General features: G+C 40.4%; 20 protein-coding genes and 1 long non-coding RNA gene across 43 annotated transcripts in view; 8 read left to right on the top strand and 13 right to left on the bottom strand.

Moving 5' to 3' along the window:
* Positions 1–3,878: 3,878 nt before the first annotated feature.
* hoxb8b (homeobox B8b) lies at positions 3,879–6,021 on the bottom strand. Its single transcript, XM_072667943.1, has 2 exons — positions 5,604–6,021; positions 3,879–4,207 (listed from the first exon to the last, which is right to left on the bottom strand). Exons 1-2 carry the CDS (start codon positions 6,019–6,021, stop codon positions 3,879–3,881), a joined length of 747 nt encoding a protein of 248 aa, XP_072524044.1.
* Positions 6,022–11,953: 5,932 nt separating this feature from the next.
* Positions 11,954–24,225, bottom strand: ttll6 (tubulin tyrosine ligase-like family, member 6). 4 transcript variants are annotated; one of them, XM_072668151.1, is made up of 16 exons: positions 24,135–24,225; positions 23,228–23,395; positions 20,816–20,978; positions 20,559–20,596; positions 20,040–20,158; positions 19,831–19,961; positions 19,528–19,684; positions 19,240–19,383; positions 18,979–19,064; positions 17,342–17,567; positions 16,988–17,166; positions 15,945–16,133; positions 15,658–15,805; positions 13,846–14,091; positions 13,289–13,574; positions 11,954–12,503 (listed from the first exon to the last, which is right to left on the bottom strand). In XM_072668151.1, the coding sequence occupies exons 3-16, from the start codon at positions 20,974–20,976 to the stop codon at positions 12,259–12,261; spliced, it is 2,355 nt and encodes a 784-aa protein (XP_072524252.1). In that variant the 5' UTR covers positions 20,977–20,978; positions 23,228–23,395; positions 24,135–24,225; the 3' UTR covers positions 11,954–12,258. The 4 variants fall into 4 exon arrangements, with proteins under 4 accessions (XP_072524252.1, XP_072524251.1, XP_072524250.1 ...); XM_072668150.1 differs by having other exon boundaries at positions 13,289–13,577; XM_072668149.1 differs by having other exon boundaries at positions 15,643–15,805.
* Positions 24,226–24,534: 309 nt separating this feature from the next.
* srcap (Snf2-related CREBBP activator protein) lies at positions 24,535–47,754 on the bottom strand. Of its 2 annotated transcripts, XM_072668129.1 has the most exons (34): positions 47,548–47,754; positions 45,658–45,731; positions 42,184–45,203; positions 41,253–41,504; positions 40,346–40,531; positions 40,102–40,242; positions 39,674–39,863; positions 39,316–39,485; positions 39,118–39,202; positions 38,893–38,982; positions 38,614–38,784; positions 38,191–38,417; positions 37,870–38,047; positions 37,634–37,770; positions 37,349–37,518; positions 36,987–37,179; positions 36,736–36,872; positions 36,441–36,627; positions 36,114–36,283; positions 35,828–35,985; positions 35,490–35,708; positions 34,868–35,032; positions 34,538–34,711; positions 33,587–33,898; positions 33,248–33,411; positions 32,785–33,095; positions 32,476–32,678; positions 32,110–32,279; positions 31,816–32,012; positions 31,526–31,640; positions 30,830–30,949; positions 30,529–30,708; positions 30,356–30,439; positions 24,535–30,228 (listed from the first exon to the last, which is right to left on the bottom strand). In XM_072668129.1, exons 3-34 carry the CDS (start codon positions 44,728–44,730, stop codon positions 26,086–26,088), a joined length of 11,946 nt encoding a protein of 3,981 aa, XP_072524230.1. In that variant the 5' UTR covers positions 44,731–45,203; positions 45,658–45,731; positions 47,548–47,754; the 3' UTR covers positions 24,535–26,085. The 2 variants fall into 2 exon arrangements, with proteins under 2 accessions (XP_072524230.1, XP_072524231.1); XM_072668130.1 differs by lacking the exon at positions 34,538–34,711.
* A 1,946-nt stretch (positions 47,755–49,700) lies between these two features.
* fbrs (fibrosin) lies at positions 49,701–62,670 on the bottom strand. Of its 4 annotated transcripts, none has more exons than XM_072668139.1 (19): positions 62,233–62,670; positions 60,254–60,844; positions 59,834–59,998; positions 59,572–59,604; positions 59,374–59,403; positions 59,231–59,279; positions 56,639–56,972; positions 56,273–56,487; positions 55,424–55,698; positions 55,283–55,327; positions 55,028–55,132; positions 54,491–54,559; positions 54,329–54,367; positions 54,166–54,237; positions 53,820–53,982; positions 53,400–53,480; positions 53,056–53,139; positions 52,740–52,953; positions 49,701–52,636 (listed from the first exon to the last, which is right to left on the bottom strand). In XM_072668139.1, exons 2-19 carry the CDS (start codon positions 60,551–60,553, stop codon positions 51,055–51,057), a joined length of 3,855 nt encoding a protein of 1,284 aa, XP_072524240.1. In that variant the 5' UTR covers positions 60,554–60,844; positions 62,233–62,670; the 3' UTR covers positions 49,701–51,054. The 4 variants fall into 4 exon arrangements, with proteins under 4 accessions (XP_072524240.1, XP_072524238.1, XP_072524239.1 ...); XM_072668137.1 differs by having other exon boundaries at positions 55,037–55,132; positions 59,834–60,016; XM_072668138.1 differs by having other exon boundaries at positions 54,338–54,367; positions 59,834–60,016.
* A 1,257-nt stretch (positions 62,671–63,927) lies between these two features.
* chmp2a (charged multivesicular body protein 2A) lies at positions 63,928–66,942 on the top strand. Its single transcript, XM_072668180.1, has 6 exons — positions 63,928–64,098; positions 64,863–65,030; positions 65,123–65,302; positions 65,533–65,663; positions 65,749–65,810; positions 65,956–66,942. The coding sequence occupies exons 2-6, from the start codon at positions 64,863–64,865 to the stop codon at positions 66,075–66,077; spliced, it is 663 nt and encodes a 220-aa protein (XP_072524281.1). The 5' UTR covers positions 63,928–64,098; the 3' UTR covers positions 66,078–66,942.
* A 561-nt stretch (positions 66,943–67,503) lies between these two features.
* On the bottom strand, positions 67,504–71,929 carry msl1b (MSL complex subunit 1b). The gene is made up of 9 exons (XM_072668155.1): positions 71,375–71,929; positions 70,506–71,271; positions 70,182–70,378; positions 69,781–70,088; positions 69,634–69,698; positions 69,462–69,529; positions 69,246–69,373; positions 69,036–69,108; positions 67,504–68,935 (listed from the first exon to the last, which is right to left on the bottom strand). Exons 2-9 carry the CDS (start codon positions 71,154–71,156, stop codon positions 68,845–68,847), a joined length of 1,581 nt encoding a protein of 526 aa, XP_072524256.1. The 5' UTR covers positions 71,157–71,271; positions 71,375–71,929; the 3' UTR covers positions 67,504–68,844.
* A 5,803-nt stretch (positions 71,930–77,732) lies between these two features.
* Positions 77,733–82,021, top strand: snf8 (SNF8 subunit of ESCRT-II). Its single transcript, XM_072668176.1, has 8 exons — positions 77,733–78,163; positions 80,085–80,135; positions 80,274–80,412; positions 80,626–80,730; positions 81,106–81,178; positions 81,298–81,439; positions 81,529–81,603; positions 81,695–82,021. The coding sequence occupies exons 1-8, from the start codon at positions 78,110–78,112 to the stop codon at positions 81,830–81,832; spliced, it is 777 nt and encodes a 258-aa protein (XP_072524277.1). The 5' UTR covers positions 77,733–78,109; the 3' UTR covers positions 81,833–82,021.
* Positions 82,022–83,194: 1,173 nt separating this feature from the next.
* Positions 83,195–89,532, bottom strand: calcoco2 (calcium binding and coiled-coil domain 2). The gene is made up of 14 exons (XM_072668154.1): positions 89,474–89,532; positions 88,805–88,988; positions 88,050–88,152; positions 87,497–87,657; positions 86,910–87,035; positions 86,674–86,820; positions 86,451–86,566; positions 85,341–85,410; positions 85,100–85,252; positions 84,768–84,947; positions 84,521–84,616; positions 84,069–84,231; positions 83,937–83,962; positions 83,195–83,619 (listed from the first exon to the last, which is right to left on the bottom strand). The coding sequence occupies exons 2-14, from the start codon at positions 88,979–88,981 to the stop codon at positions 83,464–83,466; spliced, it is 1,674 nt and encodes a 557-aa protein (XP_072524255.1). The 5' UTR covers positions 88,982–88,988; positions 89,474–89,532; the 3' UTR covers positions 83,195–83,463.
* Positions 89,533–91,826: 2,294 nt separating this feature from the next.
* stx4 (syntaxin 4) lies at positions 91,827–99,772 on the bottom strand. Its single transcript, XM_072668175.1, has 11 exons — positions 99,609–99,772; positions 96,579–96,686; positions 96,190–96,289; positions 95,965–96,039; positions 95,801–95,871; positions 95,510–95,618; positions 95,095–95,168; positions 94,197–94,334; positions 93,532–93,642; positions 93,327–93,405; positions 91,827–92,885 (listed from the first exon to the last, which is right to left on the bottom strand). Exons 1-10 carry the CDS (start codon positions 99,636–99,638, stop codon positions 93,328–93,330), a joined length of 894 nt encoding a protein of 297 aa, XP_072524276.1. The 5' UTR covers positions 99,639–99,772; the 3' UTR covers positions 91,827–92,885; position 93,327.
* A 984-nt stretch (positions 99,773–100,756) lies between these two features.
* Positions 100,757–107,275, bottom strand: LOC140544538 (uncharacterized). Its single transcript, XM_072668163.1, has 12 exons — positions 107,234–107,275; positions 106,654–106,810; positions 105,297–105,530; positions 104,874–104,990; positions 104,537–104,677; positions 103,566–103,732; positions 103,023–103,181; positions 102,782–102,894; positions 102,579–102,693; positions 102,359–102,457; positions 101,913–102,084; positions 100,757–100,890 (listed from the first exon to the last, which is right to left on the bottom strand). Exons 1-12 carry the CDS (start codon positions 107,273–107,275, stop codon positions 100,757–100,759), a joined length of 1,650 nt encoding a protein of 549 aa, XP_072524264.1.
* Positions 107,276–108,592: 1,317 nt separating this feature from the next.
* On the top strand, positions 108,593–116,434 carry snx11 (sorting nexin 11). Of its 6 annotated transcripts, none has more exons than XM_072668168.1 (8): positions 108,593–108,831; positions 109,818–109,869; positions 110,476–110,565; positions 110,713–110,813; positions 111,011–111,106; positions 111,517–111,741; positions 112,562–112,889; positions 115,670–116,434. In XM_072668168.1, the coding sequence occupies exons 2-8, from the start codon at positions 109,849–109,851 to the stop codon at positions 115,817–115,819; spliced, it is 1,011 nt and encodes a 336-aa protein (XP_072524269.1). In that variant the 5' UTR covers positions 108,593–108,831; positions 109,818–109,848; the 3' UTR covers positions 115,820–116,434. The 6 variants fall into 6 exon arrangements, with proteins under 6 accessions (XP_072524269.1, XP_072524271.1, XP_072524272.1 ...); XM_072668170.1 differs by having other exon boundaries at positions 110,479–110,565; XM_072668171.1 differs by having other exon boundaries at positions 112,565–112,889; positions 115,670–116,433.
* A 243-nt stretch (positions 116,435–116,677) lies between these two features.
* Positions 116,678–127,165, bottom strand: arsg (arylsulfatase G). Of its 4 annotated transcripts, none has more exons than XM_072668157.1 (12): positions 127,088–127,165; positions 124,688–124,926; positions 124,127–124,314; positions 123,776–123,823; positions 122,951–123,059; positions 122,692–122,826; positions 121,603–121,796; positions 121,337–121,417; positions 118,966–119,074; positions 118,766–118,886; positions 118,271–118,361; positions 116,678–117,713 (listed from the first exon to the last, which is right to left on the bottom strand). In XM_072668157.1, the coding sequence occupies exons 2-12, from the start codon at positions 124,909–124,911 to the stop codon at positions 117,436–117,438; spliced, it is 1,578 nt and encodes a 525-aa protein (XP_072524258.1). In that variant the 5' UTR covers positions 124,912–124,926; positions 127,088–127,165; the 3' UTR covers positions 116,678–117,435. The 4 variants fall into 4 exon arrangements, with proteins under 4 accessions (XP_072524258.1, XP_072524260.1, XP_072524259.1 ...); XM_072668159.1 differs by having other exon boundaries at positions 124,688–124,865; positions 127,088–127,153; XM_072668158.1 differs by having other exon boundaries at positions 127,072–127,147.
* LOC140544537 (monocarboxylate transporter 7) lies at positions 125,816–135,778 on the top strand. Of its 2 annotated transcripts, XM_072668161.1 has the most exons (6): positions 125,816–125,885; positions 128,798–129,052; positions 129,169–129,312; positions 130,436–130,564; positions 130,853–131,668; positions 132,701–135,778. In XM_072668161.1, exons 2-6 carry the CDS (start codon positions 128,815–128,817, stop codon positions 132,940–132,942), a joined length of 1,569 nt encoding a protein of 522 aa, XP_072524262.1. In that variant the 5' UTR covers positions 125,816–125,885; positions 128,798–128,814; the 3' UTR covers positions 132,943–135,778. The 2 variants fall into 2 exon arrangements, with proteins under 2 accessions (XP_072524262.1, XP_072524263.1); XM_072668162.1 differs by lacking the exon at positions 125,816–125,885 and having other exon boundaries at positions 128,738–129,052.
* LOC140544541 (archaemetzincin-2) lies at positions 135,620–139,160 on the bottom strand. The gene is made up of 7 exons (XM_072668167.1): positions 138,806–139,160; positions 138,345–138,627; positions 138,041–138,214; positions 137,654–137,782; positions 137,190–137,353; positions 136,770–136,946; positions 135,620–135,974 (listed from the first exon to the last, which is right to left on the bottom strand). The coding sequence occupies exons 2-7, from the start codon at positions 138,625–138,627 to the stop codon at positions 135,843–135,845; spliced, it is 1,059 nt and encodes a 352-aa protein (XP_072524268.1). The 5' UTR covers positions 138,806–139,160; the 3' UTR covers positions 135,620–135,842.
* A 652-nt stretch (positions 139,161–139,812) lies between these two features.
* On the bottom strand, positions 139,813–145,887 carry gna13a (guanine nucleotide binding protein (G protein), alpha 13a). The gene is made up of 4 exons (XM_072668166.1): positions 145,587–145,887; positions 144,665–144,891; positions 142,607–142,657; positions 139,813–142,466 (listed from the first exon to the last, which is right to left on the bottom strand). Exons 1-4 carry the CDS (start codon positions 145,864–145,866, stop codon positions 141,897–141,899), a joined length of 1,128 nt encoding a protein of 375 aa, XP_072524267.1. The 5' UTR covers positions 145,867–145,887; the 3' UTR covers positions 139,813–141,896.
* Positions 145,888–146,683: 796 nt separating this feature from the next.
* rgs9b (regulator of G protein signaling 9b) lies at positions 146,684–167,675 on the top strand. Its single transcript, XM_072668152.1, has 19 exons — positions 146,684–146,877; positions 149,936–150,032; positions 153,086–153,136; positions 153,588–153,694; positions 154,370–154,421; positions 154,610–154,668; positions 154,816–154,892; positions 155,344–155,425; positions 156,023–156,085; positions 157,984–158,013; positions 158,136–158,197; positions 160,034–160,147; positions 160,276–160,391; positions 160,490–160,577; positions 161,598–161,736; positions 161,837–161,919; positions 162,070–162,193; positions 164,850–165,268; positions 166,922–167,675. The coding sequence occupies exons 1-19, from the start codon at positions 146,812–146,814 to the stop codon at positions 167,076–167,078; spliced, it is 1,986 nt and encodes a 661-aa protein (XP_072524253.1). The 5' UTR covers positions 146,684–146,811; the 3' UTR covers positions 167,079–167,675.
* A 5,470-nt stretch (positions 167,676–173,145) lies between these two features.
* On the top strand, positions 173,146–203,904 carry mrtfab (myocardin related transcription factor Ab). Of its 6 annotated transcripts, none has more exons than XM_072668140.1 (19): positions 173,146–173,272; positions 174,135–174,207; positions 178,451–178,650; positions 192,754–192,819; positions 195,569–195,624; positions 195,771–195,846; positions 196,661–196,807; positions 196,986–197,146; positions 197,517–197,630; positions 197,731–197,984; positions 198,186–198,363; positions 198,467–198,856; positions 199,366–200,091; positions 200,202–200,405; positions 200,687–200,803; positions 200,990–201,136; positions 201,306–201,392; positions 201,525–201,585; positions 202,341–203,904. In XM_072668140.1, exons 3-19 carry the CDS (start codon positions 178,527–178,529, stop codon positions 202,868–202,870), a joined length of 3,438 nt encoding a protein of 1,145 aa, XP_072524241.1. In that variant the 5' UTR covers positions 173,146–173,272; positions 174,135–174,207; positions 178,451–178,526; the 3' UTR covers positions 202,871–203,904. The 6 variants fall into 6 exon arrangements, with proteins under 6 accessions (XP_072524241.1, XP_072524243.1, XP_072524246.1 ...); XM_072668142.1 differs by having other exon boundaries at positions 200,993–201,136; XM_072668145.1 differs by lacking the exon at positions 201,306–201,392.
* Positions 203,905–210,274: 6,370 nt separating this feature from the next.
* On the bottom strand, positions 210,275–242,712 carry shisa8b (shisa family member 8b). Its single transcript, XM_072668164.1, has 4 exons — positions 242,156–242,712; positions 228,512–228,633; positions 214,904–215,029; positions 210,275–210,756 (listed from the first exon to the last, which is right to left on the bottom strand). Exons 1-4 carry the CDS (start codon positions 242,710–242,712, stop codon positions 210,275–210,277), a joined length of 1,287 nt encoding a protein of 428 aa, XP_072524265.1.
* Positions 242,713–261,621: 18,909 nt separating this feature from the next.
* desi1b (desumoylating isopeptidase 1b) lies at positions 261,622–266,742 on the bottom strand. Its single transcript, XM_072668181.1, has 6 exons — positions 266,329–266,742; positions 266,085–266,106; positions 265,884–265,953; positions 265,588–265,697; positions 264,616–264,738; positions 261,622–264,080 (listed from the first exon to the last, which is right to left on the bottom strand). Exons 1-6 carry the CDS (start codon positions 266,417–266,419, stop codon positions 263,987–263,989), a joined length of 510 nt encoding a protein of 169 aa, XP_072524282.1. The 5' UTR covers positions 266,420–266,742; the 3' UTR covers positions 261,622–263,986.
* Positions 266,743–267,126: 384 nt separating this feature from the next.
* On the top strand, positions 267,127–274,178 carry xrcc6 (X-ray repair complementing defective repair in Chinese hamster cells 6). Its single transcript, XM_072668153.1, has 12 exons — positions 267,127–267,381; positions 267,520–267,632; positions 268,014–268,155; positions 268,235–268,486; positions 268,570–268,756; positions 270,767–270,953; positions 271,057–271,225; positions 271,343–271,504; positions 271,885–272,014; positions 272,819–272,919; positions 273,026–273,142; positions 273,256–274,178. The coding sequence occupies exons 1-12, from the start codon at positions 267,309–267,311 to the stop codon at positions 273,453–273,455; spliced, it is 1,833 nt and encodes a 610-aa protein (XP_072524254.1). The 5' UTR covers positions 267,127–267,308; the 3' UTR covers positions 273,456–274,178.
* A 1,190-nt stretch (positions 274,179–275,368) lies between these two features.
* Positions 275,369–277,204, top strand: part of LOC140544549 (uncharacterized) — a 3,937-nt gene continuing 2,101 nt past the window's right edge. For both annotated transcript variants that reach the window (XR_011978255.1, XR_011978256.1), the window contains exons 1-2: positions 275,369–275,433; positions 275,891–275,932. This is a non-coding gene — a long non-coding RNA (uncharacterized lncRNA). The remainder of the gene's footprint in view (positions 275,434–275,890; positions 275,933–277,204) is intronic.

Below are 277,204 nucleotides of genomic sequence, written 5' to 3' on the forward strand. Positions count from 1 at the left end.
CTTCACACATTCTAAAGCGTGTTATGCATGTGTACATTGGCCTTAATTGCAGAATGAAGAAATTGTCAAATGGAAAACTGTGAGAAATTGGTGGGAAATGAAATATATACATTTTAGTATATTTAAATCTGTAAAAAAAAAAATCCTTTCCATAGCTTTATTTCAATTATACAGTATTCGATCACCAAACGAAGCAAAGAGACCCAGGCACATTAGGTTGAAACTGGATTATTCTTTTTGTTTGCCGGCAAATATTAATCTGAACCTTTGACTTTGTTCCTTTTCTTATATACAAATGTAACCTTGCTACAGCAGATATATAGATAAAAAATGTTACATGTACAAGACTTTTCAATATAAGTGCCTGTTCATGCCTTTTCAGATTTATGGTAATCACCTTAATGTACCTTAATTGTTTGCATTTGTTTTAGCATATATGTCACAGAAACATGGAATAAAGCTCTTTCAGTCTAATATTTACACATACATTTTTAAATGCTGTATCTTCACGTTGGCACTAAGTTCGTCAAAATAAGTATTTGATTAGTATTTGTATTTAACTATTTTTGTATTGGTAGAGTTCGACAGTTTGGACTTATATTTATCGGTACTCTTACCATTATATTATATAATGCTCATGTTAACTTAACATTATATAATTATAAGGTTAACGAAATGCTGCTTATACTTCAATGAAGATCGTACAGCAGTAGGTTTCGATTTTACGTATTCACGTAAATAATCAGTATCGATATTATTTGTTTTCGTTTTAGTTTTAGACTTCTATAAACATTATTACTGATAGAAAAATCCAAAGCCACTTAAAAATACAAACAAATAAAACAAAATCTCGGTCTTGGTAGTGTCATCGTACCGGCTGCGTTTTTAAATCGTAGCTGCTTTACGTCTGTGTGAAATATATCTGTTCAAATGAGTTTAAAGTCATGTACAGTTTTGACTAGTGTTTAGACACACCACCTACACAGACATTGTAAAGGACTGAAGAACATGTGTAATTTAGTTGTAATTGGCAAAATGGCAGCGCAGCTATACTTTGTAACTTCCATCATGATTGATGGAATTATTTTCTGATTTTAACAAATATATAGCGAGAGAATGTATCATATACAAAGGTTGCATGTTATATTAATAGATTTTGTTATGATATTTTATAATATGTGAAATTTAGCAATAGATACTGCTCTCTAAAATGTACATAAGATTTTGTTCACACACTTTTGCATGGATATATATATATATATATATATATATAGAGAGAGAGAGAGAGAGAGAGAGAGAGAGAGAGAGAGAGAGAGAGATAGATAGATAGATATGCCTTTTGCTGATATTATCTTGCTTATGATATTATCTACTAATAACCAATTATTACAATTATTTTTTCGCAAAAACCTTGTCCAACCTTGTCCAAATCTCCAACCTAACAGGAAACTTCTATTAGAAAGTCGATGTAAAAGATTTCATTCAAAGACGTCATTTTGAAGTATTTTTATTTGACAAATATAGTTTTAGTATTTGTTATTTAGTATTGTACACACACCTTGCGTTAGTTGCTTATGTAAGACATTTTAACGTTACTAAAACGTATGGAAGTTTTATCTTAAGTTTTTTGTAACAGTTTAATAATAACGAGTCGTTTTGTACTCTTACATTTAATTTGCATTCATGATATCGCATAACATTCATATAAATTAGATAAATTAAAGTAAATTAGTTTTTTTTTCTTTGAGTTGTATTTTACGCGTGTAAGCAAAAATTGCTCTTTTTCTGTTTTGAATAAAGACCCAAGTGGTGTTCCAGCACTTCACACTCAACCTGCAGTGTTAAAATTTGATCATCTCCATGTTCATTTTTCGTATCTGGAGATAAAACGCTGTTATTCGCTTGTTTAAAAGACATATTACTTTACTGCTACTATACTACTATTATAAATATTTAAATAAACAGCATTTGGGGCTTGGCCTTTCTCTTAAAGCGATTGACATCTTAACTGTATTTGTAATACAGCACAAGCTTATTACAATTTTAATTACAATCTCATTAAAATCAAACAAGGATTTTGATTAGGAAGACTCCACAATACAAGCAAGTTCATGAAAATAAAAAAAATGTAAACTCTTCCAACATGCAACACAGGCAACCAGACGTCAGACCACACGTTTGCGCTGTCATTAGTGTCGAGATCACCAAAACTCACCGTGCTTCTCTCAGAGGCAGCAAATGCGTTTAAATCCCCAATGATTTCTAAAGGGTAGACCGCGACATATTTACTGGAAGCGTGATCCATTGACGATCATCGAAACTAAATAAGACTGTAAGTGAATGAGACTAACTGCTAACTCAACGAGACTGTAGTGGTAAAGTGTGATTCACCAACCGGTGTTTACGGATTGTGCCCTTTCCTCTGAGGACAAACCCCCTCATTACAACCGGAAAAGGAGCTGACAGTTGGAAGGAAGAGAGAAAACAAAACAGTCCACACAAAAGGGATTTTTATTGTACCCTTTTACGTACACCTCTGACTGCAGACAATAAAATGATAATTAAACAACAATCAAGTGCTCCCATATACATCCAGCAGGGTGTGGACTATTTACAGCAGGGCACACATGGAGTGGAGTTACACATGTGGTAAGTCTGATTAATCATTACTCTCTGAAATTAAGGAATTTGATAGCAGTCCACTACCATCCGCCCTGCTTATCTCCGTATTTCCATATGCATAAAAAAATAAACACTTATTTCCACAAATCATAACAACACCTTTTGCACCACACGTCAAAAATATATTCATTAAAGACAGAAGTTTTGATTTTGCTGCAGTTTTTCGAAGTGTATAATACTGTACAGTGAAGAACATGTGTAATTACAGTTTCTCCCATGTTCTCCCAGATACTGTTCTTATTCTATCTCCTTCTCTTTCTCCCTCTCAGACGCACATACACACAAACCTATTACACACCATGTATTACATGGCATTCCAACCCTTCAAAATTAGTCTACCTAGCATATATTTAGTTAATATTAATACATACTATTAACCACAAAAATAGTAGTAATAATAATAATAATAAGAAGAAGAAGAAGAAGAAGAAGAAATCTTAGTAAAAGGAGGATTAATTATGCTGTATGAGGTGGCACGAATAGAATAGAAGAATAGAAGAATAGAAGATCCCTCGTTATGTGTGATATATAAACCATGCTGATATCTTTTAAGTTTGCGACAAAGTAAACAGCAGGTCAGAAGAGACGATGTGTTGTGTAATATGCATATATGTAAACATACAGTATACAGGTCCTGAATTATCACCCTTGAATCCGTTCTTTCATCAAAATGTACTTTTAGAAATTAAAGAAGTCTCCTTACTGCAAAAGTAATGCATTGCATCTACGGTATGACTTAAACTTAGTCACACGTAAATAAATGTAAATACTGTGTTTTAAGAACTGCGTCGGTGTAAACAAAATATGGGTCATGTAAACATCATGTTTACATTTGATTAGATTAAATTCGATATATCATTTTCTTCAGTAAAATCAACACATAGTCTGTAAGCCCTGAAGGTACCTTGCACAAATGTAGTGCATAAACTGTACTGTTGTTTCTTTTCAGCGGGTCAGAAGGTAGGCAACAGGAGAGGCAGTGTGTTTTAACTGTCCACTGGTACCTAATGAGTAAAGAGACACAGATCCACATTTTTAATATCTAATGATTAACCACGTTCCTTTTTAGACAGGGAAACGCGGGAAAATAAATAAATAAATAAAAACTGTGACATTAAAACAACTGCTACTTTTTTATTTTAGAAAAAAAGGTATGCTATTTATGGCACATATTTAAACCAAGTCACTTCGATGCACTATTTCTTTACAGTGTCATTTTTCTGAAAGTGGCATTCCCTCTGGCCAGTTGTGCTTGCTCCTGTGTCCTCGGCGCGCTCGTGCCGCTGTCTCTCGATTTCCTCCTGCTCTTCTCTGCAGCTGGGGAACTTGTCTCTGTTGTTTTCCTTCTTCCACTTCATCCTCCTGTTCTGAAACCAGATTTTCACCTGCCTCTCTGTCAGCGAAAGCCCGCGCGCCACCTCTGCGCGTCTTCTGCGGCTCAGGTACGGCCTGTACAGAAACTCCTTCTCCAGCTCCAGCGTCTGGAAGCGGCTGTACGTCTGTCTGCCCCGCCTCCTCCCCCCACCTGAGGACAGAGACAAGGAATCATGGGTAACTGAATATCAGAGCGTAAGTTTGGTTTGGTGGGAATATCAGAAGTCATGTGACATTGTGGTTGGGTCTTCAAGCCCCCACCCGGTCATAATAGCTTTAAGTGCAAGTATTAAAATTAAGGCTTTGTATTTGAAAAGGGCTTAATGCATTCTGGGGTAAACAGACTGGATTAACTTTAGCCTATTTTTTCAAACGTTACATTTTTCAAATTACAGACTTATTTCACTCTAAGGCTTATCAATCATTTATTAACTCTATGAGAAACTGTTCAAACTAACTGGAAATAGGTACAGCCCACCGTGATAATGTAGCCTATATTAGCTGACTTATCAATCAGACCATTTTATTATTCTGCTTCTATCATCCAGAGTATAACATCTAGGAGTATATATCTACTTTATTTAACACCCGCTTCAAACTCTATCCAAAAAGCACGTGTGTGTGTCTGTGTGATGCGTTTAGTATGGGCCAAAACTGTCATTATAAAATTTGGACGGACCTGCCCCCTCTGCTCCTCGTGAGAACACGGCCTGTAGTGAACTCCTCTGATCAGCACTTGAATAAAAACAGTTTTCTTTTATTTCAGTTGCTAATTTCTCCTGGTGTCGCCTTTCTGTCTCCACTATAAACCTACTGTTAGACTCCGAGTACATCAGTTTTCTCTTATTTAGGGAACCTCTTATAAATAGTTTTGTAAATAGTTTCATAACTTTTAACCGTTCTCAGGGCTATTTGGACCTCTGTTGCATTAGACGGTTTAAAATAACATGAAGGTAGGAGTAACAGAAAGTGTTGTATCTGAGAACACAGTCTAAAAATAGATGCAACAAAAGGGTATTTGAACGATGGCACAGAAAAAAATACTTTTGGCTCCACAAAGAACCATTGTGGAGATGTGTGAGTACATAGAAATTTTAACTGGAAATGTACATTAAGTGAAGGCGATTAAATATTCAAAATGTTCTACACACTCACACATCTCCTTCACAAACATCTTCTATGGCATTGTTATAGCACATTTATTTTTAAGAGTGTGGAGTAAAGGAGTGAATACAAGTACGTTATATATCCTTCCGGCGTGTCATAAAATGTAATTAGGGTAATTAGGAAGGCGACAGACAAACCCACAGTCTGCTAAGGTTCTCCAGATTTTACTGTTGGGGTTTATCCCGTGTGCAGCTGAGATGAAACCTCCAGAAGCACAAACTAAAATAAAATGTGCTTCAGAAGCTGACCGGAACTGAACAAATGGAATTGCTACCAATCTCTGGCCATAACACCCAATTCACATGTGTCATAAAAGGTAATTGGGGGTAATAAGCGACTATACAGTTTGTCTTGGGTGTCTTTAAAAGAACGGATCTCACCTTGGGGTCTCATCCAGGGGTATAGCTGGGCTGCACACGCGGCTGCGCTCTCCAGGCCATTGCTTATGCAGCTCTCCTTTGAACCGCAGTCCCCGAACTGTTGGCTTAAACCCGCGTCCGAAAGGGGGTAAATGTTCTGCGCATGAGATCCGTCCTGCTCCAGTAGGTCTCCGGTGTGCTCTGCGTACGGTCCTGTGCTCTGGGGGTAAGAGGCATGAGAGTAAGGCGATGCACCGTGGGAGTAAAAGTCCTGAAGCTGCGCTGCGTGATGAGCAGCAGATCCTGCGCTGTGTCCATACAGTACAGCCGGCCTGCCCCCCACATCCCCCGCGTAGCCGGACACCTCGTAGAAGCTGGGGCAGAGAGAGTCACTTACGTTTAGTTTGCTAAAGATAGAATTGACGAAATAGGAGCTCATGCTTTTAGTTGGTTTGTTTTATTTGACTTTTTCAGAGCTGGCTAAGATTTATAGTAGCCACCTCCACACCCACTCCTTCAGTGCGCTGTCAGTCATGCGCTCCACACTAGAGTCCACTTTTACCAATTGAATGAGTTCGCCTGTAGTTCGCAACGACGTCCAAAATGTCGTAAATATCCATGTCAGCTCGCTTCTGAACAGCAGATTCATGGGTTTAGTGAGCGGTGCTCATGAACTGCCCCTCAGCCACCCCCACCCTTTGTCGTATTGCTTCCTCGGTGCGTGAAGATGCGCTGCTGCTGCTGCATGATCACTGTGTGAACATACACAGAGAGAGGGGGGGTAAAGAGAGATAAAAAGAGAGAAGGAGAGATAACGAGGGGAGAGGGAGAGACAGAGAGGGAGGTGGGGAGAAAGAGCGAGAGACGAGAGAGGCAGAATGAGAGATAGAGAGGTCGAGAGACAGAGAGAAAAAGAGGGGATACGGGGGGAGAGAGAGAGAGTCAGGGAGCTCTCTGACACCTACATTACATGGACAAACGTATTTGGACACTCGCTCATTCATTGCTTCTTCCGAAATTAAGAGTAAATAAGCTTTTCTATAATTACCACCCACCTCATCCCCAACCCCCGCAAACATGCGGACAAATAGTGTGTCACAGCTCTACTGGTGGAAATAATCAGTCTACACTTCTGATTTACAAACCTAATGCTGGTTTGAAGCCTAAACCTGCACATGTTTACAAGTCAGAAAACTGGTTCATAAAGGCATTTTAAAAATAACGTAAGCCCCAATTCGTCTCAACATGCTTTAATAATTTTAAGTGATGAAATATATATAGATATTGCTCTAATATGAATTTTCAATACGAACAAATCAATTATGTACTTAATAAACGCGCTTGACTTAATTTCATAATGAACGCTTTTGTCTTTTTTATTTGTCTGATATTTTGTATTTGTTTACTTGTAAGTTATTAATTATTTAGCTATGATTTTAATTACAACATAACTAAAGTAACACGGTAACTACAAGACTACAGGCTGCAGACTGAATAAGTTGTGGCCCATTGTAGAGCAGCACTGCCGCCGTGCGGTAAAAATCTGAATCGCATTCACTGTGACTTTGTGATGATGCTTTCCTGTCAATTGTGCACTAACAAAAATGAAAAAGGCTGCTTTGTCAGAGAAACAAAAAACAAATATACAAGGCTTCTCAAATCCCCATATAGTAACGCGATAAAGCAACCAGTAGACCAGGACAGGGTTTCCTAAAAGGGTCCGAACTCAAAGACAAAGTGGTTTGAGGTCGAGCGAGATTCACACTGAGCTCTTCCTCTCTGCCGGTTAAGACTGTCTTAACATTAAGATGCTTTTGAAAAAACAGACAAGGAAATAAAATGAAACATCGCCGAGGTCTAATGACAACCTCAAACACTTAATTCTATGATGTCGACCCCCGGTGTCCTTCACTCCAGTGTTTCAGATCAGCGGTGATTACCAATTGGTTAAACAAATATAAATAAAGCATTTTCAGTGTTACACATTTATTTAATACTGACACTCGAATGGTTTAAAAATTTCACTTGGAATTACAGTATACTATTATAATAATTAATAATTTCACAAACAATCTAAAACAGCAGCTTAACCGAAGAGGGAAAACATTTCAGTAGAAGTAAATGTGAAATATCGTTTTGGGGCACTCATTTTTTCTATTGATTTAATTTTGTGCTGTATCGATATATTTGTTATTCAAACCTTTATTGATAAACATTATACTTTCATTCTTTATAAGTTCATTACATGTTCACTTTTTTTGATGCATGTTCTTCATATAGGTGCACAGTTATGAAACTTTTCAATAAAACGATTCTGGGAACATTGATGCTTCGTACTTTCTTCTTTTCATTAATGTAAAACATACAATATGATACTGTGTCACGTTTATATTTGTTATAAGGCTATCATCACGAGCAATACCACATCTGAAATCTGTACATATTTTAAAGCTAGTTTATCTTTAGTTTAAGTACAAAATTATGATTAGCAAGCACTGTCTTGCACAATTTGTGTTTTTATCACGTTCGCTGCGCGCGCGTGTGTGTGTGTGTGTGTGTGTGTGTGTGTGTGCATGTAAAAGAGAGAGAGAGAATCTTCGCTCCATCTTCGGCCGTAGACTAACAGTTAAGCAGCCCTCAGTGCGCGGGTCTGTGTGTGTGTCCACGCTTGCCAGTGTTCAAATTGCACTTACAGCAGTGGTACCTTTTTAACTCTTAAGAAAACGGAACCTTATATGTTAATTAAGATCAACACTACTTCACACTGACTTATGCTGAATTTACTCCACATTGGTATTGTAAAAGTTTCTTCTTTTTAAAAGTAAATCTAAAAAGTACACTGAAGTACAACTAAGCACAGTTCAGACTGGGTAGAAAAGAATTAAAACGTAAATAAATTGGTACAACACAAATCTTTCTGTCCTTTACCTGTTCCGTCATCAGAGACATCGTATCTTTGCATTCATCACCAGAGAACTGCTCCTTATAACCAGATAACTTACGGCAGGTCTTTCAGCCATCTAGATAACTGGATGTACCCGTGTTCTCTATCTTACGTTCTACGTTTCCAGTGCTTAGGTCTTTAAGTCTTACTTCACCCTTACCCACTCCAAAAATCGTTATAATGCTCCGGTCAAGAAAGTTAGTTATTTCACTCTAGGATGTATCCCTATTTAAAAACATTAGGTCTATATATGTATATTTATTAACACACATACACCCATTCTTTGAATCGGAATTCTTAAAGTACAGGAAAAGTGTTGCTTTTCCAAGGGCATTTAAAAGTGAGATTACTCTTTTAATCAAATCATTTAAATCAAAATTTCAACAAGTAATTTCAACAAACTTTGCCAAAATAAGACAAACAAATAAAAATATTATAGCGGAATTCTTCACTGATTCTTCTCTTCCACTTGCACTCACTTTCAAGATGCCGAGTAGCTCGCTGTCTTCAAACGCCGACCTAAGACCCTTGGTGCGAAGTGTAGTACAGAGTATTGTGGTCTCCTTACTGACTTTTGTATTAAGTAGCGTCTAAGTTTAGAGGTATCTTTTGGATCTTATCCAATACAAACTAAGCATATCTTCTGAGTAAACAGTGAAGCATTTTTATTTGGATTTTAGGCAGTCTTATTTGGAACACACAACCATAGTTGTATTAACTTGAACTGGATCTAGTGTTACTCGTCAATCAGAGCAACTTCCATGATCCCACGGCAGGATTTTAATACAAATTTCAAATAGGTTACCTTCAACGAAACTTTATCATTAAACTAATACAAGGTACAGCCCATCAAGGCTCTGTTAAATCTCTGGGACAGTAATACGTACAAATCGTGGTACAATGTGCATAGACAAAAAGTACAAAAGACAATAAATGCAACACAACAAATACATAAACAATGTGTGCATGAAAGTAGCATAACTTTCAACGTGAAAAATCATAACGTCTCGCCAGATTTGAAACCGAACTGAATTTTATGTGGAAACAATTATTTAATACAGAGCTGAAATTAAACAGATCTTCAAAGCTATTTCCATTATACTTAACATGTACGTTTTTGAGCAGAGTTTGCTTTTGAAAATATCAGAATCAATTATAAAAAGATGCAAATTCACTTTTGAAAAGTTTCGAATCGTTCAGCTTCAGATTTAATTTGAAAATATTCAAATGCCTTTTGGGAAAAATAGGATTAGCATTACTATTTGTCTCATCCCTCTCATTTGTCTTTAGAAAAGATTACACTAAATATTAGAATACTTTGTCTCATCTACAAGTAATGTTCTCACGCAAAACACATAATTCTCACAAGATTACAAATAGTTTTTAATGGGGATGAATAGTTAGCTCTACACTCTAAACAGGGGTTCGTTTAGGGTTCTTTAGTAAAAATAATGATTCTATTTAGAATAGGACAACTCAAAGAGCAAGTTGAATGTATGATTATTCATATCAAAAGCAAATCTCTTGTAGATAATGCTTAATAATCTTTTCAGAAATTGTTCAAAATTTCACAAAAAGGATTTCACTACTGTTAGCCAAAGAATAAAGCTTAGAATATATATATCAGCAACAATTATAGAAGGGTGGTGCTCACAGCAATAACGAAAGAACCCATAATTGTAGTCCCTCAGTGCAGAGAAATGTAGAAGGTTCTTCATATTGTAGCATGAGGGACTTTGCTTCTTCCATAATTAAAAAAAGGGCACGACCAATCGCTGTGTGGTTACATAAATTAGAAGGAACACTTTCAAAGTTAGGTCAGTTACATCAGTAACTCAGTTTTGCCCTTTGCAGTAAATCAATTCAAAATACAGGTTCTGTCACACTTACATGGATTACAGTGTGGTTCTAAATAACTACATTCACTTGAAAATGTGACTTGATACCATGACATTTCAGTGTACTGGTATGTGTATGGTCTGTAGTTTTGACTTTTAGATAATTATGTCACAAAGCTTACCTTTGTTAGATTACTGCAAAAAGAATGACAATTTCAGAATATCTGATTACTGTAAAATCACAGTGAAGCATTCTTATGGATGTGTTAAGGTCACATTAGGTCAACATGAGCATAAGAATTACATTTTCCCATAGACTTGAAAATTCACAGCAGATGCCATAACTGTCTTGGAGCTTTTAATTAAGTAAATTATAATTCACACAGCTGTTAATATTTTATTGCTTGTTGACACTTAAGCTTGAAGACTTTGGAATCATTCCACACCTACTGGCCTAGGATCTGTATGGTCACATCATAGATTCAAACTTCAAGCAAAAACTCCATTATTCATGAAATCACAAACATTTTAGCACTGTTACACTTTCTTAGTGATATCAACACTCTGTTTAGTGATACTTTTTAAGTGACAGTTTAATTATTAACTAATACACTGAGATTAAATATTAATTTTAAATAAGTAAAAGTACAGCACCAAGAACATAATTCCTTAGTAAAAATATTCATATTAATGCATTGATGCACCACATGATTCATTTATTAGAGATATGCAATGACTCTTCATAAAGGATATGTTTGTTTGTGGATAGACAACAACAAATAAAGACTAGATTACCACTTAACAGTTTACAGACTTTCTGGAGCATCACAAAATTCCACATTTTGGAAATCCAGTGTTTTTCTGTAAAAATATTAAACCTTTGTCTTGCTTTCTTACTTTTCTTCCACCTAGTTTACTCATTTAAGACTATAATTTATCTTGCATTGCAAGCAAAGTACGTACATGTGTATTGTTACATGTAGGGCAAAAATTGTCCATTTTTTTCTACCTTTTTGGATGAAATGTCTTCAATTTGCATGAAATCAGAATCAGAATGATTCCTGATATTTCACACGTGTAATGGTCTTACTCACAGTCCTTGACGGCCTCAGACATTACCTGGATTGATTCTTCTGTGATTATCTCTATGAGGACGCCTGTTCCAAATGGAGAGTTGAAGCAGTCTTCAGATCATTTGTTAAAATAAAATAAATAAATAATTTTTGAAAAGAAAAATTGTAAAATGTCAAAATATCTGAATCACTCTTAAAGATTGGAATCGCTTTTGAAAAGATAAAAAAAAAAAAAAAGAAAAGAGCTAAATCCCCTTTGAGAAAATGTATGTCACTTAAGAAAAGATAATTGCTTTTAAAAACATTAGACTTGCCTTGGAAAAGTTCTGGCAAACACATTAATCAATACCAAAAAAATGTATTGGAATTAATTGTAACTATATCTATTGTAGCAATATAATGATCAGATATACTGAATAAAAAATATATACCATGTCAAAATGAAAAAAAATGTCTTAAACAGAACATTAGATGTTTGAGTTGCTCCACCAATGAGTAATCTTTTTACTCAGATAATACTGTAAACAACATGGGTTGTTATTTATTTAAATATTTTCCCCCATTGGCTCAGTTATACAAACAAAAAAGAAATAAGTCACTTGCATCAGGCACCAGCCTCTTTTATTCTAACACCCAGTATATGATACTTACTTATTACACCACTATTTAAAAGAAGTCCTTCAGTATAAAAAAAAGACATTTGGTTTCATGTGAGTAATCAACGCAGAAAAAAAAGATTGGAAATGAGGTCTGGCATGAAACTGTTCTTGATGACTCCTCTGCTTGGCTGTTGAGAACTGTTATTCTAAGCAGTGATGCCTTCAATGGCCCAGCTGGGATTCTTTACGGGGAGCTTTGCGGAGGGTGTAAGAAAGATCTGGCCGTTGGACCAGAGGGGCTGGGGTGGAAATGACGAACAGACTCTGTATGGCTTTAGGGTCAGAAGACACTGGAGCACAGTGGAGTCGTCTGGGAACCAGTTGTGGCACAGCCGTCATGGCAGCCCGTGTTCTCGATTCCGCAAAAGAGGAGCTTATACTGCCCTGTTTCGTCAACAGGCTAGCAACTGAAGAAGAGAGGGTGAGTATTACTCTAGGAGAAACTTACCAAACATTGAGAACTGTTCAACATAAATGTCTTTAGCCTTAGATCTTAGAGTTAACCGAGTAATACCGCTTTTGAAACAACACCATCGCCATTTACAAAAACAGAGGTCATTTTTATTTTGCACAAGTAATCATATTATTAAAAACATTTCTTTTTTATTTAAACACTATATGCTCAGTGCTTTAACAGCTAGCCAAATGATAAAGCATATTTGGCTGATAGCCCCTCTCTAAAAGGTGTTCAATAACTAGTGACGAAGTAAACAAAGTAGTTCAACCTTCTCCACCTTCAGCAGAGTGCTAATAAATCATCCACTTTGCCAAAACCATTTTGATCTGATTAACTATGTTTGGTAGGTCTATTGTTCTGGTCTGACCATGACTCCCATCATTTTACTTAAGCAACCAACTAACTAACTTCCTGTTCACCTGTCTAACCTTAAGCATGTCAAATTAAAATATAAATATAATTCTAGAAAATCTACAAGCAATTGGTCCTTAAACACAACTCGTAACACTCCTACCAAGTCATGAGGGATTTTTTAAAAAAAATGTGAGGACATAGAAAATTACATTCTCAATCTTAACTCTCCAACTCTTCCCAACCTCCATCTATTCACTGACATTTTGTCTCCTCTAAGAATTACTATATAATCTATTTGCAAATTTTTTTTTGGAGCATGCCAGCACTGTCTGATTGCAAAGGAGCAAAACAGCAGTCATGCATATGGTTAGACTTGCTTACTTGTGCACTGCACACGATGAGAACTACTGGCCCTCCTGTGATCCGACTGGGCTCGCTTCTCAGCTTCTTTTGACGCTGTTGTCATTTCCACTACATAACGCTGCAAACTGGCCGGCTCAGTCAGCGCTGGCTGAGTAGGTCCAGACTCATGCATGAGCCAGTGTGTGCCCTGCTGCAGGAGACCAGTATGAACATACTGCAGACAGGGCTTAGCTCCAGGAGGAACCTGCCGCTGAATCACCGCACAGGGGTGCTTCTGCCTCCAGAACTCTGCCAGAGAATCCATCTGCTTAAATACATGAGAGCACAAGAGGTTAACTGGGCATTATTGTGATGTAATTTGTGAGGGATCTGCTTGGCTGATTCATACAGAATAAAGTATCTGTGTATTTTCCCAGGCAGCCTGGATTGAAACCTGACAGCAGGTTTGATTATTTCGCTACTAGGAGGTCTATCCAAACAGGACCATTAGTGAAAGCGTTTCTTAACTGTACCTTGTCAACCTGTCCAAGACTAAGTATTACAGGTTTGTGTTGCTTTTCATTATGGTCTCTTACCTTGCTGATTTTGTCATGTCTATTGCGTGAATGAAAACTGGCTTTTTCTTGTGGGTGCTTGGCAGGGTCAAACTGACGCTGGGTGTCATGTAGTAGCCTGTACACCTGATCAACCACACCCAAGTCCCGCAGCAAGTTCTCCCTTTGGAGGAGTCCATTCACTCGCTCTACCTCTTCCTCTTCGGACACATCCAGAACCAGAGAGGTTTCTCCTCCTGAAGAAGGTATTGAGGGCATGGAGAGCAACTAAAAAGGGCCATTAGAGAAATGCACAGGTTATACATTAATATTTCAAGACATAGAGCTGTCTGTATTTAAAGATAGCTAGATAGATCGATTGATAGATAAGATAGATTTTTAGTATGGTTTATAGCTCATGAAAACCAGAAATCCAGATTATTATTAAATTAGAAAATATTATTTGGAATTAGAATATTCCCAGGTTATTAGAATGTTTAATTTACAGGTTGAGTAAATTACTGTTCAAACTGTATAAATAAAACTACATAAATTAGGAAAACTGCTGACTTAACAGTTCTCCAGAAGACGACTGCCAACATTAAGGAGGGTAAGTCACAAAAGGTCATTGCTGAAAAGGCTGGTTGTTTGCAGTGTGCTGAATCAAAGCATATTAATGCAATGCTGTTTTGAAGGGGAAAACGTGGTAGAAAAGGTGCACAAGCAACAGGGATGGCCGCAGCCTTGTGAGGACTGTCGCTTCAAAACCTTGGACTGAAGCTGGGGTCAGTGCATCAAGAACGCGGCTACAGTAAAATCATTACACTAAAATCAGGGCACTCCTGAACCAAAGACAACGTCAGAAATGTCTTACCTGGACTAAGGTACTCAGTGGTCCAAAGTCCTCTTTTCAGATAAAAGTTAAATTTAGAGTTTGGATGAAGAGTGGAGAAGCACAGAATCCAAGTCTAGTGTGTACTTTCCAATCTGTGATGGTTTGGGTGCCATGTTATCTGGTGTTGGTCCACTGTGTTTTGTCAGGAAAGTCAACTGTGACTGTGAAAGTCAACGCAGCCGTCTACCCAGAGACTTTAGAGCACTTCATGCTTTCATCTGCTGACAAGCTTTCCAGCAGGACTAAGGTCTACAGTGCAAAAACTACTACCAAATGTTTTGCTGACCATGATATTACTGTGCTTGACTGGCCGGCCAACTCTCTGTACCTGAATCCAGTAGACAATCTATGGAATACTGTAAAGAGGAAGATGAGAAACACCCAACCCAACAACACAGACAAGCTTAAAGCCACTATCAATAACAGCTCAGCAGTGTCACAAGTTGATCCTCCATGCCACGCTGCATTGATGTAATTTGTGGTAAAGCTGCCCCAAACAAGTATTGAGTGTATAAATTAACATACTTGCCTATATTCTGTATTTAACATCCTTTTGATTTATTCTAATAATTTGAGATATTGCATTTCTCATTCGCATTATCATGATCTATAAGCCATACTGATCAAAAGTAAAACAGTAAAAGTAAAAGTGATTCAAATGTCACATTACATGTAATGATTTTTTTTTTTGAGATGCACTTGAAGATAGAAGTCATTTTACTAGAGATTCATTTGCACCAAGACAAACACAAACAATATTTTAGCTCCCTCTAGTGGCTGAGTAAAATAACACCATCACATCTAAACCAATGAAACTCAATAGGTCTTGAATTGCCCAGCTGCAATATGGAACCATCAAAGTCTGCAATCTCTGAGACTACACACTGACTTTACACACATAGTTCAAGATTTACAGACCTATTAAAGAACACAAAAATACATACTGGTAAAGGACTCACGTCTTCTTGTTCAGACTTTGTGCTGGAGTGTGTGGAGTAAGTTTGCAACTTTCGTGGTTTGGCTTTCTCTCCTGCAGATTCCCCTTGCAGGTCCCGTCTGTGATTTCCCTTCTGCTCTTCTTTCAGACGCAGCTCCTGCAGCTGCTGCCTAGATGCATGTGCACACAAAAACCTGAAAACTGATGTTCCAGCATCTTACTCTAGAATCTTAATCAACTTATTTTGGTTATATGGTGTCCTTGATGCTCTTGTGAGGAGATGGAGATGCATGTACATGGGGCACACACCTAGCACACTCCTCCCTTGCTTTGGAGGCTGCAGTCTCCTGGAAGAGTGAACTACTGTGTTTGAAGTACTTCTCATATTTCTCCCCTCCCTCTCTGGGGTAGATACGCCGGAATCCTCCCAAGTGTTTGCTTTCATATCTCTGCATTTGCTCCATGCTGGCTGCCTGGGACTGCCGAAGTTCTTCACTCCTATTTACAGAATTGATTAGTAGAGAGTGACTTTGTAAAGATATTGATAATTATCCAACATGCCTGGGTGTGGTTGAGTAGTTTTATATGCAAAATATAAGTATCAAGAAAGTATGAGTAATCTGAACCAGGAATTTCTGTGTGTGTATGTATGTATGTGTGTGGGGTTTGACTTCTCAGAGGTTACATAAAGCAGAATGATGTTGACCTATATCAATAGGTCAATATCCTCAATATGTTTAGAAAAGCATATTGTGTATCACAGCAACAACATTTATAATGATACAATAAAATATTAGCATATTGTCCAACCCTTGTAGAGCTATAAAGTAAATAAAAATTCTAATAAGAGCTGGGTATCAGAGAAATATCTTAGTTACAAATACTTTCAATTACAAACCTTTTCTATACGTGTATTTATATTGCAAACCAAATGCAAGTGTAGCTTTAGCTAGAAAGGACTACACGGTAATGAATAAGTGCTTAAATAACATACATATGGAATATACTTTACACAGCCAATCAGCCATCTAGATTTAAAAAAAAGAATTATTATAGGTAATTAGGTATAGGTAATGAATACTTACAGGTAATTACATGTAGTGTAGAATGACATGGATATTTTTATTCAATATTTTATTACTGTAATTATTATTATTATTATTTTGTTGGCACCATAAAACAGAATTTCAAAACCTGGCTTTCCAAATATTTTTGGTATTTTAAACTATACTGAAGTATTTGGAATGTTGTATAAAAGTATTATTGGCAGGATGTGTGTTAAAGCGGCAGTGTAAATATTTTGATGTGTGTAAAAGTATTATCGGCTGTGTGTTAAAGCGGCAGTGTAAAACCTGGCCTCTCTGGAGCGATTCTGCTGCAGTCTTTCTTTCACCCTGCGCTTCTCCTCTTCCATAATCTTCCTGCGGTCACAAGCCCCCAAGTTAATCAGCACCAGAGTGTCATACAACAAGCCATCCTTCACCTCACGGTCTAAACGAGAATCTGTAGTGAAGCTTGGAGAATGGTTGACCTATACATAAACACAGAAAGGGTCAAAACATGATTGCAAATGCACATACAAAAACAAAACTCACCTACATATACAGCAACAGAGAGCAATAAGAACAGATGGAAATTATAAAAGGCAATCCAGTATTTAGCCATAAGATTACATAACATAGACCACAAACTCAAAAATACCCCACCTCCAGCAGCCAGGGCTTGAGTCGGTGGTCCAGCAGCACATCAAAGCCCAGAATCTCAAAACAGGCACTGCCTGATGCGTGGTTGGGGAAGCAGGTGTGGTAATTGTGCTTGAGAATGGGGTGAGCCGAGATGAGAGTCTTTATGATCACATCCTCAATGTCCATCCAAACCTTTTCTGTGTCATAACACATGGCCTCCAGATGCTTGTTGAGAGTTGAAAGCTTTCTGTGAAAACATTTAAAACATTACATTTCCCTGTGAAATGTTCCAATTTCTAAGACTAAGCAGTTCCTTAGTTTAAAAGCTAGGATCAGCTAAGGCCTATTCCAATAATAGTACAGATGGAAATCTGTGTATTCACTGTTCAGGTACTGTACGTGTCCAAATAAAGACAAACAAAACATAAGCATAACAATTAGGACAGCATTACAGGGGTTTACCTGTAAAGCTTTGATGGACAGGGAAACTAAGAAATTGTTGTGGGGTTCCAAAGCTGAAACTGTGAAGGACATGCGTGGGGTCTGAAACAATTTTTGGACCTGTCTAATGATTGTTTCATAAAAGTGTGAGGTGCTGCCTGAAATTTTCATGGCTCTCTGTGTTAGCTGGGTAATCTAGGCTCTTAGCCCAAACTGCAGGATGCTCTCAATTACAGAATGAGATAAGAGAAGTAACACTTTCTGCCTGACATAGAAGCCTACATAGAAGGTATAGTCGCTGTTACACTTTCTACCTGAACACACATCAGTTTATTGTCAACATGCATGCCCAGGTATTTATAAAAGTTAACCTGGGCTATGCTCTGATCATGTACATCCACTGGTGAGTGGTCTCCAAATGATTTGGGTCAAACACAATCTCCTCTGTTTTCTCAGTATTAAGGGTTGAAAAGAGTTTGTCACTGCACAGGACAAATTTCTGCATCTCCTGTTTACATCTAGCTATATCTGATGTAACATAAATAAGGCCCAGAATCACTGTCTCATTATAAAACTAAAAAATGTAATTGGCTGTAATTGGGCTGAATGTACATTCATTGGTGTACAGGGAAAGCAGGACTGGAGAGCAAATGCACAGCTGGGGGGGGGCACTGGGGGGCTAATTTTATTTTAATGTTTTTACCAATTTTCTCTACAATTTGAATCGGCAGTTACCCAATCCATACTTATTCCCTTCATCACATGCAATGCTCCCAACACTTGGAAAGGTAAAGAGCATCACACACCTGCCAGCCAGAACATCTTTTTCTGAACTGCCACAGATGCAGCGTCACCTGACAACCAACGTGCTCGACGGACAGTGTTGTGAATCTAGGTCTAATGCATTGGCCAGCAGATGCCAGTGTTGCCAAGTGTTGTCAGTGTTGTATGGACAAAGTTACCTACCCTGGAGAGACCAATTGTGCTCCTCAGGGCCCTGGCTGCCAATTGCTAGCAGCATGACTGGGATTCAAAGTAGCAATCCCAAAGCACATGCCATCATTCATCGTTGATACTACATAGGGCATACTAATCGTTGACAAAAAAAGTCAAGACAACGGGACAGCACAGCGCCAAACTGTCTGATTCGCCAAAAGTCGAAAATCTTTCCTAAAAATACTTTCTTTTTTTTTTTTTTTTTAAAGAAAAAATACTACCGTTTGCTGCCTGTGTCATCATCCCGGATAAAATTCTCACTGTGCTTGTTGATGGCATAGTTGGTCAAATGCATGCAAACATTGTCCTTCAAGGAAAAGAGTGCAGTGAAAAAGAGAGAAAAACATCATAAACAATGCAAATGTCTTCATCTGATTGTTATTTTAAATACTATCATATTTCAAATTAAATGATGGATTATTACAAAGCAACACATATTCTATTGCATTTTGTACATCATTGAGTTGACTGCTGCCTCTTACCATGTTGTTGCTGGTAGGCTCATTGTACAGACTGGTGCAAAAACGGGCCAGACCCTCATTATACACGAAGATTCGAAAGGGGTCACAGCTAGTCACCAACACATAAACACGCAAGTCAAACTTGAATCCGTCAATTATGAATGGCTAGGGAAAGAAAAGTAATGCAATTCATCATTAGAGAATGCCTGTGTGAGACTAAGTGTGTATTTGTAACGTGAAAAGAACATCACACAAGAAGAGAGTTTTGGTTACTGTAACAGCAGTGTGGGTTCATGAATAGTGTCTTACCCTGGATATATACACCTGGCAGATCATGTGTTCCCCTGGCCGAATGTCCTTGTTGGACTTTGTGAGAAAGATACCACGACCTTGGCAACCTGAGTCTGGCTTGCAAATGTACATCTTATGCTTTTTGGCTCTTGTGTAAGCTTGAAAATCACTGTAACTGAAGCATGAACATGAACATTGAACATGTACTTAATATGTACATTATATTATAAGTGGAACATATTTTATTTGTAACTATAACATTTTAATGGTTAACAATAAATTACAAATAATTACAATAAATTAAACAAAAACAAAACTCACTCTGCGGGGAGGCACCATGTTCGGGGAAAGATGTTGTAGTCTTTGGGAAAGAGTTTCAACATACGGTTCATGTTCCTGGCAAGAAGGTCTTTCCTGCAGATCTCGCTCATTCCTGGAAAGTGGTTGATTTTCTGTGTGGCAGAAAACACAGGAAACATCAGCATCTGAAAACTGGCTAAGCTTATGAAAGGAGTACATAGTATAAATACCTGGTATCGCTTCATATCCATAACTCTGTCCAAAGAGACAGAACAATCTGTCCAATATAAGGTCCATTCCTCTACTTCTCCAGCCTCTCTCAGGCCATATTTGCGAGCAGCACGGCGCACTTACAGAAATGACAAAAAGTTCAGAGAACAGCAAAACGCTAAAGAACAGTACAGGTCAATTTGCAGACCAGGACTGTTAAAAACAAAAATCACCTTAATTTTCTTCAAGGAATACTCCAGAATTTTCAACCTAATCTTCATGTGCTGCATGACATATATATTATATTATAATATAGGATTATATGAACATGTACTGGTAAAATTTAGCACGTGCCGGTTGGCCTCTATTAAAAGTATATTTTGAATCAGTACAGTGACGCTTTGAAACGTTGAAATTACTGGCCGCAGGTTAACAGTAGAGCACACAGAGATTATGCTAAAAAGTGTGAAGTATACCTTTAAATCCATCTGTTACTTCAAACTGAATTTGAGCCTGCATATAAAGAAACAGAAACTCACCACTTTCATATTTACAGTTTGTGAGATTGATCCACAATCATCTGGAAGAGAAGAGGCAGACAAAGGGACAGACCTGTGCACTCTTCAGAGCTTCTAAAGCACTCTGCTCACCCCTGACAGTTTGAGTTACTGACCATGGTTAAGACATACAATAGGTGTATGTCATCCCTTGTATTATGTGTACTGATTAAGGCTGTGACAGTAATCATGTAACATGGTTACTTAAACAATAGCCTACAATGATGTAAACAGCTTACCTCTTCTTTTTTTTCTTTTTCTTCTTGTTCCCTGCAGATAAAGGAGTTAGGGTGCCAGCTTCAGCTTGGCCGTCACTGCCCCAGCCCTCTCCCTCTTCCCCTGCTTTGGGCTCACACTGAAAGGAGTCCTGGTGCTCGGAACTCTCTGCAGGAAGCCCCATGTCTAATTGCCAGAGGATACACAGGGGTTAATCTATGTAAAAACAGCAAGGCATCTGGACTGTCTCTTTCATATTTATACTTGAATACAGGGATGGGCGATATGGTAAAATTACTAGATCACGATATTTAAAGACTTTTTAGCTTTACACATTTATCACAATACATGTAAATCACAGACTAAAAAACATCAATGGCGACAGATTCTTTATAAATAAAGAATATAAATATCGTCACATTGTCCAGCTCTACTTGCATAATATTTTCAGAAAATAATGTCATTAAAACTAGCTGATGTTGTTATGTCCAGGCTTGTGTCTGTAATATTTTTCTGAGATTTTGCATGATATTACTTTTAAATCCTGATACTGAATGAATTAATGTTTCAGGTTAGAGGAGATGTAAATGTACATTGTGTAGTGAGAACAAAACAATAATACCTATATCTAAAGCAAAGACAAAAAGCAAAAAACAAAACAGCTGCAATAGACACACAGTATTATAATATATATCTAACATGCAAAGCTATAAAAGGTATTAGATATGGGTGACCTCTGTATATATATATATGGATATGGGACTGACTCAACACAGACACGTTACTAAAAGCTTCCTCTACTCACACAGACTGTGGTGTTACAGTGACTTTATACCATTTATTAGTAATTTATAAGTGGTTTTGACCAGAGGACAATGAGTCCCCTTTGTAAGTCTTGGTTCCTCCCAATGTTTTTTCTACTAGTGTCACATTTGTCTTTACATGTTCTATGTTTTGTTTCTTCTTTGTCTCACTTCCAGATTTCTGTAAAGCTGCTTTTTGACATCAGGTTGTAAAAAGCGCTACACAAATACATTTGACTTGACCAATTGTATTGTACATCTCGGACACAAATGAAGCCAGGGGTATTACTAAAACTAGAAAATCTGATCAATATCAGCCCAGTTCTATTAATACTTAAAACTGCACTGGTTTTAAGTTAAATTCTGTATTGACTATTAAAGTCTACTTTTGACATATAAAGCCCTACGCAGGCTTGTTCCTGAGGGCCTGTGAGATCCCATTTGATAATGACTGCACACTTGTCTGGCTTAACACTGATGGAAGACCATGACCAGCTGCCCATCCACCAGACTGACCGCTGGGCTCTCCGGCTACCTACATCAGACCAGTTGTCCACCCTCCTGCAACTGCTATTTGCCTAACAACTATATTACATGGAACTAACTATTTGCTGCTACCATTTCCACCATTAACTATATTACAATTATATCAGCACAACTGAGCAGAACAGCAGTCTTATGTGGTGGTACGGTGACTTATTAATCATTTATTATTTATGTAGTTTTAACCAGAGGAGGATGGGTGCCTCCTAGTGAGTCTTGTTTCCTCCCAAGATTTCTCCCTCAAGTTCTGAGGGAGTTTTTCCTTGCCACTGTTGCCTTTGGCTTTCTTACCAGGATTTTTAAAAATGCACCTCACTGATCTCCTGTCCTATTACTGGATTACTGTAAAGCTGTGCAGACACATCAGTTGTAAAAAGCATTATACAAATAAACCTCTTAATTTGATAAGGAAAAAAAAGTAATTGATTAAAAAAAAGAACACATTAATTGATGGTGATTTTCACACAGAAAAGCTGATTTATAAAATGTGGCTGTAGAGTGTTTTACTGCTTAGCATAATGGCTGGGAATGTGCAAAGCTACGTGATGTCAGATCCCCACACTGAAACCCAATCAACCATGTTGCTAAAATTGCTTGTAGCTCGCAAAGAGGGAATTAGCATCACATTTCTGTTTCCATTTCACTCCGCAGCATGACTAGGCAATCTGTCAACAACAGCACTACCCATACGGTCATACAAGAGTAATCATGAACAGTGGGCCATAACTATGGGGCACATCGCTTTCTATCTTATCACTGATGGTGGGTGTGCTGGGACATCCCATCAAGCTGTGGGAGGCCTGGGTGCTGGGTAACTGTATTCTGATCCAGTGATCTGGATAATCCTCACCATGAACTCTTGGCTTAGCTGAAACAGCCTAACAGAGAGGTAATGTTACCAGTGACGACTCTGGTTTGTTTTCGATACCGGTATAGCCGGTTTGTACGTAGCTGTCTAATATTTTACCAAAAAAGACCTCCCTACGGTAACAGCAAGGGCATAAAAAGTGAATAATAGCATATATATATATATATATATAGTTTGACCAGCATTCAGTACAATTACATTTTTCAACAAAATTCACCAACCTGTGAACTTGTGGGTAATTGTGCTGGTAATGTGGACCGGGGCTTCAGCTTCAGGTGGAGCAGCTCTGTCTGCACTCAGTTCTGGTTGTCTACGAGTGAGCTGTCAGTCTCCCTGCTGGGGTGACACAAACTGGGCCACATGTCTGTCTCAGAGCTGGCACGTAATCCCTGACAAAAAGGAACAAATTCATCTCCTCTGTGCAGGAACGGCCCAACTCGGATACATTTACATACCCACACACACCAAATCCTCGAGATCGAGTGACCAATTAGAAACACACGAGACAAACACCCGATATGTGCCAACCGCAAGATAAAATAAGGGTCAGGAGGCGAGCAAGAATGACAGGAGAGATAGCTAGCTATAATCCCTCATACTTCTCCAATGTAGATTAGAGAAGAGTTTGGGTATTTCTGAACCATCCAAATTTGTGCTGGAACAAACGCAACACCTGTAGGATGCATTAGGATATTAGAAACAGACAAGTTGGTTTTTTTTAAACTTAGCTAAATGAATAACTGACTAAATACACAGCAAATACAATTGTCCACTGTTCTTGATATGCAGGCCGACCTTTTAATGGAGCCAGGAAACAGACAGTCCACCGACCTCGCTTGAGTTTTCACTTAATACCAGAAAAAAAGAACCGCAAAAGTATAAAAACACGGGTTATAGGTAATAGATCACGGCATAACTAACTTTATGAATCAGATATGTCTAATAAACCGGACCGCTTCAAAACATAACGCGATGCCCGCGCGTGACCGCGTATTTGCAATTTCCATGGTAACACAACGCAATATTATACACAGATTAGCCGCTAGTGTTGCTAACCCGCGGAACAGACTCTCTAATAAACCAAGCGATTATCAGACACCGTAAAGATGACCGTTCACAAACACTCACCTATTTCCTTCAGAGACGAGCTAAGCGACTGAAGTCCGCAAGATCGAGAGTGTGAGACCCTGGTATAACTCGGGGAGATCGCGCGCTCATGTGGCTCAGAGCGTGGGTAGCAGATCTGTGCACTAGGTCAGACGCACGCAAAGCCGTCCAATCACCGTCCCGCTCGCATAACCGTAGCCTTCCGATTGGTTATTGACCGTATCAACCCAATAAAGTTCTCCTAGTCCTCTTCAGCATGACTGCGACTGGTTTAACTGGGGGTCTGAGCAGACAGGGGCATTTTGTGTGATGTACAGACACCTGAAGCACTACTCTCTGCCTTTCAGTACAACAGTCTTCACACTTCGGTGTCCACCACAACGTCCTTCTCCAGCAGATGCATCAAGAAATGACAACTTGATATTTTTGGTCTTTTTATTCAACTGACTTCTGTCATTCCAATTTTTCAAGTAAAACAATGTGGAATTACAAGGGAACATAAGGAATGTAACAAATTAGAAGAGACAAAGAAAATAAAAACAAGACCATCACCACATTCTACCCCCCAAAACAAGTCTCTACCCCCCAAAATGGGACAAAGACAGCATCTTACTGCCAAGGTTCAGCTGGACAAAAAAACAAAAAAGAAACCTGAAAATAATCTCAGATGGTTGTTGCAGGATTTCCATTTAGTCTTGCCATAAAAAGGACCAATTTTAAGAAAACAGATGATGACAATTTACACTTGAGGTGTTTTCAATTTGGTTGCACTTCAACAAAAGATACACCTCATGTTGTTTAGGATGGAAATGTCTTTATTACACTTTCAACACTAAAAATGTTTGAAGTCCCAACTTCTTTTCTTAACAAGGCATACAGGGATCCCCTCCCATGTGGATCAACAGGCACTCTCACTTTGTCACACTGATTTGAGACTGTCTGACAAAATTTTATGAGAAGTATACCATATTGACTAATACTTTGGAAAAGGTGAAAAAAAGAGGTTGCCTCATATCTGTATTGCCAGAAAGCAAATGACAAGCAGACTTCAAGATTCATTACAAGCTCAAGAGCTATACATACACATTGTGAGGTACCAGTGGAGAAGTAATTTGATTGAAAGGGATTAAAAAACTAATCACAATGCACTCAAATGCCAGGGACATTATGTGAGATGTGCAAATGGAAAAAAAAAAAAATGCAGGCTGGACTTAAAAGTAATGGACAGGGGGAAAAAAATTACAAGACAAGGAGGTCTGAGCAACAACTAACTCCAGCATAGTGCATCAAAATCACATTTACAGACCTGCTTTCTTCTTCATACCCTGGAAGAAACCACAGAATATTCTTAATTTATCAACAGACTCGAAACAAACAATAGTCAACAGCTGGCAAACATTGTGTCACAACCCAACTGTTTAAAAACGTTATAACAATTGTACAATCCCACTCAATCTTTTGAATGTAGCATAAATGACTTTTGCGCAATCCCCTCTGTAGCACAAGTAAACTCTGTATAAAGGGTGCAACCTAAGTGACCCATCTTAACACATATTTCTTTTAGTATTCCAGTCTTTAAATGATTACAGTACATAGTGTGAACTAATAACTCTTGCCCCTTGCCCAGCTTTCCAAAGTCCTTGTAGTATGGGGAGGTACTGTCCCCAAGATCTCATCACCAGGACTGCAATGCCACATTTTCACAGGTACCCTTTTTGTCCCATTTCTGTCCTGCATTTATGCTCCCTCTCCACACTGAAGATGGCTTAACTTGACATAGTTGAGAATGCACCAGAAGCGAGTTCAGCTCGTCACAAAGTGCAACACACTCAGTTTGATCTCTCCTCACAGACAGCGTTAAAGAATGGCAAGTTATACGATTGATCCCAGTTTGCCGAAACCCGTAAAAAACCTTTCCTCATCACTGCAGTTGATTATTTCGACCAGCTTTCAGTTCCAATTCCTGTTCTGATCAAGTCTTGGTGTTCCGTTGTTGGGTGGCGGAGGAGCGGGTGTTGCTAGCTGGAGTACGGGCCTGGGCTGCTGCGAGTGCAGCTACACTGCGAAGCACTCGGTCAGGGGTTCCCTCACTAGATCCAGCACTCAGCTCTGGCCTCTCGTGCTTCTGTGAGCGCCTTTCTCTCCTACTTTCACGTCCTCTGCTTTCTCCTGGCTTCTTTTGCCTGCTTTTACCTCTCTCAGTGTCACTGCCAGAAGAAGGAGCTCTTGAGCGCGAGCGTGGTGGCCCAGTGCTCCTTGAGCTCAGGCTGCGGGTGCACTGGCTACTGTTGCTGCTGCTCCGGCTCCTGCTGCTGCGTGCACCTCTTTCGCTGCTTACGCTACTGCAGGCACTGTGGCCTCTCGAAGACCTAGTCTCTCTGTTCTCATCCTCCACTTCCTCCTTGTTGTCAGTTTTTTTCTTTTCCTCTCTTTTGGGCCTTTTAATTTCTGTTTCCAAAGGAGGCACAAGGTTGCCAGGACGCTGTCGTGTAGAGCGTGCAGAAGAGGGAGTTTTTTTCGTAGTGGACTGTGAAGAATCTGATGAACGAATAGGGGTTTGTTGACCACTAGATGTTTTATTAACTGAATTAGTCTTTGGGGAGTCTTGTCCTGAGTTGCTCTTGGACTTGCTGCCTTTTTCATTAGCTGGTTGCTGCCCACTGGCCTTACCCTTGGAGTTAGGACTTGGAGTATCTGGTCCCCTTCCCCTCATAGCCAAGAGCTTAGCAGCAGCATTGAGAGCTGAGCAACGTTTGCCTAGTACCTCAGGCTCAGGTGTGGTTATAGTACTCTGTGAAGCAGGCTGGAGACCTGTGGATTTACGAGTTACCCTAACAGGAGTTGTTGCTCTAGACTCCCCTTCTGTGGCCTTATCCGAACGCCTCTTTCTTCTCTTGTCACCTTTGTCATTCCTGACTTCTGCCTCCAAACCTTTTTGTGAGCGAGTAAACCGTCTCTTTGGGCTGGATGAGTCTTCAGAATCTGAGGAAGAGGAGGAGGACGAGTTGGAAGACTGTCCCCTGGCAGGTGTCACTGGTTCTTTATTAATCCCTCTGTCTGTACAGTCTTTCTCAGAGTCAGTCTCCACTCGTTTTCTTTTTACAGGCATCTTACTCTCTCCAGCTTTTTTTGACCGAGATGAGCGAGTCCCACAGGAAGAAATGGAGGACGGAGAAGATGACCGGAGAGATTCTTGACTGCTTTGTCTGCTAATGCTTCTTTTCTTGGCAGGGGTTTGGTTTTCTTGATCTTCTGCCAGGCTCTCCTCTTCTACAGTTTTATCAGCTCCATCTATCTCAGAGACCGTATTCATTATCGTTTCTGGGACTGACGGTTCTGGTAATTTTCCATCAGACATTTGACCCTCTGCCATATTCTCCACTTTTCTCCTTTTGGCAAGAAACTGAGCATCATCTCGGTCTACTTGCTCTGAATTTTCAGAGGGTTCCCCCTCTATATCCCCTGTACTTTCCATCCCTCCATCCTCCTTTGATGCATTTGAGCCTTGCTGATTTTCCGTTGCACACTGCTCTGCATTGGGGCAAGCCTTGTGTGTGGTGTTCTGGGTGGAATCCAATACAGGTTCAGTTGTCATTTGGTTGGGTAATGCTGGGAAAGGTATAGAGACTGGAGTTGGGCTGGAGCCAGAAAGTGTCGGAGTGTGTTCGGATTTCTCAAGATCATGCAGAGTTTGAGACGGAGCATTAAGATTCGGTGTGAACTGCTGTGAGGCCTCTAGTACATCAGGTACAGGAACAGAAGGATCAGTCAAGCCAGATGCTGGTAATGGTGAAGAGGTGCTGCTCACAATGGGTTCAGATAAGAGCTCATGTGATGGCTGTGGAGACATAGGTGAGGACTGTGGATTTTTAATGGGGCTAGGACAAATTTCATCTGGGCATGTGACTGACCCCTTGCCTTCAAGAGAAGGCTGGGTCTCTAATTCAGTAGATGTAGCTGGAACAGATTCCAGCAACAGTTGTGAAGTAGAAGCATTGCATGTTACAGCTGACTGTTGTGAAGGTGAAATGTTTAACAGGCTGCTTTGAGAAACCAAGCATGTAGACTCCGGTGAAGGTTGCTGGGAGGAGCTAGAAGGCTCACTTGGTGTAGCAACAGGCTGTGGTGAAGGTAAAGGTTTTATATTGGTCTGACTAACATTTGCAGTAGAAATGGCTTCTGGTTGGCTTAGAGAGTTTACAGAGTCAGAGTGTGGAACTGTGGTTTTCAGGGTGATGCGTTCATTACCAGATGACACTTCTGAAGTGGATGTTTGCTTTATCAGAGATTCATTAAGTGCTGGAGATGGAGGAATGGGTATAGTGGACTGAGTGGTTTGAGAGTCTGTTTTTGGTGGTGGGGTAGAATCAGATGAGGCAGAATGGCCATCAGCTGACGCGCCAACTCCTGCACACTCAGTAACAGGGTGCAAAATTAAAGGTTCAACACTGGACATAGGAGAGTTAAGGTTTAAAGAGGAAAGGCTTTCCTGTGAAAGGTTTTCATGTAATTTTGTAGGACACCGTTCAGCATGTCCAGATTTACCAGTGTGCGCAATATTCACATAGGAATCCTTGCGAGGGCGACCCCTCTTTCTTTTTGGAGAGTGTGGTGGACTTTGTTCTTCACTCCTTGATACCTGTGCCACTGGTTTCTCTTGTTCTGTGGTTTCTTGTGGCTTAGGTGCCGTCTTGGGAGGTCGACCCCTTTTGCGCTTCCCAGAAGTGGGATTGGTTGCATTGGGATCAGAAGCAACAGTAGGACTCGTAGTGCTTTCCTTAGACAAATTAGGTTCCTGTTTCTTTGGTGACAGGGGGGTGCGTCGGTCTAGCCCTCTGCCTCTACCCGGATACTGCTCTCCTAACTGAGCAGCCATTCGAGACTCTGTCTCCAGGCGCCGGCGCACTGGTAAGTTGCGAAGGACAGGCATGTCTGGTGAATGCGTGGGGGAGTAAGGCTGGTACCCTCTCCCTGGACTTGAGAGTGACGATGATGATGGGGAGACCTGCTCTTGCCCTGGAGGCATCTGGGGAGGAGATGTGGAAGGTGATTTAGGAAGAGTCTTATCTTTGAAAAGTTGACTTGCTCGATCAGGAGAGTGGGAAGCTGCATCTTGTGCAGACTCTGTCTGATCTACCTCTTCTGATGAACCTTCAGTATGCACTCCTCCACTTCCACTTGCCCCTCTCCTCCTCCGTCTTGGTTCTTTTTCTTCAACCACAGTGACGAGACGTCCAGGAAGCTTCCTAAGGACTTTAGCAGATGGGGAATCCTCTGGAAGGCCCTTAAGGACCTCTCCATCAGCAGTTTGACGTTTGCGTGGAGATCGAGGGTTCGGAGAAGCCAGTGCATGTTGTCCATCCAGCTCCAGGTGATGTTCTGGAGAGCAGATTGAGTCTGAAGATATAGATGTCCCCCTCTCTCTCTCGGTTATGTCCTGTTGAACAGTATCAGACTGTGCCTCTGCTCCAGGCTCTTCATCTGCTTCTTTGTCCGTTGGCAGTATAGAAGCTTGTCCAGTGAAGCTTCTGTCCATTGATGGAGAGGCTGCTTCTGAAGGCACTGAATCTGATGGAGAGAGGGGCTGGCGAAGTGGGGAAGGGGAGAGTTTGGATTTGGACAGTAAATCTTGAGTTGAAAGAGACTGTGTTTCTGAATCAGAGGGATGCTGATCAGTTTGGGGCTTCACAAGCTCTGCCTGCGTTGGTGTTGGAGAGGCTACATGTTCTTTGGTTGCACCTCTCCCACGTAGACCACTGCGAAATCTTTCAGGCACTTCTCTGGACTGGGGGGACTTGAGAATGGAGCTGGACCCAGAAGAACGGCTTCCACTAGGCTCAGAAATCAGCGCCTCCCCTCTCTTTCCTCTCTCCCTGTCTGGTGATGGATGCGATATAGTTACGTCATCTGTGTTAGCAGGTGTTCCTCTAAGCCTTCCACTGACACGCGTTGAGGGGGCACCTTTTTCTTTGTGTTTGCGTGTGCGGCGGGTTGGAGGGTGCTCTTCAGGAGTGGGAGGCATGGAGTCCTCTTCATCATTATCAGATGACTGATGCAGTTTTAGACCCTCTTCCTTCGCCTGATCTAGTCCTTTCCTTGCAGCTTCGACTTGCTCCTATTGCAACAATCAAACAAAATAATTCTAGTATGCATCTAAAGAGGCACATTAACACCAATCATCAGCACCTTTAATTTGAGATCAATACAGTTTGCACCATTTCTGTTTCCAATTAACAGTTTACCTCTGCCTGTTTCAGTTCCTCTTTGCAAATATCTTCAAGAGATGCCTCCAGGAAATTCATAGCATATCGCTCTATAGGAGTGAGCTGTTGAGAGGAAGGACAACATGAATAATAACATGAATAGCATATTACAAGATAAAATGGTCAATCCTTTCATAAAGAGAAAATATTACCTGTTCAACTAGGGCTGCAATTTCCTGTTCAGCTTTGGAAAGTTCCTCCTCTTCCTGGTCCCTGCTCTCACCATCATCCAGAGGAATATTTTCATTAAATTCTGCTAGTTCAGCTACCTGTTCTGCTTTGGCTTGGGAAGCTGCTACTATGTCCTCCTCATCCTCAGCACGACACAAAGCCTAAAAAGAAAAGTAAATATGGAAGGTTTTTCAAAAACACATGCGGTTTTATAAATAAAGCCATCTTAGGCCTGACAAAGCATAAAACTGTTCTAAGGAAAACTTTTTTTTTTTTTTTTACCTGCTCTAAAATGTTGGTTTGCTGCTTATTGATGGACTCCTCATCTTCTAAGGGAGAAACACTTGATTCTGCCTCCTTCTTCTCCCCTTCAGACACATCAAACAACTCTCTGATAGTTTGCTGTAAAAGACAGAAATGATATGGTATGTTAACTATGGTCTCAGTTTCAGGGGCAACAACTAATCAACACAATCAATAACAACAACAAAAAAGTGTTACCAGAAAAATTCTATTTACGATTCTTTAGCTCTGTGTTTACACATACAGTTTACAAAAAATGACCAAAGAAGTAAAACAGAGATAGTGTGGGTCAATAAGATGAGACTTGAGTTTACAACATTACAAAAAATTCAATCATTTATCTTTATTTTACCAATACAGGAGAAATAATGTGATAATGTCAATTAAATATCAATATCCTGTAGAACCACACTAACCCTGTAACATTGTTTCTAACAGTTTATCAGCTTTGTTGCATAGTTCCTTTTTTCTGCACCATTTACACAGAGCAAAAACGTTTGGTGGCTTGTAGCTATGATCTTAATGAAAGTCATTTATGTTCATTTGCAAAACTGTTATAACCAAGTATGTCAATTACTTCACATGAATAATTAAATATCTCAATATTCCTTTTGCAGCCCCAGTCCCAGATAATGGAACTTCTGTACAAAACTACAACAACAAAGAGAACCATACCTGTTTAAAAAAGGCTGTGGTGAAGTTCCCCCCTTCAATTGCCATATCTCCCAACATCCTCTTCTGGTTAGCTTTTTTCAGAATATTTTCCTCCACAGTCCGTTCACTTATCAGCCTAGACAAAAAAGTAAGTTGAAATGATATGCTATGGTGTAATCCAAAGATCCACAAATGCATCTTATTTGCCTTGCGAATTTAACTTTTCTTTTTATTGGCATTTTAAGGAGTGGGTAATCTGTTTATTATTACTAAGAGAAATTAAACAAACTATTTAGAATTAAAGCAAGCACCTGTAGATGTGAACATCTCTAGTTTGTCCAATACGGTGGCAACGGTCTTGAGCTTGGGCATCCATAGTGGGGTTCCAGTCACTATCATAGAATACCACTGTGTCAGCCCCAGTAAGGTTCACCCCCACACCACCACTACGGGTGGATAAGATGAAACAGAAGATGCGGCGGTCTGCATTAAAGCGTTCCATCAGGGCCTTAGGAGGTAAAGACACCAAAATATTTATATATATTATTTACAAATAATCCTTTAATGAACATTTCATATGCAGTGCTCCAGATAACCTTACTCACCTGTCTTTGTTCCACACGTGTGCTGCCATCGAGCCTCAAGTAAATGTGCCCATGATAGTTGAGGAATTGTTCTAGCACATCCAGCATGCGGGTCATCTGAGTAAATATGAGCACTCTATGACCTCCTGCCTTTAGTTTCCGCAGCAGGAGGTGGAGAGTCTGCAATTTACCTACACATACAAGAAGTTAGCATTAGAGCATTGCAGACCTTACACATTCAAAAATAGCATACAAGTTACAATAAATGAACAAACACACATGCCTGTACATATTTTCCTTAGTATTGTAGATGTACAGACATTTTTACTATATGGAAAACTAGAAAATGCAATCAATAAATAAAACCAAGTGAAACTGGGCACTTACCACAGTCGTACTGGATAAGTCTCAGGTCAGGAAAGTGGGTCCGCATACAGCACTGGATACGGTGCAGCACATGCATTAGAGGAGAAAAATGGGCAGACAGCATAGAGGAGAAAAGAGCCTGCTGGTGGCTGTGGGAGGGAGGAGGATGGCAGCAGTGCATGGTGATGGGCTTTGCCTCCACTGGAGGAATGGCAAATGTGAACCTGTGAGAAAGGGCATCAGTTATACAATAACATACAAAACCTGTTTACCAGATGCAGCAGAATCATGTGGGTATGGCAGGATTTGAGAGTGAAACAGCAGGCATACCTCTCTATGACTTCAGAAAGCAACTGAAGCCTCTCTTCAGAGTTATGAATGGATTCCTTCAGAGTTTTGCTCTTGTCCATGTAGTCACTAACACTTTGTGACTGAGCCGTAAGACAAGCGCTGTACCCAGAGTAATTCCAACTGTTGGCTACAGAGCAGGCTGGAGTGGGTCTAGGGCCTGGGAGGAAGGTGAGAAAGTCCAAAACCTCTCGCCCATACACCGGCTTGGCATTGCAGTGCAGTTCGTTGACTCGAATAATTTGAGAGATTCGGGCATCTCTCTGGGCCTTACGACGATCTGCAAGCCATGACTGTCAAAACAAAAGCACAAGCCACAATTAAATCAGCATGAGCAAGCAAGACAGAAAGAAATCAAATCTACTCTATACTAGCAAGCTAGAAGCTGGAAGAACATGTATTCATTCAAGTCCCACCAAAGTTTTCTACTATTTTAAACTCCTACCATGTAGAAGGGGGACCGTGGTGGAGGTGGAGGCTGGACTCTGGGACGCTGAAATGCAAACGTATTACTCTGAGCCGTCTGGGATGCAGGTTTAGGACTGCCCATTCGCAGGGTGACAACGTCACTACTGCTCTCTTCCCGCCCTAATGAAGCGTTTACCTTAGCTACAGGAAAAGGAATGATACATATCATGTAGGTGTTTAGATTAAGTACAGCAAGCTTACTTAAAACATAATATGAATTATAGGCAGTATTATTGCACTTGAATATTTATCGATGCCAAAATATAGTAAAAAAAAAAAAAAAAGAAAAAAGAAAGGGGTATTTGTTTCTGCTCACCTAGCCCTGCACTTGGTAATGATCCCTGTACCACCTTGAGCACAGGGCAGGTGGGCGGAGGTTGGCTAGGGCCAGAGGTAGGAGCACGAGGTGGAGCAGCATAAACAGGAGGCCGGTGGGGAGGTTGCTGAGGAGTAGGTGGTCTGAGAACAGGGCTTGGGGTACCATGAGGGTGCAGCAAGACAGACTGAGGGGGGGCAACACGAGGGGAGGGGGGCACGGCCAGCGTGGGAACCTGCCCACTGTCTTTGCCTGCTGCCTGCCGTACAACAATCTTAACGATTCCTGGTCCGCTTACCATGGTTGATGGTACTGCACAAGAGAATGACATATGCCACAGGTTAACAGTAATATTATTGTTAATTGTTAACACTAATGTTAAAAAATGTTAATAACCGAAGTTGACATACAGAAAAGCGCCAATTTTTCTGACATTTTCTAAAAATGTATGTTTAACATAACATAAATGTCTTGTATCTACTGTCTGAAACCCCCACTCAACAAGGCTGGTCAAAACACACATCTGAAATCCACCACATCATTTAGTACACCCTACATATACTAAACATAAAGCAAACAGCCTACAGACTCAATTGCTCTACTGACTCTAAGCACACAAGACACTTGTTTCTGAAAAGGAAAACAAAAAACAAGCCTTCTTCCACCATATAGTAAAACAAAAGAAAACTGCAAGAGGATATTGTAACGCATTACTCCAGTATTACTCCTGTGTGTCCTTTTCTTAGCAACTCTATTTTTAAGTCAGTCGATATTTATTAATAATACCAACCATCCAAATGTAATTTAACACTAAAAACCAAATGACCCATACCAGACTACCCTAGTCTCGCTCTGCTACTGAGTAACAGGTAGTGTGGTACTCAGGCTACAGTAAGGTAGCCATCATAATGAAAACGACTGTGAGGATAAACTCAAGGACAGCACCAGTACCTTGAGCAGCAGTGAGGGGAACTGCTAGTCCAGAGCAGGTTGGGGTTGTGCTGCCTGGGCTGGGATTTGCTGAGCTGCTACCTGTCTGACTAACTGTATGGAGGACCGCCACCTGAGCTGGCTGACTAATAAGGTGGTGCTGCCCACCGCTGGATATCAGATGCATTACATTTCCTAAAGGACACACAACCACAGGAGAAAGTGTTAGGCCATAGACTACACCAACACAAGACAGACTACAGGCGTGCAGGGACATTCACCTACCCATGGCTGTTCATGCAGGAAATGGACGAAAGGGCATTTTGTGTGTATGAAAAAAAAGTTATTCACCTTGAATGGGGCGAGGCTGAGGAACAGGCACTTGGTGTAGCGGGGCACCAGAGAGAGTGAGTTTGTTGCCCTGCAGCTGGAACGTGACCGGTTTACTGCCCTGACTGGATGACACTGGACGACCAGCCAGAGAGGCCAGCTGAGCAATGCTGACCACCTCTCCAGCTATGTGAAAAACAGAAAAAAAATATATAAATTGACCAAGCAAGTACTTCATGCATTCTGAATGCATCTCCGCAATTGTACAGTGCCAGTACTATGCTACACTTAAATCGGTATGGCTATTCTCCACTGAACTCTCAACAAGCCATTTTGTGTCTGCAGAACTGCCTGGATAGTCAATGGATGTTTTATCTTTACTGCAACATTTGTCATAAACTCTAGGAGACTGTTATGCTAAAACAGTCAGGCTATCAGGAGTTCTAGAAATACTCAAACCAGCCCATCTGGCACCAACAATCATACCACACTCAAAATCAGCTGTGAAGCTGCATGGTTTCATGTATTGCACTGCTACAATACAACTGGCTGATTAGACAATTGCAGGAATGAGTAGATGAACAAGTCCTTATAATAAAATGCATCAAAACAAGACTCCTAGATGACAGTGAGGTGAACTTACATGGTAATCTAGCCTGCATATCAGGGCTTAGAAGGACCCTCTGTGTCATAACGTTGCTAGAGGACTGCAGGGCAGCTGGTACAGTTTGGGTGCTGGGAGGTGCTGGGGGCCGAACAGCCAGGACTGGGTGCGAAACATTGGGCCTGACTGCAGCTCCAGTGGAAGAAGTGCTTGGACTCACAGGAGCTCGAGGAGCAGCAACAGGAGTGACTGGACATACTGAAACACACAGTTAGCAGTGAAAAAATTAAGTAAAAACATAAAAATCTGCTACATGCTTCTTGATTTTTAGATTTCCTCATGTACAATGAATGAACTACTGTGTGCACCAGGCTCACCTTGTGGTGCTGGCTGTACAGGAGCCTGAGTAGGGGTAACTTCTGTTATTAGAGGGGCTCGTGGTGGCTGAACAGCAGGAGATACAGGACATGTGGGCCTTGGGCTGTTCATGGTCGTTGATGAACGCCCTTCAGACTTAGGAAGTGGCTGGAACATTCTTTACACAAAACACATTCAAATATAATGTTAACAAACAACTTGACCACAGGGTGATTATATGAATTATATGATTATATGAACCCAAGGAAATAGGGTTTAATCAATAGTCAACTTTGAATGGTTTACCTGTTCACCTTCATGCGAACAGGTTTGGGTCGAGGTGGAGGCTCAGGTGACTCCATAATCTCCTGAATTAGCTGGTGAGTCACTTTCCTGCGAGGAAGGTAAATGTCTGCTTGGTATCGTGACACATGCCCCTCCAGACCAACCAGGTCAAACACTGAGAGATCACAACGCTGTGAGAGAGATGTAAAGAATTTACAGAAGTACAGCTACATTAACACACAAAAAATACTTGCACAATGTACTGTTTTTAGGTGTGCATTGTCCACATATTTAACACATGTATGTATTGCACAAAGCTTGATTTAGTAAACTCTTTGAAATGCTCACCTGGAAAGGGCAGGTCTCTAAGGCGTGTGTGACAAGGGAGGCAGTGGAGTAGACAATTGGCTCAATGATGAAGGGAGAATGGATGGGTCGAGGGTCAAACAGGTTGGGGTGGTTGCACACTTTACGCAGCTGCATCAAGATGTTGATCACAGACATAAAGTGACCACTGGCCAAAGTCTCCCTCGTACTAGTAAATAGAAAATAAATCAAAATTGAGAGAAGAAAAATAATAACACCTCTAACTCTCTAAGGTGTTTCCACCACCAATACGATATTTTAGTCAACGAACACTCACGAGGCCTGTGCCATGAAGTCGTCATAGAGGAAGCGTTGTCTCTTGGAGAGGCGACAACGCACAACATGCTCATATTTCTTGGGCATTTGTTTCTCTACATCCACTTTGATTCGCCGCAGCAGGAATGGCCTCAATACCTAAAACAAGGAACACATTGAGCAGAAATTATTAAGCGAGGTCTGTGTGTAATATAATCAGTTTAGTTACAAGTATGTTTACAAAAACACTTCTGCTGCCATGAAAGTACCCACCTTGTGCAGTCTTTTAACAAGACCCTCGTTATACTCCTGACTACCTTCAATCATTCCAGTCAGTGGGTTAGAGAACCACTCTTTAAACTCACGGTGGGACTGGAAGACATGTGGCATGAGGAAGTGCATGAGTGACCACAACTCCATCAGACTGTTCTGCAGGGGAGTACCAGTGAGCAGCAGACGCCGGTGACTGTGCAGGAGAACAGTAAAAATAACAGCAGAAGGCTTTATTAATATACCCGCAAAACAACAAAATTGTTTTATATAGACAATTTAAACAAAGGAGAGAAAAAAAAAAAAAAAAAAAAAAAAAAAAAAAAAAACAAGGAATAATCTTTCACTCAAAGTTCCTGTAGCACCTGTTGAAGTTTAGGAGACTCTGCCAGCGCTGGGACTTGAAGTTTTTGATGTTCTGAGCTTCATCCAGAATCAAGTACCTCCAAGATTTGCGTCTGAATGCCTGATGATCCTGCAAAACCAGCTTATATGAAGTGATGCACACATGGAAAGCATTGGGTTTGGTCCAGCCCTAACAAAACAAAAAAAAAAAGAAAACAGAAAATTAATTAATGCAAGCAACACAAAGACTCATTTAGCACATGACATTGTGACAGTAATTCAGGTGATTCAAAGTTTAGGTCTACCTGTCTCTTCAGTTTACGCTCTTTCTGGCTGCCATAGTAAGTGAGGATTTTGAAACCAGGACACCAGCGCTTCAGCTCCATCTCCCAGTTCAGCATTACACTGGTGGGCACTATGATCAGGTGAGGACCCCAGTTACCTGATAGAAATGTACAATATTGTGTAAAAGGTCACCACTCTACATATGTCAGGCATCATCCTAAAGGTTTGTTGTAACAGTTGTATTTAAATTCCTTACCCTTTTCACATGCCAGATGTGCCAACAAAGCAATAGTCTGAATAGTTTTACCAAGTCCCATTTCATCCGCAAGAATACCATTGAGCTTCTTTTCATACATGGTGACCAACCAATCCAGCCCAATGTGCTGGTACTCACGCAGGTTGCCATGAAGTAAGAACGGAATGGGTGTTTTCACCTTGTATGAAGTAAAATAAAGATTTTTTATTTTACAGCTTAATAAATACTTTTTTACAAGTGGGAAGTAAATATAACAGATTAAACACCCCACACCCATAAATAACTTTTGTACCATTCTGAAAGTATATCAGCAGCCCTTACCTTTGTTGTGGCCAAGGTGTACCCTTTAGGCTGAAGGCTCTCAGCAGTAGCAGCTATATGACTGATCTCCTTTTTAGGACGTGGAGATGTTGAAATGGAGGGGCTATGATCTCCTTCCCTCAGTAAAATCTCCATTCCCTCTCCTCCATCATCCTCTTCTTCATCTTCATCACTTTCCTGTGCATTAGCATCCGCCTCTTCGTCACTATCTTCAGCTGCAGCTGAATCTAAAAGTTAATAAAGAAAGGATTAAACAAAAAAAAAAATCATTTGATAGATGGCTTAAATACAATTCAGAGAACCATTGCTTGAGTTTAAATATGGCTAAGAACACAACTGAAAGCTTATCTGCATAATAATGAGATTTTAAAAAATCTTATTTAGAAATGGATAGATCTTGGTGCACCACAATCATACACCAACCTGAGGAGGTACCACTATCATCACCACTGTCATCCCCTTCAGTTTCTTCCTCTTCCTCCTCTTCAGTGCCCTCAGACTCGTCTGAAGACTCCGGTGATGCTGAGGGCTCCTCAAAGTCAGAGGTATATGCCCCTCTGTACTTCTCCAGCAGCTCCTCCATACTCATCTCGCCTGACAGACAAAGATACAACAAACAAAAGAGTAAGAAGTAGACAGGTAAAAAAAATAAATAAATAAATAAATTATATATATTATATATATATAAGCAACACCAGTTACCCTCTTTGGCAAGATCATCAAGTTCCTCTGCATGATCTCCATCTCCTTCAACTATCTCCTGGGCTTCAATGGTGTCCTCCACATCTTCCGCTTTGGGAGTGGAGAGAACAATTAATCCAAATGTACAACAATCCCTTTCTTTAAAAAGTTATTTTTTAAGCCTGTCACACATCTCTGGATGATTATTTCAACATTAAAGCTATGTGATACCGGCCAATTACTTACCATCTTCCTCATTAGCTGAGAACTCTTTGTCCTCCTCCTCAACTGCAGAGGAAGAATGGTCAGAAGCTTCCTCTGACGCAGATTCCTGTGAGACAAACATGCATTTCACTTTGTGTACATCCCTAGCACAGACACACCACAGAAGCTAAAATGTAGAGAATAAAGAGTGATGACTGGTGTAAACAGTCCTCATGGTACCTGCGGGAGTGTGAGAGTACTGAGCAGCTGATCCAGGGGAAGTGTACCCTCCTGCCTCAGTAACTCAATCTCTCTTCTTTGAGTCTCTGCATCATTTCCTTCTTGTTGTTCCTCCACCTCAATTGTCTCTTCATCATCCTCCTCTTCACATGGAGGCTCAAAGTCTCTATCTGCAAACGAATAATGGAGAAGACATAGGACCTTGATCACAGAACAACTATATTGTGTGCCAACTGTAATGTACTGATTTCCTATGTACACTTTAACATGGAATCAAGCATCAGCTCAAAATGGCAGAGAATGTGTCAAACATTTATAATGCTTATAAATTCACTACAACCAATATCCTTTGTCTCACCATCCTCATCAGTAGCATTCATTTGCGAGTTACGGAGAGGAATACTGGTGCTGACTGTAGGAGTGGCTTGCAGAGACTGACTGAGCAGGTCTGAGTAGCGTTCTGTCTGGCCAACAATGAAGTCCAACTGGAGATCAAGGGCCTTCTTGCGCTTTTCCTCCAAGCGAGACTGCTGTTTATACTGCACTACCTGTGTGAAAGAAACAAATATCTCTAAACCCATGACCAAACACAGGGTGGTGAGACATTTTATTATAACTTATATATAACTATATATATTATAACCATCAATAGAGCTTGGATTTCTAGATCTGTGGCAAAAGTAAAGCAAACATTTCTGCCACTGTAAAGTGCAAATAATGGTTTCAATCATTTGTTAACAGTGAAAACTGAATATATTATAACAGCACAGTAAACCAATGCATCACCTTCTCAACACTGCTCCAGAAAGTGCGGACCTCCTTAGCAATGGATGCAGCAACTCTCCTCAATTTGGCCTGCTCTTCACGCTTCGCTCTCTCCTCTTTCTGTCTTAGCTCCTCATGGTGTCGCATCACCATTCGCACCACCTGCAACCGCAATCCAATTTATTCAGAGCAAAACCTCCTAATTGTGCAGTACATATCAACTTATCTTGTAAAAAGACTCAAGAACATAAAAATCAAAACATACTTTTCTAGCCACGCCTCTCTTCCACCGCCTCTCCTGCGCAAAGTCAGCAGAAAGCCACTGCATCTCCTCACAGAGGTAGTCCCAGTGCACTTTGGGTCGGACAGGCTCTGTCACACGAGACAACCGTTTTAGGGACCAGAATCCTTCCCGTTTCAGGGCAAGTGCCCGATGTTCAATCTCTGCTTCCTGTTAGAAACACAGGATACAGGAATAAACTCACTGTGGTTTATAAAAAAATATTTTTGGTCATAAGCAATCTGCTAATGCCAGGTTCACACTACATGACTGCAGCCCTGATTTTCACAAGCACCCAGAAAATACCTAGCAGGTTTAATTTCTGGACCAGTCAGCGACTCCAGTAGTGTGAAGTGTTGTGACTGAAAGTTAGTGCAGCAACTAGTTACAGCCAATGAGAGAGCAAGACATAGAGGAAAGAAAGCCAAGGGTGGAAGACAAGTGAAAGGACAAAGGTCTGCAAAGTCGTATAGTGCGTACATGGCTGCTGCATACTGCATGGTACGATTTCAGGTCACTAACCTCATGTAGTGACTAGAAACAAACACGCACTATTTAACAGAACGTAACAGCATAGTGGATTTATGTGAAACCAGATATGTTTTGTGTCAATGACTTAAATGCAGCTGCGCTTTAACAAAGGATCCACGTCATTGTGAGTTTAGAACATTGCAGTACATCTCATTATTAAAAACAGCACATCCAATATTGTGACAACATTTAAGATTAAAGTGTTGTGTTTACATCACCTTATGCCTTTCATTATAATGCTTTATTATAAGTGATCTGTATTCTATTTTGCAGCCTTCAGTAATATCAGTAAAATGAAGGCTACTCGCACAATAAAAACTTCATCCATACTACAAGGTAACCAATAAAATAAAACACTCACATGCTTTGCCAGCTCTGCCATGTCAGCGTGCTTGTCTGAGCGAGGTCTCTGGGTGTGCATTTGATCTGACTGTGAAGCTCCACCAGAGCCATGGGATGAAGATGTTTGTTTGCCATTAGGTCCACACAGAGGTGCAGCTCTGTCTGTGTTAAGTTGGGTCCAGTCACCTGACGAGGCCGGAGTTGGTGATGGTGTACGAGAGGTGCAAGGAGTAGAACCTGCTGTAGCTCTGCCTGCTATCCACTGACGAACCTGGAAGAAGAGCAGGAACATACATAAATTGAGTGAAAATTGTAACATTTGTAAACTTGAAGTAAGAGATTAAGTATAATGCAACAAGAGCAAAAGATGTGCATATAGACAGCAAGAGTGGGACAAACATCCAAAAAAAAAAAAAAAAAAAGTCCTGTAATGTAAACCAAACATGCAAGTGAGTGGAACTACACTTCTGCGCATTTTACACCAGGATTCCAGTCAGGTTAGAATTAGGAGAAAGTGTCAGCTTGCAAGTTCAAACTAACAGTCTCAGAACAAGAGATGCCGGGAGAAGATTCGGACACCTCTTACCTTCAATAAAAAGGTCTGTCTGTCTGTCCTGCTCTGTCCACACTGCAAAACACACATGGCTCAGCATGCAGCCAACTAGTGCACCAGAATCGGATGAAGGCATTCACACAGCTATGAATAGTGCACACGAGCGTGAATAGGCCTTTTAAATCATGGCTGATAGCATCTGTAAGTTCCCAGAAAAGTTAATCTGATTCCAATGGGTTTTCAGCCTGTCACTGATGCACTAACTACCTTACCTAGTACTCTAAAACAAACAGACAAAGCAAAGCAATTCAGCAAGGGGCTAAATTTTAATTAATAAAGCATGAACGCAAAACCTAAAGGTGTTCAAAAACAAACCCATCGATAATGCTGCCCTTACCTTGTTCTGCGCTGAACCGGACACAAGGATGCTGTCATCTGTCTGAGCTTCCATAGAACTGTCTGCCTCTCCATCACTGCTCTCCCCTACAGAGGCATCAAGTTGGCCCTGTGTGTTGTGCTCAGCATCTTTTGTTTCTGCCAAGTGTTGAACTGGTGAGTGCTGCTCCTCCACCTCCAACTCACCACCCAGTGACATGGAATCTTGGCATGGTTGGTTGGCAGGAGATTGTTTAGACTGGTCCCGCTCAGCGATGGCACTGCACACACTGCTCCACGCACTGCCTGAAGTCGGAGGCAGGACGAGAGACTTATGAGTCTGCGCTGGGGCAGATGAAGCAGCCTTTGAGAGAGGCTCATGTCGGGGAGTCTGGTTTTCAAGCCCTGGGGAGTGCTGCGAGTCAGTAAAAGCCTTCTTTTCAGGGTCATCCTTTGCAGATAAACAACTAATATTATGGGGGGCATTTGGGGAAGAAGAGCTGGGAGAAGCCAGGGCCTCCTTTTCAGATGGACCAGCCGAGTCCACAGCCGAGTCATTTTCAAAAAGGCACTCTACTGAGACTGTGTCTGAGCCATCACTGAGGGTGCTAGACTGGACAGGTGGGTCCTGGTTCCTGGAAATCTTAGCTAACATAGAAGGAGGGTGTTTGAGCAGAGGAGTCTCACTTCTCTTTAAAATGAGCAGCTTTGGATCAATAACACCAGATGAAAGAGAAATATGAGACAAGTCTGGTTTGTTCTCTGTCAATTTGACTTTTTCCTCTTGCACAGAGGAAGTTGTGTTGATTAGGCTAGGGTCCGACACAGCTAAGGTGCTCTCAACACTGGAGCAGAGAGTGGGCTCTGGAAACATATTCTGCATGCAGCTTTGAGTGGAGGACAGACCACTTAATGTTTCTGTAGGATTTACAGTTGTTGAACAAGACAAAACATTTTGCGAGGCAAAAACACTTTCAGGATGAGAGGACAGAGTGCCCAGCTCCCCTGACAATGTTTCTGTTAAAGGTTCAAAAGAATGTTTATCTGCAGGGTCTCCGTCTCCTTTGTCTGGTAACAGCAGCTTAACATCTTCATGAATAGAATCTGAGGGAAAACACGGCACCGTGCACTCATAGACAGTAACAGACGACTGAGGTTCAGGACAATGCACTATGGCCTCTGTGCTAACGTCCATCATCTCAGCATCCTCAGTGCTTTCACACTGTCCATCTAACAGAGGCGAAGACTCACTTACCACTAACCATGTGTCCTCCATACCTGGCTGCATTAGGATACCTACATCAATGAAATTTTTCACCTCAACAGTGCTTAGTCCAGAGAGAGCCTCTGAACCCTCTGTCTGCTTGTCATCCACATTCAGATCACCTGGCATTGTGAAGCCATCATTAACACATATTATCTGTGAGAGCTTATGATCTGTTGGAATGGATTCTTGCGTTTGTTGGATCAAACAGTCATTGCTGGGTTGAGAGAGACATGGCTGATCCAAGTCTAGCTCCTCTGAAGTTGCACACTTGTGTGAGAGACTACTTCCGTCAGGTTGGCGATCTGGGTACAGAGTCACTTGTATGCTGTTGGCACAGTCGTTCTGTTTAACAATCACATCTGCAGGGCCACAAAGCACTGCATGTGACCCTTCAGTCACATTGGGGGTCTGTACGTTGTGAGTGCACATCCCATCCCCCGGCACCTTTGGTTCTTCAACAGAAATGTCATAAAGTACGTCCGTAACAGCCACGCTGCCAAAAAGGTCTCCATCTAAAGACCCTTGAATCTTAGTCCCCTGCTCCCCTCCTGCACTGGTCGTGTTCTCCACTAAAACAGGTTTAGGGGTTCCACTGCAATTCACATAGTCCTGGCTCAGCTGGGTCTCTTTTGTAGCCTGTGCATTCCCAGGCTGCTTAACGGGAACAGGTGTATTGTGAGAAAAGGTAACATTAGGGACAGTTGTTCTTTGTGCAACAGAGGCCAAGTCAGCCTCCACTGCAGCAGGGGGAGATGGTTGGACGCATTTAGGGAGGTATCCGTCACCCTCATCAGTGTCATTTGGAGTGCTGTTTCCATTGTCTGTGGGAACAGGCAGCATAGACAGAGGCTCGTCTTGCACTGCAGATGAACCTCCTGAGTTTGAGTGACACTCACTGTATGCTGGTCCCTCTTTCTCACCTGGTTTTGTACCTGAACCAATGGCAAGCATGGTATCCTGGGTGTTATTAGGGTCACTGGATTTCTCTCTGTTGGCCGTGATTGTTGCTGTAAGAGATGTATTTTGAGACTCCTCCATGTATTCAGGCTGCCTCTGGTCTCTGTCTGTTGCTTGAGAGGAAACTGCAGAGTCTGACTGAGATGGGGAGAGTCGAGTGTCCTCTCCAGCTGTGTGCTGTTCTTCAGAAAGCTCCTCCGGATCAGTCTTTGACTTGAATTCCAGACATGCTTTCTCTGAAACCAGGGGTCCCTTTTCCACCTCGACAGGGATTGGGACATCTCCAGTAACTCCTGTGTTAGGAGTCCAGTCCTGGCACTGGCCCACGCCAGCGCTCTCTGCCATGTCTCTCTCCCTGTGTGCAAGGTTGGTTTTCTCAGTGTTACACCCGTAATGTAAATCCTGCTCTTGACTAATCTGGTCTGTCTCACAATCTGAAAGTCTGTGTGAGAGATTTTGAGAGTCTCCAGTAGCAGCTGACCCCAGTTCTCTTTGGATAGTCCCAGTATTGAAATCCGGGGCTGGTTTCTCCTCAGGCTCCTCTGTGTTACAGCTTTTCCAAACCACTGCGTTGCTCTGCTCTTTACTTGCGGCCTTTGTGTCTCCTTGCTGCTGCTCCAGCTCAGTGGCAGGGCCGACCAGTGGTGGTGGTAGAGGGGCAGCTGCGACCGGCTGCAGGGCATGCTGGGGTGGCCCGGCCACATTCTGCGTAGCCGCAGGGATGCCACCCAGCACAGCCACAGCCGGAGGGGTGCGCTGCTGCACCACCTCCTCCCCTAATCGTCCTTCTTTTGGACTGCCTCTGCTACACACTGCACCTGAAAAAACAGGCAGGAAACAGTGATAAAGCATTCGTATAGCATGTGAATATGTTGATACAAGAAATGAACAGCATAGAGGGAGTCCTGACTTAAGACATAAAAGACTTAATATAGAGTACATATCCAATACTATTAAAATATGTTAAACAATTAAACAATGTCCCGCTAGAGTGCATCATCAAAGTGAAAGCCTTTATTAATTTAACTTCTCTTCTCCTCTGTAAGACTGAGCTCACTGCAAACATGTATCACAGCATGGCTATGGCAGCCTACTCGTACAAAATTTTCATTATCATATTATTATAGTATTTGACGTGTCTTAAGAGTCAGCGTTCCCATTAATAAATTCTCACCAAATAACAATAACAGAAGCAGCAGCTGTACTGCACACAACCGCACAAAACAGTCGACCCTAACAATCAGTGCAATGGCTTAGATAACAACTGATTACCTGTATGTGGTGTAGGACCAGTCTCTTCCGTACTTTCCACTTCCAGGATGCTGAGATTAAGGATACCGCTGCATCTAAGAAATAATAAACAAAAAATTTAACACAGAGATCTTCAAGGGGCATAGCGCACAATGTTAAAATCATAACCTGACTAAGACGGCAAACAAATAATAAATGCACAAAAAGAAAAATAAACAAAACAACAAACACAGGTCAGCTTTGCAGAACTTCCCAACTTTCTAAAAACTTTACTACATGCGTTTTCGATGGTGATGATGGGTTACAGGCTCGACATGGTACAGATGGATCATTTATGAGGACCTGCTGTATTAATTATTAGTGATAATATAGCGGATACATTCACATTAACCATCCCACGAGGTTGGTAATGCAGGTAATGAAGTATTACCATAAACATCCCATACAAACCTGGCTTGTTCGGGGGTCTTAAAAGACTCGCAGCACCTCGTTTTAAGATTGTCTCATTATGTAGCCAGCAGGCTAAGTCCCGGGCTCACCTTAGCGCTCACTGTAGACAGATCGCCTAATTGTTTGGCCCAATTACCCACCTAATTAGCTAGCAGTGTGGCTAATGGAGAAGGGTTAGTTTGCCTCCGAGATATATTTCGGCTCGTTCTCTGGTTTAAACAAACCCAGCACCATCGTGTGTGGGATTCAGCCGCTCTGATTCCCTCCACCGCTGACGGTCGACAGCACGCTAGCTAACTTCCCTGAGCGGCGGCAGGCTGTACTGCGCCGTGGCGGCTGCTGAGGCGGGCTACAGCACACACGGGCCTTCACACACTCGTTTAGCGAGCGCGCCAGAGACGCCGGGGTCGCCTGCTTTGTTCGGTAGGAGACCAACTGTCTGCGTTCAGTCCTGAGAAAGTACAGGCTGTGGTGTTTGAGCGCTCGGTGCTTCGTGAGGCATTACAGTAAAAACTTGGAGCTGGTTAGCTATAGCTAGCGAGGTGGCTGGCTGGCTGGCTGGCTGGCTGGCTAATGCGCTGGCTAGGTTAACGTTAGCGCGCTCGCTCTCACTGTTACGAGCTTATAAGTTATGTAAGATAACTGTCCAGCCGGGCCCGTGTTTTACACTGTTCCGGTCGTTTTAGCGCATAAAGTGACCAAAACGTAGCCAATACCCCCTATTTTCTCACACACCGCTAGCTAGCTAATGTTAGCGAGTGGGGGGGACCGAGTGACGTCACGACGCGAGGTCATATGTGTATGAGCAAAATATAACAGCAAATCCTGCTGTTTTAGACACACTTTCTGGAGTTAACGCAAGACGGGCCATGAAATGGTCATCTAAACATCCTTACTTTTTTCATTAATAATAGTTATCAGACGAGTATTTGTTTTAGCATGGTTAATAATGTCTCTGTGCCACAAGTATGAACTTAAATAAATCCTCCAGCTCCTCAATAAACTGTCTGACTGAGGACACGCTAGCTTCACACACGACCCCTCGCTCCTATTTCACAACGCAGAAAACCGGCTGCTGGTTAACATTAACCAACTGCCTGCGCAGTGGTTCAAGTTTTAAACCGAATTAAACTGCAGCTTAACCCAACAACCTGGCTGAGGTGACTGGGACGTTTTTGGTAAAGTGAGAGAGAGAGAGAGAGAGAGAGAGAGAGAGAGAGAGAGAGAGACACTCAGCTGATGAGTGTGTCTCTAGCTATCTGTTGGAGTCAACCTTGTGATAAGACTCTCCAAATTAGTTTGGTTTCTCTGCAAGGCTGTGTTTATCTACTGAACACCTAAGAGAGTCAACTTATCCCGCCATGTCAAAGTTCCCCCACTGCCTCTAAATACCCCCCTCCCCTTACACTTCCCCCGTCTCCCCCCCTCCTCTTACCGCCGCCATCTTAAGTTCCCACCTACCTGAAATTTCCGAGCACTTTTCTTTTACTAAATTCTCGTTGAAGGAGTCGCCATCCGCGTCAAATCGCACTCAATCCGTGACGGGGCTGATCCAAACTATCTCTCGGTACCCAACGAGGTACTGGCAGGTTCGTGAGATCAAGTTAAAGAGCGGTCCAAGAGAGACTGGGTTCGGATCGCTGAATGTAGCGGTTGCGGGGAGGAGACTTTCGACGCAGCGAAATGGAGGAACGAGCGACTGCTGAGCGAGAGCCGAGCGCCGCGGACATCTCGCGAGACTTGAGTCGACGCCGCGCTGTAGTGCCGCATGAGAGAGCCGTTCCTGCCGTTTGGAGGAGTTGGGCTCCATTACTGTGTAGTTTCGATATTTAAGGTTTTAATAGTGGCGCTGCAGTACTTCCAGTGGCACTTTTTACATTTAACGGCTTTGGTTTATTACAGTGGCCTGAAGGCGAGGTAAAACTGCGAGAGCTGCCCGAATAACGCCCCCACGTCTTGTAGGGAAACAGGAATGGCCGGGCGCACAATCCCTAAAATAGATATGAGGATATTAGAATATCTTTACTCGATCTTTGTGCATTATCTGCTCAATTTGCGGTCAATGTTTGTGTTATTTCAGATGCCACTAGCCGCTATAAGAAAACTCACCTGGCATGGCTAATTCACATTAATATAAATGACCAGAAAATGTTAGTTGTATTTCAGATGCAGCACCGTTGGCCATTTTCAGGTCTCCAGGCTCATCAACTGTTTGTGAGGGGGCTTGACTGTCCTGTGGGTAAAGACTTCCTGAGAACCTGCCTGACAGTGGGGCCCCAGGCCAGGAGCCGGACACCACTGCTGTGGGCTACAGCAGATTAACAGTGGCCTGGTTTTATTATTAAAATAATGCTGGGAACCTAGATCCTGTCATTCTTAAGCAGAGACAAATTTTGGACTGGATTTATGAGACAAAAGGAATCACACGAGAAGATTTAGCTTCACATTAGAGCAGGGGTGAGGGACTGAGGGCCCAGAGAGTCCAGCAGTCTGTTGATTTCCCTGCTCTAAACACACATACTAAAGCTGGCAATTAACGGGAGTTTAATCAGCGTGCAAGAATCCAGCCCTCCAGGAACAGAGTTTCCCCAGCCCTGCTTTAGAGCTAAATTTATCTCGCAGAACCCAAGAAGCAACATTTGGACACCAAACATATCTTGGGCCAGTCAGCAAGGTTTTGAGTACAGTGGAAATCAGGACATTTTGTTTGATGTACCATTACTTTCACAAGAGAACACCTGACCTGTCGACACTACCCCAAGGTCCCACCAGTGGTGTTATTCAGAAGGCACTCTTCCGTGCAGGAGTGTCCAGTCCTGCTGCTGGCAATCTGCCGCGTTGGCGAGCTCATATCCAAAGCACTTGACTAATATTTAGATGACCCTGATGACCCCTATTTAGACCAGGTTAGGACTAGGGCTAAATTCTGTACAGTGGTAGATCCCCATAACCAGCACTGAGGCAAGTTGACTTGGAACTGGAATCTGCAGTTACAGGCCACCAGAAACACAGTCTCTGGCACCCCGGTTCAACCCATACTTGCTCTGTATTTAAATCAGATGTCGTGGAGGGTTTTAAAGCAGTGGTTGTCAAATCCTGCTTTTGGAGTACCATGGACCTGTGCATTTTTGAGTCTCCCCTGCTCCCAATACACCTGATGCAAGTAATAAACTGGGATTGTAAAAACAGAGAACACACAACACCATGAGCTCCAAAATTGAGAAACACTACTGGAATAAAATAAAGGTTTACCTTCTAAACAAGCTCCATAAACCTAAAGCACAGGTACTTTACTGCAGCGTTTTTTGAGCTTGGTCTTAAAATTCCACTGACCTACATAGTTTAGCGCTTCCCCTGCACCAAACATACCTGATGCAGCTAATGAACTCTAGAACGACCCCTGCAGAGGGGAACCGGGTGTGTAAGAGTAGGGAAAACATTGCAACATGCATGGCAGTAGTACTCAAGGATCAGAAATATGAGAATAACTGACATAATAATAATAATAATAATAATACTAGTAATCCCTGAACTCTGCGTACCAACCTATAGAAATCACTTATTTTAAGCAGGCTGAGTTCTGTGTACAATGAAGCAATAAAGCAACACACATATAAATAACCAACAATTTGTTTAATAATTAATCTTTGTTGCTTTCTTTTCAAGGGGAACATATTTAAAAGGTATAAAATTGTTTTTGCTCAAATAATTAACCCAGAATGTCCTGTACTCAGGTTAAGAGTCCCTTCAATCCTGCTGTTTGTTTTCCAGTACAAAGCATTCCATTTGTCCAGTGGATGCTCCATACCTGTCTGAGGTGTGTCGTTTGTGGAAGATGTTGTCCACGTGGGGACTTTTGAAAGTTCACCTCACTCTCTCAATGTATAAATATATTCAGCAACCAACAACAGGCGTTGTGATGTTTACAGGGGGACAGGCTTTGTGATACTTAGAAACCCAGTTCAATGGCATTTGTTTGAACCCCTACTTTCTTATAGCAGTTGTACTCTCGTGCCATTTCCTGGATCAAATAAGTTGTTCTAACAAGGGAGTGCAACTGGTGAGACCTGAAACAATGACATTATGACAAACAGTGAATATGTTTATTATATAAGGTAATTAATGTTAACAATAATAATTACAAAAGCAATATCACTATTCTACTGTATTCTGTCCCAGCTCATGTATTGAGTCAGAGTGTAGGAGAATGAGTTTTTTTCCTTTTAAATTTTAAAATATTATCAAACAAGATGTACAGTTAATAATAGTTTTTAAAGATTAAAATAAAATAAATCTGCAGACATCCATTGTAACGTTGAAGGAAGTTGTGCCTCTGATTGCTGTAGACTGAATAAGAACAGGAAGCTGAAGATGTGTTTCTTAAAATTCATTTTACAACAGTGCTTTTTCTTCTCTCTAGTTACAGACAGAGCACACACTAGACAATCGGAGAAGCACTACTTCAGCCACTGTTTATCTCCTTTTTTCACTTCTTCATACGCAGATCTGCATCTCTACAGGTGGCCATTTTGACAGCCATGAGTTCATCGAGGGAAATAGATATGTCAACCAATGTGTTAAAATGCAAACGTTATCTCTGAATACACTTCTGGATCCATCAGCCTTGAGACAGGCCTGCAGGGCGTGTATGTATATCTCTTCATACAAAAGGACATTGCCTTTAGTCTTTGAACATCCACAGGCCTCTTTGAAACAAAATTGTAAATATAAATCAAAAGCACAGGAAGGGAGGGGGAAAGAGTACCTTAAATTGCACCAATAGAACCACAGTGGATAAATATACGGAGCAGCCCTGCAAAGTCTCTCTGCCCTCCACTCAGGTCTTCTCAATACTCAATGTACGATCATTTTTAGCTTTAGCAGGTTAGGTTCCTGCGTATCCTTCCGTTAGCAGGAAAAGCAGTTCGAGTGCAGTAAATTCCTTCACTGCTTTAGTCTCACCTAGTACTATCTGGACTCGCCGTCCTTGTGTGTATTGAACAGGGCCAAATCTCCAGGTCCACCAAGCCTGGAACTGCGAGGCGGTGTGGAGGACCTAGTCGCAGATGGAATGAGCGGAGGAGGTGCACCCACTGACAAGGGCATTAGACCAGGCGCCTTGGCGATGATTCCATTTGGGATGTGATGCGGATGCATAAAGCGAGAATATATGCTTGGTTGATGTGCTGAAGGTGCAGAAGCTCCAGCAGGATGGAGCTGCGAGTGAGACAGTAAGCCTGCATGCAGCTGCTCTAGATGGGCTGCAGATGGGCTAGGCAAGTGAGGCGCAGAGAGGTGTGGATGCATTCCAAAGTACCGCACCCTCTCAAAGTCCTCTCGCAGTATCTGGGCACGCTGTTCCTCATCCAGCAACCCACCGCCAGGACCAACCTGAGGAGGGCGATCAAAGTGATGAGACATCAATCCAAACTCTGGTCGGCCCGCTGAGGATGAAGCAGAAGAACTGGACGTAGGAACAGGTGGGTGATGTGGACCAGCGGCCATTGATGCAGCTACTGCTGCTGCTCGCTCTGCCTCTAGATATCGTGCATGCTGATGCTGAAGTAAACGGGACAAGTGCGGGTCAGAGCGCAGTGCTAGGTGGGGATCCGGCCGCAAAGCTAATACGCTTTCTCTACGCTGATGCTGTTGGGCAGCAAGATCCCTCCAGGGATCCCAGGGGAAGCTGTGAGGAGCCTGGGTGTGGGAGTGACCTTGGGGTGGTGTATGCGGATGGACCCCAAAACGATCCCCGGGGGCCCCCACAACAAGTCCAGGCGGACCACCAGCTCCACCGAGATAAGCCTCTAAAGCACGCTGGCGATCCAAGAGAGAGATATGGTGATGGGTAGGATGGGGGGTAGGAGGAGGAAGAGGCACTCCAGGTGTCGGAGTCAATGAGTGTGTCGAAGAAGGAGAAGGATGGTGAGTGTGGCGACTGTTGGGCCGCTCAAAGCTATGAGGAGGTACAACTGGGTGTTGTAGGGAGATTGGCACTGGTTCAGTTTCTTCTTTTCTCTCCTCCTTAATTTTCACTGGGGGATGAGGCAGACCAGAGAGACCAGGGGGAGGTTTAGAAACTGGAGTTGTGGTTCGATCAGGCTTCTTGACTGGAAGTGAACTGACAGAGGAGGAGGAGGAGGCTGGACCGCTGCTCTCTCTTTGGGATGGATGGGTGGGGTCTGAACTGAGCACATGTGGTTGCCTGGGGTATAGATCCAGAGGAGAGGGTGCTGAGGGGGCACTTGGAGGAGGGGTTGCAAGAACAGATGACGTGGAAGAACGAGGTCTGTCTGGTGCCGAGGAAGCTGATGCTGGTGCCCTGGAGGCTGAAATCGAATGCTGCCTCTTGTCTGGTTCCCGATCTCGTTCTCTCTCCCTTTCACGATCCCGTTCTCGGTCTCGTTCCCTGTTTTGTCCATCAGACTGTCCAGCACCTACACTCAGGAGGCCCAGGCCATTCATGTGGGAACTGGGGGTGCTGCTGCGGTGCTTAAGGGATGGGGCACTGGGAGACATTCGCACAGGTGGACGACCATACAGATTCTCTCTGTAAGAGAGAGAAACAGTAAGCAGGGAAGCATATTTGATTTATATTAGAATATTAAATCATTACAATATGAGACAAAGGGCTGTTTAGAGTTGTGGCATACCTGTCCTTTTCATCTTTAATGTGAAGTTCTCTTCTCTCAAGGTCTTTGCCTCTATCTCGCTCATCCCTTTTCTCTAGTCCTTTGGCCCAAGAGGGCCCGGAGGGGAAAGAGGGAGGGGCAACATGCAGACGATTCCATGGATCATGCGGGTTACTCAAACCTCCTACTGCACTTGAAGAGGATTCTGCCTTATGGCCAAAAACAGAACTAGCAGCTAAGACAGACAGAACAGATGTAATGGGTCAATACAAGCCATAAACCTTGACTGAAAAACTAAAATTTCTGTTTCCATTGTTAAGTTCACATTTTGACTCACTTAATGAGGGGCTACCAAGTCCTCCAAAGGCACCAGAGCCCAGGGCTCCCAGGGGTGGGAAGGGGGGTGAGCGGCCATATGGATCTGTAACACACAACACAATCAGCATTAATGACGCGTCTCATAGATCCAGTGCCCAATTTTGACGTAATAAAAAAAAAAATAATATTAATGGACTACGGGACTCATTTAGGCTGCTTGCTTTAATGTCTGTTTTATCATCCAGTGTTATATTTGATGCCACTTATCAACATCAGGAACTTGGCCACTCTTCCTGTATAATTACATATTGAATACTAGGCTACAGTTAGTCTCATGTTGAGCTCTGTGGTCCAATTTCTTACCCAGATGTGTTGCTGGGGTGAGGAAAGAAGAGTGGGGCGTTGATGGAGAGATGAATGGAGTGGAGGACGGATTGACTCCACCTGAGAAGACACAGTGGTCAACTCAAATACTCAACAGCCTTTAATGGAATACCATAGTGTGTTCCACTTTAGTACTTATATGTTATGTCCTCTCCCAGCCTTTTAAAGATCACATCTTAACTCATCTACTACAGTGTCTAAACATCACAGAATAGTGTAGACAATACAGTGTTTGTTTGTTAGATTTCAGTCAGTAAATTAAATGCTTTTTCTTTTTAATGTAAGGGCTAATACATAGTATAAACGGCTCTTCATGACGACCAGCATCAATGAGATAAATGTCCTTATGTGAGTCAACAGGTTTTGCAGAGTACAGATGTACAAGAGAAAGGCATGTACCAGCAGCTGCGAAGAGACTGCCTGGTCTGGTTAGTTCATGGGTTGGAGGTAGGGGACCGCCAAGTGGTCCTAGACCCCCTATTCCTCCAATGCCGCCAGGTCCAGGGAGACGTGGCATCAAGTCATTACGGAAGTCCAACTTTTGAGGATCAGCCTGCATCAGCTATAAGAGATCAGAAAAAGGGAATCAACTGGAAATCAAACTGACCTTTTTAACTTCTAAACCATGGTGTAATGTTTCACTTCTTCAGTGTGAAGATACAGAATATTTGAAACCAAAATGTGATGTTCCGGCAAGAAACGAATCCACAAATAGCTTTTAGAAAAGGAAAGTAAATGAGCAGACCTTAACTTTCTCCTGATGCCTCAGAATCATCCAGGCTACACGCACATGCATAGCACACCACTTTCCAGGCTTCTGCAGAGTGGAAAAAGAAAATCAGAGTGAACACTAACTATCAGAAAGAAAGCTGACAAAGAAAAATAAAGGGCAGAGAAGTAATGCTTACATTACTGACTTTCAATGATGGAGCAAATGGGTCTGTAATCTGTGGACACAGAAAAGGGGAAAAACAGAATGATCCACTGTTTAGTGCTCCTTAATCCACTACTACAAATAAGATCTCCAGGACCAAAGTAGGAGGAATAAACATTTCGCAGAGATATCCTACCCTGGGGTCTTTAGGCTGCAGGTGGGGAGGTACCACTCCAAGACGAGCGGTCATCTCTGGGGCAGGTCCCTGGAGGGCAACAAGCTGTCAATCACAGCACACTATTTTAACCCATTACAGGTACCAATGGGTCTAACAGCATGCATTAGCTTGTATACTGAAGAAACTAAGACATTGCGGGGAATTGTGTATGTCTGAAACATTAAGCTGCATAGATTACTATATGGAATTCGTATCCGTGCTACTATTATGTAGAAAAAGAATCGCTGCATATGAAATAAAATAAGTAGAGCAGTGTTTCTCACTGCTGGTCCTGGGACACCCCGTCATGCTTGTTGTAGCAATTTCTATACAAGAAAGGAAAAGCCTGTCAACAAGTTCATTCATTGCATCAAAAATTTTAAACGTGTAGAGGAGTGGCACTCCAGGACCAGGACTGAGAACAAATTCGACCTGGAGGTAAGGAATACACTGTTGTGAAGTTAATGACTTATTTATAATATATAAATATATATAAAAATCAAAAAAGACACTGACATTTCTCACCTTGGGCTGAAAGGCCCCTTGTAGGGAACTAAGTGGTCCAGTGGGGGGAAGTACAGGCTGAATTCCAGGCACAGGTGGTGGGTACTGAGGGAAAAACTTTTAAGCAAAACAAAATAGCCACTTTAGTAGCATATCCATATTGTCACATGTTTAGTCGCTGTATGATGTAGCTTTCGGCTTTTGTCGACTGACCATGGTTTTGTGCCTAGCCATTTCAGACATCAGCCTCTAAAGCATAAAACTTACTGGGTGCCGAAAAAGACCCTCTATCTTGCCTGGATATTTCTCAAACTAAAATAGAAATAGACATCAAATGACATTAATATCAACATGCTTGAGAAAAAAAGGCAAAACTTTCAAATTAAATAATATTTGTAGCCTTCTTACCATAGGAGGTGCTGCAGCAGGTGGATGCAGAAAGTGTTGGTGGGTATGAGTGTGTTGGTGCTGATGGTTGTGTTGATGGAACTGGTACATTGGAGGAATGGAGGCCTGGGCTTGTGAAGCCCTGCTGGATGTGCCAGAGCTGGAGGTGGAGGCAGAAGGTCCTCCTGATGCGGAGCTCACGCTGACACCAGCACTGCTCCCTGAAGCTCTACCCTCTGCACTCTGGGAGGTCAGGAAGTGCGAGTTCAGGTCCTGCCGGTAAGGGGGCTCTTGATCTATATGAAGCAGAAAAAACACAGCACTGAGTTCATTCTGCAATCCGTCAGAACAAACCTTGGAGGAACATCAGCAGTTTACATGAGCAACACTATGAATAGGTTTTGGGTTTAATTATAATGGGCAAGAACAAATTAGAGAAACTACCATGATATTGGGTAGGCAATTTCAAAACCAAAAGTTTGGCTGCGTCTAAATAGCTGGAGAAACTTTGACTGACTTTGTCTGACCAAGTAACAATGTGGCATCACATGCTAGTCAGTTCTGCCATGAGCTAAAGATCAGGTAAAACCAAGGAAAGCACACAGGAAAGAATGTTGGATGTTAGCTCTCCAGGGTGGTAGATCTCCAAGACCAGGATTGAGCACCCCTGATTTACATAATTGAGTATGTGCCTTAATATAACTGTGCATTGCATTTAGCTTTTTTCCTGAAAATTAAATGTGAAAGTGCCACATCTAAGCAGGGTCACTGTGCTGTCCCACCTTATTTTAATATTTAAGTACAAAAATGCTTAAAATGCTTGTCCCCAAGTCACAAACTAACTTGTCAAGATTGCATTGTTAAATGTACCTGTCGCAGAGCGAGGGGACACCTGCAGGAGAGGAGGTGGTGGAGGAAGGCCAGGAGAAGGGGTGAAGAGAGCGCTAGGACTGGGCCGAGAAGAGGGACGGAGCACTCCTGTCCCAGATGGGCCCCGGCCAGCAGACACACTAGTAGAGGGTGTGGGCGGCCGGATTAATGACGAAGAGGCAGATGAAGATGGAGGTTTAGTTGAGGTACTGCTCCTGTTAAATCAAGCAACACATCAAATTTAGATATTAGGGTTCTATCCACTCTTGTAAAAACCATTTAACCAGTTACTTTCCGAATTCTGTACTTTTATTTGAAAGAAAACATTACTACCAATTTTTTTTATTACTCTACTGATCTACTGACCTATTGGTCCCTAAACCATAGGCAGGTTGTGACCGGCCAGGGAAGGGGAGAAACGGCTTAGGCTTGTGCCGTGGAGGGCTGATATCATGGCGGTGGTGTGGTCCAGCATTTCCATTCTGTTGCGGGGCGGCATCAGGGGAGCGGGGCAAAAGGGAGGGGAGAGAAGACGAGGTAGAGGTGGCTTCAGGATAAGGCAGCTCCAGACTCCTCTCCTGACTCCGCTCCAAGCCAGACACTCGGGGCGTCACAGACAGGCGGGGCGGCCCACTGTTCGAAGGCAACAGGGTGCAGCCGTTGCTCACAGTAGAGGCCATGCTCACTGGGTTGGGTGCCACTGATGGAAAGATGGGAAAATGATTAAGTAAACCTACGCTACAAGCAGTCCTTGTTTTAATACAATCAAGCTGCATGGATAGATAAGAAAACACTGGAAGTCCTAAAAAATTCAGTCAGAGCTTAGTTAGAGCCCAATTCCACCTGCTAGGTAGGTTTCCCCAGGATCACACACACACACACAACACAACCAAGCGGTTACCAAGCTAGCACGTATTAGCCCCAAGTCACACTAAACGCCACCACATCATTTAAAACTGCTGGTAACACAAGGTCATTGGACAGCTCTTGTGGGGTGAGCGATGTCTACCCTACCTAGAAAGAACAAACCCAATTATGCTGGACTACAGATGTCTGTGCCATCACCAGGATAACTGTTTTTTCTCATTTCTCAAGCCAAAATAAGACCCTTTATGTTGTATACATATTAACTTACAACACAAATACTTCATCCGTGACTTCATCCATAATTAGCATTATAGAACAATATTAAATGAGACACTCGTTTCTGTAAGACTATAAATGGTGAAATAAATTAAATGCCAACGTTTTAGCACAATAACCCCATTTCACAAACATTCTGCTTTACACCATAATATCTGTCCAATACTAATCATTAATTAAGCAAACAACTGCCAGTGCTGATCTCTCTATGCACCCCTATATATCTGCAGTCCAAAATTGCAAACACAAACCCAGCAACGTTGTTATTAAATACAAACTTTATACACTTACAGCCACCAGTTTCATTTTACCAGAAATCATGACTAATGCCTCAAATCATAATTCTAAATACATAAAGAAAGAATATCATCAGTGTGGCCCACAATAAATGTTTGTGCAACTGTTTGAGAGTCAGGACTGGCAGAAATCACAGCCTACAGACACTTTTTTTGCAGCTAAACATCTTTCAGTTCTCGTAAAGACTGAAAATTACCCCACTCTTTTTGCAGAAGGCCTCTAGTTCTGCAAAGCTTGTGTACAGTCTGTTTGCAATTTTTTTTATGATGTTTAGGTCAGGACGCTGCAAGGGCCATTCCTAAAGCTTCAGTTTGTGTGTCTTCAGAGTGTCCATGGTGGATACTGAGGTAGGGTTTAGACCATTATCCTGTCCCATTTACAGCTTCAGCCTTTCAAACAGATTCTTTGACATTAGAGTCCAGGATTTGCAGTTTTGCACTTTTGTCGAATCAATTTTTCCTTCCACCAAAGCAATATTGTCAATATTGGTGGGTTTTTTTTTTGTTTTTGTTTTTTTCATGAAGTGCATTTTCTTTCTCTCCAAACACATCTTTCCCAAATTTGTCAGTCCATGTCACTTGTTTCAAAACTTATCTGGCTCGTCTAGATGTTCTGCAGCTTACCTTAAACGAAGAGTTTTGTGATGGGGTCACAGTTCACGTTTCTTTCTTATGACTCTTCAATTAAGCAATAATGCACAAGGGGGAGGGAGAGCTATAACTGTGATATCATTGCAAATGTACCACAGTTTGTCATTCTTTTACTTGTATAATTATAACGTTACTGCTCTGCTATGGCTAGTGTTTTTGTATTGTAAGTGCCAGCATCGTTGCTAGGTTACTTGTGTACATATCAGAGTAATACTTGAAGAGCTTTGAACGTCTCTCACCCAATTACACTGTGCGATTGGATTGAACTGTGGTACAAACAAGGACCATGTTAGTGCTACTAACCCTCTTTACACAGCTTCATTTTCATGTAGGGTCAAAAGGGGGTTTGTTTTTACCCACCTTAACAGCATACAAGTCGTTCTCTCCAAGAGCTTTCTTGGCATCTTTCAGATCGCACCTTGACCATCCCCTGAGCTGACATTTGTAAATAGCATTCCCCACTGTAAAAACCACAAGCTTGAAACACTTGGCTATGTTCTTATAGCTTTCCTCCGCATTCCGAGCACTGACTACTTTCGTTTTCAGATTTTCAGACAGCTGTTTAGAGCAGCCCATGTTTAAAAAGTGTTAGTAGGTCTGGAGAGTCTGATAATTTACAAAGCTTAAAATGTTTATTGGCTTGATTTGCAAATTGTTGCACAGACCACACTGATGATTTAGATTTTTTTTTTTATGTAATCGAAATTTGAAAAAGAGAAAAAAAAGAAAAAAAAAAAGGTTTGTTTGATTACCTACAGCGGCTGTCAATACTTCAATTCAAAAAAAGAAACAAATAAAACAAAACACTGTGCCAAGCCTGTCCAACTTTTGCATTCATTTGGTGAAAACAATTATTAGTGATATTTACCTTCTCTAGTGCTTACGATGAATGTAGGCTCCATATCGTTGTCAGATGCCTAATTTTTAAGTAAGAAAACATAAACATTACTGACATTCCTTAAAAAAAAACATTTAACACAATCAAAGTGTCAATACCAAAAGAGAACCCACCTTATCTCCTGACTCGCTCTCCGTGTCACACTGACACAAAAACAAAGGAATATCAATGCCAATATGCACTGGTTAACACTAAAACACTCAAGTACAAGTGCATTTAAAAAATAAACAACTCACTCATGCTGCACATTTTCTAAAATACACCAATAAAACATACAGAAAGAGGCACTTCAAGACAACAAATACACTTACAATGTATCCAGTCTCCATGAGATTTCCAGAGACCTAAAAACACAAATCACAGGAATGAGCCTTTCCATAATATACATTTTTAGTAGCATATAAAATTCATTCTTCATTTTTCTTTATTCACTCTTCTACTTGTCAAATAAGTAAAGCATTTCAAAACGAATAGCACTTCAGGATCAAAAAATCATTACAGTTACTGTTAAAACTGAAGTGAAACTGAAACGCTGAGAATAAAATATCACTATGCCTTTTGTCTGTCCCTCACCTTGGCCTCTCTCTTCCTTTTCTCATTCCTGCGCTTCTCCCAGCTGCTGTTGGTGTATGTAGCTGGAGCTCCTTCCTCAGGCTCTGTGAGAGGCCCTCCGTTCTCATCCATGCCTCTCTTCCTTTTGCTCCCCCTCACCATCAGCATACCGGCTCGCTCTGGCGGCTTCAGAGAACAGTCCATCTATTAAGACACACGTACAGTGATACTAGGGAGAACTACTGTAAATGGCCTAATGGTCTAAGAACTCTAGGCTCAACTGTTTACTTGACACCTGGCTGTTAATTGCCAGTTAATAAAGCAATGCAAAAAAACAACCATATAATCTAATAGAGACCAATGCAGCCTCAATATTATAAAAGGGGTGTAATAACATTACTAATAAATATTACGTGCATTAATGATGTGTTTAAAAAATACCTCCAGGGCCTCCAAAGTTATGAAGCTGGCTATAGCGAACCCATCGATAATGTCTTCCTCGCAGGACACGGACTCTCGCTTCCTCCGGCGTGGAGGCCGGTGTCGGACACCAGGAAAGACGGGCCGACATTCTCCGCCACCAGCACCAAGGAGGGAGTCTCCTCTACAAATCTCCTGGTCCGAGGCTGATGAAGGTGACGAGGGCCCGAGATCTGCTCTCCTCCTCCGTCGCTCTCTGTCGCGCTGAGAACGGGAGCGACGGCTCTGTCTTAACCCGCCGCTTCGACTCGGACCGTCCATGTCAAAAATTTACTGCAAGTCCACGCAAAAGGCACGAACACCTCGACCCGTGGAGGGACCTAACTCTTACCGAGGACACCCGAAATCTCCTTGACCGATGTAGGTATCCCAGTTTACAGCAGAGTTAATATTCCTGCCTAGAGCTTTGTACCAGTTGGAGACTGCATGGTGTCAGCACACTGCTGTCTTATCGGAGTCATGTCTGTCCATCTGTGGGCCTATTTACTTTATATATTTCAGGATATTTCCCTCGGTGTTACTGCCTTTGTATCAAGACATTGTCAGTTTCATCTGGAAAAAAAAAATAGAAAAAAGGGGGCGTTAGCGTTAAACAACCCACATCTGCACCATAAATACAATGCCGTCCATCAAGAATAATAATTTAAAAAAATGTCCCATGCTTGTAATGCAACATCTGGAGCCCCTGACGTATCAAGACAGAAGAAATAATATATGGAGACTTAAAACTTTCCCCTGATTTAATAAACATTTCCCTCAATTTTACTAAAATGACTAAAAAGACAACTAAGGGAATCATTTATTAAATGGAGGGGACGGTTCCCGTTGTTGTCCTGCCCTGCTACTTTAGGAGCTCTGCGGGAGCATTGTCCAGCTGTTTTGGGGAAACTTGTAGTGCTAGCAAGGGGAAACCACTAACAGAACGAAACTGAGGGGGTCAACAAAAACACAATACGTGACCATCCACAGCAAGCCACACAATATCACTAAATATTTACTGTTTGCAGTAAATATCGGTGTCTATGACACGTTTTGTCCGACGACATTTTTTCCAAGTAGCAAAAAAACAGCAAGTGAGATGATGGTCGGATAGCTAACGGGTTAGCTAGCTTATATCTGACAGGTTCATCAGCACTAGCCGCACATCACATTTCATCCTACATGTGAAAACAATTACCTTATGTGGTCTTTCATAGCGAGACACATTCACTCATGTGTGGTAGTGCGGGTTAACACGCCTAAGGAACAAGATAGCTGCATCTGTCTGAACCGTCTGGCTGGTTTTTCGGCCGGTGACGACAGGCTGGCTAGTTAGCTCGCTAGGTGAACTGGCCTAGCGGGTTAGCTAGTAGCTAGCATCCTCCATAAATGACGGTAAGGTAATTACCATATCGCTAGCCTGCTACCTGACGCTATTGATAATATCCAGTGTAAACACTGCTGTTCCGAAACTATCGCACATTTTCTAGGTAGAGTATCTATCTACCGACCTTCACATTACAGAGGTGGAAATGCGAAAAGATCGCCTCTCGGCTCGGTGTCTCTCCCGCACGTCCATTAAAACAGCTGGATCTCCAGACAGGGTTACGTTTATAGCCATTAGCTCACTGCGCTAGGTTAAGTTGTTTGCTAATCAGCTAAAAAAAAAAAACACTTCACACACTCGGCTGTGCCTCGATGACACACCGCGGCGACTCTTACACACCTAATAAGAGTAAATCAGACAAATCATTTAAAATCCGACAAGTAGCTCCAACCTGTTTGACCCGTTTGAAGAAAAACACAAAACGCGACTGAAAACTGCCCAGTTAGCGAAGAGGGAGCCCTCCTTTGACGAAAGAAAGGTGAATTCATCCGATCTCTCTCCCACACTAAAACCACCCTCCTTCATTTGTGCTACATAAGCGCTCACAGAACAGCGCGGTTCCGGTCGTACCCACCGCTCCAAAGAGGCCGATGCGTCTGATCGCTGTCTTCTGGCTGCTGCCCGTTTCGTTTCTCCATTAGACCATCAAGACCCACAGCAGGCCCCGAGGCCTCGAGCTCGAGTTTCAGCCGCAGGAGCGCAGTCCGAGCCCTGTAGAGTAGGCCGGGGAAGGGCACCTCCTTCCGCCCGCGGCCCTCTGTCTAATCCACTCAGTCGTGTAAAGCTGAATTATCCCCTCTCTCGCCGCAGTGTAGATCAACGACCCCCGCGAAGACGCTCTCCGGAGGGATCTCTAACACGACAGAATAAAGTCCGATCGTCAAAATCAGATGAACACACGGCTCGCTTTAATTCGGAAAGCTGGCAGTCGGAGAGTGCTGGGTGGATAAACCCCACAGTGAAACTGCATTGTGTGCTTCAGTCGATTTTTTTCTTTCCTCTGTGATTCACGGACAGCTGTGTGTACCTCCAGATCAGGCAGCACTGCCGCCTGTAGGCTCAGCTCATGAAGCACAGCGCTCTCGGTGCTGCTTCTCCGGGGTTTCACGGGTCCAGAGGCAAAATATCCGTTTAAGAGAGCCCCTAAAGCATACATGCAGAAGATCAATATTTAGGGACCAAATACTTGACTAAAGCACCTCTCTAAAAGCAGTGGAGATAACTCGAGATAATGGTGTATTAATAAACTGAGGGAGTGATTTATTAAGGTCTGTACGTGGATTTTTATACCCCTTTCTACTTCTGAGGCTCCATGTCATGCTGATACACGGCTGATTAATCTGTACAGTAATTATTTTGTTGTTTTTAATGCTTTGCAACTTGGTGTCAACCCTATACACAACAGTCTATAGTACCAGAGTGAGCTGCCATTACAGGAACATTTTTTTTTTTTTTTTACTGTAAATTAATCTGTAAATGGTTTTATCCAAACAACGCATTTCCCTTGTAAACAAATATCTATAGTTAAGCTACAGGATGTTATATTCTAGAAAACGCTGTATTTGGTAAAGGGCACTATACTGTTACTATTCCTAAACAATTTTAGCTTTAATTTTAATTTTTCACTTCTGTATTATATTATTTTTACAGGAAAATATTGTCACCTCAATGCATACAAACGTTCTTAATGTTTAATAAGAGTGTATGTACAATTATTTTAATATATTTTCTTCTATTCTATTCTATTTTACTGTATTCTTAGTGATTCATTCATCATAAACAAAACATTTGACACAATACAAAGAACATCTGCCAGATTCACGTTACGTAACAAATGTAAATATATCTTACAAATGTACATATATGTTTTTGCCTGACAGTGAAAGCTAAGGATTTTACTGTAACGTTGCCTGTTTGGAGTTTTTTGCATGACAGTGATATATAATACAGTTTTTCGTTTTTACAAATAGAGTAGATCCCCTGATTTCACTGAATCAGGAACTGGTCAACTTTTTATTAGGTACTAGTTATTGGTTTGGCACTGGGCTTTAATTAAACTGGTCTAATCAAAGATTTACATAAATGATGTAAAATGGCTTTACTTCACACTTCATATGAACAGCTGTATATGATTTCAGCTGGTGTGGCTCAGGGTTCATCTGTAAGGTCTGTACAGTGAAGCTCCTGTGAGTCAAAGAGCTCAGAAAGTTAAAAAATGACGTCACCGGCTCGCCTCAGTCCCTGGACGTTTAAATGCTCTGACGTAAGAGCGTTCCATAGGAAGTGTGGAGATGCGGAAGAGGGAGCACCAGACCAGTAACCAGTAGACCAACCAGCGCTCCCAGTGAGCCAGAGACCGAGAAAACACTCACAGACCCGCCGCGACCCGAGACAGTTCACACTTATCTGGGGGATTTCACCAGCGAAGAGGAGAATTAAGGCGAGTGTTACATGAACGTGCCTCTGCTCGGGCTGAGGTGGTGTTAGCAGCTAGCTGGGGTTAGCTAGCTAGCCTGTTAGCAGCCTGTGTTGTTATCTTAGCCGCTAACCTGAGTTGAGGAAAGTGAAAGCCTATTTTAGTGCTCACAACATGTCAGATCAGTGCTTCACTCCCGCAGAAAGTTTTGTTTGTATTGGTAAAGTAGTTTTTATGCCACTGTCAGGTCAGAGTATCTTATTACCAGGGCTAAGCTGATCGCTTATTAGCAGTTGTTTTGGATGTTTTGGCAGCTAGTCTCGTGTAGCTGAGGCTTGATCATCATTTTGTAGTTTAGCTCGTTTAGATGGTCACTACAACTAACAACTTACAACTTTTATATTTGATGTATTTAATTTATATCATTTAATTTATTTAAAATGTGTAATCCATTAATTCGTGAATTAAAAACTCATGAAACAAATTAAAAACTTAGGTAGTTTTGTATTTAAAGGCTACTATTTAATAATATACTATTATGAAACTACACAGTCTACACAAACGATACAGTTGAGACAGTTCTCAAGTGTATTAAGGTGCGTTTCTGCCAAAGATGATGTCAACAGCACACCGTCATCTGACTCATTCTTTAACCTTGGTTATCATGTGACTACCCCAGAGTATTTTAGGCATGTTGTTCCCAATATGGATGTTATGTTATGTAATGTTGTGTACTCTGTTGTCAGAATTGAATAGCAACTCTCTCTTCTTTTTTGGCTCATCATTAGATGGAGTTCTTATTCGGGCGGAGAAAAACTCCAGAGGAGATGCTGAGACAGAACCAGAGAGCACTGAACAGAGCCATGAGAGATCTAGACAGAGAACGTCAGAGGCTGGAACAACAGGAAAAGAAAATCATAGCTGACATTAAGAAAATGGCCAAGCAAGGACAGATGGTAAGGAGGCCTTCACATTGTTATGATTCTAAACCATCAGCTCTCATGTCACTATGCATTAATGAGTAAATGTGATGTTTTCATTATTCCAGGACGCTGTTAAGATCATGGCAAAGGACTTGGTTCGCACTAGGCGATATGTTAAAAAGTTCATCATGATGAGAGCCAATATCCAAGCAGTTAGCCTCAAAATCCAGACCCTCAAGTCCAACAACAGCATGGCACAGGCAATGAAAGGAGTCACCAAAGCCATGGCTACAATGAACAGACAGGTCAGTCTGCATTTGCTTGTAAAGGGTGTAAACAGTTTAGATTTTCATGCCTGCTCAGTTCAGACAGTGATGCATACACAACGCCATTCTTGACCCTGGGCCTGGGACCAAAATATGGTGTGACAGAGAGATATGTGGTGTGATCATCAAGGACTAACTCAACAATCACAAATATACAAGGTTACAATTTTGATTCCAAGTATTCACTGAAAGCTGTTCCCTTCACACAGCTGAAGTTGCCACAAATTCAGAAGATCATGATGGAGTTTGAGCGCCAAAGTGAAATTATGGACATGAAGGAGGAGATGATGAATGATGCAATTGATGATGCAATGGGAGATGAGGATGATGAAGAAGAAAGGTGGGACTGTACAGAATTCTTTGGGCTTAAATGTGAATTTGCTTATCTGTTCCTGTCTTAACCTGTCTTTTGTTCTCTTTGATAGTGATGCTGTGGTCTCACAGGTGCTGGATGAGCTGGGTCTAAATCTTTCAGATGAACTCTCAAGTATGGCATCTACAAAAAAACTACACATCTTATAGCAGATAATTCTATCATCATTATTATTATTGTGTTTTTTGCTGCCTATGTTTTTTTTAATAAGTGATTTTAATGTGTGATGTGATGTGTGTGTCTGTGTGCTTTTAAACAGACCTGCCTTCTACCGGGGGGAGTCTTGCAGTCGCAACTGGGAAGAAAGCGGAGCCACAGCCGAGTCTGGCAGATGCAGACGCTGACCTGGAGGAAAGACTGAACAATCTCAGAAGAGACTGAGGGACAGGACTTTTGGTGAAGACATCAGAGCAGGAAGAAATGTACAAAGCTTTCTAACACCTTAATGAAAAGTTGAGTGATTAAAGCAGGGGATGGAGAAACACTGCAGAAATGGAATGCAGTGACATTTTGTGGCACAAGGCTTACTTGTGTGAAGGTTTTTTTTTCTGTTTCTCTTCCTTTTTTCTTTTTTTTTCTACTTTATATGTGCCGGTTGATGTTATTCTACCAAACAAATGCTCCAATCAAAGATGTGGTCTCTTGCATGTTTTCCAGGTCATTCATGCCATGCAGACCATACTTAAATAAAGAAAGCTTTTACTGGGAGGGGAAAAACCAGCAGTACCACAGGATCCTTGCTGGATGTTGCTGAGAGTAAAAACACTAAATAGTTTAATTATAAAAAAGGCCTACTGTCTGTAATCTATTTAGTCCAATAAATGTTCAATCTTTTATACAAATAGTGCACAATGGCGTTACTACAACTTTACATGTCTCATTTGTATAGTTGTGGTTTTATTTTAGAACAGTAAATCTTTCAAGCACTGTAGTTTATGTTTATCAGAAAGCTTAAACCTTTTCCTGGTACCAGGTTTACCAGGAAACACGTTTCCTACACTTCACATAAACTGTGTGTAATGGGCCGTCGGGTTTTACATGCCTAGAAGCAAAAGTTCTCTACTAGTTTCACTAGTTTTCCGTCAAAAGAAGAAATTTTATTGATGATGAAAGGGTTCAAACAATCTGATTTACAATTACGTGTGTATTATAGTATAGTATTTATCTAAAAGTAAATGAAACTGGTATGTTGTATTTTTCCCTTGGGGTTTTTTCTTCAATAAACATTTTTCACATTTAGCTGAGACTGATAAACTCCGATTAGTCATTTCTAGTGGAACAGTACAACCATGAATCATAATCCATGATCAGAACTGTGTTTAATCCAGTATTTGTGGTGTTAGTTCAGGATTAATGAGGCCTGTAGCATCCCAACACAAAGCTACATTATCTTGGATTAATCATAGGGTATATTTAGGGTAAGTGGGAAAGCCACATTCTTTAACTTTTACACACTTCCATACCTGAGGAATACGTCCACTCACTTGCATGGTCACCGTAGAAAGGGAGTAATATGCCTTAGGCTGTACTATTTCTTAGATTTTAAACATGCTTATAAAACCAGGGTTTAGTGTAGCTAAAGCATTACAGTGATGTGCCGGTTTTACAGATAGGGATTAGGCTTAGTCTTGGACTACATAAAATTCTGAATGGAGATTCTCTATTGGAAAGAAAAAGTCTATCACTAGACTTCATGGTCATGGACTAAGCCAGGCCCCTATGCTTTGACTAGTCTTGTCAGTCACAAACTCTACGAATCTCCTTCAATGTTATATTGAGTGAACAGATCACTGCACAAACCATGCAGTGGTTGTTCCAACTTTAACAGGCAAACAAGACAATCACCAATACCGTTTCATGAGGTTTTCATGAAAGCAAGACTTCACATAAATCAATGTTCACAATGTCCAAGAGTAAAAAAAACAAAACAAAAAAAGACAAATGCAGAAATAATAAGATTTGTATTTTTTGCAAAACAAATTTCTTCAGTTACTCTTTTCAACATTCTATCAATATATCATCTATACTGAACATACAACACAAACATAAATAATAAAAAAATAACATTTTCCCTTATATACATCCTACACGTATGAAGAAGCTAGACACAAAAATCTCAAATGTTTAAAAAGAAAAAAGAAAAGAAATTATGCGTGTGGTGAAAAATAAAAATCAAGTTACTATAGACTAAGCTGAGGCATGGCTTTGGATTTTCTACTGAAGTTTTGTTGTACGAGGCACAAAGTTTATCATGACCAAACGCTGACATGATGCTTGAAGATGTTCTTTTGGATGTGGACAAGATTTGGAGACAAAGGTAAAGTGGCAAAAGTTCCCAATTACAAGATCAGATAGGCATAAACAAGAATAGTGACTGACCACTTGCTTAACATTGAAAGATTACTGGATGTCCTCTCAGTCCACTTGCATAAACAGCTTTACAGATGTGCGGACCTCCAGTTGAAGCGTACAAAGAAGAACTACTGGATCTAAAACAAATCACACATTGCTTATGCAACTCTGAACTTGTGAAGTTAACAGTTTGTTGTTATTTTTTTTATGGAACTTCTACTGCACTTACAAAAATGGAAACTTCTCACCATATGATGCTTTGACTTAAGACAACCATGCATTCTAAAGTTAAGAGAAATTAAGGATTTAAGTCTTAAGCCTTTGAATCATCACTTGAGATTTCCGATTCACACGTTTCACTAAACCTTTCAGCACAGCCTGATATTCAAAAATCCACTGAGGCATTACATGCAAAATATGCATCAGATGTCCACAAGGTAATGCACATGAAACTTGCTTAAAGCAGTGCCTGCATACCATCATTAATGTAAAAATAGACAGAGCAGGACCAGAACTATTTTATACGGCAATCAATCAAGGCTGAACACTAGACATATTTTTTAAAGAAAATTACAGGGCATTCAGCGGATAGGTTTATCCTAATGATTAACAATATAAATAAATCTTGCTCCACTGTCATCCTCTCTTATTGTCACATGGTTCTCTTATTGCCATTTAATTATGAATCCACACAAACCCATGGAACTCATCAAGTATTCTGTAGCCTTAAAAAGGGCCACCTCTTTCTCTCTGCAGCATTCAACTTGGATATGTACGCAATCTCAAGGAGACTGGCTTATTTCCGGCAGGTCCTGTGAGGAGTCTGTTTTTTCTGATTCTCTATACGGCAACGACTTCTTTCATCAAGCCATGGCAACTCAAAGTTCCTGTGTGGTTGTGCAAGAGAGAGAGAAAAATCATACACCCACCAAACTCCAAAACAAGCAGATCTTAAAGATTTAAACCATCTAAACACAAGGTACTTACTGTGGAGTGATTTTGGGCAAAGGCCGACCAAAGGCCACAACAGGGAGAAAGGGGGTGATGATAATCGACTCCACTGTGGACAAAAATAACCATTAAAACACACATAATAAAAAAGGAAGTCTAGTTTTTTGTATTCAGAATGCAATGTAAGACGATGCAATTTACTGCCAGAACTATTCCAAAAGATTCCAAATAAAGTACAGAACATACCATCATCAATTTCAGGATAAAACGACGACAGCTCTGGCTCACTCTCCTGAACATTTATCTTTCTCTTCTCCATGCGCTGTTGCAGCCTCTGTAGCATACGCTGCTCCCGTATCCTCTGAATGTCCCATCTACAGTGAGAAAAAAGGCCAGTCAGCAGGAAAAAGAAGGATTATCTGGAAAGTAAGACTTTCAGACACCCGTTACACATACACCTACCTTTTCCTTCTCTTCTCATCTAGCTCTAGCTTTGCATGGCGTTTCAGGAAGACCCCGTCCTCAAGACTCTGCAGGTAGCAGAAAACAGTTATATATGTTTGGGAATTTGGTTCTTGCATGTGTGGAACAGCAACAAAGTAAAGAAAATGCACAAATTAAGACATTTCCTCACCTCAGGGACATCCAAAGCATCTTCGTCCATCAAAGGCTCCATGCTGTTTTCCCTCCATGATGGGACTGCGTTTACAAGACAGAAGACATTTCATGACATATGAACATGCCTGTAATTAAAGCTAATGTCTGTATTCAAAGCACTTACTGGCAACATCCTCCTCTTTCTTGGGCGACGATTCACGCAAAGGTGAGACAGGAGGTTGGTGCCAACAGCACAAGTACATTTCTGTCGTTGTCATGTACGGCAAGTCTTCATGTTCACAGTTATCTTCTCCTTCGGAGAGGGCCTCCGTCTGTCCTGACGACTTCCCCAGTCCCGCTTTCTCTGGGGTCTCCTTGTTTCGCAGGTCCCTGTGACATGGTGAAGCTCCTCCAGGGTCTGATTTCTGGGGCGTTAATCTGGAAGCCTTTCCCTGTGACCTCTGTATCTTGGAATCTATGAAACCAAATTTCCTAAAGAACAAAATGAAAATATGCACCTTCAATACTACTGAAGTAAACACGAGTGGATACGACATACACAGGGTAAACATCTAAATGTGTTACCTCTTTTGCACCTTGCTGCCTCGACTAAAAGAAGAGCCCTTAGCGCTGGGGGTCTGAGGACTGTCCCCCACATCAGAATCCCAGAAGTCATCTGTGTCTGGGACCCATCGCTCCAGTGGCTGGAACAGGCGCTTATCACGTGGTTCCTTGCTCATCAGCTGTAGGCGCCGCTCCATTCGCTCAATGCGAGCCAGCAGCTGTAGGAAGACAAGCCACTTTTAAGACAAGGTCATTTCATAAGCTTGAAAAGTCCTGAACTTCACAGGCAAGGGTATCGTCAAGAAAAGACTAGTTCCAGCTCATCTTACAACCCCCTTTGCATACCGTGTCTCTGTCTGCTTTAAGTTCATCTATTTCCTTGTCCTTGGACTGAAGCTGTTGCTGCTGCTGCTCGATCAGGTCCAGCTGAAGCAGAAGGAGCTGCCGGAGACAACTGGCCTGTGCACTGGGGTGGCCAGGGGTCTTCTTTATGTTCTTTCGTTTACCCTCCGTGTGTTCATGAGACGCCCCCATACTGTCCAACCCCTTTGCACTGTCCTCCCCACCAGAATCCCTGGAATTGTGAGAATTCATTGAAACAAATTCTGCTTTGTTGTCCATAGCGTTGGTCTGTCCGAGTGGAGTTTTACTTTTAACAGGGGTCCCTTCGCCCCCCATTTGTTTGGCTTGAGATGCAAGGGTCTCTGCGCTCTCAGAGCTGGCTCCAGGAGGAACAGCTACCGCTTTGTTCTGCCCTATCGGCAGGAACGGCCGAGTCTCCTTCCCAACGAGGTTCTTGTCCAGGTTTCTGGAAGTAATGAAGTGCTGTCCGGCGCTGCTGAGGGCAGCGCCAAGCGGATCATGTGTTTCAGTCACGAAAGTGTACGAATTTCTCGGGACACCGACAGTGTGCCCCGAGGCTCCTCTCGACAGATAGAAATTGTTGGATTCTGAGCGCAGTCCCACGTTAGATATGGACTCCGAGCGCATATTCATGGCGAGAACAACAAGCTACAGAATGAACCATAGCTCCAATGGCGGTGATAGCATGGCAGCCTGCGACGTCGAACCAGCGAAGACCACGCAAGTCAACGGCGCCGGTGTTTCTAACCTGCAGTTGAAATAAACAGCGTTTAGTTAGTTTTCCACACGAGCCAGCAATGTAGGTACCAAGTGTAAAAATACAATCTACAAGCCACGGCGTCCAATCTCACCTGGACCAGCCTGGGAACAAAGTTGGAAATCCTTCATGATGCTGCTGAACACCGCCTTCGCAGGCTAGCTAGCCAGCTAGCTAATTAGCTAGCCTGCTAACTCAGTTAGCGAGCTAGCTATTTAACACCGTCTACAAGACAAGCCTTCGCAGACCAACCAGGTTTCCGAAGAATAAAGCCAAACACGCAAATCAGTGTTATTCTCTGGTTCAGCAGCAATTCTGCACTTCGCTAAGTGCCCGGTGTAGCTACTCAGCACTCGCCTCCATTTTGATCCGCAGTGCTGGACCTGCTGGCGGCTTCAGCCCGAGGAGAGGGAAAACAACAACAGTCTCTTTCTCCTCCGCTGCCCTCAAACCCGCTCAGTTACGAGAGTCTGTGTAACGCCGGCGTGGAAACGTCCCCGTTTACTCCAAACGTCTTCCCTTCACAGGAGCCAAGTCCCATCGAAAGTGCTCCTATACTCCACTTTTATTAGTGTCCCCCATTTTCTAGCGTGATCTTCAGCACCATGTTGAGCGCACAGTCGGTTTAAACGCCGCACACTGCGCATGCGCCACCGAAGGACGTGTTTACAAAACGTCGTAGGTGGAGTTTCAGTAAAGGCGCCATTGAAGGACAGAAGAAAGGCCCAAATCCAGCGTTTAATGAAGTTTAATGTGCTCCTAATGACTAAAAACACAAGTCGTAAACACGGGTTTTAATAACCACGTTATCTGCACGTTAAAGCACTAAACAGTTGATATTGAAAACGTTACAACAGTACAAAAACAAACCAATTTATTCGTAATGTTTAGATATTCTTTATATTTAAGGTGTAAACAAAGTAATTCTGTGAAGTGATTTACTGTGAAATGGTTTATTGTGTAGAAAAGTGTTGGCTTGCTTTGCAGTGGTGGTGATCGGGACCAGGGGACACAGTGTCTACAACACTTAGCTGCAGCCATAGCCATTTATTTACTTTCCAAAATCACCAGTGAAATACTATAAAATATATTTACATTTCTTCATTCAAAACTGTCATAAAAGGGCACGTATTTCATTTAGCCTTCATTTAACTGTGATCTAGCTTTTAGAGGCATTGAATGGTTCAGATGTCTGGCTCTAATCACCACCACAGTAAATCTCTCTGATTCCTCATGTTTCTGCATGACAGTGTTTCACATCTTGACCATTAGGAAGGGCAGGTTATGCAAACTGCAAAGCTTCATAAATAGTCTGGCTCCTCAAATATTGCCCAGCAATCAGCAGCCACAGACTCCTCTAATCAGCTGTGTAGCACTTTTAAAAACAAGAAGAATTGATGGAAGGAGAACGCTGTTACGAGATAGCACAGGTAGCTGTTTCCTCAGCTTCTGATGTAATTAAGACGTGCCAGTTAACAGGAGTAGAGGGGGTCAAGATGAGGTCTGAAAGTAAAAAAAAAAATTACAGAGAGAATGTTTATGGGATTGCTAAAAGAAAAGGCACTATTTGACTGCAAAAGACCTTCAGACAGACGATGCAGACTCTGGAGTGGAGGTGCACTGGTTTACTGTGCAGTGACACCTGCACAGATATGACCTTCATGAAGGAAGCCTTTCAGCAGGAAACCTTTCCTGCATCCTCACCACAAGATTCAGCATCTGAACCATTGAAACAAGTGTGATGTGTTTTGGAAACAATTCCGGTGGACTGATAAAGTTAAAGTTACAAAATATTTTGGGCAGGGGTGCCCAAATATTTTGGATGTATTAGCAGCAATGTTGTGCCTTTAGTTGGGATATGTTGCCTTTTTCTAATATTAACAGAAACCCTAAGAACAGGTCTTTACTATGTGCGACAACACATGTGCAATTAAGAGTCATTTGCAATAACCTGTAAATAGTATTGTTATTGCTTTTTTAATTCTTATTTATATCGTGTATATAGTGTAAATTATTTATCTTTAGAAAAGAAAACTCATATCCAAGGCCTCAGAGCCAGAACACAGTCAGAAAGTATATCAACATAATAATATTCATTTTCACAATCATTCTGCATCTTATGTTGGCAGACATTAAGCAGATAAGCTCTATTACCTGGTCAAAGCTGTGCAGGCTTTCCATCCCATTCACAGCTTAATGACCATTTCAGCTCAGAAATCTCAGATTAAAATGACCAATTTTTCCAAAGCAAACTAAACAGACGTCCTTTAGCGGTTCAACTTTCTAAGAACAGAAGCTGCAAATGGAGGAAAGACTTGTGAGAACATAATCTTATCAGTATTTACACCTGCATAATCACTAAAGTAATTGCTTTAATGATGCGGCAATAAGTAATTTTTCCAGAGGTCATTCAGTTTTAACGTATAAAAGGCGACTTCAGTTCAGTGTAAGGCATTCAACCATTTTCCAAGTCATCGTTGCTACAGAACCAGAACCGGGTAAGCTCATTTTATTGCATGCTAAAATGATTGTACTATAGCGTGTATATGTGTGTAAATGCCTTATTTTAATCTGAATTACAGGTTGTGAAAATTGTGAAGATGAAGGTCGAGATGATTGCGCTGATTTTCCTTTGCTTGGGTGGTGTGCTGGTAGTCTCTGCAAGAGCTGTCGACAACAGGCAAGACAACCATGTGTACTTATTTATTTATGTACACTTAAAAAGGGGGGCTTATTCAAGGGTTCTTTAGTAAAAGGAGCGATTCTGTATATAACCATAAAACATAATTTAGATGGTTCTTTACAGAATTCTTAAATACCAAACAGGTTTGGTATTTAAAAGAGCCCCATTTCTTTAAAACAGACTTTTTTCATGCTAAAGTGTGAGAATCTGTACATACCCACAAAATTGTATTATCACAACACTTCAGTTTCTACAGCAATTTCTTTCCATTAAAATACTTAACAAATGCTTTTATTTGGTAAGCAGACAAACAGTGAAAACATTTGCATTCTTAATGGTGATTTGTTAATTTTTTTATATAAGGAAAGCCTCTTCTAGACGCTTCTTTATGGTATAAAACTAATATTAAGTGTCAAACAAGCCTTTTTCAGTACTTTAATACCATTAGCTAAGTTTCACCTAATTACTTAAGTAACCTAATTAACTTAATTAATTAAGTTACCTAATTTGTTTTCATATAATAAAATTATAATTCGTTATATTACCATTTCTGATTCCTGCTAATGAGGGGACCAATCCCCATTCTCCAGTATGCAGGCCAAATGTGTAATCCACTATGCTATCTAACTTTAAGAGAAGTAGCTGGTTTTCTGAGGAATAAATAAACACTTTTGTAAGGTTTATGTGCCACTAACAGCCCAGCAGATGATGGCCAACACGTAAGCCGCCGCTACGCCGAATCCACTATCGCCAGTGATATCAGTAAAATAATGGACTCCATGGTACAGAAGAACTTTGTGAACTTTCTGTTAAACCAGAGAGAGAAGAAGAGCATGTAAGTGTGAAGACATGATCATAGTTAGAGCATTGTTCCTTGTAATATTAAAAAAGAATTAACTATCATAATTTACTGTATTTTGCGGAAGGCCTACCACTATGCCCGAAGATCCAGAAATTCACATTTTCAATGATCTTCTGAAGAAGGATTTCACTATGTGGGTCCATAGCAAAGGAGACAGATCTAAGTAAGTGTAGCTGATCATGATCATACTGGAGAAGAAGTAAATGTTTTAAAACTCTGCTATAATCCCCTGTTCTGTCCCACAGGAGCCATTAAGAGTTCAGTAAGACATGGCGAGCAGTGACTCCGCTTCAAGTTTATGTTCTTGAAAAATATGACTCTCAGAATTTCAATAAAAGCATATTTTAAAATCACACCTCTGTGTATGGATGTTGCTTTTCGGTGAAGCAATAATCAGCTTGATTTATAATCCATATATCATTTAAAAGGATCAAATAAATTTCAGCTGTTTCATATGCAAGTTATTTTTTATGTTTTATATACATAAAGGCACCAAAAACATTTCTTTGCAATGTTGTTAAAGAAGAACCACGTTTCAATGCAACTTAAGCCTACATCCAAGCCAAGAACCCCTCAGGAACCTTTATTAGAATTAATTGATTCATAAGGGTGGATTCTTTCTTCTCATAGGCAAAAAGCACTCAAACTGTATTACTCCATACTCTCAGAAAAGGTGCTTCTTCTAGCTTGATCAGACTGGGTCATAAGAAAACTAGAAAAGCTCCCACCAACACAGCGGATACTTGGATGAAGGATTTACAGAGAAAAAGACTGCAGATATTCTGCTCTGACAGCTCTTTCCACTAAAGTCTCCATGTGAAGTTGGAGGAATCACTTATAATTCCAAAAACCCTAATAAACACCTCTGTCTCCAAAAGAGTATCGCTTTAAATATGGTAAGATGAAAAAAAAACATGTCTATGTCCACATGTCTATGGTTCTCATTTATGTTTATATCTGTCACACTGTACTGGAATATTTTTAAAACTGCACTTCATAATGTTTGGGGCACTTTTTTTTGCTTCTGTATTGCAATCTCAGATGTGTACACCATCCACAATTCATTCAAATTTAAACAAAGAGTATTTTATACATGTAGTTTTGCTGCATATAAATGACAGCATTAGATATATATAAACATTTTATTTAGACATCACCAGGTGTTTTAGGATGTGCCAGTTAGTGTGCTGACTGGTTTAGGATGTGTCAGTTAGTGTGCCGACTGGTTTAGGATGTGTCAGTTAGTGTGCTGGCTGTTTTAGGATGTGTCAGTTAGTGTGCTGACTGGTTTAGGATGTGTCAGTTAGTGTGCTGACTGGTTTAGGATGTGTCAGTTAGTGTGCTGGCTGGTTTAGGATGTGTCAGTTAGTGTGCTGACTGGTTTAGGATGTGTCAGTTAGTGTGCTGGCTGGTTTAGGATGTGTCAGTTAGTGTGCTGGCTGTTTTAGGATGTGTCAGTTAGTGTGCTGACTGGTTTAGGATTTGTCAGTTAGTGTGCTGACTGGTTTAGGATGTGTCAGTTAGTGTGCTGACTGGTTTAGGATGTGTCAGTTAGTGTGCCGGCTGTTTTAGGGTGTGCCAGTTAGTGTGCTGACTGGTTTAGGATGTGTCAGTTAGTGTGCTGAGCGGTTTAGGATGTGCCAGTTAGTGTGCTGGCCGTTTTAGGATTTGTCAGTTAGTGTGCCGGCTGTTTTAGGGTGTGCCAGTTAGTGTGCTGACTGGTTTAGGATGTGCCAGTTATTGTGCCGACTGGTTTAGGATGTGTCAGTTAGTGTGCCGGCTGTTTTAGGGTGTGTCAGTTAGTGTGCCGGCTGGTTTAGGGTGTGTCAGTTAGTGTGCTGACTGGTTTAGGGTGTGTCAGTTAGTGTGCTGGCTGTTTTAAGGTGTGTCAGTTAGTGTGAAGAGACAAAAAAGTGCTATAGCTGCTGGTTTCATAGTTTTAATAGTTTTTAAACTTTTTTTTGGAATAAAATCTTTTATTACTGACTATGAGTCGGTGGTGATTCAATCCACACTTTCACCAACATGTTTCAGAGAGGAAAGAGGCAGTTATCGTTCAGTGAACTTAAAAACGCACCGTGCACAGACCGCACCAGAGGTGTGAAAACACAAGATGCGTAAAACCCCCCCAGAGAGAGCCTGGACTAAATACAGCCAAGATCCGCAGAGCCGGAAACACAAACACGTGACTATTCTTCACTCTCAGGTGTAGATGAGTTACATCAGATCGTATTAATCTGATTACTGGATCTGGACCCTGTCACCCTGGACAATTCAGCACGTGGGACCTTTTTTTTTGTTTTTTTTTGGGGGGGGGGGTTTGTCCGCTAACACCGCTGTTAGTTTTATGTGAACAGATTTTATTCGACATTTAAAAGTGCACTTTTATAACGTCGCAGTGTGCTAAATCTGGAAAGCACACTCCTGCACATCACTAAAGGTCCCCTGACTTCTGGACACACGCGCGCTTCACTGTTTATACATGACGTCATCAGCGCACATTTGACGCGGTAACTTTAAGACCAAAAAAAGTGCGGAAATGTTTGATAAGACACTTTTTGCAGGGAGGGAGTTTTGTTTTAGCGGCTTCTTTGACTTTTTTACAATCTTGTTTCACGCATATTCCAGCTCCGGACCTACAATCCTTACATCCAAACCTTGTATCTCAATTTTTTTTTATTTTATTTTTGTTTATTTTTCGTTTTTCACTTCTCTGACATCATTTGAATCTAGAAGTTGTTCTTTGCACTGTATCATTTTTTAGTTTCAGCTACGATGTGTAAATTGGGGCAATAAGCAGTTCTCTGTGTTGTCTCTGGTTTGGACTCTCGCGCTCTGCCTGTAGAGCTCCAGCGTGTGTATTTCCGGTAGGTGGCGGTAGCAGCAGTCGTGCAGCGTTCACTCCTCCCTAAAGTCCGCAAAGAAGAGCCGTTTACTTTTCATGACTGCGGAAAAACATTAGAGCCGAAAGATAAACAGATACCACAACACGACCGAAAACAGAGAGGACAGAGCTCTCAGTCTCTTTCATCCGCATCGTTCGTTTAGACGTTGCCTCCGTGCTGCTGACACTGCAGGCTGACAGTGTGTGTGTCGTGTGGGGTGAGGGGCTTAGCTGCCTGGCTAGCTGAGCTCCGTCTGTTTTCCTCTGAAAGCTCCTGGACTAAAGTCATTAGATGTTAACCTGAGTGACTCGGGACACACCGGCAGCCTCTCTACTGACCTGTGAAACAGCCGCAGGTGGATTCGGTCAGGTATCTGGACAGGCGGCTCTGCGGGGCAGCATGCACAGAAGAGGAGTCGGGGCGGGGGCGATCGCCAAGAAGAAACTCGCCGAGGTATTTACCTCAGATTGCAGGAGGTTTATTGACCTGTCAGAAAGACTGTCTGTTTAGCCTGGGTTTCATATCAGGACTTAATGGAGCTCCTGAAGTATAAGAGTAAGAAAATGTATTTAGAGACAGAATTCCCTTGGTTTAATACATCGTTTCCTCCATTTAGCTAATCGTTCCCTTATAGTAATAAATCGTTCCCTTAGTTTAATTAATCGTTCCCTTGGTTTAATATATTATTTCTATGATTTAATAAATCGTTCCCTTGATTTAATATTTTATTTCTATGATTTAATTAATCGTTCCCTTGATTTAATATATTATTTCTATGATTTAATAAATCGTTCCCTTGATTTAATATTTTATTTCTATGATTTAATAAATCGTTCCCTTGATTTAATATTTTATTTCTATGATTTAATAAATCGTTCCCTTGATTTAATATTTTATTTCTATGATTTAATAAATTGTTCCCTTGATTTAATATATTATTTCTGTGATTTAATAAATCGTTCCCTTGATTTAATATATTATTTCTGATTTAATAAATCGTTCCCTTGATTTAATATTTTATTTCTATGATTTAATTAATCGTTCCCTTGATTTAATATATTATTTCTGATTTAATAAATCGTTCCCTTGATTTAATATTTTATTTCTATGATTTAATAAATCGTTCCCTTGATTTAATATTTTATTTCTATGATTTAATTAATCGTTCCCTTGATTTAATATTTTATTTCTATGATTTAATAAATCGTTCCCTTGATTTAATATATTATTTCTGATTTAATAAATCGTTCCCTTGATTTAATATTTTATTTCTATGATTTAATAAATCGTTCCCTTGATTTAATATTTTATTTCTATGATTTAATAAATTGTTCCCTTGATTTAATATATTATTTCTGTGATTTAATAAATCGTTCCCTTGATTTAATATATTATTTCTATGATTTAATTAATCGTTCCCTTGATTTAATATATTATTTCTGATTTAATTAATCGTTCCCTTGATTTAATATATTATTTCTATGATTTAATAAACTGTTCCCTTGATTTAATATATTATTTCTGTGATTTAATAAATCCTTCCCTTGATTTAATATATTATTTCTATGATTTAATAAACTGTTCCCTTGATTTAATATATTATTTCTGTGTTTTAATAAATCGTTCCCTGCGTTTATAAATAGTTATCTCAGTTTAATAAGTCGTTACCTCATTTTTTTCAGTTTACAGGGATGGTGTAGTTAAACTGGGGGAACTGAATCTCCTAATGCTGCATTGTGTCCTATCTTGATACTTTCGGGGCTCTATTGGGAATTTAAGCCAACAAAAACATAGTGGTACTAAAGTACCAAAATTTGTCAAAAATATTAATTTTAAGTTTTTCCTGTAAGGAAATGTTTCAGCATTGCAGAATTGAGTTTTCGTAGCTTTTCACCACTTTTTCACCACTACTATGAATAAAACTGCCAAATGTTGTAGCTAGGCTAATTCAGTTTTCCTATCATTCAACCTGATATCCACAAACTGTGAGCTAAATATAGGAATGGACAAAGATCTTGAAGTCATGTAGACATCAGACAGATGTTTAAAGATTTGGCCTTTATTTCAAACCAGTTAGAAAACCCAGTGTTATCCTGAAGAAGGAGTCTTTGGGTGAGGCTGGGGTACTGTGCTTAAAAGCTGCACTGAAGCGCTTTGTCTTCATTTTACTGAAATTGTAAACCTACAGAAATAAACAGTCCAACTGTAATTCAGGTAGATTAGCGTCAGCAGATATGTGCATGAAAAATGTCAGCATTGGCCCACAATTCCCATATCTGTTCATTTCTACTGCCAAGCTAAAACATCTTGCTGCATTCACATGGTATTCATAAAGGTCAAATCGATTCACACATTATTATTTTTATTATTTTAGGCCAAGTACAAAGAAAGAGGTACAGTCCTGGCTGAAGATCAGATTGTACAGGTAAATATTAAGTGTGTTCTGCTCCATAATCTCCATAAGAAACGGTAACACACCAGTTAATGAACTGAGATTGTACATTGGTACCCTGTATAGGATTGCAGTAATGCTAAATTAGGATGGGATCCTTTTTCTTTGTAGATGTCTAAACAGTTAGAAACGTTCAAAACCCATCTGGAAGAATTTGCCAGCAAACACAAGCAAGAGATTCGAAAGAGCTCACAGTTCAGAGTCCAGTTCCAAGAAATGTGTGCTACAATAGGAGTCGACCCTCTGGCATGTAAGTACTCCTGTTAGAATCACATCTTTTGGTTTAATGCAGGATTAAATTACACTAATAGAAAATATTCATTTTGAAATTTAAATTGTTTATAACACATTGTAAATCATAAGTCACTCTGGTCTAAGCCTTTTTAAGTGAACTTACTTGTACACTTTCTTGTATCATACAATACTTACTGAGTTTTTCTGGCCTTATTTGTGGCACAAACAGCTGGTAAAGGATTTTGGTCTGAGATGCTTGGAGTTGGAGATTTCTATTATGAGCTTGGTGTGCAAATCATTGAAGTCTGTCTTGCTCTAAAACACAGAAATGGCGGTGAGTGATGTTTTATCGTATCGTGATACATTTTGTTATTGTGATTCACAAGATGCTTTTGTAAGTGATGATATTGTCACAGCTTAAAGAACACTGATTAACTGCACATTTTATTGTAAACACTGTAATTAAGCTGCTTTAATAGGATGAGTTGCAGCAGATGTGAAATATAAATCCCTGTACTCAGTCTGGAAGAGTGTCTGAATAGAAAGAAAAATGAGTCTGACCCTACTGATGTATTTAGTCTGTGGTTACATGCATTGTGAAAAATATTGTGTATTGTGAAAATGTCTTTAAATATTGTGATATAATATTTAATTATATGTCTCAGCCCTATGTACAAGTTTTTTTTCTTTTCATTTTTCCTTCCAATAGGTCTCATAACACTCGACGAACTTCACCAGCGTGTGTTGAAGGGAAGAGGGAAGTTTGCTCAGGATGTGAGCCAGTGAGTGTTTTTGCTCAGTTTTTACCTCAGAGTTTTACCTCATTGCAAGAAGAATTTAAGGGGAAAAAACATTTTAGAAGTTCTGCTGTACAAATCTTGATGTTCTTTAAACTCACCAGAGATGATTTGGTACGGGCCATCAAAAAGCTCAAGGCGATGGGGAATGGCTTTGGAATGATCCCTGTTGGAGGCTCCTATTTAGTCCAGTCAGTCCCCGCTGAGCTCAATATGGACCACACTGTCGTTCTTCAGCTGGCTGAGGTAATCCATGTTTAAAAACGAAAAGTGGCACTGAACTGTTATACCTAGTTCTTTTAGGTTTTGTGCAAAATCCTGTATTTTCCTTACAGAAAAAGGGCTACGTAACAGTGAGTGAGATCAGAGACAGCCTGAAGTGGGAGAAAGAACGGGCGTGTCATGTACTTGTGAGTGTTGACAAAAAGCAGCACAAATTGTGTGGATGTTTGGTAAGACACATCGGGAACACTTTAAAACTGTGACTTTTCCTTTGTTCAGGACCACCTGCTGAAAGAGGGTCTGGCATGGTTGGATTCCCAAGCTGCAGGGGAGCCACAATACTGGCTGCCCGCCCTGTTCTCTGAACTTTCCTCTCGCGACGTCACACCTGAGGAGGCTAACCAAATGACACCGTGACGAGAAGTAATGATTTTGTAAAACCTGAGCAATCAGTGACAGTAACGTTTTCAACTAGGTTGAAAACTACCCATAAAAGTGCTGAAATCACAAAGTTGTGAGGGCTTCCTTAATGTGTGATGCAGAAAAAGAGCTGGGAGATTGACTGTTGACTTGAAATGCATAATAAAAGCATTTATTTTCTCTAAATGTGCATGTTTCTCAACATGTGTGTTTTTTTAAGTAATTCCTAATTTATAAATGTTGCCTTGGTTCAATAAAATACTCATGTTCCACAGATTGTTTTAAACTGTGTAATAAAAACCTGTTTTTATTTATTTCATTTATTTTATTTTAATTTTGTTTGGCTACCTGTTTTTATATTTATGTTGATTCGGTCATACAGTTCTTTTCTAATTTAAACTACTTGTATGTCTTTGGGCCCTATTTTAGGGATCTTTAGGTGAGCTGTCAACAGCTCAATTTAGGGAGTGTGAGTGTGTCTTTGCAATCATAACAATGGAAAAGTATGTCTTGCATGGCTTGAAACACACAAAAGGCATGTGATAAGTCTCCTCATTAATCATGGGTGTGTTTTGGGCCTCATGTACAATAAACCAATCGGCGTGTCACTTGCCATTTTCTTTAAGAGCCAGGTGCACTCTGACTTTGAGGGATTGTGTTGTAGGCGTGAATATAGACTGTTGGCGGGGTGTAAGACAGCAATGTGACGCATCAAGACACGCCCTGCTCAGGGTGTAAGATAGGGCTCTTTGTTGTATAGGAGACTGTGGTGGTTGGATGGCCTAAAATGTAACATTTAAATGAAAATTAATCAAGGAAGTTGTACTCCAGACCTGGATGAAATATATATTGTGCCGCTTAGCTAAATAATGATGACTACATTTGTTTTAAAGAGGAGAATTTCATTTACAGGATTTTTTAACACTGTAAGCCTAAATGTTATTAATGTACAACCTTCCTCTAGAACTCTAGAGCCCTAATCTTTTTTTAAGTTTCAAAATCAGATTTTTACAGCTATTTAAAAAGCTTTTAATGCAAGGCTTTTTTGGAAAGTAGGAGGGGGAAATGCCTGGTATTTTTTTGGTTTGTTTAATGAATTTGAAGTGTGAAGTGTTAGTATGTTAAAAAATGTCTTATTATTTTATATTTTCTTATTAATTTTTCATTTACTTTAATATTTAAAGTCATTATATTCACATAAAACAGGGTAAATAACCTTTGACACACTAATCCACATATCTAACTTATTTACCTACTGGTCTGTTTCATGTTATTTCTTCCAAATTCATATATGGTTTATTACGAAAATCCATTTTGTTCACATGGAACAGTTTTTTACATCTGATGTTTAGTAAAGACTTTATAAATGATAAAGTTGTTTATTATTGCTCGTATTATTACAGCAACCTGAAAACCATCACAGCTGAAAACATTTTTTCCCGTAGCTGCGTTCTACACTGTGCAGTATTGCATGGCAAGGAAAGAAAGAAATAAATTAGGCAACATTCAAGTAGGAAGAAATATCTAGAAATATGCAATTATTCATAGTTAGTCACTGTAACATTTTTTTAAATAACAATGGCTTATTTGTCAAAGACGGGCCTGGAAGCCCATTGGCGGTGGGGCGGTCACTCGTGGGCATACACATGGTCTTCAAACTCTTGCTGCTCCAAATCATCGCAGATCAGGGTACAGAAGGGACACACCTTGTGAGATTGCTCATGCATTGCCAGTTCATCTTCACTGATATCAGGGAAGCTTTCTTGGCAATGGCGGCACACCTTCTGTTTATAAAAAAGATACAAAAATGAATTGTGATTTAGGACAAACCTACAAACAAACATATTGCTGCTGTCAGAAAAAACCTTTTCCAGTTTTTCACTTTTTGACATACTGTGAATCTGGATCTCGCAGTTGTTCTTTACATTGTGTCAACATGTTGTGATGAAGGGACTGACAGAAAAGTGACTTAAAATAGAATAAAAATGTTTTACATTGACTTCCATTTAAAGCTAGGTTTCATCCTTCTCCTGTAAAGTAAAATTAGCTTTTTTTGTGTGTGTGTGACAACAACAACACATACACAAGCAAGACATATTACCTTGTTTTCAGTTTCAGCGGCATTCCCTAGGGAACAGGGAAAATAGGACATTAGGACAAAAACAATCCAATAATTGTCTGTGTCTGTTCTAATCTAAAGGACAGATTATGGTTTACTACTGGTTTTACATACCAGAGAGAGAGTACTGGGAGGCTGACTGTTGTTCCTGTTGTGAGTTGAATGGATCAGTAGATGATGGACTGAGGGGGCTGGACTGCTGAGCAACAGCAGCTACTGAAGCCACCTCAAGGTCATACACTTGCTTTTGTAACGTCCTTACATATTCTTTGAGTTCCTAATAAAAAAGAGACCAAGAGACACGTCAAACTATAAATACTCTTATAAAAAAAGGTTCTTCAGTAAAGGCAACAACTCCATACAGCACACTGCCAACTCATAGAACCACTTGAATGCTTAAATGGTTCTCTGTTCTACTATAACCCTTCAAGGGCTCTGCATATCACCAAAAAGGGTGCAACTATCTTTAAGAATAAAAAATAAATTAGCAGTGTTACAGCAGTGTAACCAAAGCAGCAAAACCATGGGATCCTGTCATTCCGAGGAACAACCCAACAGGAAGTCACCTCATTCTCTGCAGAAAGTCTTTCCTTTTCTAATATAGCCTCTGTCGCCACATGTTTCTGTTCATCAACTCTTCTCAGTGCTTCCTTGAGCTGTGTCTGAAATGGCAGTACATGATGCAGGACTTTAGGAACGCATTCAGCCCAAAGTGAACTGAGATTTAGCTTGCTTATACGTCACCAGTTAGCATTGTTCTAACTGGACTAAAGGTAAACAAGAGGTTTTGACAATAAAACACAAAACAGGCACCTCAACCTGGCTTCTGTTCTGCTGTCTCTCTTCAGCCACTGTCCTTTGCTCAAGCTGCTTCTTCAGTTCTCGCAGCTCCAGCTCAGCTTTATCTGCCCGTGTGTTTGCCTCATTGCTGTTTGCAATTTCCTTGCGCAGCGTTCCTCTGGCTTCCGTCAGCTGTGTCAGGAGGGTCTGGATCTGCACATATGACAAAGTGACATTTCACAGCTCACCAGCATGTTAAAATGCTTCATTTCATTGCAAATCCCAGTGACAGATCAATGGAAAGCTTTACATGAGCTGCTCAGATGTGCACATTTTTACACACAATCTATTCTGAAATCTCACACCTTTGTATTATTTTCCCTATCAGAAGGTCCTTGTTCTGATAAGGGTCCACGTAAGGCCTTATTTTCTATCCGCAGACCCTCCACCTCCCGTATAATCTCCTGTATTTCAGAATGCAATTTTTCGTTCTCTTTCCGGCCACTTTGTACATCAACCTGAAACACAATAATAGTACTCATGCAGGGAGCATTGCCATTATATATAAAAAAAAAACTCTCAGAAAGCACTGTAGTCATTTCAAACCTGCAGCAGCTGGACATGATCCTCCAGTCTGTTAAAATTCTGCTCAGCTTCTTTCATCTTGGGGACCAGCCTACAATGACATAGCAGAGAAAACATCCTATTAAAGGTCTTAAAAACAATGGGGCAATAATTTAGAAATTTTGTTTCGCAGCATTAATCTCTGAAGGTTGGGTCTAGGCTCACTGAGTAATTCATAGTGGTTGCTGGATAGTTAGCTCAGATTTCTACAAATTAACCTATTAATCAGGTTTAAAATGTTAAAAAGGTTTAATGCTACACTTAACTCTATCAAACCCAACATGCTGCCACTGATATATGAAAAATCTTTGCCATTGTCTCAATCAAATCATATGTAAAACTGCAGACAGCACGATTACATAACATGCATTTCCATGAGTACCGGCTTGTGGAATTGGAGCCTTCTGCACATACTGGGCTTTCTATCATTATACTTAAAAAGCACAATGCTGTCTTTATTGTTGTATGCACTGTGATAGACTGAATAAATGTACTCTCATTCAGAACTGAAGTCAGATCACTAGCGGCTTCTTAATTCTAGCAATTCAATTCAAAATGATTTGAATTGCATGATAGAAAGTAAGAGGAAGAATACTTAAGAGGAACCAGGACGTAAAAGGGTTCCTCTAGTTGGTACCAGGTTTACAACCCAATAGCACAAGGCCAATAAGAGTAAAGATGATGGTAGTAATGGATGTATAAAAGTGAATATTGAAGAATAAGTCATTACACGGAAGTTTTTAGATGAATAAATGAAAACAAATAATTATAGTTAGAAGGCTATCAGAGTGAGAATGAGTATTACTGCCATGCTTGGCCTGAGGATATGTTAATAGGAAATATATATAGAGTCATTGTAGGGTTTGGGGGGTTTACAGTGCCTGGTTTTGAACAGTTTTGAATAGTCAGAATCCATGAAGGAATCGCTCATTAGGAGTATTAGGAGTAGAGCATGCATTAATAATTAACAGGGCTAGACGGCCGCAGTCTGAAGTATGTTTCTAGTCATCTGTTTCCAATTTCTTCCATATTAAAGCAAATGAGACATCACAGTATTGATTTTTTCGGTGCCATTCAATGGTTAAAGCTCACTGTGAATTCTCAGCCTGCAGGGCTTCGAGCTGTTGCTCCAGCTGAATAATCTCCTGCTTCAGCATGTTGATCTTCTGCACGGCTTTATCATACTTGTCTTGGAGAAAAATCAGTGACTGCAGAGCACAACCAGAACCAGAGGAAAGACGTTATCACTTATGCACAAATTTACAATGACTCAATAATACAGTAAACATGGCTTCACAGGCAGTAATTTTGGCACCTCCTGTTCCTGTTTGGTTTCGTCTTCTACCGCAGCGTGGGAGAAAAGCTGCTGCTCTTGGGTAACCTGTTCAACAATCTCAGGCTGCTGCTCTTTTGGTGGTTGTGTCTCAGCCCCACCATCTGCCTTCAGTTTATCAATGTGCATCTGCAGAAAATGAAACCGCAAGTACCTTAGTGACAGTGTTAGGCTGAGTTAGACAACTCAGTAAAAACAGAGATGGTGAAAAAACCAACCCTGAGACGGTGGATCTCACGCAATCTTTCATCCAGCTCGTTTTTAAAAAGCATGTTTTTTTCTTTGAGGCTTTCCATCTCGGCCAGTAAGCCCTTCTTCTCCTTCTCCATCTGCTCTGCTTGTTCCTGTAGCCACAATCACACATTATTCTTACAACAATACCAAATGTACTCATTAAAAAAAGTAAAGGGTCCTGTATGGTTCTAGGTGTGGAAATGTGGTTCTGGAAAAAAAAATATGTAAATGAAATAGTTCCTAAAGATGAAATGGAGGTTCTTCATGGAAATTGTAAACCCTCTGGAGGTCTTTAAGGACTGCTTTAGGGAACCCAAAATGGTTCTACTATGCCATTGCTCAGAACAACCTTTTTGGCACATTTAGAGTTAAGAGTGCAGAGAAAGAAAGGAAATTCCAAGTGGACAAGTACAGCCATTGTTTTGAAAGTATGCTGCAAGGCTACTTCATCCACAGCAGCTGAGTGCGTTAAATATGAAATGCTGTAGCTATGAAAACTGCTCATTTAAAAATACAGTTCACAAAGCAAGGTGGCGTCAGATGACCTTATGTCTTGCTAGGGCAAGGGTACCTGTGTCGTGATCACTAAAAGGTCTTTCTCCAGGCTGCAGTCTAGGCTTGATTCTGCTGGGTTTTGGAAGCAGAATGGTGTGCTGGCTCCTCTGACCTGGCCACTGTTGTCCACATAGCAGAACTGGTAGAACTCCCCATCGTCCTTAGGAAGGTAGTACTCTATAGAGTAAACAAACCAATGAGCCCTCAAACCATGGCGTATCTCTGGTGACTGTGAACTGCTCTGCAGATGACTCAGCATCACCGTAAAAAAATAATTAAATGCTTATGTAACTTCACAACTATGTTATGCCCCACCCAACCAGTGCCTATCCACTGGCTCCAAACACATCATCAAGTGCCAAGAAGATGGCAGGTGGTGGGAGACCAGATTCTTGTTGAGGTACAAATTACATCACAAGACCTAGTTTAAGATCTCGGGATATGTGACATATGACTTGCAAAAACAGACTGGCTCTGGCTTGGCAGAACGGAAACGCAACAGTTACTGCCGACCCTTCATTAACACTAAGGTCTAATATGTAATATTTAAGCGTAATCAGCTCTCTTACCATTAAAGACAGCTTGTAATTTAAGGGGCTCAGGTCCATCGTTGTCCACAGGAGGCTCCACCCACACATAGTTGTGGTACTTCTGTGTTGAATTCCAGCCAACCTAGACATGTAACATATAGGCCACACTTTAGTACAGGTATAGGGAATGTGGGTGACCAATATTGTAGTAAATGATATAACAGGCCTGTTATATAATTGTTATACTGTTGTCTTATTTAATTTATTTGAATTTAATGCATTTATTAGGACAATGCATTAGAAGGGGTCCTATAACCACCAATACTAAAATATAGAACATATACAGACAAGATATATTATATATTTGTATATATAAATATATGTATATGTATATATGAATATAGGCTTCTATGTTATTATATAAATGACAAATCACATCAGCATAGTGGTTTTACAAATGATTTGGGTGATTTCTTTTTTCCGTTTAGCCAGCAATCTTAAAAACACTCAGAGACTACATGACATTCTTACTGGGCCTGTGTTATCTGGTTATCTGAGGAATCCTGCTATGTGGAAAACCTCATAGAGTTGACAATAATGTCATGCAGGTTCATGGTGTCTGTACCAACTTGTTGAATAAACTTAATACCATATATAATATTCTTGATCATGGCCATCACTTAAATGTCCTTATGTTATATGTGTGCCTCATCACCCTCCCTCTATATGCTACAAAGACACAGGGAAATTATTTGGCTTATAAATCTCAGCATAAAATCACATCACAAGTGCACCTTAAATACACCGATCCAGTCTCTAGAGGTGGGCTTCAGTCCGGCAGTCACAGTGAAAGTGCACTTCACACATGTGTTGGGTGTGTACGAGCGCGGCACATCCATAAACACAACCTGAGAAAAGGAGGAGGACTCCATTTCCAAAGCAGCCTGGTCTTCTTTCGTGCTGTCGTTCATTTTCAGCCTAGAAATACCACAAACACCACAGGACAGTTGAGTAGTTCACATGAAAACGACTGATCAGCTTAGCCTAATGTTCAGACGATGACACAGAAACTCCACAAGACCAACGAGCTTCACTGTAAGACGACAAAGAAACGAAAGATGCAAAACAACGAAAACAAGCAAAACAACTTTCACTTTCACTTGCATTTCACTGGTTTACTTTACCGTGGAGCGGAAAGAGCAAATAAAGCCAATCTGAGCTGGAGAATAATGTGGATTACAGCTCTATCTCTCTCTCTCTGGTCAGAGTTATTATCCCAAATTAGGCAGCAGGTCGACTTTGTAGGACAGACTCTGATAAACTCAGCTAGCTTTAAACAACGAGGTCGCTTCAAAACATCGACATGACGCTACAAATAGAAATAAACAAAACAGGTTTCAATAATTAGGACCACTGCTCCGATATTAGAGCGATAAACTCAACTTCCATAAATAAACAGTTACCTGAACCGCTCAGCGTCGCAGCCCTGAGCTCCGCGCGGCTGGAGTGTCCGGCTGCCTGTTGCGTTGGAGTGGCGGAGAAGTCGCCGGGCATGCTGGGAAATGTAGTCCTGCCCACGGACGCAGTTCTCTACAATGTCTGTTTACAAAATTATTTGATCTTTTAATCGACAGGTCTGTGATATTAGTCATTCAATTCGAACAAGTAGAAAGTTAAAATTGATTAAAAAAACACCAATATTAATTTGTTCAATATTAAATTGGACACGTTGACTCGCAGGGGTGATGTTTGATTATGTAATATTAGTTAACCTGCTTATTAGTTAACCTCTATTAGGTTTATTAAAATGGGGGGGGGGGGGGGGCGTGATTTTGTTAGCATTGCTAAATGCCTTAAACGTAAATCGCTGGTGTCCAATGAAAAAAACAACGTATCTCCATTTTTGTCTGTTTTTTTTTTTTTTTGTTATCTCCATCATTTGACCAATAGAAATGCTCCAAATTGACTTGAAATATTTTGGAGGTTTAGTTACATGTTTTTTGTTGGACAGCGAAATGTAAATGTATTGCTGGCTGGGTGCTTGCCGGTGTGCCAAAGAGTCCTGCGTGCTGAAATGTTGAAAGTGTCCAGATCCATTGATTAGATTAATATACTGTAATAAATCCACACCTGAGATAGAATCACGTGTTTGGTGTTCTCTACATCATCCACATGTTGTGATTTTAGTGTGAGCGCGCACCCCTGGCTTTTACGCACGGCACGCGTTTTTACGCGGTTTGGAAAAACCTATGTTCAAAAGTAGGCTCAAAGATAAATGCTCTTTCTGTATCCTTGAGCTAATATGGAGAGTACTGCGTTACCCAAGCTCTTCTAACACATATATGCGTCTTTTTGTAACATTATAATCGATAATACGAACATTATAGTTCGACTGTGCACTTCTTTAATGTACTGTATTTTTTCAGTGTTTATTTCTACAAAACAAAAAAAGCCATTCCCAAAATGTGCTGTAAATCCAGTCCAGATATCTCACTCTCTAAAGACTTAAGTTATAACTGATTAATCTTACTTACTTATTGTGACTTTCATCTTTAAAATATTTTTAAAATAATGCAACTTTACAGAAGAACAAAAACCCTCATCTCTGCTAACAGGATAGAAAAAAGCATGGACCGCCATAGCTGATCATTAATACAAACATCATGTTTTCAACAGTGGTGTGCTGTAAAATGATGCTGTATGATTAAATCTGACTTTAACTATTTCAACTATTTAGACATTTAAACTATAAAAGACTAAACATTCTAATAGTAAATCAATCAAATGTATGTATACAGCACATTTCACAGACCCAGGCCACAAAGTGCTTTGCAAAACGTTATTCAAAATTCTATTATATACATAATTATGTAAAGCAGCTCACATCACTAACAAATATTTACTTTTCTCCAGCCTCTTTCTGATGCAGTGTAATGCAGTTTTCCAGGTTCGCTGGTCAGGGTTGGCCAACTGTTGTATCACAAGCTCCACAAGAATTTTAAGAAATGTAATGCTCATCAAACTATTTCACATTTATTACAATAACCCTTTTGGCTTGTGATGCTGCACCTCATAAAAAGTGCTTTAAAATGTGCCGGTTGGTGGGCCGGCTGCTTCAAGATGTGCCGGCTACTTTAGGATGTTCCGGCTGCTTTAAGATGTGCTAGACGCTGTGCCAGATGCTCTAATATGTGCCGACTACGTTAGGATGTTCCGGCCACTCTAAGATGTGCCAATTGGTATGGCGGCTCCTTTAAGATGAGCCTGTAAGTGTGCCAGCTACTTTTAGGTGTACCATTTGTGTGCCAGCTGGTGTGCCGGCTCCTTTAGGATGTGCTGGTTGGTATGGCAGCTATTTTAAGATGTGCTGGCTTCTTTAGAATGTGTCAATTGCTTTATCAGGTCCTGGTTGGTCTGTTGGCTGCTGTAAGAAGTGCCAATTGGTGTGCCGGCTGCTTTAAGATGTGCTGGCTTCTTTAGGATGTGCCGGTTGCTTTATGATGTGCCGGCTGGTGAGCCAGCTGCTTTAAGACATGCTGGTTGGAATGATGGCTGCTGTTCTTTTGTAAATTTAGGCAAAAAATACATTTTTAAATGGAACTATTAACTCGTTAATTCATAGTAGCAAAACTGCCACTTCCATTAAAGTAAATTGTGAAATTCCCACTACAAAGAACCCCTACTAGTAAATGCTGTATTTGTAACCTTCAACTACCAGAACAGATTTTTACTTGTTCAAACTGAATTTCCCATATCACAAAGTTTCTATTACCACATGGCATGACTGACACACACCAAAAGAATGAACTACAAAAGTTTAGTATAAGATATATTTTATTTAAAAACAATAGTTCTACATTAAAATAACTGGGATCAGACAGTTCAGTACAAAATGACACCAAATCATGCCCCACAAATACTGCACGCTCTCCGAGACTTTACTCTCCACTGAACATACTTAGAAAGCAAAACCTTAAATTCCTGGGATCAAGCACTGAGGCAGAGGCACTTCAAAGTAAGTAACTGTACATAATGAAAAACTGATGAAGCCCAAACAAAGCACTTATTGTACAGCACCTTTCTCGGCATATGCTTCTTGCAATTATGTCATTAACCATTGTAACTTCCTACATGCAATTCTAGGTAGTGGCTCACAACTCAAGAACTACATGTTGGCTTACTTAAGGGCCATACTTTTTGGAAAAACAGCCCTTATTCATGTTATTCATTTAATGATGTGAGCAATATACAGGAGCAGATACTGCAATGTAAAAGCAATAAAAAATATTAGTGTGTAAATATGTACAGAGGTGTGATGGATGCTCATCTTGAGAAATTTCAAGTCTTCTGAATGAATCCTCTTCAACAGTTCACAAAACGATACAGGTTAACACCATGAAACATTAAACACAGAAAGATCCAAGCTAAATTGCTTATATCTCAAACAGTGGGCTTCTCTGGTGGAATAACTTTTATATATTAAGAATTTGCTTTTTCATTTGGGGTTTCCTGAGAACTCTGTAGTTTTCCTTCTCTAGAGTCAACGTTATTTGATAAGTACTGCTTTCAAAAAGAAGACCATCCTAGATAATCCAAACCCATAATAGTGCAGCACAGCTTTTAAACTTAAAAAAAAAAAGAAGTAAAAATAAAAACATTTGCAATTCAATACACAGAAAGACCACTGTACTAGATTCATAACACTTACAAGAGTTCTAATAACTTTTTCAGTTCCATCAGAACGAGTGGATGACCTGAAAGAGCTAAACAGACTACAGGCACATGATGAAGTTAGTGTAAAATTGGTTTGTGAATTCAATAATTGTAAGAATGTCTTGTAAATGCAAGGCAGGAGAGACCAGCAGCAAGGAAACACTGAAAAGTAGAGAAGAACTAGATTAAAACAACAACAACAACAACAACAGACTGTAGAATGAAGTAGAGCTGCACAACTCCTCCGACAAATGACTGCGGTTCTCAGACTAGTTCGCTTATTATCTCATTCAGAATGGTCCACACTACAACATGCCTGACACACTTTACAGAGCAGTATTTCTGTAAATCAGAGTGATATCGAAAGCAGCAGAAGCAACAATCGCTTTAAGCAACACTGCATTTCTGTACATGATCACTCAAAATCTGTTAGTGTTGCTGAATGAATAGGCATCAGCAGTCCCATCAGGTTATATTGGATAGAAAATGAACAGGGGCATGCACAGGTATGTGCAACATTGTGAAAGGTTCAACGGCAGGCAGAAAAGAAATAGATATCATTTAAAATAACACTCTGATCCGCTTTAAAAGTATTGAACTCACCTCAGCTTAAAGTAGTAGCCAGGGCGATGATAAGTATCAAAAGTAAAATTGCGCAGCATATCGCAATCCACATCTTCTTCTGTAGAACAAACAAACAAAAACAAAACAAAACAAATGAGTGATGTGAAGAGGTCACGACTTAGGAGGCAGATGCTTATTCTTTGTATGTACTCAGACATCATCGACACTGCTTGTAATAACTCACCTTACGGGCCTTGTTCTGAGAGGTAACAGCTTCTGCAGTTTCGGCAACAGCCTTCTCCACATAGTTAGAAGAGTTAATTATGTTGTTCTCAATTCGATTAACCATTTCGCCCTGCAAGAAAATGCCCGAATTAGGAATCACAATGTTTTATATTTTAGGAGTAAATCTAACAATTCAGAATATTCACTACATCACTCATCTGAATACTGCGTTCTGGTGTTTCAGACACACCCATTGCCAACAGGTGTATAAAATGGAGCATCAAAGACCAAAGTAACATTAAACATGAAACTGTCACAACCTTTTCCCTGCTAGAGCTGCCCCAGTCAACAGTAGGTGCCATTATTGTGAAATATAAGCTTACAATACTAACAATACCTCATTCACAAAGTTTTAGATGTGGGTTGCCGAGTGCTAAAGTGTGCAGTGGCTTAAAAAAACAAAAACAAAACAACACATCCCCCCCCCCCCCCCCCTTTGGAAAAGAGGAAAGTCTGGGGTGACAAATCACACTTCACGGTATGCTTGATATTGGTATATCTGATGGACGAATCCAATACTTAAAATAGAAGGTCCAACAAGCTCATACAAGAGTCATGGTGAGGCGTCCACATACTTTTGGATATATAGTGTGTAACTGTTTTGGCCCTCTTTACACAACTCACTTGTGCCTCCACCTCCATGGCGAGATACTGGAACATGTCATGAAGGTCTCTGATGCTTCTTTCTAGTTTGAGAATCTCATCATGTCGTGTCTCAATCTCATTCAGTGCCTGCTTAGTAGCTTTAACATCTGTTAAGATCTGCAGACAAATAAAAAAATTAACCATGTTAGCAGCATGATATTTACCCACTTGTCGTGACCACAAAAGATATAAGTGTAGTACATCAGGTCTTTTTCTTTCTGCATTTTACATTTATGAGCACTTTTTGGCCGAGGGGTGCAGGTGGTTGTTACGGGTCATGCTTTCTGACATACAAATGTCACAACACAGGATACATGACGAAAGACTAGAATGAAAGGGAACAATGCAGCAATGAGACTCTGATTAAACTGTGATTTCTATTTTGACAGCATCATAGCAGGCACAACTACTATCACTACTGTTTGAACTTTCTAAAGAGAAAAGACCTTTTACATTACATAAATAATCTTACCAAACAACTCTCACTCCACAGACAGCAGGGAAAAACACATGAGATTAATTAAGTGATATAGCCCTAACCAAGATGGCCTTTAGAGAAAGTGCAATGCAGGAGGGTTTTTCACTGCAGTGTTCGTTAACTTCAATGTGGCTCCACACTAGAAGAAGTGAGGTGCGTTCCTACTGGATAACACTCATTTTAGGATAAATTATTGATATTTACTGAAAAGTCCTGCTTTACCAATTACCCCAACGTTTACCCACCAACATAATCTATGCATATGAGAAATCCTGCTCTAATGTGAAAAGATTAGAGAGACAAATCTGAAATTCTGAAATATATGTAAACCTGAGCAATTAACAGTGTTTAGAACGTGATCTTCACTTAAATGAGAAATACTAATACAACTGAACTCACATTTTGTGTGAACACATCGGTCTGTCCACTCTCCAGCATTGACTCTAGCTGCTCATCTGACACTTCACTGCCAGCTGTAATGTAAAATAAAGATAATGAAAAAACTGTGTACATTTTCATTTACACACATTCTGCATGGCTTCCATGCAATAGATTCAAACATACAAATGAGCATTATCGAGCTATAAGATAAAGATTCATCGTTTAATCAAATTAACCACATTTTAGAGAGGTACAATAACAATCATATTTCTCAGCACAAGGCTATCACGAAAGCAAGACTTTTTGGGCCAAAAGTACTGGTTTAAAAACAAACAATAACCTTCTTTCTGCTATGTGACCGTTATATGCAAGTACAAGCAACTGAATGCAGTGAATCAACTGAACAAAGCAATTGTGAGACAAAAATACTGACTGATTTTGAGTTGCCTCTGTATCCTCTCCACATTTCTGTCTCTGTATTGGGCCTGAACAGTGTTACAATTGGCCATCACCTCCACAAAGTCACGAGACAAGACAGCATGCTTGGGGGAGAACAGAGAGAAAATCAACTGAGATCTGAAGAAAACAGCTTTCAAAAGAGAACCGAACAAACACTTATGTTTGTAGAATGTCAAAATGTTGTTGGGGAAATTTTTTTTTTTTTAATTATATATATATATATATATATATATATATCTCAACAGTTACTCAGAATGTAACCAACCTGCGTTCTTTGCATTCTTAAGTTTATAGGAACATATTTCCCATCGTCATCAGTTTTCTTGGGTTCCAGATCTGTAATGTGGGCAGGTCATTCTTTAAAACTGCCAGCTGGAGTTTATTCAAGCAGAGCATGTTCAATTGTGATAGTTGAAATATTTGTCTTACTCTTCAGTTTCCTGTGGATCTGGCTGGCTAGTACTTTAATTTCATCCCTTAGTTCTTGAAGTTCCTTTTTCATACCTGAAAATAATATAATAATAAAACAATGTAAATGATTATTATTACACTAATTGATGTCCTGGTCACATTATTAGATATTCTGCTCTCATATGAGCATTATTTATTAGTATTACGGACTGAAAAGGACTGAAAAATGATAGAGATATTAACTGTCATCTGGGAGAGCCACCCCTAAAACAGTTTTCTGCTTGTTCTCCAGTTCCCTCACTTTCTTCTTAAGAGTTTCAAGGCCTTCTCGAATCTCTTGGACCTGAAGGGCAAGATCAACAATATTTACAATACAAAAAAAATGGATATCACCTCAAAGAACTGAGAACTAGAGAATAACTGGGAATAGTTATTTCTTCTGCACCTGTAGCTGAACTGAAACCTCTGTGTTTATTAGTGTCTGGATTATAATAAATTGTGAAATTACCTAAATCTGTAACTTTCAGTATATTTAAAGAGTTAGTAAACTACTTTCTTAAAAGATCCTCTTAACTGGAAGAGGTTGTGTTCAGCATGCTGCTTGCTTGACCATTTCTCATCTTTCTTCTTACCTTTCGGAAGAAAGCTTCATTTTCTTTATCCTCCTTCCCTGAGGTCCCAGTGCCCGGTTTTATCATGAGTGCTGTGCCTTCCTCATCTTCATCTGAACCCTCTGCAGGCTGTGCGGACAGGTGAAAGCATATGAGGCAAATTATAATTTCACAGAATCGGGCTTTGTTGGCAGAGTATGTTTAGTCTGAAAAGGAATTAGTCTTCAACAATAAATGTGCCACACTTAACACGGGCATTCAAACTTGAATTGAAACACACATTTGTAAGCATCCCTCCCACTGTACATTCGCTCATACACACTGCGTTTCTGAAACTGTATGAGGTGAAACCAGTTGCTGTTCAACACCAAGGTTTCAACATTAGGGTTATTTTAAAGGGTTTTAAATGTTTAAAGGGGGTAGATCAGTTCATTATCAAGTGACAATGCTAATGGAGATATTGTTTTGTCAGACCTAAAGATCATCAGAATTAAGGAGACCCTTCAGTAGTGATGAGCACAACATTACTTATAACATCTGTTTGCGCTGACCACTGCAGCAATAAAGTGAAAAAACATCAGAAGAACTGATCTATCTGGTTTAAAGCCTCCAAAACACTAAGAAGGACTACCGTCCAAAATGTCCTGTTCTCATGGGAGGTTTGTGTCCTACACATTATGGTATGAAACCCAGCTTCCACAGCTTTTCAAATATAAAGTACATACAATATTTTATATTCCACTCCTAATGCATAGTTGCCAAAATGAAAAATTACAATTATAGGTGTGGCAAACATTTGAACACTAAGTGGTGCACAGGCTCAGATGGTTACTGACATGGCCTTAGACATTCATTAGCAAATCAAGGTTTCACACTAACACTTAACAAACACAGGATCCTCTAAGCAACTTTCTAAAGACCTAAAAATGAAAGTATCAAATGTCCACAAGGCAGGAAAGGGATGTATAAAGATAGCCAAGCATTGTCAGCTTGTGGTTTTTGCAGCGGCTGCTCAGATGAAATATGGAGGGCAAAATAAGAACTGGAAGAGCAATAGAAATCATGGAGAGAAATGCACATATATTGACAAGACAGGCAAATCAAAACCCCAATATGACCTATATAAACATGCTGGAAGGTTTCGCGGATGATGAAACCAAGCATTTATGACTGCTGTTTAAGTCAAAATAGACATCTTTGGCCACAAACAGCAACATCAGCAACAGCAACAGCAAATGTGTGAACTGTGAAGCTTGGAGTTGGATGCTTTGGCGATGTGTTGCCACCAGTGGCATGGGTAATACTGCCACGATGGAAGGAAGAATGAATTCACCAAAATAGCAGGACATTCTGGATGCAAATTTCAAACTAACTGTTGAAGGGATGAAGGTCAAAATAGACAGGATAATGATGCAAAACATCTCAAATCCACCAAGCATGCTTGAAAAGGCAAGCTTTTCTGTCCCCTGAAATGTTTGGACAGACCTTAAACAAGCTACACAGAGAGACAATCCAAGAATCTCTCAGAGCTACAGACTTTCTGCAAAAAACACTTAACCTACAAGACCTGAAATGCGTTTGCAAGCGGTTTCTATTTCTGCCAAAAGGGCGTTACCAAGTCCTCATTCAGTAAAATGTGCAAACTGTAGAACAGGCCACACTGAGGATTTTCACAGAGAAAGACAAAGAAACTGTACAATAAGATTAATAATAAACTGTGCTTTGGGATCATACTAAATACTAAAGTATTTTTCCATGAGCTACAAAGGCTGTTCGCGCCACATTTAAATGAATAAAAATGACAAAATGGGCAATAATAGGGCCCAATAGCATCAATGCCAATACCCCAGGTTTACTTTAATTTTTTTACTTCAACTTATATTATTATACTTTATTTACTTTGTATATACATATTTTTTATTATTATTTGTTAATTTCTTTTTTGTTATCTTTATCTATTGGTGAATGGAGGGACAGCAAAGTAAGAATTTCATTGTACAGCGTAACTGTCTGTTTCTGCTGTGCATATGACAATAAAACTCTTGAATCTTGAATATCTTTAAATGCAGAATTAGGGCTAAATCGTCCTGATTTGCGACACAGGTTCGTTGCAATTCAACTGTAATGTTAAATGTAGCATATATTTATATTTATATATATATGCAGATTCATCACAATCACTAAAGCTAAAAACATTCAACATTCAAACTTTCACAGTTCATTAAAAACATACTCAAATCAGACACCTGCTGATACTGATCCCAGTCACTGTTTTTCTGCTCATTACTGTTTATTTACTCTAACAGACTGAAATACACACCATAAATGTGGCAAATTGACAAAGACTGACACGGTTTACAAGACAGATTATTTTACACTGTGTTTAAGTCACACAGGTGTGTTTCCTGTAAAACATGTGTTCACTCATTTTCTCTTAGAAAATCAACTGAAGCTGATCTGAGCAGCAGCAGCAGTGTTTACACACGGCTCTACACACACTGTAGGAGCTCTCCCTGATCAGCAGACTAAACCCTTGGTCAAAAACACTCAAATCTGGAGCACTTTGTTTGCAAAGTTGGGAACGGATGTGAAATCTCTGTGGCAGGTAAGTAACACAACCGCATATGTGTGTATATGTGTGTGTGTGTGTGTAAGATCTGAACAAACTAGCTGAACCCGAAAGCAGACTGGTGATTTTCCGAGAGCCCTAAAACACTGTTCACCCACAGATTAGCCTGCGGGGCTAACGAGCTAGCTAGCTGCTAGTTAGTTTGCTAACCTACCTTCAAATAAATATCCACACAGCTAAATATCTGCCCACGGCTGTTTTAACTAGTATTATCATTAAGATAATTACGAGAGCACCAACATAGATAACTATGCAGCAATGTCACATTAGCTATTATGTCCCATTAGCACTGTTAGCTAGCTAGCACTCTCAGCTAACCTGCTAAGTCCACCAAGTTTAGCCCTCTCGCTAACGGACTTCAGTGGACTTCGGGAGCGGCAGAGCAGCGAAAAGGTCAACGTTATTAGTTTAGTCTAACTTACATTTCCCAGTTCTTTGGTTCGGTCTCGCATTCTTGCTCCGTCTCTAAACGCTTTTCAGAGGCTCGGTTGCTTCATCTAACGCCTAAACCTTGTTGACATCAACAACAGAAGAAGGGAGTTTCCATTCAAAGTCGGTCAGCGGAGCTGCTCTTCCTCAGGGTGCGCTGCAGCCACCATCACAGGCACACCATCTCCACCTACTGAGCCCTTCGATCACGGCCGAGACTTTCACGAATGGGTTTAAAAATATGGATAAACCAAGGTTACGTAGTTATTGAAATGACAGACATAATACCTGAGCATTAAATAAATCATTTAATAACATTATAATAGATTTTTAATACAGTTCACCAGCCACTATAGGAATCTGTTGACTTCCACAAGCAGCTCACCTTATTTACTTTAATGAATGGGTGAATAGGTAAACCTGCCAGCTAATATCTATCTATCTATCTATCTATCTATCTATCTATATATATATATATATAAAATCATATCTGCAGTGTCAGAGCAAATGTTATATTCAGTAAGTTCACAGAAGATGGTAAACACTTATTTCTATCATATAATGGACATTTCAAGTTAATGTAAACATGTAAAAATATTGAATATTGTATTGGAAGTACTTAATTCATTCATTCGTCATATAATGTGAACATAACGTTAATGACACATTCACATTGACATAAAAACAAGAAAAATACAGCTACAAGATCGTGATCCGGAAAGCGAAGGTTTTAACATGGGTATGCTGATCCACCAGAATGATTTTAATGGACTCATTTATTGCATTTCAGTTTCATTATAAATGAATAAATACATTTAAAAAAAAGACACACACTCGTTACCTGATGTTTATTTCAAATTTTAAAGACGGTGAAAGTGGTGGTTTTTAGGAAATGATATGACAAATGAAAAGAAACAGTATCATAAGAAAAGCAAATGAACATATAAGCGTGACTGTAGCTCATAGTAATTGTAGCGTATACTTATTGCACTCTGTTATTACTCACTGACTTCATCATTTGCAGACAATAAACACATTTTATTGCAGAGAGACCTGAAAACGTCTGCTATTGAAGTTCTGCAAAGGCCATAAGTCACCTGAAGCGGTGCCTACTAGTAGTTTAAATGGTTAACCTGTGAGTTCATTCACAAGCCAGTTTCCCGTCAAAGGAGGACAGAGTGATGGCAAATGCTTGCAGAGCACACATGGGGAAGCTGAAGTCCATGGAGAACACATCCTCCGCCACCCTCCCAAACTGCATTACTATGTAGTCCTCTGGAGAGAGAAGCAAAAAGTACTGCACTGTTTTGCACAGAGTGAACAAAGACACACACACACGCACACACTCATATAATAAAAATCATGATGGCCAAGTTTCAATATGTTTTAACGTGCCCACGCCAACTTTGACATGCCACTCGGAAGAACGTCACACCAGTAATGTCCAGTCAGAGTTTGAGCGGATGAGGAGACTAACTGTGCCCAATTCACTCTCTATTCAATCTCAATGTGCGAAAAGTTCAGCAAGTTCAGCAAGGTAGTGAACCACTGTGGGATTGTTACAGCGCACCCAAAATTCAGCTCTATGTCTCCAGACACCACCACAAAACGGCAGAACCCCAAAATAGTGAAATATATAGTGAATAGAGCACAGTTTCAGACACAGCTAGAAGGTTTCACTGAAGACACACTCGCCCTTGGCTAATTAGCCATGAGGATGTGCACCGCTGATGTTAATCTTTGACAGGCCTTGGACATGTATTGTGTAAAGCAAAGTCATCTTCTTATCCTCTCTCTTCTGTCTTCAGAAACAGATGTGTACAATTGCACACTCAAAGAGGCAAAGAAGAAACGTCATCCATTGCAGCTAGCAAATTAGCTAATCCTGCAAACTTTTGAACCACAGCTGAGCATAATGCAGCTGCTGATATTGTGAGAATAATTGCTTTGTCAGCTGTGTTGCGAGCTAGCGGAGTAATGGAGTTATCCCAGCAGTGGTGTATACAAGATAAAAGCTCAGTCTAAACATGCAAAATATAAATGATCAAATTTGCAGTTTTCTGAGTTTGAAAACAAAATTCAACAAGTTACAGTGATTTCTGGGCAAGTTCTGCTGCCAAAGCCGACATGCTCGATCCCGCATCTCTGAGGGCTCATGTCAAACTTCACTTCAGCCACTAAAATAGTAATGGAACGGCCCTTAAAATGGTATCAGGGAACTCCCCCAGCGGTGAATGGTGAGGCAGGATCTATGAGGGCTTGTTAAAAACATGTGTGTGTGTGTTAATTCTACTCACCGTTATCAGGATGAACAATCTGGAAGTTCTTCACAGATGCCTGTGTCACTCGGCCGTGGAAGTTGAGCACGTATGACTGAGTCTGCTCGTTCCAGCTGGGCGATTTATTAACAAGACACACCAGATTCTCCTTATTTCCATTTTCATAACGAGTGAGGAGAGATTCAATATCCTGAGAGGAAGGATCAGAAGAGCGAGTGGATGAAAGATTATGAAGGAGAGAGAAATCGAAGGACTGATAGCAAAGGGATGGTTAGTAAAGGAGAGTGAAGGTGGAGAGAGTTAAGGAGTGGGAAAGGGAGAGAGTGAAGTAAACATAGGGGAGAAGATAGAGAGCTGTAATGAGTGAGAGAGAGAGAGTGAAGAAGAGAGAGTATAGGAGAGGGTGAAGTAGAGAGAAGGACAGAAACAGAATAATCTAGGGGAGATTTGCACAAAAAACTCACGCTTTTTGGGCGAATACTGACTCTTTCGTCATTCTCATGCATGCCAGGAATGATCACTGTCATTTTTCTGGGGCCTTTAAAGCCCAGTATGTTTTTCTCCTGTGTGAAGGTGAATAATAACAATGAGAAGTAGAAGTAGCGAGTTTACTGCAACGTGTAATTTAGGATTAATTGTTATAAAAAAAAAAGATCTAGAGGATCCAAGACATGGTTAACTTACATAACATATTGCTGCTAGCTCTTGCCGAAGTGATTCACTTTCCTTAATGAACGGCTTCCTTTCTGGGTTTTCTCCGTTGTCATATACAGTGAATTTAGTCCCTAAAACATTTGACCTGAAATGAGAGAAAATTGGCTCATTACCAAACATGTTCAGTTATTTTTGGCTCAGGGTTAGAAAAGCAGATGGATGAGCATAATGACCTTAGTTTGCCTATATAGCTGCTTGTGTCTCTGGATAAATCAGTAGGATCAATCGAGATCAGATAATTGGACGTTGTGCTTTTCTTCCTCTTTCGTCCAGCCATAAGAAACACCTGAGAATTAAGGAATGAAGAAATAACAATGTCATTAGATGTATGTATGTATACAGGCCCAACGCTTATGAGTAATCTCAGTCAATCTCTGTATATTTTTTGTGGGCTGACACATGTTTTTCTCTCACCCGCTTCCCATCCTCCTTCTCCATGTGGAGGTAATACGTGGGATAAATTCCTTTCTCCATTCCTCTCCTGTCTCGGGTGATCCGGCACTGGATAGTTGTGTCCCTCGGAGCAGGCCGAAGAGCAAACTGTTCCAGATCCTCCAGAGAGATTGGAGAAGACTGGACAAAGACGAAGAAACACAGAAAAAAAGATCTTATCATAGAATTGAATAGACATCATACGAAGCAATAAAGCAGGCGCACTACGCGATATGATGAAATATACAAATGTAATTTATCATTAGTAATTATTTCAGATTATTTGCCAGTGGAGGTTAGTGGCTGACAGTAGGCTATGGCTGCCAGGCAGCATAAGATTATTCAATGTAAGGTTTAAAGTCCCAGAAAAGTGTACATGCATCCAAGGAATGCTAATGCATGACGACTGGTTGGACGGATGGGTGGACAGACGAGCAGACAGAGAGAGGAAGATTAACCAGGGTTGCAACAGTTCTGTAATACAAAACACTCTACTGTTTATTACAGTTTAAAAAAAAGTCTTACCTTTCCCATGTCTGAAGAGTCGCTGTCTGATGAGGACTGCCTGTAGTTCGAGTTTAGTGAAGCGAGATTGTAGTTGTTCTTCGTGCTTTTTGGAGGCTTCTTCTGTGTTCTTATAATTTCCTCCTCATCCTCGTTGTCATCTGCACTGTCACTCAGATGGCACCTCGCTGTAGCAGCGACAGTAGCAGTACATAGTCCACATTTTACACAAGACTAAAGGAACACAGCTTTTTTTGTTAGATTACAGTTTGGAAATGTGAAAATGTGCTGTACAACCTATAACCAGCTGTACACTGAAACATGGATGACGATAGACGACGGGCTGATGCACTGCAGTAAGTATCTTCTAATAAGTATCCTCTTAAATGGAGTCTAAATATCAATTTTTTATATATATTAGATTATATTTATAGGATATATTAACTAATTTCGACCTTATTTTGCTTGTTTTAAGTAATTGTATTCACTAAATGCATGCCATTCCTTTGGCAGATAGTTTTGTTAATTAAATTGGTCTAATATACACTAGAAGGGCAAAAGTATCGGGACACCTGCTCATTCGTTGTTTCAGAATCCTGCTTTTGTTGGAATAACTGTCCCTGCTGTCCAGGGAAGTCTTTTTACTAGATTTTGGAGCACAGCTGTGAGGATATGATCACATTTAGCAACAAGAGGTCAGGGTGAGGTCAGGGTGAGGTCATGCTCAACTCATCCCAAAAGTATTGGATGGAGCAGAGTTTTAGCCTACCCCTGGCATTAGGCATGGTGCCAAAGGGTTCATGTTTATCTGCTCCAGAGAGTTATTCTATTCTATTGACAGTTGAAGTAGAAGTTGAGGTCCATGGCAATTTACCGTGTGCTAGCAAGCAATGCAACAGCTAGAGATTAGGTTAGAAACAGTAGAGTATTCCTTTAAGCCTGCTGGGATTAGAAGAAGAATTGAAAATGAAACACTGGAGCGTTTAACTCACAGGCGTTGAAATGCTTCTTCTTCTTTGGAGTTGGAGGAACCGGTTTCTTTGACCAGTCTTTTCTGTCATCATCATCACTGTCTATGTTAGCTTGTTTATCTTCCGTAATATTGAACTCTACCACTGATTCAATCTGGATTGCTAGAAAAGGAGGACAAAGGCAATTTTAAGGACATTTCAAATCATACAAATGACATAAGGTATAATACTCTTTAAAAAAGGTCCTTCAAGCACTCTATAGTAAAGCCTAGAATCATGACAAGCCAAAGCCAAACCATATGGATGCCTGGTTAAAGGATTCTTTACATTGGTGGCAAACATTTTGTAGAAAACCTACTCTTCTCTTCCTCTGATTTCTTCACTTTCTCTTTGGAGTCGTTTTTCTTTTCCTTTTTCTTCACTGTTTTCTTCTCTTTCTTTTCCTCTCCGTCTCCAACAGCATCGAGTTCAAGCACTTAAAAATAACAGAAATAACAGAAAAACAGGCTACTGCTCGCCACACTGTTGATGTATGTAGTGTAGACACTATGTAGTCTTGCTGTTGAGTATTGTGTATATCTTTTGCATTTGTCAGTATCTCAACTTCAGGTATCTTTAAAGGTATCTCTTAAAAGGTATCTTTTTTTCAGCCTATTCACACATATATTCACTGGATATTTTCTGAGTGAACAGCAAAGCCATTCTGTAAGTGAGCCTGGATAAGAGCATCTGCTAAATGGCATAAGTGTGAATGTTTACATGTAAAAAAAAAGGGGCTTACATTTCGCTTGAGGCTTTTTCACTCCTTTTTTCTTGGTTTTCTTCCCCTCAGCCTGGCTGTGTGTGTCCGCTGTGTGTCTAGGGCTGGTCTGATTGTCCAAATCTAGGTCTATTGTCTTAATGATGGGTGGAACAGGTGTTTCATCTGCTGTCTCTGCAGTCTGAGATGAGATGTTCATTTCACCCAGATTAATCTCCTCCAGCACGTTATCATGGACCTGCTCCAACAGCGGATCTGGCCAGAGAGAGACAGCATCTCATTTACCAACTGTTCTCAGAAAGGAATTGCTTCCTAAAACCCACTTTGGCAGTTTTCTGACATTCACCAGTGTTTTCTTATATGGGATTTGTTTCATGTATGAGAACAATGAGATCCGTCTTCATCGGAACATAGCTGTGAACAATTCAGTGGTCAAAATGATGACTCTGATGTATTTTATTATCTTATCTTCGGACTTGGGATGATATTGGTCCCAGAGGCCCAGTTTTCCTTAATGGTTCTTGGCTTCTGTGTGCAGTTCCAGGTGACACCTTTAATTAGTGTCGAGGTAGGGCATCAAACATTTTTGCGCTCATAATTCTCATTAACAGAAAATGATTCTTTGAAAACACATTCATTGAAAGGTTATTTAGGGAATCACAAGATTCCCAACCTGCATCTACATCAACCATTGGTCAAACTGCTTAATTCCTGCTTTCCTACTGCTGCTATTGGTCAACATGTACCTGCATCTACATCAACCATCGGTCAAACTGCTTAAATCCCGCCTTCTCACCACCGCTGTTGGTCTACATGTACCTGCATCTACATCAACCACGGCCTTAGATATCCAGACGCAAATGTAAATAATTTATGTAAACATTTTAGTTTTTGCCATATTTACTTATGCATTTGGTAATATTTTTTTTTACATTGGCATGAAAATTAAAACATAGGTTTTAAAGGTGATAAGCATTGCATTTTATTTTATTTTACTCATTGATTTAGCCATATAGGCTATAATGGCTATTTATTTATTGGTAGTTAAGTAAATGTGTATGTATTCATGTTCATTAACATAGTTGTTTCCTTTAAAGATATAAGTTTCTCCTACCTTTGTACACAATGCCATGGTCCTACAACTTAGGCCTACTTATGGCAAGCCCCCCAGCAACAACAACCTAACCACAATGAATGCCGTGTCCTCTTTTTTGAAACCCAAAATATGGTCACCTTAGTATATTGAAGCCGAGAACAACTACGGAACAGGTATTATTAGGAGTGTGAACAAATTCAGCACTGCTTTCTGCTTTCAGTGACTGAATGTGTGTGTGAGGTAGTGTGTGTGTCTGTGTGTGTGCGTGTGTAGTCACTTTACCATTTAGTGAATTGCTGCTTTGAGACTGGCTGATTAACAACGCTGTGTCTTCAGCCCCCGCTTTCTGTTTGCGGCTCTTTGGTCGAGCCTCATTATTGGCCGTCATCATCTGAGCATTGGCTCGTCTTTTCTGCTGCTTCTTGATCAGAAGTGTTCGCTGTTCATGCAAGCAGAATGTTACACCTCCATTTGTAACTCCCTCAACTGTGAGACCATGACGTCAACACATCTGATGTACATTACCAGTTTGTAGAATGGTCTGCATGATGCATCATATAATTTTCAGTAATTATTGTGTAATCAGTATTTGGACATCCTGAGGATAATTACTATTAATCTCTACAGATTTGTTTGATGTAAATACAATAACATGATGAGGGACCAAATGCTGCGTGGCCTTCAAATATATACTCTAACCATTACAACAGAAAGACTTCTGCACTACTGAATCACAATTCTGAATTCTGAATGATGAATTATGAAATCTACAGAATTTTAACACCTGAGTGTAGATTGTTTACCATTTAATTTGGATACACTACATAAACAAACTCTAGACAAGGGAACAGTCTCTACTCACCTGATTGTCAAGCTTCTGCTGGCGGATTTCTGGGTCCTCCATTTCTGTTGCTGAAAAGGTGGAGTGTCCTTACTGAAATTACACAATCAGGAACGTCACTTCCAACAGCAATGGCACACAACAGTCATGCAAGCTCTTGAGGCATGATGAGTCTCTCAGCAACTGAAATAAAACGTATGTTTCATTCTCTCTCCTCCAGCTCCGTCTGACTTCTCCACCTGTGTATAACAGAAGGGAAAGAAGATTAGAGGAGATAATGTTCTTACACTCCGCGCAGCCCTGAGACGCCATGCAGAGACTTACAGTCATCACTGACATCAGAGGCCATTCTGTTACTCTGCACTAACACAGTACTTACCCCAGGCCCATCCTTTATAAATGACCACACATCATTTAGTGTGTATATTACACAATACACTCACATAGGCTGTGCATTTCTATTCACATTTCACCTTTTGAAGGCCCAAGGTCCATGTATAGATCCAGGTTTACATTTCTCACAATTTTACCTGAAATCAGGCCGTTTGTTTTCTTCTTCATTATTGTCAATGTAAGCAATAATTACATACACTGTTACATAATAAATGTTAGCAACTATCAGCCGAATCAAAATGCCAAGCTTTATATACTCGCCTCTTCAACCCTTGTGCTAACATTCATCAAAACAACTGTCTAAAGAGCTTAATATGACAGTAAAAAATGCACACAAGGCAGGGGGAGGTTATAAGAAGACAGTGAAGGTTATAAGAACACAAGAGTGTTATTAATACATGGCAGTTCAGAGGAAATGTGGAGGTCATAATGAGATCTGGACGACCAAGAGAACTCTTGGAGATTGCTGCTGGTATGCTGGTAAGAAAGGCAAATCCAAACCCCAATATGACCCTCAGGAACCTGCATGAAAGCTTAGCTGGGTTAGGAGGTGGTGCACCGTTCCACTGTGCAGCGTTGCTCACACAAACATCAAGGAAAGCTGATAGTGGTAGAAGATGAAATGATAGTAGAAGTGCTTTATGGTGATGTTTTAGAATGGTATGTTTGGAGAAAAATAACCTGTTTCATGAAATGAACACCTTGCCAACAGTGAAACAGCGGGTTTGGGTCTGGCATGCGTTGGGGTTGTATTTCTACCAATGGCAACATTGCATGGGTAACGGGTAAACGGATAATATACTGTTTTAGGCTTATTCAGCATGTTTGCTACTTGTACATTTTTAAAAACGACAACCTGTGTGATTTGGTGAAGTGTGTGACAGCCTACCACAACGCGTGTGACGTTAAAGCGCAGGTAATGCCTCCTCACACACCTCCGCTCCGGTAGGTGGCGGAGCAGCCAGCGCCACTCGGGCTGAGGGTGATTGTTGTTGACGGCAGGAGGAGGAGGAGGATTGACGATGATGATGATAATAATGAGGAGGATTACGTTACGAAGCTCAATTCGGGGATGATAGTCGATTTTTATCTGTGGATGATTTATAGCTTATCTGGTCTCTCTCTAGAGCTGCTGTACAGTGCTGTGCTGTCTAGACTGCGAGCGCTTTCCTCGAGGGAGCCGCGATGCTGTAGAAATGTCGATGTCTGCTGGTGTGTTGATGAAGGTAACGTTGGCTTTCGCTACCCAGCGCTGTTTTCCTGTTCACTAACAGCTACTGTCTGGTGTTTCTCCAGCTCCAACATCTCTAACAGCCTGCTGGAGTAGCTAAAAACTGAGGGTTTGGTAAAGCTGACAGGTCAATCAATAGTTTGTCTGGAGTGCGGTGTGTATTATTACAGGGGAGATAGCTAAATGTAGGAAGTCAATATTTGTCCTATAGTTCATTCATCAGGTGAAGCAAAGGAGGTAAATAAGCATTCTTCATTTTCAGACGCTATGCTGTAGCTTGAATGGTGTGTTTCCCTAAGCAGGTCACTTGGGCTACTCTCTCTATGACCTGGGACATTGTTCAATCCCTTTGGTAAACAACACTGACATGGTGGAGCACTAGCCAAGTAATGGCTGCGTCACCCATTAGTGTTCATATCTAACGTTGGGCTCATGTGTTCTCTGAACATGTGAAAGTATCAAAACAGTGAGTATGATCATCTTAATTCATCATATCTAATGTAATCTAACTCATCAGTCATCATTTGGTGCCTGTAATGTGTTCATCCAAGGTGTAGCTGTTCAATCAAACCAAGTCCTGCTGGGCTTTTCCTTCTGATACTGAATGTAGGTGTTGGGTTAATGAATGGGGAGGGGAGGGGAGGGGAGGGGGGAGGGGAGGGGGGATCTGGGGGCTTGAGGCAAAGGTTAAAAGCAGCAGTTTGTTTAAGCTGTTCATTTCTTCTCTGAACTGAGCGCTGAGCGATCAGCACGCTGTAGAGATGCTTCCTTGTGTGGATCTAGAGAGGGATTTCCCCCTTAATATATTTATCAGGGGATTCCTTGGGCTTCTCCAATTCAGGCAGAATCAAAAGGCAAAAGAGAAATGCCTGTGAGTAAAGGAACCTACATGGTGCTGCCAAAAGAGGACAACCCCACTGCACTGGAAGACTGTTAATCCAACAATTAATCCCTGCTCTTCTTCTCTTCTTCGTTCCACAGATGTCCTATATGCTGGTTCAGCTTCAGTAGGATGATCAAAAGTCAAGAAGCTGTAAGACTCCTCTTTTTTGCCCTCTGTTTTTTCATATAATTGCTGCTCTTTGTACTGTGTGAGAGAATGGACCAGTGGACATTTTGAAAAAATTAACCTTTCAAGCCTTTTAAAATATTACAGATTGTTTTGGATATATACTGTCAGTATTTGATTGATAAGGGCTTAGACAGTTCACATTAAACAATATCTCAAAAAGCACTATTATTGAATGTTCGACAGTTTTTAATTTTCTTATATTTCAGTGAGTAGAATTTCCCTGCTAGAATCTTGATCGAGCCACATGATTTACATTTTTAAACAGGCATCTAGTCTGGGGTGCCTCATAGATTAGATACAGTGCTGAAATGGTCCATCACAAAACATCATTAAAGATCTTGGGTATTATAAGCTGAGTGTGAACCAGCTTCCACACACATGTATTACTACTGCTCAGCAAAAAAAAGGAGGAATGCACTGATATGAGAATTGTGGGGCTGATGCTCATATCCAATATGTTTCACATACACAGACGCTTATGCCGATGTTGATATTTACACATCTATATAAATGTAGAACTTGGGCGTGGATACGCAGGGTTTAACATACGTTTTTTTTGGTTGTTAGCAGGAATTCATTGCTGTGAGGGTTCAGGATCCTCGGGTAATGAATGAAGGATCATGGAACTCGTATGTGGACTTCAAGATTTTTCTTCATGTAAGTCGTTCTGGCAAAAGGTTTATTAAAATGGTTAGCTTTTAACTATTTGCAGTGTAATGTGAAAGTTATACTTGAACAGTTTATTTTTCTTATTTATTTATTTAAAAAACATGTTGGTGATGTTCTCTGCCTCTCTGTCCCAAGACTAACAGCAAGGCATTCACTGCTAAAACCTCCTGTGTGCGCCGCCGATACAGTGAGTTTGTGTGGCTGAGGAGGAAACTGCAGAAGAATGCTGGCCTTGTGTAAGTGATGCTGTATCTGAAACTGAAATTAGTGGTGGTGTTTAATATTTAAAAAGGTATTAATTATGGATCCACAGAAAAGAAAATATGCTTTATAGTCTGTTATATCTCACAGAAGAAAGTTCAGCAGATTATTGAACAGATCCAAACAGAAGGATCTGCATATTTGTATTAAAATGGCTTTCTTTGTCACACAGACCTGTTCCTGACCTCCCTGGGAAATCAATGTTTTCTTTTAACAACACAGAATTCATTGAAAAAAGGAGAAAGGGTCTACAGAGGTTCCTCGACAAGTCAGTAGCATTATCTTAATCTAATCTTCATATGGTAGATTTAAAGCTATGAAACCGTGCAGTGTGATTCTAATCATATTTTATGGAAGTTACAAAAAGAAAAGAAGTGAGCAGTGTTGAAGAAAGTTAAATTGCACTTCTGTGGTTTGTTGCTTTTTCCTTATCACAAGTGACAAGTAAGCTCTGATGAGTGATTTCCTTTAAGCCTTTGAGAAGTCCATGCTGTATCAGAACAAATATTGAAAAGAAGGTTGCGATGGAAAAAAGGTTGTTTAGAATTGCTCATGTTTGCAAAATACTTATTTCACTAACGTCAGCCTTGTTCCTTATTCTGAAGTTGTGCAAAGTCACTTCTTGTGGTCACTGTGGGGCACGCCATCATTTAATCTGACGTCGTCTTTGCACAACAGGGTGGTGCACATGACCGTGTGTCTGTCAGACAGCCAGCTTCATCTGTTCCTGCAGACTCAGCTTCCTGTAGGCCACATTGAGGATTGTGTGCAGGGACACACTCCATACAGTGTGACTGATGCCATTCTGACCTACGCCTCCTCCAACCGTGGCTGGGCTCAAGAGGAAGAGGACGTGTCATCGCAGCCATGCCCAACTCCAGTTTCGTATGAATCAATGGAGAGGTGGGGATGGGAATTAAGTGTAATATTAGGAGAGCACAGTATATTGGTGACTTATGTATTATTTACTAAACAGGAAAATGCCATTATAATCAGTCTGAGACTGGAATCACAGCAGTTTATTACAAATGACTTGTACTCATTGATGTATTTATAGTCTCTGAGTATGGGCGTTTCTGCTCGCTGAAAAACACCACCACCACCACCACCCCACACACAAAGACTGTTATGTGTGTTTTTAAGTGTAACACACACAGTGGGTAAAAGAAGTATTAAACACGTCACCAATTTTCTAAGTAAATATATTTCTAAAGGTAGGTAAGGACCCATCCAATCCACACCATATGTAACCATAACCATAGATGTCCATAAATGATTTCTTGTATGGCACCTTTGTATTCTTTTTATAGGCCATCAGAAGGGTGCCTTATTATGGCCATCCCCTCCCTTGTGGGTATAGATTAGTTTCAGTGTCAGATCTTTAGACAGTGTCTAAAGTAGCCCATGTTTGAAAAATACAAGCATTGAAAAGTAAGCTCAGTTGGTGCAGTTGGTGACCTGCCTCAGGCATGATTTGCTTATCATGCTCATTTGCTAATGATCTGATACCTTGTAAAACAGACCACAGAGAGATTAATGGAGTGCCCAAATAGGGTGCCTTTTCTCTGGAAAACTATTTTCCATAGTTTATGTACATTTGCAAAATTCCAAAAACCCAAAATTCCAATTCCATAAATTCTGCATTGGTGTATCCAAAACAACAATACAGCAAATATTGAAAGTAATCTTTCATTTAAGCCATCTTATGTTCTTTTTTTTCCAGCAGCCCTTCTCCCCACATTCCCACTTCACAATGTGAAGGAGCTGCCAGTGCACCGAAGGTGGACACCACTGACCTCCACTCTGTAGAGCTAAGAGTATGTGAAGCAGACGCCGCTGAAGATAATGCAGCTCATAGAGACGGGCGGGAGCAAAGAATAAAGGAAGAGGAGAGCTGTGGCAACCTGGTGGTGGAGGTCCACCACCATCCTAGTTTTTATTTGGAAGAGGAAGAGGAAGACACTAATGAAGAGGTTGATCTTGGCGTGCCAGAGATGGCAACACAAACACAAGACAACACAGAAGAACTGAGTGCAGATACAACCTCACAGGTACACAGTGCAGCAGACAGGTCTCAGCCAAAACATGTAGTTAGTAATGACACGTGGGTCAGCTTTTTTTTTAACCACACCCAGCCACAGTTCTGAGGAGCAGACATGCTCGGGACAAACATTCAGATGCTTCTTAAAGGTGACAACACAAATATTTGATGGTTTCACTTTGGCCATTTATTAACCTGCAGTTCCTTCAACTAGGCGCTCGTAAGCCTCAGCTCTTCAGTTTCCAAGTCATCCTATCAGTGCCTATCACTAGGAGCTACAAGGAGGACCAAAATAAAAGCATGTCATAGAAATGACTTGGTGTATTCTGTGGGAGTGAGTGAGACAGACCAGTCCATTGTAAGCTATACTTGTCATCAAGGATGACTGTGTTTTGCTGAAGTGCTGAGTCGCTCCCAGAAGAAAGTGCTCTGGCCAGAATAGAAATGAATTCCAGAAAGTCCCTGATGAAGAGTAGAGCAATCTTAAAAATAGGTGGCACTAAAGGATATAAAGCTGGACAACACTGTCAGTTTAAATATGATCATGCGATGGACAGTTATATTACACTATATTACATGTTGCAGTTGCTATATTCGTACTCTGTGTTCTTCTGTAGTAACTGTTGCCAGGTTGGACAAGTGCTAATACAAAAAAATCTAATTTGATCAAATAAAGAATAGTATATGCCTCAATTTTGAGAGGGTTGGCACTTTCAGCTGATCTTGTGTATGAGTGTAAAAGGTGACAGTGCTAGGGTAGACTCAAGATAATAAAAAGCAGGTTTTTAAGCTGTAGCAGTGAGCGGTATAAATATATATATATATATATATATATATATATATATATATATATATATATATATATATATATATATATATATATATATATATATATATATCTGTATAAACAGCCTACAAAATAAAGATCATTTTAATTATCTAAAAAAAATCTAATATACATTTATAAAACACTACATTTATATATGTTCAGTTATTTTTGCTTTAGGTTTTAATTAGAATTTTTTTTTTGTGCTGATGTTCTGCTTGGTCTGCCTGCTTGTCCTTCGTAAATGTTCCTGCAGAAGAACGTAGTAGTACGCAGATAGTTCACTTGCAATACTGGTCATAGTGTCTTAGAAACTCATCAGTAATGTGTCAATAATGGACCAAAGAACGACCACATCGATTTGCACCATCTTGGCAAATTATTTCCTTCTCCTGCATTACATGAACACACTGACTCTTCAAAACACACACAGATACATTCCTCAGAAATGAGGGGAAAAAAAAAAAAAGACTGCTGTGAGTGGCTGGGGGGCTTGTTTACGTATAGAAGCCATCATTACTGCAACAGCTAATACTGCAGTCGTGCTTAGTGAATGCCATATTGTACATCTACTCATTCATGCAGTTATCTAATCAGCCAATCATGTGGCAGCTCTGCAGTGTATACAGTCACACAGATATGGGTCAGTGGCGTCAGATAATGGTCACATCAGAATGGGGAAATCATGTGATTTCAGTGATTTGGAATGAAATAGGAACAATGGGGAAAGGTGCGCCGTTACTCAAGATGGGGCGCTAGTCTGATTGTGGTCGGTCTGTAAATCCTGCAGGACCTTAAAGAGAAGGGGGTTGAGATAAATTTGAACAGTATTCAGATATGCTAACTTACGCAAGTACTACTGACATAGATGCACCTGCCTTTCACTCCGATTAACAAGCGTGAGGAGAAAGAGGTATAGTTACACTGGAAATGTGCCAGCTTACAGTTGATCTCCAGGCTTTCAAATAGCGCACACCATGTCACAGACAGAGAGTCCTACTGTACTGTGGTGCTTTTCTTCTATTTGTGAGTTGTTTTACTGCGTTGGCTACTGATTTTTCACTGCACTGAAAATTTGCTACTGGAAGAGATGTCCGACAACCGCTGAGTGTACAAAACAATATGGATGGCTGAGTTAGCAGATGAATCCAGGGCTGATGAATCCTGGTTTCATTTGCCTTTGGTTAGAGTCTCTTTGTTCCAGGGACGTTATGTCAACAACTGCAATGCGTCACTTCTGCATCTGGAATGGTCGTCCACCAATAAGCAAACATTCAGCCAGGGGCTGGTCAGCATTGTATATAATGGTTTATTGATGGAAAAGTGAACGTGTGCAGAGAGAAAGCTTGCCTTTCAACTATTGAAAAGTAGAGCATTTCTGGAAGATGTTGTTCTGCAAAACCCAAAAACATGATCTGCAGAATGCTTAGGTGACGCTGACCTACTGCACTAAGATCTGCATGTCAAAATATCCAAGATCAGCCCTGCTCTTTTTCCATGTAAACTGAGGTTCTTCTGGGGTTGCAGTGGTGGTAATGAAGTGCTAAGAAAGCATCCGTCATGTTTTTACACTCAGCTTGTTTTTGTATTTAAGCTTGTATTCTACTACTGCAAGACTGCCCGTTTACAGGAGCTGTGTTACTCTGGCCTATTTGAAACCGATGAGGGTTTCATTGTGCACGGAGTGAAAACGTCTACAGCTCAAAATAAACACAAAAAAATGACAACCTTGATAAAACGATTGGTTGAGCATTGCAGATGTGAGCTGCTGAGGTGGGCCGCGTCTTCTCTGTTACACAAGGAGGTCCAATTGAACATCTGTATGATGAACACCCAAGCATGTCGAGATGCTGCCCAGTGCCATGACAGTGCTTTGGGTGTTTTTTTTTTTTTTTTAAAAACTCTTCCCACCTCCAAATTTGTTAAAACAAGACAAAAATGCATGTGTGTTTCTACTGTTGCAGGATTTCTTCATCAGCTTTAGTCACATGAGCAGAGCCACGTCACTCTGTGAAGGAAAGTGCATGAGTGCAGTTCTCACTGATAAAGGCTGTAGGATCACTTCTACCAAGCAAACAGAGAGAAGTATCCAGCACACAGGGTTCATGGTGTAAATAGGGATGCAGTTCTAATCTGTTCTAAAGTTGCACTAAAGTTCTGGGAATTATTTTATTTTATTTATTTATTTTTTCTCTAACGATTGACCATCAGTCTGTCTCACAAACGCTGCTTATAATTGTGATCATGGGACCTGGGAAACACTGACAGAACACTCAACTCCTCAAAGGGAACTGATATTTTTCTTCTTTTCTCCACGTTAAAACAGGGCTAGAACTTTATATGATTTTTAGTAGCTAGTTTGCGACATGCCTTCTCCTTTAAATGGTATGCTGTGTTTGCCAGAAATGGTGTTTCTATGGTTTACAGAGATTTTCAGGAAGAGCTTTCAAGCAGGGATGGTTTAGGTGAGGATGCAAAATAGCTCCTATTTAGTTTTATGTGCAGCTGTATATTTTTTGTTCTGAACCGATGTTGCGGTTTTTACTTTTAGTTGAACTGTGGTTTAAATACATGAAAGTACTTAATTTTATTTTAATATATTAAACAAGGATGTGAAAGGGCCGAACATATGCACTGACCCTCAAAGCTGTACATGTAATTATTAATGTTCTTACTAATGACAAATAAAACATAAGAAGAAAGAAAAATAACCTGCTTGAATACTGTTTGTGTGTGTTTAACCCTCAGGATTGGGTGTACGTCCCCATGGTTGGGGGTCCCTCGGCTTTAAGGCCATATATGTAAAAATAATTTCAGTTGACAATGAAAACCTAAAATCATTTTTAACAAAAAAGGTGTATACATTTGAAAAGATGAGCTGTAAAGACCATAAAATATGACATGTTACAGTCTTGTCCCTTGGCAAAGGACAGATTTTGTTGATTTTCTTGGTAAAAAAAAAAGGTGAATAAATCAAAAGCTAACATTTGTAAATGTAAAATGTGAACATGAGCTGCACGTTTTAACACAACGCTCTTATTTCTGCACATTGGGGACCACTGCGCTACTAGTGGCCTACGAAGCTTTTAGGGAACATGCTCAGTTCACTATGCATGTAGCAGCTGTACTCCAGAGCAAACGCATTCCAAATCGGTGGTCACCAACCCTCCTGCTGAAGATCTGCTTTCCTGCAGGGCTCACCTTAAACCCAAATCTAATCTAATTCAGCTACTGAAGCAATGAGTGAATAGGGTTAGAGCTAAAGTCTGCTGTAAGGTAGAGCTCTAGGGGCTGGTTAAACAAGCCGGTTTTGTGGCTCGGACTGACACTCCTTTGTTTGCTTAGGGTGTGTTAAACTTTTCTGTCCCTTTGACTTGAGTTACGTTAATGAAATGAGTTACGTTAATGAGTAAATATTCTTTTCACAAATTTTATACTGTTTAAATTTTAATAATAAAAGAAAAAAACAGTAATATCCTTTTAAATATAAAAATATATCTACGGACCATAAAACAAGGCAGCTTAATAATAATTTAAAAAACATTCTTTTAGTCTTTCTCTTAATGTTGGCTTTCTCATCTGTAACGTTACCTTTGATATATTCAAACTACTACATATTAAACATGCTATGGCATTCACAGCTGATGTCATGGAACACATGTGGCTTAATATTTGAGCTGTCTGGTCAAAACATTTGGTTGATAGTTAAGCAGATAAGCAGTCGCAGGGCTTAGTTGGGGCTATGGCATCGGCAGGCAGGGTTGTGTGGCTGGCAGCAGGGCACTGCAGCCTGTGTTACGGTGTAGTCTGCAGTAGATACATTGTCTGTGGCAATGTCCCATAGCAGTGCCTCCCGTTTGCTCTCCACTTCCTTCAGAGCAGCGAGATACTCCTCACTGGCCGGATCTAGCGCTGACTCCTCTGCTTCATCCTTAGCAAGATCAAAAATCAAAGGGGGGTCATGAAGTTCTGGTACTCCAGTTCCTCCACCACAGGCTTCTGCACCACCTGAGAAAATAAAACAGCAGCTCATTGCCTCAGTATCTGACTAGGAGAATGTTGACCGAGAACCTGCATGGGAGCCAGTCTGAAACTGGACACTCAGAAAATGTCCTAAGGTAACTGCATTTAAAGAAGAAAAGGAACCATATAAATGTGCCAGTTGCATTGTTTTGCCTGTAATTATTGAATATGAATCCTTATATCACATGATGTCTACGAGTTTAAGAGATTTCATGTGATTAATTTCTTTCTTAAAGCAGCATTATGCTTTACACATGCATTTCTGGACAACCTATGAGAAACAGGACCTCTCCTGTTTCTTCAGAATTCCTACAGAAATTTCCTTATTACGATTCCTTATAGTGATTCTAAGCTGTTATTCTAAGGCAAAAATAATACATACTGTTGCATTAACATCTCGGAACCAGTGGTTCCACAAACCATAAGCAGCTCCAGACTGACACTGATTTGCAATGTTAAGGTTAAGAGGTTTCGTGTGGTTCATTTGTACTGTAAACTGTGGTACTGATTATTCAAATTCAGTTATACATTACAACAGAGACCTGTGATGTAAAAGGCCTTGTGACGTCCCACCCTCACAGTCTGCAAGTCTCCAAACTGCCCTGCTGCTCCGCTGTTCGGATGCATGAGACTCTGAGCATGGAGGACAAAGATAGTTACAGTGTGTGCTACATAGTGGTTTGCCAGTTTCTAAGGTACACACTGTGCCCTGTGGCCATTTTATCTGAAACACCTACCATATGAGCCTGGAAGGATAAAGAACCCTTGAGGAACCATTTGAAAGTGTGAGAGGTGCTCCTGATAAAATGAGTAACACGTGTAGCTGTATGGTACAGGTGTTTAATAAACTGGGAACTTAGTGTGTGTCCCTGTTTTGATTTCCGAATTAGCCATCATGCGCAAAATGCCACAGAGAACCACAAGAATGTTTCAGCCAAAGGATGTTTAAAGAACCATTTCTGTAAACAAGGTGTGTGCAGATGTTAAAAAAAAACTTTTTTTTTAATGTAGATCACAGCTCCTGAATGCTGTCATACCTCATGTCCAGTTTCGGCATCATGGAGCAGAACATTTGTTATATCAATGCCATCATAACGTCTGTCCGACGGTGGCTCCACACCAGCTAGAGAAAGGACTGTAGGGAAGATGTCCAAACCACTGGACATAATGAAGAAGAGAGAGAGACACTCTTTATAAAGGCAGATTTTAGGTCATACCTATGATGAAGTGCTCATACCTCAGCAGTGCACTGCTGGTGGTGTTGGGGGATATCTTCCCAGGCCAGCTGACCAATGTTGGAACTCTGTGGCCTCCTTCCCAAGTGGTCCTCTTGGCTGAGCCTCCGCCTGATCAAAGAAAATCAAAATACTGATCTCTAAAAACTACCTACACACACACACTCAGTGATAAATGATGACATTGGATATCAGACAGATAACTAATAGGATAAATTGCTCCTCTATTAAAAGTGTATCTGTTGTTAAGCCTGGTTAAATCTGCCTTCAGTAGTACAACATTAAGCCCAACTGTGACTATACACCGATCAGCCATAACATTAATACCACTTGCCTAGGTCCATTTGACCATTGCTAGCATAGGTTTCACAAGACCTCTGAAGTAGGGCTGGGTAAAAATACTATATCACAATATTTAAAGGCTTTTTTTCACGATACACGTAATCACGGACTAAAAACAGATCCTTAAAAACTACTATTCAGAGACTCTCCCGTACTGAATTCAGTGATTTTTATTCAACATCTGCTGCTCTTCATATAATCAAACCAGTCTAATGACATTGTTTGTAATGGATCATGCATCAGTGCTTATTATGAATCCTGCATCAGTGTTTATGAAAGACTAACAGTAGCCTGTTATCACGATAACAAAATTTATCACAATGCAAAAATAAATCTTCATATTGCCCAGCTCTACTCTGAAGGTATCCTGTGGTATCTGGCACCAAGATGTTAGCAGCAGATCCTTTAAACCCTATAAATTGTGAGGTGGAGCCTCCATAAATCGCATCTGTGAGCCATGAGTGCCCATGAATCTGTTGCCGGTTCACCATTCCGAGTTCCATTCATGGACCACATTTGATAGGTACTGATCACTGCATACCGGAGAAACCCGCCTGAAGGGGCTGATGTGGAGATGCTCTGACCCAGTCGTCTAGCCATTACAGTTTATCCCTTGTCAAAGTGGCTCAGATTATTAGACTTGCCCATTTTTTCTGCTTTTGACACATACATAACCTTCAAGAACTGACTGTCCACTTGCTGCCTAATATCCACCTCTGATGTACTGATTTATATGAAGACAATCAATGTTTATCCCTTTACTTGTCTGGTACTAATATTATGGCAGATCTGTGTCTGTCTAGCAAGGAGTTGTGAACACATGGATGAACCTCATATTACTTTTTGTTACACACATTATGCAAATTCATTAGTGCATGAAGCAGTTATTATATAGAGACCTATCCAGAGACCTTATCCAGAGCGACAGAGCTTTGCTTTTTACTCAAGATTAACTTCAGCTTGTTTGAATAGACTAAAAATTCAAAGATCCCTCTAAGCTTAAACACTACTAAGTCAGTAAGAAGACCTTGCACAGTATACAATGCACTGTAGCGCAGGGGAGGGGGAAATCAAGTGCCAGAGGCCAGAACAGTGGATTTCCCGGTGCTTTCCCTGCTCTAACACACCAACTAAACCTGTGCTTAAGCAGGAAAAACACATAACCATGCAGGAATCCAGCCCCACCCTCCACTCAACAACACTGCTAGCTTGATGCTAACAAGCACTTAGACTTGCATAGAGATGCTACTGGTATTGGTTACTATTGTTGTGGTAATTTGGTAAGCAGAAACTACTTATAAAGGTAAACATGTCTCAATTATACACTCAATTATGCAGTATTATGATATTTTCATTACTCATTATAATTCATAATTATTCATTATTAGACAACACAATTAAACCAACCGTGGAATGACTGCAATGGCACAGCCATTCGAGTCCCTCGAGTACCTGTTATAGTTTAGGTTCTCATTGTAGGAGATTCCCAGGAGTTTCCAGATTTTCAGCAATACATAAATGGCATGCTATTCTAGCTGATTATTTTCTGTTTGGAAATTTCTCCAAATTAACTCACTTCAAACTTCAAATTAATGTTTGTAATGATACAAAACCTTCAGAAACTGTGTATTCTAATATATTAATCCTGTAGAAAGGTTTTTAAATAAGAAATAGGAAGCTATAAAGCTGTTAAATAAGGCCTTTCAAGAAGTATCCAGAATATACAACAGAGCTGTAGATGCTTCTAAAATGACCCCGAAAGCTGCATAAGACCAAAAATACATTTATAATTAAACTGATGTCCAGAATTCCTTCTGTTTCCAACGTAAAGAAAATGATCGTCAACAGAAAATTAATATTATTAATCATTTAATATTTGTTGTTTATCCTAAAATGCTTAAAATATTGAACAAAACATCTTAAAATATCATTTGGTGCGTAGTGTATAATATTAAATTCTATTTTTTTACTGTGTAGAAAACAAAAAAAATGTATTCATATGACAATTTTCAAAAACGTTTTGGTTGTTACCTCTGCTCGTCTGCCACCTCCCAACAAACGGCCCAGCGCTTCCCGCAAACTGGCATTTCTGCTCCCAGGGGCCATTATCACCTGAAAGATGTACAGTGGGACATTAGATCTGCACCCCCCTGAATGCTGGGATACTTTTATCCTATGAATGTTTTAGTAGCTCTAAAAAAGTTGCATTCATTATTCACTATGGACTGTAGGAACCCACCACCACAACCCAACCTCAATAGGACTTTATGCACACCTAATATTCATAACAGACTCACCCGTAAACCACATGAGCGTGTTCTCCACGCTAAAGGCCTCTAAGGCAAGCCTGATGGACCCCACCAAACTGTCCATATCACTGAGACTTGCAGCATAGGCATCCTTTGCAGTTATATTCAGAAGGTGGTAATGGAACAGAGGGACGTGCATATGAGCCAGAGCCACATACAGCAGGAAAGGCTGCCCCCTATTCCTAGACACATGCACATACACACACACATGCATACACAAAAAAGAAAACGATTCACATAGCAGTACAATAAAACAGTCATAATATAATATATATTATAGAATATATAATATAATATATATAATGTATAGTCATCAGTCTAGGAGGCTTTTTTTAAACACTAATTTATTCGAAAGATCATCAGCAGCACAGAATAATATCATATAATAAAGATATAGTGGGAAAAAATTCTTTAAATAATTGTATTAACTATTAAAAAAATAAACTTATATACATATTTCTATTTACAATAGGGAAATACAACAGCAAAGTCTGAAAGACATGAAAAACAACGACAAGTAACTGTATTATTCAGATGCCTGGGTTTCTTGGCAAGCGACGTGAAGCTGACTTTAGCTCAGCTGCCTCGAGATTCAGTCTGAAGTAAAAGGCAGTAATGTGAAATAGGAGCTGGGCAGAAAATACTCCACCAACTTGTGATCTATCCTTGGACTATGTCAGAGGTCAAAGCCACAGTCCTCTGCTTGACCAGGCAAACTAAACAGGCATGTTTGTAGATGAGGTATGTAATACCTCAACAGATCAAAGTCCCTCAGGGACTCAGTTGCTTAAAAGCTGTTCAAAATGAGGATACACTTTCAGTCCCCATTAAGGCTGGCTCCTCAACCTTGTACAAATCCAAAGACCAAAAAGATGCCAATTACCAGAGGATAATGACTGGGCTTTTTTGTGAGTTAGTTCATCAGAACTAGTTGGAGCCTTACAGCTGGAACCTCTGTAGTTGGGACCTTAAACCCACTCCACAGTCACGCCACCATTCATCATGATGCCAATGTTTCAATAACCCATGTACACGTTTCAGCAGTTTTTTCTTCATAAGCAGAGAGAGAGGACATACCTAGCAGTCAAAATCTGCCCCACTGCAGCTTTAGCATATCGTCCTGTGAGGTCCCATAAGTCCAAGGGTTGTTCAATGATAGTCTGGTTTTCAAAGAGAGGTAACGCTACTTTAGTGTCACATCCTCCGTGCTTCCTGCTGAGCAGAAGTTCGGCACTTCTTAGTAAAAGAGACCAAGGCAGATTATGGAAGCTAAATCTAATGCAAACCCCCTGATCTATATGCTCATCTAATGTGAGTTACATGAGCATGAGCTGACCTGCTATGTTTACTTTGCTGACATGGGTGACAGCTGGGAAGGTCAAAGCCAGGTTTGTCCGTGCAGCCCATGTCATTACTATATGGAATACCCAGGTAATAGTCAAAGCCTGTAGTAGAGAAAAAACAAGAACATGTGGTCAGATCTTTCCCTTTGTCATAGTATAGCTCAGAAATGTTGAACATTAGGGAAACACATTGGTAAAGAATTGGATTTGATGTGGTTGAACATAAAATCAGATTTCATGAGTGAGGCACTATTACAGTCTAATGGTCCCATTGCAAAACCAAAGAGGCACAATTTGGACAAGTGACATGTCTTCCCAATCAACAACATTTTGCACAGTGGATCGAGAATTTAGGGACTTGCTTTTATTATTATTTAAGATTTTGTGAATGTCTTCATTCAACCAGTCACCCAAAGAACATCTGTGACTGGCCAGGACATTCACAGAAGACAACAAGACCTTCAGTGATTGGTTAGAGCATGGTGTATCCAATCTTGGTCCTGAAGATCTACCGCCAAGGAGTGCTCAGGTACAACAGCTGTGATGTTAATAAGGCCTAAAAGGTCTTCATTACTTGTATCAGGTGTGTTATCCAGGTAAATCACCAGGACTGGGCAAGCCTGCGTTAGGGGTTCATTTACATACTGAATACCAGCATTATGAAGGTTGACATTTTAAAGCCTTACTACACAGTTATGGACAATATTAACAGCTAACATTAATCATCAATTTCCATGATGCAACAGCATGTTTAAATATTATATAAACTGTCATTTTACTGTATCTCTGCTGAATAGTTCAAAATAATATGGACTTACCTCTGTGGATTGGATGGTAGGGACCATTGTGTCCGAGATGCCATTTTCCTGTAGCCAACAGATCAACATTAGACAATATTAGACATATATTAGACAAAATAATATTACATATATTTTTTGTAATATCCGAAGAAAAGTAACTTGCAGTACCATGCTTGAACAGATCATCACAATAAGGGAAACTACAGTACTCTGCCTTTAGCTCTTTATTTAAACTTGAGCCACAAATGAGTCGCTGTAGAGACAGTGTGGCATGCATTAATCAGGAACTAATCTCAGCATCAGGCTGAGAGAAGATGTTAATCAGAGAGTGTTCTGCTGAACAGTGCTTTAAAGGCATGCTGAGTCTACCAATCATGGCGGTGTAATAGCCTGCATCACGAAGAAGCTGAGCAAATGTGGTCTCGTTAAGTGGAAGTCCTCCGATAGACCCTTTTGCAAAGTTATGGGTGACTCCATTGCGTAAGCCGTGTCTGCCGGTCAGCAGGGCAGCACGCGATGGAGAGCACGTCGAGGCAGGAGAGTGGAAGTCAGTAAACCTGCAAAACAACCACTCACACAGTCAGGACCAGAAACAGTCAATATATTTAATAACTGTCATTTTTTGATGGTTGTAGGAATATTACGATTAAGATTTAAGGAAAACTGCTTTTTTCAATTCTTGAATATTTGTCTTTATCTGCTAACACACTTCACAAAAACTTCACAATATACAGTTATTTAACAGAAGTGATGAAAGGGAATATTTTAAATATATATTAATAATATTTGTTGTCTCATAAAAAGCCATATTTACTTGCCAAAATATAATTGTTGCTGTGTTTCACAAAATCTTAAAATAAGCCCTGCTATGTATTGTCAATATATTCCAAAATATATATTATTGTTGAACTTAAAAACTCTTCATTTCACCTTTTGCCTTCCAGTCTTAACATGTTCAGCCAGGGTGTCGTACTGTCAGACTGTTTGGTCCAGAGATCTCCCCAACCAATATCATCTGCCAGGATAATGATAAAATTGGGCCTCTCTCTCATCTTCGTCTTGTCTCCATGTTCAAGGCCACTGTTGATGTAATACACCAGTCCCGAGACTAGAGAGCAAAATAGGAGCAGCACACAGAATCCAACTTCTGCCATTTAGAGATATGAAATCTGTCAAGAAAAAAAACATTCATAAAATTCCATAAACATAACTCTATAGAGAAAATTGAAAGCAGCCATTCAAGCAGATATGCGTGAAATCACTGTCGTGTTGGAAGGTCCAATGACACCCAAGCTTCAACTGTCTCACAGAAGACATGATGTTTTCTCCTAGGATTTCCTGATTCTTAATCAAATCCATCCTGACCTACAAATGCTACAGGCTTCCAGTGCCAAAAAAAGCAAACCAGACCCAGAGCATCACTGAGCCACCTCCATGCTTCACTGTAGGGGGGCACTTCTCTTCTTCATACAGACATGCTGCTGATCCACCGGCCTGAAAGATTTTGTTTCATCACTCCACAGAACAGAATCCTAAAAGTTCTGTGGAGCGATTAAACAAAAGTGGATTTTTTTAAGAACCTAATTTGCAGTGGGGTTGAAAGATTTTTAGAGTATCTAAAATATTTTAAAATCTAAAATATTGCAATGTGACTTTCTGACCTCTCCCTGGGACTCTCCCTTATTTCAATGTAAAGTCCACCACATCTATGCAGAGTGTTCTCTCCTCTGGGTCCCAAGAGACTCTCCAGGCCAGCAGTAATGGCTGTTACATAACAGGCTAACAAACTTCACTTAATGCAGCAGTCCCCTTACAGCACAGTCAAATTCAGTACCCTGCTCCTGGCTCAGACTACTGCAGAAAGAGAGGGAGAAGCAGACAAACAGGCCCTATTATTTTAATACCAGATCAACTCTAATGGACCAGGGGGCTGAGAGCATGATTTCTTAATCAGTGTTGAGCGTAACCCAATCCTCACAGCTTGCACGGCTGGAACCACCCACCGGGCCAGCTGCATTTTTTTTTTCAAAGCAGTCTCCAGACAGCACATGTACTTTTGGCAGAGAAACACACTGCAGTGGCAGGCAGAGGATCAGTAGTGTTTTTCCCCTTTAACCTGTAAGAACAGGTAAGATCTTCTCCATGTTCTTTCTTGCTTTCACTTATGTACTTTCAACATTACGCAAACTGTTGTAATACTTTTTTTATTTTTAAGTCCATTAATGTTCTACAACTAAATGAAGCTTGACAAGAAAGAAATATCACAGAGCTTTTGATTCCTCTGAACGAGATGATTTTGTGAGATTTTGTGTAATTAGAGCTTGTATTGTTGCACATAGTACTAACTTTGTTTGGCTTCATTTGACCAAAAAAAAAAAATAAAAATAAAAAGATTTGACATAATACACTAATTTAAAAAAGTGAATAAATAAAAAAATAAAAAATAATACATTGTAAATAGTGATAAACAAAAAAAAAACAACATTATTATGTGCTTAAGCAAGCTCAGAAAACATATGGGGACATTTAGATTTTAAGCTTTTGAATATTCATGGGTTAAAAAGACTGCTGGGTATTTAGTTTAATACTTTAAACAGTTGTAAGTGATTGTAAGTAAATCTGAACAGACAAATCTCTGAAAATCTGAACAAATCTCTGCTGTCCTCAGTTTGGCAAAGCAAATAAACGGATGTGTGCCACTGGCCTGTTATTGATCTTAGCACTGTTACACTGACCTCATACACACTTCTAATGTAGGTTACCCGCACAGGACACCAGTTTCTACACAGGTCAGTAGGTGAGGAGGTTTCTAATGTTACTTTTTTATTCTGATTACCGAGATTTAGGATCTAGTGAGCACATTAAAGTTCCCTATGTGTGAGCTGGTGCATAATGTTTTATATATATATATATATATATATATTTTACATTTATTTCTTTATTTCTTTATTTAATAATAATAATTTTCCAAGTCATGTCAATTTGGTCTGAGAATAAGAGCACTTCACCTACTGACCTGTGTAGGTAGGAACTGGTGTCCTGTGCTGGTAAACTACATCAGAGGTGTGTATCTGAGGTCAATGTAACTGTGTGTTCTCCTAGCCACACGCCACACACGTGCACGGTTGTGATTTCGGCGTTAGTGCGCATGCGCAGCCAATGAGCATCTAAAGCGCGCCCCAGTTTTCTGTGGTCTGCTGCAGCTGCCTCACAGCTTCCTCTCTCTCCCGACGACAGAGGACAGCAAAACAACAACAACTAACGTTTGAAACAGGTCTATAAGCCACTAACAGACTACCTTAAACATGGACTACCTCAAGTATTTCTCACCGAGAACGAAACGTGTTGGTTTAGCTGCTCGCTCCTCCGGCGCCTTGCTTCACTGTTATATTTACAGGGTCGCGTCTTACGTCATGTTGCTGTCACGTGGTCAAAAACTTTGTCAAAACAAGAAACAAACACACTTTATTTTCACATGTTTATGGTCAGAAACGACTTCCGTATCAAACCCAGTACCCACCAGTGTTACTATTACTCTGTTTAATATGGTCATGAACATCTACTCACACCAGTGACGTGTGTTACCCCCCCATCATGTCCACTGACTTGTTGATATCTTGTTCTGCTGGGTTTCAAATGATGAAACTGTGATATTGAGGGATAGTAAACATTGCATAGCAACAGATTGAGGGATACTTAGCCTTTATTATTATAATAAACTTTATTTTCAGAGAGAATTTCATTTAAATATATATAAATATTTAAATTCATTTTATCATTGAGATGACAATAACTCCAAAATAACTACTAGACCACTCTTCAGGCCACACACCATTACACCACATAATGCTGTCTGATAATCTAGTGAGCGAAGGAAACATAGCTGTCATAGCTGAAACATAGGTATGACATATAAACAACTAGGACAGAAATGGCAGAAAGACATTTTAAAAGGAATGAAATAATATAAAATACTATTTTAAAAACATAAATCTTAAAATCAGTTCCAGTGTAACCAACGCAGGGTTTTAGAGCCTGTGTTATATGATCTGTGTGTGAGTGTTATTGCCGTTCTTTATATTACAGCTGTCAGGCACTAAAGGGAGCATTGCAGTAATCCTGAATGGCTGCCACAAAGCAGGTGTAATAAGCTTGGTACTGGTACTGGCTCTTGGTACTGAAGGGGTTGTGACAGACCTTCAAGATATTATGTAGGAAATAGTGGGCTATGTCAGTTTGCTAACATAACTGATGGTATTGACTAAAGCGTGCTCAGACAAAAGGAAGCAAAATAGATCAGCTCATCATTCTTCAGTTCCTTTTTTCCAATAAACAGAACTTTTTTTGTTTGGTTGAGAGAATTATAAAACACATGACATTTCAGCTAGTAAAATCATATTGTTGCGTCCAGGGGCGTCGGCAGGGATTTTGGGACCCGAGAAAAGATATTACACTGGGTTCCACAACTCTTAACAATTCTGCCTAAATACTCAAATGTTTTTTAAGGTCCCTGTCAGTCACAGGCCCTAACTCCCCCCAACCTTGATTCAAAAACTTCAAATCTCCAAATCGACAACTTTGCAAAAAGCTTTTAATAACTTTCAGTGTTAAAGATTGGAGTACTTCTATTGGTCCATTCATCATTACACTTGTATACAATATAATGAACAAAAATACCAGATTTAGGTTATGCCAAAATGTGAAAAACAGCTAAAACCATACAGATAAATGGCTCAGAATTGATCCCACTAGATCATGATTATCATACATATAAGTATGACAGCCAGAATGATAGGTTCTCCCAGCACATTAAAAATGGGCCAGAGAGGTGGTTTCGACTCACTATAATGTGGATGAATGGATCATTGTAGTGATAAACTCACTTCATCCAGGACATCAGGTGAGCATTTAGCTAGTGGCTGTTTAAAAGGTTAGTGGACAGTGGTTCATAATGTCAGGCATGTTAAGACAGTTGTAATTTTGGGAAGTGTTGTAGTACTTGAGTAAATGATCTCGTTTATCTCTCTTGTTTGTTAACAGTCTTCACCTCAGAAATCATGGCATTCTGGGTTTTCAGAAAAGACGGGTGCCTGGGACCAAAAGTATATTCTGAGGTCCCAGATGGAGGCTGGGGTTGGATCGTGGCTGTGGCCTTTTTTCTTGTTGAGGTCTTCACCTACGGGGTTATCAAAATCTTTGGCATTTTCCTTAAGGACCTGGTGTATGAGTTTAAGGAGACCAACAGCCGAGTTTCATGGATCATCTCAATATGTGTGTTTATCATGACTTTCACAGGTAAGATCCATACAGGTCCATTCTGGCAAACCCAACATCAGCGGAAAACGGACTTGACGTTTATGTGCTCATCTGTTTAACCTTCTCGTCCATTTACACATTGATCGTCTGCTCAGCACCGCTCTCAACTGTGCTGAGTAATCGGTTTGGCTTCCAGCCTGTCGTGGTACTTGGAGGAATCCTCATTTCCCTGGGAACAATCTCCACTGCTTTCACCAGCTACATCAGTCAGATTTACATCACCATCGGGATTGTTGCTGGTAATCAGATCTGTTTGTTTTAATACGAATAATGTGGTCATTTGTCAAGATTTAGATCCTAATCAATATCTATTACTGTTATCATTCACAAGAACAAAATGCAGATGATAACTTTAATCATTGTTATTGTATATGAAGAGATTTATATGTGAAAGTTCGAGCACACTTAGCCACACAATTTCTTCATTGAGAATAAGTAAACACACCCGCTGTTGATCTGTCAAACATAAATTACAACATTTTACTTAAAATGTATCCTTTATAATATAAAAATCGAAACACTTGTTTTACACAAACTATATGGACAAAAGTATTGGGACACCTGCTCATTTATTGTTTCTTCTGAAATCAAGGGAATTTTTAAAAAGAGTTTATCCTGCTTTTGTTGGTCTACTGTCCAAGAAAGGCATTCTAGTAGATTCTGGAGCATTGGTACGAGGTATTTCTGTTTGCATTTATCAACAAATGTGTTAAATTTGAGGTCAGTACGTTGGATGATTACCACCCCACCTCATTCCCAACTCCCAACTCATCCAAAAAGTATTGGATGGAGCACTGTCATATTAGAGAACACAGTTCCACAGTGCTGGGGGGCTTTATACTCCTCTAGCCATGCCTGGCATTAGGCATGGTTTCAATAGGTTCATGTTTATCTGCTCCAGAGAGTCCTATTCTGTAAGTGGCCTTCAGCTTATTATGCTGTTAAATGCTTTTAGAGATTTTACAGCTTTTTAAGAGATTTGTTGGCATTTTGTGGAATCAATTCCTCCCTCCTCCTGTGCAATATTGCCAGGTGTTCTTTTAATGAAATGCAGTTCCGTCATACGTCGAGAAATTCCACTTCTTCATTTTTAGATTTAGTAGCTCATATATATATATATATATATATATATATATTGTATGTTTCACATACACAATTTGTAGCACAAGAAATTACATCCTCAGTTGAAATGATACTTGTAGTATTTACATAGAGAGTACCTCCAGTATGAAGTAACAGTGTAATAGCTAATAAACAGTGTTGAGTAGTAGTATGATATTTGGCATTGAGCACTAAAGTATTCATAGGTCTCAAAAGAAGAGTTTATTAGCATTATTTTCTAAAATTTCTAAATCTTTTCAGGTTTGGGCTACTGCTTAACATTTCTCCCCACTGTCACAATCCTGTCCCAGTACTTCAGTAAACGTCGCTCCCTGGTGACTGCCATGGCCTCCACAGGAGAATCCATTGCCATATTTGCTTTTGCGCCAGGTAAGAACAACCACCTGCTTCCACATACTGCTCAGTGCAAGTACTCAAGTATTTACTAAAAACGAAAGTGATTTTTCTTCAAGGGACATTGTTTTGAGCAATTTTATTGGTGTCTAAAACTTCTGTCCCATGTTCTGAACACTGCTTTTGACACAGGCCCAGACATTTGTAGATCACTCTGTCAAACAAAAGTACCAGAATGCAGGCACTGTGTATCAGCACATCTGTCTCTTAACTTAGATGCGTGGCTTTATTGTGGGTCCTGAACATTTGCTTTTGCTTTTGCAGCATTCACAGCACTTAAGGCACATATCGGCTGGAGACACACAATGGTGGTGCTTGGAATATTACAGGGAACAATCGTTGTCTGTGGACTTCTGCTTCGCCCCTTGGTCATCAAGCCTAAGACAACTACTGGGAATTTCACCCAACCTCTGAAATCCAGAAAGCAGGAGATTATCAACTCTCTGCCTGATTCTCCTGACTCTTCAAACTCCGGAGACTCGGGCGTACAGTCACTGGAAGAGCCGGAGCATAGTTCTCAGGTGGCAGCACAGCCAAAAGAGGAAGAATCCCTTCAGATTCCTCCAAGTCAACAGGACAAAGAGGCAGAGTCAGGCAGAGACAAACTCCTGGACCTAACAGTGCTAAAGGAAGGCAGCTTTGTGTGCTATGCTGCTTTTGGCCTCTTTGCAACACTTGGCTTCTTCGCTCCACAGCTCTACGTGGTGGAGCTGAGTTCCAGCATGGGTACTGAAAGGAAAAAGGGGGTCTATGCGCTGGTAGTAATGGCTGTGGCTGAGATCCTTGGCCGCCTCTCCATTGGCTGGATCCTGAACTGGGGGCGCATTAGGAAGATATTTGTTCTGCTTGGGTGTGTGACGCTGATGTGTGTGGTCCTTATGCTTTTCACGGTAGTCAATGGATTCTGGGGGCTGGTGGTCTGCTGTGTGCTCTATGGCTTCCTACTGGGCAATATCGCATCCACACACATCCCCATGCTGGCCGAGGATGATGTGGTGGGCATCAAGAGAATGCCCTCAGCGGTGGGTGTTTACGTCTGCATCCAAAGTTTTGCAGGACTTACTGGACCACCTTTAGGAGGTAAGGACATTTCAGGCCAGATGTTTTCAGGCCAGATCACTCCAACCCTGCTTTCTCCAACAAACACCAACCAACCTTAAATTGACAATTAAATTTGAACCCTTACATTTTCTAGATTTCTCTTTTTAAAACAAGAATTGAAACTTTTTTTGTATATTCTAATACTAAGTATTATTATTATTATAATTATTATTATTATGTTATTAGTTTCTTCTTCTTTCTTGTTGCAACCCAAGGTTTGAGTCAGAGAGAGCACAGATGGATTGCTCTCTCAGGGGTGGGTCAGATGCCACTTCCTCCCCATTTCACTTCTAATGTGATGTTGGTCAGCACAGGTCTATTAGCTGTTGTATCTGAGTTTTTTTATCTCTGATGGAGCAGGCTACTTGGCGATGCAGCATCTGCAGCAGTACGAAAAGAGGTGGTGGTTGGCTTCTTGTGTGTTGAAGGAGACATGCTAGTTTTTACCCTCCCAGTGTTGGGGGCCTTGCTAGTGATACGGAGAGTTCACATGAATGGGGATTGGAAAAAAAAATTACATCAAATTACAAGAAGTACTGACTACTACATACCATTTTTTGCGGCAACTAAATAATAGACTTCTTTAGAAATGGCCAGTATCTCCCTTTTCAGGGACCTCTCTGTTTTTTGTACAGTTTGAGCATAAAGTCAATGACAAATACCTGTCCAATGCATCACCCTTAACCTTTAGCATGTAAGTAAATGTTATTTGAAAAAAATGGAAGCTAAATAACAGAGATGGGATGTTCCTGTTGAATACACCTTCTCTGCCAAATCAGAAGTTAGCAGTTTAATGAATACAAGAAATAAGAAACTGTTGAACACGTTACACTATTACCTTATTGTTTAAGCACTGGATATTCTCTACATTGTTGACTTAATTTAATATTTGATGTTTACAGTGTTGGAGAGCATTGGGCTGGTGTGATCTGGCTTTTAGAACTGACTTCTGGAACAGGAACATATGATTACAGTTGTTGAATGACTGTTCATTATTTGTTTGGGTTCCAGGTGCTTTGGTGGACATTACTCAGAACTACAGATCAGCCTTCTACTCTTGTGCTGTTGGAATGGGATTAGGTGCACTTTTCCTTGCACTGGTACGTCCAGCAAAGACAGGTTGTCTGTGCACAAAAAAGCGCTTCAGCCCTTGCCAGGATATCCCTGCAGTTGAGCACGTGAGTGAGGAAAAAGCTCTGCCTGAGGAATTCCTAGAAGTGGACATTCTACCAAACCAGCAAGGTCAACCCTGAAAAGAACCGCACCCTCTGTGGACAATATCTTGGTCTAATGGTCAAATCTGTGGATGATGGATCACAGAACAGCTTCACCGACTGGATGTTGGTTATTCTTAAACAATAAGACATATATATCCTAGCTTCATTTACTCTTTTCTTGCACCTGTCATTTTACACATGCTGCCTTAAAGAGAGGAGAAGATTTTGGACGTCTGTGATTGCAGATGCCTAAATCACAGGCTAGTGGTTTGCGCTGACAAACCACTGATGCAGTCATATACAATCAAATCTCCTAGCATCATTAAAAAACTTGGGTACTATGAAACTGGTAAAGTAATCCCGTTGGGGGTCAATACAGGCTTTTTTTAATGGATCCCTTTTAATGAAGCCTGATCCCGTTCCAATCCAGTTTTTACAGGAAAGCAACAGGACCCTACTGATGAAGTTTTTATGTTTAACAACTAATATACTTCATGGTAACTACAAAAACAGCACTTTCTGAGTGGGAACCTAGTAAAGTGAAATTAATATCCAACATTAAGTAGCCATGTTTAGTCAATTAACATGAAAGTATACACATCAATGACTCTAGTCATATAGGTTTGACCCTGATGATGTCAGAATATTTCCCCCCATTATTACCACTCCCCTATGATGTTGCTGCCATTGCTGGAAGGGTGAAGGCTAGGTTCCTTCAAGTCACATGATGCCAACCACTGCATCTTTCTGAACTCTATAAACAACAGGTAACAGTGCAGTGGAAAGGAGACTAACTGCTAATTCTGTAACGCCAGCTAACAGACGCCTGCATACACCGAGTGTGTGTGTGTGTGTGGGGGGGGGGAGCTAAGGCAATCCTACCCACCAAAGAGGGTGAGACAAATTGTGATATACTGGGGATCGAGCCTGTGATCTTCTGATGATAGGATCAATGCTAAGACAGTGGCAACACTCAGGAGCCCCATGATTTTGTAATACTTTTGTAGTCAGAAACACAAGAGAAAGATCATGACAATAAACAGACATTATAGTAAAATTAAATCTAAATATTAATGGAGTAGAAATATCAAGACACAATTATAATGAAAGAACTCATGTTTACTAGATAGTACTAGACGGTTAGGATTTCCTAACAAACTGTATTTCCTTATTTTAGCATTTCACTGAATCAAGGTAAAAAGCTACTGTACATGGCTTATAAACACAGAACTCTGTATTAGTAACTGTGAATTGTATTCTTGAGATAAACTCTAACAATCTAATAAGATTTTACTCAGATTTTTATATACTGAAGACAATCTGCTGGATTTTATTTTATGTTCAGATTGTTGGACCAATTATGTTCTTTTCTCTCAAGATACCGACATCCTATTTACTGCTCACAGAACTTCACTATAAGGGTAAACACAGGGTAAATACTTTAATACTGCTGTTTCATTAAGACCACAGACCACTTGAGAAATTCTCAATATAGGGCATTGTATTTCTTGCTGGAATTACCAGTTTTATTGCCAAGAACTAGTGGTAGGAACGCAAATTCCACCAGTTCATCCAAAATTCTGCATATTTCAGTGTGTTTGTATGTAAACAGTCAATCAGAGTGGGTTTGATGCAAAATGGTGCAACTTACAAATTTCTGAGCGTGTTCAACAGATTTCTATAGTGATGGTGAGGTCGCCTCTGTCTTCTGAGGTTTATTTGTAATGGTGATAATAGTTAAGTAGCGGTAAATCTCTTAAAGCCTGCATTAAAAAAGGTCTCAGATATCAAGCAACACTGCCTGAATTTTCTGGATGGAAGCTTTTAGGAGCTATTAAACTTTTCAGATGTCAGGATCCCATCACCACCACTGTAAAGAAATCCATCTGTGTCAGTCATTTGTTGAATTTTTCCCTTTTTTCCAGTTTGGTACTGCCAATAAACCCACCCGTTCGTAGCTCCCCCAACCACTAGCAAAGCTTCAGACATCAGGAATCCTCCAAAACATGCAAAGCCAGGCAGCCAACACGCTAGGAGGAAAGCATTGGTCCCTATAGTGAATAGACGCCTTTGCTGACCAGCATTGCTTTGTGACTTTATTTGCATCTTAACTATTGAATTATGCAGAACATTTCAATGCTGTCCAATAAAATATGTGTTTTTATGTCCATTTTTAGTTTTCTCCACCGTTTGAACCCTGCAGCTGCTCTGTACACTGTATAAATAATTCTGGACAAATAGACCAAGCGAAACGCTGTAATTTCTTTTTTGCCTTCTCCTGTAAATTCATCATTTTGGAGATACATGTTTTTCATTGGACAGCGATGATATGACAAAAAAAAAACAAGGAATTTCTCTTTAATGCAAAGTGTAACACCTGGGAGAATAGCCATGTGATTGTTCCTTAGCTTTTCGTAAAGTGATCAACATACTGTGAATATCTCTTTAGATATAAAGGGACAGAATGTGAACATGAGAATGAGATCGTCAGTTCAGAGGCCTAAACCTTTACAAACTGTGCCCTGGATGTGAAAACCTTTAGATTTACAGTTACAGGTTCATTCTCAAAGCATAATTCCCATTTCTCAGAGAAGCACCATGTTACAGACTGGGCATTACTATTTTACTTGACTTTTGTATGTTTGGAAAAGAAGTGTTTGTAGTTTCCAAAGATGAATGTGTCTGTAAGAGCAATACAATATACACACACTAATACACACAATCACCTTTTTATTTTATGATCTGAAATAAAATAATTTAAGCAAATTTTAGCAGAATGTCTTTTTACAACAATGCACTGGTTTGTACATTCGAACTGCTAAAAAAAAAGAAAGGCAAATAAAGCTTTTTTGTTGTTTGATCTTGAAAATCCAGATCCACCACATATCAAATAATAGCCTTCCACTGATCATCCTTTCTGTATATGTGTAACAGTATTAAAATATTTCATCTTCCAGTATACTCAGACACTTACATAACCAGAGCCTGAAGTCTTGGAAAGCTTGAGTGGGTTTACCCATATGTGGTCCAGAACTGCCTGGTGCGTCCTCTATCCAGTGTAGTAAAGCCTGAAGGAGGAACTTCAGATTAATACACTGAACAACAATATCACATAATACACATTAATTAAGCTGTTTTTAGCTACCTCTTAATCCCAAAGGCCCATATGGGGCCTTCAGTTTCTCACTCTCAGCACCTCATAGTATAGTATTTATATGTATAGTAGTGAGCCTCAAGCCCTAAGATTACTAAGAAGAACAGTCCTCTGAATGTAATGTAATGTAATCCTATAAAAAAACAACTATGACACTGTTAGCTAGTAGTGTTAGCTTCTATGTTACATATACTGATCTGTGTATGTAGCAATATTAATTTTCTGACTGATAAACAATTCAAATGAAAGTAATAATTGTGGGAAAGTGCATTCAGAACAAAATGTATAGGCTATGAAACTTCCTGGTTAACCACAGATAGACCCAGGGCTCGTTCACATGCAAACTGCAAAATGATGATGAGCCTTCAGGTGTCTGTATGGTTCACTAGGTAAGCCTTGGACAACTTGAGTACAATCCACGGCCATGCCACAGCCTTGCTAGCCAAAGCAAGGGTTTGTTAGCTGATGTAACAGATTTAATGTACCAGATCTGGAGCTGTAAAAGTGGAGGAGAGCAACAGTGACGCTTCATGTGTCTCAGAGGAGGCACATGCTACCCTCCCAGTGTAATGTGAAGGGATGGGCATGGATCTAGATCTATATCTTTGGACCAATTGATAAAAAAAATAAAGGACTGGTTGCTGGAATAACTGGCTTCCTGTTGGAGTTGCTGTTTTGCCCACAGTTCACCTCGATACACCCCACTTACCTTGTACCGGTCAGCTATCTTAAAGCCAATAGCAGACTGTAGCTTCCTCAGGCAGATGGGGCAGACGTCTGGTGGCCGACGGTCCGATTCTTCTAAATGGTTGGAGCCCTGCATAACACACTGGAGCCATAGGCAGTGCTTGACACCAAAAATGTGTCCAATCTCATGAGTCAGGGTCTACCAGAGGAACACAAATAACCTAGATGCAAACCTTTACCAAAAACACCACAAAACACTATAGTAGTCAAACACTGATCCTACCAAAACTGCAATTTCATGATCAATACAATTGGTACGTAATGAGATTAGAACTAAATGGAGTAACAGCTAATCAACCTTTCTTTATGTTTCCAAAAGACTGCTGGTGGACCAAGACAGAGTTGAGGACACAATATTGAAACTCCGTTACAGCTGCCACACCTTACATGAGCGGAAGAGCAAAGTGCTGGTGATTGGAGGTGTGTAGTAGCCCTGGAATACACTGTAGTCTCCTGGCTCCAGCTTTATTGCCTTCCTCAGCCGTCCTGCATAATTCCTTTTGTAGAAGTCATCGTCATACCGGGCAAAGCTGAAAACACCCATTCCTGTAGCACAAAGACTTGGTTTTCAGAACTCTATCCTATCAAACTGCTTCATCAATAATAGATTTACTAGAATATTTATAGCTAATAGAAGTATTAGCTATGTCCGAACAAAGGATTCAGTAACATTATAAAATGATAATTAAGCTCTGCTCTGGTCTTAGTATATGTGACCACTAAGGATTTAAATGAGAAATGCTGAACGTGGCAACTCTAATCAGGTAATCCAGAATAACAAGGATTAGAAATCTGACCAGCATAGAGAGTGGAACGTCTGACCAGCATAGGTCCATTAAATATCACCTTCAGTGAGGGATGCTTGTCCAAAAACAAAATTCCAGGAGTCTTTCGGGTACAGATCAATCATTGTGATTCCCACAATGCAAAATGCATCTTTGGGCTTCTTCTTTTTCAGGAAAAGTAGTAGTTCCCCTATGAACAGCACAAGAAAACAGATCTGCAAGTCTGTAAGGATGGGAAGTAGTGAGAGAAAGAATATAAAGAATGAAAACACTGTCCAGTTTTGGGGGTGGTGGTGGAGTCTGTTTCACCAAACAGCCAAAAAACAGGTAGACACTGCCCAATCCTCTGAACCCTTTCTGCCCTCTGCAGGACACTCAGCAGAAATGGGCAAAATTGATCTCTAAAAAGGCAGAAAGCCTGGGCCCAATTAACTGTACCAGCACATACCAGCGTGAAGCTGAAGGTTGTGTGTACTGCTGTTGACCCGAAAGGTGCAGTCTGTGGAAGCCACTGTTACCGGTGGAAGAAGCTTAACGTCCAGCCCACAGTAGAATGCCTGACAGTAGGCCCTCAGCCACTCCACATACTGCTCAGTGATCCCAGCTCCATCTCCAAAAGAGCCTGTGGACAAAGGAAACTGCTTTTAGGCCAAAAGCTTCATGCCCAGTGTTGTGCTGGTGTATCATATTTGTAAGTAATGTTCTCCAACGTTCTCCCCATTCACATGGGCTCATCTGGCTTTTAGACTAACCAATGGTCTGTATGTAAATGGTCTTATGGCCATTGTTTGGTGTGCTGCGGTACGGGTTGCTGTAGAAGCTCTGAAAGTCCTGGGGTGTTTCAGGGTGTGAGGGAATCCAGTCTGAATCAGAGTGAACCGTGATGGGACTGAACAGTGGGCTGCCGGGCAGGAGACCCTCCTCCAGTAATCTCTGCTCCTCTCGGCTGTACTGCCCATAGGTCTGGATCAGGTCCTTACGAGTGGAGCGGAGAGCCGAGCGCAGGTTCTCCACAGGATGCTCGATCACCTGCATCTGCAGGAGGACACCATAACATGAGGCACATTATTGGAGGTTCCTTGTTTATGTACTTTTTGACATTTTTTATTTGCTCTATATCTAGACTATATCTACACAAATCCATTTCTTAAAAAAAAGAAGCAAATACTGGAATGGTATGCTGGTCTGATCAGACCCGGACTGTTTTCGTTACCTCACCACCAGTCGAGATGATAATCTTCAAGATGATCCGGGTTCATCTTCTTAAACGTGAAATTTGTTCACAGAAAGCGAAACATTTCTGAACGCAGCAGAAAAAAAGCAAATCGATAAAACTCCTGTTTATATTTTACACACAGCAGCTTAGCTGGACTTGACGTGCCTCTACACTCTCTCGCAACTAGACAGCTAAAGCTAGCTACATCTGCCTACTTCTAAAAAAGTTTCCTACATTAGATCCACCAGGACGTTCATGAGTTGTCAACGTAAATTAAGAGACGTCTAAACACGCAGTCACACGAGCCGACAGCCTGGCTGGTGTTTTATGGCTGCCAACGGTCTTTTTTCAAAGCTGAAGTCCCGGAGTGGAGGACTTTTATTTTAGATAATCTGTCACGAGCCCCACCCTAAACACTAACACGCCACGTCCTGAACTCATTTTTTTTTTTAAGTCATTTGAGCTCATTTGTTGCATTAAAACCAGTTAGTTGATCAATAAAAACATTAAAAAAAAAAAAACACAAAAAATCAAACATGTCCAAGTTGTTGGCGTCCGCTACGGTCATGTATCACTCTCGGAGAGTGGTTAAGGTCGCTGCTAAAATCTTCAAAATAAAAGTTCCCCATCTGTTACTTTCACCGTATAATTTTTTGATTTAAAAAGAAAGTGAAACTGGATGTACTTTTTTTTCAACACAGTGCTTTAGCTCTTTCTACATAAACTGAACAACAAAAACTCTGAAGACAAGCAGCTTAGACAAACACATTGTTTCCCAATAAGGCTCTGAGCAATTATTTCTTATTCTTTCCAAGAATACTGAACTGCAAAAGAGAGCTAACATCCTTGTAAGACTACACAGAATCACATGGCCAGAGCTTGTTCAGATATGTCTGCAGGGAGGGATGGAAAATAAGGATTTTGCATACTTAAAAGAAAGCTTGAAAGCTTAAAGGAAAATATAAAGGCTAAACATGTCTAGAACAAACTTCTCAAGCCTTGAATCTCTGTAAAATAGTCAGATTTAATGGACCAAAAGGAGTTATACAAAAGCGACGGAAAACAATGTAAATCAATACTGTACACAAGGAACACAACTGACCGTTGCGGGCGATGACTAAACGGAGTAAGTTCTTTTACAGAGCATGAAAACCCCCCAGTGCCAGTCATCAGGAAATATCAGTTTACCACCATAAGTCAGATTATAGTCAAGTGATATCTTCTTATTCAAAATTACAGTAAGGCTAAACCATTGCTTAAAAAAAACAAAAAGAAAAAAAAAAAAATCACTTAATACATATACAACCAGGAAGGTACTTCAAGAAGCGAGATTTCTCAGATATACAGCCATTAACAGAAGATGCAGGGGACACCATGTCGTGGGAGAGCTTTTATCATGAAGAGCTGAGAAAACCTGCTGGGAGGAAGCTGCTCCCTCTGAGATCTTAATTATATAACTACACAACGCTGCATTGTAAATGGTTATGATTTGAAGGGGAGGTGAGAATATATATATCAGAAAGTCTTGTTCTACATTTGAAGGAAAATCTGCTTCCTGCCCACAAATAATCTACACCGCATACCCTGAGGCTAAACTGTACACTTAAGCAAACAACATAAGACAGTCATTTTGGCTTCTGACGTGAAATCTGCCGATAAATGCATATGTACACATTTGATCTATTTCTGGTAAATTAATATATAAACCACCACAGGAAGGCTTTCATAGAGAACGCTGGTCGCTCCTCACTTTAAAGTAAATATTAAAGTGAAAAATTGCCAGACTAGAATTTAAAACTATAGACAAGGGATCTGTACAACATAAATTCTGTTTAACCAAAAAGACATTTAAGATTCATTCCCTTTTTCATAACAGAAACAGCACTACATACACAGGTACCTTAACAGGGATACTGCACTTTCAGCATGATACAAGTGTGGCGTTTAGAACATGGGTTAGAAAAAGAGGGGGAAAAAAGGATTTGTTTAATTACACTAACACATCTCCCCTCCCCCCTCAAAAAAAAAGGAAATAGATTATGGCCGCTCACCGATTATGAGTCGAGAATGCCTATTTACAGCCCTGAGTCTCATCAATTAACCAAGTTTACACAAAGCTTACAACTAGTCAGTTAGCATTCGGAGTGTGACTACAGATGTACAGTTCAGCTACACTTACTGCTTTAGCTCTGTGACATGTCCATACCTGCTCCACAAATATGACAATAAACAAAAACTGAAACTAGGGCCAGTCTCCCAAAAGCATCTTCATGTTAAGATCAGCGGCACTGAGAGGGCATTCAGCCTGATGCTCACTTTCGCTTAAATATTTAAGAACGGAGATGCTTTCGGTGGAAACCCAGATCTGTTCAGTTCTCCAGCCCCCCAGGGTACACAAAATAAAATGATAAAAAAAAAATAAATGTAAAAATAAAAATAAAATAAATCACCTACAAAACACATTTTTGACAGATACTGTTTGGAGCATTAATCACCGAAGAAGTCTCTGATTCTTCTTTCTCTCCTTTTGATACATTTTTCATACTATTACTGAAAATGCTTTTTTTGTAATAGCAGCTACACAATAAAAGGTTGTGCATATTTTCGTTGGCCCAGTGAATCAACTAATCATTACTGAAACACTGAGAAGCATTAGGAAAGTTCTATACAACAAAAACTCTTATCTGGACAGGAGGAAGCATCAGGGAGACTTCAGCTGTGGTTAGGTTTGAGCACCAGAACATGAATAATGTGTCTAAAAACAGACAATTAAAATTTAAATCCAAAAATAAATGTAAAAGGGAGGATCACAATAAAACTGAAAATGTGTGCCATGTCACAAAGCCGGTAAAAGAAAAATGTGGGTGGCCAAAAATATACATATATTTAAAAAAAAAATCTGAATAACCATTCAAGTGAGTCCTGAAAGGGAACTCAAACAGATACTATGGTGGAGCTCCGTGAAGTGGTCTTAGTCAGTAGCAGAATCTACCTACATTGGGCAGGTTTTCATTTCAGGGCTTTTACTGAAATCATGCTTCATGTTTAAAAGAAGAAAAGAATGGAATGATCATATAAGACATCTCTCTCATTGCAACATGAGCTGTTTCAAATTTTCGTGCAAGATAGTGTCCTTGACATCACGGAAGACGAGCCGGATGTTCTCCGTGTTAATGGCGGTGGTGAAGTGGTAATACAGAGGTTTCTGCTGCTCTCGGCGCTTGCTGCGGAAGCACTCCACTAGGAACTTCTTCACTTCAGAGAGGTCGTGGGGATCCCCTGTGTACTCCGGGAAATAGTCTTTGATAGACACAAGCTTAACTTTCTCCTCCAGCAGGTCCATCTTATTGAGAAAGAGAATGATCGAGGCATTCGAAAACACACGGTTGTTGACGATGGTCTCAAATATGCTGAGCGACTCGGTGAGCCTGTTGGTTTGCCGGTCCTCCATTAGAACCTGATCGAACTCGCTAGAAGAGACAAGGAAGAGGACAGAAGTGACACAGTCAAAGCACTCAAACCAGCGACGGCGCTCTGACCGCTGACCGCCCACGTCCACCATCTTGAACGGAACATTCTTGATCTCAAAGTCATACTCGTGGATGCCCTTGGTGGGCTTCCGTGCCAGAAGTATGTCCTGCTGAGTTGGTAAATAGTCCTGATAATAAGAGAAACAACAAATGATCAATATTCACACTAAAAATACGCTCATACAGATACTGGTTATAGTTCACATATATTTTCTATTCTAACACTGTGAAAAAAATAAATACAAAATAAACTTAGAAGTGTCATTACCGACTGCCCAATTCTGTCCAAACCGTCCAGAAAATATTTCACAGACTCTCCCTACAGACACATACAAACAAAACAAAAAAAAACACAGCACTTTTTAAATACAGGCCATTTGGACAAAAACACAATCAGAACAAAACCTTGTAGAAAATCCAGCCCTTTGGATTTTGTGGATTTTGTTTTTAAATGAATGGACCAATGAAAGAAATGGTCCAAAATGACTTGCTACATTGTAGTAATTTTGTATAGAAAATATATATATATAATTCTCTAGTAAAGCTATATTTTGAAGACAAGATTTTGTTCTGGCACCAATATGACTTTGAAATATTTAATAAAGCTACAATATAAATATTTCAAGTTTATTACTTTAAAACATCTTCAAGATCTTAATCCAGGAGCATTACACTCTTTACAATTTTCCTCAGAAGTAAGAAGCCATGTGCAACACAGGCTAGTCAAACAATTCAACTGTTCAATTAAGAAGAATTTTATGCATCACAGTTTAAAACGTTAATAACTGTCAATCAGTAATGAACGCACAAACGTAAATGTAGTTCCCTTTGACTTTTCTAACTACTTCACATTATATCTGGCATAACAGTGACCTTTGTCCCCCAGTGCTCCATTCCAAACCTTGAACAATAAACCCTCCAGTTTTCCCTCAATCCTCAATAATCAGTATTACAAAGAACAAGGCAAAGCTTTAACTTTCCCCTTAGTTGCCTCAGTGGATCACAAAACCTCTGTTTAGCATTAGCACACACCTCAGATACGACGCTAAGACTTTACAGAAAAGCTGAACTGGAAATCAAAGATTTCTCATTAAAGGAATATTATGCTGCTTTAAATTCAGGCTGAAAGAAACTCAGCAAAGATAAAACAGGAAGAGGGAAATTTCTACGACCACATGACAAGAGTTTCACTTTCTGTTGGTATCGCTGTATTACGGTATACTGTGGTATTTCTGATAGATGAATCCTTATGATAACTCCTTCAACTTGGGGCCGGTGGACAGAAAATTACATTCAATAAAATACATCAACAGAAGATCTGTAAAAAATCTAAATGAGCTGAAGTCCCTGACAACGCCTTTAAAATAGCTGACATAGGAACGCCTGAACGTTTTACCTAAATCTTCTAAACATAAAAAAATACATTAAATGGCCTCTGAAATAAAGAGTGGCTGTAGTCAAGCAACTGACTAAATGTCCATGACCTGTGCATGTCCAGCGCTATTTCAGTGAATGATGATCTAAACAGAGTTTTGCCAACAATACTGCTCCGGTTTGAACAGTATTTATAGATAACAAAAACTTGGCTAACTGCAACATGACATTTCTAGGTGCCCCAGATTGTTTGGAAAGGACAGCTTTAAAAAAAACTAAAATGGAGTTTAAATAAAAAAAAACAAACAAACAAAAAAATACTGTAGGGATACAATAGGGAAACAAAATAGAACCCCCCCCCCCCCAAAAAAAAAAAAAAAAAATCTTATTAAAATATGTTATGTCAGGGCTGTAAGACCACCTATATGGTAAAAGCATGGGTCCTTAATAAATTTGGGAAGATGTCATGCTCCTGAATCGTATCCATCCAGCATTAGTGCATGCATTGCATCACAGAGAACGGACGAAATCCACTAGTTACATCTGCTGATATGGTGTGGTCAGTATTTAGGCTACAGGTGACTACATTAAAAAGAGGTCCATGCATGTGCCTGTATTACCAGGCAAACTGACCAACAACGGACGCAGTGCTGAGGAAAAGTTTTTCCTCTGCCTTAACCGCTGACCCGTACAAAGTGATTAAACAGATCAACATTCTTTAACTGAGAACACGGCTCCCCCTTCCACCCACGCAGCAGCACCACCACCACCACCACCACCTCCTCCTCCGATTCTGTCAAACAAGCTACACAAAGATCACATGTAAACAGCCCGTTCCGTCCACAAAACTCAGATTTGAATTTCTCAGATGTGAATGCAAAAGGCCAAGTTTACAGTCAAAACGTATGATGCAGCTGATGAGGACGCCCGACGCGGGTGGTTTCAGACTCACCAGCTGAAACTCCCTCCTTCTGTCATAAGCAGACTGGATCCCGCTGTCAGTCCACAGGGTGCGGATGGACGGCAGATAATGCAGGAAGACTTTGGTCTCAACTACTCCCTGGACCATCATGGTCGAGCGTGTGTCGAAGCCCATCATGATCTCTCCGTGGGCCTGGTTTGAAGGGTCTCCCCAAGGGATGTGCAGCTTTTCTCTGGCATCCACCAGCACCCGTACTCCTGAGGGACAAACCCAAACAAGGAAATTCCAGTGAGATAAGAGGGGCAGATAACCTGCTAAATCCATCACACACAGTTGGGAAAACAGGTATTTATGAGCATAACATGTGGTGCTAGGTCCAAACGACCGAGGATCTGTGTCACTGTCACAGGGCAGCACAGAGTAAGCACACGGTGAGATGTTTAAGGTGTTTAAGGAGCAAAACAAAAAGGCAAGGAGGCACAGGCACACAGGCGGAGGGAGCTGTGCTGTAGATGTGTGCTATAGATAGTAAAGGCAGTGCAAGAAAACACAAGAAAAACAGACACAAAGATTGGCAGATTTTTTTTTTTTTTTTTTTTTTTTTTTTTTGTCAACAACAGGCGTTTGCCAAGCCCTTTGCCAAGCCCTCTCTGGTGCGGTTCACAGTTCCCACACTTGTGTAAAATGAGCAAAAGCCAGCGTACAGACCCTCTCCACAGCTCCTACTTCACCCTGAAAGCCCATAGGCGCGGCGCTAACACAGTGCAGTGTGAGCATAGCTCTAAGGTTAGCTAATGCCAGATTCAGAGAGCTGTGAACGGCTGCATCGACACTTCTCGCCCAAAGTTCGTAACACGAAGCCACTTTCACTTTGAAATAAGAGCAGGACCTCGGCCTTACTGCCCCAAACTAGCGAGCAAGCGTCTCCTTTCTGCGGGAGAAAGTGAAGTACCTTTGATAACATTGCTGTAGATCGTAGCCCGGAACTCTTCTTTGGCCCGCTGATCGAAGTCCTGCCCATGAATTATGCGCATTTGTTTGAGGAAAGTTGACTTGCCACTTTCGCCAGCTCCGAGCAGTAATATCTTCACCAGCCGCTTCACGTACGTCTTCTCCCGAGAAATGCATCGGTCGATCTCTTTGGACTTCCTCTGCTGCTCGACTTCGTTGCTCGAGAGAAAACAAGCGGGGATACAAACTAAAGCCGTCCGGGAGGGCAGGAAATCAGCCATTTTTGTACTAACAACTTCATGGATCCATCACTCGCGGGAGCGCGCGCCGCTCAGTGCGCGTGCACGGAGCTGGGCGGTGACTGTGTGCGGAGTTTTAACTTGTTCTTCGTGGTCGATCACTTTCAGCAGCCACAGTCCCTCTCAGACAGACCCACATCTGCTCAGTACACAGAAAAACAAAAACGACCAGCCGTTCATTCTGTATAAGCATCGAAACGCGAGTCATCAAGATCTCTTCAACTCTTTTCAGTGAAAGTTAGATAGCTAGTTAGCCGATTCCTGATTCTTGTATAACTCAGAAATGGCGAGTTAAAAGTCAAGGGTATGCGTTAAAAACAAGCAAATAAAAAATATTAACTATTTTAATCAAATTTAATGCATCATATAAATGTAATGTGTTTGATGTGCATCGTTTACTTTGCACACGCTACATTTATTTTTTATTGCAATATGTTAAATAAAGCTTCTTAACAGTGATCGTTAAAAATAGTACAAATAAAAATTGTTATGAAAAAAATATTTTAAAAATCATAAACAATTAATAAAATATATTCAGTATTATAGCACGTGAACAGTATTAGAGCACTATAAATATTCTAAAGGCATTTTTGTAGAGGTGCTTCCTCTAACTACCACAAAAAGCCAGTGTAAAAGGAAAAGGCCACTGAGCTCATTTGGCAGCTCAACGTCGCCCCCTGCCGGACAGACCGATCAGCGTCACTGCCTCTGCTCCGAGGCAGGATGTGACAGGTTTGGCTTGTAGGAGCGGCGCTGTTCTCTGATTGGTGGAGACAACCAGCGTCTCGGTGTGTGTATCAATAATAATAAGAGATTAGCCTGGATTAGTAAGGCTCCCACGTCCATCCGAGAGCCCCCTTCATTTCTGCTCCTCGACGGTCGTCGGCAGGCTGTTCCTCCTCTGCTGTGCAGACTAAAGACCCAAACATGACTATAAGAAACGTGCGGGATCACGGACAGCGCTACAGACCGCGGATGGCTTGTCTGAAAAAGGTGGGTTGAACGCATGAATGGAGAGGGGTTAAAACACCGTCCTCTGTGGCTCTGGTGTTATTCAGCAGCATTTACTGCTTGTTTTTTCCCCCACTGGTGATATTAGGCGTCAGGTATTGATTGGAAATTTGACGATATTGATCAGCTTCACCTGAGCTTCATTGGGTTGCTGACAGTCACCTGTTTTGTCAGACTTTCTGTCTGTATTGGATGGTAACTGATGTGCAACTCCTCTCATCCTCTTCAGCATGTTCATGGTGTTTCTGCAACTGTTGCTTTTGACTCTTAGGGCTATGTAAGAACCACAGTCCACTGTGAGCACCGAAACAATAAATATATGTAATATACAGCTTATAGAGAAGATGAGAGGAAGTCACAGTGTAAGATATCTAGGAATTTCGTTGTTCGTTTTCTGTGCACCCATGCCCTTCTCCGTCACCTTGCACTCTTTTTAAAAATCCCACAAGCATCATTGATGCCACCTATATTTATATATATCAGAATTAGATTATTCTGATCTGATTATTATTAGTAATAATAAGTAATTAGTAAGTATTAGGGCAGGGGAAGGCTATAAGGGGAGTTTCTACAGAGCATATTGTGATTAAGTATTGCAGTTCAGATTTACAGTGGAGGTCAAGGAAAGCTTTTGTAACGAACTGCAAAGATGAAAAGATATGCTGGTAAGAAAGGCAAATCCCCTGTATGATCACATAGAGTGTACGGTTCCACTGTGCAGTGCTGCTTGCAGAAACATACTCCTCACTGAAGAGTCCTAAGAAGAAAATCTTACCCTAACATGTGCAGTAGGCTGCATCTGGAACATCCAGAGAAGAAAGATGTAATGATCCAGAACATACATAAAAACCACCATGAACCACCTGGGGAGACACAAACCTCACAGCCCCCTGAGCTAAAACGTTACCAACTTTTAGTGTGGGTTAGGTACTGAGAAATGTCCACTGTTCAGCTTAAGGAAGGTCAGTACTGCATGTACTTAAAGGTATTAGTCTGGCTTTATCACCAGCTTCGGGTCTCTTAAGATATTGCACTAGGTGATGCTTCAGCAGCATTCTGAAGTAAGCAGATGCCCAGCGACTGTCTATTAAGCTCTCTAAACCTAATATTGACTCTACATTGGAATGGTAATAGTCCAATCACTTGCATAAGAGCTCACTGTGATCCAGATGAAGGTGCATGATTCTCCAAACAGCCTTCAAAAGCCAAAGCCCCTGACAAAGCAAGAAGCAACTTCAAACAGCCCGAAAGACTAACCAATCAATCATGGGTGTATTTCAAAGGGGTCAGCCACGTACCCATCAGGGCATAAAACAGCATGTGAGAGAGCGACAGGGATGGCTTCATGTTTAAATATTGCAGCTGCGGACTTACTGACCAGTGAGAAGAGCACTGCAGCAGTTCCTTTTATTGCCTTTAGCCTTTAGTGTTTAAAGTGTAGCCTCTCTCTCTCTCTCTCTTTATACATATACATATGTGCATGGGCAAACACCTACTACTGTAATACACTTACTGGAAGCTGTTCATGAAAAGTGTCGATCTTAATAGAAACTCACATGAGATGTGCTGGGATAATAAGACCTAATCAGGATTTTTGTTGCTAAATGTTAATAGATAATTATTTTATTAATTAGTTATAAAATTAGTTACAGGAATAGTATAACTACTCAAGAGTATTACAAGCTGAACCTACCTGTCATTGGGCGTGAACACCAGTCACCACTGCTCGCAGCTGTTTGTGCATACTTCAATAACGTCAGATTTATATTGTATGTCGCTTTTTACAAGCTGATGTTGTCACAAAGCAGCTTTACTGAAAACTGGAAATAAGACAACAAGAAACGATCAATATAATATGTAACCCCAAGCGAGAAAGACAAAGGTGAGAGTGGTATGAAGAAGTCCTTTAAATCTGAAGGAAGAAACCTTGGGAGGAATCAAGACTCACAAGAGAGAGAACCCATCATCCTCTGGTCAGATCCACTTATAAATGACTAATAAGTTGTATACAGTCACATTAACGCCACATAAGTCTATTTACCTATTGCCTGGTAACCCCCCCCCCCCCCCCCCCCCTCCAGTCTCCTGTACTACCAGAATTTTATCTCCCTTTATCTCCATGATGGACTGCAGACTAGTCTACGGCTGCATTTCACAATCCTATCATATCCCACTTGCTAAAATCACGTTTTCCCACTAACATGTTCTGGTTCACTTAAAAAGTACATCACATTGTATGAGAGATAAATGTGTTCTGTTTCTGATTTCAACTGATTTAAGAGGAATAATTCAGCATTTTTAATAGAATGTCTTCCCATCACACCTGGGGAATTCAGTCTTTTACCACAGTGTGATTTCACTGTCACAAACCAGGAAGAACAGAAACCCTATTGATTCAGAACACACTATGCATTGCCTTCTGAATCTGAGTGTGCGATTCAGTCTTGGATACAGCATTTCCATCAGATGTGTGGTTTCTGCTTAAGACACCATATCAACCACTTGAAATGCAATAGTAACCACTATGGCAACCACTAAGAAACAGCTTAGCAACAGCATAGCTCACACTTGCAACAACTCATCTACCATCTACTCATCTTTGGGCACCTTAGCAAAGACCTGAAATACCATAACAACCACCTGAAACATCTTAGCAACCAACCAAAGCACTATAGCAGCCACCAGGAATAACGGTAGACCACCACCCACCTTGGCAATCACCTTAGCAACCAACTAAAGCACCATAGCAACAACCAAGAATGACCTTAGGCAACACCATAGCACCCACTTAGCGACACTCTAGCATCCACATGAAATACTTTAGAAGCCAACTTAGCAACCATCTGGGATACCAACACAACCACTGTAAAAAACGAAAAACAATTTTACCTAGTGACCAGGTTCAAACAGCCTAGCAACAGTTTAAAAGTGGGAACTGCTTACACTGCTCAACATTTCTGCATTTTCTTCAGGAAATGCATTTGGTTTTAGTCATTATTATCATAGTTTACTGTTATGACCCTTGTCCTATTTTTTGCAGCTGGAAGCTGTGGTGCTGGAGATGCAGGACCCCAAGACTGGGGTGAAATCTCAGACGCAGAGGCTGGTCATCACCACCATCCCTCATGCCATCACAGGTAAGCTCTGGACGAAAGATTCAGCAGTTCTGCACTACTGTGAGGACACGGGCATCGTTATTGTGTGCAGCTGCGCTGTAACGGAACATCTCACATGCCAGACGAGACACCACTAGCTATAAGCTGAACTGACGAGACTCTCCCACACGCAGTGATTTCTTCAGAGAGGCCGCTCTTTAACTGTGCTAGTTACAGCCAGCCCATGCATTGGAGTCCTCTTATGTAGGTCTAGGTCTGAAGTATCTATTGCCATGACAACCCCTGAGCAGCTGGCTGCAATGACTCCCTCCTCGAGGCTGTGTGGTCTCAGGGTGGAGAGCTTTTCTTGAAACCTCTCCATTCTTAAAGCCTTGCTGCTCCATGACCACGAAAAAGGTGAGACACACTAACGGGGCATATTTTTCCTTGCGTGTAAGATTTGGGTGAGTGATATTTTTTTAGTTTAACAGTAAATATGGTTAGATTTAGGTTTGTGAATTGTGAATATTGGAGCAGACAAAACACACCAGTAAAACAGCTGTAAAAAGACTATTACACTCTACCAGGATTTGCTTTTTCAACGTTTGCACAAATGAAGGCAGAACAAGAGGAACAGTTAACTTGTTGTACTAGAAAAAAAAAAAAAAAGATATTGATTAAGAGGGCTCACGTCCCGTCCCGTCAAAGATTAAACTAAATAAAGTAAAATATACACAGATAAGAAATACAAAAATGATTCCTTATCTTTGTATGTTTAATGTATATATTTTACATATTGTAAAACACTTTCACTAACTAACACTAACTAATGTTTCAGGAACGTTCAGAAAACGTGTGACATAATATTGATTTTCATTATAATATTATTAAAACATTTCTTACACAACATTCCCAGTTACACAAACAGTAAAGCTTATGGAAACATCTGAAGTAACTTTCCCAAAACTACAAATACAATAATAATGTAGCTATGAATTAATAATAAATCATGTATAAATTACAGTACAATAAAAATACTGATAAAACAGATACATAATCACATAAATAAATGATAAATAATGTTGTAAATATTGTATGTCATGAAACATTTTCCATACTTTTATATTTCCAAACATTAGTATAAACATAAACATTAAACATAACATTGAATATTTACTTACACTGATAACACTGATAATAAAAATGTTTAAATGCTGAACTGGTGTTATTTTTTGAAAAGCCCAGATCTAATTGTGAGAATAAACAAATAATCGTTAAAAAAAAATAAAACAAGTACTTTCCAAAAGAAAACAAAAAATGAGTGAATGAGATGAGTTTGAGTGAGAAGAACCCATGGAACCCATGGTTTATGGAACCTCCACATAGAATCTTCCATTATGTGAAGGTTCAATAAGCCTTTAAAAATGTTCTGGACAAAATGTTCTCTTTTTCGAACATGGTTCTTTAGAGGACTGCAGTGTGGTTCTTTTTTGGCATCGCTGAAAGATGCCCCTGGTTTAATCCTTTAACACTCCAAGGCTTATCACACACTAAGGTGTATTACTCACGAACTACAGGGACGTCTGTACAAACAGGTGGGGCTATTCTCTGGTAATAGAAGTTTATAATAACACATAGGCTTAACCTTATAACAGAGCACTTGTTACAGTGAACACTGATTTTGGAGCATTTCGAGTAGTCTTATTATCCTACAAGCTCTGTGAATTTATCAGTAAGTACTGCAGACATATTTTCTGTAATTCCGAGGTTGAAGAATTGAAGTATAGACCTGCTGTGTGTGTAAGTAGTTAATATTTCAATTCATTCCAAGTCATTTTAGCAATGCTTCTGAGAAGTGTGTTTGGCACGATGAGGATACCCAGTGTGTTCATGAATGATTTAGTGACATCACAAGGATCGGGTCAGCAGGCCCACCCACCCAACTCTCTAATGACGCTGCTCTGATTCACTCATGCAGTCTTCTGCTCATTTGGCTCCAATTAAAAGAGCTCCTGCTGGCCAGACACCAGCAAGCCCAGTCATGACCCGACAGCCAGTGCAAGAATGTTCCTATACCTTCTATACATCTAATAATAAGCGCTTTATGCATTTCTTTGAAATCTTAATAGAAATAGTTGTTTAATAAAAATGATAAATGTGAAATTGATCATGCTAATTTATCAGAAGTAAAACATTGATTGCATTATGGGTTCCTCAAACCTGACTCTTGAAAACTGGTCCTAAATGGTTCCTGGATTGGATGCATGGGTCTAGGAAAAGCTATTAACTGGTGTAGGAACCTTTACATTAGGTTCTTCATGTTTATATTTTATTAACAAAATAAGTTATTTAATGGGCCGTCCACCAAAAGGTTCTTCTGGGAACTAAAAAGAGGGAATCTTTATCAACTGCTGCTGCTGCTGCTAGTGTCCAGCACAGTTTAATGACTTCCTTGCTCAAACACACCTACTAAACCTAGTAATTAACAAGGCTGGGAGTCCCAGAGGCATTATAGCACAAAGATGATGCTTAAATGGCTAAACTAGCATCCCACTCAACACTCTCTCTACCAGTTAAGATGATCTTTATACTGCAATGCTTTTCAGGAAACTCTAGGGTTTCATTTCTAGGGTTCTAATGAGTTAAACCCAGGTGTGTTTTAGAAGGAACTCATTAAACTGTGCTGTACACTGGCTGTCCAGGACCTGTTATACAGCATTGCTCTGAAGAACCCCTTTTGGCGTCTCGGTTTTAAACAGCTTGTGTGTGAAAAGCATGAAAAATGGTCTCTCTCCTCAGTTTTCACTCTACTGCATTTTAGTACATCTTTTCTCCCTTGGCCTTCTTAACTGCTGTTTTTATTGTCTGACAGTCCAGTTTACCTCTGTCTCATCCAAGTTCACTGTTAGACGTAATGGCGTGTGCAGTCTCCACAGGTGAGCCGCACATAATTAAAGCCAACTGCCCCACCTGCTGTGGTAACTTCTGCAAGCCTTATCACTGATGGCTGTTCATTCCAGGGAGATGTGGTGAAATTGTTCATTATAACAATGCCTCATTTCAAAACTGTAACCACATGTCTCTCCTGCCTCCAGGTGAAGATATTGTTGAATGGATTGCTAATCGTTTCAAAGTAGATGCTGCTGGTAAGTCGGGTGCATTGTTTTGTGTATTATAGTGTGTGTATTCTAGGATGTCAATCTGACAAGTGGATGCAAAACATCCACTTCAACATACAATACCTTATGGACCATTCCTATAGACTGGTTCATCCTAAAATGTTCTCGATGGGTAACTGATGTTTTAAATGATGTAAATAAAATGAAAATGGGCAAAAAATAGAGTTTTTGAAATGAAGTTTTGATATGTCACCGACCATATAAATCTGCGTCTTCGCTTCACAGTAGATCCACACTGCATGATCCATAGTCTAAGCACTCCTGGTCTTAAAGTTGGTTGGTACAAATGTGTTGACCTTTCACTAAACTCACTCACCTTCTGTAATAAAGCGTAGCTTGGAAATCTATGCTGTAAAAAAGCAAGTAGAAGGCCCTTTTTAGTTGTGTGAAATACTGTCTCGCTTATATTTAATTCTAGAGGCCCGAGCCATGGGTACTATGATGGTGGCCTTTGGATACATTTACCCACTGCAGGATCATAAGAGACTCATTATCAAACCAGATGCTTCACTGTATCGCTTTCAGGTAACAATCCACCACAAATGTATACATATACACCCAGGGCCCTGTTAAGGTATCCGGGGGCCTTGGGTTAATTCTTTCTTGAGCCTTTTTTTTCCAGACCCTTGTCAACATTGTTTCCCAAAATAGAAACTTGTGTCAGGAAACACAAGTAAGATCATTTTAAGCAGCATTATGCAAGAAGACTGGTATTTCTTGCTCCTGGGCTCCCCCAACATTCAAGTGGAATTTACGCTTTGAGCCACCACTAAAGGAGATGCACTACACAGCCTTTGTTAACCAGCTGAGAGATAGAGAACCTTTACTAGAAGTGAAAGAAGTCTGTGGACTGAGGCAGTAGACTAATATTACAGGATTTTACACAAAGACTTTTATACGCATTTCTCGTAACAGTTGTCCTCCCTGCAGTAGAGTTGCATAGTGCAGTTACACACTGTAAACCTGGATAAGTTTACTAACTAAAACAAAACCTGCTTAAAACATTACTTAAAAACTTTACTAAACTAAAACCGTAAAACTAACCGTTATATTAAACTTCATATCTAAGAGAAGGTAGACAGTGGGAAATGACTACATACAGATGTTAAGTGAGGGGAGAAAAGCTTACCATAGCTGTTTGCCCTGTGTGTGTGTCCTGCGTTATTGATAACAATGAGCTTGTTCACATTCCTTTCACAGACACCTTATTTCTGGCCTGCACAACAGTGGCCAGTGGAGGACACAGACTACGGTCAGTAATTCCCCATTCCCTGTTATCATAAATCAAATAAATCATAAATCATGTGAAATGCAGAATGATCATGCTTCTACATGCAATATTTGCAACAGTGGTACTGTTATCATGGAAATCTCTGTTAATGAACAATTAGACAATTCATTGTTCGGAAAATCTAATGCTTATTTTTCTCTGTTTTCAAGCAATATACTTGGCAAAGAGAAATATACGTAAAAAGGGGATGTTAGAGCTGCACGAGCAGGTAATGCTTTTATGACCACACTCACGTCCGCTTCTCTAAACACACACCCATCATATTGTTGATTGCTGAGCATTGTTTCCATGGTACCCATGTCTGGAAGCCCACTTCCAGCACAGAAACTAATAAAGAATGGCTTTTTCGTCTCAGGAGCAGTATAATAATCTTCACAAATGGATGAACCACAAGTGGGACTTCATTGTAATGCAGGCCAAAGAACAGTACAGGTCAGTTTGATATGGACTTGATTTGAGCTCCCAAACCCAGTCCTGAGGACCCTCCTGCTCTGAACATTTTGTGGTTTCTTGCAATTGTTCAGTTTCCTATTTCAGTTCATGGGCTGATTATTAAGCGATTTGTGAGCTGGTTCAATTGAGCCAGTTCATAGCACCATTTTTATATTGTCTTCAGTTTTGCACACTCTTAAAAAAGGGTTATTTGGCAAAGGGTTCTTCTAGGTTCTTTAGTAAAGCCATATCAAGTCACTCACTCACAAAATCTTTCATATATAAAACATTTTGTAAGGGTTCCAGGAGTTAAAGGTGCCTTTTCAATATTATGTAGAACCCTATTTTCTTCAAGTGTATATAGTACGTCAGCTTAAATGGTTTACTTTCAGACACTAAGACACTACCGTACTCCGTATGGATTTTTACAGTGTGTTCTCTCTGTGCCCAGGGCAGGAAAAGAGAGGAAGAAACCAGACCGAGTGGTGTTTGACTGCCAAGAGAGAGCCTACTGGGTAGTGCACAGACCACCGGTGAGTTAGCAAGATGAAATGTGTTTGTTTTTTTTTCTCAGCAGTGTAAGAAATGAACATTTGGGTAGCTATAAAAAAAAGCAACGTGTGCTTTGAGTCATCTATTTCTGTTCCCAACCGCCAGGCCCAAGGACCTTCATGCTCTGCACATATTTCTTCAATTAAACTCAGTCTAGCTTTCCAGATTGAGTTTATCGGCTAATTAAGTGCTTTGTGAGCTGGCTCTGGGCTGTTAGAAGTAGGAAAACACAGAAAATGTGCAGAGCATCCAGCTGGTGACCATATCTACCATATGTAATTACTTCATAATATTGCAGATAGAGATTTTGACTGGATAATAGAAGATCTTCAATCAGTCAATCATTTTCTTCATTACATGCTCAGTAAAGCACTGCTTAATTAAATGGATGTTTACACAACTTGAAGATTTCACATACAGTAAAGAGTTCTAAACTTCAGTTAAGACTGTGTTTTATGATGCATGCTGAGAGGGAGATTATTGATTCTGTCTGGGAGGTTTGATGTGAGTGGAGGATGGTGAGTTGGCATTATTGGCATAGAGCAGTTGCTTACTTTTCTGCACTGTTTACTGAACAGCCAGGAACTATTAGTGGGATGGACTACGGACTGGAACGCCTTGTAGATCCCAACCAGGAGGAGGTAAACAGGTGAGCTAGCTGTTAATGCTTTTTAAATGAGTAGCTATACTCTTAAAAAGTAAAGGTGCTACAAAATAGTTATTTGAGTGATGCCATAGAAGAACCACCTTTGTTTCCATAAAGAACTGTGCTTGTTATAGAGGTGTATGGGTGTGAAGACCTTTTAAAAGACCCAACAAACAAAAAATCAATTTAAAGGTCACTTCTCTATTACAGAAATGGTTCTTTAAGAAACCAAAAGTGGTTCTTCTATGGCTTCGCTTAAAGAACCTTTAGTTTGGAGGACTAAGCTTTAATCCTTAGAGGATTCATTACTGTATTGTTGCTATACTACTCATATATAACTGCATATTTATATCTACATCACACACATAATGCCTTATACACTTTACATCTACATTCAATCTACGTTCTGTATCGGCAGTTTTGCTTTTACGTTTCTGTGTTGAATAAATGATAAAAACAGGACATTGTAAGGATTTTAATCAACAACTTTTCATCACATTTAAATGTTATTATATCTGCTTTCCTTCTTACAAACACAAACCTTGTATTAATCTCAAGTTTAATAAAATGTTTATTGAACACTTACGATTCTAGTAATGAAGCATATTAATCACCAGGTTTCGCTCATATCTGAATAGTTATTTGGGAGTAAGTTATGTGTGTGCTGAAAAAAATGTAAAGCATACTCGGCCTCCATGGTGTGCGGAACTGCTGAGACTGCTGTTAATACAGGGGGAAGCAAAAGCATCTAGCCTGTCAAGGACGCGTTTAGTCTATCAGCTTATATACAATAGGATTTATGGTGTGATAATCTCACTGTTGCTGCACACTGGGAGAGCCTGCTAAACCTAGATGTCATGCACTGCACAGGTTGACTACTGACCAGTGTACAGTTCTGGCTTTGTGGTTTGACGCACCTAATATTGTAATGATTTTCCAATGTGATGGAATAACATCCAGAAATGTAATTGTGTCCTGCACTGAACTCAAAAAAGCAATGAAACCTAATAATCTAAAACTGGCCTAATAATGTAGTACATTATCACATTATTAGGGATTATTTTTTTCAGGTTTCTTAAGAGCTATTTACATTATTGGGGATTTATTACATTGTTAGGTTAATAATTTGTGATACCTTATTACATTATTAAGGATTTATAATATTTTTGGGTTGATCATTTGTAATACCTTATTACATCATTAGAGATGTATTAAATTTTTTGTTTGATCATTTGCGATACCTCATTACATTATTAGAGATGTATTCCATTTTCATTTTACATTTTTTTATTTCATTTATTTTTTTTAAAATAATTTTTATCATCATTTGTAATTCCATATTAATTTTTTATTACACGAGTTATTACATGAGTTCAGTGCAACATTTTGTTACAGTTCTGGGATTATTACATCATCAGTAAATTATTACACTGATTACATTGATGCTACATTGGTTTTCAGTGTATATCGATGTTCTTAGAGAAACAGATCAGATCTTTTGGACTGTCTGTGACTGACTGTCTTGTGTCTCTTCTTTATTTGCAGATTTTGTCTGACATTTATGTGGTAAAAACATCTGCTTTGTAAGAAAAGCCTCTTTTCAACCGTACCATATTTCACATCAAGCCAAATATTAACAATGTTTATATTTAAAACAAACAATCCTTTTATTTAAAAAAATATATTAATAAACAATAAACATTGTAGTGTTTACACCATGGGCTGCAGAATGGAGTTTCTGGTTTTGACAGACATAAGAAAAAACGTCATCTCATGAGAATCTCAAAGGGTTGGGCTACAGCTTGGGTGGCGCCACAGTTCTGCGGTTCATGGTCTAAACAGTATACCCTGTAAAAACAGAAGTTTTGAGCCATTTTCATTTTTTTTTTTCAGAAAAAAACATCTGACTACTTCAGAAGAATAGTAAGTGATCATATTTTATGCTTTACTGTTGGCTTACACTAATTCTGTGCATGATGTACAGAATAATCAAATAAAAAACTAAATACCCATAGCTAATTACATTATTCCCTCCCTTGGTATAGATCATCTTCACTCAGCAATGCATTATGAGGCCCAGAGTGAAGTCATCTGTGTCCATTGGAGCGTATGTCATATAACAGAACAGGCACCCTTTTTGCACTGTGATGACATTATTTTTATATTCCTGTTATTGAATGAATATATATATATATATATATATATATATATATACAGTGAGTCCAAGAAGTATTTGATCCCTTGCTGATTTTCTTTGTTTGCCCACTAATAAAGACACTATCCTTCTGCACTTTTAATGGTAGATATATTCTAACATGGAGAGACAGAATATCAAGACAAAAATCCAGAATATAATTTTAAAGAATATATTTTAATTAATTTGTATTTCAATGAGGAAAATAAGTATTTGATCCCTCTTGCCAAACACACTCAATACTTAGTGGCAAAGCCTTTGTTTGCAAGCACAGCGGTGAGACGTTTGTTGTAGTTAACCACAAGTTTAGCACACACACCAGGGGGAATTTTGGCCCACTCTTCTTTGCAGATCCTCTCTAAATCATGAAGGTTGGTGGGCTGTCGCTTGGCAACTCTGACCTTCAGCTCCCTCCATAGATTTTCGATCGGATTGAGGTCTGGCGACTGGCTGGGCCACTCCATGACCTTAATGTGATTTTTCTTGAGCCAATCCTTTGTTGCCTTTGCTGTATGTTTAGGGTCGTTATCATGTTGGAAGACCCAACCACGGCCCATTTTCAGATCCCTGGCAGAGGGGAGGAGGTTGTCCCTCAGGATTGTGCGGTACATGGCTCCATCCATCTTCCCAGTGATGCGGTGAAGTAGCCCTGTACCCTTGGCAGAGAAACACCCCCAAAACATTATGCTTCCACCTCCATGCTTGACGGTGGGCACAGTGTTCTTGGGGTCATAGGCAGCATTTTTCTTCCTCCACACATGGCGGGTGGAGTTGAGGCCAAAAAGTTCAATTTTGGTCTCGTCTGACCACAAAACCTTCTCCCAATAACTTGGTTCATCTTTCAAATGATCATTGGCATACTTGAGGCGCGCCTCCACATGTGCTCTCTTCAGCAGGGGTACCTTTCGGGCACTGCAGGATGTGAATCCATTGTTGCGCAAAGTGTTGCCAATTGTTTCCTTGCAAACTGTGGTCCCAGCTGCCTTCAGGTCATTTGCTAACTCCTGCCGAGTGGTTGCAGGACGATTTCTGACTGTTCTCAGCATCATTGCCACCCCACGAGGCGAAATCTTCTTTGGAGCACCGGGCCGAGGTCTGTTGATTGTCATGTTATACTCTTTAAACTTTCTGATAATTGCACCAATAGTTGTTACTTTCACATCCAACACCTTACTAATCTTTTTGTAGCCCATTCCAGCTTTGTGAAGGTCAACAATTCTGACTCTGAGGTCCTGTGACAGCTCTTTGGTTTTACCCATGTTGGAGACTTGAAATCTGTGTGATCTGTCTGATTCTGTGGACAGGTGTTTTTCACACAAGTGATTAGTGAGAACAGGTGGCTTCAGGTCAGGTAACAAGTTGATTGGGAGTGTCTAACTGGTCTGTAAAAGCCAGAACTGCTAATGAATACTAAGGGATCAAATACTTATTTCACTCCATGAAATACAAATCAATTAATATATATTCCTTAGATTTATTTTCTGGATTTTCTTTTTAATATTCTGTCTCTCCATGTAAGAATACATCTACCATTAAAAGTATAGAATGATCATGTCTTTATTAGTGGGCCAACGAAGAAAATCAGCAAGGGATCAAATACTTCTTGGACTCACTGTATATATGTGTGTGTGTGTGTATGTGTGTGTATTTTTCTAAATGTTATAATGCTATTACTTACATTTTTTATTTAGTTTACTTTTGTAGCAGTTGTGTATTATCATTGTTATTATTATGCTACTATCATTGTAGACTTGTGAAGTACACCACAACATACAAGCAGCATGATCCCTTCCTTTATCCAAGCCTTCCAAGCAACCCCTGGTTAACAGACGATGTGACATACTGGCAGCTTAACACATCAAAGTGAGTCCCCATTACTGACCAAATTGTTACATATAACATTATAGATTTCATGTGATAGATAGATTTGAACCTTGTTTGCTTTTGATTTAAGTTTTTGCAAAGCTTATGTGTGTGTGTGTGTTTTAAAGTATTGAGAATCCAACGAAAATGAGAGTGGAGCGCTGGACTTTCAGCTTTGGTGAATTGCTGTCTGACCCCCGTGGGCGAGACGATTTCCGGCTTTTCTTAAAGAAAGAGTTCAGTGGTATGTGACGTGAATAATACCATGAATAAACTATTAGAATAAAATATTAGAAAGCACTGACTGGACGATGGTTTGAATAAATCTGTGCGGATGAACAGGTGAAAACCTTGCATTTTGGGAGGCATGTGAAGATCTCAAATGGGGTACTGCAGCTACAATGAAAGAGAAAGCTCAACAAATCTACAAGTAAGCTTCATATAACTTTAATATTTTAATAATAACCATTTAATGTTGTGATGCTTCTTATATATTTTACAGATTGTAGATAAAATGCTCTTCTCTACCAAATATGTTTTAGTCATTTTGTTACACTGTACACGGTCATATCAGACTACTATGACCACCTAACCTAATAGTGGAAATAACCGCTCTTGCCTCAAATGACACTAGTGAGGTGTCGTAGCATGCACTGTATTAGGTGATGGAAGGTGTTCATAAAAGAGGTTAACTGGTCCACAGTGGCACATTGATTTCTCTGTACCACTCGCTGGTAGTTGTCGTTCTCCTTTGGTATCAGTGGCCCATGGGTCACCACTGTTATGCAGTTGGGAGGCACTCAATGCGCAGAAGTCCCTTCTTTGTACACCTTCACTATGGTGGCTCTAGAACTTCCCACAAAGTTAGCGGTTCAGTCATATCTGAATATTATGACCATGAGATGAAGTAGGGGGTGTTAGCATCTCAGAACCACATTGAGCTGCACATTGAGCGCCTCACGAGCCATTGATGCCCGAGAAGAACGACGAATACAGTGAGTGGTACAGAGCAGTTGACGCACCACTGTGGAGCAGTTATCCTATCCAGTTAACCTTCCATCACCTAATATAGCCCATGCCCCAAAATCTCACTAGAGACATCCCAGCCAAGGGTGGTTATTCCCACTCTTAGGGTGATGGTCATAATATTCTGATATGTATATTGTCACTGTCAGATTAAATAATCACAATAGCAACCTTTTCATTAACTGATTTGTTTAGTAGTTTAAAGTTTTATTAGTTGTTAATTGGAATGAACTGATAAAGGAATTGTGGGCATATGATATCTGATATTTCTGGGATACATATAAAAATATGTAAAGACTACATCCACGTGAGAGCATTTATTTGTGGAGGGTAAAATGCAGTAAAATACTGCTGCTAATATTTTTAAGCAAATATTTACTGAAAAATTGACATTATTGACATCACTTGTTTTGTTGTATTTTAGAACGTTCCTGGCTCGTGGAGCCCCTCGCTGGATCAACATTGATGGAAAGACCATGGAGATAACTGTGAAGGGCTTGTCTCACCCTCATCGCTATGTTCTGGATGCAGCGCAGACCCACATCTACATGCTGATGAAAAAGGTCAGCCATATCCCCTGAAACCCTCGGCAGCAGTCAGCCATTCACTATTCTGGTCACCTCTACAGCCAGAAAGCTAACATTTGCTCTGCTTTTCATGTAGGATTCATACGGCCGGTATCTGAAGTCCCCTGTGTTTAAGGAGACTCAGAGAAAGGCTGTTGCTCCTGAGGCTCACAATTTCAGGTTAGTGATAAAACACAATGTATCAGGATTAATACTTATTACATATTTCTGAAGCTCGAATGGTGCCTGGAAAAGAGTGAGTTGTGAGTTGGCAGACAGTGCTTGCCAGAGCATAAATGTCATAACACACAGCATTTTGTCCCCTCTCAGTGAAGCCCAGCTGGAGCAGAATGCTAAGAAGAGGAGGCCCAGCCTGAGCCCCATCATCCTGAGGCAGCAGGAAGAGGAGCAGAAGGCCAAACTGGCTGCCAGCGGACCTGTGGACATAACACAGGTTATGAGCAAACTGGCCCAGAAAAAGGGGACAGAACACAAAACTAAATAATAACTAAATATGTTGGGAAACAAATTCAATCTGATTCTGTAACATGAACAGAGAATAGTCAGACATAAGTCATATACGTCCCACATCAGAAAGAACATGTAGTCAGGCACAGGAACAGCTTCATTAGAATAACAGCTGCTTTGATTTGTGAAATAGTTCAACTAAATTCAGTGTTGCTGAAGGAAACTACAGTAGATACTGTACTCAAAAATGAACTAAGCCTCCCAGACAGAGTGGCAGTAAGTTCAGGCTTTTGCAGATGCCGTTGTTCAAGGATGATTGGGTAATAAAAACCTGCGTGATGTGTGCCAGGATTCATAGATTGAGATGAGGTGGTACAGTGCAGTGAATGCCTTGTTCGATGTGTGGAAAATGGGTTGCAAAGCAGATGTTAACTATTGCCAAAAAGGAGTGACTGCAAATGCCATAGTGTGAAGGAAGTAGCTGAATTTGCAGGTGTATCGAAGTGTACGGTCATACAGGTCTACCAGCAGTGGAAAAAATCCCTGTATAAAGGAAATTCTTGTCATTCTTGAGCAGAAATGAGAAAAGGCCTCTTGCATGACACTACCTATGTTCATGCTATGCAGTTCCCTGCAGAGTGTTCTTTAAGAAATTGGTTGTGAAGAACCTGCGCTGACTTCTACAAGCAGTTCTTTCATGGAAACTAAACGATTTTCATTTGCAAGCTGTAAAACACACCAGTTGTCCCTGTCTGTCAGTTTTGTCTTTCAGACACAGTTCTGATGAGAACTTCCTGTAGACTGGGATTTTTGCCACTGCTGGTATACCTGTATGACCGTATGCTTCGATACACCTGCAAATTCAGCTACTTCCTTTACATTATGGCTTTTGGCACGTTGGGAACCTTCACTACACTGTATCATCATTTCTCAATCTTTGATTCTTCCTGCAACATCATCTACAATGACCTGAAGTTACTACCACCTTAAACCTGCAGAATGAATATTGGGGGGAACTTATGTGAGATACTTAAAACAGCTAATTTTAAAGCTTATGAACTTTTTAAAGCAATATTGTATTATTATTTATTTATTTATTTATTTATTATTGGCTCTATCTATCTTAATGATCAGAGTTAAATCTGTTAAAGCAGCAATCTAGCTTTAGCTAGCAGTACTTGTACAGTTTATATGTACATTTTTCTACCATATAAGAATACTCATACAATTACTTATACAATGCTTATGATAAACAACAAATCTACTCAAATCGATGATACAAATCGATGTTAAAAAGTAAAAATTTAAAAATCGGTTCTTCATGAATTAAATATTTTACAACACAGTTATTATGTGTAAGTACTCATCATGGTAATGTAACCATTTTTTTTTCTGTGGAATCGATGGGATTTCAGCCCACTTTTTTCAGTGTAATGGTCTGCCATTGTACTATACCCCCACTGTCTTTTTATGTTTTGCAGCCCAAGTGCGATCATTGCGAATTCATGTCATGTTTTATCATATTCTGTTTTTTTGTGTGCATTTTGTGCAACATGCAACATGTGAGTCCTATCCACATAAAATCACCGCCCATTTCTCTGTTTTGTTTACAATCCCTTCTATCCCAATGTCTGATTTGTGAATTGTGCTGTTTGTCATTCATGTAATAAAGCCAGTCATTCCTGTCCACCATGTTTCTTTCTCATTCAAACTCATTGACTGTTTTTGTTTGAAATGTTTGTATGTGTTGTCACGACTTTTATTTAGTATTGAATATTATTATAACATTAAGACCACCTCTTTGTTTTAGCACTCATCATACACTGTATATTATATCAGCTCCACGTTCCATATAGGAGCACTCTGTAGTGCTATCATTTCAAACTGCTACAGACTGAATAGACAGATTAACACATTAGAGCCTCCTTTTGCTCTCAACAACCCTCCTCATGGCATAAATTCCACAAGATGTTGAAAACATTCTGGTCTGTGTTAAGATATTAGCGTCATACAAACCTACATACAATCTTATTGTCAAGCTTATAATATGGTTTGAAATGACTTTTAGTGTTATGCTGGAAGTAGCTGTTAGAAGATGGGTAAATTCTGGTCATGAAGGGGTGCACATGGTCAGCAGCAATACTCCAATAGATTGCTGCATTCAGGTGATGATTGATTGGTATTAACTGAAAGTGCCAAGAAACATTTCCCACATCACAAATTGGGTCAGTGGATTTAGGCTGTTGGCCCCAATTTTTGACCCTAGCATATGTGTCCAGTGTTGGTCAGTCTGAGCCCATGACAGCCTCAGATTTCTGTTCTTGGCTGATGGAACTGGAACCCAATGTGACCAATGCCTTTGCAGCCCATGCACCTCAATTGCACAGACTGTTTATCTGCTTACTGTAGTCTTTCTGTCAGCTCAAACCAGCCTGGACATTCTCTGTTGACAGCTCCGAACTGCTGCTGACCGGATGATTTTTATTACACCATTCGTAAGAAACTCCAGGGACTCAAACTTCCCTGAAGATCAGCAGTTACAGAAATACTGTGTGGCCAATCTGGCACCAAAAATCATGCCTTTGTCAAAATCAGTGAGTGTATGTGTACGACACTAACATTTGTGACCGCTCTGTCCACAGCTGTGCCGGTTCACCGCCCCTGTGCCCCACTTGGCTGTGTACACAGGGATTTGTGAGAATCAATCCACTGCCTCTCCAGGGCTAATGACACTGCCCAACAGCGCTGCATGCCCTTCTCCCATCAGTGTGGCTATCGATAGCACCCCAGCCTCTGAGAGAAGGTTTGACAGCGGGGGTCCTGCCTCCTCCCATTTCCCCTCTATAGCTGAGAGTGCTGAGACATCTGTGTCTGAGGAGAGCCAGCCACCTGCTCCTAAGTCCCGCGTAGCCCTGTCCCTCAGCCGACTCCTCCGCCGGGGATGCAACGCCCCATCAGTGTTTGCCAGCCTGTCACCAAAATGTGCCGTTACTGCAGGTGGAGGGAGAGTCCAGCCCCTTGGAGAGCCCCTCGCACAACCACCGCCCAAGAGGATTGCAAAGTCAGTAAGACACCACATGTATAATTAAAATAACATACCAGTATACCAGTTATAGAGAACATATAAACAACATCCAGTGTACAGTAACTGCACATAGAACATAGTAGCAAGTACACTGTACAATGTAGGTAAAAATATATTTAGGGGTTCTTTAATTTGAAACTGTGGAGGAACCTCTCAAATGTGCTTTGAGGAAAAGGTTCCATAGGTTCCTCAAAGCACATTAAGAGGTTCCTCCACAGTTCTAAATTGAAGAACCCCTAAAAGTTCTTCAAGAAAGTTATACTTTTAACAGTCCTTTTGTGAAACATTTTGAATGTGCTACAGTGTTGTAAAACAATGATATTTTTGAATAGCAGTGTTTCCTTCTTAGACCCTATTTATACTTGGTCATTTCTATACATCTTCAGTATCAGGATTATAACCGAATAAGGCCAAGACACATAGAAAAAGTGTAAACCCGTATACTTATCGGGTCACTCAAACATTTCTGAACATTATCTGACAAGACACATGTAACAGTCATGTGGCTAATCTGGATACAATCCAGATACTAGTCACATTAAGTGACCAGGTGTAAACGGGGTCTTTACACTGATGTTTGAACATATTCTAGAGGGGGATTGTGTCTCAATTGTCTTCCCAAATGTATTACTGCCCCCCCACACACACACACATCACCTAATGTGCTTCCTCCTCGTTACATGAAATGCCACCATATCTTATTAAACTACCCTTAAAGCAACATCATTGGACATTCTAATGCACTTGTCCAATTCTGTCAGTTAGGAGATGCCCACTCAGGCTTTTATTATGCTGAGTGTTGGGGAAGTGGGAGGGCCCTGGTACCCACCCAGAGATAGCAAGGCTATTCAGTTTAATGTTGCACAGGTAGGTGACTGTCTTGACCAAGGACTTAGTCACTAATTGTGTACTCTCACACAAAAAATAAACAGACTACAAATGGTTCTTTGAATGAAATTATTGAAGAACCCTTTGGTTCCATGTAGAACTAAATGAGTACATGAGTGTGCAGAACCTTTTAAAAGGTTTAAAGAATTGATATAAATATATATTTTTCATCAATTTCCGGGTTATAGATTGTGTAAAGGTTTTTCAACTCTTTTATGAAAAAATGTGTAGTAATGATGAAGTGTAGTAGCAGAACTGAATCCAGTCTGCAATGAGGAAGGCAGTGTTGTTACCCACTAGGTTATCCATTATGCTACACCTCCCACCCACAGAGTGGCATTAGCAGGGATTGACCTTGTGATCTCTTGTTGATAGGGCCACAAATTTATTCTTAAATAAGGGAACAGCTTAACACCTCCTGTTGTGTCCTAATAGTTTATTATTTAAAGGGTTTGATTAGGAAAATGTTATAATCATAGTTTTTTCATCATCAGAGTATTTAAATGACACTGAGGTGTCACTGGTGCATTTCTTTGTATTAGGATAAATAACTGAATAATAATTCTGAAGTTCATATTGAATCAGGATTGAGGCCTTATTAGTTATGAAATTACTAGTCATCAATACTTTCCATAATATTTCCATAATCGATAGAGTCATCAATCAGTTGTCATCAATCAGTAGTCATTACGTCCTACAATGTCCTCCCAGTTTCAAAAACCACTTTCATTTCTCCCCCAGTTTTTTCCAGATCAAAGTGGACATCCCTCCTGAATGCCGCATCTACCCAATTGACTCAGAGGATGAGGAGGAAGAGAGTCCTGGTACAGCGAGAGGAGGAGTGAAGGAAATCATCTGCCCATGGGAAACAGTCACCAAACATGACGGAGCAGGATAGAGGGATCTGCAACACATGGGGGGGAAACACAGAGAGAGAGAGAGAGAGAGAGAGAGAGAAAGAGAGAGAGAGAGAGGTGGGTCACGGTGTCGCCATCTTTACCACCCAGACATGCTCTAGGAGTCGACAATTGAAGTAACAACATTTTAAACCTAGTTGTCTGTGTTTCTAATAGCTTTTAAGTAGTGCCTACATGTTCTAGTAGCCGGTGGAACAACTTGGTTGTAACATGGTTGTTGGATTTTCTATCTGTATACCTGTTTGAATATCTGTGGGTATGGCAAAAGGAGGCCTTATTTTAGAGGAGCTTTTTTTCGTTTTTGCAAACTTGTTGTCAGATCAGTTAGTATTGCAAAGATTTTGTACTGGGTATGTTCATCATTTTATATCTATCAAAGATGCATTAATGTAAACCTTTGAGAAATATTCAATATTTTCATAGTTGTATCTCCATAAAGACAGTAAAATAGTATGTGGGACATTTACTGTCTGAATGTATTACCTTTAAAACGTTTACAGTTCACTACAGAATGCGAATGTGGTCATTGCTCATATTTGACTTGTGGAAGTGCCTCAATAAAATACTTCAAAAATGAACTGCCTCCTGCTACCTATCATCATTACTTTCATTTTTCTTACCATCTATATTATGATTGTATTAGTTATATTATGTATGATTATATCAGCACACCTGAGCAGAATGTCAGTCTTATTCGGTGGTATGGTGACTTTTTTATCAATAATTTATAAGCAGTTTTGACCAGATAAGTATGGATCCTCCCTTGGGAGTTTTGGTTCTTCCCAAGAGGGGGTTTTCCTTGCCACTTTCGCCTTTGGCTTTCTCACCGGGGTTCTTTATGATTGTTTTAGGATTTGTTGATTTGTTAATTTATGATTTATGATTACTTGTAAAAAGCGCTATACAAATAAATATGAATTGGAGGCCTTTACTGATCCTCAGAAAAGATGAATAGTGTGATAAATGTATCAAATACCATGATTGTTATCAGTTATCAGAATGTGGCAGATTTCTTTAAAAAATCTAATCAGATTCAATCAAATCTGAAAATTGCATTGTCCCTCACAGTTGTAAAAACACAATTTATACAGCATACAAAATTACAAAGTTTTTTTTCCATCTCCATTTTGTAAATACAAAGTTTTTGAGTGATAGAGATGATATTCTGCTAAAATCCATGAAAAGTAACAGCAAAACCCCATCTTTATAAGACACTTGGGAACTCCAACTTTAGTAATTGTAGTTCACATGCACACTTTTCCTCTTGGTTTGTTGGCATTTTCTTTTTCATGAAATTCTATTTTTTATACACATCATGAAAATTTCACTGGAAAATGGCATTTCTTTGGAATGAATTTCTGAAATTCTTAACATGTTTTTCTCACATCAGCAGCTTCAGGCTACCACTGCTCCTACAATCCTCTAAGCAGGACCTGAGTCACTGTTGCAGTAACTCGCAGTAAAAACTGAGACAGTTTTCGGTATGCACCAGGAGACCTTTGGTGCTGTACGTGCTGTAACATCTAGCCCAGCCATGCCCCTGTCTTTGTACATGTTCCCTGTTTACATTCCTCGAGTGCTTTTGGCCATGTTTTCGTTGTTTATGTTTTGTTCTCTGCATCTGCCTTAGCCTCACCTCATTATCAGTGTGACCCCTCGCGTGTCCAGTCTTTAGCCTCACCCTCTCATTATTCCCAGATTCCCGCAGTTTAAACGTTTTTTCCAACTTGTTTGTGTTTTGTTGACACAACATGGTTTTGTCTTTGTTTGTTCTATTGACCAGCTCCTGAACTCTATGACCAGGTTTACACCTGGTCACTTCATGTGACTACTCTCTGGACTGTATTCTGATAAGATTTTAGCCACATGCATTTCTATTCGGTGATCAAATGCGTTTCAGGTTTAGACTTAAATCCCATTGCTGTACAGGGTGGAATATGCAATGATGCCTGGTTTTTTGGTTGCACTGGCAGGGGTTTTAGTTGTCAGAAGAGATGGATGTGTTTCCACTGCTGTAACGTGGCTGTGAATGTGTTTCAGATCACCTTCTGAAGTGGTTTGAGTGCTGGGATCTCTTTTAAATGAGTCTTGGGTGCTTTTACACTTGCATTTGTATGTGTCTTGGCCTTATCCAGATATAATCCTGATACACAAGACAGACTAGCTGTAAACAGGGATTATACCAGACAGTAAAGCAAACTCACACCTGCAAAATAGCACTTGCCTACCACGTCACACATGCTCATATCTGTTGTCAGTTAAGAGCCTCCTGAATGTAACCGTAAAGCAGTCCTGTTTTTTAAATAGTAAACAAGCATTAAGTGTTGGTTTTGAATACTGTACCTGTATGTGGTTTAGTGCGTTCATTTCTGTATTCTGAATTAATACTCCCAATACTGCCCAATACATTACATTTCAACAATACTTGCTACTATTAAAAGACCAGCAGGTGGAGCAAGGTGCTCATCATGTCGTAGCTGAGGGGAACTGGGCGAGTCTACAACCTGTAAAAAAACACAACACAGGCAGCTGACGGAAGTTGAACTGAGCTTATGTAGTGCTTAGCTGCATTCAAACACTCATAGGCCTACAGTACCTCAGTGTGATCAGTGTGTGTTTTTCTCAGTATATTGCATGAAAGCTTTCCACCATACTTGCACATTAACCTCACAGGTGCCAAACTAGCATAGAGCTATATATATATATATATATTTCCAAGAACAGTGCAATTACCCATATTTTTATACGTCACACAATACACAACACCAGCTTAAGTACAGAGATCTTCTTCCTGGAATGACAGCGTTGATAAAAGTAGCTTTAAAATGCTGTAGTAGTTTGAGACCGTTTAAGCTTTCAAAGTTCCTCTGAAAGTGCTTCGACTAAGTAGTTCTTTAAAGCCTGGAAATGGAAGGTCATGAAAGGTCATGACTACACACACTTTGCTGGGGTGCAGTGGATGCTATCAGCAATACTGCTGGATGTTGCATTACTGTTGTGGATTGCTACAAAAGTACGGTTGCCAAGTTTGGTAAGTGCAAAAAAAAAAAAAAAAAAAAGTTGTGACAATTGATCTGGGGAGAGAAGTTTACATAAGAAATACACATTAAAGACTATATCAACCCCCTAGTATCTGCTGGTCTCCCACCCTCTCGGCACATTTGAAAAACACATAATATTGGGGAACAGGTAACAAGCAAGTGGAGGTGGGGCTTAGTGAGGGGCAGGCCAGGCAGACAGTAGCCAATTAGAGAGTTCCCTGCTTCGTACTTCGCCCAGCTACCAGAAAATGGTGATGTTACCATTCAGATGGTTGTGCAAAAAGAGTAAAAACAGCCACTTGTCTTTAAATCTGATATAATTATATGTGGCATTTTATTAAAAATACAATACAAATGAACCAGTTAACTCTAATGCTAAACGTCATGCTGTTCTGAGGTTTTACCAGATGGTAAGACTGACTGACTGTCTGCCTAAAGTGCTGACTAAACACTCACCAGAAGTCGAAACTAACTTTGGTCTATTTTATTCTTATTGTTCTGTTATTTGTTCTGCTCTTCAGTGTTGACTAGAGGAGGATGGGTTCCCTTTTTGAGTCTTGATTCCTCTCAAGGTTTCTTCCTCTCAATCTAAAGGGGGTTTTTCTTGTCACTGTCACATTTGGCTTGCTTACAGGAGGCTTTGCGACAACAATTATTGTGGAAAGCCTATACAGACACAGCTGAATTTAACTGAAGTGAATTAACCAAAACTGTGCATCCAAGCATAAGCCATTAAAACAGACTGTAAGAACTATTATATTTATTACATTTTTATTATAATATTAAATATTTCTAGATAAAGAAAATAGAACAAATCACTCATATTATTCCTACACATCTTTTAATGGTACTAAGCCTTTTGCAGAACGGTCAGTTACTAATTACTCAACACCAGAATCAATATTCACACATAAGAACATTCATTTCCTTTTTCTACTGTCCACATTCAGAGCAGCACACCTTTTTGTCAGAGCTACTGCACTCAATAAAACAAGTAGTCTGTTTGTGCTACAGATGCACTGATTTCTCACTGTTCTACAAATGTCTGCTGATGCTGATACTAATCACTACAAAGGTGTGTGTATGTGCACAGGCATGCCATATGCCATGTCCTATTCTTAAGTGTCTGTGTTCAAACATGTCTGCACTCATGAAATCCTAATTTCAGCAGAAATCTGAAACTCCACTGATGCAGTTCTAAGACAAAGTATTTTATCAATAGCAGTGTTCAGTGTCAGCAGGGAAATCGTAGAGCATTTAGCACTACAGATTTCAAAGTCTGTTAGGCGGCGCATATTATTACTACAGCTTGTTTCTCTGCCGTCAGATAACAGTATCACTAGTTTCTATTACTGATGTGTTATCACTAAGTGTGTTAGTGCTGATTAGCTCATGACCAGTTCATACTCACGTGGTCAGACTGTTTGCAGTACTGCAAGTGTTGCATTTGTAAAGAAAGGAACTAGAAAAATATGGCTAGAAAAATATCATTCTCTGTACATAAAGATTTTGACACTATATCATTGGTGATTTTTATGCCAGTGTTGGAATTGATCTGTAGTTTAATAAATTACCTAGCAGTATGTGTCTGTATTGTGGATATTGTCATACATAACACTGGCCAAATGCTCAAGTCATCACAAAGAGCATATTTAGTACTGTGTTATTGGATTTACTGCAGAGACATTAAATAAAAACATTGTACTTATAGTACTTATAGTAGGCTATGGTACTTAATGGCATTTTTGTAAATAAACCGCAATTGTTTTTTATCCATTCAAAAAATACATAAATTAAAAATACTGAAACATAATGAGCATCTTGAACATTTCTGAAATATGCTGATATGATATTTGCCTCTTCGCCCACCCCTAATCTGAGCAACTATGTACACAAGGATGGGTATGAAAGTAAAATTAGTGAGAAGGTGTGTTGACCTCTGCAGTGTTTGCACATTTTGAAAGAGAGCATTAGTGACAACTAGTGGACAAGAACGGAACTGCCCGATGAACTGGAGATGTTTTTTTAGTAACAAATTGTTTTACAATTTTACATTTTATATTAATTTAACATATTAAATAACATATTATCTACATGCACATGCTATGTGTTATAGAAAACATTTAGCTACTAAACCTGCTCAAATCTCAAAGCTCAAAGCATCATCTAGCACAGCTAGCATCATGGATTTGGCCCATTCGCAGCGCACTAGCTGGGTAACAACGACAAAATGATGAAATCTGCATAAATTCTAGTTTTGATTATAAGTGGTTATAACTTAAAAAGTGTAACTAAAAAGTGTAAAGCATCTGGTCATTCAGAAATGAACCGCTTTTATATAAAAGATAATTCTGTCGTGTACTGTTTTTGGTGTCTTACGTGCCCTATGAGAGAGGTACTGTAGACTGGTACGAACATCTACAGTGGGACACCCAAAGTCTGGCCTACGGTATAATAAACCATTGTGAACTATGGTAATGTTTGTCTTTACCCTCCAAGAAGTTAACTAGCATTTGAAACATTTTATTTATTAAAAACAGAACAGTGTGATCCTATGGTAGCTAGCTGTAAATAATGGGGAAAAAAACTTTGCTTTCCTTATTGTTATATTTTTATTTTATTTTTCCTGCTCTAGGAAACTAGTTACATTTACTGAGTTATATGTAATCAGGAGAACATTTTGTGACAGATTTATATATTCGATAGTAAGTTTTACTTGTATTCAGGAGTCCAACTGTAAGTTATAGATATGGTCTGTAGTCGTGAGGGTCAGTTGCAGCTCTACAGCTACATAGCTAAGTTACTCAGTCCCTTTTTGAGCTGCTGTTTTAGAAACATGTGTCTACATTTTACACTAGTTTACTCCAGTGTAGATTTAGGCTGGTGGGAACCTGTGTTTTTATCTGTAAAGTTAAATCTTTTGTGAAATGCTGTGGCTAAACAAACGCAGTCTCCTGCCGCCCCAGTGTGGTCACCCGGAAGCAGTGGGATTCCCCCGCTCCCTCTCACTGCGGAGCTGGGCTGGTCGGTCTAGCGGAGTGCAGTCTAACGCTAAACATGTCGGCTCACGATTTATGAATAAATGTCGAGTTTCAAAACCCAGCCCGTTGCCACGTTAAGGTCCCCACAACTCGGTAAGTTGTTTAGAAACAGCAGACGGGCTCGTACGCCCTGCGTTTAGGCTATACTCAGTCAGTGAAGTCGCTGTTAGGTAACGTTAGCTGAGCCCGAGCCGAGGTGCTGCAGTGCTGTTGGCGAGGGCAGAGCTGCACTTGCATCCTTTCAGTCTTCAGTTTTAACCCGTGCCATCGCTTTCAGCTGTAAAAATTACATGTGCGAAGACCTGGTTATTTTTAATCCAGTTGTTCTGGTGAGCTTTAAACATTTAAATCAGAAGACATGCTTAAAAAAAGGCGTTTTTGATGGCACGGCACTTCCTGCTGGGTCGCCATGCCGTGACAGTTAATCTAACAAGCTTAGCTGACTTAGCTTTGTTGCTGGATGCGTTGCAAACTGTTGCTGCTTAAAATGGTGTGTGTGTGTGTGTGTATGTGACCATACTGACATCTGATTAGAAGACAGAAAGCAGTTCTGGCATTAAATCAGTAGTATGAGACACACCTACACACTCAGCCTCTAGAGATGCCGAGTTTATTGTTTTTCCTGACGGCTAACTGGTTAGCAGCTGCTGGGGACAATAAATACAGGGGAGCCTCTGGCAATCCAGAAACGAGCTACTCTTATATAAAACATATTTATGTCAAGAACTGGATGTTTTACGTGCCCTAAAATTGAGATACTGTTGTCTGTCCTTTGTGTGACTGTGTGTGTGTTTTTTTAGCTAAGCTATATGAGCTAACAGGCTGCCTTACTCATTCTACATCCGGCCCCGTCAGTCAGGGTCTGTAGCTGTAGGTTTCAGATGAGGGTAGTTTTCTCTTTTTCATTCATTTCCATCCTGACATGTACTGATCGTGTGGTGGTGTGTGTTTCCAGAAACCTTACACATCATCAGCAAGCTGAATATGGGAATACCACGACCGGTCTTACCCAAGATCTCCTAAATAAGGTACTGTACTTTTACCCTTTTCCACAGCTGTTTGCTTCAATCTACCCAATTCTCATGAAAAATCTGATGACCACTCTTAAATCCCCCCCACAACACCATCTGTGCTGGCACAGTACTCATTAAAACACACACTTTGATCCTCGTCGCATTTCTTCTAATGTAACCGAGATTATAGCCCACCGTTTGCTCTGAGGGGGCAGAAAAGAGCCGCCTTCATCAGTATTCATCTTCAGCATCTTTCTAGGAGGAGATGTGTTTGTAGGCGATCTTTAACAGACAGGTGTGGGCCTGCGGATTCAGGAATGTGTCCTTCCCCTTTACGTTGTAGTGAGACTGCATGCTGCATGTCTGAACACTGCCTTTTACACTGCCTTTGCAAACTCCAGAAAGGGCACTGGTGACTCTTCACATGGTGCTGAGCTTGTGTCTTTGAATGACCGGATAATACATAGCCAGCAGGGATGCGATTTTCTTTTTTTTGTTGCAGTGATGCAGTTTACTAAAGCTCCTGAATCTTCCAAATTTGCTGTATTTACTTGTGTTGGTTATTTCTTGCTGTGACTGTGATTTGCTGCCTTTTTACGTTACACATGTGAGCAGATGTACTTTGCTTTGTAGCACAGACTCATGTTGTAGATTCGTGATTGGGAGCACAGATGAGATTTGGTCTAGTAGCGGTCATTGTGAAGAATGCAGTTGAAGGAACTTTTTGTAGGCCTGACACTGCCTGACGGTGTAGTGCAGAGCCAGTATACAGTATATCCCTCCTTAAAAATGGGTAAAGAAGTAATACGTTGAAGCTAAGTGATAATACATTGTCATTCATGTTGTTAATAAAACACCTCTAATGACCACAAAGTCATTAGAAAAGTCAAAATTTACAATGATATGCAGAACTATATTGGTGTCACAAGATTTTCTGATGCTTTCAAGGCAATATTTGTTGATGTTTTTTTTTTTTCTAAAAGAGCAGGACATCCAGAAGCTCTTCTGCTACTGTACCAAAAATCTAGATTTTATCTACAGAAATAAATGGTACATTTATCTGTAACCTGATTCCAGTTGTGTTAATTCCTGGTTTCTACGTTCTGTAAGCGTTTATGTAGCGACACCAGCAGATTTGTATGTAAAGCAAAGTGGATGTTGGCATTGACCCACAATTCCCGCTCCTACCAAAGATTTTTTGGCAAGAATCAGTGTCAGTAGAGTTTTGTTATAAATAGACCAGGGCTTCATTAGTTTGAGTGCCCATGTTTAACATGGTCCTTGAATTGCTCTTGCTCAGAGGATACTGTAGGTAGGTATTAATGTTCCGTCTGAGATTGGCTGGACGTTCTCCTGAACACTCACAACCACAGAGCAGAGGTCCACCCAGTATGCCGGAGTATTTCCAGAACGTGCAACCACTCCTGGCCTATTTTTCTGTCCTTTTCTATTTCTGTTGCTAAACAAGCTGGTTGTGTGAAACATCCCCAAGCGGTCTATATGCAACCAAGTTTTGACTGTGTATAACACAGGAAATGGTCACAGTGTGACAAAGCAGTGAAGCCACTATAGAAACAGCAGCAGAAGTTAATAATGCTAATCAACAACTGTGCTTCCTCCCCCGCTTTTCTGTAAACCTTTTTTCCAGTTGGGGGGATTGAAGTGGGTTGTTTTTGTCCATTGTGGTTATGTTGTTTTCCTAAGAAAAAAACTGGGCCTGCACTGAAGGTTGTTCCTTCTCTGCCGTCTACCTTCCTTGAAATTTGAGATGTGGTATTCCAAGCCATGCACATTAAGGCATATGTGTAACTCAAGGCCTGGGGGCCAGAGCTCAGGCATGACTCATTTTAGATCAGCCCTGCAGTTTCCAAATGATTTCGATGCACTGATTTGGAAACCTAATGATTGTACAAGTGACCATGCTTCGATTTACAAGATTTGATATGTGTCTTGCAAGAAACGGACACCTTTTGGTGATCATTTTCTTGTAAGGTAGGGCTGTATGTCAGGGTGGGTGAAAAAGATATAATGGTTTTTAAAGACATTTTCACAATACACAGTATTTATTGTGATCTTTCGATACAGACTAAATGCACTAGTAAGACACTGGCAGGTTTTACAGGCTGCCATCAAAATCTTTATAGCTAAAAGTTGTTGCTATTCATTAAATTATACAGGACTAATTAGTCTCTTTGTAATGAGACATGTCAAGTTTAGCAAGATTATGCTTTCCTACTTTTACATGTTTTTGCATTGTGGCAATTTTTATTTTTCATAGCTCTGAAACCTTTCAAATTTGCTTTTCAAGATTGATATCTTATTTGGGATTAGATATAAACAAGTCCAACCTATAAAAAAATTAAATACTATAAATATCACAGTTTATATCGACAGATACATACTTGAATATCTTGTATCGGTGCATTCCTAACTATAACGAATATGGCCCACCTCTAACTTTATGCTTAAAGAGGAACTCTGATCAAAATGAAACATTTTACTGTTGCTAAATTTGTTGTAAACATGTCTACTCACCACAGTGAGAGATGAGGAAAATCCCTATTCTATTGTATCTGAAAGGTGGGAGAAGCTTTTGAAGAAGTACTTGGTTGACACTTGGGCGTGGGCAGTGTGAAATGGTCTGTCGAGCTACTTTTTTAGTTACTTTTTTCTCCAGAAGCCAGTGTTTGTTTTTGATGGTTAAAGATCATATGTATATGTTTAGCCTCTACATCAATAGATGTCCTTCTCCACTGTGTTTTGTACCAAGAAGAAATGCATGCTGGGCAACCAAGAGAGGTACAAAATTGTTATTTCTGTCAAACCAATGAGGCTGAATAACACTAGTTTTAGACCAGAATGTCCTTTTGAGTTTCATTCCCTGCCCACTGTCAAATTGTTGATTTGTGTCCTAAGCAACAGCTGAAAAACGTTCCCTTTAGGCAAATTTGTCAGCTCAGATTGCTCAAAGAAATTGTAAGCAGCCAGGCAAATCCTGTGATGCGAGGTGACTGAGGAAACGAGATACAGTTTTCTACTGTGTGTGTATATATATTGTGTGTGTGTATATATATATATAGTGTGTGTGTGTGTTCTAAGAGTTGTTATTGGTATTGCACAAGTGGTGCTGCACCATTCAGCATGTCTGAACTTGCCATATGGCTCCATCTTTCACATCACTGTGTGCCTTCTGCAGCTCTCTGAGTCCGTACTTGTTGTGTAGGACACTCCGAGCACTGGCTGGATCATCTGATTAAATTAAGCAGAAAGTGTTTCATTTGGGTTAATGGAACAGAGCACGGTCAGAGCAGACACGTTACAGTGGAATCTGTTACTGTATCTGGTTGATGTTGTGAAAATATTGAGGTTTGAGACTTGGACTGATTTTAAATCTTGGTTTTCCATCTAAAGACCAGGTTACAATGTTCTGCAGCTAACAATAACATCCTAATGTTGGCAGTAGGCTTTATGCTGTGTTTACATGGCACTGACGGGGAAAAAAAGGACACTGGTCACTATTGGGTCACTATTTTATAACTAATGTTTTATATCTGTGTTTTCTTTGGAGTTTAGGTTTGTTGTACATAAACTGGTATACCTGGACTTTAACGACAAGCAGTCCACACTCCTTTTTCTGGGGGGGGAGAGAAAACCTACTCTATCTAAATCTACTCAATCTACTTCTGAGAAGTCTGGTTTATTCTAGCTGCTGTGGTTAACAGCAGAAGTTGGTAAAATTGAACTTTGGAAAAAACGTTTTGCTGACCGCTGCGGTGGCCTGGCTTCACTGAATAACATGCAATAGCTTTGCCATCATGCTCCCAACATACATATAGAATAGTTTAGAATAATGTGCCATAGAAATTATGAACTACCTAGCCAAATAAAACAGTGTGAATTGAGGAGTACTTCTTGTACAGATTAAACGGGAAAGGAAGTACATTTTAGATATGGCGCACGAGCTCAGCGTTTGGGCTTTCTGTTGTTACTTAAAATTGTTGGGGTGGTGAGCTCTGACCTTAGGCATTGCATTGATGAGTTGGAGAGTTAAGTTTGCTGTTCACAGACTGGATTAACTCTTGTGGAAGCTGTAAGAAAGATCCACCATACGGTACAGGCACTCTGTTGTGATATCTCTGTCTCTGACATTAAGACATCACTGGTACAAAGTGTCGGTAGCTTTATCTTGGCATTGTCTCTGTCAGCAGCACGTTCAACATCTGATTCAGACTCCCCCTCTGTTTACAACTTTCCGCAGGTCTGACTGTCATCACCCACGTGTCACGCTGGCAGCCCCCGAGGCCCTGGCTGGGGAGGAGCTGAGCCCTGGCAGCATGGTGTCTGCCGTGGCCTCAGGCTCTGCTCCCAGCCCTCAAAGCGAGGCCGTCGCCAGTGAGCTGAAAGAGCTCTCTCTGCAGTCCGTCCCTAGCCTGCTGCCCCTGAGCGAGAGAAAGAATGGTGAGTTGAGATGATGCCACACAGATATACAACAGTAGAGCTGTACACTTGTAAACTCACAACGATTTAATTTTGATTCTATATGAAACCATTTAGCGCATCACGAAAGTCTATATTCTGCTTGATCTTCATATTGTTCAGCTGGAATTTTGATAACTTGTCTCGTATGTTTTTGTGATATCGACATCGTTTTAACTTCAGATTGTTAGGTCTCATTGCGTGATTCGAGTTTTGTATACGGCTTTGCAACATTCCCATAGTTCTTATGTTGCAATAATGCAGTAGTAACACCCAAGCAACCACCTGGGGTACCACAGCAACTTTTGGGCAACATTCTAGCATCCTCTGTAGACACTATAGCAAATAACTTAATGCCATAGCATCTGCCTTAGCAACATCATACCATCAACACTTATATCTTAGAATCCACCTAGCAACCACATGAAATACCATAGCATCTCCTATTGCAACCACCTAGCAACCTTCTTGCACCCATCTAACAGCCATCTAGTGCAACCAATCTGCGTTTCCTTACTTACTTTTGAATTGAATTACTTTCTTAAAGGATTGTTATTAAACATCAATAAAATACACAAATGTAACTACAGAAACGTTAAGTAGTAGAATGAAGTTGATTGTAGGCGATTTGAAAGTGAATGCAGTTGAGTTTCCACCTTCAGATTGACGTAACACAATACATCAAAGCATCTGTGCAGCAAAATCCTGCTGTAAAATTTCTTGTTCTGCTCAAAGCCTCTCTTTCTGTCCTCCTACGTCTTCCATCATCATCCTGTGTGTCAAGAACGTTTGCTGTATCCATTATTGAGCTGTTGTGTGCGGTGCTATCTGAGAGCAATAATGGGTTGTGTTTGGAAAAACATAAAATGACCATGAAACACCCACACATCTCGTCACATCCAGATATCTTGGCTTCAAGCAGCTCCTCTTCCATAATAATACTTTTTCAACAATGAAGATATCCCAGCAGAACTGTGCTTTCTGTAAAGTGTAATGGTCTTATGTTCCAGGGAATTGGAAGTATGTAAAAATGCGCAATTGAATATTTGCACTTTATGGACATGTCTGCATGCATCAGTACATGCTGTCTTGTTTTTTCAGACATTGTTAAAGAAGTTAAAGATGAGCACTAAACTGCTGAAATCACTTCCAGAGAAATGCATGATCTGATAGGTGAGATTTGTCCTGAGATATCATGGCCTAAGTGTACTCGCGTGGACTGTGGAAGTTGTGACCTACAGTGGCTGAGTAATGCTTACCTGTTGGGTCTCATCTCCCAGCACTGGCCTGCAGCCACCACTCCTTTTCTTTCTTTCACTCTTTGGGGCCTCAGGGCTGTGCTGCACTGAGGGTTGTCTCATAGGCAGAGACAAGTTATTGCAGGGCCTCTCTCTTATCTTGCACACTGCTGAAGTTTCTGTCTGTTTTAAATAAGAAACAAAAGATCGTATTTTCTCGTGTAGTTCTTTGTACATGTAGTGTTAGAAAGATTGCATACTGATGAAGAATACAACAGTATTTATTGTTCGTATGGCCACTCTAGGTGGGTGTACTTGTGGGTGGATTAAGTCAGAGAGGCTGGCTGTACTAGCTGGACAAAATCAATACGGTTTAAGTGACTATACTTTCCATTCAGTTGATATTGCTTCATATTAAACATACATTAGAAAATCAGTGTTGTGACATGTTTTAAAATCAGACTTATTCTGACTAAGATCATTTCCTTTGTTGGATTTGTGTGAAGTCATCACAGTCATCTGGAATCATGATTGGTCAAGATGCTCTAAGCACACAGTAGAAGCAATTGCGACTGGTTGGAGGGCTCATTCGCATTTTTCAACCTTCTGAGATCATGATAATTACCATACAATAAACTCTGCAGGGATGAATAACAGGCATTTGATCTAAGCAGCCATTGCTAATTGTTCTGTGTTTGTTGGATTGAGTGGCTACAGGGCAACAAAGATGGTCATCAGTGTGAGTGAGGTGTATTGCATGCATTAGATGGGATCGCCAAGACATGTTAAAAGGAGGTATGGGAGATGGAAAGACAAGGCAGGGGGAGTATGTGAGGGACAAAACAGGGGAGTTTTCCTACAGATTAGATTGCATAACTTTGTATATAGAAGGAAAGGGGGCTGAGTAGAAAACAGTCAGCGAGAGAATGGGAGGGAGTGTTTTTGGGGCCAAAGGTGATCTGGAATGCGAGTTTGTCTTGCCGCTTGTGCTCTGACTTCGTAAAGACGGACAGGCAGAGCACTGGACTCCACTTCTGGCCTGAAGTGCCCCCCCCCCCTTTTTTTTTTTTATTTTCTATTTTTTTTCCATGGAGCAGGAAAACCATGGCAGTTGCTCTATGACTAGGAGGTGGACAGTTAACCACAGAATAAGGAGGAAGAAACTGACTTAAAGACAGGCTTTAGATACTTGCAACGATACACACCCACTTAAGCTGGGCGTGCACACACACGCCAACGCAAGAGAGATTGGATGCAGTCAAAGGGAAGGTGAGAGACACAGACGCACCCTGCAGGTCTTCGGACTACTATTGGATTTTTCTTGCAGAGCTCACCAGCCTCTTTGCTTCATTCATGCTTCACTCTTCTGCCCTTTTTCTCTTTATTCTTCCTGCCTGACCTGCAGATATCTCTTCCTTTTGGGGAAGGAAGGATATGGCCATACACCCAGGTACAGTCCTTACTTTTCGCTGTGTATGATTTGTGGAATTGTGTGGAGCCACTTTACAGGCAGTTGGTTGAGGGTGTGGCGACTGTGATTGAGGATAACAGTGTTATTGTTTAATGACTAAGCTCACTGTTCTTAGAAGTCATGTACGGGCTTTATTGCCCTGTTCGCGCTGAGGTTTCCCAAGGCCTCTACAATTAATTACTCTCAAGTCATTTCCACACCGCAGTCTGCGAATAGTGGAAGCCAACAAAAGCACTTAATGTAGAAAGGAGAATCGCAGTAGGTCAGCAGTTGTAGGGAATGAAAACATTAGAGCGTTGTCCAAAGTTTGTACCAAGCATTCAGTTACACATAATAAAAGTTGTGTCTTAAGTAAGACTGCACATAAATGATGCTGTACATGGACTTGTTCCAGCTGGAAGGGGCGGGCCATGGAATGAGTGATGGGATGAGTCCTCTCTCTCTTTCTCGCACTTTGTGCTCCCTGAGGACTGGGAGTGGAGCTCAAACCATTAGAGACCAAGAATCAGTCCACACACTGACATCAGTACAGAATGTCTGGCTAGAAAAAAAATGAAGGCATGCAGAGTTTCAGTTCGAGGCCTGATGTAGGAAGCTGACACTGGCCTTCCTTCAGATGTTAATGCTGGAATAGGCCATCTGTCCTTATACACACTTTTCTAAATGCTTGTGTTCGTGAATTCCTTTGGATAGTCGTGTTCTGCTGGTAAGTTATATGCCAGTGTGCTGTCACCAGGCTGGTGCTGGGAAGCTGGGTAAAAGGCTTGTTCTAGTATTAATTATTAGATTTGCTCAGAGTGCTCTTAAGGTTTGCCCTGCAACTGCTGTTATGTTGCTTCAGTATTGATTTTCAAATGTGTTTCCCAGACATTGACCAGATGTCTCCAGCTAGCCCTTAATGCAGAATTTCTGTTTACATTGTGCCTTGAGCAATAGTTACAACTAGTCTGGAGACAGCTGACTTCAGCCAGTCAGTGCAGGCATGATTCAGCCTGCAACATCTCACATAACTGGAGCGATGCAGAGCTGGATCACAAATATTCAGATGTCTTAGCATCTAGCTTTTTTTTTTGTTTTTTTTTGCTATGGAGATGCTAGAGCGCCAGGGGCATAATGGTATGGTGTCACACAGAGGTTATCACAAAGGGTGGACTGCAGCAATGCTGCCGCTGCTGCAGGGAGATGGAAGCAGCCCCCCTGCTCCGTCTCTGAGCTGCTCTGTGGTTTTCTGTGTTATGTAACACTGTGGGATGGTTGCCAGTTCTAGCTCCGGCACGCTTACACAGGCCCAAAACGGAGTGGGATGGATGGTGTAAGAAAACGAGGGAATGAAATGCAAGAGAACAGAGCCCTCCTGAGCTATACTGAGTGTGTGTGTAAGGCACACAGCTGGGCTTCATTTCAGCAGCCTATAGGAACCTATGCAGTTCAGCCACATTACCAAGCTCACCAGTAGAGAAATGGTTCTCCCCTTGACCATTAACAGTTTTACTTGCAGGATATCTCTCCAACGATCATAAAACACAAGCAGAAATGTGCACTCGGGAGGAGATATGGCTCATTGTCTCTTTGCTGGAAAACAAGGCATGCAGATGCAGGCTCAGACAGCCTTCACATAACTTGGAGCTTTTTCTAAACTGGCATCATTGCAGCTTTGACATGTTTGATTTATTTCTATATTTTTTTTGTTGGATGAGCCAAACCCAAATTAAGCAATAATGTCCCTGAGCTATAGATAATGCTTAATCAGTCAGATGCTGTTACAGCTTTCTTTCTCATACATTTTTGAGGCCAGTGGAGATGGACTGCTGATATGAGGCATAGAACTGTTCTAATTAGCTGTAGTCAGTGATTAAAATGCCTGTTCAGGTGTAGTTTCAACACTATACATCTCCATACATTTTAAGCAGTTATATATTTAGACTAGATGATGAATCCAGTTGTTGAATCATGTTTAATAATTAGAATAGGTTTGGCATGTAGGAGTAGTGTGGTAAAGTGGCCTTGTTGGCTGTTTTTCTGCATTTTCTGTACAAACTATGCACTTGCCTTCTCATGACGATACATTGCCACATCTCCAAGATATATGCTGTCATGTTTTTACAAATGCGATCTCGCAATTCTTCAACGCGGCCTCACAGCTAGCTATATTGTAGTTAGACTTGAATTAGTTGAACTGCCGCATGTACCACTTTGTAAACTTCTAGCGCACTTTTGACAGTCAGCTGCCCACAAGTCATGCCTCTGGGGCACATTTGCACCCAGCTGTGACTTAAAGAATGACATGTAACCTAGCAGGGAGGGCAGGGTCCATGTATTACTGTCTATTTGCATCTAGATTTGCTTAGTTTTGTTGAGAAATACCGCAAGGCATCTATCGCCACATCCCGATAATCGAGAAATGAATGGAAAAAGTGACAGAACCAAGACAATGTAATTTAAAGGCATATCAGCTTAGAAAATGCCAAACATGCCTGTTCTGCTGGAATGCTGCTGCCAGTTTATCAGTGTTAAAAAAACATGAGCTGAAAAAAAAAAAAAAAAGATCAGCGTGATCTATCTTAGTCACGTTCCTCAACAGACAAGATGATGTCAAGACTGGTTAAACCACACTGGTGGGGAATCTAGTAACATGGTTATGTACAAAAACAAACAAGTTTTAAGAAAGGATTCATTTCAGCTTTTCTGCTTTGTAACCCTGAACCCCAGACTCCCGCTACTGCAGACAGGCTTTATGGGCACTCGAAAGTAGGGCAGGAGGTCGAGGGGTGCAGATTAAAATGATTTCAGCTGGCTGTTATGTAATACTCTATGACAAAAACATTGAGCCTGGATGTGAACATCCTCCCTAAACCTCATTTGCTGGATACACCCTAACCTCCTTCTGCTAGTGCCTCATATTACCACATGTAGGCAAAGAGCTCGAATTTCATCTTCCTCTTTCTCCCCCCTTCTCCTCTGCTTTAATTCCTCAAAGGAATAATGAGAGGCACCCTGAACTGACTTGTGTTTAGATGTTTTGTGCAGGTTATGGTCTGATCTCATTCCCATATGCTTGAACATTTAGAGTGCAGCCTACATGTTTGTAGTGTTGTGATTTAGCAGTTCTGCCAGTTCATTTTATATATATATATATATATATATATATATATATATATATATATATATATATATATATATATGTGTGTGTTGATTGGGCAGTATTCACTGTATAATGAATATTGTAGGGCTGGGCGATACTGTTATGATGTTAAAAGACTTTTTTGCGATACACAATGTTTATCACGATGCATGTAATCACAGACTAAAAACATCAGTAACGACAGATTCTTATAAACTACTATTCAGATACTCTCCTGTACTGAAGTGTTGTTGTTTTTTTAATTCATCTGCTGCACTTCATCTAATTAAACCAGTCTAATTACACTGTTAGTATTGAAACCTGCAGCTGATCAGTGTTTTTTAAGCACTAACAGTATCTTCGATATGCTTAGAAAAGCATATTGTTATCACAATAACAAAATTGATCACCATAAAATATTGTCATATTGCCCAGCTCTAGAATATTGTACTCCATGAGGTGAATTAGAGAAAGTAGAAATAAAGGGACAGAAACTGATAGAAAGTATAGGAAGAATTAGTAAACACCTTTTTGATAAAGATTCCTGAATAGAGAAAAAAAGAAGTGATGACATGTTTACTGCCCCGTTGCCAGAGAATGCCTCATGTGCACTTCCTGAACGAACTTGAGGAAAACATGGTGTTTAAACATGATATCTACCTCAGACTCCAAGTGGGAAGGAAAAGGTGATGAACTGTTTTTCCTTCCCGAGTACAGGACAGAATGACAACCCACAATGTTTAGAGGTATGATAATAATTCAGGAAAGAACCATCTCCTCCTCTAGGTCACTGATCCCGGAGATCCCTCAATAATAACTAATCAATCTACCACCAACTCACCAACTACTTGTTTCTTTTCAAAGTCTGCTCCATTAGTCCGGTTTAGGTGCAGCAAATTAGGAATAATGATCATAGTACTAAGAGATGGCAGTCTTAAAAATGTGGCAGTATCAAGTATTGCGATCATTACATGTGTGTACCGTAAGTCTAAGTTCAGGTTTAACCCTGTATTGTGGAATATTGTTGCTTTTTAAAGTAATTATTTCATTAATCTCGATGCAGAGATGCAGTGAAAATATACGGACAGAGCAGTTGTGTGTCACGTTAACGGAGTATGTCAAACCCATTGCACACCAGCCGTGGTAAACTCACCAAGACGCGAGCAGTATGCTCTCACATTAATCAGTGTAGTCTTTCACACCATTTATTGCAGCGATACACGGACAATCGAAACAGAAACTCTGTTGCGTCCGGTGTGAAATAAGCCTTGTGACTGGTGTTTTATGAGCTTAATACTAGATGGAAATACAGATTTGCGGAACATGCTGATAGAATGTGATATTTTGTGCTGGGATATGTGTGTATATTAATAATAATAGTTGTGATATTACCAATGAATTCGGTGTATTTAAGATTGGAGGAAAGTAAATGATATTGAGCAGATCTGCCTCTGGTAGGTACATTCTTGAAAATGAGTGCGAAGTAGGAGCATGATGTGTATGATTTAACTTGCCTTACATGACCTTGCTTGGCCTGCAATGGGCACATTGTGATTTATGCCCCCTAATATTGCCCTCCCCTACCTGTACAACAGCACTTTTCTGGCAGGGTTTTAGTTTCAATTATTTTATTAATTATTTTTCTGATTATAGCTTCTAGTTTTTGTTGTAAAGCAGAACAAATCTATGAAATAAGATCTGTTTTTAAACAGTAAATAAGTAATGACCTCACCATCCATTATACGCCCTTTGCTTTACTCATGTTGATAAACAGTACGGTACATATGTACTTACTGTCTGTCATTTCATAGTTATTCATCTGTGAATGTCTGGGTCGAGTGGACTTTGGTCATGTTTCCCCTGTAGTGCTCTGTTTGGTTAAGGTGGTGTCTCGATGCTTGTGGGTAGATGTGGGCTGATTGTGGGTTGGGTTGCACTTCCTGTGAGGTCACTCTCGCATCCAAAATGCCCCAGAGCCTTGCTGGTTTTAGTATGACTACTGCAGCAAAGCTACACTACCTGTTGCAATGATGAATATTAAATTCATACTTGGAGTGTAAGGCTGCTCTGCCCAGCCTCAAACAGCTCTTGCTCTCTGAGAATCCACAATAATAACTGATAACAGCTGTGTTCTGTCGGACTACAGTCATCTCTAGCTAATGGCCCAAAATGAACATGTCTTCATAAGACCTCTTGTCTCTGTATTGTGCCTCCAATTAATTTCACTTCATCTGCAGTGATACCATTTCTTTAGAAGGTGCAAATTTCAAATGAATCTAGTTTTCTCAATTTCAGTTCATGTTTGACTGGAAAGCCCCTCAGGTTGTTGGGAGACCATATAGAAGTGTGACTTCTGTCCACCTATCTGACCTGTTGCTCACCCTTGCCATCTTTCTGAAATGTTTGTCAGGTTTTTTTGTGTTGGTGCAAATGTGTGTGTCATCATAATTGTGGGTGTCTTAGTGCAGCGATATCTGTGAGTAATTCTATCCAGTGCCTGCACAGGTGATGCTGAGCTGAATATAGAGCCTTTTGGCCAGCTGGCCTTACTATTTAAAACTGGGAGAGGACCCAAGAGGGGGGGTCCAGGGTTGACCTCGGCAGCATTCTGCAGGAGCCACTCGGAGGATCGAGGCTAGGGTATAGAGGTGTGCTCGTCAGGAGCTGGACATGTTCCCTAAACTCCTGTACCTTGTACTCAGGCAGGATCAGAAAGGTCAAAGGAGTTTCCCATTCTTGTAATGACCTCCTTTTTGTTGTTCATTTATCCAGCTATTGTCTTAATTAGACTAAGTACCATCATCATAGTTCCATAGGTTTTTTCAGCATGGCTAGTAATGGAGCACCTTGACAGAAAGGGACAATTTGACTGACATGACTGTTTTTGTTTCATGAGTCACGGGGGCAGGTGACTGTCCAAATGGTACTACAAAAAAGCAGAACCATGTGAACAGACATGGTATGTGTTTACATACGTGATGATTTCATTTACTTGCTGCTGACAACTTAAATTAAAAATCTTCTTTTGTTTTCTCCATTTTAACAGGCTCAAATGTAATTGGACTGTTGACTCATGGCCTGATGTGGTCTGGTTCTTCGTAGTTTTTTGACAAACTGGGGACATAAGTTGAGCGGTTAAGTTCTGAATTTGAGTTTGGTGGCTGTTCAAAGGAACTCTAAAAATGCAGTCTGAAGGTATTTGTGCAAGTGAAAGGGGCTTTTATTAAGCTGTGAAAACCAAACACTGGCAAGCTCAGCAACACCAAAATGCCTGGAAGACCACAGCATTTGTTTCAATTAAAATAAAACATCTTTGAGGTCGGCATATTATCGTTAAAGTCTACAATCAGAAGACACCTTCATGAATTGAAATACAGGGAATTTACTTCAGCATGCAAATCGCTGGTAATACAGAACAGAAAGGCCAGAATAGACTGCTAGACAACATCTTTAAAAGGCCAGCCCAGTTCTGGAGCAAGATTCTTTGGAGTTTTAACGAATGTGAATTTGAGCATACCTGTCAAATATGGCCGCAACCTAGTTGAGCAGATTTTGAAAGCTGCTACAGTAAACGCCTGGAAAAACTCTCCACCTTCCCATACTTTAGGCAGTCATTGACCTCAAAGAATTTGCATCCAGTTGTTGAAAATAATTCTCATATTTATAATTCTTTGTCCATTTACTTTTGAGCCTGTGGTATTGTATTGAGGAACTGTGGGAAAAAATTTTTTTGCTTATTACCTAAATAAGTATTGCATTATAATTTGTTAAACCTCTTGATATAAAACTGTTCACACTTCATTCATCCCTTACTTGCGTCATTTGAGATCCATTGAGGTGGTGTACAGAGGCAAAACTACAAAAAGGACCTGACTGTATATTATGAGAAATAATGTATGAAGAAAAATGAGCTTAGCCTATAAATGCCTCTTGAAATCTGAACTATGAACAGGCCTTAAATATCTGATGCCAGAAAGGGACTGTTTGATTCGTTAAGCCTTTTCATATGTCAGTGCAGTGTTATATTTTTTTCTGGTAAATAATATGACCACATAAAGGTCTTTAATGGTTTTGGCTATGGTCCCTGTATTTTGTATGCGACACTTGAGTGGTGCTTTAGTTTGGGCTGGTGTAATGGAGCTGAGGGAGTGTGTGAGGGTCTGCAGATTGTAACGAGTGAACGAGTGGCAACAGCTGAGGCAGACAGTGCAGTCATTGGCACTCAGCAGCCACTCGTCTGCCTGCCTCTGTGTGTGTGGGGGTGTGTGTTGGGAGAGCGAGGGAATGGTGCATGTTTGTCTTGCTTGAAGCATAGCACAAGCTGTGTCCTGTATTCTCTGCTGTTTCTTTGGATCTACGGGTAGAGCCTCCTTGTTCATTTTGGAGACTTACCATTTACTTGTGCTACAGGAGAAGAGGAAAGACAAGGGAGAAGCGGAGGCGAGTGGAAACGCATTTTTTGACCAGACAGAAGAGGAAGCTGTGTGTTCTTTATTGTGTGAACTTCTTAGGTGCTCAATTGAGGAAATATTGCTGTCCTTTTGAATGAATCCAGCCGTTATGGAGAAGTTCCACCTGTGATCAGCCCCAAATGAGACCCTTTTTTTTTTTTTTTTTTTTTAAGCTCAGGGAAACAAAAAAAAAAACAGAAAACAGCTGGGATTATACCCTCTTAAACAGTTCTTTCCTTTCTCAGCCTTTATGCTGAATTGAGACACTAACCTGGGATCATTATCTTCAGCTCTGGATTCAGTCATGCTGGATACCAACCATTGCCTTCACATTGACGCATCCTCGTTTGAGGATCAGCCAGCAAGAACTGATCAAGATAAGGGGCTGGACTATGACAGACATGCCTATCATAGCCTTAAAGAAGGTGGGCTCAAAGCATCATTTATTATTTGAGCATTAAAATATATATACATTTTAAACTGCATGGGGTTGTATGTAGGCCCACATCTTGGATCTAGGTCATTGTACATTAGTTTTATAGAAGACTGAAAATTAAGTTTTTGGATTAATAATCGAAAGTTATCCTGTAGCGGTTTGAGGCCTCATGTTGTCATCCGCTGTTTTAGTATGGCAGGTCTAGTCTTTGAGGTGATGTCATTCCCCTGATGGACACTCAAAAGTGTGGAGCCAGGTTGGCCTGTGAGATGCACCCAGTTTAGGGCCTTTGGGGACAAGCGTCATGTTTAATTGAACCCACCAACTGGCAGGCTTAGGGATTAACCCAGTTGGCCGCTGTGAGTTTGGGCTCTTGATCCTTTTCCTTTGACTCCAAAGGACAAGTTGCTGTAGATATATAGATAAAGTAAGACACTCTCTGGCCTCCATTAACTCTGTTCTTAGCTTTCCTGGCTCAGAGTGTAAGCAGAGAGAGCAGGCGTTTAAGGTGTCTGTTTGATTTACAGTAATGGTCCCAGTTTCTCAGAGAGGTGTGGGGTGGTGGTGGGGGGGTTGTGTTTCCTTAGTGTTGTGCTTTGGACAGAAATAGTGGTATGGGGAGGAGGGGGGCGATTTGCGTGTTCAAAGGCTGCAGTTAAAGTGGGAATGAGAGGAATTTAGATGACACAGGGTAACAGTGGAACCAACAAAAGCATCCACTTTACAAGGGAGAGTGGATGAGGGGGCTGTGTATGAACTAGTCCAGAGTTGAGAGGTGAGAGGGTGGGAATTTATGTACTCAGAATAGAATTCCCATCCGTGCCAGTCAGTTGTGCTATACATGTCCTCTGGCAAGTTTTGGCATGTCTGGCATTGTGTGCCACATGTGTGAGTGTTTGTGTGCGCACATGCAGTAGAGAGAGTGAATGGTGCATTTGCTCCATAAAGCCCAGCACTAATCCCCATACACTGTGCCCATGAAGGTCAGAACAGCTGACCAGTGAACACTGCAGCACCATGCCCGTGATGATGTCATTTCTACAGGGTGACAGGTGTGCTTTGGTTGAAGATTTCACACAGAGCGGCAGCCTGACCAGAGAAAAGAATGCCTGAATGTTGTTGCTAGCCACACATGCCAAATGTAGTTGACCAGACAAAGCATGTTTGGTGTCAAGGGTTTTGTTTTTGTTTTCTCCCTGTGGTTTTGCAGTGGAGCTACGTGACTAGTCGTATTTGTATCTTCATGATACAATATCTTCCAGTTTTCACAATAAATGCATCGTTGCGGTTGCAATGCCAGATCAGGCCAAATAGCCTAATGGAATAATAGAAGCTCAATGTTAAAGTAGGAATGGAATATTAGGAGTCATTATACGACATTTTACCTTGCAATAACTGCTTCAAAATCATTGCGATGCTCCAGTGTAATAAGGAGATTGGCTTCTATATTGTTTCTGCCCTGCACTCGGCACGCTGATGCAGTAGGCATGGCAACTGCATTATGCAACTGTGGTGAAGCGACAGGGAAACGCTCATCAGAACTGTGAGACACTGTGTAAGCCGGGTCATATTTGAGTAGACTCCTGTACCATCACTTTCATGTACCGGTTCTGTATTGTGGTTCAAAAGTCGCTTGTAATACATATAGTATAATCAGTACTATATGTAGTCATTAATTACTGTTTTTTAGTCAGTTTGCCTACTAATAGCTTGTTGTTTTAACATGTCAAGAAATTGTGTTGCCTTAAAATTATTATTTATGTTGACTTACAACTAAAGTTAACATTCTATGTATATTTGTCTAATATAACATCCTCAGTGTACAACAGGAGTGCAAGCGTATTCTCCTTAATGGGAGGCTCAAATTCCTGACTATAGGGAAGAGCCTAAAAGCAAAAGAGATACATTTTTTGCATAATGCTGCTTTAACTGTAATCCAGTAACACACTCGCCTCCTAATAATGGCCTTTTTATGAAATAAGTAATGTTTGTTTGGTTTTGTAGGCCTTTAGAGTCACACATATTAAATAGTGCACAGTTGGATCATGTGTTCACCTGATTTGTTGGAATGAAAATTGCAGCCACAACAGCCCTTTGCAGATACGATTGAACATCTCTGATGTGTAAAATGATACGGACATAAATTGTGATGTTTGCTAAAGCGGTTGGATGTTGCAGTTACGTTAATATAGGCAATAAAAATAGTATCTCTGATGAGGTGTTTGGCAAGTCATCTAAAATACCTTTCATTTAAGAAAAATGCATAATTGCAAAAGCAGCATCCACGACAGCGACCACACACTAGTTTAGGGTTTACTCGCAATACTTTAACACAAGACCTGTATTAGTACTTGGCATGTTATTGATCTGTTTTTTTGTTCGCAGTAAAGTTAGCTGTTAGTGTTTCACTTTTATTTTGCATGTTGTGCTATTTTTGTAAAACTGTAGTTTTTGCCATTTGCTTAAAAGAAAGGTTAGAGCAACTGTGTTGAACATTGCATTTTATGTTCATGTCAAGCAGGCCTAGTTTAGCATTGTGCAAACTGCATCTCTAACCATCACACGCTTGCCTCAAACCGCATTGAGTTAAGTAATCTCAATTAGACTCTCTTGTGGACTTGTGTCTACTGTATTAGGCAAAGCTACATGTAGGAATGTTAGGTGTAACATTTAACGTTACATTTTAGGAAACAGCATGTCATATAAAGGCACCTTGGCTGGTCAGCTACATTTGCTGTAAGAAGTAAGAGATTATGTGGATGTAGTAATGTTTAGCTGAATTATTGCTTTAACTAGTGTTGTTTAGGTTCTACTTCACAATGTATTGACTGAACTAAACGCATTTACAATTTTATGTTCTCTCACAACATACAGTAAGTGCTGTTACAGAGACTGCACATTCACAGCAAAACAAAACAAAAAGCAGAGTGATGCTGGTCCCACACCCCACCCTGTTCACTATTGGGCAATTCTGCCCTCTCCTGTACCAATGTTCTGTAGTGTGTTCCTGTTTTTGGCCCTGATCCTCCTCCTCTATGTGGTCCTCTTTTCAAATAAAAAAAAACCCAAAACGGTTGAGCGTGGAGAAACAGGAAGCGGGTAACAGCAAATGGCCACCATGTTTTACAGTCCCTCCCCTATGACTGTAGTTTAGCGAGAGAAACAGAAAGACGTTCCTTTCCAACCATAGACAGACCCTGGCTGCATACTTCAGCCTCTGTTTACAGGCGAACCCTGAGACACTAGATGTGAAGGACCCACCGAGAGGCGAAGAGGGAGTCACAACACAGCCATCCTGATGTGACCGATGGGTGTGTTGGCTGAATTCTCTGCTCTCTAACATTTGTTGTTCTTCTGTCCTCATGCAGTCCTCCAGCTCAAACTACAACAGAGGAGGACACGAGAGGAGCTTGTCAGCCAAGGAATCATGCCACGTAAGTTCTGTTCCTCAGGACCTGAAGGTTCTTCTAGAAGATGTTTAGGTCCGGTTTGTGCATCTTCTTGCGTGCTGTGCTGTGCTGTGTTTTGCAAGATGTCCAACCATGCAACTGTCACAGCCTTGGGTGTTTTGCTGAATGTAAAAGCCTTGTCATCCCACAGAGCAGTGGTCATCAAAGGCCGTATTTGCATGTTTATAGGAATTTGAATGAAGAGTACGACAATTAATGTTTGCTTTATTTATGCAAATGACTTGACTGACACGAAGACTGAGGAGGGGTTGTGTGGTTGGTGTTTCAGCTCTTTAAAATGACGCTGTAAGTTAGTCACATTGTTAGTGCTTGCAAAAGTAAGACAGTACCGGTCATTGGTGGGACTCTCAAATCAGCAGAGTTGAGGCTATATTTGCTTGCACGTTCAGTGCACTGAATACAAAGCTGGTTCATATATTGGTCCCTCAATGCTCGAACCATGAACTGCACTGACCTTTGCGTAGCTCCTTGCGGTCACTTTCAAACCTATTGTTTTGATTTGGTCTCATGGCTGATTTGCCCCTGCTGTAGGTAAGTGTTTGTAAGCCTCTTTGTGGTCTTCAAGTGTCACTGCTCAGTCATTGTGAAAGGGCCTGTTTGTGTTATCAGGTGGTCCTGCTTCCCCCTCTGTTTCCACTTCCTTATTCTGTGTTCTGCTCATCAGACAAGAACAGCCACAGTGTTAACATTGCTCTCTCTTCTGCCTATGTGCATGAAGGGGGAAGTGCTGCCCCAGCAGCTACGGCTGAACTTTATAGCAGCGAAAGCCAAAGATGACTGTTGCACTCTTATATCATGTGCTCAGGCCACTTGAGGAGCAAGAGCACAGTATATATGACCACTCTGGAACTGCAGCTTTAGCCTAATAGCTTCCTTTCTATCTACTGTTCATACAATGTAACTGTAAAGAAATGTGTTAAAGCAATCACAGTTAGTATTGGAATATTTTATGAGTTTGTTCAATTATATAAATGCATCTATTCAGTCATTGGTGGTTCCAGTTTTCTCCCTGATTCCACTCCCATTTTTTCCATTTCCAATTCCCACCCACTAGCTAGTACTTCCCCCATCACCTGGAGCAGGTAGTGCTGGAAGAGTAAAGATTAGCATACCTTTGCTTTGAGTCTCATGAAACCAGCCACCACACCTGCATGTTTTTGATTGACCACTGGTCGTCATTAAACGCACTAAATGCACTTGGAGGGAAGGTGTTTGCCAATTCTGTTATATCCGTTAACAGACACCCGCACTCACGAACATCGCGCTGAGTGATTGGGGAGATGATAGATGCTCTCTGGGACTCCTGGCCTCGCATGGCTGTGCCATCACTGGGGATCGAAGGGGATCATCTCCCGATGATTGGGCCCCCACTTAGAAAGCAGGGCCATTCTGGCTGAATGAATATGACTGTTTTAGGCATGTTGCCAAGGATGTATTGTTAAGGAAATTTGATTAGATGGTACAGCTGTAAAATTCTTTGTTAACTGCTACTGACTATACTAGTCAGTACCACTACTGCTTTAACCCTACTACTAAAATGCATTGTACATTGCATATTCAACACCACCACAAAACGTTACAATTTGTAGCATCCCAAACTGCACTCGCAGACGCTACCTAAAAGCACAGTGTGAGAAAAAGAAAGGAGTGATAAACACTGGGATGTGAGAACAGGTGGGTGGGGAGGTCTGTTTCCACTATCACATTTTGTTCAGGCATCATCTCATGCGCTATTAAAAGAGACCCGACAGCTGACCAGCTAGCACAGCTTTCATCTGTCCTCTCTCAAACTAGCTTGAGGTGGCATTGTGAGACCGCACAGACTCCCTATGCACTTAATTATGATCGATTGTTCCCAGCCTTGTCACTGAGGAAATGTCACCATCTAGGCTGTTACGCCATATCCAACGGCCATTGCTCTCTTCCCTATTCCAATCTTTTAATATTTAGAATGTTGACAGATATTTGGGGACTGTTACTCAGCTGATTTTGGACCGGCTAGAAATTCCCAGTACAGTAAATTGTACTGTATGTTTGACATACATTTACTTCACAACTAAAAATGCTAATTGCTGTGATGTTAGTGCTATCTTCTTTTGTACTGCATTACAGTTCTTGGAACTTGAACAGGACTCAAATGTGCTTTTGGACATGATCTGTTATGGCTTAGTTTAGTTTTGTTTTCCCATCCCTTTTTCATTTTTTTAAATTGTATTAATTTTATGCTACATCGCCGGGCTACCAACGCACCTAGAGGAAGCCTGTCCCGCATCGAGGCAATGTGGGAATACCGCGCCATCTACCCACCCTGGAGTGAGCAAGGCCAGTTGTGCCCTATCGGGGCCTCGGCTGCTGATGGCTTGCAGCATGACAGAGATTCAAACCTGGAATCCTCTGATCATAGTGATACAGTGCCTTAGTCTGCTGGACCACCCGGGGCCCTTCCCTTCTCTTATAGTCTTGAACCATGAGCCCCTAAAATAGATGATATCAGTGTTTACTTTAATTCCAGCTATTCTATTTGCAGCAATTCTCCCTTTTTTGGTTTATTTCTCATAACCTTTCTGGTGTTGTATGATGCCCCTTGAGGTATATTAACTAATTTGACACTCTGTGAATAGCTACTTCTGCTTTAATCATGTTCCTCAACAACAGATATGACTGTTACCATACTACAGTCAGACCGTGAGTCCATCTCTGTTTCTCTCTGCAGCGCTAAAGAGCCCTGCTGCTTTTCACGAGCAGAGAAGAAGTCTGGAGCGGGCACGGGTAAGTAATTGAATACAGTCTTATTGTATCCTTGTTGCTTATTAGCAGAAAAAAAACAAGTCTAAGAATCCTCAATTAATGTTTTAGATTTCTCCCTTAAAAAGCCACTCACTGTTCTGTCTCCTCTCTGTCTCTTCTCTCTGCAGACGGAGGACTATTTGAAGAGGAAGATCAGGAGTCGGCCCGAGAGGTCAGAGCTGGTGAGGATGCACATTCTGGAGGGTGAGTGTCAGGCAGTAAACACAGGAAGTGTTTAATAGCTGCAGGTTGCTAAGGCTGGTCAATTAATCGTATTTTATTGTCTTTGGAATTTGGAGTTACACTGGGAAGACGTTGTAAACAGTGTACTGATGGAATAGATTATAGTTATATTAAATGCAAATGCTCATGGTTCACATGCCCATATTTGTATTAAATATGTGAAGTCATTTCTAACTTGCATCACCATAAAGGTTTTCTCTGCTATTCAGGAAATGCTGACTTTTTCGAACACCCCTACAGTGCATAGACAATGTTTTATAGTTAATTGTGCTTTTTGTTACTTTCTGTGCTTAAATGAGTGGTTATTAGAATTGATTGCGCCTTATATTGTCATTGCAATATCTGGCAACAGTGTATTTGGTATCCACATCATGCGGTCCTGCAAAAGATGTGTAAGAGGTGGTCTCACCCTGTAGGAACAGTCCCTGCTCCATGTCCATGTGCTTGCAAGTTTAGCTCTCAGTTCTTGATATTATATAGCAAACTATAACACACAGATGCTGAACAGGAACAACAGAAACAAGCAAAGTTCCCTTGCAAGTAGGTGGATTAGAAATAACTGTAAAAAACTAAAATAAATGACGAGCAATTTACAGTAACAAGCAATTTTATAGTGCACTTTGTATTTTTGCAAATATGTGAGGCATCAAGTAATGGTAAATTAACAAACTAAATTTTGGTTTCCTGATATTTTGTGATGTAGTTTTGCTCTTTCTGTCTGACTGTATGTTTCAGTGTTTTAATACGTGTGCATTTATATCTGCTGCACCCACAGAGACTTCTGCAGAGCCCTCTCTGCAGGCCAAGCAGCTGAAGCTGAAGAGGGCTCGCTTGGCTGATGACCTCAACGATAAGATATCTCACCGGCCCGGCCCTATTGAGCTCATCCACAAGAACATCCTGCCTGTGCCTGCACTCATAGGTCAGCATTACACCACAAAGTACTTAGATCATGAGAACAGGCCTAGTTACTCTGTGCGGTCATCATTTAGCAATCGCCCCCACTACTAAACTGAGTCATATGTGTAGGCACTTTGTGTCACATTGAAATCGCACACAAGAATTACAAGAGTCTGGTTTCTTCCTCCACATTGTCTCAGGTTCAGGATCTCCTAAAGGTGAGAATTCCTCTTTGGATGAGGATAGCAGTGATGCCCTGTCACCGGATCAGCCAGGCAGTCAGGACTCCCCACTAGGCCATGCCCCTCAGCACTCCCCCTCCGATATGCTCAATCTAAATCAAAACCCCTCGCCCACACAGGTACATTCCAGCTTCCTTTTACATGTGGCTTAGGGTGGGAGACATACAACAACATGCTAGAACAGTGTTTCCCAACTCTAGTCCTGGAGCTCCTCCCTGCATTGCATTACAACCTTGCTCTATAGCTGCACTAATCACATTGTCTTTTGCAATACTGGTATCGTAGATGGCTATCGGAGCTAAATTAGCCTTCTAACAGTTACTGCTTTTTTTGAATATGTTATGAGTGCAGCATGTGCCATGACACATTATTGATTCTCTTAGATTTGGAGTTGGGATACAATGTGCTAGAAAACACTCTTACTCTGCATTACTTAAAATGCATGTAGAGGAGTGTGAATTCTGTTACTAACTAGTAAACCTCTTGCAGTTCCTCACTCAGACGACACCATCTCTGGTTAATGCTCCTGACTCTTCCTCACAAAACCTGACCAGTGGAACTCTGATGGCTACAAGTGCCCGTCCTCCTACTGGACCTGCCAAAGTGAGACATTAACACATCCCTGCAAAGTGAAAAGCCACCATAATCTTCATTTAATTCTCACCTTTTCACATTTCTTGTTCATGTGTCATCATTTGAGCAGACCCAGTCAAAGTCTAGTGCCGATCGTTCCTCTCAGCGCCCCAAGAAGCCCAAAGAGAGCAAGCCTAAAGTGAAGAAGCTCAAATACCACCAGTACATCCCCCCGGATCAAAAGAACGACCGCGAGCCCCCACCCCAGCTGGACTCATCTTATGCCAAGATCCTTCACCAGCAGCAGCTCTTCCTCCAGCTTCAGATAATCAGCCAGCAACAGCAGCACTACAACTATCACACCATCCTACCTGCCCCACCGAAGTAAGTAGAGCTGCATATCACAGAATTGGTTTTGGCACAGCATGAAAAAGGGTCCTGTGTGCTAAACAGTGCCTGTGTATCACTACAAATGACCATCTTAGGTGAAGGATCTGCATAAAATTTTAAAGCTTTTTAATTTTTTTCTTTTATTTTTAAATGTAAATTGTCTACTATAATAAAAACAAATTAACACGTTTTTAGACTTCCTACCGAGACGCAACAGCAGCAACCACCCACCAACCCTGGCCCCTCCCCTTCACGCTCAGTTTCTACACTTTCTACTGCCCCATCCAGTCAAAATGGGTGTAATCGCCAGAGCCAGCCTCCGGCAGGAGGAGCCAGACCTGGGGTATTACCTGCAAACTTGGATGAATTCAAAGTAAGTCAACTTTCCACCTTTCTAATCATCTAATTATTGAGTTCCGCAGCGCATCAAGCTCATGACGTTATCCGTATTCATCGTTGATGTTCTTTGCTTCCAGGTTGCAGAGCTTAAGCAGGAGCTGAAACTGAGGGGTTTGACGGTGTCTGGTACTAAGAACGACCTAATAGAGAGGCTGAAGAACTACCAGGAGCAAAATGGTGGTGCAGGGCCTGGAGCAGTAAAAGCAGCTCCAGCTACGCCTCAGCAAGTTTCAGCTCAGTCCACTGCCTCTGTCTCTGCTGCACACCAATCCAAAGATGCCACTGGGAAAGTGTCAGGCTTTCCAGTGGCAGTGACTAACGGCATCCATGCTGTGGCTCCGCCCCATATCATGCGCTTCAGCAGCACTAGCTCCTCCCCTCCAGTGTCTCCTACACCGTCTGACCGCTCGTTAGCTGGAATGAGTGCGGATGAGACCAGCTGTAATGGGGATGTGTTTGGAGAAATGGTAAGTTCTCTTTTCCACTCACTGAGTATTTATAAATCAAAAAAGCTTTATAATGATCTTGGTGTTCAGTGTTGACCTAATGACGTGTCGCGTTTCAGTTCACTTTTAGTTTTTAAAATGAATCTACTCTATATCCCCTTCTTAACAAGGTGTATATTGTTTCACTGTACAACAGTTACTTCTGATCACCTGGCAGTTTTCTGTCTACTATCAGCTATTTATTTTTTCTCACCATACCCATTTTATTAAGCTGACCACTGCTTGCTATGCAACAACAGTGGTCACTTAGCTCTTAGCTATTTGAATATAACTACATTGCCAATATTAAAATTGTGTATTTGAAACTGATTTATTGTTTGTTTCTGTATCTAAAACATTGGTTGTTATGCACAATACTGCATGTTCTCCTATGTTCAATTACTAATTAATTATCAGTGTTTTTATTTTTATTTCACATCTTTCCTGTTCTTCAAAGTTAAAAGCCCCTATATCTCTCTTACCCTGACCAGGTGAGCTCACCTCTCACTCAGCTCACTCTGCATCCATCCCCTGAGCTCCCCTCCCCGGTGAAAGAGGAGCCTCTGGGGCAACTACAGTCTTCATGCTGCCATTCCCGTCCCACCCCTCTCCCACCTTCGCTTCCTCAGCCTCAGGAGCTCCAGCTGTGCTCGCCGCTGGGACCTGCTCTGGACAAAGACCAGATGCTGCAGGAGAAGGACAAGCAAATCGAGGAGCTGACACGCATGTTGAGACAGAAGCAGCGGCTGGTGGAGACTCTACGCTCTCAACTGGAGCAGGGCAAACGCGGAGCATCCACAGAAGGCCTGGACATCAGTGTCAAGATGGAAAGGGCACTCCTGGCCAATGGAGAGGCAGTGAGGGTGAAGGAGGAGGCAAAGGAGGACATGGAGACGTCAACAGAGCCTCAGCTGCAGAGGAAGATGCAGATGCAGTGTTCTCAGCAGACGCTGCTCAAACTGCAGCAGATCCACCGGCTGCAGGTACAACAGCAGCAGCAGCAACAACAACTACAACAACAACAGCAGCAGCAAATGCAAGTAGAGCAGCCAAAACAACAACAGCAGCAGCCGAAATCACAGCTACTTCAACAACAGAAGCTGCAACAGCTAATCATCCAGCAGAGCCACCAGAAGCAGAAACAGGCCAATCAGAGGAAGCAGCAAAGGCCACAAAAGCAACAGCAACAGAAGGAGCAACCGTTACAGACACAACAGGTCAGTCAGGTTATGTCAAATGGTAAACAATGCAATGCATGATATTGTCAGTTATTCTTGCTAGTCTCCTTTGGTCTTCAGACTTCTAATTCTCGCCTTGTGTTTCACAGATATCGCAAGTGTTCATTAACCAACAGACTGGCACTCAAGTGACCACATCTTTCCCGCTGGATCTTCTGAAAGCTCACCCAGCACCCACGCTGGTCACAGATGGCAATGGCAACCATTATCTGATTGCACTCGCCAATAACAGTGTGGATGGCCTAAACGGTGAATCCACTCCAAACAAATCCAATGGACGCATAACCCTACAGGTAAGATTTGTGTGCTGCATTGTGTGCCTTAAGGTTTTAGAGGTGGCAAATCCAGGTCCAGAATGTAGATATCCTCCTCAGGATTTTGTTCCAAGTGGCTGGACGGCTCTAGTTGGCTAATCAGCAGTATCAGAGCCGTGAACAAAGTCTTGGATTTTTTTTTTTCTAGTCTTTGGATTTGCAACATCTGCAGGTTTCCATACTGTTTGTGTACTTCCATGGATAGTCATGCACAGAAGAACCCATTGTGAATTACTTCATGACTTTGTTTTTCCTGCTAGAGATTGCAGTCCACTCCTGTCAAGCTACCTAGCCAGTCCGTTCATCAAGTGGTTAATCCTGTGAATCAGTCTCAGCAGCCCCAGCAAACTGCTCCTGTGAAACAGCCCAGTTCAAAAGTATGTGTAATAAACGCTTGATTTCTGTTCTACAATGGATTTATGGCTCTTAACAACTGCTGTGTTTCCTTTTTTTCTTTTTTTAAGTTGGATGAGAACAGGCATTTCCTGCCTACTAATAATTACATGTCCAAATTTGACACGTTCAGTGGTATTGTAGTGTATAATCAGGCTTAATCCCTCCAGCAGGTGCAGAAGGCAGCACTGCATTTGGAGACTCCTGTTGTTCAGCAGTCAAGTCATCCGGTGTCTGCCCCTCCCAATCTCCAACCTTTCTTTCTCGGTGAAGAGCCCAGCCCTCATGCTCAACCCAGCTCTCCTCATTCACTTAAGGTACAGCATCATCCAATCCAGCCAGCATCAGCAGTGTGCTTCATTTCATCTCATAGCATCTCATTTTCCTCTTCTAGATCCTATATTCCATTTACTTGCTGAAGCACAACCCTTCCTTTTCCTATTTCTCATTTCCTTCCTTCTTTACCATGATCTCCCTCTCTTGCAGGGAGATGTATGTCCAACCTTTGACCGTCATACTCTGTTTACCCCTCCTTCTCCAAAACCGGCATGCCACCCCTCTCATCATATCAAAGTATGAGCTCTCCTCCTCGCTAGTCATCTGCATCTGCCTTTTGTGTCTACTCTGGTGGCTAATGTTTAAAGAGATTTCCTGCCTGTGCAGTGGATGCTTTCATTTACGATAATGCTATTGATCTTTCTACAGGAGAACGGTTCCAACCATCAGCACATAGATGACTTGTTTGACATTCTCATTAAGAGTGGAGGTAAGGGAAATAACAGTTCAGTTACTTAATCATTATTAATGAATGAATAAACATCATGCAGCTGTTTTTGCAGACAAACAAAAAAAAGTATTCTAAAAAATGATTGGCTTAGATTGAGTCCTGTTTGAAGCCCTAAATTGCTCACTTTACACACATAACCACACTCTTCAGGTCATCTCGAGGTCAATGCACCAAGTTATGTAACATTTTTATGCTGATCATGTAATAATTTTTGAGCATTTGTGCTACTGTGAACTAAATCACCTTACAAAAAAATGATTGTTGCGATTTACAAAAGCAGTAAAGCCATAAGAAGCTCTGTTATGTCCAGTTAAGAAGCCAATGTCAAACCAAAAATGATCACTAAGATCAGAGGATTGCTGGATAGAATCCCCACCCTCTCTAGGCGGGTTGGTGCATCAGAGGCACAAGTTGAAGGGGGGCTTGTTGGCCGGGGTTGGGTAATTGGCTGTCCAAATTGGGGAGAAAGTGGAATTTAAAAAAAGAAAAAAGATCCCTTACTCAGCAACGCATATATGAAAAGCTGCAGGCTGTCCTGCCTATTTGCACTTAAAATAACTTAATGCACAATACAGGACAGCCAATCAGAACTGAGATCATTTACATATACAGTTCCTTCATGTTGTTTCTGCTAACACAATATGCTACTGTTCACTGTAACCAGTAGCCTTGCTTCGATTATCCCTTTATTTAACAGACATGTTTGTCTCTTTTCCCTCTATTATCTAACACAGAAATTTCAGCCGGATTCAAGGCCAACCCGGATCCTTCCCTCTCTGACCTTCACTCCAATCCTCCCACCCCCTCCCCTCCCTCTTCCCCACTGCACCTCTCACCTCCTACCCCTCCCTCTGACCCTGTCCCTACCCCCAACACGCAAAAGCGGCCCTGCTCAGGAACAGGTCGTCTGGAAGACTTCCTGGAGAGCACCACTGGCACGCCTCTGCTCGGGGTGGAGCCCGGCGGCCCTCTAACGCTGATCGATGATCTCCACAACCAAATGCTGAGCACTCCCAGCATTCTGGATCATCCTCCTTCCCCAATGGACACTGGTGACCTGAGCTTCTCCCCCCATCCCACCAGCCTGGACTTTGAAGACCCTGCCCTAGATGGCATGGACTGGCTGGACATATCCATGGGCGGAGGCAGCAGCGGAGGGGGGACAGTGCTGGCCCCCCTGGGCTCACACACGCCCCCCAGTGTGTTTTCAGCAGACTTTTTGGACAGTTCAGACCTGCAGATCCACTGGGACTCCTGTTTGTAGCTTTGGTCTTAAACTGCTCAGCAGATACAAAGCACCTTCATCCTCATACGGTGTACAGGCTTTTACACACATGCGCACACTCACACTTCAAACCTACATGCTGTTTATTATGCTGAAAACATTTTCCTCTTGCTCCACCAGTACACAATAACAGTGTACAGTTTTTAAGGAGTCTACTTGTTCGATAGGTCTATTAAAGCACTGAGTATTATCCCCTGCACCCTTAGACACCCATAAACATGTTACAGTATACTGCACTGATGTGTTTGCCAACAGAGAGACCAATCTTTACTCCCTGCTGTTTGCCCACTCCTTTAGGAGCCATGTGTATCAACATAGAGTCTCCATACCTTTTCATTTGCAACCAAAATATTCTGGACCAGCTGTTTGGCTGCTTACATATCAGACAAGGAATTTCAAGCTTACACAACCAGTTAGATAGTTGTGGTCCTGAATGAAAAGTATTGGATTCCTGGCCATCTCTTTAAAAAGAAAAAAGGGGGGAGGGGGGGTTCAGGGGTTTATATTCAGAAATAATCCAGATTTCATCTGTCTTTCAGTGTTCTATGTGGGTTACTTCCCCTGCCACATTGCTGTTACTCCACCATACTGCTTTTGCTGCTGGCACTGATTGAGTTTGGGCACACACACACACACTGATGGGAGGAAGGATTTAAAAGAGAAAGAGAGTGAGAGAAATGTCCTCGCCTAATCTCTGAGTTTGGCTTCGGAGTAGCTTCCAGCATGCCAGTGCCTCCAACTTTGCACTTAAGCTGACTAGACCAAGCGTTCTGGTCTTAAGGAAACCTCCCAATCAACTGAACTCTGCTGGGAACTGGGTTTGGTGATGTTCACCAGATCTCTATGCATTGCTGTATTTGAGGTACATATTATTGACTAAAGCCTTTCTTCTTCTCTGATTGTATAGATAAGCTGGTGGAGGTCAGGGCTGGGGTTCAGGTTTCAGAGTATTTGCAAATTGTTATTTTTTAAAAAAGAAAATAAAAAGTCAGGAAATGTGACTTTGGGATTGAGCTCTGTTTGTCGGTTTCTTTGTTTCATGTTCGCTCTGTCTTCATCTTTATCAGATAACATTAGGGCGGGTATTATTCTTCAAGAATAATAATAATAATAAAAAGAGCCATGCTTGTCTGAAGTTATGTTTTAACATTAACCGAGTAGGTGACTGGGCTCTGTGGTCTCCAGTCATGCACAGTAGTTTAAACATAGACATAAGAGTAGACCTCATTAAGGGAGTAATGATTTTCTATACAGCTCAATGTGTTGAAGGGCTTATTGGTGATTTTCGGTCTCATCCAGATGCTATTTGAAAATACTTTAGCCGGATTCTGTTCGCACTCGTCACTGAAATGCATCCCCAATGTGACCAAATGAGATTGAGAGAGAGAGTCTAGGCATTTTTGCTGTGTCCTGTCAAGACCCTATCATATCTCATTTTTGCCATTGTAAGTAGATGTGCAGCTTACACATGCTTAATGCGCTGGCTACAGCACTAAGGCCTGGTTTCTTGGACAGTTATTAAGCCTAGTCAAAGACTGTGCAGTATTCTGAACTATTTTCCATTGAAATAAAAATACAGTCCTTAACTAGGCTTAAATGAAATGAAGGAAGACCAAAGCAAGCCTGATGTGTTGCTGTGTAAATAGCAATCAGCCCCCCTCAATTAAAATATTCATAAATCATTCAAATGTCTAAGCATCAACATGTCTGATCTTAAAATACAGAAGACTACACTGATTAGCCATAATATTAAAAACACTTCACAGGTGAAGTGAACAACATTAGGCAACGAAGTGAACAGTCAGTTCTTGAAGGTAATGTCTTGGAAACATGAAAATTGGGCAAGCATAAGAATCTGAGTGACTTTAACACGAGCCAAATTGCGTTGACTAGATAACTGGATCAGATAATCTCTAACAGCCGGCCCTGATATGGAGTGGTCAGTACCTACCCAAAGTGCTTTAAGGACGGCCAACTGGTGAACCGGCGACTCAGCGGGTCAGGAGCATCCAAGGCTCATTGATGTGGTCCATTAAGGCCTCCTCTCACAATTTACAGGACTGGATTGATCTGATGCTAACTTCTTGGTACCAGATACCACAGGACGCCTTCAGAAGTCTTGTGGAGTTCATGCCTTTACAGGTCATGCCTTGGTAGCATGAGGGGACCCTATTCAATATTAAAGCAGGCTGATCAGTGTATATGTACATATAGTATATTACATCTTTATACTGTCTAGTGGAGAGCATAAGGAGAAGTGTTTGGTTAGGCAGTTTTTCCTGTTTTTTTTTTTTACCAATGCAATACTCACATTTTCCAGTAGAGGGAGGTAAAGTTCATACAACTGACAGTCTCACTGTGCTCACAAGCCACCAACAGCATTTCAGTTTTAGCAGCAGTCATTTTAATGTCTTTGAGATTATCAGAGGCTTTAAACTGTGACAGGTGAATTCTATAAACAGTGCTGTGCAATTTACAAATCAGTGGATCTACTTTTTTTTTTGCTTTATATTCATATACAGCCCCATGCAAAAAATTGCAACACCTTTGGCCAAGTGACATTTTGTCATTTCCTTTTAAATGAGAAGTACACTTATATGTCTAAATGTTTGTGGACACCTCTTCTAATGAATGCATTCAGCCACTTTAAACTTGCACCCATTGCTGACACAGATGTGCAGATGCGTGCACACACAGCTTCTCTAATCTCTGTAGAGAAGTACTGCCAATAGAATAGAACTCTGGAGCAGATTAATATGGACCCATTGGCACCATGCCTAATGGCAGGTGTGGGCTAGAGGAGTATAAAGCTTCCTGCATTGAGGTAAAAGCGGAACTGTGTTCTCTGTAATGATGGTGCACCATGAATTACCTTTTGGAAGGACTTGGAGATGAAGTGGGGTGGTGATCATCGAACATCCTGCCCTCTCTAACACTCCAGTCACTAAATGCAATCAAATATTCACAGCCATGCTCAAAAATGTTATAGAAAGCTTTCCCTGGACGGTAGAGACGAGAGTCACAAAAGCAAGGATATATTGATTTCAGAACAGACAATGAATGAGCAGGTATCCCAATACTTTTGTCCATATAGTATAGTAAACAGTCTCTGTAGCTAATCAAACATAAAACACAATACTTTTAGCACATCCTAATGCACCATAACGTATAATATATTAGAAATATATGATGATATAATGATCAAACTCTGGAAGAGTCGTAAAAAGGAAACCTTACCTGTGACCTTATTACAAAACATATTGTTGCTACAGAACATCTGTAGAAGCCAGGTGGGTTTTGGAAACCATGGCTGACTGATTGGGTCAAAATAGACTCTTTGGCCACAATCAGGAAAAAAACAAAAAAAACAAAACACCTTGCCAACTGTGAAGCATGGGAGGTAGATCTAACATGCTCTGGGCCAAATCTTGCACAGGCCACATTGATGTAGATTTTTTCATGTTATAAAAATCAGAGTAACATAAAAGTTGTGTTTTATGTTTGATTTGCCACAGAAGCCATGTTTTAATACTTCACAATTAAAAAAACAAAAAACATGGCATTCGGCCAAGGGTTTCCAAACTTTTACACAACACACTATCATTTTAAATAGCATATTTGACAAGACCATATTAACCATATTAATCATTAGTGTTGGACACAAAAGGAATTTGGCCTTTAACCCATCCATACAGTGAACACACACATATACACACCAGTGATCAAACACGTGTACCTGGACTGGTGGGCAGCCGTCGCTGCAGCATCTGGTAAAAAGAGAGGGTCAAGAGAGCTTACCGAGCCCAGGTATCAAACCCTCAAGTCATCAACGATAGCCTGGAGCTCTAACTGCTTGTCATATATCATGTTCAGCTCAGTTATTAAATTATTAACTATATTAAATAACTATTAAATTAAGTTATTAAATTATTTTTCAATAATATTGTACAATGGGACAGAGGGACCTACTAAAGAATATAACTTTTTTTTTTTTTAACAAACACTGTTCATTCGGTTATGCATGATTTATTAGTGCCCTTCTGTGACAAACTAGCAAATTTTAGCTCCAAACACTCGTCATGCTGTCATTTCTAATCTGTCAACTTTATCAAAAAAAGCTCAAAGCTAAGTTTTCCTTCTGTCTTCCAAATTACATCGTCTTCACAACATCAGAAATGTAAAACACATTCACTGCAAAATGTTTTCTTCAGGAGTTTCTATTTTGGCTACTGGTTTGCATCACATACATGTAATGTTTTTCTTGTTCTGAAAAGCCCTTTTATAAATCAAAAGTTCAGTAGACTAATAATAGTATATATACACACACACATCAGTTACTGTAAACTGCACCACTGACTATATTAATACTTGTACATATATCTTATATAAAGTGGCTTGACAAATTTCATATAGTCTGTGGTTGATGTGCTCCCATACAAATACTAAATACTCCTGTGCGGTATAATGAAATGTAGATGCTGTGTAGAAACATTAAGAGGGGTGAAGTTCACAGGGATATCAGGTCTGAATGAATGCATGGTTCTATACTGGAAATAATCGGAAGCACTTCAAAATACATGGGTCTTAAATACTACAAACATACAAATACTGTAGTACAAATACTACAAAGCAAACTATTTATATATAGAAAACATTATCATCATATTGCTGTAGTTCAGATTTGCTGGAAATGCAGGTTCCTAAATGCTGTCCATCTTCTTGCCCTCAAACAGGAGCAAGACTGTTCCATTTTACTGTTCAATTTGGCAAATTTGGTTCTTCCTCAAGTGTCAGACCACGTTGGTCTTAAATGCACTAGCTCATATGCAGATGGTATGCTCATATGTGGAGAACACTTCACAAATAACATTAAGCAAGAGGCTAATCTTTTATCACAAAGCCAACATTAGTTTTTAAGCTTGATGTAAGACACCACTGTGCTTTGATTTCCCAAAAACTGTCCTGCCCAAAAGGGCAGAGGAACCAGTGTTTTTGAGGTAACAGTCGTGTTTGTTTGTGCTTGATCTTCAGATGCTGAAATTAGTAGACAATCAGGATCCGTTTGTGGGAAGAACAGACCTCTCCTTGCAGAAGCTCCAAAATTCAAACACCGGTTCTCAATGTAGCCTTTGCATAGTTCACGTTTAATAAAAACCAACACATCTAGGAGGACTGGATTCTCATACATATGGGGAACAGTTCCAGATTATTGCTCCGGAACGTTTGCGGAATGTCTAGGCATTATCTTCAGGGTAATCCCACCCTGCTGTGAGGTTAGAACAGCAGCTCAAAACAGCACTGTTTCACGCAGCATCAGCGAAGCCTCAACTGTTTCAGCCTTATGTTTGGAGAAGCTGAGAAAAAAGGACAAAAAGACAAGCCGGTGGAAGGGATCCAATAATAGGTTGGGTTTGCTTGATTTAAAAGAGACCCTGTCACAGCTGAGACATTGACCCTTGAAGGCCAATTAAAAGGTCTTGAAATAAGTTTCAAGGAAACTTAAATAGATTATGGATAAGTACTTAGTCACTTCTGCTTTCTAGGTTTCTTGGAAAAACAAAAAGCCCATCTGTTATGCTAACAAATGAAGACGAGTAGCTCATCCTCTGCCTATCATGTGCTTCAATAATATAAAAGGACATCAGGTCACTTTCCTTCTCAGGAACCAGAGGCCAGTAGAGTTTGGGAATTACTACAGAGTTAATCAGGTGTGTTTAAGTACAGAAGTCAATCATTGGGTGCTGAACACCAGTCCTAGAGGGCTGGAACTAAAAACACCTGGTTTAGTTGGTAGGACAGTAGTATGACCAGTAGTATGACCAGTCAGCTTGTGTGACCTAGAATACTGCAACCTTTGGAGCATTCGTTGTCCTTCACTGACCAAACCATTCACGAAGAAGAGAGATGTGCTAAGACCTCCCAGTGGTGAAAGGTCTACAGAGATCATGACCCTCTGGTTCTCCTCTGTCAATGCCTGGAGCTCTCACATCATCCAGTTAGAGTAGACATGTTTAAGCTCAACACAGCTTTTAGCTGGGATCATGTTAGTGATAGTTCTTGGATCATGATAACATTTTGTATGCTTTCTTCATCATTTTCCCAGTTGTGTTGATGCAAAGACAGCCAGTGGAGGTAGTTGTAGGGATGATGTGATCGAGGCATTTTCCCTGTGAAGCTGATGTAGCCGTAAGGCCAGTGAACACTGACCCAATGTTCTCCAACAAACACCAGCATTCTAATGTTGGTCGCTGGCTCAAGAATGTTCCACAGAACAAGTCAAACGAACCAGTGTTAATGGAGCAAAACGTTCATTTGAGAACAGATTTAACTGACCTACTCATTTGTAGCTACCCCTAGCACTAGCAATGCCGGCACCAGAAGGGTAAAGAGTTGACACATGTTATCTCTGATACCAGTCAAGCCAGCCACTGCCTCTTTTTTAACTGCTGCCAGTGCAGCTGCCAGTGCTGCCTTTGCAGGTCAGCCGACACGCTCGAGGAAAGCGCCAGGTCCCCAGCTCCGCCATACCAGCTAAGAGACCAACATTACTTTAGAGTGATGATGGGACACTGTGCCATCTACCCATCCAGAGAGAGCATGGCCAATTGCGCTCCTCCGGACTCCAGCCAGAATATCTGTGTGAACTTCACCAGCTTAACCATAAGTGGGTCATGCAGAAAAATAATGACCCTAAGCACAAAGATAAGTCCACAAAAGAATGCTTAAAGCAGGAGCAATTAATCATTTAGGAATGGCCAAGTCCAAGTCTAGACCTTAACCCAATAGAAATGCTGCAGAAAGACCCAAAAAGAGCATGAGATAGTCCAAATTCAAACAACTAACAGGTTCACGAACTTTCTCGTGACACTATATGGTCCTGAAGAGTGGTCACTTACCCAGCTCCTGTAGCTCGACCTTCCAGCAGGTTTCACCTATAGCCCAAATCTACCACACATCACTAGTCTAATCAAGCATTTTTGATGGTAGCAATTACATGTTAGGGTTTAATTAAGGTTAAAGCTAAAGTCTGCAGGAAGGAGATCTCCCGGATCTCCACAGTTGGTTACCACTGGTCTAGAACATTCCAGCATCCAACAATCAGACACTGGTATGGAACACATTCAGTATTTGTGGTAAGTTGGTGCTACGTTGGGTCAGTGTGCTCTGGTCTTTAGGGACCTTTTCTGCGATGAATGCCCCCCATTGTGTGTAGCAAGTGCAGATATGGACCAAGTAAACATGGGCAGAAGAACCCTATGGAAAGCTAAGCGGCTGGGTTTGGCAGTTAACTGAAGCCAGAAATCTCAAAGAAAATGACTGCATATCCAGATCATGGGTGGGGGTGGGTGGTCTTTGAATGCAGTTTGGTCTCCCAAGTTTCTATCAGACAGTGACCTCTGTCTTGCTGTTGGTCTGGAAGGTCTTATGTTTGAGGGGGTACTGATACGATGAAGGTCCTCCATAGGTCACAGACTGTGAGAAAGGCTCAGGCAGTGTCTCTGTGCTGTACTGCCTCCTGCTGCTGTAGGTCTGCCTACGGCTGGAGTGAGCAGGGTGCGAGGTCTGCCGGAGTACATGCCTGGGCCCAGAGTCCCAGGCTTTGAAGGCTGATCCTGAGAGTAGGGGATGCGTGGTGGTCTTTGGGATCCGTGTCCGCTCCAGGTGGCTGCTAGGGATGGAAATGGAAAGTGGAGAGTGGATGTCGTGGGACATAAAGGCTTGATGCATGTAGGACTTGCCCTGATGCAAGTAAGACTTGTCTTTTGGGTGCATCGAGATAGGCTGGAAAGGTACAGGTGGGGTTTGGTACTGGGAGAAATCCATGAGCGGATAGCTCTTGTAGTAACCTCTGGCAGCAGTGTCCGCTACAAAAGGGGAAAGAGAGGTGTGTGTGTGAACAGCTGAGAAATGCAGATAATGGAAAATATCCTAAGTCACTTTGGAAATAACTTCTTTGAACCACTTAAACTCTGTGACTTCTATTGGTATTTATTAAAACAATAATATAGAAACCAGAGTAAACTACTTACAGGATTGAGGAATTCAACTCTGGAACCAGCGCCAGTTCCATGGAATTGAAGAGGTTAAATAGTATGTTTTTCATACATTTCTACTAGTACATTTATCATAAAATGATGAGCAAAAAGAGCAACTAATAATTATGTAAAAATACACAAAAACAATACAAATTAAATTTTAAGGCTTTATTTTGTAGCAATGTTATGCCTTTTATGCCCTTGTTATGACCTTTTTCAGAAGCAGGTACAACAAACAACTGATGCTGATCAACTACTGTGTGTTACCACTTATTAAATATGAAGAAATTAAGACGATGGTGTAAATGTTTAGGTTTCATTTAAAAGGTTTTTTTTTTAATTACGTTACACATTACAGCGAATTACAGCCCTTTTTACATAGCTTCTCCATTTTCACAGACTCAAAAGTAATTGGACAAACTAACAATTAGACAGATCAATCTAAAACCCATGGCCATTACTAAATGCTGAGTCTCCCCTTGCCTTTATTGCAGCATTCCTTAGTTGCCTTAGCTGTTCTGTCTTTATTAAGTGAAAAGCTTTGAATTTTGCAGCATTTGACTAAATCTAATCAGAAAGTTTAGCTCTAGACTCAATTTATTCTGCTACTTTTATCAGCAGTCATATCATCAATAAACATGTTCCACGCAGCAGCTATGTATGCCTTATGTGGCATTCACACCTTCATTGTAAATCCTCTGTGTGTACAGAGGCAACATTACAAAAACTGTGTCACTGTCCAAATTCTCACATACCTGACAGTGAATTGAGGTAGATCGTGAATGGTGAGTGTAGTGATCGGATATAAACAGAGGGGGCAGTGGTGTCATGTCAGATTAGCACGTTAGTGAAGGAGAGGAGACTTCAGGGCACTGAGGTCATATTACTCAGATATGACTTACTTCTCTTTGCTTTGAGAGTTTACCTGCAAGCTGTCTCAGCTTATTACATTCTCCAAGATTTACTAGTGTTGTTTAAAACAAACTTTATGCTGAGAGTTCGAGGATATTACAGTATAAATGTGTAAAGACAACTCGGACATGGAATTCATAATTGCCAGTGATACTCGTTTTGGTTATTAGAACGTTCACTAAAAGTACAAAAATGTGACATCCATGGCCATAGATCTTAAAAAAAGGGTTATGGTTTGACTGTAAATGGGCTGTAACTGGCATTTTTAAAAGGATTACTGCATGTCAGAGATGTTAGGGTGGGGACGCAATCATTGTGTTCTTTGCAATATAAACTGGTATTGGTGTATTGTGGCACTAAATAACAGAGGTGGGAAATAAGTACATAAGTACGGAGGTGGAATATGCAATATTTTGAAACTGTATGCATGCATTACTTTTGAAAATGTGAGATTTACTCAAATATCCCTGAAATTAAATTATTTCATTTACCAGATAAAAATAGCACACTTTTTACTCCTTACATTTTCATTTAGACGGTCAAAAGTATTTCTTAAAAAAACTGAAAGGACTTTGGTCAAGGCTGAGTGTTTTGGCTGCATACCTTAAGAGTTTTTTTGATACTTTTTCTCTGTACTTTTAAATAACTCAAATACAACACCCCCATTATATAACATTAGTCTCTTAAGCCCCCATATGTCAGTGCTGTTTTGCATTTTCTGCCTCCCTGTTACCAATTTTTTATAGTAACAACAGTGATATGTTCAGAATGATATTCTTTTTAGTATCCTTTGTATCCTAAAAGTTTCTAAATACCCCTTCTAATAACCCATTGTGGACACAGACATTCAAACTGTGCACTTTATTTTTTTTATAACCTCCATGGAAAGCATTGCCACCAGAACAGGACACTCTGGAGGAGTCATGGAGAAGACTTAGAGTGGCATTTGTGATCCAGAAGTAATCATCCTACACCTAGTACCCATCCTACAATTTTCTTGTAGCCAAATGCAGTCAGAGTCAAATGTCAAATGTTCCAACAAAGTCTTGTCAGAAGAGTAGAGGCCGTTACTCTAGCAAAGGAAAAACAAACATGCTATTGGTATGCTTCATTACAGAAGAACTGTGGGATTAGCAGAGGTTGTCTACAAACCTTTAGACTTACTATATAGTGTAAATCAAAACTCTGTCTGAAACTCTGGCAGTATGCTTTGTTTTCCGATTCCCTCTATTGTCAGTGCATTAAAACATGGAACTAAGCAGCTTAAATCACGGATGCAATAGCTTGTAGATCTGCAACTCTTTTGCTTTAAGTTTGTTTTCCCCTCATTTATTACATTTACTTTTCAAGCTACTAAGAGCACTTGACTGGATGGCAGCACAAAAAACCTCGAGGAGGCTCTAAAGGTTATTCTGCCACTGTGGATCATCATCATCATCAGTATTCTGCATGCTGGCTGTAGATTACACTGGTGTACAGCCAACAATAACACTGGGACATGCACTTTCTATATACACATGTCACTGTGTGATGGTCAATGTATGTGCGTGAGTATGTTTAGGCAGCATGTATGTCTGGATCACTGTGTTTTGGTTGCCACTGGCCTTGTTTTGTGTGACAGTTATTTAGGGCATTCTAATGCCCTTGTCCTACAGCTGTAGATAACATGCATCTCTCATCACGCTCCTCTTATTCCGTCAGTCAAAAGGACCCACATCACTGATCTGATGAGATTCCATCTTGTGTTTGTTAGATTGTTTATTTGTTTTCTTATATTGTTTGTTTTTGTTTCTCACTTTATTTAAATAAATAGAACGACACCTACATACATTAGGCAATTTATAACAACTCAAATAAGCCTATAAAAACATCTACACAGCATCAGCACCAGGCAGAACACTTTAAGTGACATCAGATCAATTGATAAAAGCATCCTTTATGACTACAGTCACTTACTGGGATGTTTGTGTAGGTGTAGATCAGTTGTCATGAAAGGCTCATGTATGTACATCCGAAATGCATTTATTTATTTAAACTTCCTGCTTTGTTCATCACAATTAATGGTTTTATCATTGTTTTTTTATTGTTTTCTTTATATAATTTGTTTGTTAATATGGCCCATGAAAAAAAACAAATGCATATCCTTGAAATAAAGTTCAGAAATTTTGTTTTTCTTTTACTAATTCTTACTATCATCCCACAATCCCCTGAGCAGGAGCGCTGCCTCATCATTACTGTGCTGATCAGTTATTTATCTCAGTGTTACTGAGCTCTACTAAAGCCTGAGTAGACTGATAAATCACTGTGCTGATCAGTTATATAGCTCAGTGTTACTGAGCTCTACTAAAGCCTGAGTAGACTGATAAATCACTGTGCTGATCAGTTATTTATCTCAGTGTTACTGAGCTCTACTAAAGCCTGAGTAGACTGATAAATCACTGTGCTGATCAGTTATATAGCTCAGTGTTACTGAGCTCTACTAAAGCCTGAGTAGACTGATAAATCACTGTGATCAGATTTTGATTCCCAAAATTTTAATTCTACTACATTCCAAGCCTGGTCGGCATCATGTAGCCTTAGCATCATTGTATTGGTTGGTATTGGCCATGAGGCATGAGTGTACCTCTGATTGCCGTTTTAAACAGACTTCTAAACACTCCAGTATGTAAACATGCATGTGTGTCACTATTGGCTTGTCTAATGGGCAGCTAGCCAGCGGCTAATTAGATCCCAACATTGGATCGCTGTAAAGCAGGGCAACCGTATGCCCCTGAAAAAAAATGGTCCACTTCACCAAAGGGCTTCCCTAGTTCTGTCAATCAAACACAAGAAGACACAAAAATAGTCCATTTGATTTAAACCTTAAAGGAATTGCTGCTCTTTGTGAAAGCTGAAAGGAACGATTGGAATGGAAATGAGTAAGTGATGAAAGATTAGCGTAGAGGTTTTTGAGTTCATCGTGACTCGAAAATGGTTTCGACTTGTATAAACAGGCTGATTTTTTTTTCGCATTCTCACGACTGACATTTTATCTTCATTAGGGTTGGTGTGCGAGTTCTCTTACCCACAGCCTTCAGTGAGGTGTACTTGTTAAGTGCGAGGCCTGGCAGGCTGCTGTTGCTTTGAGGATGAGGCAGCCCGACTGTGGGGCTGAACGATGAGAAGGTGGTATTGTTCAGGTGATACTGCTCTGAAACGAGAGAAGGGAGGAACAAGGGAGAGCACAGACGTTAAACAAGACCAGATAACAGCAGGCTTTTGGTGCTGATATGGTTAGAGCTGAAGAGACAATACTGGTGACAAGATAACACTTCAGAAAGTTTCAAAAGATGATTAAGGTGCTTTTTTTAAATCCTACAAATAGAATGACTGTCATAAATGAACATTTATTTAATTAATTAGTTAATTTATTTATTTAAATGTTGAGGGTTTTCCTACTTTGCGGTCTATATTGATAAAGTATTCCTTAGAAAAGTAGTACCTAATCTACACTATATGCCCCATGTTAGCAGAAAGGACAAGGAACTGATCACTTATGCACCGGAGTCAGCAAGAGGATAAAGAGTCCCATCTCAGAAGGTTAGTGGAAATAAACAAACATAGTGTACTGGGTAACATCGCTACTCTCTTGTGACAGACTGAGGCTTAATTCCCTGCCGTCCATAGGCAAGACTCCTACACTACAATCATCTATATATAAAAAAGGGCCAGTTACTTACACGGTTTATGGGTAATAATTTATGTTTTTTGTGAGACAGCAACAATATACACAAACCCGTGTGTGTGTTTGTGTGTGTATGCTTATTAGAGCAGCAGAGCAGATGAAAATAGATGGCTTTTTGTGGCATCTTTACAAGGTGACAGCCTAAAATGGCTCGAACTCCGAGGTAGGGCCAATTTTGACACCTTTTGCTGGTTTCAGGCATAATGGTGCTGTGACAGAGTGTCCCATTTTGTTCTGCTTGCCCACCTAGTCTCGCCACGCCAAATATTGACCACAGAAAGGTGGCCCGGGGCACTCTGAGAGCCCTGCCCTAGTCTGTATGGCCTACTTCCGCACTTGGGTGACAGCAAGGAGAGGGCACTGATGCAATTAGTGGATATTGGATGTTGTTTTCTTTCCTGTTTGTTCCACTGCCCATTAGTTGCGTCTCATTAAATGCGGCACGGTGTGTTGAGCGCCGAGAGATGCACGCAGCTCCTCTTTTAGCCTGATCCTGTGTTGTGTATACAGAGAGTTACACTGTCATTTCCTGTTAGAGGCAAAAAGCAGCTTGTTTAATGCTCTAAATGTTCATTAAAAGTCAGGAGCACATCCTTCGGTGCAGGAGTTCAAACCAGAATTAGGAGAAACAGCATTACTGTCACAACATTACTGTGGCACGAGGGCCATGAGTGGAAGTCTCTGCAGAGTTCAAAGCAAAGTCAGCTTAAATTATAGGCTTGTCAGATCCAGGTCACAAGATCAACAAGTTTCTGTGTGTTCTGTACGCCATCACGTCATGACAAACCATGTCTCAGAATGCTAAAATGTGCTCCAACCACTCATGTTAACATGCATATTAATAAAATGCATAAAAAGTAATGGAGCAAGGAATTTTGCAGCAGTGCTGTTCGTCCATTCATCATAACTTCACAAAATGTAAAGGCAGATGGTTTTACCCAATGTAAGACATGACAAGGTTCTGAAATATATAATCCCAATAAGTGAAATAACATTTAGACAAGCCTGTGAAATACTGGGAAAATACTGGAAGTCTGGTCAGATGAGACCAAAATTTAACTCTTCGGATGCCACAAAAGTTTGGTGGTTAAAAGACAACACCACAAAATTAAGTTTGGAGGTGAGAACATCATGGTGTGGGGCTGTTTTTCAGCATACGGTACTGGCACATTTATATAACTGAAGGAAGGAAAAATTGACAAACGTATCGAAACATTCTTGATAAAAAAACTGCTGCCATCTAACAGGATGCTGAAGCGAGGGTGGACATTTCAGCAAGACAATGATCCCAAACACACAGCCAAGGAAACTCTCAACCGGTTTCAGAGAAAGAAAATAAAGCTGCTCAAATGGCCCAGCCAATCACCTGACCTGAATCCAATTGAAAATCTATGAAATGGACTAAAGCTCAGACATTATAGAAGAAGCTAATTGAACCTTCAGGATTTGAAGTGCATGCGCCTAGTTTCACCATACAGGAGGGGTCTTGAAGCGGTCACTACCAACACAGGCTTTTGTACAAAGTATTAAATAAATTTCAGTAAACGTGTTCAGTTCTTTTTCCTTGCGTCATTTCTCGTTATTACACAATTTAATTTATAGTATGGTTTGATTTCTTTGCATGTGTGGATTAAATGGGTTGTTGGATATCTGGTGAGATCTGGATTTCTTGTCAATAGCACTTTTATATAATTTATATATTTACTTAGGAAATTGGTGAGGTGTTACCTGCTGTAGGGAAGTTATAGGAAAATTAATTTTCCTATTTTTTTCCCTCCTATACAAGATGGTTTAGTGTAGTATGTAAACACTAGTTCAAATGTTGGGAATCCATATGTTCAGTGTGTATAGAAAGCAAGCAGTCAAAAGTGTAATAATAGTATAAATTTTGTGATGTCCTAAAAATCAAAATATTTATATATGACCACCTGTTTAGTTAACAGTTTAACCCCAACCATTGACGATGAATACAGCTGGGACTGCCATTTTCAGTGAAGCCCAATACATATAGTATGATCAGAACAGAGGTCATTTACATAGATGGGCCCTTTAAAGGATTTCAGACCAGAAAGCATGCACAGCAGTTGGAACTTTGTATAAAAGGCCACATCAGCAGTGTCTGTGACTAGGTGTGACTAACTATCGTTAAATGAAAGAATCTCATCACCGGGTCTTTTTCTACACTGCCTGAGGCTCTTGGGACACAGCTGTCGCACAAATCTATGGCTGTGCTCAATATCAATGCTAACACTAGTGACCGTTTACCATCTCCTTTTCATGCCAGCCCTCTCCACAGAGTGAAGCAGCATTTAATAATGAGCGGATGCTAATGAGGGGCTGTCAGGCCAAAGCATCTCTCAGGGGCCGAGCTGCATTCAGTCCCAGAAACTGCAATCATAGCACACTGTACATCAAATTAAATGTGTGATTTTAGTGCATTAGAGAGAGCGAAATGACCTCTGCACGTGGTACCGTCCTCATTAAGTATGACTGACTAGACCTTTAAAATGGAAACCCTCTTGAGATGGTATAAGAGGGTAATAATAGCTTTTGATGCATTATATCATCCTTATAATTCAGTTTGTAGTGCAGACTGTACCAATGTGAAAATTGATACTTACTGTAATATTGGTACTGATTAAATTCAATGTCAATTATGATTCAGGCATAGTTCAGGAAAAACAACATTTACATTTTTGGTATCTGACATTTGCATCTTTTATATACTGGAGACAAGACTAATGCAGCTAAAATTGATCTAATCTAAGCTTAATGTCAATTAGCATCGCACAAATTGATAACCTCAAATAGTGTTATCCCAGCTAGCAGACAGCGCTGGAGGAACATTCAGCAATGTTTTCAAATATTCCATAATAATGGCTTTACACAACATTCCCAGTTAGACAAACGTGAACGTTATGAAAACTTTCCCAAAACAAAAAATACAACAAATAAAATAGTAGTATTAGTATTAAGAGTATAATCAAAATATTGCTAAGACTGATACATAATCACACTGAAATATTTAATCAATGTGTCAAACAGTTAGTAATTTTTAAGAATATTTTAGAATAGAATATTTTCTGAATTTACACGGAAGATAAAGTTGAAATGATGAACTTGCATTACTTTTATATCAAGCAATATGTCAATGTCAAGCAAATATGAAAAGTCAATATTTAACTGTAAGAATAAACAAATAAACAAATAATATTAATTAAAAAGCAGACTGATTAAACATTCCAAGAACCAGAAGGCACAATGTTCAGAACGTTCTACCAACCAAACATTTCTAGCCAGGATGACAAACTGCTCTTAAGAGTTGGGCATTATGGCAAAAATATAGAACTTTACAAAAAAACATTAATATTTCTTTTTCTGATCTGTTGGAACAAAGAAAAAATTACAAAACATTAACCACCAACAATGACGCCCTCATTTTAATGCAGGTGGTCAGTGTTCTAGTACTGACTGTAGCCTCTGTATACTCAGACCAGAAGACAAAGCTAAATAACATCATAATACTGAACCCTACTGCCAAGAAAAATACAGATTAATAGATATTTAAAACATTTTCCTCAACTGAATAACAAACAATTGTCCCCTCTGCCCCCCGATCAGCCACAACATTAAAGACATTGACAGGTGAATTGAATAGCATTGATTATCTTGATACAACAGCACTGGTCAAAGGGTGATAAATATATTTTAGATAGCAAATGACGAGTCAGTTGTTGTTGAAGGTGAAAAACGGTCATGCATAAGAATCAGAACCACTTCGACAAGAGCCAAAGTGTAATGGCTGACTGATGACTGGATCATAGCAGCTCCAAAAAGGCATGTCTTGTGGGGTGCAGTGGTTAGTACCAACTAAACTTTGTCCAAGAAAGGACAACCAGTTAACCAGGGAAAGAGTCAAGGGCGTCCAATTCTCAAAGCAGGGTCTTCACTACTTTAAAAGATCTTAAAACTTCTGCATCTCTCTTACAAACATGGCCTTTTACGGAACAGTAAAAATAATGCATGGGACAAAGGCAGTGTGTTGCTCTGGGCAAAGTCCTGCTGAGAAATCTTTGTTCCTGGCATTCCTGTAGAGGTTACCTTGACCCATATCGCCAACCTAAACATTGCTGCAGACCACCTCCCCACCTCCTCATAGCAATAGTATTTTCCAATGACAGGGACATCTTTCAGCATGATAATGTTCCTGCCACATTACAAAAACTGTTCAAGGTGCTAACCTGGCTTCCACAGATCTCAAGCGCATCAAACATCTGTGGGATCGCAGATCCATGAAGGCCCCACCTCGCAACTTGCAGGACTTACAGGATATGCTGCCATGTCCTTGTGCTAAACACTACAGGACACCTCAAGAGGTTTTTTTGAGTCTGTGCCTTGACGGCCCAGAGCTGTTTTGACGGCATAAGGAGGACCTACACCCTATTAGTCAGGTGGTTATAATGTTACGGCAGATCTATGTATTTTCAGTAAGAAGGCTCTGTGTGGGGGAATGTTTTGTAAGTCAATTATAAAAGGGTGCTTCTTTCTGCAGTCTATAGGATGAGGTTGTATTGTGCACTAATTGGCCACCAGATGTCCCTGTAGTGTGATAATTCATTTTACAAAACAGAATCTTTTTTTATAAATTACTGGAATTATTTTACATTAATGAGTTCACTTGCTTACATTTCACAAAAGGCAAGTTTATACATTAACCCTTTATGGGTTCTATCCCTAGTTTCCCCAGTATTCATCTACTGTCATGGGTCCTCCTTTTAGTTGTGTTTCTGATGGTTTTATCAGTCCTGCAGTCCAGACTACACTATATCCACACATCTCACCGACATCCTGCCTCTTTCCTTCTCTCTTGTGAATGTTTATAGGACTCTACACTGCTCTACCAAAACATTGTACTGCATTTCATTCATTTGACCTCATTTGAAACCCTTCAGAAACTGGTGTTCTCTGTAATGCTGATGAAACTTGCTGTTTTAATCCCAAGGACTGGCATCCCTGGCCAAGATGCTTTTCAGCAAGGCAGCTACAGTGCATCACAAAAGTGAGTACACCCCTCACATTTCTGCAGATATTTAAGTATATCTTTTCGTGGGACAACACTGACAAAATGACACTTTTGACACAATGAAAAGTAGTCTGTGTGCAGCTTATATAACAGTGTAAATTTATTCTTCCCTCAAAATAACTCAATATACAGCCATTAATGTCTAATGTCATTTTGTCAGTGTTGTCCCATGAAAAGATATACTTAAATATTGGCAGAAATGTGAGGGGTGTACTCACTTTTGTGATGCACTGTAACCACCAATTTGTTAAGAGGGATCACTAATGTGAGTGTGTGTTCACTGCCACGGATGCACTGCTGTGCAATGGTGGCACAGTGTATTCAATCTTAGATGTAGTTCTGGTTTACATGTTCTATAAATATTTATAACATCAGTGTGTATGCACCATGGTTTAGTTATGGTTCAAATCCCAGTTCATACTACGTGCTATCAGCAACCGAAGCACAAGAGAGCACAATTGTCATGAGTAGACATCACTGCAGTGTGGCGCTGGGCGTCTACTAGCCGATGCATCAGAACTGGGTACCCGGCGCTTTCCTCACAGCGCATTGGTTGCCTGATAATATTGCATCAGCAGCAGTTCGAAAAAAGGGTCAGCCCTCACCCTCCCAGTGTCGGGGTGCACCACATGCAACGTGTGGGTCAGTATTTAAGTATACTCATATTTTGTAAAGCTCCCATCAGATAGCCTATCAGCATCAGCTCTAATTCCCATAATGGTGCATCCCTGATTATGTCAACAACACACAACGATATGATCAAGCTTTATCCAAGCAGCAAAGTGCATCTGCATTTACAAACCTTTAAGCATTTGTTAAACAGGCCTACAGTGAGACAGGCTTGCTAGTCTGGGTTATATAGCATGTGTTAAAATCATGCTCACAAATACAGTTAAAAAGTAGCAAGAAAGAATGGCTCAATATAACCCGTTCCCTTCAAGTCTGTATACCTGAGAATGTCTGAATTATGATTACTACCCAACCTTTTACAGTTTCTCTGCAATTCTTTCAGCTCTGACAGCAACTCTGGAGCACAGGCCTACAGTTACTGCATGTAAGGCAGCATGAGAATAATCCTAAATAAATAGGAGTTTTTTTTGCCTGTATGAGCTTGAAGGTAAGCACTCTGCCAGTCTTGTTTTAGGATGTGAATGTAAATTGAGGGTGACATTGAGTGTGTGCAGTAGAGATGCACTAATATGGGACAGAGGGACAAGCTGTATGTTTTGTGTATTGCTACTCACATCCTCAGCACAATGCCACCACGACTGACCACTGTGCATGGTCATAGCCCTGGAGCTTTCAGACCAGTGCGATGTGTGTGTGCGAGCGCATGTGCGCATGTGTGTGTGTATAATGGCAATCTTTGTTGCCTGAGAGGTAGGCATGTGAGTGAAAGTGTACTGTGGAGCCTGAAATGGGGAGATGGGGCACGTGTATGTGTTTATATATGACAATGCCATGCCATGTGTGGAAACAAGGCCTGAACTTAAACGCTTACCTTACATGCTGCACCTAATGAGGGGCTAATGGTGTTTATGCTTGGTGTGAGTTTGTCTGTGTGTAAACCACCTATGTTACATACTGGAAGTCCTAATGGTTGGAAGCTTTAGGCTTCAGAAACTTTGCCGCTAGCCAGTGCACGCTAATTTAAGCCAATGGAGTGCTAGTGTTCACCAACCGGAGTAACAGCCTTGTACTAGTATTTCTGACACTTGATGCAGCAGTAGGCATTTATATTAACTCAGTCCAATTTAAATATCATAATGGTATGACTATATTTTGAGGCATCCTACACAAAAAGGGTTCTATACAGTACCGACAAGGGTTCTTTGAGTGGTAACAATATTAAAACCCTTCCATTAAGTGTCATCTGCACCAGTTTTTCCTTGTATATGAAACTCCTTTATTCATTCAAATGGTTCGAGTTGCCATGGTTCTATACGTAACCACTGTCTTAAATAAAGCACCTTTGAAGACCCCTACTTCTAAATGTGGATGTGGTTTAATCAAGGGACTAATGCTGGCAGATTTTGGCATATTTAGGATTCATTTTTCCATTTTGCATTGTCCCTGATATATAAATGATAAATGCAGTACTGTGCAAATGTCTCAGAATATCTGAGAAAATGAGATGTGAAGCTGTCAATCAGGTCAGAAAGTGTTTATTTAATAATAAATACACATGAATAATAAATTGTCTTTTGATGTGTATAAATGTGTTTGTCTAACCTATTCCAAAGCGCTCCTTAAGGAAGGCCAGTAGCTGCAGTTCCAATTTTGTACCTTGTTTATCTAATCAGCCCTTCGTTAAAGTAAATCAGGCAAGAGCTGAAACTGGAGTTTATGGAGAAGATCAGCATCCAAACAGCACCATGTTAATTGCATTTGTTTAATTGTAAGGTTATACAGTGTTTTTAGAGGAACATTGCTCATTACAATACAAAACGGAATGGCTTTCTATGGCTGTGTAGGGTCCTTGAACCAGGTTCACACATGGTGGTCCAAACATTCACCATGCTTGCTCTATTAATAGCAGACTGTAGTGAATTAATTGCTGAATAGCACAGACATTTCTTGTTTATTCCACTGACAAATAAATGAAACACAATTAATGCATTTTGGAACCAAACTCCTTGACAATTAATAATTCCAAACTTTTGAACAATAGTAAATGAGAGATATGGCAGAGGACATCGATCCATACTGGAAGTAAGTGTCACTATACTTAATATACGTACTTTAGAGAAACACACAGTTTATTCGTGTCTTTGGGGAACCAGGCCGAGACAGTGATTGAAGGAGAAGAGGACGGGAGGAAATGGAACAGGAGCCCAGAAAAGAACAGAGCTAAAGAAAAAGAGTACGGAGGGATGAAAGAACATGCTACCTGAGAGGAATAGGCAATTCCAAGCTCAGCGGACGAGCAGGAAGAGGGCTCATGAAACGGAAAGATGAAATGATTATCACGAGAACATTTTTTTTCTAAAAACCTTTGGTTAGAGACAGAAGGTCAATTTAAACAGAGATGTTCTGCCCTCTACTCACATCCTTCGGTCCCACAGAAACCACTGATCCCAGCTGAGACTCCACACAGCACCGGAGAACTTTCATCTACGCATCTTCTCACTTCGTGTTACAAACAGATCCTAACCCGCAAGAGTGTGAAGAACATATGCTATTCTGGACGTCTTGCTGGAAATTCACTGGAGCGGAGAGTTACCAGTCACGGGTTTAAATGCACCTTAGAAAGAATTACTTATTTTGTGGTAGGACATTAAGCCACATTTTTGGATTTGCTACCACAAAACATATAATGGCCATAGATTCATAAAATCTTCTTGGCCAATGTCTAAGATGTTATATTTATTGTGCACTTGCATGAGAAATGTGAATTTGGCTTACAGTTCTAGACAATTAAAAAGATCAAGCGTTATATCGACAGACTTTATAACTAGAGACAAACCAACTAGTAAGCAACCTGTTTGATTCGACCCTTGGTGACTGTGGCCAAAATAATTGAACTGTAGCATTCAAACAATGTGAAAAAGCTTCTATTTTACTAGCAGCTAGTACTGGGCAGTACGGTGGTTTATTTGGTATACAATTTTAAATTCGTCCTGTGGTCTGATGTCAAACACTTAGCACTAATGTGTTGCTAGCGATAGCAGGCTAGCACACATGCACTCACTTCCCTAGGACCCCCAGACTGTTCTCTTTCTGTCTTTCTCCCCACACACCTACTCACACAGATACCTGGACGGGGGTGCCAAACACCTTTTTTTGAAACACTTCAAAAACTAAAGGCTTTCTGGGGTAAAACTGGACTTAAACACTTTGGGCCTGTTCACACTTGGCATGAAAATGCATTTTGTATCTGGATAGAATCTGAATCTACTTTGACCGGACTGAGTTACGCAGCCCGTGGTTGATTCTTAGCCAGGGGTTCGTGTTTAATTGGCGAGTTGATCCTGCAGCATGGTTTAATAAATGTGTGTTGCATTTTTGTTATGAGTTTAAGGGACACTGGACATTGAGGCATGGACATTTAGTGAGTTACCATCATGGTGTATGGTGTACGGCCACTCCGCACCAGGCGGTAAATGAACGTTGTTTTTTTGGACTAAGTCTGGTTGGCCCATCATGGACTGTAATTAGCCCAAAAACAGACGTTAAGAAGTGGATGTCTTTTTCAGATCACATATAACCCTAATAGAGCCATGACAGTAATTTGATGAAAATGCCATGTACAAACCCAAATTAATCTTTCTGAATATAATCGCTGCTGTTCAAAATTTTTATATATTGACGTCTTGGAAAAGAAAGAGGAGTGTGAAATAATTGCTTTTGGCAACCGAAATTCTCATTAAAACATCATACAGCACGTGTGATCAGGTATGTGTACATCAAGTAGACTTGATGGTGGCTCAGATAATCATACTGTAAAACCGTAAAAAATTGTTTAACATTGGAGTTTAAAAGCATGGCGTGCTAATGTGAGAAAGGGCTAAACGCTGAAGCTAAAGCTTTGCTAAATATAATGTCAGCTCCACTTTCCAGTAAAATGAAAACACACAAATTTTCATTACTGGGTCATGTCTCTATAGATGGCCAGTCATTACACAGCCTGTGGGCCCTTACCCACAGGCGTAAATCCCTGTCTTTGCATATGAAGCAGTGTGGCAGGCTGCTGTTCACAGTGTCTTGCCTCTTTAACCCCATGAAGATCAAAGTCTCTGTGCAGAGGTGTCAGGCTTTTTGAACCCTAGAGTTACACATCACCTTCCCGGAGCAAGCGCTCTAAAAACCCCCATGACAATGGCCGCGCCGCTCCCTAATCTGCACACCATTACTGGGGCAAACCGGGGAGTATACAGAAGATGTGTACAGTCACACACATAAAACCCCTCAGTGAGCCAAACTTAAATCCGCACCATAGAGAGGGGAGGAAAGTATGCCTCTTTAAGCTGCTCGCAGACTCTGAATATCACCACAAATCCCACATCAACTGCTGGTCTGAAGCCTTCCACGCCTTAACCGTGCACAAATCCAGCAAATGCCAGTTCGTGCAGATGAGTCGACCTTGACTGCACATACAAACGAAGTAGGGGTGTTCTTTTCTGGGTTAAGAGGAGGAAAATTAGGTAATACTGAAATAGTAAGAAAAACGCAAGAGAGAAGGAATGTACGCATGGGCAAAGCTTGTAGATTTGGCACGAACTTTATTTGCATGTGCAACTGGGACCAATCAGCATAGTGATGAGGATTCTCTCCTCATACCGCAGTTATTAGTCGGAGAACATGTTTATTTCTTCTTCGTCTACCTCCTCCTCCTCCTCCTCCTCCTCCTCCTCAATTTCAATCTATTTATTTTTCTTACAATCTAACAAGAGCATCTGGACAAACTGGGTCATGCTGAATGATACAATTGATCTGCACCTCCATTACACTTTACATAAGCAGAGTTACACACATACACACACACACACAAACATGCTGTCAAATCAACAGTCCAGATAAAAAACTGTAAAAAGCCAGTTTGGCCAGGCTGCCATTGGCTGAAATAGAATAAAATCAACAGCATTTCAGGCCCATAATATAAGCTCTTTTTTTGTGGCATAAAAGTACCTCTATTAGCTTTTATGTACCTCATGTACATGGCTTGTGACAAACAGTGTGAAAAAATAAAAAAGCTGGACAAGGCTGGCAGTCAGCATGGTAGTGATGCTAATTCTGCGCTAGTGATTAGACCACAATGGTAGCAATGCTGGGTGAGGTCGGCGGCAGGCATGGTAGCAAGACTAACGCTGCGATAGCAAGGGCAGAGCGGTAGAGATGCTAAAGGCGTGATAGTGATGCGATGCTGGGATGAGGCCGACAACTGCCACACTTTTAATGCAGCTATTGCTCTGAACTTTGACACACAATAATGCCACAGTGTCTCTTCATACCACTTACTTTTATTTTTATGGCATTTGTGCCACACCAACCACTTCCCTTTACTATAATGTCAAGCAAGAACACACAACCTCACCTTACCTAAGATTACAGCTCCTGTAGGCAGCACATATATCTGTTAGCTTTGCGACAAATGTAGTCCTTAGACAGTCAGTACGAGGAAATGTCTTTTCTAGGCAAACAAAAGGCAGGCCTTGCGCATGCACATTTTAACAAGGTTCATCAGTCAGTCACTCACTCTAGAACGAATCTGACCTTAACTAAAAAACAATTGGAGAACCCATATTTAGGGTGTAGGCTATATTTACTTCTGCTTGAGCCATTATTAAACGAATACAACTAATACAACTTGCTCGATCCACCTCTGCTCATTGCACATAGAAGTGTTCTCACGTAGATGTTAACAGGCCAAGCATTTCCTCCCTCTCCTAGCTCTGAGCAGGAGACTAGATTATAAGTGTATTATCTCTCCAGCTGGTCCCAGCTGGTTCCTCGAATTATAATTCTTGTGAAGGTTGCGTACAAGAGATAACGGGGAACAAGCATATACGCATGCAGAATGCTAGGGAACTTGACCACTTTCTAACACTGCACACACACACAAACTATCCTTGAAAGATCCACGTGACCTGCAGCCCACTGAACACACATACAACTAAACACAGTCAAGGTTACTCAGGAACGGGTCACTTTCACATGGCTTGGAGGCATAGTCACACGGGCAAACATACATGCATGCACAGAAGAAGGAAAGCATCTCTCTGTGACAGGTGATGCACAGAGAGAGTCACAGCTCCCTTCAGTGTTTAATGGCACTGTTGATGCTTTATACATGCCCAGGCTGGAATTAGCTTCTCTGTCAGCTTATAATGCACAAATACTTTCTCTTACTCGCTAGGTATAGTAATTACGCTACAGGCCAACTTAGAGGAACAGTAGTATGGTTAAGACACAAAAAAGAGATCTAATTTTGTCATTTGGTTAACTGGGGTACATTTTGCTACATTTTATCTCCTAAAATAAACCTACTTATATATTGAAAAGAATTCCATTTTAATTTCTACTATTAGTAATGATTGGTTTAGACACAATTTACAAATAAATTTGTAATTAAAATTACCTCCATCCCAAACATTATTGACAGTCTTCACCATCTGATGTGTATATTCAACTATTACATGGAATAATTACATGGTCTAATTTTCATTATTTTGTGCATACAATTGACATCTATTAGCATAATGTCAATTGCATAGAATAGCCATTTTCTGTATAATACGTCATTTTAGTAGCTAAAATATAGATTTGATATCTGTCCTGATTATCTGTGTTACCTGATTTAAACCTGCAAACAGTTATAAAGAAAAATGCATGACCTTAGTTGTTGGTCAAATATTTTACTGCGATAGAGTTACTTAAAAAAAAAAAGAACAAAAAAAGAAATATATATATATAAGCATTCTGGGTCAAAACACATATATAACTTCAGCATGACTTGTACAGAATCTCTCCTCAACAAGGTGTTTTCGTCTGCAGAACTAAAAGCTCACTGGATGATTTTTCTTTATTGCACCATTCTGAGCAAACTTTATAGACCGATTTTGCTGAAAATCCCAGGTGATCACCAGTTCTAGACATACCTAAACGCTCAAAATCACAATTACACTGTTGGCTAATTAAATAATTGCCTGAATGAGAAGGTATAGATGTACTTTGTGCCTGTGCATTCTAGAAGTGCCTGGAAAACCCTGTAGCTCTAATCAATAAAACGTTAAGAAACCTGTCATGTTAGAAATCACTCACAGTCAACAATCACTGCTCACTTCCATACTTTTGGTGTTCATTGTATGTTAGGACACAGTGTCACATCTTTGAATGGGAGAAGGTGTAGTTTTCATCCATCTTACCACTGCGACTCCTTAGCATCCTAGCAGAGATACCATTGGCTCCAGTAGGGGAAATGCTGCTGACCGTTCCATCCACAGGACTCATCTCTCCACCTGGCTGCTTCAGCAGCTCCTGCAGAGTCCTGCAGAGCACAGAATTCTATCAGAATATTGTCTGTAGACCAAAATTAAGATACACACTCTTTGGACTTTTTATGTAGTTGATCAGATTCTTGTTGAACATTTGTTCATGGTGACATCTGTGACAGTAATCGCGAAGTCAGGCCAAGCTTGACATCGAACAACCTCTTATATTATCATAAAATATCATATGCGCATAGGTCACACACACACACACACACACACACACACACACACACTATTTTATAGCCACTAAAAAGGGATTGAAGTTGTATCATTTTTAAACATGAAATTATCTTGCAGTGAGCGCTTGAGTTCAATCTGTAAGCCAAGCTCTTTCAAGCAGAGTAACCTCCTACAAGTCAGGCTTGTAAATCTAGGATAGCTACTCTTCTCTCGGGCAATGTTTTGTCCTGTTTGTGTACTATTTCCTGCAGCCTGCTCAAGCATCCCCTGGTGAGCCCCCAGACCTGTCCGACATGTCCTCTGGCCCACATAAGGCCGTGATGAGATGTAATGTGTTTGTGGAACATAAGCGTGCTGCCCTTGGTCAGAGACTGCCAGCAGCAGTAGGCCACTGAGGCTCAAAATAAGGACAACACCACATCAGAGAGGCATGAGAGTACGAATATGTGCAACACTGATGTCACCTAAGTGGTGGAGGGGGTTTAAAAAAAAAAGAGGGGACAAGAGAGGGGAAAACATGGTAGAGGAGGGAAGTAGAGAGGGACAGTAATTTGTTAGGATAAGGTCAGCCAGTATGTTGCTCTCGTGAGCGGTCTCAGACAGGCCATCACACTCATGTTTAATCCTTCTGTCATAGACAGTAAAGCTAATCCAAAACTCACACATAATGGCAAACATCATCTGTTTGTTGCATATCTCACTGGGGAGCTCAGTCCAACGGCTCCCTGGGCAGGGCTTTCCTCAACAGCTGCGCTCTCATCTTGTCTGAATAACATGAGTACATAGAATGCACAGTTACATACGTTTCCTCCTCTAAACGCAGCTGATTAAACAATTGCCCCACAGGCAGGTTTACTCTTATTATGCACTTAAGAACCTAAGAATTACTCAGTTTGCATTGTGGTCCATTCATTTACTAAACAATAAGGTTTAACATGTGATACTCTTGCGATTTTAATTAAAGCATTACAACATATTACCTGTACAGTGAATAATACAACATGGAACTGCACTTTCCTATTGTATTAAATCTCTTAGAGTTGTGATAACTATATCTTAAGACTTATGCAAATTAACTGGATTGTACTTCAGTTCTAGGACAGCGGGGTGAATGCCTGGTTGTTCCTGGTCCATTAAAGAGGTTGATATTAGCAAATTGATTTTTTGCTCAATTTGCAAATAGTCTTGACTTGCATAGTCCTAATACTGCATAATATGATTGCTGTTAGTTTGGTAACTGTATTGACCAGACATCACTAGCATTACTTAGCAGGTGCATGTTCAAGTAATGATGGCGAGGAATTCTTGTCCATGAGATTAGTTACATGCGTTAAAGCAGAAAAAAAAAACATCAAACAAGGAAGGATGTCCTAACGATCACTGGGATCTCTTCTGGAGTTGTCTAAGGTGTAGAGCACTTTGAGCAGCAGTAATTTCATCCTGTGTAGAGGGTTGCATTTATATTTATAGTGGTTGACTGATGTTCTTATCATGAGAGTCTTGCCCAAGGACTCAAAGGCCCTGTCCACATGTTCAAAATGTATCCACATAAGCACATTATTTTCAGAACAGGTTTTTGTGTAGAGATTTCATGAAACAGGAATGAAACACCAGACTCTGAGGTGTTATCGCCCCTGCTGCAGAGATATTCTCAGAAACAGAGACAGAGAAAAACCTTTATTTAAACTTTTACTTTCAAAAATATCTGGACATGAGTGGACAGGGCCTTATGGGTGTAGCATGGTTTGTTTGCCCAGCCAAAGAATTGAACCCTAATCTGCCACAAGGAGGGTGGCATTGTTACCTACTATGAAATACACAAACTGTCAATAAAGGCCTTGTCCACACACCGGACATTTGAAAAAAATAGATTTTCCTCCCTTCATTTTTGGAAAATATTTGCATCCACACAGAGACAAAAACACTTAGCATAAGCTTGCTAGCCCTGTATGAGCCCTGTATAAGTACCCTTGAATGAGACATTAAAATACAGAATGAAGGAGGAAGAAAACCCAGATGTTAGCTCCCAATTTCCAGACGAGTCCCTATGCAGTGTACTAGGCAAGACACAAAATTACGGATTCTAAATCTGTGATAGAACAATATTTACGTGTTGAAATTGGAATTCTAGAGCTGTCTGTGTGTAGACCCTGAAGTTTCATGACTTATGCTCACTATATAGGTTAAAAAAAAAAAAAAAAAGACATTTTAAAAAACATCCAGATATGTGAGGATGGGGCCGAAGAAGGGCTCCAGCAAGACTGTCCCAGAATGTAACGGATGTGCAGTGATTATTTTTAGCTTGCTATGGTCTGATTCACAAATCATTGAGTCCAGCCTTATTAGGGGCCCCAATAGGCCCACTCCCTTCACTCAGACTTAAGCTGACTCAGTTCTGTCTCCAGCCACCATGCTGCGTCATACACACACACACACTCACTGACTGTGGGGGTGGCATGAGTTTATGCATCCAGGCATTGCAGAAGGAATCAAAGGAAAGTTTCCTGTCTTCCTAGCTTCAACAAAAAAGAAGAAAGAGGTTCAGGTTTGTGGGAGTCAATTGGATAATTGAGTGCCGCTGCTTGCTGATCAACAAAAAGCTCGGATCAATGACCATGGCTATGCAGCATGGAGATCCTCTTTAGGGAAGCCTGCACATTTCCTTCCTCTGCATTTGGAAGCTGAGTGTTGACGACTTCTCTCCTTTCCCTTGATCAATAAATCATAAATGCTGTCGCAATGCTTACTAAGCACATCACACCGCTCCTGCCAGCTAAATTAGGCACATATATCTAAAACATATGAGTCTAGGACCTCAACTCTAGTGAAGATAGTGCTACTACTGGAAACACACTTTAGGGCCTTTCAATGGATTGTTCTTTAAAGAACCCTCAAAGTGAACCTTGAACATCTACATTAAACAAAGATTCTTTAAACCTTTAAAAGGTACCCCAAATTCCCCCCCACCCATTGGTTCTAAAAGCAGCATTATGCGATAATTGGCATTTCTTACTCTTGGGCTCCAAGAAGTGGAATTGGCACTTTGAGCTGCCACTGAAGGACGCATTTCAGATAAGTTGAGACAGCATTGTTTTTGAAAGTTAAAGAAACATGTGAACTGACACATGTAGTAGAGGTCTCGAGAGTGTTGTACTGCCCGTTTCCCCAAAAGTTTCATAGTGCAGTTTTTGTCACGTCGAGTCGGGAGTAGCAAGAATAGTGGTGCTACTCTCCCCATTACAGGAGAGTGGAACATCAAAATAATTCTAAAAGCTGTTTTAAAGGCAACAGTACTCTAATTGGTCTTCTGAGACCCCCTGGAGATTCACATTTTTGCACTATAGCAAAGTTTAAGTTAAGTTGAAGAAAAAAAAAAGTTTAATAAACCATTGTTTAAGGACAGCAAACATTGTTCTTCCATGGCATCAGCCATGCTATGGCACCATTCCAAGGACACTATTTTTAAGAATACAATTTCTTACTCAACTTTAAGTTTAAAGAAATTGCACATATTGTTCACATCCTCACATCCCAGCCAAGAACCACCTAGGAACCTTTATTTTTAAGTGCTTCTGTTTTTAAGGGTTAGAGGGCCATAAAGTTTTATGAGAGCAAGGGATGAGACAGAAAGAGAAACAGAGGTCATGGCATTGCTTAGTCCTTCCTAAGATCCTTTAAAGCCCAGCTGCCAAGTAGCAGCCTGGAGGAGAGCTGTGCTGGCTGGGGAAACTGAAGCTGTCTGAATTGGGGCTGTCTGAGTAATATATTAAAAACAAGCTTGTGATCCTCACTGTATTTGTACAGTTATTTAGATTCAGATTTCCATATAATATGGATAGTGAGGTCAGGTACTGAAGTTGGAGGATTAGTTCTGGATCACAACGCCACTGCAACTCATCTCAGAAGTACTGAACGGAGCTCCATCACAACATACACATTTCTGCTGATCTAAGTCTTCACTAAGTCTTTAATGTGAAGATCTGTCTGGATACATAGTATTTTGTGCCTCTCTGGGGGGTGATTCCAACTCATGTCTTTTTTTTCTCCTCTTTTACCCTAAACTATGCAGATAATGTTTTCTGACTCACAAATATGGAGTGCCGTAGGCCTCCCTCACTTTTGCTGATATGGATACTAAAGTTGCTAAAATTGCTGCAGCCTCTTTTTTTGGTCAAAAACTGTGTTCTGCAAAGAAACCAGTGTTCACAATTGATGCAAGTTAGCACTGCGGAAAGTACAAACTAAATTATGTGGTGCAGCTCTCATAATTAACATGGTTCTGTCCATGAATTTAGCAGCACACATTTAGAATAGCAGTCTTTCTAATCCGTCTGTCTTTCCTGCATCGTACAAATAAAGGTACCTAAAATGTTCCTTGGTGTAAAGCACTTTCCTTTTCCTCAAAACTCAAAAGCAGTGGTTCTCAAAGAGGTTTTCATGGACTCTCAGATTTTAAGAACCCTCACATATCATTTGGTATTAAACCCTTTGGACCATGCACCATTTCTTTATGCAGCCATATAAAAAAAGCTAGGACACCCCATGAAATCCTTTGTCTTTTTCAATGCATTTAAACATATGAACATTTAATCTTCTACATTTAAACTCTCTGGAGCCAATTCCCCACATCAGACAGTGCCTTCAGCTTAAGATGTTTTGGGAGAAGACTGTAAGAAAGGGAAGAATTTGAAGGTGTTTTGGGCTGGTGGTTCAGGTGGCTTCTGCTTTGTGGCAGCAAGCCAGTTCCCCTTGGATATGTGGAGCCAGGAATGAGAGATGACCAGGTTAAAAGGGAGGGGACAGGTTGGTGGAGGGCTACAGAGACATGTTGTAAAAACATGGACAAGGTAGAGATTAATTTTATAGGACTTTAGATTGGGAGGAGAAGCTTTAGCCATGTTCATCTTCCTGAAATTGTACATTTTATAACTCACTAAAACTAAACATGTAAATCTGAACAAACATCTTTTTGTCAAAAACATAGAGTCAAGTCACTTGTAAAACATAATTGATAGAAAAGCAGTTTTCTTGTTGAAGGGGGCTAGTGAGATCCAAAAGGCTCTCTGAGGCCTTCAGAAAAAGTATCTCCATCTCAGGATTGTTTAAATGAAGATCAAGCGTCCACATGTTTAAAGATCTTAAAAAGATAATGGGGTTCATGGGGTGTCCTAAGGTTTTTACATGACTATTTTTCAAAGCTTTTTCAAACATGGATTGTTAAGGGAAGCAAAAGTGTTTCTTCTGTGGCATTCCTTAAAGAACCCTTTGTGGCACCTTCTTAAAGGATTACTGCACGTAGCAGTTTCTTTTTTCTCTGTAGGAACACATTCACCAACATTTCAAAAGTAAATGGGTAAATGCATATTTGGTGAGAACAACTGAAGCTTAATGAAGATTCATGTTTGCAAATGATCTGCTTGTTTCACAGTTGAACATAATAGGTTGTAATTGCACAGCACTGAACAGTGGCAACAATTAGTAGTCGCATTCATCTTTATTCTATAATTATACCCTCAGTCATTCGGGGAGAGTAATAAAATGACAGCACAGTCGGTCTAGCGAAAGCCCGTAGCAGCAGTCTTGTCATTTTTCTAGCATCCTGTAAAATGGCACCCTCTCAGACTCTGGATGGTGTGATTTCATCGGCAATTACTTTCAGCCCTCCGTATCGTGTGCAATTACAGAAAGATCAGTCGCCCTTCTCTTGGTTCCGAATGGAAATAAATTATTCTCTTCATGTCCCATTCGGAGATAGCTTATTAGTCATGCTCATCCTGAGCCTTCATTATAAACCTCCAGCCCAAAGTCCAGTCACTTACTCTACATATCATCTTAATTAATCACTTTTCACGACACTGTTTATGCTGCATCTTACTTTCTCGTACGTCCAAGCCTCCACATTGCTTAATGAAGTACTTCTGAGTGGTTCATCATGGATCAAATTGATGCGGTTCAAAAGCAGCTCCGTCATGTGAAAGCAATGGGCCAAGAGACATGAAATGAGAGCTGATCTGAAGAGATTTAATGAGAACAAATGAGTGACGTATTAGCATACTAACATGGCTTTTTGAACCCTCATCTATTCAATCACAAATTATTCATATCTGAATTAGCTTCTCCACAGTAGAACAATCAGCATGTCATATCAGTCTTTTTATGTCCATCTGGCCATCTTTACCTCTCATTTTGACAGTCTACCACAGTCAATACCATTTTGTAGTTTAGTGGGTAACAGCACGGACTTCCCTATGCCACTAGGATTTCTGATTTGCCCAAACAAAACAGTTCCAAACCAATAAGAGTCATTGAGCACTACTCCCAACTACTCCTACCTGTGTAAAATAATCCATTAATTCAAAATGTGATTCACTCTGGATAAGAGCATCAGTTAAATGGTAAAAATGTAAAAGTCTGAACATGATCCCACATAGAAACATCCAAATAGGCTGATTATTCCAGTGGTTAGAGGTTTTGCCTTTACTCACTACACACAACATCGACGGTCTACATTTTTATTCCATTTTATCTATTGTCCTTGCACTATTGTACCATGTTGTCACCGATCGGGGACACCGAGCCCAACAGTGTTTTGTTGTACTGTACAAGCCTGTATTAGTACAGTGACAATACAGTTGAACTGAATTTTCACTGGTCTCAAAAACATTCAATGACCATCAAATATGCAAGGTCAGCTTTAAATCCAATTATCTTAAAACTAACAACATAGGGTTGATGTACCATAACTCTGGGTGATTGCCGTGATTTTCCACAATATTCTTCCTCTATTCACAGATTTGTCACTAAAGCCCTGAATACACTCTAAAATGTTTAAAGTCAGGTTCTAAAGATTTGGGTTCATCCCACTGATCTTTTGGCTGAAAATTTGGAGATCAGACTGTAATTGACTTGATATTACTCACTACATTAAAATACTTGTTTGTCTACCAACTACAAAGAATTCTAAGTTAATAACATAAGTGAAATGCAGAGCTGCTAGAACAAAGGGGTAGGAACACTTTACAATATACCGTGGCAATACCTCTCCACTTCTTGACTGAGGCTGGACTATCTCCACTCTGCCTAATCGTGCAGACCATTGACCTATAGGTACAGACAGACAATTAAAATCTGCCTTTTATTTGGCGAGAGAGGACTTTTCCCAAAAGGTGAAACCTGTGTACTAAATGACCTTTTCAGTATTTCTCTTGCTACCATGCTAAGCTAAGACGTGATGTTCTGCAGAGCTAGCAAAGTTAGCTATTTGAATGGAGCCCAGTGGAAACTCTGCCTGAGTAGCTGAATGAAACTGTTTTCAATCTGTTTACCTTGATTTATCAATGTGGACCTGCTAATTACTTCTGCCAATATGGCAAAATTGGCTGACAATATTGGTACATTATATAAAGTTAGTAATTAATTTTGCCACAAATACATTTTTATTAAACAATTTCCCAGCTGTTTTGGTTCTTTAGATCAGACCTGAATTTCTCAAAACTATTCATCATAGACGAATCATAAAAAGACATTTCTCATTCATTTTGAACTAATAGCAAATGCATTGGCTTAATCATACAAATGCTTTTGTATAATTGTCTTGTTTTCTACATTATAAATCAATTTTGTCAAGTTGATCAAAATGTATTAAACAATACCCTGCTGAATTGTCATTCACCCAAAACATTTAGGTGTTATTTCATTCCTTAAGTCATTACATTCAGAATTGCTAAAACAGCAATCAAAACCTGTGAAGTCGATCTTATATGACCAATGACTTCCACTGATGAAGGGGAGCTTATGATCAACATATGATCAATCTGTTCTCTATAAATACCTTAGAGGTGCATCTCCAGAATGTTCAAGTGGCAAGCAAATACAGACAGAGTACACAGTGTTTAAATTTCTGACAAGAAAATTAGGCCTGGTCTTGTATTTTCTATATAGCAATGAAATGGTGAGTCAACAAATTACAGTACAAACTGTGAATCCTACCTAATCTTCTGTAATCAATCCACAGTAATGTGCAGTTGCGTGCTGGTGAAATTAATATATGTTATACAGTAATCAATGCCATCAAAACTCTAGCCCTTAGAAAATACTTGCCATTTTGGGCCAAGCCCAGATCAAGGTAGTTTACATCAAATCATCAAACTAAATGAACCAAATTAACTCTGTGATGGATGTTAACCATTCTATAAAGTCTTGTATGTAAGCTTGCTGGCAGCCTTTTACAGAAAGAAGATTCAATATTTTTCCACTCAGCACTGACTGCTCTCAACAGTTAAACAACCTTGCCAAGCTAGTTTGTGTTTGCTATGGGACCAATTTATTTTCCCTAAAAGGTTTTATATCTAGACTCTGTCCAGCCCAAACCATCAGTAAAACTACTTTTTGCCTGGTAGTATATACTGACATATTGTTAATAGCCTAAATGCTTAGCAATATCTTGTTCATAGTTAATTACATACATACAAGAATTGTTTTGAGAAATACATTCACTGTTGTGCAAATGTTCATGATGATTAAAGAAAGACACCAAAGTGACTGAGGGAAAACTGCAAATCTGTAAATTCATCTTGGCCATTAGAACAGATTGGATCCTGTCTCCTTCAGTCCACCTGGGGCTACCAAGCATCCAGGGGTCAGACACATGCCGTAGGAGGCAACGATTCATTAAAAAAAAAAAAAAAGTCAGAAAGACAGTGTGGTGATGAACAAGGTTTTGTCAGGGACCATGGCCCAAAGACCACTCAGAGGGCCTAAGAAGGATGGACTGGAGGGATTGGCAGGCAGGGGGCCAGGAGGATGAAAATGTCAATGCTCCCCGACCGTGACACGGCCACACAGGAGACAGCACGCCTTCCAAATCAGAGAGGCAAAAACACCTCGATACACACGCATGATCACTCACACACTGAGTGTCCCAGCCAGCCACTTCCCATTCATGTCAAATGCATTTAAGCAGTTTTGAACCACAGCTGAGGGGTCTAGCAGCAAACAAACATGCACTGGCTCCAAAAAGCTCCAAAAAGTGTTTTTTCCTTCTTACGTGGCAGGTTTACACTGACTCATGTGTTTGATCTTTCCTTTCCTCCCCCCCCTCAAATGCTGAGTTACACTACTACCCAGCAGCAAAGGCACACATTGCCAGTGTTGCTCATTAAAGTCAGAGAGAGAGATGTGCTCACATTTCAGCTGAGAGTATACCGGCAATGTTCTATCAAACCTCATTATTGTTTTTACACCATTGGAAAACACCAGCTGATCTTTCTAATGTGTAAACTTGATGAACGGACCAATACAAAAAGTGCAAAAATCATTACATTAACGTACAGTTAAGGGACATCCTTCTACTATAAAGCTCCTATTTGGGGGTAAAATGAGGTTTTCTGAATTGACTGTTGAGATGGGGATGTGTAGTCTTTCCTTAATACCTTTTAAGAGTCACTGATCTTCTCTTTAACACTTCAAGCTTTCAAAGAGTAACAGCACACCTCACTTTATATAATGTGATACATCAGAAGACATGCATACACACCAATGTTCTAGACTCCTCCTGACATGCTAATTCTCCACTCATGCCCATGGCCAAATATTCTCTTCAATCCAATATCTCAGCCATGCACTCATACCCTTAAATGTCATTGATGGAGTACACAGAATGATACACATTCTGACACTGAATGGCAAACCTATAATTCACTGCTTTGAGGTTTATGGTATATTATGGTATAGCTAATGACACCCACCACACCCAACTTGCTTATTGGTCTAAACCCTTAGAAACAAAACTGGAGAATCGGAGATTGATGTTCCTTCTGGCTTGATTTGGAATACTAGAATCAATTCTAAAGCATTGCAGTGGTATTCAATCATAACTGGGTTCAGAAGAAGCGTGTAATATGATAAAGGAAGTAAAACCCAGTCCAGCTGACCTGCAAAACACAGCACTTTGTTTAAGTATCAGGGAGTTTGCTCTGGATTACTGTTACAGTTTTCTTCTTTTTTTTTAAAAATGCTGCTCATTGTAACTTTTTCCAGGGATTTACAATGCTACTGGAATCATTTCCATCTACACTAAATTGCTTTAAAAATACAATGATAAGAAGTTTACATTAACGTTTACTCCAGAAGAGCAGAGAGTTTGGTCTTCTGCACTAAAATGTCTCCATTAACATTAATTTAAATGTCTGTAATTACAGCTGATTCACTTTATAAGTTGTTTATGTACCAGCATAAGAGGTGGTAAATCCAGGTCCAGAAACAAATATATATTTTTTTTCCAATTACCTAAACCACTCTACTGGCTTGTGTCCTGGAGTAACAGTAGCTTCCCCAGCCATTTAGATACTTGGAATGTATTCTGGACCTGAAATTGCCAACAAATTTGCATTATCTGAATAATATTTTTTTTATGTTTATTCAGTTTTACACAGGCAGGTCTGCATTTATTAATCCAATAATACCTAAAAGAAAATTCTGAGAGGTTGTAGTCACAGGGTACAGGGTATTTGAAAAAGGGGTACAATCAGCTTTAGTAGGGGAAGGGGGTTCAATGGGGTTGTATAGGTACAGTATTAACTATATCAAAATGCATCATAGTGGCATTTGAGAGTTCATAACACGCTCAAATGACTTGACCTGAATCTATGACATAAATGGTTGTAAGGCCAAGGAATCACGTAAAAACCAGTAAAACACTACAATCTCACTTGTAACTTAAACAGCCAAAGAAGTTGATGATATGATGCACAAGTTTACCAAATGCAACCTTTCAGCTTTTCCTTGGTGAATAAATGGTCAAGTTGATCTCGATATAGAAAAGACAAACTTGACATAGCAGAGACAAAGCAGGACATGTATTGTCTGGAGCTCTGGTGAGTGTGTTTTCAGCAAGACCCCAGAAGAAGAAAAACCCCACAACTAGTTAACCCTCAGATATGCACAACTTTCCAATGAAAGTCCAATCACAGCACTGCAATCCCACTAAACACATGGCTGAAGGTATAGCGATAGATACAGTAGGTGAACAGCAGTGTCTCACATCTAATCCTGCATGACCTCTTGTCTTGTCTTTTAAGAGACAGCTTGTGCTAAAAATATTCAGGTCATGAAAGTTAAATAGGTAACAGCAACACAAACAGTCCTTATCCATCTTTGGCTTTTCCAGCTTCTACAGAAGCAACTGGAAGCGGAGTGAGGGATTCTGACAAAAGGTTCCTCAGAGAGCAGCGAAAGAGCAGAGAGAGCAGGAGGAAAAACTAATCCTGAGAGAAGTTTGTTTAATCTTTGTGCGGCATGTTAATCTTGAGAGAACTCTTAATCTTGTAAGAAGAGTTAATCTGGGGAGCAGTGTTCAGCATGTGGGAAGTGTGCGATTTTAGAGAGGTGTTAACCTCAGGGAAGTACTAATCTTCAGGCCAGTTTCTTTTGTCACCACAAAACCGTGTTCACCTTATAAAAGGTGTTTACGTTATTGGAGCAGTTCCAATCTGAAAACGCTGAGCAAGGGGAAAACTCTGGCAGAATTATGAATGACCTTTTTCTGCATTTATTGCACCTGACAAGTCAGTCAATATTCAGAGAAAGAGCTCTCCAGTATTTAAATGAACAAGACAGAAGTGTTGTGATCTGAGCAAAGACTGGCCTGAGAGAGTGGATAAGGCCGGTCTAGAATGAGGAACTGAAGAGACCAGGAAGGTGCTGGGGGGGGGGGTAAATTAAAAGGTGATTAAGTGAATAGGAGGGGTTACTTCTTTCACTGAACATTGAGGGGTCCACATCATGGAAGCATACATACATTTTTCATAATTACCACTTCACCACCCTTCAGCCCATTTCCACTTTACTGTATTTGCAATATAATAAACACCAGCTCATTTACACATATCCTCTATTCAGCCTTGAGCAGTTTAGCTCAGCCTACTCATGCTGAAGGATTGTTTATTTCTGGACTGCTTTTTGAATGATGCACAATGCAGTGGGGCGGGGGGGGGGGGGGGGGGCAGGCAATCAGTACAGAGCTTATTTGCATATATCAGTCTTAATGGTACAATAACAAAAACAGCCAGTTTGATTCTACATAAAAAAGAGGGTAGATTGCAGTCACAGCTGTTTGTGTTCATTAACCAACAAACACAAGGGGCAAATATAGGACATGGGCTACTTAAAGCATCTTTAAAAGAGCTCAATCCAGTAACTTCGGTAAACAGGTATCATGTAATTGCTCTGAATTTGACTATACTGTAACATATGGGTTGAGACAGGCTGCATGTGCAGAAAGACTTAATTAGGACTATAGCAATACTCATCTTCAGGACAGGCAGAGGTCAGGAAACAAGCAGGCAGGCAGGTACAACACAGGCAAAGCCATCCTCTGAGTCAGAGTCCAGGGCAGAGGGTCAAAACCAGAATAAACAAGGAGCACCCAAAACTGACATGCTTCAGAGGAGTCCTAATCAGTCCAATCATGAACACAGCACCTGTGTGCTGGACATGAGCCTCAGGTGAAGGGCGGAGCTTAGCTCATGTAAGCTGGAGCTCCACACTGAGGCCAGCAGAGGGAGACATTATAAATATATATATATATATATATATATATATATATATATATATATATATATATATATATATATATATATATATATATATATATATATATATATATATATATACAAAATGCCCTCTATAGAGCTCAGAGCTGTATCTCTTGCAGGGGATTTATCATTAAAACCACCCTCAATAGTAAGAACAGTAGAAGGGCTAAGATTTAGCTAACAAACAAGGGATGATAAAAGCCACCAATAAAAAAAGGGACAGACGACAACATACACACAACATTCAGGCTTTGAGACGGCTGTAGTACTATGTAGCTATGTACGTTTGTACATTTTTGTAGATAATTGCATGTCAGATAGCACACAGGTCTGTTCACTGATTACTTACCCACTAGGTATGTGAGGGAGGGTGAAGGCTAGCCCACAGTCCCTTCAATTAATGTCAAGCAACCACCTCGTCTTTTTAAACTGTCCCAAACGCAATGTCATTGTAGAGCTAAACGTGCTTGGAGGAGAACACTAACTGCCCCTTCTGTTATATCAGCTAACACACGGAAACATTAGCTGCGTTCAAAAGCCTAGGCCGTACCTGAGGTCGGACAGGTCCTCTGTAGGACTGTCCCACGAAGACTCCCTCTTAGTTGCCTATTGGTCACTAGAAAGGTCCTGCCTAACTTGGAGCCCCTTTCATTTTGATGTTTGATGATGTCATGATGTTTTATTTTTGTTTTATATTTTATTTAATATTTTTTTATTCATTTGTGTGAAACAAACAAATGCTTACCTTGAGTTACTGAGGTCATTCTGACCACCTCGGCTCTTCTCCAGGGCCAGCTTGGTGAAGATGCCCACCAGGACCATGATGGCCACCACGCCACAGATGATGTAGACAATCATGTGGGTGCGGTCCCTCTCATGGTCAGACTGGCCCTCGGTGATGGTGGCCACTGGTTTGCCTGTGTTGGCCCAAATGGGCGTGTCATAGTTGGAGCATGAGGTCTGGTCCAGCCGCTGTTGACGGAACTGGCAGCAGAAGCGGTAAAAGCAGGTGCCGCAGCAGTAAAGGAAGATGCCCGCCGTGCAGTTAAACGGCGGATCCCACTGGCCCATCACATCGTAGTAGCCCTGGCAGCGAGTCCCTGTGGACGGCACCGTTTCCTCCTCCACCTCTGGTGAGCCCAATGCCACAGCTCCTTCTGCGGTCACTGAGGTCACTGTGGGGTCAGTCGTTTGATTGGCCAGCTGCAGGTCCATGTCTGTGGTCGTCTCATCCTGGGCCTGCGAGGCCCACCCAAGTAGTGCAGCGAGGGCAATGTGGAGCAGGAACGACTGGCCAGCCATGGTGCTCCAGATACTCCAGATACTAATCAGAGGCTATAGGATTGTTCTGAGGTCACAAAGTCCTGACCATGCACACTGAGAGCTAACTCCCCAGCAGTGAGAGGAATCAGAAGTAGGTTTCAATTCAAACATTTAAATCACAAAACCATAAGATTATTGTTCATAATAACCATTTTAACCATTTTGTTCTCCAAATATTGAAGGTACTGTAGTATACTAATGATGGGTGTAGAGTAATCCAGAAGAGTAACCATTTTAAAGCATCCAGTAACAAATTTTGACCAATTAGCAGAAACCAGCAGAAACTTCATGTTACCTTTGTCCTCATAGAGCAAGAAACCTCTTGAAACACAGATCTTTGAAGACTGGAGGCGTTTCTTCACTCCTGCATCTCAGTCCCCACTGCATCCAAGTCCGTCCAGTGGTAGTACTTCCAAACAGTCCCAGTTCAGTTTTCAGATATGAGTAATTACTGCTGCTGTTCTGAAGAGCTGCTCATCCTTTTCCTCCTGAGATACAGTAGGTGTCTGGAGTTCAGCATGCACATGCAAGCACACACATAAACACTGCTGTATCCAATCCAGCACACACTCCAGGCAGAGGGTACACTCACAGTGCTACGGAGAGCAACAGTTCAGGATTCAAATAAAATCCCTCCTCTCTACTCTCAGCGTATCAGAGAGGGGGGGGGGGTCAGGAGGAGAGAGAGAAAAATGGGGAGAGAGAGGATGTAGACAGAGTGAGATGGGAGAGTGAGGGAGGAGGGAAAGGGAGAGATTAGGAGAAGGAGGAGGGGAGAAAGAGATAAGAAGAAGAGGGTGTAGAGAGAGATGGGGGGAGAGAGATGGGGAGTGAGGGAGTAGAGAGAGACGAGGAGAAAGATGGAGTAGAGAGAGATGGGGAAAGTGAGGGAAGTAGAGAGAGAAAGGTAGAGTGAGGGAGTAGAGAGAGAGATAGATGAGGAGAGTGAGGGAGTAGAGAGAGATGGGGAGAGTGAGGGAGTAGAGAGAGAGAGGTGAGGAGAGTGAGGGAGTAGAGAGAGAGATGGGGAGAGTGAGGGAGCAGAGAGAGAGATGGGGAGAGTGAGGGAGTATAGAGAGAGAGAGGTGAGGAGAGTTAGGGAGTAGAGAGAGAGGTGAGGAGAGTGAGGGAGCAGAGAGAGAGATGGGGAGAGAGAGAGAGGTGAGGAGAGTGAGGGAGTAGAGAGAGAGGTGGGAGAGTGAGGGAGTAGAGAGAGAGAGGTGAGGAGAGTGAGGGAGTAGAAAGAGAGAGAGATGAGGAGAGTGAGGGAGTAGAGAGAGAGAGGTGAGGAGAGTGAGGGAGTAGAGAGAGAGAGATGGGGAGAGTGAGGGAGCAGAGAGAGAGATGGGGAGAGTGAGGGAGCAGAGAGAGAGAGATAGAGAGAGTGAGGGAGTAGAGAGAGAGAGGTGAGGAGAGTGAGGGAGTAGAGAGAGAGTTGGGGAGAGTGAGGGAGTAGAGAGAGAGTTGGGGAGAGTGAGGGAGTAGAGAGAGATGGGAGAGTGAGGGAGTAGAGAGAGATGGGGAGAGTGAGGGAGTAGAGAGAGATGGGGAGAGTGAGGGAGTAGAGAGAGAGAGATGGGGAGAGTGAGGGAGTAGAGAGAGAGGTGAGGAGAGTGAAGGAGTAGAGAGAGGTGAGGAAAGTGAGGGAGTAGAGAGAGAGGTGAGGAGAGTGAGGGAGTAGAGAGAGAGATGGGGAGAGTGAGGGAGTAGAGAGAGAGAGGTGAGGAGAGTGAGGGAGTAGAGAGAGAGATGGGGAGAGTGAGGGAGCAGAGAGAGAGATGGGGAGAGTGAGGGAGCAGAGAGAGAGATGGGGAGAGTGAGGGAGTAGAGAGAGAGATGGGGAGAGTGAGGGAGTAGAGAGAGAGGTGAGGAGAGTGAGGGAGTAGAGAGAGAGAGATGGGGAGAGTAAGGGAGTAGAGAGAGAGGTGAGGAGAGTGAGGGAGTAGAGAGAGATGGGGAGAGTGAGGGAGTAGAGAGAGAGAGGTGAGGAGAGTGAGGGAGTAGAGAGAGATGGGGAGAGTGAGGGAGTAGAGAGAGAGAGGTGAGGAGAGTGAGGGAGTAGAGAGAGAAATGGGGAGAGTGAGGGAGCAGAGAGAGAGATGGGGAGAGTGAGGGAGCAGAGAGAGAGATGGGGAGAGTGAGGGAGTAGAGAGAGAGAGATGGGGAGAGTAATGGAGTAGAGAGAGAGAGGTGAGGAGAGTGAGGGAGTAGAGAGAGAGATGGGGAGAGTGAGGGAGCAGAGAGAGATGGGGAGAGTGAGGGAGCAGGGAGAGAGATGGGGAGAGTGAGGGAGTGGAGAGAGATGAGGAGAGTGAGGGAGTGAAGAGAGATGGGGAGAGTGAGGGAGTAGAGAGAGAGATGGGGAGAGTGAGGGAGTGGAGAGAGATGGGGAGAAAGGGGGAGAGCGAGATGGTGGGAGGAAGAAAGGAAAAAGAGAGAAAGAGAATGGATGAGAGATAAACGGAGTGAGGGTTTGGGGGTATATCATTTTGAACCAAATAATGCGGTGAGTTTTTCTGCCTGTAGAAGGTGTAGTTCATGTGTGTATGAATGGAAGTGTGTGTGTGTGTGTGTGTGTGTGTGTGTGTGTGTGTGTGATGAGGAGATTGGAGCGAGGCAAAGTGCTTTTGGGAGCAGTTGAAGTGCGGTGAATCCGCCCCGCACTGTGCTGTGTTTGGTTACGTTTTGCCGTCCCCCAGTCCTGCCTGTCATTGTAAAGCGCCCTGAACATCCAGGATGGAGATAAACACATTTGAATGGCGTTCTGAATGTGTGTCTGCGACTGCACGATTAAGTCCAAGGTTTCGACTCTCAAATCCTCTTCATGTATTTGCAAAAAAAAAAAAACCTGTCCAAAAGCCTGTTCTGCCTGCCAAGAGTCCTCCACCCACTGTCCATCAGTGCGCTGGTCCTCATAAACATGCAGCAGCTTAGAGGCGCAAAGAGGACTAAGAGGCAGCGTGTCTTTAAGGTTGCTCTTTGCTTAAGGCCCGGATGCCACAGGGAATAAACTACATGCTCATGTGTGTTTTACTGTTGTTTTTTCCAGAGTGTAAATCTATCACTCACACCTTTCTCCTTCTCTCTGAACTTCTATCTGCTGAACACTGAGCTGCCAGGATCAAATCTCTTTTATCTACACACACAAACACACATATTCACCTGCATTCACTACCTTACCCTCTTTTCTCAAAGCAGAACACACCATCAATATCTAGAACTAGAATTGAATCCTAGTTCCTAGGTGCTTCTTGGCTTGGATGTGCAATTCTAGGAAAACCCTTTTGTGAGTAAAGAACCTTTACGTTATGTGAATCTCTAAAATATTCCTCATACTCACCCCAAACTCTTTCCATTGCAAACAATCCATTGCAAGGTTCTTTAGGGAGCCAGAAATGATTCTCCTGTACTCGTAAAATGGGGTTCTGCAAGGTTAAAGGTATAAAGGCAGTTATACAGAGAACTGTGAAAGCTCAAAGAATCATTTGAAGGTTTAAATGTTACAGAAAAGTGTACCATGTCAATTCTACCCTTTGAAAGGTCACTTAAAAGCTGCTTCTGAACAATCCCAAAAAGTGTTTCACTGTTATTAAGTCAAAGAACCCTTTTTGCTAGTACGCATTCTTAAAACAGGGTTCCTCCAAAGACAGAGGTTCTGTATAGAACAATAACAACTCAAACCATCTGAACCTTATGTATACACTCTCAGCAAAAATAATGAGGTACTGAAAAGGGGTTCTTTAAATTGGGTAGAACCCTGTTTGTTGTTTTCTATAAGGGACCATCAAAACATGTTCCATCATAGAGAAAAACCCTTTGATCATTTAAGGAAAGCACTCCAAGAATCATTAAAGAATTCAGTTGGTTCTTTGAGTTCTCATTGGTACTAAAAAAGAGCCATTACCTTTATTAGGAACCACTGAAGACCATTTGGCCATATGGTTCATTAAAAAACTCAAAACAAACAGAGTCCTAAAATATCTCTATACAGAACCATAATACTGTGATACCAAAGATGTCTCTATATGATAGTAACATCAAAAATGGTTTTACTAGTCAAATAACCACTTGTCAATACACAATACTATACACAACCTGTTATACTTACATTTTAAGGCAGAGCTTTGCAGAACCTTTTTATTGTTAGTGCACAGTCAACAGATCATATCATATAAAACTATATATATATATATATATATACTGTATACTGCTACAAATCCTATAATACACCAAGAAGTAACAAAAATAAACAAAAACATAACTCAATACTGAACTCTGCATATCAAGCACTGGTTATGCACACTTCACTTTAAGAATATATAAGCTCCATTTTACACTACAGTTTATATTTAGTTAGATTTTTAATCTGCTGCATATGGCACTTTACCTTTTATTTCATTTCAGGGAACTCTATACATATACTTTATTCATACACTTTATAAGTACACTGCTGTATATGACACTTTACTTCTGATGTCAATGTCAGAGACCTCTATTTATTTACACATACACTTACATTCCTATAAATTAGTAAATGACTATTTCTTGCTTCTTGCTTGTTATTTAATGTTTAATGTTTATTTACATGTTTGATGTCTATTTTGTTGCACCATGGGTCTGAGAGTAACGCAATTTCAATCCTGTGTATGTCCTGTACATATTACCGTTTTGACAATAAAGCTGACTTTAACTGAGAATACCCTAAGCTATTTGTTGGTCTGTGTAAAGAGCTGGAGAAGGAACTTATCACAGTATCACTTCTACTCATCACTTATCACTTATCACAGTGGTGCATCAATTGCTCTGTCTACTCGTCTGAGTCGTCATTCTCCTCTGGCATCAATGGCCCACGAGGCACCACTGTTATGCAGTTAGGAGGCACTCAACGTGTAAGATGTCCATTTTTGGTACACCCCCACTACAGTGGCTCTAGAACATCCCATAAAGTTAGTGGTTTCCGAGATGCTACCACCCTTCACCCAGTACCCTGTTATCATGCCCTTTTGGACATCAGTCAGATCACATCCTTTGCGCATGAGAATCATTTTGCTCTCTGACTCATTTACAAAAACCAAAAGTGGTTCTTCTTTGGCTTTGCTCTTTTTTTGGCACCTCTTTTAAAACAGTGTACATGTAAACGTGTGTAGAAGAGTGTTCTCGTGTGTGTCTGTGTGAACAGGCTACTTCCCCTGTACATTGATGAACTACATTCTGGAAGTGAGCTGCCTCTGGCTTTTTCTGTACAGTACAAACGTACCCTCTCATCTGAATACATTTCTAGCCTGGGGGAGATGCTCCTGAATATTTCATCTCCCCTCCTTCATTGACATTAGCTTTTCTTTGAACTTCATTCATAATTTGGCAGCAGAAACAAACACTGCATTTTACTTTTTGATCCTCACTGTTGCTCCTCTTCTCTTCTCCTGCAGCGTCAAAGTGCCAAAAAGGGTTCATGCCGTAATCCCTTAGAAGAACCTTATAATAATTTGGTATTCCAAATATTCTCCCCAAATCCTTTTTGTAGCACCAATTTTATTATAGTGTGATGCTCACTGTAAACATTCTCATCCATATTGAATCAGTTCCACACCACACTCTTCAAAACAAAGGTACCTAAATGGTTATTGGCCTGAAAATACAGTATAACTTTAACTGATGCAGAACCTTTACAGTGAATGCTCCTTAATGTTTCGTAACATTTCTAAAAATGTTCTTCAACAAATCACCTGTTTAAAGGTTCTTCAAGGAACCAAAGGTAGCTCTTCTAAGGCACTATTCCATAAAAATTATACACGTGAACATCTCAAGTAGAGTGTTCATGTGTGTGCGTTTATGTGAACAGGCTACTTATATAATATAAGTTAAATGATTATCATGAACAAAATTCTGGTGATTCTAGATATAAAGGTTTCTAACTGGTTCTTGGCTTAGATGTACAAATCCAGAAAAAAACTATTGGAAATGCAGTGGCAAATCTTTAAACTTTGTGGGAGAGGTTCTTCACACTGACACAGTTCATTTACAAAAGTTGGTTTCATGAACCAGCCATTGCAAGGTTCTTTGGGGAATCAAAAGTGGTCCTTCCAAGGCATTACTCCAAAGGAACCTTTTGGGACCTTTATTTTTAGGAGTGGACAATCAGCTATAAGGGTTTCTTTCCATTGTATCCTGCTTTTCCTGCTTCTCAGCTTTGTTTCCTTCATCATATTCCACAACATGCTATGACAAATGGTAACCAGAAGGTCATAGGTCAGGGTATAATCTATTTCCATGAAAGATGGTTCTCCGTCTTGCTGAAAATGAGAACTGTAAGACAGGGGTCTTGGACGAACCTATTGCGGCGTGAAATATGGCCGTTCAGAGATGGAGAAGTATTAACAGACAGAGAGTAGCCTGCTCTTAGATTTACTGATGAGACAGAAGGAAGACGAGCAGAGTGACTGGAGGGGGTTGGTTTGTAAAGCGAATGAAAAATGAAAAGATTTAGAGAGGGGGTCATTGCACTGAGGGAGGAGGTTGGAAGACATTCTCATGTACTTCTAGTAGTCAGTGGAGGTTCTAGACCAGGCAAAAGTAAATTTTTCCAAAATTACTGAACATAATATTTATACAGTTTTTAGTTACATTTTACTAATTTTACATTTATTATATTGTGTATTTTATAGATTCATCATGTTTCATTCAAACTAATCAACAAATCACAATGAGGGAAACTCAGTCCTTCACCTAAACTGGTTAGACTGGAAAATGTGTTTTTACACTGTTGTGCTGCTCTGCCACTGTGGGTTTGCAAAGGCTATGCACCATTGCCAGGCAGCCAGCATGCTCTGAGGAAAGTGCCGGTTCCCCAGCTCCAGTGCACCAGCTAACAGATGCCTGTGCCAGCCATCACTGAAGCGTGAAAAAGGGAGAAGGAGCGTCATCTACCCACCTAAATGTTTTGAAACTTTAATGATATTTACAAATTACATTAAACTTTTTAATATAAAAAGTAAGGAAAGTTTCTTCCAACAAGGGTCTTAAAAATTCAACTTCTATACTAACTAGGGTCGCAAAGGGGTGGAAAATTGCCAATAAATTTCCAGTAAATTACCAGTATCTTTCCAATGGAACTTTAGCTCGGAAACATTGGAAATATTCCTGTGGAAATTTTGGGAATTTATTGGAATTAATTGGAATGAATTGTTTGCAAACTTAGCTATTGAAATTGTAGCCTAAACTGAGCAAGTACTGCAATAAGGCCATCACATTTTGCCAGCAATATTATGCATAGTCAAAGTGAAAAATTATGCAAATAATACTTATTTGTGGGATGTGCATTGCCTCTCATATTTGTATCCTATGTTCTCACATACAATCTGGATAGTGTAGAGTTAAATATGTTTGTGGACAAGCCATAACTGTTCTACAGTCAGATGAGGTAGTCCTGGGATGTTTTTTTTAATTCCTTACAGGATGTTATTGTTTCCACGTTGAATTTCATGGTTGAAGATACTTTAAGGAAACTTTCCGGAACTACAGGAGTCTATATCCTGCATATCCTTATATCTAATTATGCCAATGTCTCTGACAACTCCAACACTGCGGTTAATCAGTCTCATTTACCAAAAAGTCATCTTACAGAAACACCATACAACTTAAAGAAGTTGTATGTACAACATTTACAACATTTGTTGATTTGTGGTGGTTGGTGTGGCGCAACAGATAACCTGCCACTGAGCTACCACACCATGTGGGAGACTGGGGTTTGATTCCCGGTCTGGGTGACTATGCTGCGCTACACCAATAAGAGTCCTTGGGCAAGACTCCTAACACTACACTGACCCACCTCTGTAATACGAGTTACCTTGTAAGTCATTCTGGATAAGAGTGTCTGCTAAATGCCATAAAAATTTAAATGTAAGGTTGTACTGCCGGTATTTTCTAGATGCACTGTCTGCACAAATTTGTGTCACAATTAATACCACCTTCAGGAAAGGAAATAATCAACAAATGTGGTACATATTCCCATTCATATTTTATCTTGAGTCTTAGAGAAGTCTTAAGTGGTCATCCCTGACTTCATATTCTACTGCAGTCTAAATATGAAACGACATGCAGACCAAACACTCTTAGTCATCCTACAACATGGGGAAGGTCAGAGAATACACAAATGAAATGAGACAAAGGTTGCTAAACTTTATAAATAAGGCACTGCATGGCAATAAAACTGAATTACACATGAAAACACACCTTAATTATTAGAGCAAAACTTTAGATCTTTCAAATAACTGGAAATATGATGCATTTGCCTAAAAGAGAACATACGTACACTCAGCAAGGAAGATTAAGGTTAACAGGTAAACTCTCAGTTAGATAACAGTTGGTTGCATCCAACCAAGTCTCCAAGTCCCTAGTGCTACAGTTAGCCACCAGCTTCATGCAAACTGCAAACTGTTTGAATGTCTTTCAAGATGCTGTCATCAAACTATCTTTGGCATAAAGAGTCAAGCTTACTTATTCTCTGTGCTTACATAACCATGCTAAAATTCCTATTCCTCACTAATGCAAATACATGTAAAACTGGCTGGTGTACATGTTAAGAAAAGAAGCCAGGTTGATTCAGTTCAATAAACCCATTTTTTCTAATTGACCTAAATTATTAGCATTGTCAGAATGTAATTATCACAACGATATTAAATAATGATATTTAATGGTTTGGTTGATTGCAAAGCCTTGATGTCACTATTTACCTTTTCCTGAGTATGATTCATTCCTGACTGAGCAATAAAGGGGCCATTGTTGCCTTTAGGATTAAACTATAAACATCTGCTGAGAGAGTCAAGAGATGATTAACTCTATCACTTTATATTTAGACCAACTCTTGAAACTAAGTTAAATAAATTAAATCAATAGGTTGAATTATATCATGATTCTCAGTGCTGGCTCCCCCAAAAATAAAAAACTTCAAAACTTGTTTTTTGGGTATTTGTTAAATATGTATGTTGAATGTATGCCCCAAAAAAAGAACAGTTCAAAAAATAATTGGAATGTCAATGTTGCCATATCATTTTTGTCCATGATGAGTGCATGTACATTTCTGACCTGGATAACCAGTGTAATTCATTGTGTAACTCGCCATGTTATTAAATATCCAGTTATATAACTACATTTGAATAGTGAAAAAAAACCTCTCAACTTCTAAGGGTTAAGGCCTCACACAGCCATCTAAAATGCATCTAAAAATGATGCGGGTAGTGCTAGGAGGCCTGTTCCTCTCTAAACAGTGGTTAAAAGGTCAAGCTGAATGTTAATCAGTGGTGTACGTAAGTTGTTTTGTAAGGATGGCGGGGGGGGGGGGGGGGGGGTTCTCTTTGAAATGCTGCAGTGAGCAGATTACGGGGTGAAACCCACAGTGAATTCCTAGTTCACGCAGCGCAAAGTTTAAACAAACATGAAGACATGAAGAGGTAGGAGTGATGTTGTCGCTGACATTTTGTGTCCTTTCATTTAAAAGGAACAAGTTTGGATACAAATTCAAAGGGACGGGCACTGGTCTTATTAGTGAAGGCTGACCATCAAAGCATCTGTTTTATACTGCCGTTGGCATGAAGAGAGCAGATTCGGCATCCCAGAGTGCAGCAATACCACACAGCTATTATTATTCATATTATTCATATTCCAGAGCACTCTATCTGATCACTTCACCATGTGAATAGGGTGCACTGAATACAAATTATAGGCACGCATCTAAACAGTGCACATTTATTTGTCTCTCGCTAAGAACAGGCGGTTTGATCTCACTTTCCTTCACTGTTGACTTTTTAAGCATTACACAGAAGCTAAATGTTGAGCATTAGGCCTCAGTTTTTTATGATAAGGTTTCTGAGGTTTGAGGAACCTGCAGTTTGTTGTTACTGCAGGTTTCTTCTGAGAGGAACAGGGTAAACATGAAACCTGAGGCATTCAAACATGTATATGAGAAAAGGCAACACGTGTGTCATTATATCGGATTGATGGTCAATACACTGTTCATATTTTATGCTGACCACATGAGCACCTACTTTTATGGGGAAACTCTCCCAAGTCCTCATTCTGTGGGAAGTGCTAATGCATTGCAGCATTAACACAAGCAGTCATTCGTGACACATAACCTGGATTAAACTCTTTCCAAATGCCAGGTCTTTCACCCTCTGTGTTGCTGTGTATAATGAATGTAAACCAGCATGGTCATCTCTTGTCTTCACTTCACCTCAGTGTGTCCTGAAACATAGACAGACAGTCACCCCACAGACCTTAAAAAAGAGCTCAGAGAATAGATCAGAAGCAAACAGAAGAAAGGGGGAGCAAAAGAGAACATGGCTGTATCCAGTGACCATCAGCTCAGTGTGCAGTTTCAGCCGTTATATACAGAGCAACGCAACGCAGGGTGTTTGGACACCCTGAATACATTTACATTTAAGGCATTTAGCAGACTTACAAAAGTGCTTTGCTATTTACCCAAGAATAACCTCAGCTAGTTTGAATAGGCTAAAAATTAGCTTAGATACTGATAAACACAAGTCAATAAGGTGACCACTCTACTATTCGCCCAAGTAATACTGGAAGAGGTGGGTCTTAAGTCTTTGCTGTTCGGACACCCAGGGGAAGTTCGTTCCACCACTATGGTGCCAGGACAGAAAAAACCTGGACGCTTGTCTTCCGTGGATCTTGAGGGATGGCGGGTCGAGCCAAGCCGTACTTGAAGCTGGAAGGGCTCTTGGTGCGGATCGGCTTTTGACCATTGCCATCCAGTATGGAGGGGCTGGTCCATTCTTGGCTTTGTAGGCCAGCGTCAAGGTTTTAAATCTGATGCGGGCAGCAGCTACAGGAAGCCAGTGAAGAGAACGCAGCAGTGGAGTCACATGGATGAATTTAGAAACCAACATTAGAAACCACCCTCTTTTACTGATAGCCAGAGCACTACATCTTGCCATAGAGCGCATGTGCTGCCGAGAGGAGTTGTGGCATTAATGTGCATGTCAAAGTCCATAGCGATAGCATGTTGGCTCAACATTGGCATAGAACACTGGCTACCGGCCTCGTCCAATATTGCTACTGCAGCGTTCTTACACCAGCTGCCGGCTACCGCAGTGTCCTGCCAGCCTTGTCCAACAGTGTTTTCGTGGTGTTAGCATGTTAGCTGCACCGCTACAGCAGCTTTAGAATGCTGGCCACCAGCCTCATCCCACATCGCTATCCCAGCGTTCACATGACCCTGCAACACTTAAAAGTGGATGATCCTTGTGTGATCTTTGGCAAGGAGGGTCATCAAAATTCAGGCATGGCTATATAAGTGTTATGTGTGATGATGACGGTTTTGTGTTTTGAAAAACAAGAAAGAAAAATGATTGTGAACCCGTTCCGGGTTTCATTTCTACATTTACTAAAACAGCCCTACATTTTCCTGTACCACAGTTTTGCATAATAGAACCCACATGCTAACAGTGAGATTGTGGACCATTCACATTTAAAAACATATGTATGGTTTTCTTATTTAAACATGTGGTCTACGTCTATAGCACTGAGGGCAAGGCTCAAGTCCTTTACTTTTACTTTTTCAAAATAAAGAGCAGATATTTTGCTCCCAAACTTTCACTTGTTGAAATGCCATTGACGATTCTATGCAGCCAATGGTGGTATGGCAAAACTAGGCTCGCCTGTTTGTTTGTTTGTTTTTTCTTTCTTTCATCATCATGAGATGATGCCACCAAAACAGTGAAAAGTCTTTCATCTGAAAGTGATCTGAGTAATGCTGTCAGAGAAGATGTTTTGCTGTATCTTTCATCTGTCAGTACCCCTACTGTTTTATGTTGTTCTTCTGTTTTTCAGGACACGACTTATCTCAATTTGAGCTTACAAATGGAAGTGTTTAATGAAAACAGCAATTTTTTGTGTTTTTCATGTGGATCAAATGAGGAATTTCAATGTACTGGCTTTGCTCATGCTTTGTCTGGGAGGTTGCACTCGAGGGGCTAGGGAGGGTATGCATTGCTGAATTGACTAACAGTGTTTTTTAAGTCCACTTTTCAGCTTTAATTTTCTTTTTCACACAAGATGGGTTTATGCTGTGCTGAAGAGGATGATCCAGCTCCTATTTTTGTTTTCTAAGGACATCAAACCCTCCAGTGCGTTACAGAGAAAGGCTGGCTGGTGGACAAGTAGAGATTAGGACAGAAGGGCACGTGGGACAAAGGGAACCTATCGTTCTGAATGGAGGAGAAAAGCAGAGAAAAATGAAGGCCAGTGAAAAGCCACTTACGGTTAATAAAGATACTGCAAGCAGCAAAAATGTGAAGAAGAAATAACATGAATATGTGCAGGCTTTGGTCGAGATCCATACAGAAGGGGGGATAAAGTTAGGAGGAAGAAAGCTAAATAGTTTATTTACGATATTCATTGAATATCCATCAGAAACAGTCTGGTGAGCTGTGTGCAGTACTGAGCGTGTACCATAAACAGGAAAATCTGCCCAATGCCTCAAAGAGCTGTCAAGCCTGACCTTTATCAACAGAAAAGGGATGCAAATAGTTGACCACTTACTGTGTTGACTTCCTTATTGTTGTGAATGGATTTGGAAGCACATTGATCCACTGAGAAAACCCATCACTCTGCACAGCATTTTATTACTTTCTCTTACTTCCTCATTCTATATTCAAGACAAGGCCCATCTGGAACAGCCATGGAATAATTCATCCTCTTCTTCTAAGCATTTCCACAAACGGAAGCCCTTGAGGGAAAACCTGCAGGCTTGGTACGGCTCAGACTAGAGAGGAGGCCTGGTTTAATACAGCCTGTATATCTTAATGTTAATTCATTTTAAATAGATCTATTCTACATACAGTTGGCTTCAAATTGTGACCCAGGAGGAGAGGCACAGGTGCTTGGATTCATCATTTTCAATAAAGACACATAACACTAATCTATTATTCTTACCCAGTGTAACGTCACTGGATTCAAATAATTAGTAGAAAACAGAGACAAAAGATAGATGTATCCAAGATGATCTGCGATACAGGAGATGCTAAAATGACTACCAAATGTGTAGAACATCAGTATAGTATATATATATATATTTATATAGAAAGTGGTTTATTTAGACCTTTTAAAAATATTGTTCTGAAAAATTACCAGAAGCCAAGTAGGACCTACAAAATACTGATACACACTACTAGTTAAATTTCTTTCCATTTGAGTTTCTGGTGTGTATCAATGATCATCATAAAACAATATTTGAACAGTTGAAAATGTAAAAATGGCTAATTTGTCATAAAGTCACCTCTTTAGATGCTTTTTAGCTTTTGTTGCTCTGCTTCTGTACCTCCGTCTGGCTTCATGTAGTTTATCATTTGTACTAACTGTTATTTTTACCATGTTTGACCTGGTTAACGTCAATTTTTGTTGTGTAACTTTTTATGAGTGCGCAGTAAGACCTAAATCCTCCCAGCTACTTCCTTCCCCTTTTCCCTTTCCGAACCCCTCCATCTAAAAATACTAAATCTGTGGGTTTTTTTTTTTACCCCTGTTGTTTTGATGTTCCGGGAATAATCAGAATAACAAGCATGGAATACATAGCGCAGCTAGCTATCCTACTTCAAATAATATGAGCTGTCTTGCGAGAGCATCTTATAAAACACGTTAGCGATGCCTATGAGAAAGATAAGGGAAGACTGCAAGTTGACTCACTTCAGTTGGAGGCAACATGGCTTACAACTGCACCTGCAGACACTCAGAGACAGAGACAGAGAGAGACAGAGAGAAGCTGAAGCTGGATGATCAACACTGTAGGAGGAAAACAAAGGGCTGCTATTTTTGAAAAGTTGATATGCGAGAGGAGCTGTTGATTTGTGATGCATATTTAACAAGTCTTCAGCACTTTGGTTAAGCCATAGAGATTTTAGAGGGGTTCCAATTACTAGCATGGAGGAGGCACAAATGTGGACTAAAGAGGAGAACTGAAGCTGGGGTTTGAAGCTGAGGGAACTGACAGTAGAAATGGGCATTCCACACAGAAAAGGGCTTAGGAGGGGGAGGGAGGGAGGGAGGGAGGGAGAGAGAGAGAGAGAGAGAGAGAGAGAGAGAGAGAGAGAGAGAGAGAGAGAGAGAGAGAGAGATATTACGGTATGAATCTATATCTTGGAGAAGAACAGAAAGGCCAATGAGAGAGGAAAACTGAACTCTTTTCCAGTGCACTCAGTGGCTGCTCAGCAGGAACCATACGGCTGGCCTGGTTTCTCCCTTTGCACACCTCGCGGTACCAATAGAGCACCGAGGTCTTGGAGCTTCAGGAATAAATTCCACTGTTGTGTTACAGAAATGAAAGGGGGTTATCAAAAAAATCCACTGTTGCATCCCATGGTAGATGCAAGTGTCCCAAACTAGATACATTTTGAACTGTGTTCAAGCTGTCACTGAATTTATAGAATTTCAAGGTCGCAAACTCTGAACTCTTTGTTGAGGTTAGTTAAAGGAGCAGTTCAGTGAAAAAACAATCAGCCAGGATCTGATGTAAACGGTAGATGAACAGGGGATGCTAGGCTAACATTGCTCACAAACACTGGACTTAGACTGTCAACAATCTCTTCTCCACAATTTATGCCCCAAAAACATCTCTCAGTCCCTTCAAAACACATATAGACAGTCGTTTTATTTGAAATAGATGTGGTTTAGACATTTTTAAGTCTTTATGTTTTAAGTGAAAAAATAAAAAATGACCAACACTGGATTGTTAAATGGTGGGGCAGTCAATTCAAGATTGGAGATGAGATTGGTGACAGTCCATTGTTTGTTAGCAATGTTTGCCCAAGTTTTACCCACATTTTGCTACGTTATTAAAAAGACAATTATCATGAGGAAGGACTAAGCAGTCCATGATCATATCCAGAACACCACTATTATATCTAATAATCCTAAACATAGACAGCACACACAGATTCCTCATGCTCTGAACATGCAAGAGTTTCTCTGAAATCAAGGGTATTAATAAGAAGTCTTTCCTTCCTTCCTATAGTATCCAGCTTAACTTTTCTAGGAAGGCTTTACGCTAGTTTTTTTTCTGTGGGGATTTGATTGCATTCATCCACAAGAGCATTAGTGAGGCCAGGAGGTATCAGTGTTACATTAGTTCTGTACCACAACGGCACATCATCTCATCCCAAATGTAGCAGTTCCACTGCTCCTTTGTAGCTTTATATGGCTCTAGCCACACAAGGCATTGGGCACTGTGACTTTGTGCTCAGCCCTGGGTTTTTTATGCCAATTTCCAAATCTGTGTGTATTTGTGCAAAAGAGTAGCGTAGCTGATTTCACTACTCTTGTCTGGATTCGTTTGGACATGTAATGTATGTCTTCCTCATCTTCATCCTCCCTGCATCTAACCTGGGGCTAAATAAAGAGTCCTTCCTGATTCATCATGAGGTGTTGAGTTCATCCACATGCCCAGTGGACAGAAAGAGGGAGAGGAATTCACCTCAAGGCAGCAGCTGGACCAACACATCAAAGGTGAGAAGAACATTCATGCAGTCTTGCCCTGGTAAGGAAGGCTGCCACCTCTGCTTGTTGGAGGGGAAGAGAGGATTAGACTTACATTGGAATCATGGCCTTGACACTGACTCAAGTGTATGTGAATTAAGTTCAAGGTGGCGTTCACCAATGAATACAGAGGGCAGAGCTCACTGAGAAACACTATAAACAATCCCAAAGAACGTAAAGCTTTTCCCATAGCCCGTCAGCCTGTTCTCTATGCCTTCACTTTCATACACAGGGTATACATTTACATTTATGGCATTTAGCAGACGCTCTTATCCAGAGCGACTTACAAGGTTACTCGTATTACAGAGGTGGGCCAACGTAGTGTTAGGAGTCTTGCCCAAGGACTCTTATTGGTGTAGCACAGCATAGTCACCCAGACCAGGAATCGAACCCCAGTCTCCCACATGGTGAGGTAGCTCAGTGGCAGGTAGTGGTGTTATCTGTTGTGCCACACCAACCAAACGTGCCTTAAAGCACGACAGTACACAATAACAATCAGGTAACTGTCCCATAATCAGCTCACATTCTTTTGAGAACTGCAGGGAACTTGTAGCAATACAGAATCTTAACTGGGTTGTTTTCAATCTTTTGCAAGATTGTGGCTATTTTGGCCACTGTGATGATGACATTTCATTAAAGCATTATTTAAAAGAGTTAGCAACAGAGGTGTGAAGATTAACCTGAACCTACAATCCAGTAAATGTATTGTTACTTCTGAGAAATGGCAGCAAAAATACCTTTAAATCTAAATTAATAACTAAATGTTGATTTAAAATTAAATGCAGATGTGACAAATTGCAAAATAGTTAACCCGTCCAAAGCCCTTTAAAGCTAAATGTATCATATTTCATACATATTTGAGTTTTTAAGCAATATCAGTGTGACAATAAAAAACAATTGATATAATATAATTATTCAATAATATATAGATAACATCAATAACAACAATGCCTAATAATTAATTACATAAATAAGAAAATAAAATTCGACATATTTTCAGGTCCCTGGTGGATTATCTGTTAAAGTTTGTAACTTTAAGTTAGTGTAAGTTTGTAATTTCTAAGTTAGTAAACATTTAAAGGCAACCCATAGTAAATTGGGTTGAGCTTTAGTATAATGGGTTAAGCTATTTTGTGTTCTGTATGTTTACAATATAGAAATATTTATAAATATAAATATGCAAGAAAATAAAACCTGTGAGCTGAAAATTCCTGCTGTGTAAAATGTGAATTTTCAGGAATTTTCAGCTCACAGGTATTATTTTCTAACATATTTATAGTTAAAAATATATTTTATATATATATATATATATATATATATATATATATATATATATATATATATATATATATATATATATAATATTTCTTATATATATTTACAATATAGAAATACACCCTGTCTTGTGTCAACAGTCCAGGCTGTGATGTGTGGGGAATGTTTTCTTAGCACACTTTAGGCCTCTTAATACCAAGAAATTCTTGATTGGCAGAATTTTTGGGCCAGCCTCCTAGTGAAAATCATTTGATTGGTCTGATTCTGGTCATAGGTACATTATAGAACCCTTCAAAATGTCAGCAGGCACGTCCACAGTAATGTCTCTGAAGCCACAGTAATGAGCAGTTTTAATTGGTTGGTACCACTCTAAGATAGACATGTGTCCTTCACCAGCAAATATGCAAATTACCTATATAAACTGATCGTTTTAGTTTAACTATTTGTGAAATACAATAAACGCTTATACCATTTTTACATCCACTTGTTAACCCTTAATGCACCACTGCTATTTTTACATCCATGTGCTCAATACATCTCTGATCCTAACAGAGGGTGAAAGCAGAGCCCTGCCAGTTTAGTTATACACAGCTTCCTAATTTAATTCCCCTCAAGTGGCCAGGAGTCATAATCTTCCTCCTCACTGAGCAATTTGTTCGTCCATGTTGGCTTTACTGTGAGAGTGTGCGCAAATGCAGTGCTCCCCATTCCCACTATTCTGTACAGAAGAGAACAGAATTCAGATGGCTATCATCATCTTACGTAATTCAAACATAACCTCTGGATAACTATCCTCTAGAAGACACACTTGCATAACCAGTCAATGGGTTACAAAAGCCACTGGCTTTTCATACAAGATAATACAACATAATATATATTTTTTTAAACTTGCTTGAGGTACATCATGACCCCATTTACACCTGGTCACTTTATGGCCACACGCATTTACACTTGGTAGTCAAACAAGTCTCTGGTTAGTCAGACTGAAATCCGATTACTATGGAAATTTGCTTGTTGCTCTGCTAGAATTACTGGTGTTCCGATTAAACTGGGAGATGTTCGGATGTTGAATGAGTTTTGGAGAGAAGGAAGTCTTTACACTGCTGTAATGTGACTCAAACGCCTCTCAGACCACCTTTGGTTTGAGTGATTGGATTAGTTTGATCTGGTTTAAATGAGTCTTGGGTGCGTTTACACAGGGTAGTCAAATACATCTCTGGTTAGTCCAACTGAAATCTGATTACTGTGTGGGACAGAATTTGCAAATTTGCTTGTTTGCTCTGAATTATTTTGAGTGTTGAATGCGTCTAGGAGAGACTGATACGTATACACTGTTCTATGTTATATGTAGTTCCTAGCTTATTTGTGTCTCTGCTGCAATACAGGCTTTTAAACAAAAGTCACTGCTCTCTGGTAGTAAACCCCATTTGACCTGGGGCAGATAGAGGCCTGTTTTAGCAGTCCCTAATAGCAGCTTTAATGGTTTCCCCCATGTCACACATTTGATCAGTGATGGTCAGCTGTAATGAAAGCAAGTCTTTCTAAAAGATCTCATCAAAGATCCACAAGTCTGTTTCACATCAGACAAGCTCACACACACACTTTTCTGTCTGCCATGAGACTACAAATTCTGACTACTAAATCCACATGACATGACTGGAAAGCTCTTTATCTGTGAGTGAAAGTACCACAGGACATCATGCTGGGTCTTGCTCATCCACTCAAACCCTGTAGTAGAGTCCGTAGTTAATTAGTGGCATGGCCCACATAATCATACAAATGCAGCTCTTTCTCTATGAAGACAGCTGCCTAAGAGAAGGCTTACAAGTCAATGTGTACGACAGAAGATGGTTACATTTCTTATTAAGGATACGATTCTGCATAGTGATAGTGATGTACAAGAAATGAGCCCAGTCTCATGTTTCATTGCTAATGGTATCAGCTGTGAATCACTACTGCTAGTATAATTAAGTATACAGGGCTTGGTTTTATTCTTGGTCTGAGAAACCAGCCCATAATGTGTTGAATGTACTTCTCAAGTCTTTCAATAGGCATTCACACAGGTAAAGAGCAACATATATTTATTAATTATAGCATGTTAACATAAGTGCAATAGTTACGGAAACAACTTTAAATATCAATACATATACAGTTGGAATTGAAACAATTTTAGATAATGATGAAGACTGTTAGACCCTGCTTATAATAGAACCAGCTGCAAAATCCAAAAGCTTTGCAGTTTCCGCCACTTAGTGGCCATTTACATCATTACAACATCCTTACACCATTCCCACAGACCATCAGAGCTTTTTAGGAAGGTATTACATCATCCCATCTTCACCTTTTCTACCTTTTATTTAAATACAATCTTTTAATACATTTGAAAAGTTCAAAAAAGACTTTCTGATTTGAAAAGTGTCCTTCAGTGTAAAACGACAGGTACCCCACCTAGAGTAATGGTATTTATAAACTGCATGACAAGTAGATGCAAGCTCCCCTGATGAAAAATGTCAAATGCATTTTTTTTTTGTTCCAAAGTACTTGGTTACATGTCCCCTTGCCTTAGAGACAGTGCCAGTCCAAAAGGAATTACACCAGTCTACTGAGATTGTGTCCATCGTAAGCTACTCCTCTACTACCAGATAGATTTTCAGCTTTTCACCTGCTTTATTGAGCTGAGAATCCAGACTGAGGTCTGGCGATTTTGCAGGTCTGTCAGTTTCCCAGTGTTCCATCAGTCCACCAGTCACACATGGATTTGGACCCACACACCCTATAGTGCTTTTTCCTGGAATGTAAGAGTGTCTGTGTTGCTCTGCTTGGAGCACAAAATCTGTAGAAGATCAGCCTAAAACAGACAGGAACCATCCAAGTTTTGTTGCCCAGAACCGAGACTGTGTGTTTAGTTAAATGTCAAATCACTGCAATTCACTTCCTAGCTTATTTGTGTCTCTGCTGCAATACAGGCTTTTAAACAAAAGTCACTGCTCTCTGGTAGTAAACCCCATTTGACCTGGGGCAGATAGAGGCCTGTTTTAGCAGTCCCTAATAGCAGCTTTAATGGTTTTCCCCACATCACACATTTGATCAGTGATGGTCAGCTGCAATGAAAGCAAGTCTTTCTGAAAAATCTCATCAAAGATCCACAAGTCTGTTTCACATCAGACAAGCTCACACACACTTTTCTGTGTGCCATGAGACTACAAATTCTGCCACATGGCATGACTGGAAAGCTCAGTCAGTTTCCCAGTGTTCCATCAGTCCACCATTCACACATGGATTTGGAACCACACACACCCTATAGTGGTTTTTCCTGGAATGTAAGAGTGTCTGTGTTGCTCTGCTTGGAGCACAAGATCTGTAGAAGATCAGCCTAAAATGGACAGGAACCATGTGACCAAGTGACTGGGGTAACCCTTAACTGATTGGACTGGCACTGGTTTTTAAGGCACGAGAAAGCTTAACCAAGTATTCGAGAACATATACAAAATGTATTCTTTCAATACTGAAACTGAACGCCTACCATAACATACACTGCTGCTCAAAAGTTTGGAATCAATGTTTTTCAAGAACACCAATTTTGTTGCTGACAAAGTATTAGCAATTTTAGATCATTCCTTTTAATCCTTCTAATATAATACTATTAGATAAACATATAGAAGGCATTGTGATGGAACCTCTGACAAGATATTAGTAAACAGATAATTACAGTGTAATACTGTATTAATGTCTCAGTTTGGTAAGTTAATTAATAAAATCAACAAAAACAGTATTACAAGTGATTCCAATTTTTGAGCAGTAGTACTTTTTATTGCTAAAAGTTTGTTGATTTATTGCTCTTCCCTGGTAAACATCAAATGTTACTGTAATGTTGTTTTAATTAACCTGCAACTCGACCTCACAGTCATTATTCTGTCGTCATTAGAGAGAGCTGGCTGTTATCTGTGTTTAGACTCTCAGATAAATAATGACTCTCAGAGCAGAACATCTGCACAGTAGACATTGAAAAATAAGAATGGCTTAAGAACGGGGAACCAAGAGTAAAATGGACGTAAACCCTGCAGGTGTCATATGGCAATGTAGACCAAGAGGAAGCATAGGCAGAGAGAGAAGTGCACTTAAGAAAGATGATATTTTGCTACACCAATTATCTAACAATCCCTGGATAATATACAATATCTCCACATCCTTTTTGGTATAAGTTTATGAATATAGCAAAGTAGCAACGTGTGTACCACATTAATGACAGCTTCTAGAATATATAGAATATTTCAACACACAATTAAAATGTTAATGTTAAAACATCAATAATAGTATAATAATGAGATGGCCAATGGTTTAGGTGCACATGGACAGATGAGTGGGAGTGCAGAAATATTTCCTGTATTATCACAGTGTCCTGAAACACATTCTTCATCTAGAAATCAGTCTACCTCTGTCCATAGTGCCCATGTATACCATTGTTTCCAGGTGGGGTGATACTGATGGAATCAATGAGAGGACGCAGTGCTTGTCCAAAAGGCCTGTGGGGAGAGCATTTAAAAAAGTCATGATTAAGGGTGGCATTATATATTTCTATGGTAAACTCTATTGGTTGGTTTCCCAGCCTAGTCCTGGACTACACAGCATGCTGAATGAAGATTTTTGTTTAAAGAACAAGGTATGGTTCAGGACTAGGCTTAATCCTTGTCTAGGAAACAAGCAAATGCAAAAGCAAAGTTTGCTCCCAACAAAGCAACAGCCAAGTTATTATACTGGTTGTGGTTAATCTGTGCTGCAGTGGCCCTTGTTTTTCATTACAATGTAAAAAGCCTAGGGAAAAAAAAACACCACACACAGATAATATTATTTATTTGGCAACTCTGGCTGACAGAAACTACAGGAAATGTGTGTTTTATTTGTTTATTTATTTATTTATTAAGAGCACATTGGCCATTGGCCAGTTTGGTTTTGCCGAAACTGGATTCTGGAATTTGTGCATTCTTAGTTCACAGTACCAATTAATGATTTTGCACTATATACATACCTATTAAATGAGACTTGACACAAGAGACTTACGTGGAAAGCACCTCAGACGGCAGGTCCGTGATGTACGATGGAATTTTCCTTCCTGTTAAAAACTGGGCCACCTCGTTACTGAAGGTGTTACAGTTATGTTCGAAGAGCTGATATCTATCTGCCCTGTGGAGGGAGGTGAAGAAGGCAATACTGAAATCACACTCACTCCATTAATCATGTTAAATATCTTCAAATACGCAATAAATTCTTTAAAATTTACAGTACCAGTAAAATGTTTGGACACAATTTCTTATTCAATGTTTTTATTTATTAATTTTTCTCCCCCTACATTGTAAATTAATACCGACGTCATCCAGACTATGAAGGAGCACATAAGAAATCATGTAGTGTTTAACTGTCTAAAAATACCCTGTGAGGCATTTAGGTGGGCCATTATCGGGGGGTGATGTTAACTTGCGGTTTCTGAGGCTGGTAACTCTTGGTCTTCCTTTTCCCGGGCGATCCTGATGAGAGCCAGTTTCATCATAACACTTGATGGTCTTTGCGACTGCACTCGAGAATACCTTTCAGACTGACTGACCTTCATTTCTTAAAGTAACAATGGACGATCGTTTTAGTTGAGTAGTTCTTGCCAGAACTTTACTCAAATGGGGCTGTTCACTGTATACCAACTCCACCTACTCTCCCTCAACTCCACCTTCACAACTGATGGCCTCAAACACATTAAGAGGGCAAGAAATTAACAGCTGTTAACTGAAAGCCAATCTAGGGATCACCTCATGAAGCTGACTGAGAAAATGCCAAGATGTTCAAACCTGCCATCTAAGCAAGATGTGTCTACTGTGAAGAATCTGAAATATAAACCATATGTTTTCCTTCTTGGCTTGGATGACTTTAGTATTAATCTACAATGCAGAGAATTTTAAAACCATGAAGAACCACTGAATTGAAGGTGTCATTTGACAACATTTGACGGGTCCTGAATATATGCAAAAGAAGGGGTTAATTAACCTATATGTGGACTCCCCAAGAGATGAAAGATACTCTGTGAAAATGTCCATGTTCACTTCTGTGTTTCCTAAATCCACTATGGCATTGGGCTCCCCCAGCAGCGTGCCACACTGAAGCAATGAGAAACACACAAGCCACACATGACTCAGCCTTTTAAATGCACTACTCTTTTAGCCTAAACTTTATTGCTCTACACCTTTGCCACCACATTATTATACACTTTTACACAAAGTTACAGTAACTCAAACAATAAAACTGGGCTAAATCATGCTAGAAAAGTCAATGTTTTGTCTTACCGGTGGGCAGCTTGCTATCCCCTCTCCTCCAAAGAAGAACTCTGCTCCATGGACTACTATACCAGTGTGCCTAGGATTTAACAACACTCATAAATTTCACTGTATTTTATAAAGCTCTATTTTTTATATTTTTATAAAACGTGGAAAGGAGCACAACAGAGCCAGGAGACTGTATGAATTGTGAATGCTTAGCCAACTTACCATATCCCTTCAAGCTGCTTTCCTGTCAGTCAGCAAGGAAGGGAGGACATATGTTAAATATATTCTTAACATGCAAGAAACAGGTGAAAACACAAACAGAGACACTACTGGAGTGATAAAACAACAACAACAACAACAACAGGTGGAATAATGTACAAGAAACTAGCCCGATCTATTTAGCTAGCTAGCTATCAGAGTTTCGTATAGACAGCTAGCCAGTTAGCCCGCTTGCTCACCCACTCACCCAACATCATGGGGCTCAGCTGACGAGCGAGTCCTTTTGACATGTCGTAGACGTACAGCTTCACGCTGTATGTCGACCCCTGCTCGTCCATCACCGACCACGACTACTGACACAACTTAGCTAGCAAGTTTATAAACTAGACAGCTAAGAAGTTAGCTAGCGGCGTCCGAGCTGAACGACAGCCTGGCTAACAGGGGTAAAGTGGCTTTAATGGGTAAAGTGGCTTTAGGACTGACTCTGCTTTAAAAGAAATCAAGCAGTCGAAAAGCAGCTAGCTAGCTAAATCAGCGGTGACCGCTTTAGCCGGCTACAAGGCGTTGAGTCGTAATGGCCCCTGTGTTTGTTGCTGCTGTGTCACAGTGACTCCGGAGATTAAGGAGAGATACAGAAACCGGATAGACAGACCAAAGCCTGAGCAGGGACCTACAGTGATCACAGACCGAGACTCATTCATCCCCCACAACGACAGGTGGCGATATAAGACACACACGCGTGAAGAGTTTGTTTCATACGTTAGCTAGTTTTATCGTTATCAGTGTCGTGTGAGGATTAATGACACTGTAGTGTCAGTGGGTGTAGAGTGTCCCCACTTTCAGACTAACTCCACATTTCCACAGGTTTGTTTACGGTTTCATTATTTACCGCTCATGTCCAGTCATGTCCGCGGACGCGATTTGGCTACGCCCACCTACCTTCTGATTGGTCCTTTTTCTGTTCCCCCTTCGCGTCTGTGTTTCCTTCTCTCGTGTTGATTGGGCGAGAGCACTGTCACTCAATCTTTGGCGCTTTGGCTCAGGCGGTGAGCGGTGCTTCTGCAGTTGTGCTGCTAACAGTTAATTAGTCTATTTTCTTCACGTTTAGCAGCTCTGCAATATAAAGAAAGTGCTGCTTTATGCTTTTGGCCGCTGCTTTGGACTCATACTTGCTTCCTGTGGCAGAGAGGATTGTTTAGGCTGCGGGTTGAAGCAGCGGTTTGAAGAATGGCTGACTGGGACGCCTATTATCACAACGATGATGATGAGGTTGAGCAAGAAGAGGGAGAAGAATCCGCAGGTTTGCATTGGGTAGAGGGGTTTACACATCTGGGACTTAAAGTTCACTTAGTTTAGCTGGTTTATGCCCTGTACAAACGTCCCCCAGATTAATAATTCACCTATTAACCCGTCATTTATCCCCTCCAAACTTTACTAGGTGATTACAAATTCAGTGGGCGTGACAGCTTGGTGTTCCTGGTGGATGCGTCTAAGGACATGTTTGTCAAGGGTGAAGATGGAGAACCCTCCAACTTTGACATGACCATGCAGGTATGCACAGTTAGGCCAGACTCTCTCACTTACTCCTCTCACTTTGCTTTCACTTATGGCACGAGACCAGGTTTGCTTTTCTGACACTAATATAATCATAATGTTCAAGTTCAGCTAACAGCATCCGATTTCTCCTCTGAAATCTGACCCAGCATTTTCTGCTGTTACTGGCCCAACTCCTATCAATATACTATAGGGACAAGGTACCACCAAGGGTGTATGATGTCAGATTGTTGCATAAGGAGAACATTGCACAGATCTTTAGATTTGACCCATATTTTAAACTGATAAATATAAAAAAAAAAAACTGCCAAAAATCCCATATCTGTGTATCCTTAATTCCCACATTAATTTCTGTATGTGTCTCTCTTCCTCTTCTAGTGTGTCCGCAGTGTGTATACAAGTAAAATCATAAGCAGTGACAAGGATCTGGTTGCACTGGTGTTTTATGGAACTGAGCAGAGCAAGAATCCCAGAAACTCCTTCAAACATGTCTATGTCTTTCACGATCTGGATTCTCCTGGTAGGAGATGATCTTTTCAGGATGTTGTACAGTCATGTGGATGTTTCCTTTTCATAACCACAATTACTCTCTCTCTTAGGTGCTCAGAGGGTGCAAGATATAGATAAGCTTCGAGGAGAGAAAGGGGCTCAGCAGGCCGCCGAGACTATGGGCAGTGGGGAGACGTCCCTTGGAGACGCTCTGTGGTGCTGCTCAAACCTATACAGTGACATTAAGCTCCGGCTGTCTCACAAACGCCTCATGATTTTCACCTGCAGAGACAACCCTCATGAAGGAGACAGTGCACGAGACAGACAGGCTCGTACTAAGGCCGCTGACCTCAAAGAGACAGGTGGGTTGATTAAATGAAGACATATGTGTAAAAGCTGATGTGACTACATGCGTGCTACATGTTATGTCATCTTTCCTTTACAGGTGTGGTCATAGACCTGATGCACCTTATGAAGCCTGGAGGATTTGATGTGTCCTTGTTCTTCTGTGATGTTGTAAGCCCTCCTGAGGATGAGAGTGAGCTTGGGCTGCAGCTAGAGCCTTGTGGGAAACTTGAGGACCTGCAGAAGAGAGTGAGAGCTAAAGATATGAAGAAGAGGGCTCAGAGTAGGTCAGTGAAAGACTGCATTTACATGTTCATAAATGTAGTAGATTTGAAGCTTTATTGTATTATTGTTTAAGAGTTGAATTGTTTTGTAAGCAAATTTTTAATTGGTATATGCTATCAACATCAAAACAGAACTTCTCCCCTCCCATTTCCCCGGGTGTGCTGATAGATTACAGAAATACATAAGATTATATTAATACTTTTTAATATTTTCATTTAAAAAAAAGGGTAAATAGGTAAAGTAGGTATTCAATAAAATATGAATGATGTGTGTGTATGTATGTGTGTGTGTGTGTGTGTGTGTGTGTATATATATATATATATATATATATATATATATATATATATATGTATGTATATATATATATATATATATATATATATATATATATATATATGTGTGTGTGTATATATAAAACTAAAGTCAATAATAATAGTAACAATCTTAGCATCTTTTATGGATTGGAGTGCCTCCTTCCAGGCACTAGTAGTTCTTGACTGAGCACCGTTCATATGATCAACCAAAAGTTCCAGCGAAATTATAGAACGCAGCAATAAAATCCACTGGTGTCTCAAGTTGAAGTGTGGAGGAATCCATCAACTGTACAAAACAGTTTTTTTTCTAAGTTTTTAAGTTTTTTGTCATTTGTAATGTAATTTACAATATCTTGTAGGAATATCACAGAATATAAACTCTTGATACGTCATATGGGGCTACAGGAGATTTCTCTATGGAACGCCAGGAGCTTGAAGTATCTGCGTTCGACCAGACTGACAAAAGTTGTAGAGGAAAGGCTCGAGCATATGTTTTGAAATCTAAGACCACCATCTGACATAAACTCTTCAAAGTGGATGGTTTTCTCAGAGGCCGTTTGCCATTCAAAATATTTGGGATGTTTGGGAACCTATGAAAAGTGATGCCCAGTATTTCATGGGTGGGGTAACAGTATCACATAACTAAAAATTTTAATCTGGGTAAAATATGAATTTTCATCACTGTAAAAGGATTGCACATTTAATCATTTTATTAAGCCGGATTGTGCGATTGAACTTGACCAGAATGTCAATGATCTAATATTCACTCCTAGAACAATTTTAAGCCAATATAATGCTGTTATTAGACATTGGAGTTAGACACTTGTATGTGTGCTGCATTTAAACGTGTCTGGACTGTCCACCAGCCCTCAGCAATAAAATCCGAGCCATATACATGTTCTCCATATACACAAGACACCAGTATAACCACATGTGTTTAAATTCTAGCTGTCCTAATGCTGAGTTAGTCCTGTTACTATCTGTGTGTGAAAATGTAATGTGGTCAGCTCAGCTATGTTCTTGGCCTAACATCACAAGCGCTTTACCCACAACTTTTACCATTGTTCCCAGCTCTCTGTTAAACAAGTTATTGTAGTTATTTGCTTGTGCGTTCCTATATTGGCTTATGAACATGACAGCTGAAAAGCAATTTGCTGCACATTTGTACATTTGTACAATTCTCTCACCACTTCTTGTTGTGATTGTAACCCCTGTAGTACTTTGATGTTACTTAAGTGGTAACTGCCAAGCAAAACATGGATAACACACTGAAGTGCTGTGCACAGATTCGAAAATGTTTTATAAAGCAATAAACCCTGGGGTGTTTTGGTCGTAGTGGAGCAAGAGATCCGCAGCACAAAAGTGCTGCTGAACAATCTGCAGGAACTGTGTGATGCAGTCATGTCGACAGGGTCCAGAATGCTTGTGGAGTCCATGCCGCAAAGTGTTGAGAGCTGTTCTGAGTGCGAAGAAAGGCCTCACGCAGTAGAAGTGTCTTGTGTCAGTCTCCGTCTCCGTAATTTCATTATTGGTGCAGCCCTGAATTTCTTATCATGAGAGTGTGTGTACATCTGACCTGTGTGAATAATTATTGACAAATGACAATGTCTGCACTGTCCCTGGTTCAGTTTGTTTCTTTGTTTATTGTCCTACAATTCAAGCAATTGCAATTGTGTTTGTATGCCCCTTTGTGAAAAGGTTGACTTTTTCCCTGGGAGATGGGATGAATATGGCTGTGGGTGTATTTGTGCTGGCTAGGACAGCCACCAAACCGCCTGCTGTCAGGCTGTACAGAGAAACCAACGAGCCTGTCCGTACTAAGACCCGTCTCTTCCACACCCAAAATGGAAGCCTGCTTCTGCCCAGCGACACCAAGAGAGCCCAGGTAACTGCACTGTCTTTAAGGAATCATTTGCCTTGTATAAACCATAACAAAAAGCTTAACCACGTTTCATTGTTGTTGTTTTTTTTTTTTTTTTTTATCTAAGGTTTATGGAAACAAGCAAATTGTGATGGAGAAGGAGGAGGTTGATGAGATCAAAAAATTTGATGATCCAGGTCTAGTTCTGATTGGATTTAAACCAATGGACCGTTTGAAACGACACCACCACATACGACCTGCACTTTTCATATATCCTGAGGAAGAGCAAGTCACAGGCAAGGGTTTATTCACTGATGTTCTGACCAGATTTGAGCTCAGGTCCAACAAGAAATGGCTATTATGATTTAGTCTGCATTTCAGTCCTCAGATGTTTCATCTCTGTGCTCTTCCAGGGAGTTCCTGTGTGTTCACAGCTCTGCTCCAGAAGTGTAGTGAAAGAGACGTATTTGCCTTGTGCAAATACACTCCGCGGCGTAACACTCCGCCTCGTTTTGTGGCCTTGGTTCCCCAGAGAGAGGTCCTGGACCACAGTCAGGTCCAGGCTGCACCTCCAGGTACTTTTTTTTTAACATTTTTACTTTATACCGAAACAAAATACAATTTACTTGGTATAGTCAGTATTTGCAGCTCACATGCAGGTGACATAATTGCTGTCATAGGACGTTTTCCCACAAGAGCAATTTTTTTTTATCAGACCTATATCCTTTCGATCCATGAGTATGGTATGTTGAGCAGTCCAGAGCACCAATCTTTGGTCTTCCTGAAATTGGTGGTCTGGGGTTTGTTTCTTACGCTTATGGAGTTCTGAATTGGTCCTAAGTGCAGACTTATTTGTCTTATTCTAAAGTGTGAAAATGCCCTTGGTGTCGGATCTTGCGTAGTGACATTGACCATTTAAAGAACTAATCTGAACATTTTGATTTCAATCACACAGGCTTTCATGCCATTTTCTTACCCTATGCTGATGACATACGCACCCTGGATATCCCTGAGTGTCCAACGGCCTCTGATAAACAAGTTGACAAGATGAAAGCGATTGTCCACAAACTTCGGTTTAAATACAGGTTGGGTTGTTTTGTTGTTTTGTTTTTTCTTAATTTTTTTTTATTATAGTTCAAAAGATTGCTGCTGAAGTTCTGTACAATTGTAAATCAATAGATATATAGAGGAATGAGGCTGAACTATAGTGCTTTTATTATTATTATTATTATTATTATTATTATTAACAAGGATGTCAAAAGTTTACTGTACCAATTGCATGTTGATGCAATACATTAGTCAAGTCATTTTCTTTACACTGTTAATGCATGGTCTTTGTTGGTTAGTAGTTCTCATTGTATGTTGCAATGACATTCATTGTATGTTGCAAATTGGTTAATGGCATTTAAATACGGCTTTTAAACAGCCTTTGAAATAAATGCATTCAGGACCCTCAGCAGATTTAGCTGGGCTGTGATCTGATGTGGCAGCACAAAGGCAGTAGGTAGTATTCAGTAGTAGGCAGGTGGTACTAATGTGATTGCTGATCTGTATATATTTATTATTTATTGGCTAAAACATTCAGTCATATTTATTCTCACTAGAAGTCAGTGATAAAAATTAGAAACTCTGTTAACTTTATAAACATCATGTGATTTTCAACTTTAGGTTCCTGTTAGAGTCATATTATTAGATAATTTGTCTATTCTAATAGTAATAATAAAATGCACTTCTTCTTAAGGCAAAAATAGGGTCAAATTTGTGCAAATAAGACAAATGAGAGAAATTGTGATTACCAACACAAAATAATTACAGTTGTGATTAATTATTGTAAACTTTTAACAGCCCTAGTTTATATTTTTTGCTGTATTTTCTGCATGTGCCTTCAGGAGCGATGCTTTTGAAAATCCAGTTTTGCAGCAGCACTACAGGAATCTGGAGGCCCTAGCCCTGGATATGCTGGCACCTGAATCCATTGAGGACTTTACTAGTGAGTGTTTTGTGTTTTGAATTAGCAAGTGATTTATTGTCCCAGTCATTTGGAATGCACAATTCACAAACATTTTATTTGCATTGATTTTTTTGCCAATCTCCAGTGCCAAAGATACAGATGATGGATGAGCGCCTTGGCCCTCTAGTTCAAGAGTTCAAAGATTTGGTCTATCCAGCTGACTACAACCCAGAGGGCAAGCCTGCTGCCAAACGCAAACCAGGTGAGGGGATTTGAATGGTGTTTCGGAGCACAATGAGCAGCAGTAAAATGCCTGAGTGAACGAACTGTCATTCACGATTTCTGCTGTTAAGCTTTCTGCCTTCTTATTCACAGCTGAGGCTGGGGGTGGCGCTGACAAAAAGGCAAAACTGGAGGTCTCAGAAGAGGAGCTGCGAGCCCATGTGCAAAAGGGGACATTGGGCAAGCTGACAGTTCCTGTGCTGAAAGATGCCTGCAAACAGTTCGGAGTACGAACCACAGGCACCAAAAAACAAGAACTTATAGATGCGTTGACTGCACAGCTCTCCAACTAAGCTGGTGTTGAGGTAGTTCTAGCGCTTTTACCAGCACCTGTAACATGCAGTGCATTCTTATTATTTTGGACATTGCTACATCAATCTGCATAATGCATATTTGTCAGGTAGAAGTTTTGGTGGAAGAAATGGAAAACACATTTACATCTTAATTTGTTTATACCGTCATTATGGAAAAACTTTACCAATATACTGTAATTAAAATACGCTTTTCTTTAAATCTTTTGCATTCCAAAGTTGTCTATTTTACATAAATGATGTTGAGTATTACAGAGATTACAACGATCAAAAATGCTAACTTAAAGTAAACTATGGCTTATAGTTTTATTTTTATACTTGAGTTTGTGAATATTTGATGCGGTTTTGGTTGTTGTAATAAAATGGCTTTTTGTAACATGTACTTATTTTTTCAAGTATAGGTGACTTGTCAGCTGATGTTTTACCTTAACTTGGCATTGTTGTCTATTAAAATATGCTACAATGCACAATCACGATGCACAAATACAGTTTCTGCTTCTGGATGGCTACCATCGCTATTTTTAACTGTGGTCTACTTCTGCCCATTTTTATAGATTAGAAATACAGAAGCAAAGGCTATGCAATGTGATTGTGGCCAGTTGCTGGATGGTTAATGCATTCAGTTAACATTGTGCAAATTGATGGACATGTGCTTGCATTACTTGTGAGCAACATTAGCTTTTTATCTCCAGAGCAAAAATAAAAAATAACCTCACACACCAAACATGTCTTGGCTGATCAGCTGTTTAGGAGTAATGTGTAAATGTGTAAAAATGTAATTACTGATGGACCGGCCTCTTTAAGGGTGCTGAGACAGGTTTCTGTAAGCAGCAAAAGTATTTTAAGTAGCCACATGACTACAGGAGGTGCCAGTATTGTGTTCCCGAAAGCATGGAGTGCAAACTAGACAGCCTCTGTCCTGAAATTTCCCGATGTGAGGGCTTGGAAGTTGATAAAGTTGTGCCAGGTAAGCAACATTTTTTAATTTGAGCACAAGTATCTTTAAGCAACCATTTACCTGCGTGATGCCGTTGTTGCCTGAGTGAAGTTATCAGTAACTGAACCTCTAACATTAAATCACCTTTAGTAGAGCTTTTGCTTTTTTGTCTACACCTACCATGATTTATTACCTACTCCATGTGTTACATTGCTCATTAATTTGCTGAACATTTAGTTGAAACATGCAGATGTTATTGTATCTCTTTGCTGTATGCTGAAACATATTATGTAACATATGTAGTCTTCAGAAAAAAGTATGTTAACCCTTCACTAACATCTGAAGTTCTATATATGTGGTCTGCTCATTAACTAAGTCACAATTATAGACAAACACAATCTAACTAAACTAATAGCACACAAACAGTTGTACTGCTCATGTTATTTACTGAGCATATTGAGTAAATGCCAAAACTGCAGGCTAGGAAAAGTAAGTAAGTCTTGTTGCACGACCCAAATGATAACAAGGCACCCAGGCCCTTAGGCAGCAAAGCAGCTCTAAACCAGTTAGAATAAGGGACCCCAATCAATATTTTTTTACCACAGAGATTCACTTACTTTTTCTAGGTTGCATTGTGATTGGTTCCTCAACGTGTCACCTTTTACTTTTTTTGAGTTTGTTGATCCTTTACTCAAGTATATGTCTAGTAAATAATGGTTAGAATTCCAGTTATTGTTTATTTATCACACTGATATGCGCTTTAATGACGCTCTAGGATCGGCTTAATGCTGATTGCATCAAGTTGTAGTTTGCAGCTTTTGAAATCAATACTGGGAAAGGACAAATGCCACATGTAAAGTGTTTCCATCTACATGCAACCTGTCTCTCTTTGCTGTGTGTCCAATGCATTCTTTACAGTGTACTTACACAGTTTATTTCACCCAGATTTGTGGATAGACTTCAATACTGTGAAGACTGGCTTTCTGGCAGTAATTTGTTACCTTCTTTATAGATTATTACAAGGTAAAAACACATCCTAGAAGTGTAAAGCACTCATTACACATCTCAAATATACTTGAAATTTATCAGAATCAGAATCAGATTTATTGGCCAAGTATGTTCACACACACACACTCTTTAGTCTTAACAATATACAGTTACATATAATTTACAGACAATACACAATATAGTATACACAGCATACACAGTAACGAGGACATTTCTTTAATTGCTTAAAGAATATATAAAGAAAGAAAGAAAGAAAAAATGCTGGCATTTATAGAACAAAAACATAGAGAGGTGGAAATAAAATGACTGAGCTTTAAATGCTACTAGCATAGGTCATCTTTATTTTTCTGCTTATGGAATTAAATTCAATTCATATTTTTGTTTAAGGTATTGCATATTTTAAAAGCACAGTTATTTGAAGTATAATAACTAATCACAGAAATCCCTTGACTCTTATTCATGTTTCTCCAAGATTTATTAAGAAGGCCATTAAGTTTCATATTCTCACTCACAGGTAAGTACATCCTATTTATATATCATATTTGTTGGTAACACTTTATGTTGAGTGGTCCTTATTAGAGTCTATAACATATCAGTGAAGTAGCACTGATGTGAACAGTGAACTATCTGAATACAAATAAGTAAATTTCTTAAATATTCACTGCTGATACATTACTTACATTAAATAAACGTGTTGTCGTTGTCATATGTTACATGAAGTAGACACAAACCACGGCCCTAATCCTGACCTTAACCTCAAACCCAAAACCTTATCCAGATACGTTCTATTTACACAATATTATCAGGTACATGCTCGGTGACGTCTTAGGTTAACATCTACAGATATGAACTTGGACCCTCAAAATAAAGTGACGAACTGAATTCGGCAGATAACTTTTATTTGCGTAAGTGTTTATTTTTTCTTCTAAAAAGCACCAGTGAAAATAACAGTAGCACCAATTATTGTATTATTCATTTATCTTTTTTTACCTTTTTATTAGCTTGTTAATTTTATCTTTTGGAATTTAACAGCCTTTTTGTTACTGTGTCTTTAAGACAGATTTACAGTCTTTATGCACAAGTTTAGGAATCCTGGGTCATTAGAGACATTTTGTCCATCTGTTAAAATGCCATGGTTTGAACCTTGTAGCTGCTCTGTACACTGTGTCACTAATTCTGGAAGAATGGACCAATGGAAATGTTCTAAACTGGCGTGGAATAAAATCTCATACATTGACTAAAAGGTTTTTCTTCCTCCTGTAAAGTTGCTGTTTGGGAGATACATGGTGATGTTATGCTGAAAGGAGAACAGCTTCTAAACCAGAATAATACTAATTCAAAAATATACCTCAAAATCCAACGGAAACTTTTGGAACAGCCCTCACAGTTCCCTGATGTGAATATCATAGAAATTTGTGGATAGAGCTGTACAGCAAGAGCATCCCAGAATATCTCAGAGTTAGAGACTTTCTGCAAAAACCTATTAAACTATAAGAACTGAAGGACTTTTAACTGCTACAAAAAGCGTTTGACAGCTGATCTGTCTGCCAAAGGGGGGGTTACTGAGTCCTGACTCTGCAGGGTGCCTCTTTGCACAGGCCACAATGATATTTATCTATTTACATTATGCTAATTAATAGTGTTTTATGTTTAGTTAGCTACTGGGGCCTACTATTTGTTAATGAAACAAAAAAAAAAAAAAAAATTAAATCATTAGACATTAAATGAATAATTTTTGTTCTGATTGGCTGCCATGAATTGTACCTCATTCCAGGCTGCAACACTC

Source organism: Salminus brasiliensis, chromosome 22, assembly GCF_030463535.1.
Source record: "Salminus brasiliensis chromosome 22, fSalBra1.hap2, whole genome shotgun sequence".
NCBI classification, from domain to species: domain Eukaryota; kingdom Metazoa; phylum Chordata; class Actinopteri; order Characiformes; family Bryconidae; genus Salminus; species Salminus brasiliensis.

What these genes read in the sequence shown, in the direction of transcription:
- chmp2a (XM_072668180.1), top strand. Translation starts at nt 64,863, where the DNA reads ATGGAGTTCTTATTCGGGCGGAGAAAAACTCCAGAGGAGATGCTGAGA. An exon ending in TGGCTACAATGAACAGACAG is followed by an intron (nt 65,303 to 65,532) that starts GTCAGTCTGCAT and finishes CCCTTCACACAG; the next exon opens with CTGAAGTTGCCACAAATTCA. An exon ending in TCTTTCAGATGAACTCTCAA is followed by an intron (nt 65,811 to 65,955) that starts GTATGGCATCTA and finishes GCTTTTAAACAG; the next exon opens with ACCTGCCTTCTACCGGGGGG.
- calcoco2 (XM_072668154.1), bottom strand. Translation starts at nt 88,981, where the DNA reads ATGAACGACAGCACGAAAGAAGACCAGGCTGCTTTGGAAATGGAGTCC. An exon ending in AGAACAGAAGCCAGGTTGAG is followed by an intron (nt 84,617 to 84,767) that starts GTGCCTGTTTTG and finishes CTGCCATTTCAG; the next exon opens with ACACAGCTCAAGGAAGCACT. An exon ending in CCGCTGAAACTGAAAACAAG is followed by an intron (nt 83,620 to 83,936) that starts GTAATATGTCTT and finishes TTTTATAAACAG; the next exon opens with AAGGTGTGCCGCCATTGCCA.
- rgs9b (XM_072668152.1), top strand. Translation starts at nt 146,812, where the DNA reads ATGACTATAAGAAACGTGCGGGATCACGGACAGCGCTACAGACCGCGG. An exon ending in CATCCCTCATGCCATCACAG is followed by an intron (nt 150,033 to 153,085) that starts GTAAGCTCTGGA and finishes TCCTGCCTCCAG; the next exon opens with GTGAAGATATTGTTGAATGG. An exon ending in CTTAAAGAAAGAGTTCAGTG is followed by an intron (nt 160,392 to 160,489) that starts GTATGTGACGTG and finishes GCGGATGAACAG; the next exon opens with GTGAAAACCTTGCATTTTGG.
- srcap (XM_072668129.1), bottom strand. Translation starts at nt 44,730, where the DNA reads ATGGCAGAGAGCGCTGGCGTGGGCCAGTGCCAGGACTGGACTCCTAAC. An exon ending in TAGAGACCTGCCCTTTCCAG is followed by an intron (nt 36,284 to 36,440) that starts GTGAGCATTTCA and finishes TCTCTCTCACAG; the next exon opens with CGTTGTGATCTCTCAGTGTT. An exon ending in GTTCGCATGAAGGTGAACAG is followed by an intron (nt 35,986 to 36,113) that starts GTAAACCATTCA and finishes TTTTGTGTAAAG; the next exon opens with AATGTTCCAGCCACTTCCTA.
- stx4 (XM_072668175.1), bottom strand. Translation starts at nt 99,638, where the DNA reads ATGCGAGACCGAACCAAAGAACTGGGAAAT. An exon ending in GAACCAAAGAACTGGGAAAT is followed by an intron (nt 96,687 to 99,608) that starts GTAAGTTAGACT and finishes CTGTCCGCACAG; the next exon opens with CCTGCAGAGGGTTCAGATGA. An exon ending in GGTGGCTCTCCCAGATGACA is followed by an intron (nt 96,040 to 96,189) that starts GTTAATATCTCT and finishes TATTATTTTCAG; the next exon opens with GTATGAAAAAGGAACTTCAA.
- LOC140544537 (XM_072668161.1), top strand. Translation starts at nt 128,815, where the DNA reads ATGGCATTCTGGGTTTTCAGAAAAGACGGGTGCCTGGGACCAAAAGTA. An exon ending in CACCATCGGGATTGTTGCTG is followed by an intron (nt 129,313 to 130,435) that starts GTAATCAGATCT and finishes AAATCTTTTCAG; the next exon opens with GTTTGGGCTACTGCTTAACA. An exon ending in CATATTTGCTTTTGCGCCAG is followed by an intron (nt 130,565 to 130,852) that starts GTAAGAACAACC and finishes TTGCTTTTGCAG; the next exon opens with CATTCACAGCACTTAAGGCA.
- msl1b (XM_072668155.1), bottom strand. Translation starts at nt 71,156, where the DNA reads ATGAATATGCGCTCGGAGTCCATATCTAACGTGGGACTGCGCTCAGAA. An exon ending in ATGCTTTGGATGTCCCTGAG is followed by an intron (nt 69,530 to 69,633) that starts GTGAGGAAATGT and finishes TGCTACCTGCAG; the next exon opens with AGTCTTGAGGACGGGGTCTT. An exon ending in TTATCCTGAAATTGATGATG is followed by an intron (nt 69,109 to 69,245) that starts GTATGTTCTGTA and finishes TTTTGTCCACAG; the next exon opens with TGGAGTCGATTATCATCACC.
- LOC140544538 (XM_072668163.1), bottom strand. Translation starts at nt 107,275, where the DNA reads ATGGAGGACCCAGAAATCCGCCAGCAGAAGCTTGACAATCAG. An exon ending in TCAGTATTCGCCCAAAAAGC is followed by an intron (nt 102,085 to 102,358) that starts GTGAGTTTTTTG and finishes CCTTCCTCTCAG; the next exon opens with GATATTGAATCTCTCCTCAC. An exon ending in GATTGTTCATCCTGATAACG is followed by an intron (nt 100,891 to 101,912) that starts GTGAGTAGAATT and finishes TTCTCTCTCCAG; the next exon opens with AGGACTACATAGTAATGCAG.
- snx11 (XM_072668168.1), top strand. Translation starts at nt 109,849, where the DNA reads ATGATCAAAAGTCAAGAAGCT. An exon ending in TGATCAAAAGTCAAGAAGCT is followed by an intron (nt 109,870 to 110,475) that starts GTAAGACTCCTC and finishes TTTGGTTGTTAG; the next exon opens with CAGGAATTCATTGCTGTGAG. An exon ending in GTGCAGATACAACCTCACAG is followed by an intron (nt 112,890 to 115,669) that starts GTACACAGTGCA and finishes CTACTGTTGCAG; the next exon opens with GATTTCTTCATCAGCTTTAG.
- hoxb8b (XM_072667943.1), bottom strand. Translation starts at nt 6,021, where the DNA reads ATGAGCTCCTATTTCGTCAATTCTATCTTTAGCAAACTAAACGTAAGT. An exon ending in CCCCTGGATGAGACCCCAAG is followed by an intron (nt 4,208 to 5,603) that starts GTGAGATCCGTT and finishes CTCTGTCCTCAG; the next exon opens with GTGGGGGGAGGAGGCGGGGC.
- mrtfab (XM_072668140.1), top strand. Translation starts at nt 178,527, where the DNA reads ATGGTGTCTGCCGTGGCCTCAGGCTCTGCTCCCAGCCCTCAAAGCGAG. An exon ending in AAAACCCCTCGCCCACACAG is followed by an intron (nt 197,147 to 197,516) that starts GTACATTCCAGC and finishes AACCTCTTGCAG; the next exon opens with TTCCTCACTCAGACGACACC. An exon ending in GCTCTCCTCATTCACTTAAG is followed by an intron (nt 201,137 to 201,305) that starts GTACAGCATCAT and finishes CCTCTCTTGCAG; the next exon opens with GGAGATGTATGTCCAACCTT.
- ttll6 (XM_072668148.1), bottom strand. Translation starts at nt 20,976, where the DNA reads ATGGGGCTTCCTGCAGAGAGTTCCGAGCACCAGGACTCCTTTCAGTGT. An exon ending in AGCCTACCAGCAACAACATG is followed by an intron (nt 19,065 to 19,239) that starts GTAAGAGGCAGC and finishes TTTTCCTTGAAG; the next exon opens with GACAATGTTTGCATGCATTT. An exon ending in AAGACGTGAGTCCTTTACCA is followed by an intron (nt 14,092 to 15,642) that starts GTATGTATTTTT and finishes GGCCCTTTTTAG; the next exon opens with TTGCTCTCCATGCCCTCAAT.
- gna13a (XM_072668166.1), bottom strand. Translation starts at nt 145,866, where the DNA reads ATGGCTGATTTCCTGCCCTCCCGGACGGCTTTAGTTTGTATCCCCGCT. An exon ending in CTACAGCAATGTTATCAAAG is followed by an intron (nt 144,892 to 145,586) that starts GTACTTCACTTT and finishes TTTGTCCCTCAG; the next exon opens with GAGTACGGGTGCTGGTGGAT. An exon ending in TGGACAGAATTGGGCAGTCG is followed by an intron (nt 142,467 to 142,606) that starts GTAATGACACTT and finishes TCTTATTATCAG; the next exon opens with GACTATTTACCAACTCAGCA.
- snf8 (XM_072668176.1), top strand. Translation starts at nt 78,110, where the DNA reads ATGCACAGAAGAGGAGTCGGGGCGGGGGCGATCGCCAAGAAGAAACTC. An exon ending in CCAAGAAGAAACTCGCCGAG is followed by an intron (nt 78,164 to 80,084) that starts GTATTTACCTCA and finishes TTATTATTTTAG; the next exon opens with GCCAAGTACAAAGAAAGAGG. An exon ending in CTGAAGATCAGATTGTACAG is followed by an intron (nt 80,136 to 80,273) that starts GTAAATATTAAG and finishes TTTTCTTTGTAG; the next exon opens with ATGTCTAAACAGTTAGAAAC.
- fbrs (XM_072668135.1), bottom strand. Translation starts at nt 60,553, where the DNA reads ATGGACGGTCCGAGTCGAAGCGGCGGGTTAAGACAGAGCCGTCGCTCC. An exon ending in TGCAGCCTAAAGACCCCAGG is followed by an intron (nt 54,368 to 54,490) that starts GTAGGATATCTC and finishes CTGTGTCCACAG; the next exon opens with ATTACAGACCCATTTGCTCC. An exon ending in CACCCCAGCAACACATCTGG is followed by an intron (nt 53,140 to 53,399) that starts GTAAGAAATTGG and finishes TGTGTGTTACAG; the next exon opens with ATCCATATGGCCGCTCACCC.
- shisa8b (XM_072668164.1), bottom strand. Translation starts at nt 242,712, where the DNA reads ATGGCTGGCCAGTCGTTCCTGCTCCACATTGCCCTCGCTGCACTACTT. An exon ending in AATGACCTCAGTAACTCAAG is followed by an intron (nt 228,634 to 242,155) that starts GTAAGCATTTGT and finishes TGTGCTCTGCAG; the next exon opens with GACTCTGCAGGAGCTGCTGA. An exon ending in GATGCTAAGGAGTCGCAGTG is followed by an intron (nt 215,030 to 228,511) that starts GTAAGATGGATG and finishes CTCTCGTTTCAG; the next exon opens with AGCAGTATCACCTGAACAAT.
- desi1b (XM_072668181.1), bottom strand. Translation starts at nt 266,419, where the DNA reads ATGGACGAGCAGGGGTCGACATACAGCGTGAAGCTGTACGTCTACGAC. An exon ending in GGATAGCAAGCTGCCCACCG is followed by an intron (nt 265,698 to 265,883) that starts GTAAGACAAAAC and finishes TCATTGCTTCAG; the next exon opens with TGTGGCACGCTGCTGGGGGA. An exon ending in CTTGGGGAGTCCACATATAG is followed by an intron (nt 264,739 to 265,587) that starts GTTAATTAACCC and finishes CTCCCTCCACAG; the next exon opens with GGCAGATAGATATCAGCTCT.
- xrcc6 (XM_072668153.1), top strand. Translation starts at nt 267,309, where the DNA reads ATGGCTGACTGGGACGCCTATTATCACAACGATGATGATGAGGTTGAG. An exon ending in ACTTTGACATGACCATGCAG is followed by an intron (nt 267,633 to 268,013) that starts GTATGCACAGTT and finishes TTCCTCTTCTAG; the next exon opens with TGTGTCCGCAGTGTGTATAC. An exon ending in TCACGATCTGGATTCTCCTG is followed by an intron (nt 268,156 to 268,234) that starts GTAGGAGATGAT and finishes TCTCTCTCTTAG; the next exon opens with GTGCTCAGAGGGTGCAAGAT.
- LOC140544541 (XM_072668167.1), bottom strand. Translation starts at nt 138,627, where the DNA reads ATGCAGGTGATCGAGCATCCTGTGGAGAACCTGCGCTCGGCTCTCCGC. An exon ending in CAACCTTCAGCTTCACGCTG is followed by an intron (nt 137,783 to 138,040) that starts GTATGTGCTGGT and finishes TGCTGTTCATAG; the next exon opens with GGGAACTACTACTTTTCCTG. An exon ending in TGCTCTTCCGCTCATGTAAG is followed by an intron (nt 136,947 to 137,189) that starts GTGTGGCAGCTG and finishes TTCCTCTGGTAG; the next exon opens with ACCCTGACTCATGAGATTGG.
- arsg (XM_072668157.1), bottom strand. Translation starts at nt 124,911, where the DNA reads ATGGCAGAAGTTGGATTCTGTGTGCTGCTCCTATTTTGCTCTCTAGTC. An exon ending in TTAAGACTGGAAGGCAAAAG is followed by an intron (nt 124,315 to 124,687) that starts GTGAAATGAAGA and finishes GTTGTTTTGCAG; the next exon opens with GTTTACTGACTTCCACTCTC. An exon ending in GAGGTGGCAGACGAGCAGAG is followed by an intron (nt 119,075 to 121,336) that starts GTAACAACCAAA and finishes TTCTTTGATCAG; the next exon opens with GCGGAGGCTCAGCCAAGAGG.